This window comes from Ambystoma mexicanum, chromosome 9 (assembly GCF_040938575.1).
Source record: "Ambystoma mexicanum isolate Mex_15411 chromosome 9, UKY_AmexF1_1, whole genome shotgun sequence".
Taxonomy (NCBI): domain Eukaryota; kingdom Metazoa; phylum Chordata; class Amphibia; order Caudata; family Ambystomatidae; genus Ambystoma; species Ambystoma mexicanum.
The window spans coordinates 1,505,737,376-1,505,994,018 of NC_090931.1; the positions used below are offsets into that span (position 1 = coordinate 1,505,737,376).

Here is a 256,643-nt window from a genome sequence, read left to right on the forward strand (position 1 = left end):
CTGCAAAAGATTTAAGACTACAGGTGTTTGGCAGTAAACCCACTTGGTAGCAGTCTGTACCAAACAGATTCACTTGGTAGCTGTGGCTGAGCAGTCAGACTTCCCTCAAGAAGAGTTAGGCAGTATACAGAGTATTCACAATAGGTCAAAAGAACACAGTAGAACAAGCAAACACTGACCAGAGCTTGGTGTAAAAGAGATATAAGTATTTATTTAAAACCACATCTAATAAAACACACAGGCACTCATTTTAAGCAGTTCAAAAACACGGTCACTAAAAGATATACACTTCCTTCAACGATTAGTTAGACAAGTCGTAAGTAAAGCAACACTTATTTTCAGACAGCGGTGAGCGCTTAACGAAGATGGCACTCTAATCAATCGGTGTAAAAGGGAGAGAAAGGCAGAGCATAAATTGAAACAGATCCCAACATTTTCAAAAGAACACAGCAAGAGAGGAAGGCAGATTCAAATTGTGAAGTTAGCATTCAGAAAGCCGGATCCACTTTAAGAGGATCACAACGAAATGTGTCCAAGGTCACACGGTTGAAAAGAGCACGAAAGTCTCGAAAAGGTTCAGAAAGAAGTTGGACCAAAAGAAAGGGACCAGTTAGATGGTCAAGGCGGCCAGCCCAGTCCAGAGGTTAAGGGATTATTATTACCTTGTAGCAATCTTTAGAAAGGGAGGCCTGGCAGACACGGTACCTTAAAGTGGTGAGAATACTCCAGCGGGGGCAGTTGTTCCTGACAGCGGATGCAAGTTGGTGCTTCGTCCGGAAGAAGAGAGGATCTCGTCGGGGAGGAAGACAGGAGTCCGTTGCACTGCCAGGGAAGAAACCAGCCGCGAAGTTCTCGGTTAAAAGGAGCGGTCCTTTTATTCGCGGTCCAGTGGCAAGTGGCTATCCGGTTGCCGGGGTGCTTGGCACGGGCAATTCGACCATAAGACGTCCTGGGATGCGAGGAAAAGAAGGTAAACTGGTTGTGCCCACCAGTCAGGGGAAGAAGACTCTCCAGCCGGGAGATCTTCTCTGTCGTCGGGAAGTGGCGAGTCGGTTCTGCAGGGCTCCACCGGTGGTGTGGTCGTAGCAGGTCAGCTCAGCTTCTCCCTCGTCGGATTCTCAGGTCCTGTGGCGACTTCTAAAGTTCCAGTCCCAAAAGCCCTGCTTTTATGCAGCACACCCCCATTCACTCAGCCTAGCTGTCAATCAAACATGCTAAGTGGTGAGCCGGCCGGCTCACCACTTGGGCCAATCACACAAGAGTGCGACTTGAGTTACCAAGGTAACTCAGTCCAGGGTGCCTAAACCCCCTCCCATATACTCTGTGGTTCCCAGACAGAGTGGCACCACTTTTGGAGGCTTCTGTGGAGAAGCCCGCCAAAAAGTGGAACAAAGGGCTCGACTTGGGTTGGAGTCACAGAAGAAAACACAAACGCCATTTTAGAATCGAGTTCTGACAAAAAATACCAACCAGCGAATTAATATTAAATAAACCAGCGGTATGTTCGAGGCTATGAGAATTAAATAATTAAAGTTGGTAGCCTCGAACAATGGGAAAATCCCATAGAGATATATTTGCGGTCGAATATAAAAAGTAGTATCCACTGCCACCAGCCAAAACTCGATCAGGGGAGACGGAGACATGCCCCCTTGACTAACAGACCCCGGGGCAATCGAATTGCCCCGACCAGTACGTCCACAATATGATGGTTTGTACTGGTTTCTGTTCATAATTTGGGACTAGTAAAGCCAATGGTGACTTTACATGCCCTCGGAGACAATAGTCAGTCCCAGGGTATGGAGTCTATGGCGGGGTGTCACTATGACACCCCTGTGTCACTGCACTGAGGGTGCTGTGTAACATACATAGTAAAAACACATGAGACCCTATGGAGTAAAAGACCCCATAGCCCATAAAACACATTAACAGTCAAAGGAACCCCTCAAATCATGTCCAAGAGTGTGAAGAAAAGAGACTCCAGAAATCGAGCAAAGCTGCTGGGGGACTCACTGGGTTAGGAAATTCAGCCTAAACAGAGAATTCTCCCTAACACTGAGAGCTATGGTCTATCTCTTTGCAGATGCTGCCAAGTGTAACCTGGGACGCAAATATTTTCTTCATAACAGTGACCCGGTTTTAAGCAATATTTAGATGACATCATACTACCATTCGAGAGATCCCTGTATACGCGCTTGAGATTGGGCATTTTTCCAGTAGCGGTGCTGACTCATGTCTGGTGTAACTGAGCATCTGACATTTTACCTCTGCGTGGGAACGCTAGAGAAACAGTGTTACACTTTTTTCTGCTATGTGAAAAATCACAGAGGTTGAGATGTTTGTATTTAAAACCGATCTTAACAGATGCGCGAATTTGTACACTAAGGTCTGCCATGTTGTTTTTAACTCATTCTCTGTCTCCCCAGGTGAAATTTGCAACAGCTCGATATAGCGATGGGACGCGGCTGCTGAGAAAGACGCTTTCGATCCAATGCTAGCATAATGGGGCCCTCTGGTTTCCTACTTCTCAAGGCTGCAAGCTCTGTTCTCCTTGTACCTTTTACTGTTTAAAAAAAATATTTAAAACACTGGTCTTTGGGGAAGGTTTAGAATACTAAAGTGTACTGTTTTTATCTGTTTTTGAAGATTGTATTTTATTGTAAACTTGAAGTTTTCTTTTACCGAATAAATGTATTTTGATGATGATGGATTACATGTTACTATTCTTGGCACTTTAGTGCAAAAGGCAGAGGGTACTTCAAAATAAGCAACACACTGCTCAAGGGAAATAATCTGCCAACGTGTGTTGTTTGTAATATTGATGTCACACGCAATACGTGTGACATCACCGTTTCCATATAGATATTTGTTTCCAAAATGGCACCCACCGTCAATGCACGCGAGATGCCAACAAGGCACACAGTCTTTCTGTAACAAACTCACTGCTACTACTTATATACTCGTCTGACCTGGGACAGGTATGTAACATCTATAGGTGGAACATGGGATAGCATGTGGTGCTACTATTATGGTCATCTAACGAGTTGGTCTATTTCTCATTCATGATTAAGGAGTATAGAGGCATGTCTTTATATTTGACATCTACCATATTACTGCTGAAGGGGCTCCATGGTGCCTACCACAATCGCATTCCTTGTATGTTCTGCAGAGATGTTATGCAGGAGCAACTCTGCACTATGCACAGGCACTTGTAAGAAAGGGTGATGTCAATATTTTGTGATGCAATGCGCTCCGGCGTAAAAATAATTTTCTTTTTCGAGAACACCACCTTTGGGTCTAAATCTGACCAGTGTTGACAAAAATGTAGTTATTGCAACACCCGCATTTACGCTACAAATCAAGTGTCTCAAATGCTAGTAAACATTTCTTTCATGGGAAGAGATCATCTTAATATTCACACCCTTCTTGGGCAATACCCTGAAAGGAGTTGTGAGCAGCAGATGGAAAATACGTTTCCCACCAATCGATATTAATTCGGACGGCGCGGGTAACAGTGATGGTGTGTTACATTTAAGGTGCACAGGAGACTCTTCCATTCTGGCCAAGGCAAGCCTATAAATCAGCCTTTACAGCCCACATCGGACATTCAGTTATCACGGCAAGGAATTACTATTATTACACAGAGGCGATTTTTGGGATAATTTGGGAAGCAGGATTACCACTTTGTAATACATGAGGCAACACCTACCTCAACAGATTTAAGGAATGTAACTTTATCAATCATACATTATGATATGATAGTTTATTTATATAGCGCCTATACCCAATGTGTTTCAAAGCGCTTCAAGGCAAGGGAGGGAACAAGGGAAAATACAATGACATTCTTACAGGCCATGAACAGTAAGGTTGTGAAATTAACTATCGTACTTGGCCTGACGACATTTCAGATAGTGCAAGAGCTAAGACATAGATAAGGAAGGGAGGGGGAGAGCGGGAAGGAAATGGAAACAGACAGGCGACTACCGTACTAGGCCTGACGACATTACTGGTAGAGCCAGAGAAAAACAAAAGGGGAAGGAGAGGGGGGCAGAAAGGGAGGGGAGGAACAAAACAAATGACTATCATACTAGGCCTGATGACATTTCAGATAGTGCTGGGGGGTGGGGGGTGGGGAGGAAAAAACCAGTAAGGGGAGGGGGGAGGAGACAGACGAGGTTGCCATTAAACTAGGTCCAGAGACAATTCTGATAGAGTAGAAGAAAGTAAGGGCAGGAGATAGGAAAAGGGAGAAGGGAAAGGAGGAGAGAACAGAGCATTAGCAGTCAAGAGTGGAGAAGCAAGAGGGGAGAGTGAATACAATTGCAGAGGTCAGTAGTAACACATAATGTTGCAAGCCAGGATACAAGATGAAGATGAGAACAGCATAGCATGATTCAGGGCCACCATGAGTACAAGATGCAAAGGAAGTCCAGCATGAGAGTTGAGAAAGGGTGACAAACTGTGAATGTATGAAGTCCATAAAAGTCAAATCCAGCATTGACCACAAGACGGTGATGGTGAAACCAGAATTGATCAGGACAGACTGCTGCAGAAGTAGGCTTGAGGGGGTTAAGGGGGGAGCAGGGTAGAAGAATCAAGCAAAACAGGCAACACCTGTGTGCGTGAATGGTGGGGGCACAAGGGAACATAATATTCATAATGAGCCAACAAGAAATACTTATTGTGACTTTTTCTCTTCTTTTCGTCTCCTTCTCCTTGCCCCCCATCCTTCCCTCTTTCTTACCCGCCGCTACCCATGATTTCTGGATGCATCTGTATGCAATGTATGTGATCTGTATTTTTAGGACTATCTTTATTTGTTACAATTATATATAACTAGCTGTTGCCCGCGGCTTCACTCACATGGATTTGGGGATTTGGTACAATTGTTTTTAAAAGACACATGAGTTTTTATTTCACACCGTACGAAATATCATTTACAGATTGATGTCTTAACGTAATAAGCAATGTTTATTGCTGATGTTATTCGGGCCATTTTGGCTGCTAAAAAAAGATAGTTGTTCCATTGATGTGCACCCAGAATTGTTTTAGTGTTGCAATTACAAACAGATAATGAGAGACAAATAAAATCAAAATTACACATTTGGCTTCTGCAACCTACAAAAAAAAAAACGACTTGAGTACTTCTTTGTAAACTACATTAGTGGTTCTCCTTTCAGGTGCTAGGATTACCAGAGAGTTAGGTGAGCTCACTCTTGAGCAGGCAACGTAAAACTGCCCATGCGAGAAGCAGTCTTGCCTTAGGTCAATCCTCGGTACCTTTAAGGTCTGCCGCTGAGATTTGTTAATGGTCATGGTGAAACAAACCTTTAAGGGGAACTGAATTATTTTGAATTCAAGCTGATATTTTGAAGGTATAAGAGTTATTTGTGGTATGAACACTGACTCCCCCTGGCCAGAATTGATGAGCACTGTAGCCTCAATCACATTTCCGTGGAGAGCCTTCACTCGCAATCTGGTGGGTTGAGGTTCTGCAATAAAATCTCAGGTGCTCCCACTTCGAGAAGAAGTTTGTGTTCGGGAAGACCAGGAGGATTTCAAGTGTTCAAGTACTCAACAGGGTAGTGGACTGCGTTAATACTTTGAACCACTGAATTTACAGATTTGTACTCTATTTGGACTCCTCCGAAAGAATCAATAAGTATCTTATTGATTACGGCAGCCATGGTGTTGTTTGGCATTAAAATGGCACGCTTACATAACCATTCTGTAGACTTCTCCATTAGATTTTTTATGTCATGGTACATTTTGGATGTGAGGCCTACTAGGGAATTGATGACTGTGCCTAGGTCAGAAGGGATGACAATTATGCTCTCAAATACAGGATACTCCAGTTAACTTTGAGAAGCAGCTTGGAAACTTACTTTATACTGAAGATTTAAAATGTAAATGTTTTATTTTGGAGACATGGGTACCCTTCCGAAAAAAAATCACCCCTTTTTCCACTTCCCTTAACTAAATTTTCGGAAAATGGGAAAACACATGTTTCTCTATTTTTGAAGAAGACTCTAAATAGCACTTTTCATGTCTTTAACATCTTTGGTTTTTGAGATGTAGGTATCATCCTAAACAAATTCACCCCAGGCCCCTTCTATCTCTTAGCACAGAATTTCCAAAAATCCTTCCTTAGTGGGTCCTGCGTCATGAAAACAATGTACTTTCCAAATTTCACGTTCCTAGGTTTAACAGTTTGAGCTGGGCTTTGATGAGTCAGTCAGTCAGGACTTCTTCTTTTTATATAGATTGGCTCACCCTTGAGAAGGACCTAGACAAGGTCGAAACACGTGTTTGCAATCGGGCATTTGGAGTTTGGTAACCCACTTATGGGGTATTTTCTTTTTTGGACCATGAAATAAACAACTTCACAAAACTGAAACATTGATCCATTTGTATTTATGGGAAAAGATACCCAGCCACCGTTCTCATCCTCATTATAATCCAAGACAAGCCACCGGACTTTAATATTAAGGGACAGGCGCAAGGTGGAGGTGTCAAATTGTTCTATGTTTCAAGGCTATAGGTTGTGGGGACACCTATAAGCACCTACCGGAGCAGCTGTCCACATAGGCCACATCTTTTCCTTAGCGCAGTGGAACCCAACTCACCCCCACCAGTTTTTGACTCCCATTTTAGGTTTATCCTGGCTCTCAAAAGAATGGATCATTATTAAGTAATGGCTGCTCTCCAGTATTTATCGTCTTATGCTTGTGCAGATATTAGTGAACCAGACCAGATTTGAGCATTGTGTAAATGTTTTCCATAATCTGTAGTGGTACGCTTGCTACATAATACAGACCGTCTGACTTTTAAACAATGCTGAACCCTGAGTGAAACGTTTATCTCAATCGGTACACTGGTATGGTCGCTCTCTAGTATGGCTCTTCTGGTGGCTATACAGAACTCTCCTTTGGGTAAAGCTTTTGTCACACTCAGTACACCGGTATGGTTTCTCTCTGGTGTGGCATCTCGGGTGAGTCCTCAGGGTTAATGCCATACTAAAGTGCTTGGTAGATTGTGTGCATCCATAGAGCTTCCCCCCTGTATGGATCATCTGATGTCGGTACAGATTAGCGCTGCAAGTGAAGCTTTTCTCACACTCTGTACAACGGTATGGCTTTTCCCCAGTGTGCATTCTCTGGTGAATCCTCAGGGTTGATGACCGACTAAAGTGCTTACCACATTCTGTGCACCCATAAGGCTTCTCCCCAGTATGGGTCCTTTGATGGCGGTTCAGCTCTGAGGTGCAGCTGAAGCTTTTCTTGCATTGTGGGCATTGATCAGGCTTCTCCCCTGTATGGATCATCTGATGTCGGTATAGCTTAGCAGTGTAAGTGAAGCTTTTCTCACACTCCGTACAGTGGTATGGTTTTTCTCCAGTGTGCAATCTCTGGTGAGTCCTCAGGGTTGATACTTGATTAAAGTGTTTACCACATTCTGTGCACCCATAAGGCTTCTCCCCAGTATGGATCCTTCGATGGCAGTTCAGCTTCATGGCGAAGCGGAAGCTTTTCTTGCATTCAGGGCATTCATAAGGCTTCACCCCTGTATGGATCATCTGATGCTTGATCAAATCCGAGCTACAAGTGAAACTTTTCTCACACTCCGTACACTGGTATGGTTTTTCTCCAGTGTGAGATCTATAGTGAGTCTTCAGGGTTGATGCCAGATTAAAGTGCTTGCCACATTCTGTGCACCCATAAGGCTTCTCCCCAGTATGGATCCTCCGATGGCGGTTCAGCATTGAAGCACAACTGAAGCATTTCTTGCATTCAGTGCATTGATAGGTCCCTCCCCCTGTATGGATCATCTGATGCTTGATCAGATCAGAGCTACAAGTGATGTTTTTCCCACACTCCGTACACTGGTAGGGTTGCTTCCCACTGTGGATCTTCTGATGCTGGTGCAGAGTTGAGCTCCGTGTGAAGCTCTTCTCACAATCTGAGCACCTGAATGGTCTTTCCCCTGTGTGGGTTCGCAGATGTCTCTTGAGGTTGGACGCCCGATTAAAGTGCATATCACATTCCGTGCACTCGTAGGACTTCTCCCCAGCATGCATCCTTTGATGTCTGCTCATTCTCTGTTGAAAAAAGCAGAGGTTACATGTATTATTTGATGTCACAGTACAGACTAAAAATCAATACATTTAGTGCAGAGCTGTTCATTCTCATTTTACTCCCCACTCATAAATAAACTCTCTGGGTGATCCAGAGTGAAACCATTTGTGTCTTGCCTCAGATCAATTTTACGAGTGAATGGGAAGATCTTGAAACCTCAGCACATTCCAACCCTTGATTAACATAGCAATATAAATATCATTCTGAGTCTTCATCAATCAGGAGAGAGAAATTGACTAAATATACTGTCATAATATTACAATCATTTACGTGTACAATGCTGAGCAAATATTTAACGGAATGTTCCCCTACCCAATTTAGGAATAGGTGAGATCTGGGTATGAATTTCACTTTCACTAGTTGATGCAATGTTGTTAATATAGGAAATGTACCGTGGAAAAAGAGAATTATAGATGGGCAGCCATCAGCTATATTCCACTGAGGGGGTTCTGAGTGAAATCTGATGGACTATGAGAGCGATTGGAAAGCTGTCAATGACGTAACTCGGAAATGAGAATGCATCATGAAGCACAATACAGTGACAGCAAATACACAGTAATGCTGCACATGTGAATGCAAATGCCATTTTACCGTGCACAAACTCCCACTTCCCACTCCACCACTGGCCAGCCACATGTGTATACTCACCCCGCAAATGAACCCCAAACATGACCCATGCATGCAAGTAACCACACACATGACCAACGATGGTCAATCAGGGCCACTAAACAGACTACCAAACCGGCACACTGCAAAAATAACAGTGAGAAACAATGACTGCGAGATAAGAAAATAAATTATATTAAACAGTTGTATTGCGTTCATACAGAATGTAAAGTTCAAAATCTGTCCATGAAAAAAGAACGAATGTAAAAATGTCCATGTCATTAAAATTATCTACAATACCACCAAAAAAATAAAAATAAACCATTACCGCATGGTGAACGCTAAAACACACTAATAAAACTATGTACAAAATAAACATGGAGTAATGTCCAAAGTCCACTCCAAATAATAAAATAAATAAAAGGAAAACTACACATGAAGAACTATGTACAAAAAAACAGAGTAATGTCCAAAAGCTCCAAATAATAAATAAAATCAACGGAAATGTATATCTAAAAAACTATGTACAAAGGCAGCGGGCTAGTCCTCCTCCTCACCAATATCGCTCAATGTCCAGGACAGGGCATCATCAAGCACTGCGTCCACTTCCACAATGCGTGCATCTGTTGTCTCCTCGAGGGCTTGCAAGTCCACCAGCATGGCCCTCTCCCTCACTTCCCAGTCCCTGCAAGCCTCCTCGAGGATGAGGCGACACCGCCTTGCCCGACGCAGTGCAATCTCCGCCCTGGCAATGGTGAGTCTTGCCTCCAGAGCCCGCTGCCTCTCTGCCCCAATTCGCTGCCCATATTGCTCCCACACAGAAGACATCCTTGATCAGAGGTCCACATTTACGTCCTGCCTGACGCCAGATACCTGCCCCCTTTAGATGGTATGCCCCGAGTTCTTAAGCCTCCTACTCAGAGCCTGCTACTGCCATATTGTCCGATGCCTGCCTCACATGGGCACCCACCAGGCTGATGAAATTACTCGGGGCGTCTGGCACATGTACTGCTCCTGGGTGCCTGCTCTCCCTCCATTGCCATAGTTCCTGTCATAGCCTGGATTGGCGTGGTAACCACCTCGGCTGATCCGACGTCGACTCCCAACTCAGGCAGGGATGTTATCTCCACCAGATGGGCCGACGTGGGTGGGAATGGTGCACAGGGGGCCCTGGTGGTATCTGGGCCAGACGTCACCCCAGAGGACAACTGGAAAAAGTGGCCAGCCCACGCAACCAATTCGAGACCAGGAATGCTGCTAGCCAGTTCAGGAGACGCCAGACCGCATTGTGATGGTGTGCAAGCCCACAAGTCTAAGTCTGCACATCATCACGAATGACGGCTGTACACCTTGCAATACCGGCTAGCAGGGTTTCCACTCTGTCTTGAATGGCCAGAAACGCAGGCATTGGGATGTCAGTTTGGATGGAAACATCTGACACCTGCGGATGGGTCATGCCTGGGGCATGCTGGCAGGTGCATACTGGTGCAGGCGCTGGCCCAGTGACAGGATTTGGCACAGCCCCCTCCACGGTGACCTGCACTGCCTCATGCCTCTGTTACAGGACTGCACCAGTCACACCCACCTCACCACCCCCGCCGGGCCCCATGGACTTGGCTAATACGGGCCCCTTCTCCTCCTGCTCCCCCACCAACCTGCATGCCTCCCCAGCGTCTTCTGCAGTGGATTGCCCCCGTGTCAGCTCACCTGTCCCCCCCGCTGCCGAGAAGTCCATGTCCACCTTCGCCCTCTTGGACCTCCCCTTAGCAGATGTGGCCGATGGTGGACACTCAGCACCAGTCTCCTCGCTCCCCGATGATGTTGTTTCCAGGGGCGTGACTGGGCCTTGCGTCTCTCCCCGGTGGAGGCATTCCTGCTGCCTTGCTCCACAGCACTTTCTCCACCCTCTTCTTCCAACGACGCTGTCGATAAAGAGACATAGAACACAAACATCAGGGTACTGTACCTATGTGTGTTTGGCACAAAACATATGCACATGAAGTACACTGCCAAAGGTCACAACCATCATCACCTTCCACAACACACAGGTACATACATGCACATACATATCTATCCTTCACAACAGACAATCACATCCTTGGGCATGGCACTGTCACCACCTACACATTGTGTATGTTACACACACATGAGTCATGGGACATACACATGCCATACACACACATCACCTGACAGTCCTGAAGCAGTGCACTGAGCCATCGCATCAGAGTCCCCTCAACGACAATCGGGCAACAGGACTAGAGCATTCATTGAAATGCACCAGTTAAATCCATCCAGGAGTGATGGCCAGTAACACAGTCCCATCTCAGACACATACACACCATGCCTGTTCATGATGTTGACGACACCACCCATGTGTCACACCTCTCCCAAAGGCATGTCTCAGAGACATGTAAGAAACCATGTGCACGTTGTGTTATGCTGCAGTACAACACAAATTGCAAAAGTGAGAATGTTGAAATTACACATGGTTCATACAACACATGTGGAGCACTGTCTGGGACATGCACACAGACATCCGTACAAGAGGCATACTTGCTGTAAGGCCAAGGTGCACACTCCCACCATACATCAACATGCACATGCACAGTGGAGGCCAGCATCACATGGACACTCACCCACCGACTCCAGATGGTGCTGCAAATCTCTGACCTGGGGTTCTATTGAATCTTGCTGGACCATACTAGTACGTTTTACATTACGTACCCTGCCCCCTCACTCCAATTGCCCAGGACAATTGCTTAATGTGCCTCCCATTGTACTAATCCATCTGTACCATGAGTGGGAAGGCCACAAGAGGGAAAGGTGGCAGAGGTGGCCGAGGTAGGTGAGGTGGCCAGGGTCAGGGTCGTGCAACGAGAGCTGTGCGCCATCCCCAACTGGTTCAGGGGGCTGCAGGTGGTTCTGATGTCCCTACCAACCAGGGTCAGGGGGCTGCAGGTGATTCTGATGTCCCCCACCAACCAGGGTCAGGGGGCTGCAGCAGTATCTGTTGTGGTACCCCCCCTCAGTTACACATATACGCTGGGGCAGACGCTGACTCTGCTTCCAAGGGGAAGGGACGTTCAGGCAAAAACCCATGTACCCAACACCCAGGCTCAGGGAACTTCAGGGTCATCTGCTCTCCCCACCAGCCAGGCTCATGAAGCTGCAGAGGCAGCTGCAGTCCCCAACACCCAGGCTCAGGGATCTGCAGCCGTGGCTGTAGTAGTTCCAGCTCAGGTAAACGGACACGCAGGGGCAGATGCTGTCTGTGCATCCAAGGGGAAGGGACTTTCAGTTAAAGTACCTGTCCTCAGCAGCCAGGAACGGGGACCTGCAGGGGCAACTACTGTCCCAGCATCAGTGGGGGATGGCATGGCCCAGGCCACTAGTGGTCCAGCCCCTAATGCCCAGAGTGGTCCCAGCCACACAGGGTCTGCACCACCTTCCAAGAGTCAGAAGCGTGCAGAACAGGTAAAGGCTCAATCACAAAGCACGGCTAAGGAGACTGCCACATCGAGGAAGAGGAGCTTCGATGATCATGAACTCAAGATCCTCGTGGACTACGTGTGCAACCACCACCATGACATGTGCACAGGGCCAGGGACCACACATACGCCTGCTCAGCGTATGGCCCACTGGCAGCGAGTCACGGATAGCATTAATGCCTTGGGGAATGAGAGGCGCACCGCTCGAGGTCATGAAGCAGTGGAATGACCTCCACTGTCGAAGCAAAAAAAGCTGGGTGCCAACCTTGCTTCTGCAATGGTGACTGGAGGTGGGTCACCACAGGAGGAGCTCACTCCACATGAAGAGTCCATGAGCAAGGTGATTCATGTGGATCAGGTCCAAGGCATGGGAGGCCTGCCAGATTACGAGGAAACGTCCGGTGAGTGAAGAAGCGTGTGAATCCTGAATATGTGTATGTAGATTGAATGAATTGGTATGATTGTGTGGCACTTCTGCCTGCATTTGTACGACTGCCATGGGTGAACCATGGTCTACTGACTCGTGCTTAGTGTACTGCAGAGTGTATACAACACATGTGATGCACATTGGTTGAACATGGCTTTGGGACAGTAGTCATCCACAACCGTCAGATACTAATACACATTTCCAGCATGCCAACACAACGTGGCATCTGGCTATGTACATCAGTGATGTTAGTAACTCAGCTATGCCAGTCAAGTGCTGGTGCCTGAACCACACAATATTCATCATGCACTGCATGTAGTAGAAGTTCCATCCACACATGTTCATAAGTGGCTTCATGCTACACATACCTTACATGAACACTGTCAGCATGCAGGGCATTGTGCCATGAGTGATCTAGCATTTTACTACGCCGTGCACATTCCTGCCACAGCTATGGCACGGAGCCCCTTAAAAGAAATTTGTCTTCAGTGATCCATGTTGAACTGCCACACTGAACAAACCTCCCCCCCATGAGTGCATGGCCCGGTCCCTCTTGTGTGTCACTGTCCCCTCTTCCTATCTCCCACCACATGTCCTTACTCTCTCCACATCACACACATGGGATACCGCACATGTCTGTTGGCAATGTCTGCAATGTTTACATGGTCCAGGACATGGGATGTGGTGGGAAGTCTACATACGCCATGATTTCAGGGATTTTTGTACATAGTGTGTTAATGCACATTATGTCATGTTAACATGCATGTAAATGTGTTGCAGGACAGCATTATGATGACAATGCATGTAGTAGATGCAATTACCATGATTCTTCATGTCTTTATGTGCCGATGTGCAGGTGACGAGCCACCAGATTCAGGGGAGAAGGTAGGAGGAGGAATGGGAGGCTGAGCCCCAACAGAGCAACAGTGGAGGACATGTTGTGGCAGCCCATGAGAATCCACTGGTGCTACAGTCCATCTGGGGCATGACTCAGTATGAGGCCACCTCCAACCAGTGGCTCTGGTGGTGAGCCGGTCATCCATTCCTCTATGCTGTCGGAGGTGAGTGCCTCAAGTGATGGTGCTGATGTAGCCCATGTGTCTGCAGGGGGTAACGTCCCCTAACAGGGCCAGTCAGTGTTGCCATGTCCATCTGTGGTGGTTACAGCTGCAAGGCCACGCTCTACTCTATTGGCTTCCAGTCCTGGGACGGATGACCAAGGGAGGGATGGAATTCTACAGCCACAGACAGGGTCTTCACATCAAGGGCCATGCTCCCTTGGGTCCAGCAGGCATGGGGCAGCAACCCATGGCGGACGTGTTGCGGCTATGGAGACAGTGTGGAAGCAGTCAATGTTGCATATTGCACAGCAACAGGGTGCTTCCTATGAGATGTTGGCACAGGGCATGGATAGGGTGGCCAATTCCATGTTCACCCAACAAACACAGGTAAAGCACCAGCTGCAGGCATTGCGGTCCACATGCTGCTCACATAGGCTGCACATGAAGGCCAGCAACAAGAGCCGACGGACCGAACTGAGGTCTCTGCAGGCATCCCTGCTTGCAGAGGGTCAGCACCACAGGGAAGCCCTGAGGCAAGAGTTACTGGCCCTCATAGCTTCAATGGGAGTGCTAGAGGCAGCACGCAGTACACAGTGCGAACAGCTGATGCAACTGTTAACTCATACCATCTCGGAGAAACTCAGTGCATCCCGTGAGGTGCTGCATGCGGACCTCCGAGGCTTCATGTTGCAGATGCATTCATCTGGGTCCCGCCTTGCTGCTGCCATGGAAGACCAGGACAGGACCATACCTGGTCAACCTCCCTCACCACAACCACCTTCGCATTCTACACAGGAAGGTGGCGACAGCAGCAATGGCCCTCCCAATCCATGATAGCAGTGTGGTCCATGTACCCATGGATGGACTTGTTCTTATCAACATCCACACATGTGGGTTTTGATGTGCACCCTGCTCCTCCCCCCTTCTGGGTGGACTCCCCTCCCCGGTCCAAGATGGACATTTCTTTTCTTTTTTCACCCCCCCTGGCCAGATGTTGGCATGTCATATTTTGTTTTGCCCTTTCCTGGTTGTGGTCTTTGTTTTTTTGTTGCATTTTTGCCCTTGAGGTGTGTCATTAACTCCTCAGGGACTAGACATGTGCAGTGGTGTACGTGCAGGCATGTCTAGTGAATTCATCTAGCATGTTTGCAAGGGGGAGCACCAGGTGGCATGTGCAGGCAATCATAGCTTTGTTTTTCCATGGCACATGTGTGCGGTGTCAATTATTTGTTTGTTTTATTCATATTTATATAGCGCACAACAGCCCGAGGACATCATGGCACTTGTTACAGTACAAAGCTTAGTTACTTAGTTACATGGTTATTAGCAGTATATATACAGATTACAATATAATTATATTACATTTGTGTTATATTACAATATACATGGCAGAAGTGGAGGAGGCCGCCCTCCACTTGCTAGTTGAGGAGAGAGGCCTTGAGGTTGTTGCGGAAGACCGAGATGGACGTTTCAGCTCTAAGGGTGGCAGGGAGTGAGTTCGAGTTTCGGTGCAATACAGGAGAAGCCTAGACATCCCAATGTGGCTCTCTTTATGCATGGTATGCGTCGCTGGTTGGTGTACTGAGCTCTGGTGGGGCGAGTGGATTTGGTCCTTGATATTGCTTCAGATAGGTATGCTGGAGCGGTTTTGTTGATGCACCTGTGAGTGATGGTGAGGATTTTCAGAGTAATACGGTTTTTGACCTGGAGCCACCGGGCTTCACGTCTGGCGTGGGATATATGGTCTCTTCTAGGATGCTCATGGCGTCTCTGAGGGCATTGTTTTGTGTGGTTTGCAGTCTGTGAATGTTTTTGGCAGAGGTGCTAGCTAGAAGGGTATTGCAATAATCGAGTTTGGCTCCAATAGTTGCTCTAGCTATGGCCAAGCGGTTGGGGGTGGATAAGTAGGGTTTAATGGCATTGATGAGTTTGGTGCTGAACGCTGATGCAGAGGCTATGGCCCTGACTTGTTTGTTCATCGATAGGTTTGCATCAATGAACACCTAGAGTCTTGACAGAGGATGATACGGAGATGTTTGAGTTGTCTATGTTGAAATTGTTGTATTGGGGGCTTAGTTTTGATAATGTGTTTGTCTGGCCCCGGATGAGAATTTCAGTCTTCTCCCCATTAAGACAGAGGCCATTGATTGCCATCCAAGCTTGGATAGTCGCATAGATGTTGTGAAGGGCTGTGGCGTCTTGGTGATAGAGTCCAGATAGAGGTAAAAGTACTTGAGTGTCGCATATACAAACTATGCAGACGACACCCATGGAGTCAAGTAGGTCGAAGAGGGGTTTTGTGAAGAGGTTGTAGAGGGTGGGGGCTGTACAAGATCCTTGGGGGACACCGCAGTTTATAGTGGTAGGATCTGCGTTAGCTGTGTCGGAGTAGACCTTCATGGCTCTTCCTTCAAGGAAGGAAGTGATCCAGGATGCTGCTTGAATAGAGAAATGGGAAGCATGGGTGAGGTGGGTGGTGAGTGTTTGGTGATCTACCAGGTCAAAAGCAGGTGATAGATCGAGGAGGAGGAGCAAGGCAGGTTTGCCTCGGTCCATGATCTGAGAGATTTGATTTATTTAGGTCTAATAAGGCAGATTCTGTTCCATGCCCGACACGGAAGCCAGATTGTCTTTTGCCTAGTATGGAGTTAGCTTCTATGTATGATTGGATCTGGATGTGAGCTGCTTTGTCCAGGATTTTTAGGAGGAACGGGACTGTCGCTATCGGTCTGTAGTTGTTGGGTTGCCCTGGGTCAAGCGTGGCCTTTTTTAGAAGTGGCCGCACCCAGGCTTCCTTGAGATTGTTTGGGACAGTTCCTGTTTGGAAAGATACATTAATGAAGGTAGTAATCAGGGGTGCTAGGTCATTGGCGCATTCCTTGATTATTTTGGGAGGGCAAAGGTCTGCTTTGCAGAGGGATGGTTTGAGGTTTTTGATGAGATTAAGGACCTCAGGTTCAGTGACGTTTCTGAAGGAGAATTGAGCGTGATTGAGATTACTACGCTTGTCTTGTGTAGGGCAGTTGGTTTTTTTGGTTTGGGAGGGCTTTGCAGTGGTTTTGGATTTTGTTGAGCATGGCGGACTGAATATTGGCACACCAGGCTTTGTCTTTAGTTATCTCGTCAGCGGTAGCCGGAGGAGTGACTAATTCATTAAAGATTGCGAATAGTTCTTTAGCTTGGGAGTTGGCCTTTGAGATCCTATCATTGAAGGAGTTGGATTGTGCTGCTAAAATGGCTTTTTTATATTGGAGGGCTATTTGTTTGAAGAGGCTCTTTTTTAAATCACTCGGATCTGTTTGCCAGTTTTTAAGCGACTGGCGCTTTTGAGGTCGGAGGGTTTGGAGTTCTTCCGAGAACCAAGAGTTGCAGTGAAATTATTTCTTTTCCTTCTTGCTTTCAAGTGGGGCTATAGAGTTTATGGCATTGGTGAGAGTATCATTGAAGATAGTTGATAGTATATTTGGGTCCTGAGAGAAAGGTGGTGCTAGGCAGGTGCTTTTAAGGTGGGGATGCAAGTTGTATGCGTTGAGTTTTTTAGAACGTCTTATTGTGGCAGGTGGTGCGTGGGTGAGAGTCTTAGGTTTAGGGTTGGTGGGGATGAAGAATTCGATGCATGTGTGGTCTGTCCATGGAAGGACGGTGTTTGAGGTAATGTTGGATGCACAGTTGTGATCCATGACCCAGTCAAGGGTGCGGCCTTTGGAGTGAGTATGGGTGAAGACTCTTTGGGAGAAACCTAAGTCTGCAAGTTCTTTAGCTAGGGTTGCGGCAGATTTATCCTTAGGATCATTGTATCCTAAATTTAAGTCTCCTAATAGAAGGATTTTGGAGGACTTTTTAATGTTGTTGCTGAGTCGATGGGAGAGGTGCTCTTGGAAGTCAGCTGGGAGTCTGGGAGGTCTGTATAGGATGTGGATGTTGATAAGATTATTGGGGGAGAGCGTAAGCTTGGCTGATAGGGTATCAGCATTACCACCACATGTACTATGGTCTGCTAATCTGATGGATAGTGAGTCTTTGTGGATAAGGGCGACTCTCCCTCTAATCTTATCAAATCTATCTTGCCTAAGGATGGTGTAGCCTGATGGTAGGGCTAGTGCGATGGCTGGGCAGGAGGCATCATTGAGCCAGGATTTGGTGATGCAAAGTAAGTCCAGATTAAGTGTGGATAGTAGATCATTTATCTCGAGGGCATGTGCAGGTAGGGAGTGTACGTTCAGTAGTGCACATTTAAGAGGTGGGTGTTGTGTGCCATTGATGTTTTTGTTTGTAGTAGTATGGGGTGAAGTGTGCTTGTTGTGGTGTGTGGTAGTGAGGGGCCTAGTGCGAAGTAGTGTAGAGGCATGTTGGGGTGGTGGGGAGAGTGGCAGTGCCTATGCTCATCTTAGTATGGGGTAGTGGTGCAGTACAGGTGCCTAATCTGGTGTTTCTAGTTGTGATGGGTGTGGGTGAGCAGAGTAAATACCTAGGAAGTGATTGATTTCTGAGATTGCAGAGTCTGGTGGCGAGACTGTGTGATGTTGTAGTCTGGTGCTGGGGCATGTGAATTTAGTGCCAAGCGCTGGGTGAGATGTGCTGGGAATATGTGGGGAGGCCTAGAGGCCATTATAGTGAGGGCTATAACGATGGCTGAGCGGAGTGTGGCAGGGAGAGTGTGACAGAGTGAAACTATGCTATGATTGGGAGGTGCATTCTTGGGCGTGCGTGTGTGCGTGTGCGTATGCGTGTAATGACAGGGGGGGTCGTGCGACTAGTGCTAGGTAGTTCAGAGGCAGGGCATAATAGGTAGCAGTTCATCAGTTATACTGCACAATGGGTGTTTTGATATGTTGCCCATGTTGTTCCAGTAATCCGTTATATGGCGGTGGCTGCTGTCCCGGCTGAGACATCTTGCACCATTAGAAGTCCACACTCCTCATGCCCTCCACCAGAAAATGTTGTTCCTTTAACAAATTAGGAAACACACTTACTGGTGAAGATCATGTGGGATTTCAACATTCAGACACAGGTAAGCATTTGCACTGTCTTGCATGTGTTGGGCATGCTTCATTGTTGGTCAACTTTGCTGCATGTGTTGGGTCTCTTATGTCATTTGTGTGCTCCCATGGCGTTGTGGTATTTGATTGGAACTCATGTCACTGTGTAAGCTACCTATCTGGATACCTCAATGGGTGCACCGACTGTGCTGTGCAGCATGTCATTGTACATCGGTAAACCGGGGCATGGACTCCTTGATCTGTTATTTCCTTGTTATTCACTCTCTGTGCCACTCTCTCTCTCCCTCTCTCTGGTGTGGGACACTGTACTCCTCTACGTGTCAATGTCAATGGCCATTCACTCTCTGGCACCCTGTGTTGCTCCTGCACTCTGTTGTATGCATATTTTCTTTCTGGTGTAAACTGGGATCATGTATGTGTATGCATTTCATGCTGTTACTCTGCTTTGCATTCCATGTAGGTAGAACGTCTCCCAATGGTGTGCATCGTATGCAAGGCAGGTGAGTTCCACAGACAGGTGAGTGCATGGCATTTGCTGACACTTCGGTGGCATTTGCATGGGAAAGGGGGACTGTGTGTGTGGCCCTCACCCCCTTGATGGCTGAGGGTGGGGCCCTCAACCCCCTTGCCCCCTGAGATGGCTGTGTGTGTTCCCCTCACCCCCCCTTGCACCCCATGATGGCCGTGTGTGCCCCTCACTCCCCTTGCCCCCCGTGATGGCTGTATGTGTGCCCCCTCACCCCCTTTGATGGCTGTATGTGTTCCCCTCACCCCCGCCCCGTGCACCCTGTGGTGGTTGTTTGTTCCCACACCCTCTCTGGTCTCCCGTGATGGTGTGTTGTTACCCCCCTTTTCTCCCCCTATCTGTTCTCTGGCACTTTGCTATCCATACCTGCCTCCTGAATTGTATGATAGTTGCCTGTCTGTTTCCCCCCTCCTTTGTTCTTCTCCTAACATTCCTCTGAAAGTTCTTCTGGCCTAGTACGTTGGTCGCTTGTTTTGTCCTCCTGTTCCCTCACGCCATACCCCATACCCCCCATGCTCTTGTTGATATTCCGGCACTACATCAATTGTCATCAGGCATTGCAATGTAACCACTTGCTTGGTCTCATTTTTCCATCCCACCCCCCTCCCTTCCTCCCTTATTGTTCCATCTGAAATGTAGCTAGGCTGCTTAAGATATTTTGTATTCACATTCTGAATTGTTTCAAGGACGTGTAGGAATGTAACTGCATTCTCCCATGTGCACTCCCTCCTTGAATGCACTATACAAATGAAAAATCAATTCAATTCTCTCCCTCTTCCCTGCTAAGCAATCCCTCTGCTCTCTCACTCTATCCATTCCTTTTGTCCTGGCTGCTTGATGATTGTATGCTGATGTGCCTCAAGGTCTCACACACCCCTGTCAACCCCAGCAATTTGTGGGGCAGTTGCCTACGTGACATGGACTAGGGTCATCATCACTGCACTTGGGGAGTGACCAGAGAGAGTTGCATCTCTCTGCACTTAGCCAAGCATCCACTGATTGGTTGCACTTGAACCACCCCTAAACTTGTTACCACCCTCTGAATACCACACCCCTCTGAACATTTGTACGGTGCAGGTACAGTGTGTCTTTTGCACCCTGACCTCGGTCCCTGCATGATGGCATATTGATGCGCTTGTGAAAATATGATGAATCACTGTCCGACAGATTCACTGTTAGATGCACTGTTGATAGTATAGTTTAGTGTGCAATTACTGTTCGTGTCCAGAATATTATGGAGCTCTATGAGCGGGTGTTATTTCTGTATTTGTTCCATGCATCGTTGATCACATTGAGACACCTGTATTATGTATTGGCCTTTTAACTGTCTCCTTTGACATTACATACCATAGCACCGTCTAGTGATTATTTAACATGACATGTGTTTCTTATGGAAACACAAAATTAAATTAGTTTTAGTTTTAAGGGATGCACATAATGTTGCACTTCCAAGGACACATTCTCAGGGTGGTTTGGTGGGCCCAGATGATTGGCCCTTTGTCATCATTGAATGGCATATGGAATGTGCCAAAGCTGTGTGCACTTCATAGTGGTTGGATTTTAGGTGAAAAATGTAGCCACAAACTGGGTACAGGCAGCCTCGCCACGTGCCCTTTCACCTGCCATGCGAAAGCAGCGTGCATGTGGTTGCATGCCGTGTTGCAACATTTTGCAGCACACATGCTGCCACAATGATCCTGAACACTAGTGATGGTGCATATAGCAACTGAACATCAGAGTGGTCAAGGGAGCAGAAACGTGACTTTAGCACTCAGAATGTGTGCTCTACTATGCCCAGAGTTGCAATATGGGCGGTGTTGTATCTCACCTGGGGTGGTGTGGCAGGGTTCTGTATTGGCGTCATCATGTAGGTGCTCAGAGAGTAGGCACTGTCCTCTGTACAGGCAAGAAGTTTGTCATTGGTGTGTATTTGCTTCTGTGTGAGACATAATCCTGCTAATCCTGCTTAACTCCCCACTGAACTCAGCTCAAACCTGCATCTGGGCCACTCTCAGCAACCTCGGTCCAGGGCCCAGCCACTCTCCACCTGCACTGCCTCCCCGGCTCCCCCTGCACTGTGGGACTGTCACTGTATCCCTACAGCCCCTTTCCCAGCACTTGCTCTGCACTTACCTCGCACTTGCCACCAGCTGGCCCTTTCTATTTATTATTTATTATTATTTTATTTTATTTTATTTTTTTTTTACGCTACTTACCTTGTACTGCACTTCCCCCCCCCCACCTCCTCCCCCCTGCACTTCCTCCTTTTCCCCTTACCTCTGCACTTGCGCGATCTGAATGACGCCTGGCCTAGTAGGATCGTTTGTCTGTTTTCCCCTTGTTTCCCTCCCTCCCTGCCTCGTCGCGCCTTGAAACACTTGTGTATAGGCGTGTTACAAATACCATATCATATCATATCATATCATATCATACATGCATGTGCATGGCCAGTTATACTCAACAATGAACCATGTGTTCTCATGCCTCCCAGCTTCCAGAGCCCGGTGTAGGGGTGACATTCTGAATATTAAACTATCATGGATGGAACCTGGATAGTTTGCATATACACATGTAATGATACCCTTGGCATCACATACAACCTGCACGTTGATGGAATGCCAGTGCTTGCGATTGTCGCCCTAGGTGGACATAGAGCCACATGGGTGCAATCAATGGCACCAAGCACTCTAGGGAAGTGCGCCACCCCATAAAAATCCTGGACCACGGCCTGCCTTTCTGCAGGTGTTCTGGGCATGTAGATGTGCCTGCAGACTTAAGGGCGTGCAGTCATTATTGCCAACACCTGGTCTAGTTTATGTGCATGTCTGATAACTTGCTTGGGGTAGCCTCTGGCTTTCAGTCTCTCATCCAGTTTGTGCGCTTGTTCAGTTATTGTGGAACAGTTATATCGTATTCGATAGTATTGACCATATGGAAGATTGTTTCTCAAAGTGGTGGGGTGATGGGTTGTATAGAGGAGCAGGTTGTTGTGGTCCGTGCTCTTTTTATACACTGTGCATTGTAGCTTGTTCCGATCTGCCATATAGTCAAGTCCAGGAAGTTTATTTTTTTCTTTGCTCCATGACAGCGTAAATTTGATATTGGAGTTTCTAGTGCTAAGCCACAGCAGAAATTCTTCAAGATGTTCTGGGGCGTCGTGCCATATGAAAATCACATTGTCATTGTATCTTTTGCATTTGTAGATTTTTCCAAAAAAATCGATTAGTAGGATTGATGACGTGCCGTTGCTCAAGTTGAGAGATACATATAATGGCTAGGCTGGGCGCAAAGACCGCGCCCATGGCTGTCCCTTTTGTTTGAAAATAGAAATGTTTATCAAACATGAATAAGTTCTTAGTTAGGGCCATTGTTAATAAGTCGATGATAAAGTCAGTTGGAACTCTATTTTAAATGTCCCCTTATCCAATTAATCTCTGAGGCAAGCTATTGGTATACAATGCGTGGATGTCCATAGTTACCAAGAGGTCTTTGGACTCTTCGATGATGGTACCCTCGAAGCACATTATGTCAGCAATAGTATCTCACAAGTATGTTTCGGTTAGTTGACTGAGTGGCTTGAAAAACAGTCAAGAAATGTATATACCGTTTCGAGTACAGAGCCACATCCTGATATTATTGGGCGTCATGGTGGGGCGGTCAAATTTTTGTGTATTTTGGGGATCACATACATAGTGGGTGTGCAACCTTCACATGTGTGCAGATATGTGTGCTCTTGCTTCGTTATCCATTCATTCATCAGCCCTGCACTGGTAATATCCAGCAGGTGTTTTTTTTATTTCTGGTGTGGGTTCCTTTTTAATTTCAGATAGGTCTCATCATCTAAAAGGTCCATTACCATCTTGAGATATTTGCTGGTCTCAAGGACAACTAGGCCTCTGCCCTTATCGACCGGTTTCCTTCGTCACCTCCTTATTGCCACGAAGGGAACCGAGTGCTGCCCTTTCTTGGTTGGTTAAGTTTCTCCGGGTTTATGTTTTCCCGTTCTGTAATTTGGACATCTCTTGTAGTACACATTTTTCGAATGCTAGAATTTCTCTAGGAGTTTGATTATCCTGTGGTGTAAAGGTTGATTTTACTCTGAGGCTGGTGTCTTCAATGGGGTCCCTGTCTGGACAGTCTCTGAAACATGTTTTGAGTCTTATATTTCTAAAGAATCTATGCATTTCTACTTCCAGGCTGTGCCAATCTGTGTTGTTGGTAGGCACAAAGGACATTCCCTTACTCAGAAATGAGATCTCAACCTCAGTCAGGTTTTTTGGTGTCAGATTAAAAATTGGCAGGTTCAGTTGTACATTGTCCATCTCCTCTGCTGTTACCATGGTCATTGGTACCTGGGCCTTGAGGGTATCTGTTGATGCCAAAGGTTTCGGGACCCCAGAATTCCCTGGGGTCCCCCGTCCTAAAAAAGGCATGGGTCTCCTTCTGCCTCTTGATTGTTCATAATGACCTGTGTAGTAATGTCTTGTTGTCTGTTGTTGCTGCCTTCTGTGGAAGCCTTGCCTCCTCCTGGACATAATCTGCTAGCATCCCACAGGGGTAAAGAGCGCGGGTGTTAGCACCTGCAGGGTGTTCCCTGCTTAGTATGTCATTGCTGCCTGCTATGTAAGCCCAGCCTTCTCCTGGACATAATAAACTGAGCCCCCCCCCCGCAGGGGAAAGGGCACAGATGTTAGCACCTGCAGGGTCTTCCCTGCTTAGTCTGTTGTTGCTGCCTGCTGTGGAAGCCCTGTCTCCTCCTGGACATAATCTGCCAAGCCCCCCGCAGGGGAAAGGGCACAGATGTTAGCACCTGCAGTCTTCCCTGCTTAGTCTGTTGTTGCTGCCTGCTGTGGAAGCCCTGTCTCCTCCTGGACATAATCTGCCGAGCCCCCTGCAGGGGAAAGGGCACGGGTGTTAGCACCTGTAGGGTGTTCGCACTCTGCTGGTAGATGCATTGCCTGAGGCCCCTTCAGTCCCGCAGTCGGGGGGAGCAGCTTTGTTACAGTGGCTGATTGCCGCTGTATGAACCCTGTCGGGAGCCCCAGAGAAGGATGCTGCATGGGCTGTGAGGCTCTGGAGATTGTGCACATTGTCGCCTGAGCCAAATAACAGTACAACAGACCAGGTGAGAGTTAACGTGGACACACAAGGCAATCTATGTTTATTGACATAAGTGACCCAAGTGCCGAGATTGTGGGGGAACAGGTCTGTGCAGCAATTACTTGCGTAGAAAAAGAAAAGCACCCTGTGAGTTCCCTGGATATGTCAATTCCTGAAAATGAGGATTTCGCCGCAACCTGCATTTCCATGTCCGTCCCTGTATTGAAACAGGAAATACTGATGCTCAAAAGGAAAATCCAAACAGCAGCTACACTGTCCACTGCATGTGAGAAAGAGGTTTACTCTCTTATTACTGAAATTAGCCAGTTTTCTGGGACCATCCGGTATTCCTATCAACATGGACCCTTGGGGCGTTTGGGGGGGGGGTGAACTGCTGCAGGTAACACTAACATTCTCATAAAAACTGAAGAGGCCACATGTCCATGCCCGCTTAATGTGCCACCTTCAGTTACTGTTGAAGCCCCCCCCTAGGATGGCTATAGGGGGGGCTACAGGTCACAAACCCGGGATTTCCACTTCCATCATACACACCACAACTAACGTGGCCCATTTTGCTTTGCTCATTAGCCCTTGCTACCCAGAATGCGATTCCAAATTGATTTTGCCTGAAAATGTTGCCTCTAGTAAACCAAGGAACCTCACGATTACCGAACCGGAGGTGTCTTTATGCTGCGTTAAGCCTCTCAAGCAAACATTTTGCCAGCAGAGACCTCTTCTCGTGTTACTGCAGGGCAAAAGTAACCCCGAGCCCGAAAACAGAGGACACGGGGGAAAAGAGATGCAGGCTGTACTATCTGGGGTAATTAATGACATCTTGCCACTTAATGGAACAGCCAGCTTACTATCCCCTTATAAGTAAAAGGAATAACTTGGGCCTCATTATGAGTTTGCCTGTCCGGTAACAACAGTACAGGTAAGCTACTGGTACCGCTGTTACCGGACCGACAAACTTTGAGTTCTGCTCGGAACCCGCGAGCAGAAGCAAGTCGCGTGGTGCTGGTGCATCCGACCTCCCCATTCCGATTGAGCTCTATGGGGCTCAATGGAAATGGGGAGCATTTTCTTCCCGCGCCCGCGAATGGGCAACCGGTCAAGTGGCACAGCGAGTAGCCGGTCAAGTGGCACAGCGAGTAGAGCGCCCGCTTTGACACCCGTGCAGAGCCTGTTAACGCAGGTTCGAATCCCGGCGGGGCCAAACTCAGCCTTTCATCCTTCCGAGGTCGATAAATGAGCACCACACACCGTGGGTAATAATAAGCAGCGCTCAGATACCTGAGGGTTTGTAGCGCTATATAAAAGCCTAATTATTATTATTATTATTATTATTAATGACCCGGTAATTGCTGAGTCGTGGGTGCCGGAAAAAAAAATGATACCTGCGGCCGCCGTGCCGGTTTTACCAGCACAGCTACCGCCAGTATCGCAATGAGGCCCCTTGTGTATAAACCCACTGCGAGCAAGTGGAAAATCTGATATTAACTCCTGATGAGGGAGGCTCAGCGACCCATGTGTGCAAATGTAGTATTGCATTAACTGAAATACTGTCTCTTAAACACTGAATTACGTTGTTGATTTGGTTGGAAGGAGTGTGCACAAGGGGGGCTTATGGAATGGCAATGGGGAAGAATTGGAGGGCCCAGACAAAGTGGGGGGAGTAGGTTTATCTGTATCCAAAACAAGTTCTAGTAATACCTGTGCTGAAGAGGGTGCTACGGAGGGCGGGACAGGGGAATACGTATAGGATGGAAGCAAGTTCCCAGTCCCTGATTGTTCCAGTGAGCAATGAGACATATGGGTTCATTCCAAGTATGCCGGTCTATGAACAACGGTGCCGGTAAGCTTAACGGCACCATTGTTTCCAGCCCGGCATACTACGAGGCTGGCTGCTGGAGCCGCTGTGCCTGACAGGGCAGACCCTGCCGGACACAGCGGTCATGGTATGCAGACCGTCATGGTAGTACCGGCACAGTTACCGCCAGACTCGTAATGAGCCCCATAGTCTAAAACAGTTATGAAGGACTGTGATCAAAGGAATACCCATCACCCCTCCCTCCATGCGTCACAGTTTACTAGCCCTATGGCCAACGGGTCCCTTAGGGGAGATATTGATTCTGATAAGGTCAAAAGCAGGTTGGATCGTGGTTCTCTTTTGCTGAATACTAAACCCAATAGGCTAACAGCAACCCAGACAGGAGGGTCAATTTATCTCCCCAGATTGGCCCCACATTTCCACGGGCCCAGGGAGGCACTTTTCGTGTAACAAGGGGCTGTTTATTCATAGCCCGGGAAGAAATAGCCAGCTGTACTAGGATCTACTGCCAGGGAGGAAATGCATTTGATTTTGTTAGAATAGATTCTAGAGATCTAAGAACGGCAGAAGGTTTATTGAACTTTAACAAGAGATGCCCCCAACCGGCAAATAGCCTAATGGCGCTTAGTGCCTTGCCTTATGAAAGCATGCCGCAGCAGGGGGGGCTGTGCCCTCAGGAGCAAATGCTGTTCCTCTCGGGAATAGGGCTCCCTGCAGCATGTTTTGGCCCAGAACTCCAAGGCATATGGTGCATTAATACTTCTGGAATTCTGAAGCGATCTCTGGCGAACTGCTTTGGTCATGATCTTAGCCAACTAGGTGACGCAATTGGCTTTTAGTTTTTCCAGGCTTGATGTGATCTTTACCTTTTGTTATGAATGAATATCCTAATTAATTAAATTCATTCTTGTATTGTTCCTTTCTTTTTGTGCTATATTGATGTTTGATGTCAAAAGGTTTATGGCTTAATGCCGAAATAAAGTTTTGATTATATCCTGTGTTTACAGGTTCTCCAATTAGTGTTCTTTGTTTGCCAACAATATCCTAGTGGAGCACATTCTAGTGTTTCACCCAATCCTGGGCTTTCTCAAGACATGCAACGCTACACCCTTTGAGCTCCATTTGAGTAATGTGAGATCCATGTTTCATTTACCATATCAGAACATTGTATTTCACGCTATACATCTGTACATTGTGTAAGATTGAATTACATGTTACAGGGCCTCATCACAAGCTGGGCAGTAGCCCTTAAATGAGGTGGCAACAGTGCTACCACCGCATTTACCGCTCTGCCCAATCTCGAGTCCGGCGTGTTTATCCTCAGCTCACAGCTGGGGGTAAACCCGCCGGAAAAAGATACATTTTCGGAGCAATTACCGCCGGCAGAATTACTGCATGGTAATTGTACCAAAAATTCCCCATTGTGTCCAACAGACCCAATGATGAATGGGGAGTAAAGGTTATCGGCCAACCTGTGATCCTGCGGTAATACCGCCGGATGGGTGGGCGCTAACGCAAATATTGGGCGGTTCCCCAGTGGGGATACCGTCCAACTCGTGATGAAGTCCACAGTGTCTAGTTCTATTCTTTACACTTAGCTACACGTATGTCTCTGTTGCAAGTATATACAATGATATTATATAGTACATATATTTTGTCATTGGATTTCCTTGTACTGTACATAGTGATCATCACATTCTGGTGTCTCTCATCGACTCTTTAGTGTTCTCCTCTATTTATCACATCGGGGGAAGAACTGAGAGAGAAGGATAGCCAGGTTACCATAATTAGTGTTGAGAGTAAATCATAAACTTTTTAGGACCATGGGGGTGCTTCTCTTACGAACAAATTGTGTTTCACTTTCAATCAGTCAGCATCAGACCTATCTTCTGCCCAAAGAAATGATCTCTTACTGGCAGAACCCTTTCTTCAAGAATTATCGGAGGAGGAAGGAAGGGAAAAGAGTGGGCCATTTCTTTCTTACAATCGGTGTTAATATGTAGGGGAGAAATTGGTGAGGCCCAACAAGGCCAACACATGTCTGGGATTGCTCGAATTTCCATGCAGAGGCGACCTGCCTAGCAGTTTGGGCTGGGCTCGTCCTATTGGAGGTAGTACCTGCCTGATTTGCATATGGCTGGATCCCTTTTGCAATGGCAAAGACAGGCTAACAAGATAAAAGGTGGTTTAGAGGTCTAGAAGTGCCCAGAACAGGGCCAGCGGTTCTGATTTATCCAAAACCTTCGATGCATCAATATTTTGGTCTGTAGAATACACATCATGATCTCTGTGCCCACAAGGCAACATGCCAGAAGTGGCTCTGTAAAGTACTCATCATGATCCCTGTGACATAGAACATGCCAGATCTAACTCTGCTAAATACTGTGAGAAACCTGAAGGTGTCTCCCTGGCTATTCCCCGGGGTATCTGTCATCCAGGGAGGATCGCTTGGATGAGGGGTCCTTGAGGTGTAGGAGACCGACGGGTGAGACGCAGTATCCGCCTTCTTTCAACACCTTTTCCCTAGACTATCACGTAGGATATTCAAAAATACTGCCCCCTTTTCCCGACATGAACACTTTCGCATAATATGGAAGACAACGGACTAACACTTGAGCCGTTTACCCGACATGTCCCAATACAAGGGTCAGGTAAAGTCAGGCAATTGACCAGAATCACACACACACACCTGACAGCCCTTTCCCTTCCCCACAGGGATAAAAGGTAGAGTACGAAAGCACAGGGAGAGCAAGGCAGACCACACGACGTGAGAGCTAACTCAGCACGGCAGTTCAAGAGGAGGCGAAAGACGACGAATGCTGAGTGTGGCAAGCAGAGAAGTAACCTTGCCCTTTCCGATCAAGGCCTGTGAAACCTCTGTAGATGGGAAAATAAGACCGCAAACAATAGTCAGCCTGTGTTGCAGCAGATGTCTACGGTATGCAAGACCCTCCTCTGCTGATAACCAAGCCAGGGAAGGACGCTGGTCTCGGTGGTACCAACCTTGACTCCAAGAATAAAGAAAGGCAAGCGGTTCAGCACGGCCGGTGTGTCGAGGGGAGAGTCGATAAGAAACCCAACTGTGTTCAACGAAAAGTAGCCAACGGCTAACTTAAACTTTGAAAAGCTTAAAGGAATGATTGAGGAACGAGAGGGAAAACCAGCAACAGAGGAGGCCGGCACCACATGGGTGCTCAGGCAAGAAACTCTGGGCGATTACCTGATGATAGAAACTACTGGAACCAGAAGCCCTTGGGTATAGGCAAAAAGAGGTCAAAGTGGTCATAGAGGGGTCGTGTAAAATCCTCTGTACCGTTGAAAGTCTTTGACCTAGAGATGATTGCGAAGCTAAGGGAAATGAATCCCCACTTGATGAAATGAGTGTATGAACATTGTGTTAAAAGTTGGCGAGAAGTGAACCCGGGGGAGGGATGCTAACAAAAAGGGGCAAAGTCCAAAGTCCCAAAGCACAGGGAACTGTTTGTAGAAGTTGGCGAAAGTGAACCCAGAAGAGGGAAGCCGACAATCAGAGACGAAGCCTGAAGTACTGTTTAACAAGACATAAAGACTCGTGAAAATAAGAGGTATTGGAAAACCAGGAGAAGTGAATTGTCCCCCTTGTGTAGTGGATCCGAGCCCGGTCGAGGGAGATCCAGGGGTAAAAAGTCATCACCCAAAGTTCATTGAGAAGGTAACGGTTCAATTGATTGGTTGAATACGATATGTGAGGGGTTTGGTGCCCGGAAGAGGGGGACCGAGGGGTGAAGTCATCACCCAAGGTGAACTGTGGAAAATAACTTGTTGTTTGTTGGATACATCAGGCCTCAAAGGTAAGAGTCTTTTTAATGGAAAGAGACTTTACCATTGAAGAACCTGATAGCTGGAAGGGAACTGTAGGCTCGTGCTGAGAAAGCTCGAGCGTGAGCTGTGCTACAAGGTCTCTCCTTGTCCCGTGCTGAAAACATGGGGGAAGGGAGACCCCTGGCAATCACATCCTGACTTATTGTTTGGAACACTTCTTTTCTTTATTGAAACCCTACCCCACCCTCTTCCTATATTTAGTTGTAAGGAATTGGCAATAGGTTTTCCTTAGTATAGGCCTTTTTATTTTGACACAACTCCACTAGGACAGCCTTATTTTTCATTTGATGGTCAACGCTTGCTCCCATCTTAGATTTAGGTTTAGCTTGGGCGTTTTTCTGCCCTGCATTCATTGTTCAATAATCACCCTTGAACTGTCATCACTTGTGTCGGTCTTTACTGTTGTCACCATGAGTTCCTTACAATACACATCATGATCCCTGTGCCCATATTTCAGCATGCCAGAAGAAATACAAGTCTTGATCTCGGTGCTTACAGAACATGCCAAACACAGCTCAGTACTATACGCTTAATGGTCCCTGCAACCATAGAACAGCATGTCAGCAGTGCCACAGAGTAGCAGGTCAGAGGTGACTCTGTAAAATACACTTCATGATCCCTGTGCCTGCTGCCAGAGTTGGCTCTTTGAAATACACGTCATGATCTCTGTGCCCTCATAACATGTCAGGGGTGACTCTGCACCCAAAGAAAACATGCCAGAGGTGGCTCTACAAAATACACATCATGAGCCCTGTGTTGACATAACATGCCATAGGTGGCACTATAAAATGCACACCATGGTCCCACAGAACTACATGCTAGAAGTGGCTCTGTAAATACACATCATGAGCCCTGTGTTGACAGAACATGCCAGAGGTGGCACTGTAAAATGATCCCACAGAATGGCATGCTAGAAGTGGCTCTGTAAAATACACATCATGATCCCCGTGCCGACATAGCAACGTGCCCGAGGTGGCTCTGCAAAATACACATCATGAGCCCTGTGTCGACAGAACATGCTAGAGGTGGCACTGTAAAATGCACACCATGATCGCACAGAACAGCATGCTAGAAGTGGCTGTGTAGAATCCACATCATGATCCCTATACCCACAAATCATTTTGCGAGAGGTGGCTCTGTAAAATATACATCAAGAGCTCTGTGCCCACAAGACAACATGCTAGAGGTGGCCCCCTCTTTCCTTCCCTCCTACTCTACTCTTTCTCACCCATATCACCAGATGAGGTCTCTAGACAAATCCTCTCTATGAATGTCTCCGCCAAACAGGTGCTCGCTTGCTCCTTCAGGACTTTCGAGGACAAGATTGCGTCACTTGCTCCATCCTTGGCCGATTTCTGCAATCATTCATTTGCCACAGGCTCCTTCCCATTACCCCTCAAGCACTCCCTTGTGCACCCTCTCCGCAAAAAGCCTTCTGCCGACCTCTCCTGCCCAGCTAACTACAACCCTATGTCCATTACCCCCTTCCTGAGTAAACTTGGAGAAGCTGGTTATCTCCCAACTGATCCACCACACTGAATCTGTTGCTTGTCTCCACGACCACCAGTCTGGCTTCAGAGCATCCAGAGGCACAGAAACTGCACTCCTGAACACCTGTGAAAACTTGCTCTCAAATCTTGATTGCAACTCTCCTTCCGCTCTCATCCTTCTTGACCTTTCCTTTGCCTTTGATACAGTCAATCATGTCACCCTTATAAATCGGCCCTGTGATACCCTTGACATCACAGACCTAGCACTGGACTGGTGAGCGCCTTCCTCTCTGACCTACAATCCCAGGTTTAAATGGGCCGTTTACTCTCCCCATCACACATACAACCTGATGAGTTCTATACACTCGCCGTGGCTCTTCAACATCTACCTTGCCCCTCTAGCCCATTTGATCTCTGCCTTCTTTCCTCAATTCCAGTGTTATGCGGATGACACACAGCTCTCCTTCAAGCTTCCTTCCACTGCCTCTTCTTCCTCCTCTCTCATTCCTGACTGTGTGGCTGTTATTCAGGCATGATATGCTGCTAATGAACTCTGCCTGCACGCCAGTAAGACTGAGATCCTTCTCATTGGGATCCCATCTCCCTCCTTCCCTCCTACTCTCTGGCCGCCCTCCATGGGCCCCTCCCCTACCCGTCTTGTGAGGCAAAAATCATTGGTATCATCTTCGACTCCTCTCTCTCCTTTTCTCCTCACATCATGGACCTTGCCAAGAAGGCCCACTTTCAGCTGCACCTCCTCAGAGGCATTCTCCCTTTCCTCACCTCCCTCCAGAACTTCAATGTCTCCAGAGCCCTGGTCCTCTCTAGGTTAGACTACTGCAACAGCCTCTTCTTCAACCTACCTACCCTTCGCCTCCTTCAACTAATCCAGAATATGACTGCAAGACGTATCCTTGGCCTCAAGCCCAGGGGATGCATCTGTCCAGCACAAACATGTCTCCACTGGCTCCCGGTTGCTGCAAGGATGAAGCTCAAGACCCTCTGCATCATCCACAAGGCTTTCTGGTGCCTGGGACCCTGCTATAACCAACTCTCTCTCTCTACATACCTCCCTGTTAGAGCCCTTCGGTCGTCTAGCACCAACTCTTTGCAGATCAGACGCTTTTCCAAGCCGAGAGTGGGGGGTTGATATCTCTCTTCTGCAGGAGCCACCCTCTGGAATGGCCTCCCTGTGCCTCTAAGGCTTGAGCCGGATCTCCTAAAATTCCGGAAGCTTCTCAAGAACCTCCACTTCTCCTCTTCCTTCCCGCTCCCCCTCCCCTGCTAATGTCCTCCTCTGCCGCATATGACTGGCTGCCTGGTTTCCTTCTGATTCATACAGGGTACTAGGCTCTCCTCACCCAGTCTACCCCAGCATCTCAGTTTTCCCTGACCCCCACCCCCAAATCTGCACTTGCCCTACTGGGCTCCCTCCCCCTGTACTAAGTTTGCGGGGCCTGCACCCCTACTGAGCCTACCCAGCCTCGCCCTCGCACTTAGCATGTAGACCTTAATTCCCTGCATTCCCCTGGCACTTGCCCACCTGGCCTCCCCTTAGCACTCACTTAGCCCAGGGGCCATCTCCCCCCCTCCTATCCCAGCACTTGCAACTGTACTTCCTTTCCCTACTTAGCATTGCGCATCCGTTCTGACTGGCACCTCAGCCCATCTCTCCCACTCCCCTGCACTTTGTGTTACTGCACTTGCATGACCCGAATGACACAAGACCTAGCAGGACTATTTTTGTTTTTCTTAACACTGCCCCCCCTTGCCCCTTGTCTTGTTGCGCCTTGGAACACCATTTGTTGAATAGGCACTTTAAATACCCAATAAAATAAAATAGATACACGTCATGATCCCTGCATCCACAGAACAGCAAGAGCCAGAGGTCACTCTGTAGACTACACAACATGATCTCTGTGCCCACAAGACAACTTGCCAGAGGTGGTACTGTATAATACATCTCATGATCCCTGCAACCACAGAACATGCCAGAGGTGGCTCTGTATAATAAACCTCGTGAGCCCTACATCCACAGAACAGCAAGCCAGATGTGACTGTGTCAAATTCACTTCATGATCCCTCCGCCCACTGAAAAAAAAAAAAAAACATGGTCCCTGAACCCACAGAACAACATGCCAGTGGTGGCTTTGTATAAAACATGTCACGATCCCTGTGCCTGCTGCCAGAGGTGGTTCTTTAAAATACACATGATCTCTAGGCCCACAGAACAGCAGTCCGGTCGTGGCTCTGTAAAAGGCACCTCAAGATCCCTGTGCCCAAAGAAAAACATGCCAGAGGTGGTTCTTTAAAATACACGTCATGATCTCCCAGTGCCTGTTGCCAGAGGTGGCTCTGTTAAATACGCGTCATTATCCCAGTGACTGCTGCCAGAGGTGGTTCTTTAAAATACATGTCATGATCCTGGTGCCTGTTGCCAGAGGTGGCACTGTAAAATACATGTCATGATCCCAGTGCCTGTTGCCAGAGGTGGCTCTGTAAAATACGTGTCATGATCCCAGTGCCTGTTGCCAGAGGTGGCTCTGTAAAATATACGTGTCATTATCCCAGTGACTGCTGCCAGAGTTCGTTCTTTAAAATACACATCATGATCATCTTTCCCTTATGTCCTAAATGTGTACAGTGCAGCTTGTTGCTTCTTATGCCATGAAAGGTATCCATTCTCACTGCACTGGTGTGTCTTTGCCTATTAGTTGGAAAGTTGGCTAGGCAAATACCTGGCTGGCTGCAGTTGTACCAGTCATCAGCAGTTTCCTGTGTGGTGGATAAACTGACTGACTACTGTGTGGGAGTGAGGGATTGTTTGACTCCCTCCCCCTTTCGCACATTCTGCACGTTATGGACTGTAACGCTCACCTGATTCTCGCAGAGGCGCCGGTCTTGACTGGGCGACTACCGTATCTTCAAAGGTGATGTGTAGCACCCGGTTGGCTCTTTGGGCTGGACCTCTGTGCACTGTATGCCTGACGTGTAGAGTAAGATGTCTGCAGATAGAAAATATGGGGTTAATGAACTGGGGTTATTGGGGTGTCCCTATCTCTTGCCTCTTCTCCTCTCCTGTAGACCCCCAAAGGTTAACGCTCTCACCTTAGGTAAGTGAATGCCGAGCTCTCCATCTGCCTCGGGGCAGGGGGCTGTAACCAGTTTCTTCACTGGATAGGTAGCGCAGGCCTCTTGACTTCAGAGGACTGCTGTCCGTCGTTTACTGCACGAACGGTAAGTTTCAAGTCATTCAAATGTCTTTAAAGTCTTTAGTAATGATGTCTCTTGTTTTGCAGGGTTCCGGCGATGGCGGATGACGGGCTGAAGTGAGTTGAAGATGGAGCCCGTGTGATGAATAGAAGCGCCTGGAAGCACGTAAGTAAGCGCTTGTTGCCTGCTTCACGATGCGCTCTAACTGTCTTTTTATTTTGCAGGTACGAGTTTGGAGCGGCTGCAGGGTGCCGGAATACCCACTGGATTAGATGTGGAAAGGAGTAATGGCACGTGAGTATTAAAGTTCCCCAATGTCTTTAAACGCACCTTGTTTTGTCTTTCAGATGCGGGATGCAGCGCCGAAGGCCTCCGGAGCGTGCAAAGAGTTGGTAAGCTTTTGTCTTTCAGATGCCGGAATGCAGTGTGAAGACCTCCGGAGCGCACGAAGAGTAGGTAAGCCTTTGCCTTTCAGATGCCGGAATGCTAACCTGTTCTTGCTTGTCTTTATAGGTGTTGCTGAAGACTGGATTCAGGATGGTAAGCCTTTTTCTTTCAGATGCCGGAATGCTAACCTGTTCTTTCTTGTCTTTATAGGTGTTGCTGAAGACTGGATTCAGGATGGTAAGCCTTTTTCCTTAGGCCCAGGACCGGATGCAGAAGACACGATGAGCGTTCTGCTGCAGAGGTTGCAGAATAACGCAAAGCAAGATTCATCCGCCGGGTGTGGTTTAAATAGCCTCCTGTTGTGCTTCGGTGTCTCCTTCCACAGCCACGCCTAGGTAAGAAAAGAGTTCCTGCTTTCCAGAAGAGTTCCAGTGTTCTGAATCTAGGGAGTGGCTCCAGCCCCACCCAACAGGAAAAGTAGTTTCAAACAGAAGGGGATCAGAGGCTCAACTGGCAGGCAAGTAAGCAGCATGGTCTGCTGCAGGTAAGTCCACCCAAGCATTATGAGCCCGGCGCTTCCAGCGCTGGGACTGGGCATATTTATGAGCCTGGTGCCACTGGCGCCAGGACTGGGTCCAAAAGGTCCCAATTGGGACTGGTTGGCACTCGGAACCTGGGTTATGGATCTGCTTCCAAGGGAGTTGGGAAAACCCTGACCTTTTGGAAGCAGAGATCATGACATGGACCACTTGCTCGTGTAATAGTGGGGGACGCCTCCATTGCCCGTATGCTAACATTAGCATAAGTGGGGCTATTGCGGGAGACACTTGGCTTCCATTTTGTGTGCCCTCTACTGCATCTTTGGACTAGGCCTCACTTCGATAGTACGAAAAGGCTTCTCTCCCCTCTGCAGCGCTGCGCACAGTGCGCTCATGGCCCTCACCTTTTCTCCCCTGTCTGAAAGCTTCACAACTCCCTTACTCACAGATGCGCTGGGGATAGTTGAAACAAATGAACTAATGTATCATCTCACTCTTGTTCTGTGATCACTGTCCTGTGTGTGAACTGGCTCGAACCATGCCCTGTAGCTCATCCATCTCTACAAACCTGCCCCTGCCCCCATGGCCCCGCTGTTGGGAAATTACTGCTAATGCTACCCTGGGCCCTCCTAAGGTATTCTCTTGATGTACCAGAAGTGTGACCCTGCTGTTCAGGCCACCCCACAGTGCCCCCAATAAACCCAGACCTCTGTCTCAGTATATTGTGCCCTAAAACCAACACATGTCATAACTCCCCACTTGCCCTGATGTGCTAAGAACCACCCAGTCACCCAGGTTATCACAGAGAACAAGCCCTCCACACCTTGTACCCCGTAAAAGTACCAATGAAAGATGGTATGATCTCATGTATGCAATTTAATAAACATACATTGGGCCTCATTACGACCCAGGCGGTAAGGGGTTAACGGCAGCGTTAACAGCGCCGACCCTTACCGCCTGAGTACGAGGTCCCTTAGCGCCATGGCGCTTTTAACACCTGCTTTTAGCAGGTGTTAAAATCCATGGCGCTAAGGGACCATGGAGTTAATTACGCCACCGTAATTTACGGTGGCGTAATTAACGCCTTCCCCACTCCCATTATGCCCTATGGGGCAAAAATGGGAATGGGGAAGGGTAAATGGGGATTGGGGACTTACCGCCCCGCCAAGGTCGGAATGGGGCGGTAAGTCCGCCAACCACCATGGCGTAAACGTAGTTTACGCCATGGTGGTAAAGTCACGGCCCAGGCGGTAACTTACCGCCTGGGTCGTAATGAGGCCCATTGTTTATTGTATGTCTAGTGGTAGTTTTTCATGCTAGCTTAGTTAGTGTCCGCCATTTCTCACCATGACCTAACCCTCTCCCCGCCCGGACACAGGCAGATGGATCTTGTGACGCTCACCCTCCCGCCAACTGAGCAGCCAATCCGGAGACAGCATCGCCTATGGACATTTATGTTGCTCTGCTCACCGCCAATCCTTAACTACTATAATCCCTTACGTAATGATGTCACTGATGATACTTTTTCCCCTTTTAAGTTCATGTAATTGTAATGTTTGCCAGAGTGCTCTCGAGGCAGCAGAGTTCTCTGGATGCCGACTTTACATAAACTTACTAAATCTTGCAACCTGTTCTCCTAGTCTCATTCCCCATTGGGGTGTCTTATATTTATTGGATATGCATAGTCGGGGAGTGAGCCTTTACATTTAGTGACCCCCGCGGCGTGATCAAGACAGGTGCGCCGAGACCATGTGCCGTGCGGTGAGATCCAGGACGCCCCCTAGCAAAACCATAGCCTCCGCGGTTGACCAGTGTGCGCACAAAACGAAAGGTTCCAAGGGTCCCCATCATCTTTGCAAATACCCAAGTAACTGCTTGCCGAGGGTCATGGCTTGGTTGGAGTGCGGACCCGATTGTGGATAGACCATGAACGGAGGCTCTCGGACCACCCGGCAGAACACGCGAGTGCTGGTTGCGAGATTCTCAGGGGAGAGAGAAAAATTGAGAAATAAAAGGTGTAAAAGACAAGGGTGATGAAAATAGTGGGAAGGTGGAAACTGGAAGTTGGGTTCAGGGCCTGTGTGAGTGACACTGTGAGGCTTTTTCTTATCTATCCTTTATATGGCCATTAGTTTGTTGTGGAAAAAGAGATAAAGAGGAATACGGGATCCTAGCTCCGAAGTGGGGTAGAAGGCGGCGCCACGTAGCATTGTCTCGACCAGTGCAGGGAACAAGTGGAAATAAAGAGAAAAAAAGTAGGAGTCTTATATATTTAGTAGGCTCAGAGTAGTAATTTAGAATATTCTTTTTCTGTGTGAGCAGAATTCTTTAATGAGGTAGCCTAAGGGGGCTCCGAGGTGGGGCGTAAATGAGGAGATGAAAAGGAGGGGTAAAGAACCAGAACAAATTAAAGGGGCGATCTAAAACAAAAAATAGTACATGTTACACGTTCAATGTTGTTGAAGTACATTGTGTTGGTCTGTCAAAAAATACATGTGTGTCTATGTGTTCTCTGAAATAAGCATTGACAAGTAATAATTTGCTAGTAATAATTTGTGATTGATACAAAAAAGTGCAAGTAAAAAAGGTCATTGGTATTTATGAAGATGACCGTGAAATAAGGTTGAGAAAAGGTGTCAGAAAGGGTGTGTATTTGATAAATTGCATTGTGTAATTACACTCATAAAAAGGAGCGAATACCCATAAGAATACAAAATAAGGTGTCATGGGGGGGGGATACACCGTTAGCACATATTTGCCAACACCTCCTTTTGTATAGTGAAAAAATACAGAAATATCACGACCTATGGCTAACTGCAATAAAAGGAGAAGGGTCATCCATAATATGGCCAGAGGGAGGGTCCTTCGAGAAAAGAGTGTTAGATCTTGTAGCAGCCCATTTGCTGGCCAAATACAGGGGGAAGCAATTGTAAAATAGGCGGGAAGTATTAGACTTATGGAGAATGTTTGAGGAGGCAGCCCCTAGCAGTGAGGTAAGTAAAGAAACATCAGTAGAAAAACCTGTGGCCCCGGAGGGGGGAGAAGGGACAACAGGGGATGTGCGTACAGTAAAAACAGGAGAAAATGACCTCACTAAACTGTACCCTTTACTGACAAGGCCTGCTGTGGGATACAGTGAGCCCCAATTTGTACCGGCGCCAAGCACCCCGGCAGCAGCAGGCGCAGCAGCATGCGCCACAGCCCCGCCACCGTATGAAACAGGAGGACTATATGGACCAACTAGTGCCCCTCCAGTGAATCTAGCGCAGTTAACTGGAGATTTATATAGGCAGCTCGCTCCCGCACAAAATGGAAATAACACGAGTAAGAGCCTTGTGTGATAAGGGCCAGATGTTGCCTGGGGGAGGAGAAGTACCACCATTGGTAGCAATCGATTTGACACCTCCACCAAGTGTAGCGGGGGAATCTACACCGTCCCCGCTGCTCCCGGCGCCAATACCGAAAGGGCAAGAACAAGAGTGGCAATCAGGGGAGTTCCTCTTCCATTTGAACAGCAAACCTGTAAGAATAATACGAGCGAGGACACCAGACAACCAAGGGGGAAGGGGACAGGGAGAAAGAGAGCCAGAAGAAGAAATAGATGATGTATGGAGCAATCTAGATGAATACAAAGATGGGGCAGCAGCGGCGGGGTCTCCGCTACCCTTCAAATTTGACCAAGAGGAGGGAAGCCTCACGAGATGGCAAGGGAGGGTGAGGCAAAGAGTAGGAAATATGTTGGTAAGTAAAACAAAGAAGGGAATGGTAGGTAAAAAAGGAAGGTGAAACTACAGATGCCTCTGATACATAAAGAAGCAGGGAGACCGCACTACATACCATGGGCACAGATGGACAAAAATAACCTGTTGAAACTCCTCCCTCCACTTTCGGGTGGGGCGGGGAAGTGGATACACACATTCGAAAAGAACACAGCAGAGCTACCATTAGCCATAGGGGATGTAAAGGGTTTACTAGTGTCCGCAGTCAGTGACCAAGCAGATGGAGTGTGGGTGAAGGCCAGCTTCCCGGGGGTAACAATGAACTGTGACCGCCATGATGGGTCATCATTCAACAATGTAAGGGTGCAAGTGTGGGATGCATTGCAGAGGACCTTCCCAGACACTCCAGATTTACATTTAGTAATGCAGTGCACTATGGGAGAGGAGGAATATTGCATGAAGAGCTTGGCAATTCATCCTTTGGGTGCAAGACCTGTGGAGATCTGAAACGGGCACGGCGTGGGACCAATACACCGCCTTGTTTTACTTCATAATTAAAAAAGGGCTCCCGAAGGAGGTGCAGAAGGCCTTGGATAAAATAGCTGGGATAGAAGCCAAAGGGTGACCAGAGATTCAGAGCATAATTGTAGGAGGATCAAAGAAAGAGAAAAGGAGATAGTACAAAGAAGGTTGGCAGACGAAACAAAATTAGTTCAAAATAAATTAGTGAAGGTCGCGGCAATGAATGCAGCACAACCCACTGATAGGCAGGGGGAAGGAGAGGAGGGGTCAGGAAAAGCACCAGCAAGGATGGCAGCAGCGTGGTCTGCAAACTGACAGGAGCAATGGGCAGGAGAGGAGCAATACGAGGGGCGCAATGACAGCGCAGACCCGCAAGAGGACGAGGTGGGTACCGGGGGCAGAGAGGAGGATTTGGGGGAATGGGAAATAGAGGAATTGCGGGAGGTGGGGTCATTTTTCAAGAGAATGCAGGATGCGACCAATGGGATATTACCAAGGGCAGCCACCCATGGGAAACGAATAGCAGTATGGCCACCCACATCCAGGCAGTCAATATGGTGTCCAGTCAAAGGATTGAATGCATTGTTTCGAATGACAATAGTTTCGAAACAAAAGGACAGAAAAAAAAGGTTGAATGCCTTTTTTTAAATGTATTTTTATTTTTTGTCTTCTGTATAGTCTTCTGTATAGGAAAAAAAAAGTGGTTTTTACACCCAAAAAAACCCAAAATTGACCTTTTTTTTCCCAGTCCTTTTGACTCGAAACTATTGCATTCGAATCAATTGCAGTCGACCCTTTAACCTACAACCGTCCCTATGGGTTACCAATGGGTGGAGGTGGGCAGAATGAAGAATGCTATAATGAATAACAGCCGAGGGTACAGCAGGCAACAACCCCAACAGCAAGGGATGCAACAACAGGTGGCACGCCAGAATACAATGGGAAACGCAAACACTAACATGTTTGCAACAAGCGCAAACGGCATGCCGGCGCCTTTTGGCGGCGTAGCTGTGGTAGGGGACAATGTCTTTTCTGTCCTGGGAACAGAAACATATGTGATTAGGACAGCCCACAGAAAGCCCTTGTGTGGCCAGTCCAATCAACTACCCTACGTGCAGAAGAGGAACCACTGGTGGGGGCGGAGAAAGGCAACAAACAGTTCATCTTTATGGTGCACTCGGGAGCTGAAAAATCGTGCCTCATGGAAGGCTGGTTCCCGCTCTCGGGAAACAAATTGGAAACACAGGGGTTTTCTGGGGCTATTTTAAAAGTTCCTTACACAAAAGACTTAGACATAACAGTAGGAGGGAAGACGGTGCGAGCACCACTACTGTACCATGAAGACTCGCCAATGAATTTACTGGGAAGGGACCTCATAAGTAATTTGAACATGACCATCTTCTTTACAGAACGGGGGATAGTATGCTCCACCCCAGGGGTATGTCCAGTGAGAGCCATGTTAATGATCAGCACTGTGACCAATGAGATTGCAGTACGAGGGGTACCCGTTGATATTGATATGTTAATTTATGGGATGCCAAAGTTGTGCCCGAGATAACACGGAAGGAATTGAGAGTGCCATCTGATTTTGCGCCCCATTGTACACTCAGATATTGTGCCAGGGACAATTATGTCCATTGATTTGGAAGCAGTGCAAGTTTCAAGCAAACGTATTGTCCTGATAGGACTGGACAGGCATGGGTGTGAGTGGAGAACAGTGCTGTGCATAGACCCAAACATAGCACTGCGTGATTCGACTGATGAGGAATCGTTCACTGACAATGATACTGATGGGGAAATTATAATGGAAATAAGTGTACCCTTTGACATAATGATCCAACACCGAGAAATACACAACCCTCTCATGGCTAGTGTTAGTGTGCCACCCACTATATTTGAGGAAGATATGGAAAAGGTGCTGCCAGAATTATGGACTACCGGCCCCCATTATGTAGGGCTATTACAAGAGGTCACGGCCATAAAAATAAAATTGAAACCAGGTGCGATACCGCCCAGAGTAAAACAGTACCCATTATCAAGAGAAGCAGAGGAGTGAATAAAAGAAACACTAAATGCATTATTAGAACAAGGTATAGTAGTGCCGTCAAATTCTCCTTGTAATACAGCGATTTATCTGATCAAAAAAGCGAGAGGCAGGGCTTGGAGGATGATGCAGGATTTACGCCCACTTAATGACGTCATACAGAAAGAATTCCCTATAGTGCCAAATCGTGCATCCATTTTATGCAGCATACCTAAAGATGCTACTTGTTTCACAGTAGTGGATTTGAAGAACGCCTTCTTCTCAGTACCACTTGACTCAAGATACCGGTATCTGACAGCATTCATATTGGGGGGCAAGAGATGTGAGCACTGTAAATTATCACAGGGGTACTGTGAGAGCCCCAGCATTTTCAATAGAATATTGCATGAAGATCTTGAAAATGTGAACGTAGAGAGCACAATAATACAATACGTGGATGGCTTGCTCATCTGCAGTAAAAGTGAAGAACAGTGCAGGGCTGATTCGATATCATTGCTAAATTTACTAGCCACAAAAGGATACAAGGTGGACAAAGGTCAAATGCAATATTGCTTATCAGCGGTACTCTATTTGGGGCAACCGATTTCGAAAGATGGCAAAAGAATCATACCAGACAGGGCAGCAGCAATACACCACTTGATGATACCAAAAACAGTTAAAGAAATGCAGAAATTCCTCCGCATTTGCAATTACTGCCGCGCATGGACACTTGACTATGCAGCATACACGCACCCATTATTACAAGCCTTAAACATAGCACAGAAGGATAGCGTCCCCCTAAAATGGACACAAGAAATGATGACACAATATTTCAAATTAAAAGACCTCATCGTGCATACACCAGTTCTAGCAAACCCGGATTATGACCGGGTGTTCTACTTGTTTTCATATTGCAATGGCATACGAATGACAGCAGTGCTAACACAAAAGACATCATTAGGCCATAAGCCATTGGCCTACTATAGCAGCACACTAGACTCGGTAATGCAGGGCCACTTTGCATGCAAACAAGCTCTCGCAGCAGCAGCCTTCGCTATAGAAAAAAGCGCCACCATTGTGATGGGTTGTTCAGTGACACTGTACGCGGAACTATCACTGTTTGCCATATTACAAAGGTCCAAATCCACCCTCACCACACAAAGGGCAACAGCATACGAGATCATAATATCGAGTCGAAACGTTCATGTGGTGAGATGTAAGACAGTGAACCCAGCCACATTAATTACTGAGCCATGCACAATAGAAGACCTGCAGGCACATGATTGCACCACGTACGAAGGAGAAGAAGAGGACATTGCAAAAGCTAGTGAAAATATATTTTGTGGTTGGGTCAGCATCAATAGACAGTGAGACAGGTGAAAAACATGTCGGGGTGGCAGTGCTGAGAATGGAAGAAGAAGGGTATGAAATTATCATACAGAAACGCCTCCCATCACATTATTCAGCGCAGGCAGCAGAACTAATAGCTCTAATTGAAGCACTACATACAGCCAAAGGATGTGCAGTGACAATATATTCTGACTCAGCATATGTGACAACAACAGTGCATTCAGGGTTGTCACGATGGCGACGAAGAGGGTTCAGATGGAGCGCCAGTACAGCATGCAGCACTATTGAATGACTTGATAGAAGCGCTAGCAGAACCATCAGTGGTAGCATTGGTGAAGTGCCAAGCACATACAAATAACACAGATGCGATCTCGCTTGGTAACGCAGCAGCGGACGCTGCTGCGAAAGAAGCAGCAAACTTCAATGTTCCACAACCATTATAGTGCATTGTACAGTAGGAAGGGTACAATTGCACACCCATGTATAAGAGTTGTTTGCAACCTATTCGCAATCTGAAAAGCGAGCTCTCTATTGTTAGCTTTTAAGATTTTAAGGAGGGGTATCTGTGGCTGCATGGTAATATTGTCATTGAGGTTGCCCAATGTTTGAAAGAAATGAAAAGAAGAGGGTATATTACCTTATTTGTTGCGCCTACAGATTTCAAAACAAGACAGGTTTATTGATGTTTATTGGTTTTTATTAATTCCTCAGTAAGGGTCTTTAAAATTACTCAATTCCTTTGGGTCCTTAAAATTGCTTCATAGTAAGGTCCTGCTTGTCTAACTGCTTCCCTTGGTGTTGTTTTCCACAAAAAGGGGGTGGGTCCTGTTTATTGCTAATGTCTTCAGTGTCCTTAGTATTGCTCCATAGTATAGTCCTTATTACCAGATTAACTTAGTTTGCTCAAGGTCCGGTTAGTAGCTAGTTTCTTCCCTTAATGTTGTTTCCGCAAAATGAGAATTTATGGTTACTTGAAATAAAATCCTTAATATTGCTTCATAATAAGGTCTTTATTGACCGATTCCCTCAACACCCGTTTCTCCAATAGCTTTGTATTGGTTCCTCAGGAGGGTGTTAAGAGTTATTTGATCGATTTTTGAAATATTTTTTGTAATGTTTGTTGTTAATTTCTCAAATTCTGTTGGGAATTGTCTTGATATGTTGTTCCAAATCTGTGGAGTACAGGTCGATTGATTGCTGTTTAAAAAATGAGAAAATAATAGGGTAGTCAGTAGTTGTGCTCCATTGATTTGACAGGTGCATGTGCTCTGCTTTGAGGTCTTGTATGGTTGGGGGAGGCATGGCTGAACAATACCAATTTCATGCCTGGCTAAATTAGAATGCTGGTACAAATAAAATGGTCACAGGTTGAAATTTCACAATATTACGTTAACATGAAATTCGCAAAAGAGACTTGTTTAGCAGAGAAGAAAAAATATCACTCAACTACGTTTGTTGTGGCTTCTTTAAAGTAATGCTACATCAAATTGTGAAGGTTTTATATTCAAAGTTTCTCGTTGTTTGGATCAATTAATCCTAATAAAGAAGGTAGCAAATTGTAGGTCTAAACGTACTTGGTGTTTCATATTACTGCGCTATAGTAGGTTTTGAGAACATGTAGAGAAAGGATTACCTTAAATAATTATTAAGGCGAAAGTCTGAGGTGCCAATTCAATAGCGCCAAACTTTGTTATGTTAATCCGCAGCTATACGTGCTTTTTCCTGTGCATATGGGCACCTAGTGAGATGGTGACATATCACATAAAGATATGAGTTGTGCTTTGTTTAAAGTAGTGTTGTAATTAGTAATTACCTAAGAATGTCTTTGCGACACCCCAGTTTACCTTGCTTTTTCAAAAGTAGAAGCGAGAACGAGCACCGATATGCTAGCCGAGTCCTATTCGAGATGTGTGTAGACGCAATTGCACACCCATTGTACAAGTAATAGAATTGCAAAAGCACGCACCATTAGAAGAACAGGAATTATGGGGAAAGAGAGGATGTAAACAGTCTCCAACACATTTAATATGGCGGCAAGAACTGACAGGGAAGGTAGTGATGCCGGTAGAGTTATTATTGATAGCATTCCAACAGCTCCACTTCCCAACGCATGTAACAAAACAACACATTGCAGCAGAGATTCAGGAAAATTGGTTCATACCCAATTTACAGGAACATCTATCAAAGTTAACACTTAAATGTACTACATGCCAAACATATAATTCAGGGATGACTCTTCAAACACTACAAGGAATGCTACCGCGTCCAGTGGGGCCTTTTAAAGAGCTCCACATCGACTATGCAGACATGAGGGAGAGATGTAATGGGGCAAGTATCTTATTGTGATAGTATGTCCCTTCTCACGGTCGGTGGAAGCTGGCCATGTCCACATCCAGATGCAAAGTGCACAGCAAAGTTTTTGGTGTGGAAGGCTTTCTCCAGGTGGGGTATATGCGATGTGATCAGATCAGACAATGGCACCATTTTGTGAATGACCTTGTCAAAGAGGTGACCACCTTGTTAGGTGCAAAGCACAAATTATGTTTGATTTATCACCGGCAGGCTAACGGGTTAGTAGAAAAGATCAATGGCCTTTAAAATAAAATTGTCCAAGTTATAAGAACTGGGTGTATTGCTTGCCCCTAGCACTGTTCCAACTCAGAACGCAACCAAGTAAGGACCATCATTTGAGACCGCATGAAATAGTGACGGGACGGAGCATTCACACACCACGCTCACCAGTGAAGAGAGCATCAGATGCTCACAGAGCTGCCACAGTGCTTGGGGATGAATTTAAGGAATATCTCACCCAGCTGACACATGCGGTACGAAGTATAGCAAGACAAATAGCACCTGCATTCACACAAAATAGCGAAACAGACAACACCAGCATAAGACAGCTCCACAGGCCAATTAATGCCAGGAGAAAACATTTATGTACTAAGTTTTGTGCGGAGATGGAACTCCCCACGGTTTCCCGGTCCCTCTGAGGTCATCTATTGCACGCCCACTGCAGTGAAGGTGAAGGGGTTGAAATTTTGGGTGCATCTCTCAGATGTGAGAAGAGCACACGATAGTACAACTCCTCACAGTGACCAACCACAGAGTGTAGACGTTGCAAGTGGTTAAAATAGAGATGTGTAATGTGCAAATAAAATTTAAAAAATAATTTTTGAGAAATGTGAAAGAAGAAAATTGTACTATAAAGAAACATGTGTATAGAATTGCATTGAAATTTTAAAAGTGTAAATCCGCACGCATCAGGCACACCTAAAATACTCATACCTCGAGAAGTGCTCTTGTTTAATTCATCTCATATTGTGTAGGATTTGGAGCACCTTCCAGTCACACACAGTTACAATAGAAATGCAGAACAAAAAACCCTGCACGAGTAAGCTGCAAGGACTGATCTGCATCAAAGAACCATTTTTTGTTATCAGAGGGACACGGTTCACAGAAAACAAATGGAATGATGAAACGATCACGTGCAAAGCAGAGGCGTTGCGAGGACTTACTGAGGAGAACTTTCAATGGGTCAAAGAAACATGCACTCCTGTCTGGTCCCAACGCATTGCAAAGCTCACATGGGTCACAGCTCTCGAGAAACCCATCAAAACGCAGAAAGAAAATGAACACGAACTGTGCTTCCACAGTGAGGGAAAGGTGCAAATGGGCTCGAACAGAAAATGCAACAAAACAATTATCATCCCTGACATGAAAAAAGGCACAGCAGTACTCATGGACATGTATTGGGTATGTGTCAAACAAGCATACCTGCATCTCCCGTCATCCTGGAGGGGTACCTGTGCCCTAGCCACACTGCACCCAGCGCTTATGATGATTCCAGAAAGCCATCTCCAAGGGTAGAAAAATTTGGCTGACATATCGGCAGCAACCCAGCCAGCAACAACAGAGCCTTCCACATACAGCATCCTGTCTGAAAACGAACTACAAGACAGAGTATCCCGCAAAAAGAGGTCCAACTATATCCCCAGCAAGTCATCAGAACTCCTGGCTGAGATTCCTGACAAATATAAACTTTTCAATTCTGCTGAAACTTTCTTTGTTTCCCTCCTGGCGCCAGGACTCCAAGCACGGACAAACGCCAAATGGCTGCAAATCGTGCGCTCGGAGCTTATCCAATTGGCCAATGACATTGAAGAAGGGTCCAAGGTCATAAAAGTGGAACTTCGCGCCCTGCACTTAATGACAATGCAGAACCGGTACGTCCTGGACCTCCTCACAGCAATGGACGACAGTGTTTGCTGAAAAATCGGGAGTGCATGCTGTATATTCGTACCTTCTGAAGACGCGGATAATGGGACCCTTTCCCACATCATCTCGGCAGTGCACAGCCTGGGGGAGAAAATTCGGAAGGAAGGAGGAATAGAGCCAAGCAACTGGTTTGATGACATCTTCAATTGGATACTGTCCTGGCTCAGGGTCATGATGAACATTTTTGTTCCAGTCATCGTTTTTGTTTTGCTATTTTTCTGTGTGTGCCAGATGGGCATACGATGTAGTGCAAAATCTATGCCTAGTTCAACAATGATGATGGTAACAATGGGCAAATCGACAACGGTAGCAACCATGATAGATGCTCAAATACTAACTGGGGAGTCAAATCCACCAAAGTATCACCTGGCTTCCATTTTGTGTGCCCTCTACTCCATCTTTGGACTAGGCCTCACTTTGATAGTACGAAAAGGCTTCTCTCCCCTCTGCAGCGCCGTGCACAGCACACTCATGGCCCCCACCTTTTCTCCCCTGTCTGAAAGCTTCACAACTCCCTTTCTCACGGATGCGCTGGGGATAGTTGAAACAAATGAATGAATGTATCATCTCACTCTTCCTCTGTGATCACTGTCCTGTGTGTGAACTGGCTCGAACAATGCCTTGTAGCTCATCCATCTCCACAACCCTGCCCCTGCCTCCATGGCCCCGCTTTTGGAAAATTACTGCAATGTAACCCTGTGCCCTCCTAAGGTATTCTCGTGATGTACCAGAAGTGTGACCCTGCTGTGCAGCCCACCCCACAATGCCCCCAATAAACCCAGACCTCTGTCTCAGTATATTGTGCCCTAAAACCAACACATGTCATTATAACTCCCCACTTGCCTTGATGTGCTAAGAACCACCCAGTCGCCCAGGTTATCACAGAGAACAAGCCCTCCACACCTTGTATCCTGTAAAAGTCCCAATGAAATATGGTATAATCTCATGTATGCAGTTTATAGGTTTTCTAGATTTATTCAAAGGTATACTAATGACCATTGTTTATTGTATGTCTAGTGGTAGTTTTTCATGCTAGCTTAGTTAGTGTCTGCCCTATCTCACTGTGACCTAACCCTCACACCGCCCGGACACAGGCAGATGGATCTTGTGACGCTCACCCTCCCGTCAACTGAGCAGCCAATCCAGAGACAGCAGCGCCTATGCACACTTATGTTGCTCTGCTCACCGCCAATGCTTAACTACTGTAATCCCTTACATGATGATGTCACTGATGATGCTTTTTCCCTTTTAAGTTCATGTAATTGTAATGTTTGCCAGAGTGCTCTCGAGGCAGCAGAGTTCTCTGGATGCCGACTTTATATAAACTTACTAAATCTTGCAAACTGTTCTGTTAGTCTCATTCCCCATTGGGGTGTTTTATATTTATTGGATATGCATGTGTAAGTCGGGGAGTAAGCCTTTACACTACCATTGACTTGCATGATAATAACATTGAATATTCAAGGGCCAAGAAAAAGGATTCAATTTGTGAGCACTAGGAAATTGACCCACAACTGAGGGAAGAAATGTCAAGTTGCAAGATACTAAACAGGCATAACAAGCCACTCATCCCAAAATTCTCCACATGCACAAAGCACACTATTTCCCGCTCACCAAGATTCAATTATCACTCACCAATGACCAGTGGTAATTGCACATTTCAAGAGCTGGTCAATACTATTGTTACACTAGTCTTTCTAATAGTGAGATCATCCTCAAAATGCGCACTCCCCACCAGGCACTCGCTAGTGATAACTGACGCTTGATGAGTAGGAATGATGTGAGTGCTGTGTACACTTAGGTGGCAAGCACATTTTATGGCTGGCCAGTAGCTTTATACTAGTAATTTTTGTCCCTGCTTGCAGTTCAGGACCCGCACCTCTGTTCTGCACTCTGACCTCAAAGGTCTGTTATGTGGTTGTGTATAGGTACTGTGGTAAATCAGACATAAGAGACAGAACCAAAGACACGTTCTCAAGCGATTCAGTTTTATTAAACAAAACAAATGCCTCACCTATCCCTACAACTACGGTGGTGGGTTTCTCTAAGCTCAAAGAAAATAATAAACTCAGGCTCGTCAGGATTTCTTGGCAAAAGAAATTCAGTCCTCGGTCCAAAACCTATTCTACCCTACCCTACCATCTGGCCTTAACACGGATATAAAAAGGAAATATACACCTAGTCTGGGAAAAGGCTTGCCCTTAAGCTTTGGCAATGGTGGTTGGTTTCTGACCCCACCCAAAAGTGTTCTCGGTTTTCTCTTAGGCTAGGAGTTCAAAAAGAAAGGTCCTTCAGCAGGGTTCTCTTTTTGTAGAGTGTGCCCTGGGTCTACCTCGCTTCTCACATTATTGATGGTTTCATCCCCTCCTGGGGTGTCTTAATCCTTAACCCGGCGTGGGTCTGGTGGCCCCTCAGTCGTTTGGTGATTGTCCATGGTTTCACCCTCTTGTGGGATATCTTGAGACTCAGCCCCTCGTGGGCTATGGGGTTTCCTAGCCCGTCTTTAGTGCTAAATACTGTAACTCCCTCATGGGATATTCTGGTGCCGAGCCCCTCATGGTCTATATGACTTCTCAGCCATCCTAGAGATCTCAATACTGTCACCCATCAAGGGATATTCTGGTGCTGAGCCCCTCATAGGCTAGGTGGCTTCCCAGCTGGTCTTGAGTTCGCAATGCTGTAACCACCTTGTGGGGTATTTTGGTGCTCAGCCCCACGTGGGCCATGTGGCTTCTCAGAGGCTCTCGAGTTCTCAATACTGTAACCCCCTCAAGGGATATTCTGGTGCTCCGCCCCTCATAGGCTAGGTGGCCTAACAGCTGGTCTTGAGTTCTCAATACTGTAACCCCTTCATGGATTCTGGTGCTGAGCCCCTCGTGGTCTATATGACTTTTCAGCCGGTATCGAGTTCTGTTGGGGTGCACGTGCAGCGTCCCAGAATATCTAAGAGGTTTAGACTAAGGGAAGAATATTAGCATATGATAAATTGATGGTGCACAACAGTAGGCGTGCAGGGATTGTAGTTGGAAGCTTGCCAATATGATAGTTGTGCACAAAAAAAAAACACACAATAGGCAACAAATGTATCTTCATGGCAGTGTAGAGGTTTCTAGGTAGACCCATGTATAGGGCACGGGCTATAATGTGCAGTGGCAGAGAAAGTATATTCATAGTAGTGTTCACATTGTGCAAAAAGGGTTGTGCAGACACAGGGTCGGGACGGGGGAAAGACTGAAGCACCGCCATATTGGATGTGAGGTCCAGCGGTTTGTAGAGTGTATTTTGGTCACCCCTGACTGCAATGCAGTGGCATGGTGTAATGCAGATCTGGAAGTAGCCCCTTCTCCCAGGCCCCGGAAATGAAGCAGAGAACGGTGGCATCTGCGCTGAACAGATAAAGGCCTAATTGTACCCAGCTGCAGGGCCCTGGCGTACTAAGATTGGAATGTTAATGATTGAGCGAGAGTAGGGCTGCGACCATCCCGAAGGAGTCAGGTCTGAGGTCTCGAGCTGCCAAATCACTGATAGAGATTTAGGGCACCAGCACCCTCTCCTTCCATCAACCCCAAGTAGATGGCCATCTCATTTGAACTACTAGGTGGCTGGGGAACAAAGTACATACATTCTTACAAAATAGGCTGATTAAAGCGGTCTTCGAGAAGCAAGGGCAGGTGCCTGTGGTGAGCAGCAGGTAAGGGGGGAGTAAGGACCAGCACATCTTGTGATTTGTGATACAAGGTCCAAGAGGTGATGCCAACAAATCTAGTTTGTGTGCAATCAAGAGGAGCCTTCTGTTACTTAAAAGGTCCAATTTGACCTCACCGTTATCCACTGGGCTCATGCGAATGACAAGTGCATATCATGTGACTCGGCCGTTGCGGTGGGTAACATTCTAGGTAACTCGCCAATTCAGTAGCTGGGACCCAAAGTGACAGAATAGGGGACCTTACGGGGACATTAGTATGTACATAGGTGGTAGTCAATGAGGGTGGTGGGATAACAATGTACATTGCTTCCATCACAAGTGACTCTCTCCATCTGTAAAAACCTGGTGCTTGCTTTGAACTAACAGAGAGCTCCGTGTCAGTTGGGTTCTACCGGACCCTCTGGTACCAGAATAAAACCTTGTTTTCCTCGCAAACTGATGCACCGATCATTTTTCCCCATAGAGGACTGTTTTTTGTCTGGAGGTCTCGTTTTACAGTTCTCAATACTGTAACCGCCTTGTGAGGTATTTTGCTGCTCAGCCCCATATGGGCCATGTGGCTTCTCAGTCATTTGGGAATTCTCGATACGGTGCGATTCCTTAGCGTTTGCTGGGTACCTGATTCTCTGTGGCGTTTCTCATCAGGGTAGGTGTCCTCAATGCTTCGTGTGGAAACACGACTCCGACTTCTTTGTGGTAAGGTCTTTTGCTTTGGTTCCTCCTGTCTGCAATTGACAGGACTTCAGTGTCTGGGCTGAAAGACGCAAGCCAGGCTGCTGCTCCTGTGGTGGCTTCCTCTCGTTCTCTCAGTGACTCAAAGCTTCTCTGGATCCTTGCATTCCTAGACTTAGCAGCGTTCTGCTGGCTTCTCATTTCCTCCGCCCAATACATTGTTTGCGTGGTCCTGCCTCCAGGCTCCTCTGAAAAGGAACTTGTTCCCATTGCTGCGCTCCGATGCAGACTTGTGACTCTCGCTCTCAGGCTCGATTATTATTGTAATATTATTATTATGGTATTTACTGAGCGCTGACCGAGCACAGAGAAGCAACAGAGTGCTTTACGGAGGTATACAACAGTACAGATGCATAACAGCGCGCTTTTTAGACGCAACAACAGAACAGATATGCAGCAGGGGGGTTGGATGCAGAAAGTTGGTTGTTGAGGGGCACTGAGGAAAGGTACAGCTGTAAAGGGTGGTGGGGAGGCTAGTGGCGGGCGGCGCTGAGCGAATCAGGTGGCGTGGGGGGGGCATTGTCCTTCTACGTACATCTTGGGTCTTCTATCTCCCTCCTAGAGAGAGGAGACACCATTGGTTGGCCTCTTCGGGTAGGGATGTTAACAAAGTGGGGTCAGAAACGCATGTTATTTTACAGTTCAATCCTCATAAAACGCACAAACATTTGGGACTCCGTATTCAAGGGAGGAGTAGAAAAGTCTTTACCTGGGTATTTACTGTCCCCCAAGAGGGGGTCATCCCCAGTGAGATCCTGATTGCTCTGTGCCCTAGCAGGTGTTAAGCATAGTGGGATCACCTCCACAGTCCTAAAGGGCGTTGCTCCGCCTTGGAGAGAAAGGACAAATTACTTGGAAGCATCACAATACTCAACGTTTCCACACTCTTCCCATAACCCTTCCTATGCAATCCCCAACTTCCCCAGAAATGCGCCTTTCCAATAGCCATACACAGTGAACGATGGGTTAATTCTGCGGAGTCCCCCCCCCAGCCTTTTCATGGGTTTAACTCTCGATCAAGAAAATTCACCTGCTGAGGTCCAAGGGCCACTTTCCAAAATGTCCTAATAGCACATTTATAAACACAAACTATGTCTATACATATATTGGATAAATCATGCTTTGCAACTCTGCTATCTTAATATTACAATTATTCATTGTGTAAAGAGAGATTGAATACTCAGTTAAGCATGAGTGAATGACTCCATAACCACGATAGGTAAGTTACAAAACCTGTTCGCCATCAATCCCGGTTTTTGGGTAGGCACGTGTCTGCATGTGCACACTTCTGAGATGTTTTAACTATAAGACTGTGAGTGTTTACCCATTTACTGTTCGGGCGGTGGGGGTGGCGGGTATCTGTAATTTTGGGGCTACCATGGGGATGTTGAACACAGAAAAGTGGGTCCTGCTGTGCCGTTGCCCTTAGTGGCCTCCGGCTCTGTCTGGTGGAGAGCAGGGAACAGTCTGTAAATATGCTTTATCCGTCAGGCTTCTGATCAGTGCATTTGGGTTCGGGTGGGGGACAATGGCAGCTGGGGGCCACCAGGTGCAGCAGCTCTCAAGATTGGGTGGGGTGCTGCCGGGTTCAACAGGGAACAAAGTCCAGCGGTCCCAGGACTGTGTTACATTGAGTGAGAGGTGGGGTTTAAGATAGGTGCATGCAGACACCCCAAGCTTTGGCAGCACACTCTGAGAACACATTGGGAAAGTGTGGGGACCCCTTTCCCAAAGGGCAAGTGTGCAGAGCGGATTCGGGCAAGAAATCCTTGAGGGGAGATAGACTAGAAATGAGGGAGGCTTCCCTTTGGCAATCGTATCTCCTTTATTTAGCAACTTTGGCATAAGAAGTGACAGAGCCATTGTTCCCAACACACACTCCTTAATTCCAGCAGACCCAGGCTGTGTTCTTATGGCAGCCGGCAGCTTCCAACAGGCAACAAGCTTATGTGATGTCTGCAGCCTCTGCCTGCAGTGTACCTCTCTCAATGATTAACTGTATGCTCCGGAATAGACAATAGCTATTGACACCAATTGGACTTCGTTTTCGAGTCATAATTCAAGGTGGTGTTCGACCGAAGTGGAATAGCGAAATATAGTCAATCATTCCTTCCTCCTGCATACCCTCTCTAACATGGACATCTGCAGTTCTACCCTTCACTAGATCACCTCCTACCCATCAGAATGGCCCTTCTCCAGGAACTCCATCTCACCCATCCCCAAAGATCTGTTCTTGGCATACTTCTTTTCAGATTAAACACCACCTCCCTCAGCAAACTTTCCACTTTTCTCATCACTAGTTTGATGAAAAAGTTCTCCCATTCTTCTCATTCCCACCCTTCACACCTGAGCTATTAGCCTGGATACCTGCCCCACTGCCATCCCTCGCTGGATAGCACTTTAGTAACTACTGTTCAACTCCTCTAGTACCAAAATAATCAATCGCCCTGCTCCTAAACCTTCAAGCCCCCCGCCCCCTCAATGGCCATATCCTTGCTCCCAACCTCCTCACCCCACCCCCACGGTTTTCAGTTCTCTACCTATAGTTCCACAGCTGCCTAGATCATCCCACTGAATAGATGCAAAGTCTGCCCTGCCTAATCTAACACTCCACTAAAACCCTAATTTACACTCCTGTCCTCAGCTGATGTGGACCTGCAACAGATCCCTTGGGAGCCCTCACTGTGAGAGGATTAGTGATCGAGTGGCCACTGTTGCATGTGATGGAGAAGGACCAATTGCATAGGCAAGAGGAGATCCAGTCAAGGGCAGAAACACAGATGCCCATGTTAGGGCGGGTGAGTATCAGGGTGGGGTGAATGACAGCATGGAGCGGGTGGGGAGAGAGGGTGTGTGAAATTGTGGGTGATTCACAGCACAGAAGGGTGGGGTGACTGATAACATCAAAGGGAACAGAAGGATCTAGAATGAGAATCGAGGAAAGTTGGAAGTGGCGAGAAACTGGAAGAAAGTTGGAGATGAGCGGGAGCCATTTCCTGCTCACTATTCATCATCTACCACTGTTAAGGACCTTGACATGGTATAGCTCTGCTAACATTTCTACTTATGTCCCGTGTGTGACAGGGTCAGAGGGAGGAAGGAACAGGGACCCCTCTCGACGTGGGTTAGGATGCCTACCAGTGTGTAAGCCAGAGCCAGTCCTACCTCCCGAGGTGGGGGGTGAGAGAATTGGGAAGGCCCCGGTCCCTGAACTCTCTGAAGGTGCCTTGACTGCTAAGGTCGATACAATTTCAACACCCAATGCAATGCCCTCAGTTCTGCCCCAAGTTCTCTCTCTACCTGGACCATCATTCACTCTAAACTGAACGAGCCCAGCAAACCACTGGAGAAAATCATTCCCCCCTCGTTCCCCCATGTAGATATGATACATTGAAACTAATTCTTGTGCCTGATCTGCCTGATTTTACCAAATGAATCATGATTGATCCTATTTTTTCCTTAATGTTTCAATTCTAAAACAAAAAAGCAACTTGATTGTATAGAACGTTATAAAGTACAACAACAGTATTCTGTTAATCAATTTATCATGTTATTCTTATTATACTGCCATATTAATCTGCTGTACAGCCAACACGTGTCTCAACCTATTCTATTTAAAGGTCTTCCTCAAGGCTTAAAACAATTGCTTGCCTTAGTAAATCATGAATTGGTCTGAATTTGCTCTGTGCCAACATGCATAATTATGCAATCTACTAATCTTCTGTAAAAGACATTTCTTTCATGCGTAACTACATGTAAAATAATCGATGCAGTGTGATTATGCGTGGGCCACTGCAGCCTAAACATAGCAGAACGCCAGCTCAACATCCCGAAGAAGAAACACCAGAAATGATTAAAAGAATTGCATGCCAGAAGGGGGCGGGCTAAGAGGAGTTTTTGTAGCATTGCACTATGATGCACCAACACCTCGAGAAAAACATTGTTAGGTTGGCCCACAGTGTCAGATGAACACAGGAGGGGAGGTGGAGGAGGAAGATGGAGGAAGGGTGTTTGGGTGGGGTGATGAGGTGTGGAGGTGGACCGAGAGACAAGATGGAAGGCAGAGCAGAGGGCTGAAGAATATGTGGAGGAGATAGATAAAAATACAGGTGAGGCATTGTGGGTGTGAGAGAGCGGAACCCGGTGGAGAGGGTGAAGCTGTGATTGTAAGAGTCTATGGGCCTCATTACGGATTTGGTGGTAGCCATGCCGCTATTGGCGGCATGGCTGCCACCAAAACCGGGTCCGGGTTCCCTGAATGGGGAATTACCGGGCCATTCCGAGTTTGGAGGGCCCGGTAATTCCCCCTACAGGGAACCCAGGCCCAGACCTTCCCCATTCCCATTTGAGCCCCCAAAGGGCTCAATGGGAATGGGTGCAGGGAGCTGACAACGGGCCGGTCGTACGACCGGCCCGTTGTCAGCTCCCTGGTCCCCTCGGGGAACCCGGTAACGACGCCTGGTTTTACCAGGAGTCCTTACCGGGTCCCGCGAGGGGACCTCCTAATCAGGTGGAATGGGTTTAACGGGTCTGCATCCATTTGCGGCACCAGTTAATCCATTCCGCCAGGGTCGCAATGAGGCCCTATGTGACAGTGAGTGGTAAAAGAGGGGTGGAGGGAGAATGTAGATGAAGGAGAGAGCAGCAAGAGGTAGTGAGTGAGAGAGCTGTGAACTGAATTGAGAGAGTGGCAGTGGAGAGTAGTGAGAAGGGAGAGGCAGGATTTGTAGAGGGAAGGTTTGGAGGGCTGTGGGTAGTTGGTGGAGGAGGGAAGTGGTAGGGCTAGGAGAGAGAGGATTGTGAGATCAGAGGGAGAGAGGAGGGAAAAGGTGGGGGAGAGAGAGAGGAGAGAGGTGGGGGAGAGAGAGGAGAGAAAGTAAAGATGGAGGAAGAGAGAGTGAAGGGGTGATAAGACCAGAGATGGTAGGAGGTGAGAATAGAGGGAGGGAGAAGGCCGGATAGACTAGAAAGAGTGGAAAAGTAGAGAGTAGGAGATAGGCAGATGAGAGAAGAAGTAGGAGGGAGAGAGAGTTGAAAGGTGGCAGAAGAACAGGCAGAGCAGTGAAAATGAACGTGAGAGTGTTTGAAGAAACAGGCCCCATCCCAAACAACATTAAGACAATCAATTTGGGGGAAGACTACAGAAGGATACCCTTAGGAAGTCCCAGAGGGAGTAAGAGGTATAAGTATTTGGCCATTAATCCCTCCCTGGTAGAAAGGTATCCTTAGACAGTATGGGTTACTGTTCTTTCGTGATCATGTTTACGTTGGGCAACAGGGAAGCTTGCACTAAAGTGGAGGGAGCCCATGAAAGATTGAGGAGCCAGCCAGAATACCCCCTTAGTTGAGTTACCCTACAGCCTAAAAATCTGGACAACAAAGATATTACAAATATGATAGTGGAAGGTTTCTGAGGAATTTTCTACTCAAAACCTCTTCAATCTCGATCCGAACACGAATCTGAACATTCCAAGAGCACATCGTGTTGGGACGAGGATGACAGTCAGTAAAGGTCAACCACCTGTTCAGCAGCCAAAACCGAGAGGTCTTATGTATTTCCTGGAGTTTACGCAGGCTAGAATGGTGGCTAGAATGGACCTACAAGCAGCCAAATCGCTCAATCTTTCCTTGAAATCCAATAAACTCTTTATCTCAAGATCTAACAAAAATAGCTGCTACAAGAAAATGTTTCCTGCACCTTAGACCAATCATGACGAGTTTGAACACCCGATATGGCATTCTTCACTCAGGCAGATGCAAAATAACGTACAAAGAAAAAACTTCAATACATAACGATCACAACGCTTTAAAAATCTTTCTGGATGCAATATCCACAATGCAAATGGACTTCTCCAGTACTGCATCCGCATCCTCACTCTATACTGACCAGTGTTGCCAGGTCAGAAGGAAAAAATAAGCTGAATGCCCTTCCAAACGAAGCCCAAAACAAGATGACGAAATAAGTAGAAAAAAACAAGCACTCCCCTATGATGCTGTGGATAGGTCTCAAAAGTAAGAAACCTAACAACGTAGCATAAACATACGTAAAGAGAACAAAGACATACAGCCTGATTCACAGAGCATTTTCCAATGTGATTGGGCCATTATAAAAACGCTTCTGTGAATCAGGCCCACGGTGTGTTACAAATTTTTATTTTATTATAATTGCATTTTTCTGACATTTAGTATCTCGGGATTCCTTTTCTTGTATATATGTCATTTAAAACTATATCATTGGCTTCTCTGGTCCTTCGGCCAACTGGACCTTGGCTCCTTGGTGAGTCGCTCTCCTTTGGTCCTCAGCTTCTTGAATCATCACCCTTCTGGTCCTTGGCTCCCTTGCATTTTTCCCAGGTATCCCCACATCATGTGTGACAATGTGGGTCAGTCCGGGCATCCATTGAATGCTGGATTGCCAATTTTGTCCTTCCTGCCATATGTATGGCCTACAAGGCCCAGCATACAAGTGAAAATCAAGATCTGGCTCATGTCATCATGCTTTAAACAGGCCAATTGGGCAGCTATCCCTTGCGAGTTGCTCTCTGGTCTGTCACGCCTCTGATCTTTGACTCTCTTGTGAGTCATTCTCTTCTGGTCAGTCAACCTTCTGGTCCTTGGCGGGTCAATATCCGCTGGTTCTTGGATCATCTGGTTCTTGGATCCGGTCCATCAGACCTCTGGTCATTAGCTCCCCTGTGAGTTTCTCCTCTGTGCTATCGTTTCTCTGGTGCTTAGCATGTGGTAAAGTGTTGGCTTTGTCAGTTGCTTGTTGATGGTCCAAATCCATCTACATTATACCATTATGCCGTGTAAGACTGAGTGCTGCCATATTTGCTAAAATGCCTCGTTCTATTTGGGAACAAACTAGTTCAGTCTGGTTTTTAACTATGTATTCAGCAACTTGCAGTCCCAGATTTATATATTATAAATCCAGGACTAAAAGTACCAGAATACAAAGCTAAAACTGGGACTGGACTAGTTTCTGGAGTGGGGCATGCTGGCATGTATGCAGTGCTGCCATTGGAGTGTCTGAGGACTCAGTGGGCAGTCATAAGCGAGGTCATGGGAAACTGACTAGAAACCATGAGCCCTGCATTTTGTTGCCATGCCTTACTGTCTTATGAGCTGGTTTATGCCCCGAGCAGGAGATAGTCTAAAATGACATATGGCATAACAAGGCATTGATGATAGCAAATAAGTGTGCCCAACTGCGATGTTGTCAAAGTGAAAAAGGTTGTCCACAGTTATTAGGTGGTCTGCTGTGCAACATATGGTAACAGCACCTGAAAGTCGTTCTATATCCTACCCTAACCAACAACACATCTCTAAGCACAACACCCCCACAGAAGCAACATAGGTAACACAATGAAATGTATACCGCCAGAAGGCATGTGCCCACACGAAATGTCCATAAATCATACCCTAGCGACCACAGATGCACAAATGCAATCCTCCACACTCCTCAAACACCAGTCCGGCATGCACTACAATCAAACAGTTTAAGAAACCAAGCTTGAGCGCAAAGTATTTACTGCTGCAGACAACTCAACACAATGAATACAATGTACACACCACAGAGAGCCCCATCTTCTCATATCTGCACTCATAAAACACTGCTACAAAGGATCTGTGCCTGTTCCTAAACTAGACCCATACCCGCTGCCTGCAGTTTCTGAAATTCCAGAAAACAGTGAAAATTGTAGCGTGTATGCTATAACAGGGCATAGCAAAGAGATTCACTCATTCCCTGTTGAGGCAGTACTCTGGACAGCTCATATACTTTGGTGACTGGCAGAAAAAAGGGAGGAAATTAATGTTAGCTCTTCTTAGGCCAGTGCTCTTTACAAGAAGGGATTATTTGCCCAGGATTAAACCATTTGTTTAAACAGTGGATATGGAATTTTAACCCACTGTACAGTTTCGGCACTAGAGCACATACCTTTCTTTCATGCTGGACATGGTAAAAAATCATTAAACTTTGTAGTTCAAGGTTCACATTAATATTGCCTTATAGAGCAGAGCTCTAAAGTGTCCCATGAACATTTGCGAGAAAAACATCCAGTCTTGTTTTTGAATGGAATTCTGGGACTTGTAGTTTTGCTACCGCCGAAATGCAGGAAAGAATTCAAATTGTAGAATCCAGGACTGGAGGGTGCTTTCACGCATTGGATGGTAGCTTGAGTGCTCTGATCATTTTATTTGCAAAGTACACATCTCATATTAAAGCAACCTTGTAATGTCAATTCTGAGAAAACATGCTCAGTCAAAGGATTATTGGGTTAGCTTTACATTTTTGCTGAATTCATGGAAAACAAAGTACCAGAATGCAAAATAATGCATGCCTGAAATATAATTTCTTTTTACAGTACAGTATTTCAAAAGAATGGTTGTCACAAACTTCTGGCTTGCTACTGGTAGAAATGCAGAACAATCCCTTTTTTGCATGTCAGTCTAGCTGACATAATGGCTAACTTTTCAAACAGGGCCTTCTCTTCTGCATATGTTCAGGCATTTGGCGTTGATGGGACACCTATTGGCGAGATAGTGATCTGTGAGGGGCCTTTCAGATACGAATGTTCCATCTGTGCCAAATGCCTAAGCATATGCAGAAGAAGGGAGCGGCCCGGGAGGAACACAAAGGTGTAATTGCAGGCCATAAAGCACAATAAGCTGTTTGAGGGAGGGTATCACTGCACCCCCTTCACATTCGGCCAGATTCTGGGCTTGTCTTTTTGCGTACCTAAATTAAACATCTTGTTGTCTTGTCTGGCTTTTAAGTTTGTTTTCAACAAGTTGCTTCATGACATGGCCGGATGGCGATGGGTTTCCAAGTGCTCTTGTTTTTAGAAGGAATACTGTACACGTTTCTTTTCCCCCACACTTCCCTTCCTCACTTCCCTCCCTCACTATAAAAATCACCCATGACTCAGAGCAGGCACGTTCTCCAGCACAGTGCATTTTTCTCTCCTTGTGTCTTTGTGCCTGGAAGCAGGTGTTTGTTGCAAGTGATCTGAACGTGACTGTAAGCACAGTCGACCCCTTTGCACACATCCTGAACAATAGCATGCGAGTTGCTGTGACAAAAGCTATGCAAATCAAGTAACCTACCAAAGATGCATTAGAGGACCACTAATTGCAAACACAGAATAGATTGCCCAGCAGCCCAGTACAGGACGCTTTGAAGAGCTGCGACAAGCGGACAAAATCCACAACACGCGACCTCCAAATATTATAAGTGACTGTGGGCAAAAAGAAGCCCAAAGTCGCTTATAATAAGCAGACCTGGCAATACTGATACAGACTATAGTGGATAACAAAAAAATCACAATATTCGTTTTGGGCTGGCGCTCAATGAGAGCCAGTGGAGTTTTTGGTGGTCAGATTAGGCCCACCCATTTACCTTCATCCTTATCTGTTCAATACGCAAAACACATCACAGTGGGCCTCATTGCAAGTTTGCCGGTCCGGTAACAACGGTGCCGGTAAATTGTTACCAGACCGGTAAACTTCAAGTTCTGCTAGCCGGTGCCTTTCAAGCCGCTAGGTCTGACCTGACGGGCGGACCAGCAAGCAAACCTCAATGGATTCACCGGCCCCATTCATGAATGGGGCCAGTGCATCCGGCCTCCCCATTCCCATTGAGTGCAATGGGGAGTAATAATGACCTGCACCCAGCAATGGGGATGTACCGGGTCCACTGGGGCTGTAATGCCCCAGTAAATCCCCATTGCCGGGTGCTGGTAAATTCATGACTCTGGTGGCCGCCAATAATCCCCACTATCTAAACAGATCTCTACAAATACCTCAAATTAGTATTGATAGTACAGTCCAACAATACAGTCTGAGACCTCTTACTCATTTCCTCATTCACACACCACTCCTGCACCCATTCAAGGTTCGAAATTAAGATTGGATAAGCAGGAGCTAGAAGCAGCTCCTGGGTATTCAGCATTATTTAGCCAAAAGCTCTGTGCAGGCTGTGAATTATAGCCCCTGTGGGCTCATGTGTCCCAGAATCCAACGCGATGTTGGATAAAATGGCAGAGGTTGAGCCTCGTGTCACGGGTGCAGTTGCAGCTCACCTCATCTTAACTCTGTTCAGTCGTGGTGGGATTTCTCTTGGACTGAATATTCTCGAATGGTGAACTTCTAGGCTTCAGAGCACCGTGAGAGAGCTGACTGGCCTAGGAGCCAGCAAAACCCTCTCCCCTGCAAGTGATGCGCGGTTGTCAGCGCTGTACTGAGGCTGCGCAGAACAGGAGCGGAAGAATCCACAGCACGGTAGTAATGAGGCTGCGAAGAACAGGAAACACCCAGCGCTGTACTGAGGCTGCGCACAAAAGGAGACACGATCCCTGCGCTTTGCTGAGGCTGCGCACAAAAGGAGAGCGCTCTTTGCACTGTACTGAGGCTGCGCAGAACAGGAGAGACTATTCACCAACGCTGCATTGCGTCTACGACGCCCGAGATAATTCACCAGGACATGCGCAGAGTTAACCTCGGCTCTGAACCCATACTATGGTAAATTGAATGTGCGTATAGCGCAGATGCGCCCCCTCCGGACTAATATGACCCTCAAACGGGAGGGTCTATACTTCATCTTCGCAGTACTTAATTTAACGGCCACCGGCCTCAATCAACAACCACTTACATTTTTTTTTCTTTCTGCACCACCCCGTGCTCCATATTGCTTGGGCATGTTTACCTCCACACTCGAGATCCAGACCCCCTGTTACTAATAAACCACTGGAATGATTTGTCCCTTCCCTCTTACTGGCAGGCAGAGGACGCCATAAATACTCTAATCATACCTGTTTACATTTGAAAATCAAAAACCCTCCGATGTATGCCCCGCCCATAGCCACACAAGACTCTGCCCACATGCCCCACCCCCAAGCTAACATAGTAAAACAAAATGCTTAATATATGTACTGATTAAATAAAACAAACTAACTACATTATATGCAACCAGTGTACACATGTACCTACAACTTGCATTGGTGTAGATGCGTTTATTTCTAAGCACTATGCTTCTGTGTTTAAGCACTATCTTGAAACCAATAAAAACGCTTGAATAAAGACATTTGTACGCAACCTTGACTTTCAAAAATGAATCAAATGATATCCACAATAGAAGTCATCCTATATTTTAATGTGTGTTACCAATTCCCACGTTGGGAAGCTGTGATTCTGTGCCATACCTGACTGAATTCAAACAACCTGGTGGACTGTCAAGGAGGTGTGGCTATTACAAGCTGCTACTCACAGCTAAGAAGGTCAGTGATCACCAAAGCGGAGTGAAGGCTGTGTGGGGGGAAAGGTCTGCGGCCTCATTGAGCTGGGTGAGGTGCCTGTGCGACCTATCCTGCGAGCATGAATGACCAAGATGGTGGCCGGTTCCCCCTAAACAAAGGTCACGTCGACAGCAAGGCACCCTGACGCCGATGCCAGAATTCTACATATCAGGGCCCCCTTCGAAGCTAGGACCCAAGTGGTTGATCTGGGTCAAGAAGTTGGACATGTTTTTCAGGGCAACTGGAGAAGATGACAATGACGCTAAGGTGGCGACGCTGCTATACTCAGCAGGGAAAGTCAAAGCTGCTCTTCAGAATCACTTTATCCCACTGTCAAATATGGACTATGATAGATTCGTAATGTGTGGAGAAAAACAACATGATGACGAATCTCTTGACCAATTTTGTGCAAGGTTGCGCCAACTATCAAGCACGTGCATATGGGAACATGAAGAAGGGATGGTAAGGAACCAGCTAATACAAGGGTTCAACTCAAGCAAGTTGCGGAGGCAGATCCTGCGAGAACCCAGAATGACATTGTCACAGATCATGGACACTGGTAGGGTATATGAGCTAGCAGAACAAAGAGGGGCAAAGATGGATGCCGCCGTTCGAACAGGCAAAAATGACAAGGATTTTGCTATGGGGAAGGCCACCGCATCTAAATCTAGGTGGAGCCAAAAAAGACAAGACGCATCTTCTACCCAAGGTGCGCCGGCGTCATGTCAATACTGCGGATACGACCCGCTGCACACAGAAGACTGGCCTGCAAAATTAAGTGTGTGTGGAAGGTGCAACACACCAGGACACAGCGCCAGAATGTGCAGAGCTGCAGCGCCAGTGGCGACTCAACGAGGCCCGGCGAGTGGTGGCAACTACAGGAGTTCACGGAACGTGGCTGCGATAGAGCAAGACATACAGATGCTTAATATGGCTGAAGAAGAGGAAGACGAGGAGGACATTTTCTTTATCTCCAATTTGGCCACAGGGGCCAGAAAGAGGGGACAGCCCACCTGCATTGTGGACATCAAGTACCCCCACACCCGTCTTAATCGAGCGTCGGTGTGTGTCCTGGCCACTGAATATTACAATGCTCTCCCTGGCCCACCTGAGCTTGAGAACTCAAAAGCTATAATTTACACATTTGGCGGCGACACTCCATTGCCGATACAGTGTGTCTTTGTCGCACTGGTGGCCCATGGACCCAATGCAATAAAAGCTTGCTTCTTTGTGACAGACGTCAGCCCCCACTCTCTCCTAAGATGCGCTGCATCGGAGGCTCTGAACATCGTTCACTTTACCATGCCTGTGTACCAGTCATACATTGAAAAGCTCCTAGAAAGATTTGAAAACCTTTTTCAGGGGGTAGGAAAATTGAAAGCTGAACCGATAAGACTGCACATTAATGACACGGTACGACCTACCGCCCTCAAACACAGGAGAATCCCATTCCACTTAAGAGCACAGGTGGAGAAAGAGTTTCAGACTCTAATAGATATGGACGTGATTGAAAAGGTGGAAGGGCCCACACCATGGGTATCGCCTATCGTAGTGGCGCCGAAGCCCAAACAGCCAGGTGCAGTCCGTATCTGTGTATATATGCGGTTGCCCAACACTGCTATAAAAAGGGAATGTCATATCACCCCAACGTTGGATGACATTATTAGTGAGCTCCAAGGAGCGAAAGTGTTTTTAAAATTGGACCTGCGTTCTGGGTACCACCAGCTTGAGTTACACCCGGACTCACAATACATCACAACCTTCGCAACTCACGAAGGGTTGTATCAATTCAAGAGACTGAGTTTCGGCGTATCATCCGCCACAGAAGTATTTCAAAACACTATTAGGGGAGCGCTGGCTGGGTTAAAAGGGGTCCTCAACATGAGTGACGACGTTCTTGTCTTTGCAGCATCTGAAATGAAGCACATGAAATGCTGAAACTTACCCTGCAGAGGCTGAGCAAACTGGGACTAACCCTGCACCAAGGCAAATGCGAATTCTTCAGGGACAGGATAGAGTTCTTTGGGTTTGTTTTTCATGCCAGAGTTATATCCCCTGATCCAGACAAAGTACGCGACATTCGTGACGCAGCCGCCCGGAGTTACCGGCGGAAGTCCGCAGTTTCCCTGGCATGGTAAACCACTGTGGGCGCTTCATCAAAGGGCTGGCGTCCCTCTCTGAACCCCTACGAGCACTAACAAAGTGTGATGTGACCTGGACGTGAGGAGACAGAGAACAGAAAGCATTCCAGGACATCAAATCTGCATTGTCGGACCTGGACACTATGGCCTACTTTGACCCCTCGAAAGAGTCCAAGATTTTGGTGGATGCGAGTCCTGTGGGCCTGGGTGCCGTACTGCTGCAGGCCACCTCACAAGGCAACATGTGCCCCATTGCCTATGCAAGCAAGGCGCTTTCCGAGACAGAAAAAAGATACTCACAAATAGAAAGAGAAGCATTTGCGATACTGTGGGGTTGTTGGCACTTTCGCCTTTACACTCTTGGTAAGCCAGTGGTGGTGATCACCGATCACAAACCTCTCATCCCCATCGTGGCCGGTGTATAGTCAAAACCTCCTCCGCGCATCGAACGCTGGATGCTGTCACTCATAGAATATGGTGTGAAGCTGCAGTACCGGCCCGGTACCAACAACCCGGCAGATCACCTGTCCTGCCACCCGAGCCAAGGAAGAGTGCAGGACCAAGGGGAGGTTGCGGCATGCCAGGAAATAATACACAACGTTGTGTAAGTGGCCATGCCCGTCGCACTGGTTCGTCAAGATATCATCACGGCATCAAATGAAGACGTGGTGTTCCAAGTCTTCAAGGCAGCCATAGGAAGTGGGGAATGGAAGGAAATACTCAGCAACAACACAAGGCGAGAAACATGGGCTCAACGGGACATGCAGGCATTATGGAAGGTGAGGCACGAACTGTCGGTGTCAGAGGAAGGCCTGCTTCTACGGGGCTGCCAGATAGTGATACCAAGGGTGCTTGTGGCTAAGGTGCTGGAGCTCGCGCACACAGGACACCAGGAAACAGAGAAGACAAAGGCCCGACTGAGGCCGAAAGTGTGGTTTCCGGACTTGGAGGAAAGAGTAGATAAGCATGTGTGAAGATGTATACCATGTCAGGCAGCTAGTCAGGTGGAAAGAGCACCCCCAATCAAGTCCATGGAGAGAAGTGAGCAACCGTGGGGGACTGTCCATGCTGACTTTGGATCAACCGGAAGGAGAATGTATTTCTTGGCAGTCATAGATCAGTGGTCGAGAAACCCGGAGGTGGAGCTAGTAGAATCGACTGCATGCGACCACACAATCCTTGGGCTAGAAAAGATGTTCGCAACCCACTGGTTAACGACGATCCTGTGCTTAGACAATGGCTCACCGTTCCAAAGCAGTCAGTTTGCAAGGTACATGGAGGAGAAAGGAATCCAGCACAGGAAAGTGACACCGCTCTGGCCCCGGGCCAATGGAGAGGCCGAGAGATTCATGAGGACCCTAAACAAGATATTTCGGATCTCGGCAAATGGTGGGGGAGAACTAAAGAGAAATCTATTAGAATTTTTACAAGAGTACCGGGCAACTCCTCACCAATCCACTGGGGTCTCCCCTGTGGAAGCACTGTTCAAACGATGTCCAAGGGGTCTCATCCCAGAACTAGAGGGGAGGGCGCCCGGAATAATTGATGATTCACAAGTCAAACAGGACAGAATGGCCCGGAACGAGAGAGAAAATGAGAGAAGGCATCTGCAAGAGAAAGACATTGCTGTGGGTGACACGGTGTTGGACAAGAACAGCCATCTGGAGGGCAAAATGTCACCCACCTACGGGCCTCGACTGCTTGGTGGAACCCATGTGACAGGATCAATGGTCACTGCAGCCAACGAGAGGGAAACAGTAACCCGGAACAGATCGTTCTTCAAGAAGATCGATGTGAATTCAAGGGATGAACTGTCGGAAGAGACAAGCGAACCGAGAACAACGGAAATCCCGCGAGAAGTCACCGACCCTGATGACAATGGACCTGAAGACGATGCACTGCTGCCGACCCTTGGGAGGAGCAGCCGGTACCCGAGCAGACTGGGTCGACAACCCCCTGCTCGATTCAAGGACTATGTCATGGACTCGGAGGTTTGAGCTCCCAACAGATAAGTTTGTATGACTCACGTTGAGTCCTGTTGTGTTATGTAATGTTTGGTTTCTGTTTAAAGAAAAGGAGGGATGTTACGAAGTAATGTGGGAGTATGCATGCGCGAGCCTTGTTCGGGCTCACGCATGCGCAGAACGAATAAAGACGTCCCGAACGGCAGTTGCCGCTGGGACCTTGTCGACACCAGACGCGTCTCCGCATCTCTATGTGTGAATGTGCGTTCGTGTGAAGCAGCGCGGCCCGAGACACTCATTGATGCAAAGATTACATTCAAAACCCTCTGCATTGTCCACAAGGCTTTCTGGGGCCTGGGTCCAAAATACCTTCAACTATCCCTCTGTAAATACCTCCCCACTCAAGGTTTTCGCTCCTCTACATCTAACTCCCTCAAGGTCAGTTGTTTTTCAAAGAAACAAGCTCGGGGTATATCTCTATCTTCGGCTGGGGCCTCCGTTTGGACAGACTCCCTGCCACTCTGAAACTTGATGAGAACCATCTCCGGTTCTGGAAGCACCCCAAGACCTTCCTGTTTGCTTCTGCCTTCAGCCCCGCTTATCCCCTGCTGATCTGTTTCTCTACACTGTGCACCTGGCCACCCTCTCTCCTCCAGGCCCAGGTACCTGCTCACCCTGCCGCCCTCCTGCACTGCCTCCGGGCCACCCCTTGCACTAGGGTCTGTATCTGTACCCCCTTTATTTTCTTTCTGCACTTATCAGACATACCCTGTCTGCTAAACCCAGCACTTGGCTGCACATCCACTGTTTATTGCCTTTATCATTTATGTATTTATTTATTTATTATTATTTGTCTGTTTCTCCTCTGCCCCGCACTTTCCACTTCTTCCCCTTTCCATGCACTTTTCCCCTCTTCCCTTTTCCATGCACTTGCACGTTCTCAATGTCACTGGGCCTAGTAAAATCGTTGTTTTGTTCTCCCCTGTTCCCCTCCCTTGCCTCGTCGCACTCTGCAACACTTGTGTATGAGCGCAATATAAATAAAATATCATATCTTAAACACAAGATCCATGCCTTATTAATATATTACAACACATTTGTGGTAACAAGATTCCCTTGCTATTGGGCCTCATTACAACTGTGACGGTCTGGAAACACTGGTGCCGGTAAGCCTAACAGCACCGGTATTTCTGGACCGGCACAGTACGACGCTGCGGGCGGGTGCCACCTCACCCACCAGGGTCAGACATGACAGGCGGAAAGGCACCTGCCCACAGGGTTTCACGGGTGCTGGTGCTTCCGTGTTCCCCATTTCCATGGAGTCCGATTGGACTCCATGGGAATGGGGACTTACAAAATTACCGGCGCTTGACTTCCCGGCCACCGGGGTCAGAATACCCTGGTGTTACCGGGAAGTCAGGCACTGGTAATTCATTACGGGTCCGGCGGCAACCTGCCGGTTTTACCGGCATGGTTACCGCCAGACCCGTAATGAGGCCCATTGTCTTCCAATGTGGATATTCTATTCTGGCTGGCATAGTAACTAAAGGAGAAAGATGGCAAACCAGAGATTAAAACCGTTTGTATTACCTTGATTCCAGTCAAACAAGCGAAAAGTACATGTAACACTATTAATGGATTACCATACAAATAATGAACAGTCTAAGCGAGAACGCGAGTTTAGTCACTGGGTCCCGCCCATGTCTCCACCAGACTGGCTACCAGCAGCAGTCTTTTGTAACCAATAGGATGGAGGCATGATCAGAGCTACAGCAACTCTACCTGCCACAGAAAACCCAGAGACTCCACGCTCTTCCCCGGAGACCCGGAGGTTAGGCAGGCATGTCTCTAACAAAGATTACTGGCAAGTAATCCGCTCATTAGCTCCATGTTCACCTTCCTTACCCCAGTACCAAAGCCTCATACATGAGCACAGTTCTCAACCTTTTTTGTCAACAGGGTGGGTGAAAACACCTGTTTTTTTGAGGGCGGGGTGAGAGCCCATTGAAGTGAATGGGCGTATAGGGAGCTTGGCAAGTGAGACAGCTGAGTGTAAGGAGGGTGACTTTTTGCTACAAATTAATCTTGTATTGTATTTATAAACTGAAACTTACTGTCTCACATGAGTCTAAATAAACATAGAAAGTGGAAGCCTATCAGTGCTGAATCGGTAGACTTGAGTCTCTGTGGCTAATTTAGTGAGACTGAGCCTGTGTGAGGTATGCACTAGAGTGTCAAGGCTCCAAGGCGGGTGAAACAGAGGAGCTGGCAGGTGGGCAGGTGTGTGGATACTTTTGGCGGGTGACACCTGCCAAAAGCAGATCCGTTGAGAGCTATGCATGAGTGACCAACAATAAAGAAACACACCCGCCATACCAATGCACACCACCCACCTCTTCTATTATGTACTGCAAAACAAAACTTTAAATAATGCTCACCGTGGAGTGGCGGTGAGTGGCAGTCTTGCAGCTACCAGTGTTATTTCCACCTCTACCCTTGGGAGGTGTGTCTCCTGTTACACCTATTCCTACAAGACCCCACTTACTCCGCGGAGCGGACGCGGAGTGGCGGTGAGTGGCAGTCTTGCAGCTACCAGTGTTTTTTCCACCTCTACCCTTGGGAGGTGTGTCTCCTGTTACACCTATTCCTACAAGACCCCACTTACTCCGCGGAGCGGACGCAGAGTGGCGGTGAGTAGCAGTCTTGCAGCTACCAGTGTTTTTTCCACCTCTACCCTTGGGAGGTGTGTCTCCTGTTACACCTATTCCTACAAGACCCCACTTACTCCGCGGAGCGGACGCGGAGTGGCGGTGAGTGGCAGTCTTGCAGCTACCAGTGTTTTTTCCACCTCTACCCTTGGGAGGTGTGTCTCCTGTTACACCTATTCCTACAAGACCCCACTTACTCCGCGGAGCGGACGCAGAGTGGCGGTGAGTGGCAGTCTTGCAGTCATGCCAGGCAAGACGGGCCTGGCCGCCCCATCACCTCCAAAGCCACAGCGTTTGGATTCAGAAAACTTTACAGGCCGCTCGCTAAGAAGCAAAGTTAAGTCGTCAACTAAAACCACAACTATATTACCTACACAACCTCATACAAGTCCTCCCTCGACTTTTATGGAAACAACAGATGATCGAGACATTCTCACGAATCCAAGCTTTAACACTCCAACTAATATGGGAAAAAGAAACTCTGCTAATAATGTGCAAATTCCCTACCAAAAAACTACAAACACTCATCATCTTGCAGCAAGGCTGTCTTACCCGAGGAAGGGGTCGCGGTCCCGGGTATGGACGGCGCAGGTTCTCCCCTGACCTCTCCGTTGGCGCCGGCCGCTGCCGGCCTGCGAGCCGGGCAAGCTCTCTCGGGGGTTCTGCTCTGCCCCGGGAGGGAGCCGGCGCCGCCCGCTTCGGCGTCTTCATCGGCAGTGCCGAGCGTCACCCCCCCCTGGGAGGCACGTGGGCGGCCACGGCTGTGTTAGGGGCTTGGAGGCCCCCCGGAGGTGGGACCGCCTTGAGCTCCGCAACAGAGCCCCCGAGGGTGCTGTAGGGGCAGAGCGGTTCGATCGTTGCCGCCGCTGCAGCCGCGGCTCCGCAGCCTCCCGAAGGGGAGGCGGCGTTGAGCGGGCAGGCAGCGCGAGGCTCGACGGAGATCGAGGCAGTCATGCCGGAGTCGAGGCAGGACGCCAGGGAAGGCGCCCCCCACGTTTCCCAGCTGATGGAGGGAGAGGCACGGACGTCCGGTGCGTCCGGGAGACGGCCCCCAGCGGCAACAGACCAGGAGTGCCTGAGTGGATTGGGAGTTGTGCGTGGCCCATCGATCTTGGAGAAAGAAAGAGAAATTACTGCAGCGCCACCTATGGCTGACTTTACGGTATCAGTAATTATACATAGGGAAAACCCTAGTAATTCACCACCAAATAAGTCAAATCCAGAAAAAAACGTGACGGCCTCAATAATCCCCATTTTGGCTCAAGAAACTAAACTAACAGCGCCAGAGCCTAATACCAAAATAAAAAAAAAGAGATCACGAACTTGCGATGACCCCATTAAGAAAAACTCAGCCTCAAAATTGTTGAATAACCAAGTGAAAACCACAAGGTTGGTTAAAACTCTACCCAAACAAATAAATTCTACTGAAGTGCCCCGTGCAGGCCCTAAAGGAACGAGAAAGGGCGGCAAAAAACCACAACGCCCCTTGAAACTATTATCGGATTTTTTCAATAGGCACTCCAAAGTCATCCAAGAGAAATGTAAAGAGCTGACAGATGCAGAAATCCTTGAGGCAGCTGATGCAATTACACCACCTAGTAAATACTGTAGACTGTTACAAGCTAAAAGAAGATCTTCTATTCCCCAAACAAAAGACGATACCTGGCCAGCTCTGGATATTGACCCGACAAAATGGCACTTCTCAGGCCAAGTGACTTCAAAAATACCGCAAATTACGCAGGAAGAGCCGGGGACTTCGCAGGCTCGAAACCTGACACTATTACCTATAATTAACCCTATACCAGCTTCAGAAAGTATTACTCTTGCGAAACTATCAACCTCAGCCCCCATTTTGTGCCTACAACAAACTCTTACCAACGACCAAGAAGCGCAGAATCGCACTCAGCCTTTTATTCGAGAGCAAGTCGAAGCAGAGAGCTCTGCACTGCTCCCAATTATCTCGATTCCACCAAAGCAAATTGGCTCTGCTGCACTCGGCCCTATTCAACTCTCGGCACAAGATCAACCTTCGAACAATGATCCAATACATCGACCAAGCGATAGTACCAATTGCATAGACCAGGTACTGACGGCTTCACTACAGCCACCAAGTGAGCCTTTAAGACTGATTCAACAAACCCAAGGTAAAGATGGTGGTAGCCAACATTCTGTCAAATCTAAAAAAAAATTACAGTTTGAGAAAACTTTAGATTCTTTTTACTCAAACCTAGATAATTATAGTAATCAAAGAAGACACTCTTCAGACTTCCCCCCCAGAAGACTATCAAACGTCACTACATCATTTACACGACCATTAACTCCTGGGATAGCTAAACCAGCTACTCACCGTGATGCTCTTTCAACTGATCCACAACCAAAAAAGGGTGTCCAGTCATTATCTCGAAAACAAAATGTCGAATTACAATAATGTCGAAACAATAATGTCGAAAACAAAAATGTCGAATTGTTTTTTTTTTAATTTACATGTTTTTTTGGGGTTCCGGTGGTAAAAAAAAGGGGTAAAACATAAAAAAAATTTAAAAAGGGGGGTTGGGTGGAACCCCCCCATTTCGAATAAAAATCAACAAAAAAAAAAAATTCGACATTTTTGTTTTCGACTTTATTTTTTCGACATTATGACTTTCGACATATTTGTATTCAAGATTATGACTATAAACCCCAAAAAAGCTCGACACTTGTACTTTGATATCAGCACTATCGATAGCCCTCAACCCATTTATTAAACTGTATGAAACAATAGGGGACACACTGAAAGATCATACAGCGATTCAAACTTCAATGCTGAATAAAATAACTTTTCTGGAGGGTTATATTATGGCACTAGAAACAAAGACTTCTGCGTCTAAGAACAAACCGAGCCAAGAACGGATTATGGCGCCTTCTCAAAAATTGGTTTCACCTACGTGCCCTATCCCTCAGGTCACAACACAAACAAACTCAGAAAGCATTCAAACCTCTTCATTTATTGACTTAACTGTTCCATCAACTCTTTTGATAGAAGAAACCAAGTTGACTAAAGGAGTGGAAAAAACAAATTTTCATCAACAAGGAACAGTATCAATAGCATCTTTAACTCACCAATTAGATCTAACAAGTTCAAAAGCTATAGATGCTCAAAAAGACCTTTTTACTCCATCAAAAACGAAGAGCAAAGTAAAGAAAACCAGGGAGGTAACCAGAGCCAAAAGCGATGCACCGAATGTTTCTCCTAGAGGAATAGAAGCATTTCTAAATAACGAGTACATGATGAACATCACTCAACACATTACAGACCAATCAACTATTTCGAATCAAAATTTGGAAGAAATACCGGACTCATCCACAACTTTTACACTTCCGTCAGGGAACTCTAATAAAGAAACAAAGACTAGAGAATCTCCATTTCTCACTCTAGAAGAACGAAGATCGCGATTGGCCACGATCAACCACAAATCTAATGATTCTGTATTTGGAGAGTCTTCGGTAGTTCCTAAAACTAACCACCCTAAATAAGAAATTGAAACACGTGAAAATTTTTCTCGTCGACAGCCAGCAAGATGGTCCCACAGATCGTATAGTAATCCCCAAACTCCGCGGCCAAAAGCCCAGCAAAAGAAATTCTCAATAAGAGCTCCCACCAAGGAAGCCCAGCGACCAACTTACAAATCGAAAACCATAAAACACCACAAAAAACCTTTAATACGATGGATACTGAAACTAGAACAGATCCCTGGGAACTATGACGAAGTAACATTAAATAGAAGATCAGTTTTAGACTTATTCAGTTACATTCCGAAATTACGGTCAGTGAAGTCAGCTGACCTCAAAATTGTTGATCCAAGCCATCAAGGCTCCAGGGCGATCTCACATCTATATATAGCGTCACACGCAACCAAAAACGCCCTGGAATCTGCCCTCGAGGAACTCTTAATAATGGGCTACGATCTTACGGAATCTTCGAGAGAAATTAAAACTCGCAACTACCGAGAAAATAAAGATTCCCAGGCATTCATAAAAGTAACCGAATACTCTCAGGCTCCACGTCAAAAACGTTGTTCACCACCAAAAAAAACGACCAACGCCATAGTTTTGGACCAAAAGCCAAATCAGTCCGAAACAGTTAACAAACTAAAATCCAAGGGGTTTGTCAAAGGCCTTGAAAATCTAAACCCATTGCCTAGAGAGCTGTCTGGAAGACTGATGCTCCCAAAAGAAGGCCTAAAACTTCAAAGGACAGTTCAGAACGAGGCCTATCCTGTTACAGCAAATCCATCTTCAAGCTCCTCCCTACACTCTCTTTGGTCATGGTTACCAAAAGCTTTAAAGTTAAACCAACAAAAATAGCCATCCGAGAACACGATCAACAGCAACACACCAGACTGTCCAAATTCAAATGCTCAAGACCAAATAAAAATGTGTTCATGGAACACACGAGGTTTCCTTCATCTAACATCAGGACCTTCAAATCTAACAAACTACGACATCGTCTGTTTGCAGGAGACATGGCTTCTCCATCCTCCAGTACTTGATGGGTATGAAACCCACACAGTGTTGGCCAAGAAAGGTTCTCTAGGCCGCCCAACGGCAGGTCTTCTGATCGCGATCCGTAGCGGACGAGTCCTGGTAAATTCGCAAAAGCTAAAAGAAAATCATTTTATGCTGATGGTAAAGCTAAATTGGGTCACTAAAAAAAGAGGATCAACTAAAACCTCGACGAAGATACTCATAATTGTGACCATCTATTGGAACCCAGCCACTATTGAAAGTACAAAATTCATCAATACAATAGAACAAGAGTTGGACTGGGCGCAAGTCACACACAAACCTGACCACGTAATTCTATGTGGCGACCTTAACATCAACAGTCAACCCTCGACGAACTCAAAGGGACGTAGATAAAAAAAGCCATCAGTTGATCAGAGGCCAACAAAATGGAAAAATGTAATGAAGTCTAGATCTTTTGACAACCTGGACCTAGTCCTTCCTGATCCAAATAGACTTCCAACCTGGGAAAGAGCGAATTCAACTTCCACAATTGACTATATCTTTGTATCTCGTTCTCTACTACTTTACATCAACTCCTTCAAAGTGATCAAAACAAGGGAAAGTGACCATAATCTTCTCGAAATTATTTGGTCTACAACCTTACCGATTAATCACACCATGACTACAGATATAGAAGTTTCCACGCAAGGAACAAGACTCAGAATAACGGAAAAGGCTATAACTACTATCACAGCAAAATATAAAGACCACAGCAATCAACCCCCCAGGATAGACGTGGACTATTTACCATTACTGACCACCTTTAGAGTTCCACAAAAAAAAAAGAAGACACCAACACCAGATCAAAAACATACCTATGACAAAATAGTAGCGGAAAAAAAGAGAGAACTGAGGAGAATAAAAAGACAAGCAAAGAAACTCGATCACTCAGCCTCATTCGAGATCACCAAAGGGGCTGTTAAAAACTATAAATCATGGCTAAAATGTTACCGTCATAAGTTGTATCAACAAGACGCGGAAAACATTCTCAAGGCCATCACCGGAAACCATGCCAGAGATTTTTGGACCCTGCTTCACTCAACCGCCCCAGGAGACCGGCCATGTCAAATAAACGGAATTGGCCAATCGGCCTGGGAAATACATTTTCAAACTCTTTTTAAGAGTCCAACTACCAAATCTCCTTTGATGGAACCCAACGACCTCCCCTGGATCAGTGTGGACAACATTGAGGACATTATAGCCTTAATCAAAAAGTTAAAACCGTCACGTGCGCCTGGGCCTGATGGCATCACGAACCTCGATTTGAAATCCCATCCGGAGACCTGGGCTCCTCTCTTGAGCCAAATATTCAAACGTTGTTCAGCCACAAAATCCATCCCGCCTTCATGGAAATGTGCAAACGTGGTCCCTATCTATAAAAAAGGAGATAGGCTAAACCCAGCAAATTATCGCCCTATTGCCCTCCTTGATCCAATAGGTAAGATGTTTGGGTCTTTGCTGCTAAAACACTTTACAACTTGGGCCAACGATTCCCCGTGTCAAGATAAGTTACAAACTGGCTTTAAAAAGAACTTGGGGACAAATGCCAACATTTTGATATTGAGCGCCCTTAAAAGCAAAATCTTGGAGGGCCGCCCACGCCTATACATCACCTTTGTCGATCTCACACAGGCATTCGATAAAGTAGATCGAGAAAGACTGTGGAGAAAGCTTGCCTTATGGAGATGTCCATTAGACGTACTCAACCCAATTAAAGCTCTCTATTCAAATACTTCTATGAGGGTCCGCCTGAACCAACAAGGCACATTAACAGAAGCAATAACAACCAATAGGGGTGTCAAACAGGGTTGTCCGCTGGCTCCGGCCTTGTTTCGGTCCTATTTAGGCGACTTCCAAGAAACTGAAACAACGATTCGAGCCTTCCCCCCTAAACTTGGAGGAGAACAAATCAGTCGCTTACTTTACGCCGACGACCTCATCTTGCTGGATAACACCCCTATTGGTCTCCAACGCCAACTCACAAACCTCCAACACTACATGATGTCAAACAACTAGGAAATTAATGAATCCAAAACAAAAACAATGACAATAGAGAAATTTCCTAAAAAGAAATCCACACTGCCCCTGAAACTAGGCTTATTTACCATTGAGAAAGTCACAAGTTTCAAATATTTGGGAGTTACTCTAGATAGCTCGCACAGAGAAAAAGCAATGCAAGAATCCCTACGTGCCAAAACTACTAAGATAGCCACACAAGGAAAGGCAATTGACATTAAATATGGCAGATTCTCAATTAGACCTGTAAGAGATTTCTATAAAAGGAAAGCCATTCCATCTTTGACATACGGCGTTGAAGCAATGCCGAACCTTCCACCTGATTTATGGCCAAAACTAGAAGCAAATTTCTGGCATCCAATCTTGGGCCTCCCGAAAACAACTTCGATATCAGTAATCAGACGCGAACTAACTCTCTCCTCGTTAAAAGAAATTGTGGATTGTAACAGTGTTATGCTCTACCGGAAATGCATACAGAAAGATACGCCATATGCTTACCATCTGATAAGCGAAGAAATCCGACGGGGTACTTGTCATATGCTCACTCGATGGGAAACTAAAGTTTTGAACATCTTGGACTCAGTTGCCTGCAACACAGAAGATCTAATTACCAATCCAGTCAGAGTTGTCAAGAAAATTAAAGAACTCGACTGGATTAACACCAATGATCTTGCCTCCAACTATAAACTTATCAGTCACCTCCCTCCCTTCTCTAAGAAACTTGACTTCATTCAACCATTTTTGAAATTATTTCCTAACAGAGCAGCCCGAAATTACTTCTTAAAAATCAGACTAAATCTTCTAGAAACCAACGAAATATTGGCGACTAGACAACAATCTTTTGTCCAGCTCCTGCCGTTTCTGCAAGTCCACTATGGACAAGGAAACTATACGCCACTTACTTTTAAACTGTCCGGCGACGACAGAAATTCGCGACAGATACGTGAAAGACATTTTTACAAACTTTACTCTTCAAAAGGAAGAAACGTGCTGGTACAAACTGCTGGACGGTGACAAACAGGCATGGCAGTTGGCCACCATAAACATTATGAAACACATCTTTAACGAGCTTCTTCCCACACAGACTAAATGCAAAGCTCCACCAGCTCTTTTTGAACTAACTACAGAATAGTGCGAACTTCGAGAGTTAGAAACGGCTTTTCCTTCTTTTTTTTTGTTAAAAAATCTATAAAGATTATATACAAATAAAAAAAAAAAATAAATAATGCTCACTTTCTATATGTTTGTGTCAAAGGGGAAAGAAGGATGCCCCTGGACATTCAGCATATACTGTGTGCGAGGAGGCAGCTCATATAGGCCAACCCTCCCGATTTAGACGGGAAATGCTCCTGATTATTCAGTGAAAATACTGCTGTTTTTTCAAATTCTCCCGCCCAAAATAATTCTTTCCCCAATGCATTCCTATCGGGAAATTGTTGTCTCCCTATTTCACTGAAGAAATCTCCCTCCCATGTGAGTCGGAATGTTGGCATTTATTAAAGCTGGTAGTGGGCGCGCTTTTGATTCCCACCTCGAGCTCAGGAGCCTGAATAGATATTATGCCTTCCTTGGGCCCTTTAGATGCAACTTTCCCCCCAACTCGCCAGGGGAGTAGCCAAGATTGTGTAATAAGTGGGGCCTGGAGCTAATGCAGTAGGGCTCACTCTAAAGGGACCCCTAAGACGTAACTGGGCTTGTACTGCCCCCGCCCAAATTCAAAGGTGCTATCAAGCAAAGCGAGAGAGAGCGAAACAACCAAGGTGGTTTGGAGGGGTTCAAAATGTGTAAATAAGTAGTGAAAAAGGTGAATTCTACAGTACACTTTCTGTGATACATTAGGTAATAAGCCACACAGTATACAATCGGTTTTGTAGTGTAAGACATGAATAAAGTCCATTAGATGCCAAGTCATCAACAATGCACAGGAGCACTTCCAAACACATTTTCATAATGCCTTTGCCCACTGTATGTTCACCTACGGCTCTTTAACCATACCATACCAATGGGAAAAGGATAAGTGTTGGGTAGAGCACTAGAATGTGCAGATCACACCGCTGATCCCGGAGATAGGTAAGTAGAACCTGCTGCTGGTGAGGGGTTCTTGAAAGACAGTGCTCTTACGTCTTGGCGAGGCTTAGAGTGAGTTTGGGTAAGAACCAATTCACCCGGGCGCTGGCTCGAAGATATTGTTATGTGAGAAACCTGAAGCTGTCTCACCCGCTAGTCCCTGGGGATCTGCCTTCCAGGTGGCCAGGACAGAGAAATGTCTTTTTCTCTGCCTAGTCTTTAAATCTCTCTATGGGTTAGCTGCAGACTATCTCAGTGCTCTTCTGTCCTTTTACACGCCTTCTCATTTTCTCTTCACTTTTCAAGTCTTTTCAAGCTGACTGTTCCACGTGCATCTTGCGCTCAGTCTCGCTTTCGCTCTTTCTAGCTTCTGGCTCCTCGCCACTGGAATTCTCTTGGTCTTTCTCTTTGATCTATTACTGTCTTCTCTCTTTTTCGGGTCGCTTTGAAAAATCATCTTTTACACTGTACGTGATTGTCTGCTTTCAGAATTGATATTTGAACCTCCCTCATCTTTAACTTTTTTGTATTGTTGTTTAAATACTCTGTGCAGTGCTTTGGATAAAAGTGCCATATAAGCTATAATAAAATACAAAAATACAAAATACAGGACACGGCCATCGCTTTTGGATCCAGATCCTGGGGGTGGACCAATGCGGGACGATCACCTGGATGAGGGGTTTTTGGGGAGTGGAAGTGGGACGCCGGATGACGAGATGCTGTATCCTCTTCCCTGTAAGGATACTTAGGAACTCAGTCCCCTTTCCCAACACAAACCCTTTCTCACGGACAGCTCACTGTAAGAGAAAACGGACTAACACCCGAGCCATATACCTGACATGTCCCAACACAATGGTCAGGCAGAGTCAGGCAATTACTGATCATTACACACACACCTGAAATTCATCACACTTCCCCCACATGGATAAAAGGCGGAGCATGAAAGCACACTTTGAGGAAGGCAAAGCACACAATGAAGCAGCAGTTCCAAGATGGCAGTTTAATACGAGAAGAAAGACGGCAAGACCGGAGAGGTTTGCAAGGAGGGTCGTGCCCATGACCTTTTCAGAGAAAGACTGTTACTATCGTGAGCCTTCAAGAATAAGCAACATAAGACCTGGAATTAAAGCTGAAGAAACCTGCATTGTGTGTCGGAGGTACCCAGGGCTCTCCCGCGTCCATAGCCAAGGCTGGGAGGAGCGTTTGCCACCCTGGTACTGTCCTTGGCTCCTACAACAAAGCAGCGCCAGTAAAGTCAGCACAGCCAATGAGTTGGGAGACTGATACCAGACCGGTCTGTGTTAGAGCCAAGGTTCCAAGTGGCAATATTGCATGGAGAAATCTGAAGAGAACAGTGTGTGAAGCTTTTGTGACAAGCGACACAAATATATTTAAAACAGCAGATGAATGACTACACTTTTGAAGCCAAGACAGATATCATAAACAGAGTAGTATGGCACCACGTCGGTGCTCATTCGAAATGTCCCTGTTAGGTATCCAAGAGGTGGCAAATATTATGTTATGTTAAAGGTACTTATACAGCGCACCGTCACCAATGGAATTTGTCCCCAGGCGCTCTGGCAGATCTGTAAACGAGAAGGTGGGATGGGTTAGTAAGGTGAAGAGGGAGTAGGATAGTGCGAGGAGTGGTGTACTGTTTGCAGCTTCAACTCGGTAGACAATGGGTGCTGACCTTTGCTGCGAGTATTGGATCAGTGTCAGTCCGCGTGTGCTGTTGGTGAGGCTTATATGTTGTTGCAGTGTGGTGAAGTATGTGCAGCTTGGTGTGTGAGAGATGGTTGTGTGAGGTTTTTTTTAGATGAGTATGCATGGAATTTGAGTTTATATTGGTTAGTGAAAAAGTGAAATTGTCAAATCGAAGAGATCCTGCACCTGGTCAAGCTAAACCCTATGCATATTTGAAAGTCTTTGATAGTTAACACTAACTGAAATTGGTCCGAAACCGACTGAGGGAGACTAATTGTGTAAGAGGAAGGATCTGAGCCCGGCTGAGGGGGATCCAGGGTGAACCGCGAGTCACCCGAGAAAGAATATTCTCTGAACATTGAAAAGGGGATCTGAGTCCAGAAGAGGGGGATCCAAAATAACAAGCGCAATATAAAAGGGATCTGAGCCCGGCTGAGGGGGATTCAGGGCGAATCACCTGAATTGAGTTCTTGTAAGAGCAAAATAACTTTTAGTTTGTTTTGGTACATCAGGCCCTCTGAATCAAGAGACTTTGATAATTAAAGAGACTTGGGCACAGAAGGCCCGAATGCTAGTAATTGAACTGTATCCTCATGCCTAAGAAGCCAGAGATTGTGCTACGCTCAAGTGAACTGCCTAGTCCTGTGCTGAAAACTACAGGAAGGGAGGCCAATGGCCCGAACATCCTGGCATATCATTTTTGTGAAAACTTCTTTCTTTTCCACAAATGCTACCCCCAAACTATTTGTATTTAGAGGTAAGGATTGGCAATAGTTCTCTTTTAGTATAGGCCCTTTTAATTTGACGAGACACCTCCAGGAATGTATTATTATTATTTGATGGTCGTCGCTTCCTCCCATTTGTAGATTTAGAATTAGCTAGGCGTTTATCATACCCTTGTTGAAGTTCAATAAACACCCTTGAACTGCGGTCACCTGTGTCTGTCTTACTGTTGATATCATGCATTCTTCAGAGTTAACTGTATAGTTAGATGGGAATCTCAGGAAAAAATGAGAAATGTTGTAATTTGTTGTTTGGGGTGATTTATTAACACACGTAAGCCGACAAGTGTTTCAACCCTTCATGGGTCTTTTTCAAGGCTTTGGTGAGCATACAAGGTAAAGTGTACATTTGTAGCAATATACAAACAACACGGGTGGGGGAAAACCAATTAGGATTGAGGCAAAAAGTGCTCAGGATGTGAGGGGGTGATAATGTGACATTACGATATTGGTAGGCTGAATTGATGCATGAGGCAAGTTTAAGCATATTAATTATAATGCATTGGTGGTTGTGATTGTGGTGACAATATTAAGTGAACAAATAATCACAAAATAAGAATGACTCTGTGATTTTGCGCCAAATCTTTCACAGTTGATTTGGTTTTATTGTAGAACAAATATTCATGTTTTTCAGTTTGAACCAACTTGGTTCATTGTTATTATATTGCAAGCCCCAGTGACATTATATTGCAAGCCCCAATGAGACACGTGTTTCGGCTTAAATAAGCCTTTTTCAAATCTGGGCTTTTCTGAAATACAGCATGAGTATCCACCAATTCATGGTTCCCCCAAACACATTAGAAAGTGGAACATTATACATTAATTACGAAGATTCATAAAGATGAATGCGTAATTGAGACAGAGATTAAGGATGGGTACAAAGGAGGAAAATATGGGTGGTAGAACAAAAGAAATTTAAATGCAATTATTCATGTGCAAGTTTGGACCAGAAGGTAGATAAAGGGGAAAAAAGGAACAACAATCAAATCCAAGATACGAAGTGGACAAGAATACAAAGGCTAATCCAAACATAAAACAGTGAAACAAAATTAAAAAACAAAATAAAGCAGAGAGAGAGAAATAACATTCTATTAGTAATCTATACCGAATACTGCCTTCTTAAATTATGATTGAGTATTATTATAAATAACGGGTAACTTACCCCGGTTGCATATCAAGTATGTGTATTCACTCAATGTGGTTGTTGTGAATTCTCTATTGGGTTATATCCCGAACTTTCTTCCTGCCAAATTGTGTTAAAAGAAATAGTCACTAACCCTTAGTATAGGCCAAATAGACTTATCAATTGTATATATTACATGATTAGCCTGCCATAGATTCCATGGTCATTAGTTGTATTACTTAAAACATTGATAATGAAAATGCAAAACTGAGTAGTGATTTCAGCCTATTAATAGGTTAATTGATGAGAATGAGAGCGAAAGAACAGTACAATTTGCTTACCTCGTAGAGCTTCTCATCTCCCGCGTTGGCTCCGAAATCGTTGTTAAGGACGCCGTCGCCATCTTGGAAACCATAGTTATAGGGGTTTCCATGGCGACCCGTCGTCTCTCCAGCCATTTTGGTTTCTTTATTACTCACGTGTTGCCATATCAACCACGTATTCATGGCCAATGTACTTGTTAACTGCTCGATTCCGTGCGATCATTCAGAATCAGTATTACAAGGAAAAGTAATAGCTGGTTTACTAATCTTGACTTGTGCAAGTCCTCTATATTAAATCGAGTTGGGCAAACGGGGACGTCTTGTTCGGCGTGAGAGTTATTTTGTTATGAAAGTTACTTTGGCCATGCTGCAATTTATTTAAATTTTAAAGTGCTCAATTGTATCGCAAGTTATGATAATCATTCAATAATGTTGGTGATTTGTTCTAACACTTATTTTACTTTTGTACTAATTAATTCACGATTAAAACACCATTTAAAAGGACGTTCTTGACAACATTATTATGGCGACATGTCGTGTCAACTAATGTGAATATTCTCAATATCTTCATGTTACATTAGTTACATAATATCTCAGTATATAACCTCTTATTATATGAGTAAAGAAGCATATTCTTCAGATTTTTATATTCCAGGCCTTACCACTATGACGCGCTGGCTGTTGAGGTTAATCTCTATTCACTGCTGTCGCTTAAGTATTATAACTCTTAAACTTGCTCAGAAAACCTTCCGGTTCATTCCCGGAGTTCCATCCCTTATTCCTAATGACAACATGGCTATACAGGCAGGTTTAGTAAATACTTGCTCAATTTCATAAAGATTGCATATTTTGAATAGTGTGTCAAGATAAAAAACACAACAGAAAACATTTGCAGTTGGTATAAAAACAAACCCACATTAGCATAATCTAATGACAATTCAAAAATACAGTTTTTTAACATATATGATTACATATTGGTGTCCCACACTTAGAGAAACGATGCCATCTCATTATCTGTGTTTAGCCCTGTTACTGTAGCACTGAAGTAACAGATAAGTCTTGTTTCCGCTTGTCTTAATGCTTTTGTTCTGTCACCACCTCTTTTGGATAAGGTTACCTGTTGAAGTCCAATTAATCTAATCTTGGACTTATCTTCCATTTGGTGTGTGCTCTGCCAATGCGCTGCCAGAGGCAGAGTCAGATCCTGACTTCCAATTTTGCATAAGTTCTCGCGAATACTTTTTCTGAGTTCTCTTTTAGTGCTGCCTATATACATTTTTTGACAGACACAGCGAATGCCGTACACAACAAACTTTGTTCTACGGTTTATGCCTTGTTTGATTTTTATTGACTTCTCATTCTGATCTTTGAATTCTTTCGTTGCTTCACTGGCGTACTTACACATAGAGCACACCCCACATTTCCTGAAACCCGTATCATTTTTTGTGAGCCAGGTTTGTAAACTGGGTTCTTTAATGTTTGGTAATAATGATGGACTGATTAATGATTTGAGGGTGTCTGCTCTCTTGTAAATAAACGACGGTTTGTCGCCCACAAATTTGTGTATGTGTTCATCCAGCTTAAGTAAGTACCAGTGTTTCTGTAATGCCTTGTAAATTTCATTATGATCTTTGTTAAATTGTGTGATGAACCTAACCTCTGTTGGTTCTGTATCCAATTGTCTGCTGCTTGTTTTATTCAAGATGTCATCCTGTTTGAGATTTTTTGTTTTATCAAAGGCTTTTTTGACACTAGACATTGAGTATCCTCTTTTCATGAATCGAGTTTTAAGTAGTTTGCATTCTTGTTCAAGTCTGTTCCGTTTTTGACAATGACATCTTGCTCGTATATACTCGCCCCATTGTATGTTCTCAATGGTCATTCTCTGGTGGCAACTGGTGGCATGTAACACTGAATTAACCTCAGTTGATTTTCTAAATGTCCAAGTTTCCAATTGATGATTATTCACACTAATTGTAAGATCTAAAAAATGTATTTGTTTGGTATTGCATTCTCCTATGAATTCAATTTCAAAATGATTCTGATTCAATTTATTGATAAATTGTATAAACAGATCATTCGATCCTTCCCATATCAGTAAAATATCATTGATATATCTCTTCCACAATCTTATTCTGATGCCATAGTTCGGGTCTTGGTAAACAATCTCTTCTTCTAACATACCCATAAAAAGATTAGCTAACGCAGGGGCATATTTGGTCCCCATGGCAACTCCTTTCCTCTGTTGGTATATCTTGTTGTCAAAGGTGAATATGTTGGAGTCTAGTGTCAATTGTAACATTTCTTTTAGCGTATCTATTTGTTGGAAAAATGAAGCAGAATCGTTTCTGAAGGTGTGGTCTATTGTAGCTATTGCCCATTTGTGTTGAATAGAGGTATACAACGCTTTAACGTCCAACATGACCAGGGTGAAAGAGTCTTGCCATTTAAATGTTTGTAATAGCTTCATGACTGAAGTAGAATCCTGTAGGTATGATGCTAGGAGATTTGCTCTTGGCTTTAGTATTTCATCCAAGTATTCAGATAGGTTTTCCGTCGCCCACCCTATTCCACTTAGAATGGGGCAATCTTCAGGAATAGTATCATAACATTTATGAATTTTAGGTAGGAAATACATTGTTGGTGTTACTGGATCATTAGTATATAGGAAAGCTCGTTCTTCATCCATAATCAGTCTTTTTCTGTGCCATTTCATAATAGATTCTCTGATTTGTATCAGAATGTCTTGTTTGTCAGAAGTGGTCAAAATCACATAGCATCCGAGGGTACTTCGATGGTTTTGTGCCATGTTCAAGTAGTCCTCCCTGTTCATTATTACAATATTCCCCCCTTTATCCGCCTCTTTGATGACAATCGATGTATCCTTTGTCAATTTGTCTAGGGCTTTTCTTTCTCCCAAAGTCAAATTAACCCTGATGTGCTTATGAGTTCTATTATTCTTGTTTCCTGGCTTGCACATCTGATAGAATTCTCTTGTGACTGCTTGGTAAAATGTATCAAATACATTATCTGATTGCAATTGTGGCACACATTTGGATTTGATTTTCAGTTGCTTTTTTTATCAAACTGTATGGTTGAATGTGTAGTTCTTGTAACAGATTCCGCATCTCAAAACTTTCATCTTCAGTCAATGATCGTAAAGTATAGGTGTCCTCTATGTCTTATTTCTGGTGACTGTTCTATTGGTATGTGATACCCCGGTGCTTTTGTAGCAAAATACTTTTTTCATTTGAGTTTGCGTATACATTTATAAAGATCAATGTGAATATCTGTCAATTTTAGTTGTTTTGTTGGTGCAAGTGAAAGTCCTTTGTTCAATAATGTATGTTCATCTTGTGCAATAATTCTAGTGGAGAGGTTAAGTACTAAATCCTCTCCTACTTGTTCTTGATGGCTTCCTTCGAACTGGCCCGCGTTTTTCTTTTTGAATCTGTTGCGGCTTGTAGGTTCTCATTGTTTTCTCCCCCCCCTCCTTCCTCTCCTCCTTGCACTGGTATGGGTGTAGTGTTGACTATGGGTAATGGAAAACGGACCATTTTCTGCATGGTCCCTCTATTGCCTTTCTTATACTGTTTTATTTGATTAATTTATCCTTTTACTTCATTAGGTTTAGTACCCGTTGCATCCGGGTTATCAGTTTCAGACTCCACATCAGAACTTGCTGATGATGTATTAGGTGTGGAGCTCTTGGATGATGATTTAACATTAATGTCATAAGTGAACAAAGTGTGCACCAGTTGAGGTGAATGCGATCAATGCAACATATGTAGTTTGTTACAGTATAGTAGAAGTAGGCATGATTGAATACATAGTTGTAGTAGGTGGAACAAAAATAAAAATAGATCAGGTCAATTGAAGGGTCATCGAACCCGAGAGCGGCGATAAAAACAAGAATTAAAGAGAGGTTAGTGGGCAAAGCTGCTATGTTAAAGTTGGGGCCAGAATACATATCCCGGTGGTCGCCAAGTGATCCATATACCTATCTTGATCACATTTCGGCTCCTTTTGAACGATCACTATATATCTGCATGAAACTTGGGACTCTGCATATTGCTTCCTTCACTATAAGGTGGCACGAAAATGCTTCTGCACTGTGTCTTATTTGTAAATCAGCAGAAGAAACTCTAACTCATTACCTACTGGTATGCCCATGTACAATTAACCTGAGACACTGTTATTTGAAGCCAGTACTAAATGAATGGAGGATTCGCTGCACAGGCAATGCTGTCAAGCTCCTGAGACAATCTCTGTAACCACACATTATTTTTGCAACTTCCAAATAGAGTAGGTGCCTTTGTGAAAATAATTGTGGGCTGTCTGCCAGTGTTTGTTTAGGATTCTCACAATTTGTAGCCGTCATGGCTGTATTGGATTACAAATCAGAGTTTTCCTTCGCTGTGTTTGTTTCTCTCTTTGGGGTGTAAGGAGTGCATACATGTGGGTGGGTGTGGCAGTTTTCTATTGCAGTTGCAATGGTCTTTTCCTACTATCCTCTGTTGGTAAATCTTTCTTTGAGAAGTTTGACAGCTGGTCTGATGTGCATGTTTTTTAAAATTGATTAGAGGCGTAGGAAGAAGAGGAGCAAAAAGACTCGGACAACAACACAAACTAAAGGTGTTGCTTGCTAAACCAATGTCACTTGGGAGCAACTATATTTCGAAGCACAGCATGGTCCCTTTAAGATTCAGAGTCATGATGCAGATGTCTAGTGACCAGAATTTGAATGGAATGTCACCAGTGACCCATGGAAAGTAACCATGGATCATTGTTACAGCACACGACGTCACCCGGAAGAGACAGAAAACACAGAAGATGTTTCAGAATTGCTTGTAGACCCGATCACACAATCCACACCCTATAAAAAATGTCAATCGAAGAAAGAGACAATGTTCCCTGTTTCCCTAATACATGTGGAAAATCCAGAAATATCACAGACTGAAATAACTGAAGCATCTTCGCAATTGATTGACGAATGCGCTCATGATCTGGACTTCACTCTTCCTAGTGTGGAGGACCTGTCCATCACTATCGAATCACAAACCACTGTACTGCAGGATGACTGGCTATTAAGGGAGCCAACATACATTGTATTCGACTGCTGCCTGCTAGAGATGATCAAATAAATAAAATACGATCATAAAATAACATAGGAGGATTTGTGGGGAGCCATTGATGAAGTTTACTCGTGTAGTCAAAGGCACCACCACCCTGAAGGGTAGCTGTGTCCACCATCATAACACATTTTCATGGTCTGCTCAACCTATCCTTGAAAAAATGCCAGCTGGAAATGTACTTTGTTCATCTGCTTTGTTGTTTAGCGGATCAATGTTCAGTAAACTTTCAGTATATGTAAATTCGTGGGACTCTAGTTCCTTGCTAAAACGCAATACTACAAATATCAGAACAATTTCTTGTCCCCCGCTATTAGCCAGGCCTGGAATCTCAAACAGATATCAATGGACAATGTTCTCAATGGTAAAAGGCTCAGGCTTGCTGGTGATGGAGAGTGCAATAGCCGAAGACACGCTTAAGGCAAGCACGTCTGTGCACGGGACGTGCAGGATGGGCAGCACCCCTTGGATACTCCTCTCACATCCTGTAGGATACAACGTAGTGAGCTACTGTCTTATGATCCAGCCGACAATAGATGACCATCAGGTTTCATATCATCTCCTGAAATCAGGAAAGTTACTCACCCTGCCATGTTCCAGTGTGTCTTACTTCATACACGCTCCCTAGTTGCCCACTTTATAGAATGCTAAGATGCTATCTAACAAGGGATTTGACCTCCTTTTCTTGACTGAAACATGGCTAAGAGAGACGTCTGGCCCTGCCATTTTCCAGTCTCCCTGCCAACTACGCACTGGCATATGTGGATCGTATGGCCCTCCATCCTGGTGGTGGGGTGGCCCTGATCTATAAAACCAACTATAGGGTCTCTAGCTCAGTCCCTAATCATTCTTTAAAAATGGAATGCATTCTGACCCGCATCTGTATCTCACCAACTTTTACTCTTACAGTTTTGCTGCTTTATCGGCCTCTTGGGGCTGGTACTGCATTTTATGCAGAATTTCCGGTGTTGGTGCTTGAGCTGCAAACTAAATATCCCGACCTGATCACTATTGGTGCCAATTCTACTGCTTAGCTGGCTGATCTAGGTCTCTTTCAGGGGCTAAATGCCCCTACTCATCAATGTGATAATATGTTAGATCTTATTTCGCCCCTCTTTCTTATGTTGACACTGCCACTCCTATTCCTGTAATATGGTCAGATCACCTTATGGTACCCTTTTTCATCCCTCTCAAAGTTCCTCTTCCCGTTGTCACGAAGCATGCAATTCATAAATGTAGTTGGTTTGGTGTGTCCAACGTTGAACTGACTAGCTCTTTACAAATACATTGTGGCCCTGTGGCAAGCTGCTCCTTGGCCACATTGGAAGCCTCCTTCACAGCTACTGCTGATGCACTGGCTCCTTATAAATTAAGTAAACAGCACAATCACTATCCAGAAACCGGGTTCTCACAGGAACTAAGGGAAAGTAAACTATGCTGCAGGCAGGCTGAATGAAAGTGGCGTCTCTGCTACTCGTCTAACTTTAAAACCCTCTTTCGTAGCACTCTCGCTGCCCATCATAAAGCAGTGGTGAATGCTAAAAGAGACTATTTTGGTCTTATGGTGGAGAAGGCCATTGATAAACCTAAAGCCCTATTTGACTTAGTCCAATCGCTCTCTACGCCAAAGATAGGACAAGATGCGGTGTCGCATTATCAGGATCTATGTGATTCCCCCTCTACTTTCTTTGTGACAAAGATTGCCACCATTCAGAATAACATAGAAAATGCGGCCAAGGCATCTATAGCCAATATAGCTCCTGTGAAACCCCCCCAGCGAGAGGGTCTTGGTCTACATTTCCCCTTTTTTCCAATTTTGATGTTCTGTCAGCTATTCAGCAACTGAAATCTGCATCTCCTGCAGATGCTATACCCCTGGTTCTTCTGCAGGAGGGGTCTGGTGACTTAAAGGCATGGTCCAGTACATTTTTTTATTGTCCCTACGAGTCGGCCATGTTTTTTAAGCCTAAGTGGCTCAATTTTAGAAAACTTTCCTATGGACCCTAACCGAGTTTTCGTCCATTAAACGCACGCGAAAACAGGCACCAGGGAGCCGCCATTTTGTGATTTACCACACAATGGCTACAATGATGCCCTACATGTACGAGCCCGAGTATACCGAGGAGGAACTACTGGAAAGGGAAGCATGCGAAAACGATGGGTATTCGGACGGCAGTTGGGAGGACGATTCAACAGATGAAGAGCCTGGGCCTAGTCGCATGGACGGCGTCTCCACCTGGTGCACATGCAATCGATGCGAGCTAATGCCAACCGAGGACGAAAACTGCTGCTGCCGAGAAAACTCGGGATGCCTGGCCTACATTTCGGAAGGCGAGCCACGACCGCAATGCATCACCGAGCTGCCAGACTTCAGGGCAGCCTGCCTCACATGGGCCGTGTTGAGAATAATGATGGTGATTATGCACGAACTTCGCGCAACTGTTCGTCCTCGTAATCCGAGTAACGAGTAAGTATACTCTGCTTGTCATGCCACTCCTATTTCATGTTCTTCTACTATATCCAAAATTATATATTCATATCATAGTGATGCATGAAAGTCGTTCAATAGTGTGCAATGTCTAGATAGCATTTGTCCGTGCAGAATGCCATTAGTTACAAGAATTGTCATTGACAACAAACGTTTATTAAACTTATCTTGGTCATTTAAAAACAGTTTGTTTCTTTCTTTTTCACAGGTGGTACAGGCTGGTGGCCTATCGTTCCTTTACATGGTGGCTCCACGGGAGGCTTGGACACCGCGTTCGAAGAGTGATACCAGCCTGTGCCGTTCGTGCCATAAGAGAAACGTTCCCGAGTGACAGCGGTCAGTACAGGGGATTTTCTCTCGCTGTGCTGCAACCTGACCTGTATAATCTTTAAAGTCTTGTATTTTTGTGTCATGAAAATAAGATACAAAATAAAACACCACATATATTTTAACAACGGTTGTTTCGATTTTTTAAATGAATCAAGTGTGTCTCCATTCAAGGATGGACGTCAGACATCTGTGCTCCGAATGGGTGAAGGTCTGGTCGCTGTGAAGCAGGGTGGTCACTATCTATCTAAGCTAACATAACATATTCTCGATAATGCATGCACTAAATGTTACACCTCGGCAGGCCCAAAGGAGGATTATTGCCCTTCGTAAGGGTATGCGTCACATTGCAAATCCATTCTACGCCCACTGGCAACTACCCTGGAAAATAGTGGCTTCGGCTCACTCCGCAGCACTTTGCGGCAAGTTGGACTACGACTCCCAGCCTTCCGCCTCCCGCTGTCACCGGAGAGGCGATGATGCGTGAACCTCGGTTTCGTCCGGTTCCGCCTTTCTCCTTCCCGATTTAAACCTCAGAACCGGGCAAGACGCTGCTTCTGATTAAAGTTGCTTCCCGGTGTTAGAAGTTCTGTCTTCGATCCTACCTTACTTACCCGTGTACCAGACCTGTTTCCTCCTTCACGGACTGCCTTTGCCTGCCGCTTTGGAAAACCTTAATTACCCGTGTACCAGACCTGTTTCCTCCTTCACGGACTGCCTTTGCCTGCCGCTTTGGAAAACCTTACTTACCCGTGTACCAGACCTGTTTCCTCCTTCACGGACTGCCTTTACCTGCCGCCTTGAAAATCTGTGATCACGGCATCGGTAAGACTCTTCCTGCTCATCACTTGTTAAACAACCATTTCTTGTACTCATTGTTACCTTGCCGCTGAACTCCATCACCTGCAATTCTTCAACTCCATGGTGCATCTTATTGTTGCTGTTATCATCCCATCCACAATCAGACTTCCATTGGACGTTCTTCAATAGTGCACAGGGACGCCTTGCAGATAGTGCACCTACCCGACTCTAGCGCGGCCCTCGTTCCGCCCGGGTTCAGTTTCCCTAACTAACCTACCTATTTGTTATTTTGCACCTCCGTTTCTTGAACACTTTGGGACATAACAGACTCAACAGTACAGCAGTGCTGGGTTCTTGGCGGCGTGTCCTCCCCGCCCTTTTGAGCGATCAGTCCCTCTGCCTGGTCCTATCCAGCAGAGGGTCATATCGTTAAAAAGGTCTTTTTTCCCTCACAGAGAGGAGGCTAGGTTGGAGGCCCCGACCTAGCTCTTCAATCAAAAGCCCAGTCTTGTGTCTTCCGGCCACCGATTTGGTTTACTTCCGGTCCGGTGAGTAACAAAATCAGAAGCCATGGAAGAAGCGGATCCGTTGGCCACTCTAGTTCATTTGGTATCCGAACTACGGGCAGACATGACTGCCGCACATGATGCCTTACACCAACGGATTGACAATATGAGGCCCTTTCCCGCACCCCAGACTCTGGGAATTGATTCATCCGGTGCTGCTGCCTCAGGTTCTGGAGCCCATTCAGCCTCCGCCTCTGGGTTCACCTCGGGCCCCGTTCTGATGGCCACCCAATTCCCATTGGCTCCTCCGGAACGTTTTATGGGTGACCCAAAGCAGTATCGGACGTTTATCAACCAATGCAAATTGCATTTTCTTTGTCGCCCTTCAGCCTTTCCCAATCCCACCACAAAGGCGGCCTTTGTCCTTTCGCACCTCGGAGGGACGGCGGCAGCCTGGGCTAATCCCTTACTTGAATCTAATAGCTATGTTTTGTATGACTGTGACGCTCTTATTACAGCCATGAATAGGGTATTTGATACCCGGTACAAGTCACAGGCCACGGATCTAGAATTCTTAAATTTACGTCAGGGTACGTCTTCCTTGTTTACTTACCTCACTAGGTTCAATCAGTTGGCAGCCGAGACGGATTGGCCCGAAGAGAAGAAATCTGCGGTATTCTACAAAGGGTTGTCTGAGGAGTTAAAAGACATCCTTGCTACCGTGCCAGTGATTCCTACCACATTCGGGGAGTTACTTGATTTGGTGTTACAAATAGACGCTAGAAGATCTGAAAGGAAGGGAGAACGGAAGAATATGACTCCAGTGCCCCTTCCCCTTGATTCTGTTACTCCTCCTTCCTCTGCTTCTTCTGAACCTATGCAGATAGGGGCAGTACGTGGTCCGTTGTCTCCTGCACAACGTGAACACCGTCGATCCAACAATTTATGTATGTACTGTGGTTCGTCTGAGCACCTACTTAAGGATTGTCCAAAAAGACCCGTTAAGAAGGCGGGAAACGCAAGAACCCGGCGATAGCAGGAGTCCCTACGCCGGGGGTATTATCTTTGGACTCGAATGTGGCACTTACCGTACCTGTTAGTTTGCCAGTGGTATTTACCACTACAACTGACTGTTCTTTCTCTTCTCAGGCTATAATTGATTCCGGTGCTACTGGGAATTATATGGATTATGACTATGCCATGAACAATAACGTTCCTGTGGTTTCTAAACCACAACCTGAATCCGTACATGCGGTAGACGGCTCCTCTTTGGTCTCGGGTCTGGTTACTCAAAGCACATCTCTCGTCCGTATGCAGACAGACGATGGACATACCGAAACAATCACATTCGACCTAATTAAGGCCCCCCAGCTTCTTGTAATTTTGGGCATTCCGTGGTTACAACATCACAATCCTGACATTGACTGGGCCAGGAAGGTGGTACAATTTCCTTCCTCTGTCTGTAATGAAAAATGTTTTCAGACTAGTAGCATATCCGGTACTTCCTGTCAAGCCCTGGTTGCCTCAATGGCCTTGATAGGTGCCATTACCAATGCCGTTGAACCTTGCATCCCTGTGGAATACACTTCTTTTCAGGACGTCTTCGATAAAGAAGGAGCAGATCAGTTGCCCCCACATAGGCCATATGACTGTCCTATCGATCTGGTACCGGGGGCTAAAATACCTGCTGGCAGGGTTTATTCTCTCACGCTACCAGAATACAAAGTGCTAAAAGAGTACATTGACAAGGCATTGGCTACAGGGTTCATCAGACCATCGAGATCACCAGCAGCGTCTCCTCTGTTTTTTGTTCCTAAAAAAGAAGGCGACCTTCACCCTTGTATTGATTACAGGGCATTAAACGCAATCACGGTTAAGAACCAGTACCCTCTTCCTCTGATCTCTGTGCTCTTGGATCAGCTAGGATCTTCTGTAATTTTTACAAAGCTTGATCTGCGGGGTGCTTACAACCTAGTCCGCATAAGAGAAGGGGACGAGTGGAAAACCGCCTTCAAGACCCGGTACGGATTATTTGAATACCTAGTGATGCCCTTCGGGTTGTGAAACGCCCCGGCCACCTTTCAGGCCTTCATGAATGACGTCTTTCACGATTGTCTGGACCGGTTTGTTGTGGTCTATCTAGACGATATACTGATTTACTCCTCATCCAAGAGTGAACACATCGAACATGTGAGATTCGTCTTACAAAGGCTGAGGGAGAACCATCTCTTCGTCAAAGCCGAGAAGTGTATCTTTAATTCATCGGAGGTCGAGTTTCTAGGTTATGACCTTACTAATCGGGGTATCCGGATGAGCTGGTCCAAGGTTAAGGCCGTTTTGGAATGGCCTGTTCCTACTACAACCAAAGCCCTACAGTCATTCTTGGGGTTCTCAAACTTTTACAGGCGCTTTATCCATTCATTCTCTACCATCTCGGCTCCTTTGACGGCTTTAACTAGCTCAAAACAGCCATACCGATGGACACCAGAAGCACATTCCGCCTTTGAGGCCTTAAAAGCGGCTTTTTCTTCAGCCCCAGTGCTGCAACATCCCGACCCGCTCCTACCATTTTTTGTGGAAGCTGATGCTTCTGGGATGGCCATCGGGGCTATACTATCGCAACCCTGTCAGGATTTGGGTGAGATTCATCCGGTTGCGTTCTTTTCGAGGAAATTGACTCCATACGAACGCAACTATCCTATCACGGAGAGAGAATTGCTGGCAGTCAAAGACGCTTTCTCTGAATGGCGTCATCATCTATTGGGGGCCCGTCATCCGGTTACTGTCTTCTCTGACCATCGGAGCCTATTGGCATTCAAATCAATGAAGTGTCTCACTGCCCGGCAGGCCCGCTGGCACCTTTTGTTTTCCCAGTTCAATTTCACCATCACGTATAGGCCAGCTCGTCTCAACGTTTGTGCAGACGCCTTATCCCGCCTACCCTCTCACTCGGAGCAAAGCAGAACTGATTGCCCTCTTCTGCTGCCTTCTAGGGTCGTATGCGCATGTACTCCACGACCCTTGCTCCGTTCTTATTTCAGACTGGGTGACTTCACATAAAGAGGAATGTGTAGCCCTGAATCTTGATGTGGTACAAGGACTTCCCTATATTCAGGGCTGCTTGTTTGTGCCCCCGGGGAAAGCCCGTCTCCAGGCCCTTGCTTTATCCCATGACTCCTTGATAGCGGCTCATCCAGGCCAAAAGAAGACTCTGGACCTGCTCCGTCGTTGGGCCTGGTGGCCGTCTATGTCACAAGACGTGGTTGACTATCTGGCCTCCTGTTCTGTGTGCGCCCAATGCAAGGTCTCCCGGTCTAAACCTGTGGGTTTGTTGCAGTCACTCCCAGTTCCTCACAAGCCATGGTACATGGTCTCTATGGATTTCATCGTGGACCTACCACCGGTGGACGGTTTCGATACCATCTGGGTGGTTATTGATTACTTCACAAAAATGGCGCTCTTCATTCCTTGTGTGGGATTGCCCTCTGCTCCGACTCTGGCCTCGTTGTTCCTTAAGAATGTATTTAGTTTCTTCGGCCTGCCTTCTATTGTGATTTCGGATCGCGGACCGCAGTTTACGTCACGTTTCTGGAGGGCTCTAACGACATCTCTAGGCGTTGACGACAGGTTCAGCTCTGCCTTCCATCCTCAAACAGATGGGCAGACTGAACGGCTCAACGCTACTCTCGAGCAATACCTGCGCTGCCTCACGCTACGTTTCCAGTCATCTTGGTTGGCGTTGTTACCTCCTGCTGAATTCGCTTATAACAATTCTCTGCATACCGCTTCTGGTGTATCTCCCTTTTTTGCACTTTACGGACACCATCCGCGGTCCTTGCCCCTGGATCCTGACCTTCCCATTGACAATCCAGCGGCTCATGCGTGTGTTCGGGACCTCAAATCCATCCATGAGGTCGTTCGTCAACACCTGCTGCAAGCCCAGGCAAAGGCTAAGAAATTTGCTGACTTGCATCGGACACCTGCACCAGACTACCGTGTGGGTATGAAGGTTTGGCTATCGTCACGCAACCTGAGAATACCTGGTAAGCGAATGCTCTTACCCAAGTTTGTGGGACCCTTTTCTATCACCAAGGTCTTGAATCCAGTTGCTGTGCGTCTTTCATTGCCCTCGTCCTGGAAACAGCATCCAGTGTTTCATGTCAGCTTGCTGAAGCCTTGTCCGGCCAACATGCGGTTGCCGATCCGCCCACCCCTGGTGAGGGTGGATGGCAATGATGAGTTCGAGGTGGCTGACATCCTGGATTTCCGACTTCGGAGGGGTCGTCCTTTTTACCTGGTTGACTGGAAGGGTTTTGGCCCTGAGGATAGGTCTTGGGAGCCTTTGTCTAATATTCATGCTCCAGCCTTGCTTCGCCGCTTTCATGCCCGTAGGGGGGTGGTGCCGCCTTTGGGGGTGGATGCTGTTACACCTCAGCAGGCCCAAAGGAGGATTATTGCCCTTCGTAAGGGTATGCGTCACATTGCAAATCCATTCTACGCCCACTGGCAACTACCCTGGAAAATAGTGGCTTCGGCTCACTCCGCAGCACTTTGCGGCAAGTTGGACTATGACTCCCAGCCTTCCGCCTCCCGCTGTCACCGGAGAGGCGATGATGCGTGAACCTCGGTTTCGTCCGGTTCCGCCTTTCTCCTTCCCGATTTAAACCTCAGAACCGGGCAAGACGCTGCTTCTGATTAAAGTTGCTTCCCGGTGCTAGAAGTTCCGTCTTCGATCCTACCTTACTTACCCGTGTACCAGACCTGTTTCCTCCTTCACGGACTGCCTTTGCCTGGCGCTTTGGAAAACCTTACTTACCCGTGTACCAGACCTGTTTCCTCCTTCACGGACTGCCTTTGCCTGCCGCTTTGGAAAACCTTACTTACTCGTGTACCAGACCTGTTTCCTCCTTCACGGACTGCCTTTACCTGCCGCCTTGAAAATCTGTGATCACGGCATCGGTAAGACTCTTCCTGCTCATCACTTGTTAAACAACCATTCCTTGTACTCATTGTTACCTTGCCGCTGAACTCCATCACCTGCAATTCTTCAACTCCATGGTGCATCTTATTGTTGCTGTTATCATCCCATCCACAATCAGACTTCCATTGGACGTTCGTCAATAGTGCACAGGGACGCCTTGCAGATAGTGCACCTACCCGACTCTAGCGCGGCCCTCGTTCCGCCCGGGTTCAGTTTCCCTAACTAACCTACCTATTTGTTATTTTGCACCTCCGTTTCTTGAACACTTTGGGACATAACAGACTCAACAGTACAGCAGTGCTGGGTTCTTGGCGGCGTGTCCTCCCCGCCCTTTTGAGCGATCAGTCCCTCTGCCTGGTCCTATCCAGCAGAGGGTCATATCGTTAAAAAGGTCTTTTTTCCCTCACAGAGAGGAGGCTAGGTTGGAGGCCCCGACCTAGCTCTTCAATCAAAAGCCCAGTCTTGTGTCTTCCGGCCACCGATTTGGTTTACTTCCGGTCCGGTGAGTAACACTAAATAACACTTGTTCAAAGTCTTTCAGTAGGTTATGTCTCTATAAAAGTCACACACATATCTATACTAACAATTACCATTGGATTATACAGGCCTTCGGTTAAGGGTCTTGACCACTATAATACACCGGTTGAAGTGTGGGTCTGTGCTCACAAGAATCTATGGTATGTGGCATTTGTTATTGATAAGCAACGATATACTATAAAGGCAGTTCGCACTCGTGGATGAGCGCTGGCATGTGGGGCTGTCTGGGGCGCGAACGGCCAAGGTGCCAAACTACATGTACACTTCAAAAGGTATCCCACGCCAAGGGGCCATTGGTCACATGGCCTCCTCAGACCCCGTGTCTCCAGCCAGGCCTCCCCTTGAAGCAGACCACCCCCCTGCAATCCAAATAAGTGTGTCTCCATTCAGCAGTCTTCCTGTGCCTTATCTGCACACCCCAGGCCCCTCCATCCCACCCACCCTCTATCAAAGGCGGTTCGCACCCGGGGATGAGCGCTGTCAGGGGCGCGAAAGGCCAAGGTGCCAAACTACATGTACACTTCAAAAGGTATCCCACGCCAAGGGGCCATCGGTCACATGGCCTCCTCAGACCCCGTGTCTCCAGCCAGACCTCCCCTTGAAGCAGGCCGCTCCCCTAAGACCACGACATATATACGTCATTCATTCACCCTGTTTCTAATACTTTATAAACCACTTGATATGTCTCATGAGAACATCTTTGTGCTTTGCAAGTCAACTCCTGAACGTGCTACCTGGCAACCACTGAGATCTGCTCGTCGTCGTGCTATCCGTGAACTTCTGCAACATACTGCTCTGCTTGCTGAATCCAACTGTTTGTTGGTCAAGGTAAGGCCATGTATCCTAGTCATATTTCGCATGTTTTTTTAAATTTCTATCTATTTGCGAGTAGAGTACACAATAGTGCTATGTTCATTGGTCTCATTGCTATTGACTTGAGTTTCCATTGCTATGCTATCAATAGATCTATTTATTTTCATCTTTGTCTATTGTCATCGAATTGTATCCTTCGGGGGTCCAGTCTATAATGTAAGCATGTTTCCTTCTCGTGCAAGACAGAACATCCAAGGGACGAGTCACATGTTCAGATTTCAGTCACATCAATTATACATTTCTGCAACTTATGCAAATACTAAGCCGCACATAATGAACTGGTATAGTTCCTGCGACCAAAACAAACCTTGCATTGATCATTGTATGATTAATTTACTTTTGTATCACATCTTTATTCATGAAGATTGTATAATAATGTCGATATTTACTTTTCAGATTTATCAATGCCTGCCTGTTCGATTAGCGGTTGCCCTTCGAAAACCCATGCAAAATCTGAAGGCACTACAATGCATGTATTCCCGAAAACTGTTGATCGAATAAGAGAATGGGTCAGACATTGCGGATATCTACTGGATGAGCTGGAAAGTAGAGTCCAACAAGTCTTACAGGACAAGAGGGGTGATCGATACCGCATCTGCAGCCGGCACTTTTCCTTGGACATGTACACCACATCTTGGGTAACAAAGAAGAATAAACGGCGAACGACACAGAAATTGCTCGCAAACGCTATTCCCACTCTATTCGTCCACATTCCGCCACTGGTGAGTCAAGTGTCCGGATTTAGCTTTAGGCCTTGCAGTAGTGTGTAGGTAGCCGAATGGATTAATTGATATTGTAGGTGTTCTATCCCTTGTAATAATTTCGATATTGATATGAGTGTATAGCTTTTTGAATAATTACATTTATCAATATATTCTTTTTCGATTTCATAACCCACAAACGAAATGTATATATATGGGAACAGGGAACTGTGCTGTATTGAGCATTTTTCAAGTATTCTGTCGCCTTACATGGCTATTTTTAATATTGGCATTTCATTATCAATCATTAATTTACCTTTACAACCTCTTGACTATCCCTTGAATCTGAAGCAAGAACATTCTACATCCTTGACGTGGTCGCAGTTATCAACCACTTCTAGCGCGTATCAGGTAATCTTACTAGGCTAATCCGCTACAGACTTGTTTTATGCATGTCAAGTAATAGTTTTATTCTATCGTGTAATTATTTTACCGAATGTTTGGTTAGTGCTTTCCAATTGATATACACCTTAGTTATCGTCCACTGGTGTTTGTTTTCAGTTATAATTAGTGTTATCCATACTAATGCAAGTACTGTCTTTCAGGGAGATGCTGAAGCGTCCGCCACATCTACAACATTTCTAGATGTTCTTCACCAGCAGGAGGTATGGATACTGACAGCTCCATCGAGCGTCATCATCAGAGCTGGAATTCTTGTCATTTGATTGTTCTACACAATGTTTCATTCGTGGTTAGCCGTTGATATGTACCTGTGCTGTCGACCCCAGGTGTGTGTTATGTTTTCACTATTGTAATCCTCACTAATGCAAGTACTATCTTTCAGGCAGTTGATGGAGCGTCAACCCCTGCACTGATGCGGAGCCTGACATTCAAGTAATTCCAAGGGAAGTGGAAGCGGGACCATGCGTATACGAATCAGCGCAACAGCTTTCGGAAGTGCGCACTACATTTGCAACATCCATAGATATTCTTCAGCAGCACGAGGTATGGATACTGACAGCTCCATCATGCGTGATCATATAACGTGATTCCATTTGCTATACTTTCTTCCCTATTAACACAAGTGCTGTGTTTCAGGGAGACGACGGAGCTTCCACTACAATCACAACATCCCATTCAGATGATGCAGATGTAAATAAATCAGAGAAATAACTCGATGAAATGTGATCATATTTAGATTTTCCTTGATTCTTTTAGACAATGCATCATTTGTGGTTATCTCTTTATATGTACCTTTGCGTTCGACCCCAAGTGTGTGTTATGTTTCTAATATTGAAAACCATACTAATGCAAGTAATGTGTTTCAGGGAGACGATGGAGCTCGGAGCTTCCACTACAATCACAACATCCCATTTTGATGATGCAGATGTAAAGGAATCGGAGAAATAAGTCGATGAAATCTGCATATTTATATTTTCCTTGATTGTTTTAGACAATGCATCATTTGTGGTTATCTCTTTATATGTACCTGTGCCGTCGACCCCAAGTGTGTGTTATGTTTCCAATATTGAAAACCATACTAATGCAAGTACTGTGTTTTAGGGAGATGCTGATGCCTCCTCTCCAATACAACCATTCATGGCAGTCCATGCAGAGCCAGAGGTATGGATACTGACAGTTCCATCGAAATAGATCATCACAGGTCGAATACTTGTCGTTTGATTGTTGCACACAATGTTTAAATCGTGTTTGGCTATTGAGATGTACCTGTGTGTTCGTCCTCACGTGTGTTTTATGCTAACAATATTTTGATACATAGTAATGAAAGTACTATGTTTCAGGGAGATGATGGAGCCTCATTCCGTGCTGTCTATGCGGATACAGAAAATATAGTCGTTGCAGCGCAAGAGGAAGGGAAGACATGCGGAAACGAATCGGAGCTACAGCGTGCAGATGTTGAAGGTCGAGTCAAAAAAGTTGCAAAGAAAAAAACCCAAAAAAGGTTAGTTACAAACAGTTCATAACTTTAAAAAAATGTTTGTGCTGGGGACTATTTTATGTTTTTTTCCAGTCAATTGGACTACACTTTATCTTGTGTTTAAACTGAACATCCCTTTTCCAATCTCTCCTCTAGTTACCCGTGGGTGTCAGAACTATACATACACAGACAGTGAAGCGAATGAGAGATGTTGCTTGCCAGACCATGTACACTATGGAGGAACTATTAATTGAGGTGAGGCGTGTTCAGGCTCGAGATGCTCATGTCCAATGGCCAGAACATGAATTAACTGTGTTTGGAGAATACAGCAAAGTTGCATTGGACCATTGCTACATTGCGACCGCACCACAAGAAGATGTTATTGAATGTATTGAAGATAGCTCTGAAGTAGTTGCAGATCAATTCGCACAATCTACACCCGCCAAAAAATTGCCACCCAAAAACATGTCGACATTGTTGTGTTCTCCCATCAATGTTGAAGTAGCAGATGTCAAAATGACAGAGAATGAACCAGCCACAGCATCCATAGATGCATCAGAACTTGATAGCAGCGATATTACTTTCCAATGTGTTGAAATCTCCGCAACGTCTCAGGCCGAAACAACATTGACGCAGGATGACAGTCTAATGAAAGAGAGCAAATACATTGTATTCGACAGTTGTTTGATGGAAATTATAAGTATGCTGAAATGTGGGCATTCAGTTAGAGGGAAAGTATGTGGGAAGCCATTGATTAATGTAACTCATCAAATAAAAGGCAGTGACGTCAAAATAAATGCCGCCTGTCGATTAAATCATAGGTTCTCATGGTCTGCACAAACGATGCTGGGGAAAATGCCAGCAGGCAATCTACTGTGTGCAGCTGCATCACTTTTTAGTGGCTCCAGTTTTAGAAAGTTAGAGGCTTTCTTTCAGTTTGTGGGACTCCATTTCATTTCTAAATCGCTGTACTACATATACCAACGTGATTATCTGTTTCCGGCCATTAGTGATGCTTGGAAAATTGAACAATTGTCTCTAGCAAGTACATTCGAAGGGAAACGTTTCAGGCTAGCCGGCGATGGACAGTGCGACAGCCCTGGATTATCTGCCAAGTACTGCACCTACCACTTTCAGGACATGGATAGTAAGAAAATTGTGAGTTTGGTGGTCGTGCAGGTAACACAATGTACATCCTCAGTGGCCATGGAGAAACTAGGATTTATAAAATCAGTGGAATATCTACAATCAAGGGGAATGCACATTGACCTCATAGCCACGGACAGACACGTTTCAATTGCCAAGACAATGAGAGAGCAGTTCCCGCTTATTAATCATCAATTTGACGTATGGCATCTTGCTAAATCAATCAGTAAGAAAATCTCGGCTGCACGAAAAAAAAAAGGTTTTGAAAATATTTTGCAGTGGTCCCAGTCTATCACCAACCATCTTTGGTGGAGCTCAAAAACTTGTGAAGGGTCAGTGGAAATACTACTTGAAAAATGGCGGTCACTGATGCACCACTGTACCAACGTTCACCACTGGTCAGAAAACCTACATTTCCACCAATGTGAACATGACCCTTTGTCCCCAGAGGAGGCACGGAAGAAGAAGTGGTTGATTCCATCTTCACTGACACACAAAATCAAAACTTTATCAAGAGATTTGAGAGGACTGACATAATTCTGTCACACAGGAGATTTGGAGGTGTTCCACAATATGTGCCTAAAGTACAGGCCAAAGCGCTTGCATTTTAGCTTTCAGGGCATGAAACATCGCACTCTACTAGTGGTCTTGGCCCATAACAGCAATGTCGCACGTGAATAATCTAGGACTAGGGGTAAAGTAAGGATGCCTGGCTACACTAAGGTGTTTTCAAAACGAAGTAAGCAATGGGTGATCAAACCAGTCTATGATGAAATGCAGTTCGACTTTGTGAAAGGCCTTATTGTTGCTGTGTTAGAGAAGCACAGATATGGAATTTTGGATGTTTCTGTGCAGAGCAGTGATCCATTGCCACCGAACATTGCAACTGTGCCATGTCCACCAGAAGCACAGCTGGTTGTGAAGTACAAATCCCAGTTTGAATAAATGCAATATGATTGTCTTTTTGTAAATAAATGTTATTGTACAGTGTACCTGTAACCCTAACCCCTACCTTCACCATCATGGGTGGCGAACAAGCTGGGAGTCATCTTTGAATTCTCTCTATTCACCTCATATATGTGTATGTATATATTTTTCTCATGTCTCATCTCATGTAAATGTAAATGCTGTGCAGTGTTGCACACTGTTAACGGAGGGGAGGCTTGCGTATTGCAAATAATAAAACAAACAAACAAACAATAAATCTCACGCAATGTTGGTTATATACACTTTATGATTATGTAAGGAATGTATTTAGCCCTGTTTTGAGGAATGCCGTCCGGGTCGAAACACGTGTCACACTAAGGGCCATTGTGTTAAGAAAATATATAATTAAAAAACCTTTCTTGCACCTGATTGGGCGCTCCGTCCATGATGCTTTCCCTTTTTGTTTTGTCATTTATGACGGGTTCTCCCGGCTGCCCGTCCATCCAGTGACCTGCGACCTTCGTTTGAAATTAGTAAAACCTAAGGGTCATTTACCTTTTGCAATTAACGTACAAGACTCGCAGGGTCTTTTTTGTGAGTCTTTTGGTCGCCAAAGAGACCAGCTGTTCCAACCAGCCTGGGTTCACCTGACAATAATTATTAGTTGTGTAATTGATAGAAATCAAGCATTATGACCGGGCTGAAGTAGAAAGGACACAAGTTTTGTAAGGAAGGCATGGTATCAACAGTAAGACAGACAGACACAAATGACCACAGTTCAAGGGTGTTTATTGAACTTAAAAAAGGGTTTGAAAAACGCCTAGATAATCCTAAATCTACAGATGGGAGCAAGCTACGACCATCAAATAATAATAACGCAGTCCTAGTAGTGTCTTATTAAAATAAAAGGGCCTATACTAATAAACCTATTGCCAATCTTTACCTCTAAATAAAAATAGTGTAGGAAACAGTGTACCGAAAAAGAAAGAAGTGTTCACAAAATGATATGTCAGGATGTTCAGGCCGCTGGCCTCCCTTCCCCAGGTTTTCAGAATGGGACAAGGCAGTGCACTCGAGCTTAGCACAATCTCTGGTTTCTCTAGCATGAGGATACAATTCAATCATTAGCATCACGACCTTCCTTGCACAAGTCTCGTTGCCTTTCAAAGTCTCTTCACTCAGAGGGCCTGATACGAAAAACAAACAATAAAGTTCTTTTCCTCTTTCAGATTTTCAATTTCCTAGGCGATTCACTATTCACCTCTGATCCCCCTCTGCCGGGCTCAGATCCTTACAACACAATGGGCCTCATTACACGGTAGGCGGTGAGCCATGGCGCTATTAGCACCATGGCTCATGCCGGTAAAATACCGGCACCGCCTTGGTGGAAAGGGGATTTACCACCCCAATCCATGGTTGGAGGGGCGGTAAATCCCCCTTCCACCATTGCCCTTCCCCATTCCCATTTCTGCCCCATAGGGCTCTATGGGAATGGGGAAGGCGCTAATTACGGCACCGCAATTTTGCGGTGCCGTAATTAGCTCCGAGGTCCCTTTGCGGGTTGGATTTTAACGCCTGCAAAAGCAGGCGTTAAATCCCCTAACCCGCAAAGGGACCTCGTAGTAAGGCGGTAAGGATTTACCGGTACCGGTATTTTACCGCCATCCGTGTAATGAGGCCCAATGTTAATAAATTATTTATACATCCAATTTCTCATAGGATATTCTTTTTCGGGTGATTCACGGTTTACCCCAGATCCCCCTCAGCCGGGCTCAGATCCACTTTAACACACTGGGCCTCATTATAAGCTTACCGGTCCGGTAACAACGGTACCAGTAAGCTTGCTGGTACCGTTGTTACCGGACTGGCAAACTACGAGGTCTGCTCGCGGGTGCCTTTTTCGCCCGCCAGGTCTGATCTGGCGGGTGGACCGGCACCCGCGAGCAGACCATGTCTGATGCACCGGCACCATTCACAAATGGTGCTGGTGCATCCGACCTCCCCATTCCCATGGGGAGTAATGCATTCCAGCGCCTGACAATGGAGAAATAGTGGGTCCGCCAGGGCTGTAATGGCCCTGTATTTCCCCATTGCCAGGCGCAGGAAAAAATGTGCAAGTTCGGCAGCAGCTTGTCGGTTTTACCACCAAGGCTACCACCAAACTTGTAATGAGGCCCACTGTTCAATTAGTCTCCCTCAGTCAGGCTCAGACCAATTTCATACACCATATTTATCAGCTGTCGACGACTTTCGAATGTGCACAGGGTTTTGCTTGTCCCAGTGCACAACCACTTCGATTTCACAATTCTTTATCACTCTTCACATTTGCTACCTTTCAGCTGGATACCTAACAGAGACTTTTCGAATGAGCACCCACGTGGGGCCAGACCACTGTCTACCGATCGTATCTTGGCTTCGAAGTTCAATCACTCATACCTGTTTTAAATTGTGCTTGCGATGCTTGCCACATATGCCTCACACGCTGTTCTGTTCAGTTTTCACTATACAATGTTGCCGCTTGCAACCATGGCTTCATCACAGACAGGTCCAGTATCAATCTCCCCACTCACCGCCTGTGCTGACTTCACTGGCTTTGTTCTAGGATCCGAGGACAGTACCACAGCAGTAAAGAATTCTCCCTGCCTTGACTACCGCCATGTGAGAGCCCTGGGTATCTCCGACACACAATCCAGGATTCTTCAGCCTTGATTCCTGGTCTTACGTTTCCTATTCTCGAAGGTTCATCAAAGTAACAGTCTTTCGTTGAAAAGGTGAAGGATACCTCCCTCCTTGCAATCCTCTTTGGTCGTGTCGTCTTTCACCTTGCATTAAAACTGCCATCTTGGAACTGCTGCTGCCTCGTGTGCATTGCCTTGCTCAGAGTGTGCTTTCATGCTCCACCTTTAATCTGTGTGGCAAGTGTAATGGAAGTCAGGTGTGTGTAATGGTCAGCAGTAATTGACTGACCCTGCCTGACCATGGTATTGGGACATGTTAGGTATACGGTTCGGGTGTTAGTCCGTTTTCTCTCGCAGTCAGCTGTCCGCGAAGAAATATTTGTGTTGGGAAAGGGGAGGGTGGGGGATTTGAGTTCCTAAATATCCTACTTGGTAGGACGGGCTAAAGGTGTTACAGGGAAGGGGACCACGTCTCCCCATCCGGTGTACCACATCCTGAAGACCAAGTGATCCTCCCGCACTGGTCCTCCCCGAGGAACTAGATCCAAAAGCGATGGCCGTGTCCTGGCCACCTGGATGACATATCCCCGGGGACTAGCGGGTGAGGCACCTTCAGGTTTACCACAGTGTGGACGGACCAGCCCCACTTTTCCCACTAGTCCACGCACGTTTTTCAGAGTGCACCTTCATATGCTCATTTCAGGTGAACCGACATTCAATCGGTATGTTAATGAGTCTACCCTTTTTGGGGGACTTTAACACTGGATCAAGGTCCGACAGTGCACAACGCAGACCAAATAGGCTGACAATTAATAGATTTTAGCATGCAACAAAGATGTGTTTAATTGTATAGCATTAGGAAGAGTCATTAACACTAGTCATAATTGAAACATATGTTCTGAATGCAATGCAGCATCACATGGTTAGGAGAAGTAAAGAGTCGAGCCAGTTCCACAATGAGTTTCATTGGCTTGCAAGTCACTGATACAGCTTTTGCAGCGGCCACTCAATCTAATGACCCAGCTTTCATGATTTATACCTCCGTCTCATGTTACATACACCGCCCCATATGGTGTTCTTCCATTGGACCACATCGTTGATGCCCCTTCATCCTACGCTTACTTAAAATAAAGTTTCATTCCTCCATTACCATTTGTCACCATCCCTTTACTCTTTACTGACTTCCCTTACCTGGCACGCAACCCCTTTCATTTGACCAGATTGCCCATTGACTAATTGCTTGTTCTTTTATTTTATTGTGTTATAGCTCATTACAAACTTTTCACAAGACAACAATTACATAACAAACAAAGACAATCCACGTTAAAATGCTTATCAAAAAGAGAAAAGAAAAAGATAAATATCTTGCAATAAAAAAGGACGATACAATTAATATATCCTTATATAATGAAAAGTGCACAACCAACGATATATAGTGGAGCGATTTACTCCACAAATCCTCTAAACACAATTTGTTGTTGCAGATAAAACTTGAATCAACCATACTTAAATCCCAGTATGCGGTGATAGAATGATTTTAGGACATGCCTCATGTGCCCATATTCGAACCACTCATCACTCAGCCCAGAATAGTCTGGAATCGGTGCTCAACAAGGATAATGTACCTATATGGCCCTGGCTGCACGCCCAATCCCACTGCACTGCTTTCTTCTTAAATAGCACTAATAAGGAACCTACGCCTTCCGACCAATCTTGGAGCATTGAGAGTTTAGCAAAAGATTCCTCCTTTTTAACCCTGAATTTGGACAAAGATCGACAAGAGCCCCTTAGTATTTCCACCCGAAGAAGAAACTGCACATTATTTTAATGAATAGATTACTTCTATTTAAACTAATAATCATACTTAGGGAGGATAGGCCCAGCTCTGTCCTTATGGCCTGTATAGGTGCCGCTGTGGAAAGACATAGGATACAGCGCCAAATACCCGCTTCACGCTGATTGGCCCATTGTGCATAGTTGGCATACGAACATTCTGATGCATACAAAATGCTGGTTACACATTTATGATGGTAAAGTGTTACTATCCCAATCAAGCTGAAGCCTGCACTAGAATTAACACATTTCTTCATCAGTAACATTGTAGCAATGGCCTTATCATGACGTTTCTTTAGGGCCATCAGCTCATGAGGAGGTGATTCGACCTTGTATCTGAGATACCTATAATTATGAACGCCATGTAAGGAGCTCCCAGGTGTCACTATCGTTGCCTTTTCTTTCTTAACCTTACCAAAGCACTAGCTTATTAACTCTGGCATATTGAATCCGTGCATTTGCACTTCTACATAAACCAACATACGTGGAGTCAAAAAAATCGCCAGATCGTCGGCTTAAGCCTGATGTAACATTTTCATATCACCCAATTTAGGAGGAAAATTATGGGTATTTGTTAAGAATGCACCAACATCTGACATGAACAATTTGAACAGGACATGGGTCAATATACACCCCTGTTTCACCCCTCTGGCTATGTAAACAGTGGCAGACTATTCATCTTCACACATGCAAAATTGTTTCCAAGCAGTAATTGACAGGTTAAGAGCAGGTCTTTTGGCATCTTCAACCTCTTTAACTTCCCGCATAGTAATGCACGATCAATTGCATCAAATGCTGAAGCGAAATCCACAAGTAATGTGTGCAGTGGTAAGGTGGATGGAGCCCAGGCCTGTCCTTGCAGGAAATTGAGAATAAACACATTTGGGCCTCATTAAGAGTATGGAGGTAGCCATGCCGCTTTTATCAGCATGACTGCCTCACAGAGAGCAGGAGTCACAGAGTGCAGGAGGGTCTCTCGTTGGCCACAACAGGCGTGGTGAAATCGCCCAGAATATAATCGTTCAGGATGGCAGGAGCTTTGGGACTAAATGAGCATGGTAATTGTTTTTTTTTTAAAACTTTATTTAACAATTGTGGTACATGACATTGCAACAACAACATAAATTGCATATATTTGAAACATTAGCTTTCGGTTTGGTTTCTGTACAGCATAAGTAGCATTTACTAATTTGATGAAGCACTTGGCCCTGCCGGGCTATTACCGTCTGAGTTGGCTTCACTCAGATATATTCTGAACAGGGCCCACATATCTTTCGGTTTTACTTGGACTCGGGATAGTCCATATATAATATTCTTCACATTAATTTACATACATCAGTTCTTTAAGGAAGTGATTCACTCCCTGTGCTCTTGCACTCTTCCATTTTTGCAATATACATTTCTTCGCCACTGCACATGTGATATTGAAGAGTCTCCTTGTTACCTCTGATTGTTTACCAATGTCCCCAAACAAGTATTTTCGCGGTGTGAGGTCTGCCGGTATCTGAGTTACTTCCTCCAGGATATTTGCAACCTCTCCCCAAAAAGCAAGCACATGAGGGCAATTCCAGTACATATGCATCGAATCAGCCCGGTCTGTCCCACATTTTGGGCACATACCAGACCCATTATTTGTAAACCTCGCCACCTTCTGGGGGGTATAATGCAGCTTGTTCAACATCTTAAATTGAATCAACCGGAGGCCGGCATTCATGGATACTTTCTTTGTCATTTCTCAGTACCTTTCCCATTGTCTATCCATTATATCTTCACCCAGATCTGCTTCCCAGGAGGCCTTCATTATATTTAATGTTGGGGTGCTGGTCTGTACGGCCACGTATAGCCCGGAGATGCTAGTTCCAGCCCGGGTTGAAAGGGTCAGTAGGCATGGGTGTGGCGGGGGCACATCTGGGAATGTTGGCCATCGGCCTTAAAGGCCAATCTCATTCTATGATATTGCAGAATCATCAGCTGATCCCTCCCCATCCCCGTCCCAAAGTCCTCTAATGATATAAACCTCCCGTTGGGGAATATGTCCCTGATTTTGAATTCTTCACCTGGGTCCCATTTGTTTTGTATACCAGGGTCGTATGTAGATGCTATGCCTGGGAAGTTCCAAAAAGGAGCCTCAGCATAATAAGGTGTCTTTACCCCAAGCCTTTGGAAGATTTTGGACCATGCCTGAGCTGTCGTACTAACTGGGTCAAATGGGCAGTCGTCTCTGTGTTTAATTTCAAAAATGACTGACCTTATGTCTGTTGGGCGCGCTGCATGTTTTTCAAGACAGATGTGGGGTGAGGTGTCGTGTTCGTCATACCAGTGCTTAACAAATTGGGCCTGTGCAACCAGATAATATAATTCAAAATCAGGCGCCGCTATGCCACCTTTATTGTAAGGCTCCACCATTTTTTCCCACTTCATCCTAGGCGCCCCCCCGCTCCAGATAAATTTCCTGCCAGGCCAGATCTGGATGTTAGTAAATATATACAATAATTTGGGAAGGATGACCATTTTTAATATGGCTACCCGGCCTATTAGTGATATGGGGAGTTTGGCCCAGAAGTGGCCAGTTTAGTGGCAATAGTAGACACCAGGGATTCATGGTTGTTCAAAAAAAGAGATGTTTTGTCTCCAGAAACTATAACCCCTAGGTATCTGATCTTGTCCGGGGACCATTTTAGACCAAGTGTATCGTTTGGGCAATTGGTAGCGGGGATCAGAGGGAAGATTTCAGATTTAGATCGATTAGTCTTATATCCTGAGTATGACGCAAATTTGTAAATTTCCTCCATTACTGGGCCCAGGTGTGTGTCAGGTTCTCTAATGTTTAACAGGGTGTCGTCGGCATAGAGGGATATCGACTGAGTAATGCCCGCCATCCATATACCTCTCTGTTTCTGATGTCCTCTAATTGCCGCTGCTACCGCTGGCTCCATAGTGAGCGCAAACAGTATGGGAGAGAATGGGTAGCCCTGTCTAGTGCCCCTCTTCAACTCAAACCAATCAGACATAGGGCCTCATTAGGACCCAGGCGGTAAGGGGTTTACGGCAGCGTAAACAGCGCCGACCCTTACCGCCTGATTCCGAGGTCCCTTAGCGCCATGGAGGATTTAACACCTGCTTTTAGCAGGTGTTAAAATCCATGGCGCTAAGGGACCTTGTTGTTAATTACGCCACCGTAATTTACGGTGGCATAATTAACGCCTTCCCCACTCCCATTATGCCCTATGGGGCAAAAATGGCAATGGGGAAGGGTAAATGGGGATTGGGGACTTACCGCCCCGCCAACCTCGGAATGGGGCGGTAAGTCCGCCAACCACCATGGCGTAAACATAGTTTACGCCATGGTGGTAAAGGTACGACCCAGGCGGTAACTTACCGCCTGGGTCGTAATGAGGCCCATAGTGTGGTTAGTCAACACCCTGGCTCCCAGGTTAGTGTACAGTACCTTGACATAGTTAAAAAAAAACTGGGACCCAGTCCGAACCTACCAAGCTCCATGAACAGGTACACCCATGACACAGAATCAAACGCATTTTTGGCATCCAGGGACACAGCCACCGCCTGAGCCTCCGGTTTGATTTGAGCCATTACGCCAAACAGCCTGCGTAGATTGAGCGCTGTAGATCTAGTGGGAATAAACCCGCATTGATCAGGGTGCACTAGTGCCGGCATGTGTGGTAGGAGTCTGTTGGCCAGGATTTTCGCGAATATCTTAGCATCACAATTTATAAGAGATAGGGGCTGATATGAGGACATCTCGTTGGGGGGACGTCTAGGCTTAGGGAGCACTGTGATTATCGCCTCTCTCATGGTTGGTGGTAGTGTCCCTATCTCTGTGGCCTCCTCCCACATGGACAGCAGTATTGGGGCGAGTTCTTCGCTTAGTTCCTTGTACAGTTCGATTCCCAGACCATCGGAACCAGGGGCTTTCCCATTACCCAATGATTTAATCGCTTCCTTAATTTCCTCGATCGTAAGGGGTTTGTCTAACTGTAGTTTATTCTCATCAATCAATTTTGGAAGCGTTATACTATCTAGGTAGAGTTGGATACCACTGGGGATTTTTAGGTCATGATTAGCATAGAGCTCTTTATAAAAAAGGGCAATTTCCCCATTGATATTTTCCTCACTTGTTTGTAGTATGCCGTCGCTCCCTATTATGCTGGAAATCAGGGTGCGGCCCTTGTCAGCTTTCAAGAGGTTAGCTAATGTGCGCCCCGCCTTGTTTCCTTCTCCATACCGGCGTGCTCTGACCGGAGTGGTCATGTACAGCAAATCCCTATTCGCTAGTTTATTAAATTCATGTAGGTTGCTATTAATCTCCGCAAGGGTGTTATCTTCGTGCAAGGATGTATATTGTTTTTCTAGTTCCCCCAGCCACTTTTCAACCTCTTCAAGTTCTTTCCTAACCGCCTTCAATAGCCCCGTGGACTTGGAAATCAGGATACCCCTCACCCACACTTTGAATGTTTCCCACAACATCGAGGGACTGTCCACCGAACCCCCATTGGTCTCAAAGAAGAATTCAACTTCGGTGTGCAGTTTCTCTACCACCCCAGGATCATTGAAGATGTCGGAAGGCATTCTCCATCTCTTGGCCGGGGTTTAAGATTCTTCAACGTCATGTCTAACTCTATGGGAGAGTGATCGGACAAGGTGCGGGGAAATATTTCACTTCCAGTAATTTGGTGCACGAGAGACGCCGACACCAGCCAATAGTCAATGCGGGATTCAGTGTCATGCACTGAGGAGTAAAAGGAATATTGTCGTTTTAGGGGGTGGATTGTTCTCCAGGTGTCTACCAGCTGTAGCTGTAAGATGATTTGTTGCAGAGTGTTGGCTGCTCTCGAGGGGTTCCTATGTGTGGAGGTTGAACGATCTAGTACTGTATCTAAAATAGTATTGAAGTCTCCTCCCCACACTATTTGCTCGCCCCCCCACGCACCAATCTCATGTAGTACATTTATGTAGAATTCAGGGTCATCTATATTTGGACCATATGTGTTAATGAAAATCATTGCTTCCCCACTGATGCTGCCCCAAAGTATAACATAGCGACCCATCGGGTCTATTTTACTCCTCTCAAACTGGAACCCAACGGACGAATGTATCAGGGTCAGTACCCCTCTCGCCTGGGAGGAGTATTCTGTGCAATATCTGTGAGCACCCCACCCTTTCAAGTACTCTGCATTGACTTTCTGAAGCGCATGAGTTTCCTGTAGCATAACAATGTGGGGTTGATGCCTTGTAATATAGGCTCCCACTTTCCTTAATTTGGTTCGATTCCCGGACATTCCAAGTGAGTAGTTTCAATCGGAGCCCTCGGGTTACCTTGACAGAGTTAGCCATATCTGTATTCCCAGTGTACATATTTGGCCTTGCTGCTATTCAGGAGATTTCCATGTGTTGCAACGTCACCACGTTTTTTAACTTGTGAGACTACTTCAACTGAGACCCAGACCCCACCTTTTCCCCCCTCCCCATTCAGTCATATGACATTTTAAACCCCCACCCACATCATCAACCCCAACATGACAATGCTGCCCCGCAATAAACTGTCCCCGAAACATGTGGAACTTTCCTGAGGGTCACTGATTGCGGCCATCTGGCCCGCTCTAGGCTGAGGCCCACAGCCCAGAAAAACAATTTTTAAGCTCAGCTCGTCACCATTACATATCTTCAAATGTCAATAATTTCTCACCATATGGTAGGCGATCGAGTCCTAGCCCGGTCTGGTCTCACCATTCACCTCTCGGTTATGAGTTCGCATTTTGGCTTTCCCCTCGATCTCCGGTGGGTAATGGAATGGAAGTCTCTACGTATGACATGGCGTCCGTGGGATTTTCGAAGAAATGTGCACGTCCCCCATGCTGTATTCTCATTTTTGCCGGGAAGATGAGGGCATAGGGAACATTTCGGATATGTAGCTGTTTTTTCACTCCTTCGTACAACCTCCTTTGCATTTGCACGTTGGTTGAGAAATCCGGATATATGTGGATTGTGCCCTCTTCATGGCGTAGGGTACCTTTTTCTCTCGACAGCCGGAGTATAGTATCCTTGTCTTGATAGTTTAGGAGACGCGCAATTATGGTTCGAGGTGGGGCACCTGGTTTCGGGAGTGGAGCTAGGGTACGATGGGGACTTTCGATCAGAAAATGATCCGAGAAGGAGTCAGCGCCCAGGATGTCTTTCAGCAAGGTCTCAACTTGTCTCTCCATGGGGCCCTTTCCGAATTTTTCCGACACCCCAACAATCCAGATATTGATCCTCTGGGACCTCGATTCAAGGTCCTCGCACTTGGTTTGAGTCTTTTGTAGCTCTGTTTGGAGGTGGGCTATATCTCGCCCGTGTTTTAGTATCGTGTCCTCGTTTACGCTTATTCTGTTTTCTGTTTCCGTAATACGTGCGCTCTCCTTTTCCACGCGCGCTTTTAGGGACCCTATCGTCGCCACTATATCATCTAGTTTAACGTTCACCACCATGAATCCATTCTGCACCAGCGCTGCCAGGCGATCGATCGGGTTGCTCTCGTGCCCATCAGATGTTGATGGTTCCCCTCCAGTTGCCCCTTGTGGCTGCGAACTGGTGAATGTATCCATCGGGCTGATCTTTTTCCCTCCTGTCCCCTTCCTCTCGTTGCGGCCCATAAGTCGCGGTTGTCCGTTGGGGGTGGACTGTGTGCTCCCACGTGGTATCTCCCACCGCACTTCCGTGTAGCTCAGGATGGGGAGAGAACGTTGTTGGTATGCCTGCCCTCAACACCAGGCAGTAGGGTTTTTTACAGGGGTAGATCCCGCTGGTCCGCACCCGTGGGAGCCACAGGTCACCCTTCCGGGTTGTATATGTTGGGGCCTCAGTGGCGATCTAAGCAGTGTCCCGGAGCAATGAGGGAGGTTTGCGTTGTTGCCCCGCTGCGCCCGCAACTTCTGAGGTTCAAGGCTTTTGCAGTTATACTGCACTTGGGGCGTGTGTATAGGATTAACGTTCAATCTCACATATAAGTGGGGTTGTTATAGGCGCTGTGGAGCACGACCCGAAGCTCTCCCCCCGCCGCAGCTGCGTATTGTGGAAGCCCGCCTCACGGGCATCGGTATTAGGGCCTCCGTCCCCGCCCAAAACCACTCACTTGGCGTAGTGGCGCTTTGAGCAGTGTCCCCAGAGCAATTAGGGAGGTCCGCGCCGTTGCCCCCCATTGCTGCACTTTCTGAGGTTTTTTTGCAGTTACACTGTACTCGGGGCATGTGTATATTCTCCCCTTCCTTCACGTGGTGGTGGCCCAACGGGGCCCCAAGATGTCTCCGCTGCCAAATATTAATGTTCAATCCCCCATATAAGTGGGGTTGTTGCAGGCGCTGTGGAGCACAATATGAAGCTCTCCCCCGGCCGCAGCAGCGTGTTGTGAAAGCCTGCCTCACAGGCAGCAGTATTAGGGCCTCCGTCCCCGCCCAAAAACCACTTACTAGGCGTCAGTCCATGGCGGGGGGCACCTCCGGGTGTAGTCCTTCCACCCAGGGGGCCGCGAGCAGCGTCACCAGCAGTCGCGGGCCGAGGCCGCGCTGCGCACCCAACGCGGTCTCACCAATTGGGGTCCCCCGCGTCCAATGGGTGCACCTTCTCCCGCTGCCTTCTGTCACTGGTCGTGGGGAACGATCGCTGGTTCTACCACGATCATCTCGGGGCCAGGCGATCACACAGCTCTCCTCGCGTATCAGGATAGTGGCAACCTCGCGGTGCCCCTCCCCCACTGCGGCCGGCAATCCAGGTGCTCGTGGAGCTTCCAGGCGGCAACACGGGTCCCTCGCAGCCGCCGAAACTGCCGGATGCAATATCTCTGCAGCGCAGTCCTGGTTTTTCACTGCTCTTCCACCAAGATACCCTTCACGTTTCTCGCCTCCGGATGCTTGCTTCTGTTAGGGTCTGGGACGAAGCTGGAAGGATTTCTTTTCTTACAAGGATTGTTTCTGGGCTGGAGCTCTCAAACTAGGCGTCCATGTTTGATGTGCGCAACAGCACCCTCATGAGCATGGTAATTGTTGAACTTCAGTCTGTAGTGATAAGCAAAGTTTAAGTCATTAATTATTATTATCAATCTCTGTTGAGGAGTTGCCAAGGCCAGGTTGTGAAATGTTATCAGCAGTATACACAGTTTACATTTTTAGGCTTCTTGGTTTAGAGTAGCATTTGTAGTCAACGGCTGCATGCTTTTTTTGTTGCTGTAGTATCTGGAGACTCAGGGCCAATATGTTGCAATCCCTGTATAGATTTATCATTTTAAGCAAGTTTACCTCCCTGACACAGATTATACATTCTTATGGGCGGCATAAATGAGAAGAAAAAGGAGTGTTTAGTTCAGGCTCTCTTGCGACCTTTATAGTTGGATTATAGGTGTCAGGTGAAAAAGTCTTCCCTTATTCAGCAAGGTTTGCCACCACACCGCCCAGATTTACAGTGACTCTGTGCTGTTATGGAGCTTTTAAACCCCTCCTCCAAAAGTGAAAACACTGCCAGCAGACTTTACACTGGGCCTGATCACGACCTCGGCGGTAACGCTAACGCTACTAGCGCGGAGGCTATTAGCGCGACCGCCATAGCCCCCGGCGCTAATAGTGCGGGATCACGAGTTAGGCGGACTTGGAAGTCCCCATTCCCCATTGAGCCCATTCGGTAATGCCCCATTCCCCATTGGGCTCAATGGGGAAAGTTTGCGCTCTTACCGCCGGCGGATTTCCCCAAGAGCTGGGGCGAAATCCGCCAAAGCCCTGATTCGGCAGACCCTTAAATCCGGCGGTAATAGCGCTACCGCCGGATGTAAGGGTTACCGCCGAGGTCGTGATCAGGCCCACTGTCTCCAGAATGCCAATTGCCACAAATGCCAATTGTCTCAACTTTCCTCCAGCCCCTTCCATTGACCTGGCTCACATGTACATGGAAGATCATATTTATTTGTTATGTATGACACAAGAAGGAGTTGTGGTCGGGCACTTGATGGTAATTTTAGCTATGGGATCTGTCCATAGACAACACAGCAAAAGACGCCGAGTGGACTTGTCATTTATTGTGCTGACATGTTGCACTTTCTTGTGAATTTTGCGGCATATTTCATTTCATGGAAGCAGGGGTAACTGTGTGGGGTGTCATCCATGGATATGGTGATGGAGAGGGTAGAAGTACAACCAATAAAATGTATTTGTTTTGTGAATGAAGCGGAGGAGCTTTCCTTCAAAATACAAGTTTGGAGGTTGATTCTGTGAGTCTAGTTCCATGTGGCCCAAGGATATATCAGAGTTAAGAATACTTTCTTTCTTTATATTCAGGGAGGAACAATCCTCTTTTGATCACAAAAGAAAGTACAATAGAGAAGAAATCAGATTTGACGGGAAGCATTGAGTTTCTTACAATGCAGTGAGTTTGAGTGACATTCTGACCAGGTCGTTGAGGGTGGGGGTGGGGCGGTATACATGGAAATGTCACTGGGGACAAATCATGGGTGGACATATATAGATTAAGGACAACCAACATTAGGAATTTTTTAAGTGCAAGTAGGCGGTATGGACAGCTGTGTTATGGATGTGAACTGGAGGCTTACAGCCCTTTAAGATGAGTAGCGGTACCCTGGAGATAGATGGGGATGCAGATTTTATTCATACATCAATAATAAAGACGACACGAATAGTTAGGCAAAGTTTGTCTGTTTTAATGTCAAGGATCTTAAAACAGGGAGTACAACGAACATCAGCAATCGCTCGATACTCTGACTCTAACTTCTTCATAAAAAACTTGGGCTTTTGTACACAAAAGTGCACATCACTGACGTTTTGACTTGCGTCATCACCAACGGCCTCCTACGTGCAAACTACAAAAACCTATCGGGAGGTGGGAATGGTTCTAAGTTAATAACCAAGCATAGGTTCCATATCTGTATAGAGTAACAGAAAGAGGCAATTGGATAGTTATCAGGTGGGGCAACTAAGCCCTCCTTCAAAATGGCCACTATGAACGTCACTAAACGTACGACGCCTCATTGGCTACACTCACTATAGGACCCCTAACTACGTGGTCCCCTACAATTGGTTGGCATCTAAACCCCGTCAGTACTTTTCCTACCTACGTTAGCAGCACGCAGACTGAACAACCAGGTGCGGATAAACTCACCTTAACACCAGCTTCCCACCAATTAAAATATCAATCATCATCACCTCCATGGTCCAGTTTCAATTAGCACTTTGAAGTTGACCTTGAGTTTGTACTGTGTTCTGAGAATGTTTAAAGGAGTATAGGCACTAGCCGGCTTCCGTGTGTAGGTGTGATCATCTTGCTCGTCCAACTTCCTCTATCACATGACTGGACACCATAAAACTGAGCCAATTTCGTGTATTTGATTTTATTTTCAATAGTCCTCTGACATCTTTTGCTTGACCTCTCTGAACAGGAGCTTCTGTTCTTTCATGTTAATTGTATCCAATGTCAGCCAATTCCAGTTTCATAAAACCTTGGCTTTCTTGGCTCAGTGAACTCCTTAACTGAACTTTTATTCTTTTTAATTCAATCTCTCAACTGCAACACTAGAATGAGGCCTTCTTGCTTGTTCAGTACTGCTTTATACGTAGTGAAAACATGTATTCTTTATTTGTCCATATGTATCTATTGAGTTATATATGTATATGTTGGCGCTTGCCACGGTCTAATCTATTTAAAAGCATGTGGCTAGCTTCATGATTGCTTTGCTGCTTGCGTTTCATTGCATCTGTACATGTTTAAACTAAGTATCTTCACCAGGTTTGTGGCATAAGTCTCTTCATCTTGATCCCAAGATGTCACTTATCCTTGGCATCTTCTTGTACCTTATAAATCGCCTGCCTCTCTGGTCCGGTTATCTTTCTATATAGGTGTCGATTCAACTTTGTATGACATCACTATTCATCTTTGTCATTTAGTTTCTTTGTTTCTTCAGGAATCTCGTTCAAATGGCCATCATATTGTCTTGGATGCAAGTATGGTTTCCTCAATGGGTACTTTACCTCCCATATTCTGTTAGGTATAGGTATTCTTATGGGTACTGCACAGAGCCCACGCTCTTCTCTTTGCTGGTTTAACTGTTCAGTATACGTCACATACTATGGTTCATATGTTTCAGGTAATGTAGGCGGGGCAGTTGGAGTGGGGGTACTTGGCTCCTCCTCTACAGATGTGACCATGATGGATGTAATGCTAAAGTGGGGGCAGAGCAAGTGAGGGGCCGAGGCAAGGGAAACATGTTAGCTAGAAGGCAGATGACAGGTAGGTTAAGAAGGTATCTCGGAGATGAGGAGGTAGTCTTTTAGTTTAGTTTTTGAACAAATCCGTGGGGACTATTTCTCGGATGCCTGAATACTAGTGTTCAGAGTAGTAGGTTTCGTAACAGTTTCCCTCACACAGTATTGAAGAGGGTGGAATGTCTGATCTGATCTGATTGAAGGCTGAATATTCTCAGAGAGAGTCTCACTTGACTAACGTTTGGTAAAGTGGTGCGTTATTAACGCAGCACCTTGGTGTTGGAGTTATTCGTGGAAACTAAATCCCCTCCCTCACCAGCTGTGTGTTAAAGGATCTTCGCTTGAGCCACTCGGAAAAGGTGCACTATTGCTCAGTCCAAGCAACTTTACTTTTACATGGTGGCCAAATTTGTCAAGAGCCGTTGAAATAATAACAGGCTGTATTGCGTAAATTGTAGAGTTGCAGGCTGTGGCAGTCAGGCGAAGAAGAGAGATAAACAATACCCCTAAACTACCTCCAACCACCTTTAACTGCTGCACCTGCACTTGCTCGCCAACACTTGCGTGGCTGCACTTTGTGCAGCATTAGTGAATATATAGGCCTCTCCCTTTCAGTGACATCGCCAACCTCTATAGCACATAAAAAGAGAAGTATTCTCTTGTATCGCTCCTTTGGTCGACTACTGCTGCAACGGCACGCACTGGCCCAGCACTATCGCATTACATATTCACCTCCCAGCACCAAATCACTAGGAATTACATTACACTTTCCTTCAAGATTTGCATTGCCAAAAAAAAGGGTTTATTCCAGCTCACTCAACTACGCCATTCAACGCTCACTCAGAGTTTAAATCCATTACCCAGGCCCTCGTCCTGAACCCTCCCGTATGCTGGTAATTCATTTCTCAAAAGGTGCCACAGCTTTCACCCAGGAATAAATCCTGCAGGGCACCAGTGTTTAGAAATTTAAAAAACTTTATTTTTAAAAATCATTTTTTTAAAACACAATTTTTTCACGCAAATGGGAGCAATACATACAAGATTCCCAAACACATTTCATTTTTGTGTATTTGTTTATTATTTGTATCGCACACCTAACCCTGAGGTCCCTGGGTGCTGGAAAACCTGAGAATGGCACAGGCATACATACATAGGATACATAGGATAGCAACAATCAGGTCGACCAATGGTTACAGATAGGTCTGGTAGGCAATAAATACATGTAAGAGCATGGGAGTCAGTACAATGAAGACATAAGTAACAGTCAGTTGAAAGCATCTGTGGTTGGATTGTGGACTGTGACTTCAAAGGATAGGCTTATCAGTGAGCCAACTCTTTACTCTGGATCTAAAAGCACAGAAGGTGGGTTCCATTCTGATGGTAGGAGGCAAGGAGTTCCAACATATGCTGCTTGACCTGGGAAGCTAGCTCCTCCCACAGTTTTTAGGTTGAACCTTGGTACTGTGAGACAGTGGGCCTCATTACGAGGTTGGTAGTCCGGCAATACCAGAGCCGGTAAGGCAATACCGGCCTCCAATACCAGTCCGTAGTATTACAACTCTAGACGCCGGTCCCACCGGCATCGACAAGGACCAGCTGTGGCCGTGCACCACCGTACCACCATGCGGGAGCGCGTGCGGGTGGCGTGCTCGTAATACCGGCATCCTGCAATGAAGAGGACACCACAAGTCACACGGACATGTACATACCGGCATCGAGATGCCGGTAAGAAGGGCCACCATGATGCCGGCAATACCGGAATCGCAGACCACCCGTTAACAGCAAACTTATGTGTAACCAAGTGCCACAGGTGCATACAATCAGCACAGGTGGAGGCAATGGAGTCAGGGCCAGCACAAAAGGAGCACACCCACACACCATACCCCTTTCCAAACCAAAATGCTACCACTTGCACTTGCCATACTGGGGCTGGAGGACATGCCTGCACTGCTACTCCTTGGGCAGGCAGTACAACAGGCAACACAGAGGAGACGCAGGAGGAGAAGGAGGGTGAGACTGGTCCAGCAAATCCCACTAGTGCAGGTAGTTGTTCCCCGCAGACAGCCATCAATTCCACATATAAGGGCCAATCCATTTGACTTAAACCCAGCACAGATCCACACCCTGTACCGGCTAGACAGGAACACCCTCACCAACATAGTGGAATTAATATAGGAAGAGTTGGTCAGCCTGATCAATATCTGCACAGCCACCCCCCCCTCTGCTGAAGGTGGCATCTGTTCTCCACTTCCTGGCCACAGGCACTTACCAACACACAGTGGGCCAAATGCATGGCATGTCGCAATCATGCTTCTCCGTTGTGCTAAACCAAGTGCTGGATGCACTACTGAATCACGCAAGTGCCTACATATCCCTACCACGAACACCACAGGAGCATGCCCAATTTACCTGGTGCCCTCGACTGCACCCACGTATGATATGGCATTTGTAACGCGCCTATACACAAGTGTTTCAAGGCGCGACGAGGCAGGGCGGGGTGGACAGGGGGAGACAGACAACGATCCTACTAGGCCAGGTGTCATTCAGATCGCGCACGTGCAAGGGTAGAGGGGAAGGGAAAAGTGCAGGGGGAAAGGGAGAGGGGAAAGTGCAGAACAGGGTTAGTAGAATACAAGATAAATAATATGGGCCAGCTGGTGGCAAGTGCAAGGTAAGTGCAGTTGGTAGTCCCACATGCCGTGGAGGTGGTGTGCCACAATCGGAAGCTATACCACTGCATCAATGTGCAGATGGTGTGTGATGCCAGCCAGATAATAACACATTGCTGTGCCAGATACCCAGGATCCACGCATGATGCCATGGTGCTGCGGAACTCCTCACTACCCCGCTACATGGAAGGAGACGTCATACAAAGTGGCTGGCTATTGGTTGAGTCTCCCTGGGCCATGGGAAGAGAGGGATGGGGCGGGCACATGCATATGCAAGGGGAATGCCCCCTGGGCATGGGAAGAGAGGGATGGGGGGGCTACATGCATATGCAAGGGGAATGCCCCCTGGGCCATGGGAGGAGAGGGATGAAAGTATCTTGAGTTATCCGCCGCCACACAGCCCTCACATGTGCGTACAGAATGTACCTAGCCAAAATGCATCGGGGAGCCTGGTGGTTTGAATGCCTAGGACCCTAAGTCATGTATGTCACCCAAGGCTCGCACCATGGATTGGCATGCACTGTACAGGGCTGATAGTCATGTGGATGTGGCTGCCATTGATGGAATTGTGCATATGAACTTGAAAGATGTACAGGCTGAGCACAAATGGCAACTGAGCATTATCCTTACACATACCTCCTTCTGCTCCCATGTAGGTGATGCTGGATATCCTCTGAAGGCGTGGCTACTCACCCCTGTCAGGAATCCGCAGAACAGGCACGAGGAGGACTTCAATCGTGCACATACACGCACGCGTGTGGTCACTGAGCAGATGTTTGGCCTTTTGAAGGCACAGTTTCGCTGCATCAGCAAGTCGGGAGGGGCACTCATATACAGGCCTGAGAAGGTGGGCAAGATACATCATGGTATGTGCAATGCTGCATAAAATGTGCATCTGGCGGAACGTACCCCTGCCACCTGACATGGAGCTGCCATCACCTGGTGAAGTAGAAGGAGAGGAAGGAGTAGATGTTGGACACAGGCGAGGATGCGATACACTTGAGGGTCGTGCAGTGCGGCAATTAGTCATAGACCAATCATTCAGATGTACTTGGATGCAGAGGGTGCCATGTATTGGGAACTGTGGGCACTGGGTGTGTGGGTATATGGGCACAGTTCACTATGAAGCAATACATTGACAAACAACAAATAAGCAATGTCCACGCATGTGACGTTTTGTACACAACAGGTGTATTAGAGAGATTTTTTGTACAACATGATTCAACAATCCATGACCCCAACACCCCTTTCCCTCCCCCACCACATAACCGCCTGCCCCCCAAAACCCCTCCCCCTACCCCGCACACACCCCCACGCCTCCCAACACCCCCAGTACTACACCCACCACCACCACCCTCCACCCTCCCCCTAACACCCAAAGTCAACAATGGCACAACATGTGTCTGCATGTATTCGGAAAGAGAATCTGCAGGGTGGCCCTGCTACTATGGAGCCCCCTTCGGAGGTGCGGTTGGATATCTGAGCGCTGTGCACTTCGCAGGGACCTGCCTGGAACTCGCTGGCGTGGTCGATGTGGATGAGCCAGATGGTTGTGACCCCAAAGCTGGAGTTTGCCGCTGCTCCATGCGATCAGCAATCCTGGTGAGGATCTATCCCAAGGCATTGAAGCCATCGCACACTTGCTGTGCACTTGAATTGATGGCCTGGATTACGGCCGCAGTGCTGTCATGGATGACACAGCGTGTTGTCTGCCCTTCAGCAAGGTACTGCTTGACATAGCCTTGCATCCCCTCCTGCCGGCCCTCCATCCTGGACAGACGTCCCTCAAGGTCCAGTATGGCAGTGTGGGTGGTGGTTGGTGGGTTATGTGGTGGTACTGCATGCAATATGGGGCTGTGCAATGTCGGAGACCACTCACCATGGCTGCCCTGTTCGGATGAATCCCGGCGAGGTGTGTCCTGTGGGGTGACCTGCGGGCTTGGTGTTCGACCTACAGGCTCTGAGTGGACAAGTCCTGCATTGCTGTCATTGTCAGGGTCAGCTTCCCCGTCAACACTATGCTGTGCCGATGCAGCCATCTCCCCAATTGTGCTTGCAGCAGCAGACTGTGTGCCATCGTCCATGCCAGATGTGTCCTCGCCTGTGTCGATTGTATGTCCCGGGGTGCAGGGGCAGGTGTCTCCTCGTCCTGTGTGGGTTGCAGTGTGGCTGGTAGGGCACTGGTTGGTGTTCCCTGTGCCGCTTGGCCCATCCTTGGCCACTTGAAGTAGATGGTCCTGTGCCATCACCTTGCCTCCTTGCCCTTTTGGCTGGTGTTGTGCACTTTGCTGTGCTTCTTCGCTGTCTGCATCCGTACCTGTGGGGGACAGAGAGTGGCAGGGCATCAGTGATGGTGGTGCTTGCATCATGCATGCGTTTGTCTTTGGGCAGGTGGCGCCATGTGATCAGTTGCATGCCTGGCTTTGCAGCGGACTGTGTACATGCAAGGTTGGCTGCTGTTGGGCCTTGATGTGTGTTGGGAGTGATGTGTTGTGTGACACGTGCAGGTCATCTGTGTGTTGTGTGTGTATTTGTTAATGTTAAAGGACATTTGTACTGCGCACTATCACCACCGGAGTGGTCCCCTGGTGCACTGGCGGCTCGGAAAGAGGAAGGGAGGGTGGGTTAGTGAGAGAAAGCAGGAAAAGTGCAAGAGACCAGTGATGTGCTGTTGGCGGTATCAGCCCGGTGGGTCCGTTGGCTGGGCCTAGGGTGCTTGCGGCCGGTAGTCGTTGTGTACTGTTGTAGACGTCTATGTGTTTTTTATTATTTTGTGTTGTTGCAATGTAGTGAAGTTTGTGTGGTTTGTTGTGCTGTAGGTTTGTGGTTGTGTTTGTTTGGAGTTTGAGAGGTGTGTGCAGAGGAGGGAAATTGTTAGTGGAATTGGTTACTTGGCATCTCTATCCGGAATTTGTGTATGGGCGCAGCATGCAGCATGCATTGGGATGTGATAGTGGTGGGCCCTGCATGTGTATATGGATATGTGTAGGTGTGCATGATGGGCAATGTATTGGCTGGCATTGCTGTCACATTTGGAGGTCAATGGTGATGATTAGTTGTCGTGTGTTTGTAGGGACACTCACCTTCATCTGCCGATGTTGGCACACCAAACTCAGCTCCACCGACTCCTTCAGTAAACTCCACATCTATGACTGAGCTGCAAGTCTCTTCCCATCTGGCCAATTTCACTGGTGAGTGAGGTCCTCCACCTGTTGCCAGCCCCTGGCTCCGATTGGCCGACAAGATGTTCCGTACTCTGAGCCTGAGGTCATCCCATCGTTTTTTGCAATTGCGCACTGTGCGTGCGGTGGTGCCGACTTCACTTACTTTCCGGGCTACTTCTTCCAAGATGGCCTTCTTCTTCAGCTGGGCTGGACGCCTGAGGTCGCTGCAGAACACCACATCAGCATTCGCCACTAGCGTGTCAGCTAACATGTTCAGCTCCTCATCTTTGGACCGTGGTTTACGCAGGCGGGCAGTGCCTTTCTGGATAGACTTCGACATTATGTCCGTGGTGTGCTAGGAGTTCTGGTGGTGAAGGTCCTGTATGTGGAGGATGGCAATGGATTGTGTTTTTGAAGATGGCTGCCTAAGCATTTCCCGTTCCGGCGCAATGACGTTACTTCCGGGTCCGGTAATAACGGGCCCGTTCTTAGCACTATGTTAATACCGATACCGCTATTTGGGGGTTGCGGAGGCCGGAGCTGTTATGTGCGCATTCGTTGATGCCGCTATCTGGGGGTTTGAGGGTTGTTACTGGCATGCCGGTACAGCCATTACCGGCATGTAGGGGTGCGCGTGCTCCTGCACTCTTAATCACCCACAGTTTGAGGGTTCGAGCCAAGACGGACATGTTATTAACGGCATGAGGTTAATGGCTGCTTTTTAGCGCCAATCTCGTAATAAGGCCCAGTGTGAGTGGAGAGATCTGGTAGGTCGTGCTGGTTGGTGTTTGGAGAATTTGTCTGACAAGTACTTAGGGGCTGAGTTTGACAGGCATTTGTGGGTGATTGCCAGAGTGTGAAAAGTTATTCTATCACGCACAGAGAGCCAGTTGGTCTCCCGTTGGTCTCCTATCTGAGGCTTGAGATGTGGCTAGATCTGGGAATGTTTAATGCTGATCTCAGGGCGTTGTTTTGTAGGACCTGTAGCCTGTTAAGATTCTGTTTAGAGGATCCTAGAAAAAGTGTGTTGCAATGCTCAATCTTTGATAGCGCTAAGGCTTTGGCTATCGTAGTACAACTGCTGGGGGTTAAGTATGATTTAGAGGCATTGATCAGCTTGTTGGTGTAGGCTGTAGATGACGCAACAGAGCTAACCTGTTTCTTTAGGGACAAAGTAGAATCAAGATAAACTCCTAAAGTTTTTAGTTCCTTGGCAACTTTCCCATCAATATTCAAGGATATGTACTTTTAGGCGTGCCTGAGTGCCGACAATCAAGAGCTCTGTCTATTTGTCATTGAGGCAGAGGCTGTGAGCATCCATCCAAGCCTGGATTTCCAAGTAGATTTCATTAACTATCTTGGAGTCCTCATAATAGCGGCCTGTGAGCGTGATGAGCACCTGAGTGTTATCTGCGTAGTTCGTGTAGATGACACCCATGTTATCCAAATGATCAGAGGAGCTTCGTGAATATGTTGTAAAGCGATGGATAGGGATTGGGTCTGCTGAGGTTGAGAAAGCTCTGGTAGTTCGATTGGATAAGAAGGATTTGATCCAGTTGGATGCCTTGGTGGAGAAGGCAGCTGCTGTAGTCAAATATTCAGTGAGGATCTGGTGATCGACCAAATCAAATGCAGCCGAGAGGTCTAACAACAGTAGGATGGCTAGGTTACCTTTGTCTTTAGCCTCGTCCATCTGTATTTTCAGGTCTAGGAGGGCTGTCTCTGTGCCATGTCTGGGCTGAAAGCCAGATTGTCGGAGGCGAAGTAGGTTATTATCCTCCAAGGGTTTCTGGATTTGCAGGTATGCAACTCTGTCCAGAATTTTTAAGAGGAAGGGGACGGTTGTGATAGGCCTATAGTTTGTTGGTATGCTAGCGTCTAGGATTTCTTTAAGAGTGGCATGACCCAAGCCTCATTGAGGTTGTTAGGGACTAGGCTGGCATTGAATGAAAAATGTATCACTGTGGCGATGAAGGGGGACAATTCTTTGGCACCTTCCTTAATCATAGGGGCCAGGCAGATATCTCCTGGACATCTTGAGGGTTTTAAGCCTCTAATGATGTCTTCCACTTCTTTAGAAGTGACTGGGGAGAATGCAAATGGCGGGCACTGAGGAGCTTGTTGCTCAGGCGAGTGCTTTGTAGAAGAGCCACTCGTGAGGCTGCTCTTTTTAGCTTCCATTTTGATTTGAAGTGACGCTATTTTGTCAGCTAAGGTTTGTTGGATTTTGGCACAGTCCTCTGTTGGCGGTGCTGGGGATTCCAGTTCCCTGGCCGGTCCGATAGCACAGCGAGTAGAGCCCTCGCTTTGACATCTGTGCAGAGACTGCTGATGCAGGTTCGAATCCCGGCAGGGCCAAACTCGCCCTTTCATCCTTCCGAGGTCGATAAATGAGCACCACACACAGTGAGTAATAATAAGCAGTGCTCAGATAACCGAGGGTTCGTAGTGCTATATAAATGCTAAATTATTTATTTATTAATTATTAGGATGCGGAAGAACTCCTTATTCCCCGATTTAGCATAAGGATTCTAGTATTCTAGGTATCTTTTTTGGTGGTGAGGATGGCTTATTTGTAGGAGGCAGCTGCTGTGGTGAACATTGCCTTGTTGTGATTGATAGGTGATTTTCGCCGTATAGTTTAAGCCACTCTTTTAGCGCTCCTAAGGATTTTTTAGTTCTGGCATGAACCATTTGTTTAGGTGGGTAATTGGTTTGGCCTTTTTTAGTTTGAGCCGTGCAATGATGTTCAGGGCTGACTCTAAGGTATTGTTATAAAGGTCCACTAAATTATTTGAATCTAGGTTCTTATAGCTGTTTGCGTCCAGGATGTTATTGATTAAAGGCCGTAGGTTAGGCAGTGTTATGTTCCGGGAATTTCTAGAGAAAGTTGGGGGGGCAATAATAGGGTTCAGGGGTGTTGTACTCTGGATGGCAAAGGATATGTAGTGGTGGTCTGACCAGGCAATGGATTCATTCTGAAGTATTTTAGTGGCGCAGTTAAGGTCTGACAACCAATCCAGAGTTCAACCCTTGATATGCCTGGGCTCTGTGATTCTGTGCTTAAAGCCAAGCTGGGAGATGGTGTTTTCCAAAGCTAGGGCGTTGGTCTCATTGGGATCCTGGAGCCCTAAATTAAGGTCTCCAAGTAAGATGATTTGAGAGCCTAATTTAACATTAGAGGATAGGAGGTCTGTGATATCTTCCTCGAAAGAGGAGATGGGACCGGGTGGGCAGTAGATGAGGTGCATAAGGATAGTTTGGCTAGCTGTTAGCAGGATTTTACCTGATAAGAGTTCAGCAGTTGGTAGGCTGGTATGGGAGGAGGCTCTGAGGCTCAGATGGGCTGAAAGGGCAAGGGAAAGTGCGGGGCCTGTTGAAGCCAGGTTTCTGTGATGGCGAGACAGACCAGGTGGTTTGCAGAGATGAGGTCTGCAATATTGAGTGCATGGGCAACTAAGGAACGTGCATTGATCAGTGCACCTTTGATGGTAGGAGGTGTGGCTGCAGATAGTGGTCCTCCCGTGCTTGTCGCAGCAGTATGTGAAGGATTGCTGGTAGGGGTAGTGGGAGTCGGAAGATTAAGTATCTCTGTAGTTGCTGCTGAGCACGTGGTTGACAAGTGCTTTTTGGGTTTAGATGGTGGGAGTTGATATGGCGTTCTTACAGTCACCTTATGGTTAAGGAAGCAAGATCCTAATCTCTTGTTTCTGGTGTTCACGGGGCATGGTATTAATGGAGTAGGTGGTGTGGCAACGCCCTGGATCCATTCTGCAGGGCTGAGTGAGTTGTTGGGGAAATCCCCGGGGAAAGTGACATCTACGGGAGTGTTGTTTTTGCCGGATTGGAGTGGAGGGAGGAAGTTGGTAGGCGTGATTAAATGTAATAGTGGGAGAATTGAGGCCATAGTGAGGGCGACTCCGTGGAAGGCGGCCATGAGGGCAGAGAGATGGTGTCCTGAAAAGCGCCCTTAAGAGTATAGGGGTGGGGAGCCCTAGTGATCCCACTAGTGTGCGACGGGTGGTGTTCTGGGACTTGGCACAGCAAGAGGAAATGGGCTGAGGATTGTGATGTCCCAATGACCTAGATGCATAACGCAATGCGCAGTCTCATTGTGGATTGTAAAGACGTATCACCGTAGTAGATGCAGTGGCTAGATGCTTGGTCCTGGCGACCTATAGGCATATCATGATACAGATTGTTGACTATGAGGTACTAGTGACCTGGGAGTGTAACAAAATGTGCAGGCTAGGTAGGTATAACACAAAGCAAAGGCTAGGTAGATAGAACACAAACCATAGGCTGGTTGTGAGAAGTGCGTGCAGCAAAGCCCTTCAGGAACACACAATCCAGCGAAGAGGTAGACACTGCAGTGGGTATGGCGCCGTGGAGCTGCTGAGGCAAGCCAAAACGAACGCCAGAGTAGCCGCAAAGCAGAAAAGAACAGGCCGGAAGACCGCAACCAGCCGGTGGGCTGCAGCCAAGACATAGGAGGTAACTGGGTGGCTGAGTCTGTGGTTGGGGGTCCCCAGAAGGTGAAGGAACCCCTCAAAAGCATAATCAATGAAAAGTGGGGGTAAGAAGACAGTCACTATGTGATCCTAAGGGACAGTTTACCAAGATATAGTAACAAGGGGGAAAAAAAAAAAGAGTCTGAGACCGTTCTGAGAGAAGGACATATCAACTGATAAGAAGGCATAGGGCCTCATTACATGGTAGGCTGTGGACCAAGGTGCTAATAGCACCTTGGTCCATGCCGGTAAAATACTGGCACCGCCTTGGTGTAAAGGGGAATTACCGCCCTATTCCAAGGTTGGCGGGGCGGTAATTCCCCCTTCCACCATTGCCCTTCCCCATTCCCATTTTTGCCCCATAGGGCATAATGGGAATGGGGAAGGTGCTAATTACGGTACTGCAAATTTGCGGTGCCGTAATTAGCACCAAGGTCCCTTAGCGGGTTGGTTTTTAACGCCTACTAAAAGCAGGCGTTAAAGTACCAACCCGCTAAGGGACCTCGTAGTACGGCGGTAAGGGTTAACGGTCACCGGTACCATTACCGGTGACCGTTAACCCTTACTGCCTTCCGTGTAATGAGGCCCATAATCTTCTTTGTGGCAGTACTTGGAGGGAAGACCTCTTTTTCATTTAAAAGCATGGTCTAGTAAAAAATGTTATTGTCCCTATGGGTTGGCCATGTTTTTTTAAGCCTAAGTGGCTCGATTTTAGAAAACTTTCCTATGGACCTTACCCGAGTTTTCGTCCATTAAACGCACGTGAAAACAAGCACCAGGGAGCCGCCATTTTCTGATAATCCTATCTTTTCCCCGATCGCCCTGGCTGACCTGCTTTTGCGGCACTAAATCAATTCCCCCGCCCCTGAGCCTGACATTATCAAAACATTCATATTCCCCGCCTCTCCCCGTGACGTTACTGTGCTGCGTAGGCAAACGCGCCCAGTCGTCTTCTGCGCGACTCCACACAGAACCCGGAAACCAACACAGATCAACTCACAACACAGCGCGCCACAATTCGGAATATGAAACTGTACTTTAAAATGAAACAGCAACACGGTACATTTGGTAAAGTACATTTGACATTAAATGTTTAGAGAATATTCAGCAATTGCCATATGAACTCCGGAAGCCATTTATTTTCTTTTATCTGTATCCGCAATAACTGTACCGTTTCATCTTGAGTCACGCGCTGTTCCTTTATGGTACACAGGGTGTTCATTTTCGTAAAAAGAATCACTTTGGAAGCACGGTGAACCGCAAGGCTGTTCCATCAACTAGGCACTAGTCCAGCCTAAAGGTTGTTATGTTGCTTCTAGCCACTAGTACAGCTTAAGGGCATGTGGGCCCTTGGCGATCGTCCCATAATATGGTGATCATGCTCCAGTTGTTGACACGAAGCTGCAGGTGTCTGCTGAAGAATCCATCCGCCGGTGTCTGAAACAGATGGCAGTGGCAGAATGGGATCAAATACCTGTTATGAAAACAAAAAAATGATAATTAGTCTCGCTAGCCGAACTTCATTAATATTACTCATTTTATTTATTACGGCCGATCAGCAACTATTTGCTTGCAAGGATAGTTCAATGGAGTATGTTCGTCTCTAAAATCAATGCGAAAAGTAACAAGATAAATCGAGTCCAACACACAATGATAAACAACAGTTAGTCTACATGTGTGAGGAATGATACAATATATGATATGGCATTTGTAACGCGCCTATACTCAAGTGTTTCTAGGCGTGACGAGGCAGGTGGGGAACAAGGGCAGACAGACAACGATCCTACTAGGCCAGGTGTCTTTCTGATCGCGCATGGGGAAGGGCTGTACATGGTTAGTTGAATACAAATTAAATAATAGGGCCAGCTGGTGGCAAGTGCAAGGTAAATGCCGGGAGAAGGGGCTGAAGGATACAGAGACAGTCCCGTAGTGCAGGTAGGCAGTGCAGGGAAAAGTGGCTGGGCCAAGGACCGAGATCGGTGAGACCAGTGGACCTGCATGCCCATGTGCCCACTACGAACAGTTTTACTTGCTTTTCCTAGCTCTTCATTCATTCATTCATTCATTCATTTATTCATGCATCCATTCATTAAATCTTCATTCCGGTATAAAAGCGTGTAAAGATTTACTTACATTATATTTGAAATTTCCATTGTGTCTCTTTGTAATGCAGTCTGTAAAACGGACAGTGCTCTTGACAACGATTTTTCGTATACTGACCTAAAATGAAACTCGGTCTAGTTTCTGAATTTTCTGCCTTATCGTCTCTTATGTTATTGCGCACTCCCTTCAAATGTAGTTCTTTCGGCATGGTCCCTGTCTCAAGGTCAAAAAACAATAGACCCTTATACTTCCAGTGCGACTTGTGGGCCTCATCTGGGCGCTGTCCTTCGCATTCTTTATTTGCAACATCACGTAGTATAGGCATCTGTGAGAACTTGAAGTTTAGAATCCGTCTATGTAGTGCGCCTCAATGTGCAAATGCGAACTGGCTTCTCTCCCAAATGCCACGAACCGCTTGGCTGGCGCGTTCTAAGTGCCTCAATTTTGTCCCCGTTGTCTGCGAGCTTTGCAGCCCAAATTGAGACATTTAATTTTTGGCGGAAGGTCAGGGAAAGTATAAAGTACCACAGGAGTTGAGTTAAAAGTGAGATTTATTGTTTGTGTGTTTGTTTTATTATTTGCAATACGCAAGCCTCCCCTCCGTTAACAGTGCGCAGCATTTACATTTACATGAGATGAGACATGAGAAAAATATATACATAAACATATGTGGGGTGAATAGAGAGAATTCAAAGATGACACCCAGCTTGTTCGCCACCCATGATGGTGAAGGTAGGGGTTAGGTTTACAGGTACACTGTACAATAACATTTATTTACAAAAAGACAATCGTATTGCAATTATTTAAACCGGGATTTGTACTTCACAATCAGCTGTGCTTCGGGTGGGCATGGCACAGTCGCAATGTTCGGTGGCAATGGATCACTGCTCTGCACAGAAACGTCCAAAATTCCATATCTGTGCTTCTCTAACACAGCGTCAATAAGGCCTTTCACAAAGTCGATCTGCATTTCATCATAGACTGGTTTGATCACCCATTGCTTACTTCGTTTTGAAAACACCTTAGTGTAGCGAGGCATCCTTACTTTACCCCTAGTCCTAGATTGTTCACGTCCGACATTGCTGTTATGGGCCAAGACCGCTAGTAGAGTGCGATGTTTCATGCCCCGAAAGCTAAAATGCAAGCGCTTTGGCCTGTACTTTAGGCACATATTGTGGAACACCTCCAAATCTCCTGTGTGACAGACTTCGGTCAGTCCTCTCAAATCTCTTGATAGAGTTTTGTAGAAAACAATCTTCTCAATGGCTTTGTGTGTCGGTGAAGATGGAATCAACCACTTCTTCTTCCGTGCCTCCTCTGGGGACAAAGGGCCATGTTCACATTGGTGGAAATGTTCATTTGCTGTCCAGTGGTGAACGTTGGTACAGTGGTGCATCAGTGACCGCCATTTTTCAAGTAGTATTTCCACTGACCCCTCACAAGTTTTTGAGCTCCACCAAAGATGGTTGGTGATAGAATGTGACCACTGCAAAATACTTTCAAAACCTTTTTTTTCCCTGCAGCCGAGATTTTCTTATTGATTGATTTAGCAAGATGCCATACGTCAAATTGATGTTTAATATGTGGGAACTGCTCTCTCATTGTCTTAGCAATTGAAACGTGTCTATCCGTGGCTATGAGGTCGATGTGCATTCCCCTCGATTGTAGATATTCCACTGATTTCATAAAACCTAGTTTCTCCATGGCCACTGAGGATGTACATTGTGTTACCTGCACGACCACCAAACTCACAATTTTCTTACTATCCATGTCCTGAAAGTGGTAGGTGCAGTACTTGGCAGAAAATCCAGGGCTGTTGCGCTGTCCATCGCCGGCTAGCCTGAATCGTTTGCCTTCGAATGTACTTGCTAGAGACAATTGTTCAATTTTCCAAGCATCACTAATGGCCGGAAACAGATAATCACGTTGGTATATGTAGTACAGCGCTTTAGAAATGAAATGGAGTCCCACAAACTGAAAGAAAGCCTCTAACTTTCTAAAACTGGAGCCACTAAAAAGTGATGCAGCTGCACACAGTAGATTGCCTGCTGGCAGTTTCCCCAGCATCGGTTGTGCAGACCATGAGAACCTGTGATTTAATCTACAGGCAGCATTTATTTTGACGTTACCGCCTTTTATTTGACGAGTCACATTAATCAATGGCTTCCCACATACTTTCCCTCTAATGGAATGCACACATTTCAGCATACTTATAATTTCCATCAAACAACTGTCGAATACAATGTATCTGCTCTCTTTCTTTAGACTGTCATCCTGCGTCAACGTTGTTTCGGCCTGCGACGTTGTGGAGATTTCAACACATTGGAAAGTGATATCGCCGATATCAAGTTCTGATGCGTCTATGGATGCTGCGGCTGGTTCATTCTCTGTCATTTCAACATCTATTACTTCAACATTGATGGGAGAACACAACAATGTTGACAGGTTTTTTGGTGGCAAATTTTTGGCGGGTGTAGATTGTGTAAATTGATCTGCAACCACTTCAGAGCTATCTTCAATACATTCAATAACATCTTCTTGTGGTGGTGCGGTCGCACTGTAGCTATGGTCTAATGCAACTTTGCTGTAGTCTCCAAACACAGTTAATTCATGTTCCGGCCATTGGACATGAGCATCTCGAGCCTGAACACGCCTCGCCTCAATTAATAGTTCCTCCATAGTGTACACGGTCTGGCAAGCCACATCTCTCATTCGCTTCACTGGGTGTATAGTTCTGACACCCACGGGTAACTGGAGGAGAGATTGGAAAAGGGATGTTCAGTTTAAACACAAGATGGAGTGTAGTAGAATTGACTGGAAAAAAACATAAAATAGTCCCCAGCACAAACATTTTTTTAAAGTTATGAACTGTTTGTAAGTAACCTTTTTTGTTTTTTTCTTTGCAACTTTTTTGACTCGACCTTCAACATCTGCACGCTGTAGCTCTGATTCGTTTCCGCATGTCCTCCCTTCCTCTTGCGCTGCAACGACTATATTTTCTGTATCCGCATAGACAGCACGGAATGAGGCTCCATCGTCTCCCTGAAACATAGTACTTTCATTACTATGTATCAAAATATTGTTAGCATAAAACACACGTGAGGACGAACACACAGGTACATCTCAATAGCCAAACACGATTTAAACATTGTGTGCAACAATCAAACGACAAGTATTCGACCATTGATGATCTATTTCGATGGAACTGTCAGTATCCATACCTCTGGTCTGCATGGACTGCCATGAATGGTTGTATTGGAGAGGAGGTATCCGCATCTCCCTGAAACACAGTACCTGGATTAGTATGCTTTTGAATATTGGAAACATAACACACACTTGGGGTCGACGGCACAGGTACATATAAAGAGATAACCACAAATGATGCATTGTCCAAAAGAATCAAGGAAAATCCAAATATGATCACATTTCATCGACTTATTTCAACGATTCCTTTACATCTGCATCATCTAAATGAGAGGTTGTGATTGTGGTGGAAGCTCCGTCGTCTCCCTGAAACACAGTACTTGGATTAGTATGGTTTTCGATATTGGAAACATAACACACACTTGGGCTCGAACGCACAGGTACATATAAAGAGATAACCGCAAATGATGCATTGTCCAAAAGAATCAAGGAAAATCCAAATATGATCACATTTCATCGACTCATTTCAACGATTCCTTTACATCTGCATCATCTAAATGAGAGGTTGTAATTGTGGTGGAAGCTTCGTCGTCTCCCTGAAACACAGCACTTGCGTTAATAGGGAAGAAAGTATAGCAAATGGAATCACGTTATATGATCACGCATGATGGAGCTGTCATTATCCATACCTCGTGCTGCTGAAGATTATCTATGGATGTTGCAAATGTAGTGCGCACTTCCGAAAGCTGTTGCGCCGATTCGTATACTTGAATGTCAGGCTCTGCATCAAGTGCAGGGGTTGACGCTCCATCAACTGCCTGAAACATAGTACTTGCATTAGTGAGGATTACAATTGTGAAAACATAACACACACACACCTGGGGTCGACAGCACAGGTAGTTATCAACGGCTAACCACGAATGAAACATTGTGTAGAACAATCAAACGACAAGAATTCCAGCTCTGATGATGACGCTCGATGGAGCTGTCAGTATCCATACCTCCTGCTGGTGAGGATCATCTAGAAACGTTGTAGATGTGGCGGACGCTTCAGCATCTCCCTGAAAGACAGTACTTGCATTAGTATGGATAACACTAATTAGAACTGAAAACAAACTCCAGTGGACGATAAATAAGGTGTATATCAATTGGAAAGCAGTAACCAAACATTCGGTAAAGTAATTACACAATAGAATACAACTATTACTTGACATGCATAAAACAAGTATGTAGCGGATTAGCCAAGTAAGATTACCTGATACGCGGTAGAAGTGGTTGATAACTGCGACCACGCCAAGGATGTAGAATGTTCTTGCTTCAGATTGAAGGGATAGTCAAGAAGTTGTAAAGGTCAATTAATGATTGATAATGAAATGCCAATATTAAAAATAGCCATGTAAGCTGACAGAATACTTGAAAAATGCTCAATACAGCACAGTTCCCTGTCCCCATATATATATACACATTGCGTTTGTGGGTTATGAAATTGAAAAAGAATATATTGATAAATGTCATTATTCAAAAAACTATACACTCATATCAATATCGAAATTATTACAAGGGATAGAACACCTACAATATCAATTAATCCATTCGGCTACCTACACACTACCGCAAGGCCTAAAGCTTAATCCGGACACTTGACTCACCGGTGGCGGAATGTGGACGAATAGAGTGGGAATAGCGTTTTCGCGCAATTGCCGTGTCGTTCGCCGTTTATTCTTCTTTGTTACCCAAGAAGTTGTGTACATGTCCAAGGAAAAGTGCCGGCTGCAGATGCGGTATCGATCACCCCTCTTGTCCTGTAAGACTTGGTGGACTCTACTTTCCAGCTCATCCAGTGGATATCCGCAATTTCTGACCCATTCTCTTATTCGATCAACAGTTTTCGGGAATACATGCATTGTAGTGCCTTCAGATTTAGCATGGGTCTTCGAAGGGCAACCGCTAATCGAACAGGCAGGCATTGTTGATAAATCTGAAAAGTATATATCTACATTATTATACAATCTTCAAGAATAAAGATTTGATACAAAAGTAAATGAATCATACAATGATCAATGCAAGGTTTGTTTTGGTCGCAGGAACTATACCAGTTAATTAGCTGCGGCTTAGTATTTGCATAAGTTGCAGAAATGTATAAATGATGTGACTAAAAACTGAATATGTGACTCATCCCTTGGATGTTCTGTATTGCACGAGAAGGAAATATGCTTACATTATAGACTGGACCCCCGAAGGGTGCAATTCGATGACAATAGACACAGATGAAAATAAATAGATCTATTGATAGCATAGCAATGGAAACTCAAGTCAATAGCAATGAGACCAATGAACCTAGCACTATTGTGTACTCAACTCGTAAATAGATAGAAATTTAAAAATCTGCGAAATATGACTAGGATACATGACCTTACCTTGACCAACAAACAGTTGGATTCAGCAAGCAGAGCAGTATGTTGCAGGAGAATAGGTGGGTGGCCACGGGTAGCACACTGATGGATTTGCTGTAAGTGGTCACAGAGGTTCACGGATAGCACGACGACGAGCAGATTAGCGTAGATCTCAGTGGTTGCCAGGTAACACGTTCAGGAGTTGACTTGCAAAGCACAAAGATGTTCTCATGAGACATATCAAGTGGTTTATAAAGTATTAGAACCAGGGGTGTGTTTGTGAATTAATGACGTATGTATGTCGTGGTCTTAGGGGGCGGCCTGCTTCAAGGGGGGAGGCCTGGCTGGAGACACGGGGTCTGAGGAGACCATGTGAACAATGGCCCCTTGGCGTGGGACACCTTTTGAAGTGTACATGTAGTTTGGCACCTTAGCTGTTTGCGCCCGTCACAGTCCCCCATGCCAGCGCGCATCCACCGGCGCGAACCGCCTTTGATACAGGGGGGTGGGATGGATGGCCCTGGGGCGTGCAGATAAGGCACAGGAAGACTGCTGAATGGAGACACACTTATGTGGATAGCAGGCGGGCGGCCTGCTTCAAGGGGAGGCCTGGCTGGAGACACGGGGTCTGAGCAGGCCTTGTGACCGTTGGCCCCTTGGCGTGGGACACCTTTTGAAGTGTACATGTAGTTTGGCACCTTGGCCTTTCGCGCCCCTGACAGCCCCCCATGCCAGCGCGCATCCACTGGCGCGAACCGCCTTTATATCAATATACAGTATATCGCCTTTATATCAATGATAGTATATCGTTGCTTATCAATAACAAATGCCACATACCAGAGATTCTTGTGAGCACATACCCACACTTCAACCGGTGTATTATAGTGGTCAAGACCCTAAGGCCTGTATAATCCAATGGTAATTGTTAGTATAGATATATGTGTGACTTTTATAGAGACATAACCTACTGAAAGACTTTGCTCAAGTGTTATTTAGTGCATGCATTATCGAGAATATGTTATGTTAGCTTAGATAGATAGTGACCACCCTGCTTCACAGCGACCAGACCTTCACCCATTCGGAGCACAGATGTCTGACGTCCATCCTTGAATGGAGACACACTTGATTAATTTAAAAAATCGAGACAACCGTTGTTAAAATATATGTGGTGTTTTATTTTGTATCTTATTTTCATGACACAAAAATACAAGACTTTAAAGATTATACAGGTCAGGTTGCAGCACAGCGAGAGAAAATCCCCTGTACTGACCGCTGTCACTCGGGAACGTTTCTCTAATGGCATGAACGGCACAGGCGGGTATCACTCTTCGAACGCGGTGTCCAAGCCTCCCGTGAAGCCACCATGTAAATGAATGATAGGCCACTAGCCTGTACCACCTGTGAAAAGGAATGAAACAAACTGTTTTTAAATGACCAAGATAAGTTTAATAAACATTTGTTGTCAATGACAATTCTTGTAACTAATGGCATTTTACACGGACAAATGCTATCTAGACAATGCACACTATTGAACGACTTACATGCGTTACAATGATATGTAGATGTAATTTTGGATATAGTAGAAGAACATGAAATAGGAGTGGCATGACAAGCAGAGTATACTTACTCGTTACTCGGATTACGAGGACAAACATTTGCTCGAAGTTCGTGCATAAGCACCATCATTATTCTCAGCATGGCCCGTGTGAGACAGGCTGCCCTGAAGTCTGGCAGCTCGGTGATGCATTGCGGTCGTGGCTCGCCTTCCGAAATGTAGGCCAGGCATCCCGAGTTTTCTCGGCAGCAGCAGTTCTCGTCCTCAGTTGGCATTAGCTCGCACCAATTGCATGTGCACCAGGTGGAGACACCATCCATTCGACTTAGCACAGGATCTTCATCTGTTGATTCGTCCTGCCAACTGCCGTCCGAATCCCCATCGTTTTCGCGTGCTTCCCTTTCCAGTAGTTCCTCCTCGGTATACTCGGGCTCGTACATGTAGGGCATTATTGTAGCCATTGTGTGTTAAACTAAAATAATTTATAGCGGTGGTACTGGTATCTGTTCACACGGGCTACAAGCGGCGAAGGTAGCTGACCAGACCACTGAAACGAGTCACAGAATACTCAAAGTAACACAGAGAGAGGAATGGAATCGAAAATCTGCTGCTGTGTGTTGTGAAACGGTCTGTTTATACTTATTGAGGAAAGAGGCGTCCTGCCATTTCCATGGCGACACGTCATTAGCTGAAGCGCAGCGAATGTTGACACGAGACGTGCTTTGGCGTTGGGAAATGGGCGGTACGAGTCTGCTGATGACAAGCTCAGGGGCGGGGGAATTGATTTAGTGCTGCAAAAGCAGGTCAGCCAGGGCGATCGGGGAAAAGATAGGATTATCAAAAAATGGCGGCTCCCTGGTGCTTGTTTTCGCGTACGTTTAATGGACGAAAACTCGGGTAAGGTCCATAGGAAAGTTTTCTAAAATCGAGCCACTTAGGCTTAAAAAAACATGGCCGACCCGTAGGGCCAATAAAAATTTTTAGTAGACCATGCCTTTAACTTAGAGCATGAGGGGCAGAGCTAGGATTCTGACAATGGACATGGAGAACTTTTGCTTTTGCCATCCTGACAGTTATTTTGGTTGAGGCAGGGAAACCCCTTTTTCAGTTAGGCTAAAATAGGATTTTCCTTTTGTTTTCGTAATATAATATAAGTTTATGCCAACTGTTGGGAAGGAAATGAACCTATCACACCCCCCCTACGCACTTTAGGCTAAGGCAAATCCCATAAAGGCACCTCTGATGTGCCAGAGGGGAGGAGAGCATGCTAAGAGAGACTGCACGGACATAATCCTACATGAATTGTAGATGTTTGGATTTAGAGCGTGCATATAAACAGGCACCTTTTTTTTAGCTATGGTCGATACATTGGGCCTGCATGGCAGCGCGGTAGACAGCAACCACAAACCTAATGAAACCGGAATGGGCCCAAGCACTGATATGAGAGAGAGAGAGAGACCCACGCTGTTAGTTTTCACAGAAACTCTTCTTTGTTCGCAAACTGTTGCCAATACATGTTATCTGGAGAAGGAATGCACCCCACAAGACCATGAGATAGTACCAGGTGCCTTGGCATACACGATTATAGCAGCCAACCAGCACAGGCCCGACCCCCACCCAGCCAACTATGAGATACAGCCCCTACGACAGCCCCTGTCCCAAGACCCCTGAATTCCACGATAGTAGATGACCCCAGACCACAAACCATAAACCTGCATGCCATAAAAGATCTAAAGAACACAACCATTCCACCTTATTTCACAATGACAAGACTTGTAATGCGAGGTACAGGGAGGAATAAAGTCCAAAGTGAGTGTGGAAGCCTTGGGTGCGGATGGTGCAATACAGAATGAGTGAAGGATGTGTGGGTTAGCCTGACTTCATGACTCTCGCCTGTGCTAGTCCCAGAGCCTCCCAGGTGCCCAGCATAGTGATAGAGTAGCATTGTCTCATAATGTAACTTATTGCCACCCCGACCTACGTCCAGCAGACCCCACGTGATGGAAGATGGACGGGGCTGGTCTGGCATCTCCTATAGAGCAGGCTGACCATTTATGGGGTCACCAACCAGCCGTGCAGGTATTTACTGTATACTGATGATACTCTGCCCCTTTTTAAGCTCTTGCTTGCACCCTTTTTGCTCAGTAGGTTCATGGGCAGCAGAGTTCTTTGCTGGCACCCCTAATGTTTGTATAATTAAAATGTGTTATCATTGCCAGAATCTCTTGGACTTTTTTCCCTAACAGGTTGTATTTTTTCTGTTCTGAGCGTTCAGAGGTGGGCCTTCACAACCACCATGACCCCTCAATGTCAGAATCTTACTACTGCACCCTTACAATTCAAATTCAAGTTTTAATCCATCAAGGAAATCGGGTGGGGGGGCTGACCATTAATAATGAGTTTAGTTATTATGAATATCAAATATTATTTTCTGTATAAATGATTTGATTCAACGCCTTATCAACGTTGGAGCCAACTTCTTATTTATGTATATTTTGTTGGGTTAAATGGCTAAACGTTTACTAATGACAGAGTCTCACTCATGCTGCAGAGAGAAGTCAAGGAGTACATTCTAATTTTACTTGAGAAGGTATTTAATAAAATCATTGATAAAAAAAATTGTTTTGAATATTTGAGAAGAGAAGGCAAGGAGAAGGGGAGGTGGAACGTACACCACAGGAACATATTTAGAGCAAGACAACAGGAGGTGATAATCGAGTGGAGGAGGGACAAGAAGCTTTAGAGAATTTCAGAGTTTGGAGGGAGGAGGAAGATAAGCTTCAGAAGAGGGAGCTGGACAGACATCAGAAGCTTCACAGAAAATCAGAGTATAGAGACGAGGAGGACGATACGGTTCAGAAGAGAGAGGTAGAGGGACACCAGAAGCTGTAGAGGATGAGATTTGTGTTTTTCTTTCTTCAACCATTTTAGTTTGAATTTTTTGCTTGAATTTCTTTATAGAAAGCGAGAGGAAATCACCTTCACCCTTCCACTGCCCCTACATGCCCCTCCACCCCCAACATTGCCTATCCCAACTCACCAGCTACAGAGCAAAATAATTTGACTTAAAATGGTTTGAACAAAAATGGTTTGATTGATTGACCTACTTCCAAGAGACATCAAAGGGAAGGAGTAGAAAGGAGGTGAAGAGAACATCTAAGGTTGGAAGGGAGGAGGTGGAGAAGAACCAGAGGAAGGGAGTGGAGCTAGAAAGAACACCAAAGAATGGATGTAGGAGGTGTAGAAGGAGCAGCAGTGGAATGAACCATGAACCACAGGGATAGGGAGGTGATGGAAAGGGTGCAACAGAGCACCAGTAGAAGTACTGATGTGGAGAGGAGGCAGAGGCAGTTCTGCAACAAGGAGGGTTTTGGTTGAATCATCAAAAAGATAAGGATGGGAGTGAGGAAGAAAGAAAGGAAAAAGAAGGATGGGTTGGAGCCAAGTCCCCACAGATCTCTCTTTCAGGTGGGCTGGGCATGGCCATCGCTTTTGGATCCAGACCCTGGGGGTGGGCCAGTGCGAGAGGATCACCTGGGTGAGGGGTCCTCTGGGAGTGGGACAGCGGATGGTGAAACGTGATATCCCTCTCTTCCCTGTAACAACCTTTTCCCCATTCTACCCGATGGGATATTTAGAAACTCAAACCCCACCTCCTTTCCTGCACAAACACTTTCTCATAGACAGCCCACTCTGGGAGAAAACAGACTCACACACAAGACATGTAGATGACGTGCCCCAATACTATGGTCAGGCATTTATCGACAATCACTCACACCTGGCTTCCATCATACTTCCTCACACAGACAAAAGGCGCAGCACGAGAGCACACTTTGAGCGAGGCAAAACACACAAAGGTACAGCAGTTTTCGAGTTGGCAGATGAACGAGGGGAAAAAGACAGTGAGGCACAAGAGGTTCGTGAGAGGGGCAACATCCTTGACCTCGTTGACAGGAAGCCGTTACCTTCAAGCCAGAAAACCAGGAAACAAGACTAAAGAATCTTGCATTGTGTGTCAGAGATATTGAGGGTCCTCCCGCGTAACTGACCAAGGAGGAGAGGAGCAGCAGACGCTGTATCAATCTTATTTATTTCATTTATTTTTTTTGCAATTTATATAGCACACCCAAGTCAAAGGCATCTAGGCGCTGTTCTTACAGAATATGTCATACACAGTTACAAATGTAGCATCGTTACAGAATTGTTCAAAAATGGGTGAAAGTTACAAGTTTAACATGGCTACACAGGTGTCAGTAAGTCATGAAGAAATACGGTATAGTACAACTGTTGTTACAAGGTAGGTTCAGAAGAAAGGACAATATTGTGAGCTGAGCTGTAGGTAGGGGTAACTTAAGCTAGGGCGTTGTTTGGATTACTAGCTAGTAGGTTGATATAGGAGGCGTATTTACGTGTTTCCTGCGAAAAGAGCCATGTTTTCAGCGGTCTTCGAAAGGTCCAGAACAAGTCTTCTGACCAAAGTTTGGCAGGCCGGGGATTCCAGTGTCTAGCAGTAGGTGGATGGGAAGCTGCGGCCTTCGGCTTTCTGTAATTTGAATCTAGGTGTGTAAAGCAAGTGCAAGTGAGCAGATTGTGTAGGTTTGTTGTTTGGGATCTGGAAACTTTATCGGCCAAGTAGATAGGGCCATGTTATGAAGGCATTTATGAGTCAGCGTAAGGGTTTTGAAGAGGATACACTCTTGTACCAGAAGCCAGTGGATGCTCCTTGTTGTCATGGAGATATGTGCGTTTTTAGGTATGTTTAGGGCTGCTCTGAGGGTGTTAATTTGAATTACCTGTAGCTTTTTGATGTTTTGGGCCTTGGTACGGCACAAGGTGCATTACAGTAATCCAATCCTTGGCTCCAAGAACAAAGAAGCGACATAGAACAACACACCCGGATAGTTGGGGAGACCTGTCTGGGTGAAGTCAAGGTTGCAACTAGCAAAAATGTAAAGCGAGTGAGGGAAGGAACATTGTTAAATGCGTGTGATGAAAGACGCAAGTGAAGCTATATTGCTGATGAATATTTGAACATTAGAAGAAGGGATACGATACCGTTGACAGAGTGGTCCAGCATTGTGAATGCGCTCAATCGAAGGTCTCTATACGGTATCTTGGCGAAAAGGAAATGAAAGCAGAATACAATGTGAAATGTAAATTGAAGTGGTCCTGCAACGGTTTTTGCAAAAAACATCGCACATGTGAAACACAAAAACATGTGAGTTAAACTTGTTCAACATCAGCAGGGTGGAGTCTACGAGAGAGGGCATGGACTGAGGACTAAGAGGAAGCATTATCCTGCATTGTTCAATCATTCTTAAAGCCCAATCTAATCACTTAGTTTATTGTTACATTAATGAAGTCCATTTGAACATTTAACCTCGAGTCATGTTGTCAAACTGAACAAGATTATTGATGGGGCAAAGGCCAGGTAGGACATTAGCCTGTATGTGTGTATACTGAAATGTGCTGGCTTGAGTCGTATACTAAGGTGCAAAATTCTAGCAGTGACTATGCATGGGTGGCAGAATAATGGTACTCAAATAGCAATTACTGTTAGCGAGTGTGGCGTTGTATGATGGTCCAGAGATATGCTTAAGTGCCCCTAGGAGCATGGAGGGTAAATTGGGAATCAGAGTGGATAACGCCCTAAATCCAACCACAGTAGGTTAATCACAGTACCGTAGTGCCTTAGGTTTTAAGAAAGGACAATACAAGAGGACATAGAATATAAATATGAGTTCAGAAAAGTGGGGAGATGGAAGGAAAAGTACAAGAAGGTGGAGGGGGCAAAACATCTATGTGGCAACCTGCTTGCCCTACATCGGAAACCAGTCTCAACCATGGAGATGTTGGAGTCGCCCGAGAAAGTGGTCTGTGAGAAAGTGATTAATCCATGTGCTGGTGGACTCAAAAGAGAGGAGTAAGTGAACCCCCCTTACACTAAAATGCACTATTCTGCCGCTTTTGTGTGCTTTCACATGACATAACTGAATATGTGATTGCAAAACATATGGGCACACAGCACCTTGCTTAAACAAAGGTAAATATGAGGATCTCTTATCTGAAATGGAACATATAACCTAAAAAAACCCTTTCTGGCTGTGCCTGAGTGCACTTAGTCACAGTAGCATATTGCAAAGCGGAGGGTTGTCTGAGTGTTGTCAGTAAAACACTCTCTACGGCTTGCTGCTCTGTTTGCTGGTGGGCAGGAGTCTCCTTTCTATTGCAGTTACTGAGGAGGCACTACTGCTAGCAGATTTGTCAAAACCTGACTCCAAACGCAGAGCGTAGCAGAGTGTTGGCTGAGTGTTTGCGGAGTGGAGGTGGAGAAAATGGACATGGACCCGAGGTGTGAGGCCGAGGGATCGTCAAGGACCCAGAGCCAACTGCGATTCAAGACCAATGCTGTTAAGGGAGCGAACAGCATTTCACAGTTTCTAAAGCAGCCTTGTCTATGCGAGATTCCTCCTCTGATGAAATAATCCCTCCCACCCCCATTACTCCTTCCTTGAGGTTCGATGCGAGGGTGGTATTGGAAATTACCCTCTCTGCCCTCTCCAAGCTTACCTTTGACGAGCTGCGATCAGCTGATCCCCACGGCTTGTCGCAACCGTGACCTTCTGCGGTAAAGATCACGGAGGGAATGGGTGATGGCCGGGATGGTCCTCCATCACAACCACAAGGAATATGTGCCCCGGAGGAGACTGTAAACACGGGTGTGCTCAATAACGAGCAGCAGGGTTTACCGAGGGATGCAATAATTGTTTTAAGTCCTAAGATCACTGATATCCAGGCAGAAGCAGACAGCGGGTGGGTGGGGCCTGTTCGGCTGAGGTGGGTCCCCGAACACAGCAATGGGCTGCAGCTGGAGAGCTTGCCCGTTAAACCAATCCCTCTTAACGGAGGACCGGTGTCCACAGCAGCACAGGAGCTCATCTACAAGGGAATCAAAGTCCCAGGATGTAAACAGAAACCTAGAAGTAAATAACTGGCCAGTTTTAAAAACATCAGAGAAACTGGATTGACAACGGGACTGGTGAGGTGCCAGCAGGAAAGCAGCGATCCGATCGCCGGGAAGGCCCCTCCTGCTTTGATCCAGGATAATGAATCGCCTGTCTTTGCGGATACTGAACTCCTCTCTACTCCTGATTTAGTAGAAGAGCAAACCACGGCTCCATATGGAGCTTCTGAGGCCGGTTCGGTCCTGGAGACTGCCAAGCATCCCTTGGTAAAGATATCCTTGCTGGGGAATCCAGTTGTGCCCCCCTAGGTCCTCCTAATCAAACCTCACATCAAGCAGAGGAGCTGCTGACTGAGGACTCTAGCAAGGTAACGGATCAAGCATGTGCAGAGTGCCCTGAACACAGGGAAAATCGAGCGAAGGGTTTAAATCAAGATCCAATCAAAAATTCATATGCAGCTGTAGAGGGAGAATCTTCTGCTGCCCTCCTTGTGAAAGACATTCCCTGCCTGACTTTGCAAATGAGCTCGACCCACCAAAGTAGAGCAAGAAAGAGATGCATACGGGAAGTGCGGCCAGAGCTAGAATTCAACGTGCCTGGCCTCTATAAAAGGCAAATAGCATCCGGTGAAGATAAGGTGCCGGATGGTCCCTGAGGAAAATCAACAGAGATGGCGAATAGGGGGCCAAGTAAGAGGACGACGGTCAGAACACGCAAGACTGGTAAAAGCAACAAATCCAGCCACCAAGTTCAAGCGAGGCTTCAGGTTATGAAACGGTTTCGGAAGACGACTGTCCCTAGGCCAAATGTAGAAGATCTAAAAATCAGACAGAAATCACTCAAAAGAACACAGTAAGGGTGCAGGAGTTCAACAGGTGGGAAGACCAATGTGACTCACTTCAAACTGCAATCAGCTCAATGGTTTCAATCACCATTCTGAAACTTTATGAAAAATTGAATGACAGCTACAAGGACCAATCAACTCTTCTTGCTTTAATTTTTATTGAATGCCATATGGAAGCATTGCGCGAAAAAAGAGTAAAGGAAAAATACTGAGGGTGTGATTTACAAAACTCCGATTGACTTAATTGAAGAGGCCAGAGCGGACAAAAGTTTAAAAAAAAAATCCTTTAGGGACACAATAAAAATGATGCAGCCGCAATACAAATCCAGGAGTACTTCAATGAGACAACAGGATGCTGGAAGTAAGGTCTGTGGAGTCTATGCAACAAATTAAGTATCCTGTGTGACCCGTCTTGGCATAGATGAACCCCTACCTGAAGTTAGTAAGACTCAATTTCAAGAAGTCAACATAAATCTGCAACCAGAGGCCAATAGGAATTCTCAACTTGAAACCGCAGGAACCCTCCCCAAGAAAATTCATGTAAGATTGTGTCACATCTGACCGACGAAAATATGGGCAAAACCCCCAAAACAGGGGTCAAAGAAATGACCACTAGCCCTGGTCCATCCACTAGTGGTTGTGGCTTTGAGTCAGCTGTCACGGAGTGTGGAAGCGGAACTGTTAAAATGTATGTAACATTGAACACCAACCACTTCCCAATTTTTGGGAAGGATGGTACTAAATGGATGGTCCCCCCCGAAGAAGGAGTTAAAAAAAGACCAAACGTGTCCTACTGCCTAAATCTAAAACTATACCTGTTGGCTTTACATCAAAAGGCAGAGGTACAAGGAACTTTATTAGAAATCTAAGACCTGTCCCAGATAATTAATCTATTCTGTCAAAAAGAACAGAAGAGTATCACCCGGATGACACACAAAAATATATGAGACCATGCAGGTTCTCGGCTGAATCTTGTGGGTCCCATCCACCTGATACAGTATCATCAAACAAGGAAAATGACGGAGATGTCCTCCTTCAGTTATCCACCTATGAAGACTGAGTCAGAGGCCTCTGTTGAGAGCTGTGCAGTTACTACCAACCAGCCCAGCCCAATCCCAATAAGAAAGTCGCAGAATCAGGTTGCACTCCCCTACCGGCTACCTATTTGAGACCCTGGAGGGAAAACGGGCAAGACTGGCTCTCCAATCTACAGCCCCTGTAGGGCGACAGCCGACTATTAAAAACAAAGTTAGAATAATCACATAGGGATAGGCGCCCTGGAGAAAGGAGACTGTTGGGGAACGGACGACATCTACCCTTAAAGCAAGTAGGTGAGTCCAACCACTCAGAAAGGCAGAATACCGTACAGGAAAACAGAAAAGTGATCCTGGAGGGAGTGCTGAAAGCAAAGGACAGTCTAATTCTGAACAGGAACAACATAATGAGTCGATTTCATCTCATACCTCAACGACGGGTGATGGAATCTAAAGATATTAAAAGCGTGGACTTTCCTAATGAACACGAAAATGATTGAGTGTGCCTACACTTGACATCCTCAGCCCCAACAACAATGTTGGTGAAGGCAGTTAATGGGCCTCATTCCGAGTACGGCGCTAACCAATGGCGCTATTAACGCCTTGGTTGACGCCGTACCCGGACCGGCAGCGCCTTGGTGGATGGCGGAATTACCGCCCCATTCCAAGGTTGGGGGGCGGTAATTCCCCATTCACCAAGGCTCTTCCCCATTCCCAAATGAGCCCCCATAGGGCTCAATGGGAATGGGGAAGATGCAAATAACGGTGACCGTTCATTACGGTCACCGTTATTGGCTTGGACGCCCCTTTGCGCCCTCGACTTTAACACCTGCTCAAAGCAGGCGTTAAGGGCGAGAGTGCAAAGGGAACTCGGAGTATGGCGGTAAGGGATCACCGCCACCGGTCTCGTTACCGGTGGCCGCTATCCCTTACCGCCATACTCGGAATGAGGCCCAATGACTTAAGAATGCGAACAGAAGCCATATTGACCCTGCAGAGGAGGTAGCGCGATCCTGGGATTGGCTCCCGAGAGCGCTAAATTCTATACCCTCTGACTAGAGGGCCGAACCGAATGGACCCGGAACTTTGCAAATAGGCTCATGGAACACCAAAGGTTTCACTCACCTGTTTCAGGCTCTCGATCCAGGCTTGGTGAATTTTTATATTATTTGCTTACAGGAATCATGGCTAAGGGAGACACACCTTCTAGATGGATACACTGGCTACTTAAATACAGCAATAAAAGGGAGGAGGGGAAGGCCAAGTTCAGGCCTCCTAACCTTTATCAAAAATCATTCCTTGGGAAAGGTCTTAAGAGTAATACACCCAAACTCTCTATCACAAATAATAAGAATGAAGTTGACAGATTGCCGAAATGAAAGTCTGGGAAATCTGGCAGTCTTTAATTTATACTGGAACCCCAAAGCAAAGGAACATGGCCATTTCATTGACTGACACGAAATGGATCGATTGGATCCATGCAAAAATAGAGAGAACCTGGATTATTATTTGCAGCAACCTCAATATAGACTGCCTTTGCCCTTGCTCAAGAAAACCAGGAGTGTCGGAAAATAAAGACGAGAACCAAACTACGAGATCTCGAAAGTGGGTGTAAGTAACCCTTTTAAGGAATATATATATATGGTAAAAGGCAGGTTGAGGGGGACCTTACTGTGGCAGCAACCTGGCATTCTAAATTCTCTAGTGCTACCCTGGATTACTTCATTGTGACCGGCTCTATTTTCGCCGGAAGAGCCTCCCTATAAGGGATTCCAACAAAATACAGTGACCATGACCGCTTGGTATTAACGTGCGTGAGATCAGGGCAGCCTTCTAAGGGCAAACTGAAACTAAAAAACTGGAACCACCCTCTGTTAGTTTAACCTGGGAAGAACAGGCTACGCATCAAACCAGATAACATCCCCCAGCTGGTAAAGACCTTAAAAGCCTCCGAGTGGTAGGGAAAAAAGGAATGAAGTCTACACTCTGACGAAATCATGTATGTGATCCATTAATGACTGACAAAAAAATGTCTTTTGAATCATGATCTCAGGATTCTAAGGACACTTCCACTTATCTCAAGGAGAGAAAAGATGAAAAAAGGAAACAATGCCACAGGAATTGGGTCAAATCACATCGAGCGATCCTCTACTAAAACAACGCTGAATTTATGATGCAGGATATGGACACAAGAAACATCAGAAATCTTTGGCAATTGTCAAATGGGAGGGACCGTGATAACGGTATGCTCCAGCTGAACCCAATCCACAAAAGTAAATGGGTTGAGCATTTTGAAATCTCATTTGCTGAGAGAAAGGTGAGACAGTCAGAGGAAAACTGGACCGGGAATGATTCTTGGCAAATCAAATTCCAAAAAGATTAAATACAGGGTATCATATTAAAAGCAAGCAACTCCAGAGTGCCCGGCCCAGATGGGCTAACGAACGCTATGCTCAAGGAGGCCCCAGAAGCCTGGGCAGAATTCTGCCTGATCCCTTTTAACAGGGTAGCCTTTTGCAGAAGAGTACATACATCCTGGAGGTGCACTGTGGTCATTTCTATCTATAAGGAGAATAGAAGAGACCGTAAAAACTACACACCGATAGCCCTCCTGGATGTATTGGTCAAAATCTTTGCTGGGGTTCTACTGGCAACATTAAAGGATTGGGTGATACATTCAAACTCCTCCGACCGAAGACAAACTGGTTTCATGAGGAATGTGGGATGTAGCCTGACTCTATTTCTAATTAACCTCTTAAAGATGAAAACATTAAGGGGGATAACAACTTATTCATGGCTTGCATTGATATGGAATGTGCCTTAGACAGTATTGACAGAGAAAAACTATGGGGCAAAATGTCAACAATGGGATGCCCAAAAGATCTAATTGAAGCCATCAAGGACCTACACACGGGGACTTCCTTGAAAATAAGATAAGACCAGGCGGGAAACCTGACCAGAGAAATAACATTGAGGTTTAAAGCAGGGTTGCCCCTTGGCGCCAATCCTTTAGAATATTTACACCACAGATATGAAGGATGTGCTAGATCCCCCCCCCCCTCGATCCTGCCCACCGAAGATCAACGGGTCATCCGCAGGTAGGAGGATGACTTGATTCTCCTAGACAAAATGCTGTTTGGGCTACAGAAAAATCTAGACGCCCGGAAGATCTACGTCGAACAGAATGGATTGAAGATCAATATAAGACAGACATTTTGGTAATGTCCAATCAAAGGAAAAAGAACTGGGTCTTGAAGGAAAATAAAATTAATGTCAACAGCTCAATCAAGTACCTAGGAATCCCGATAAGGGCAAGCAGGTTTGAGAAACCTTGGAGATCAAGTTTGAATTTAAAAGTAACCCAGTTATCAGCCCAAGGCATGCTAATTGGGAAAAAATATGGGACATTTTCATTTCTTCCGGTCATCAGTTTTTATAATCAAAAGGTGGTACCATCATTAATCAATGCGACGGAGGCAGGACTGGGAATTGATTGGGAAAGCTAGGAAAGCCTAGAAAGTAAATTCTGGAAAAAAGTCTAAGTCTTCCAAATGAAATCCCCATGGCAGTTATAAGACACGATCTGGGCCTCCTGTCATTACATGTAAGAACCGTCTAGAAATCCCTAAAGCTAGGCACAGAGACAAGATTTTGGTTAATTGTTCTACATACTAAAGTGAGACTGCACTAATATGGGATCTCAAAGCACGACAGATGCCGTCTATGTGGGGCCCGCCCGGAATCGCTCAAACATCCGATTCTCTTCTGTCCAGAACTAAGAATACAAAGAAGCATTCTTTTACATCAGCGTATGAGAAATACCTATGGTGAAGATGCTGATGTCTGGTGGGAGGTGGGTCCGACGAGAGCACTAGTACTCTTTTTGGAACTGATATTCTCTGAGAAATTCCCGACACTTGGTAAATAAAGGGGTGTCTAGGAGCTGTGATGTGGTCTTAACCTTGATTGTGTGGAACCTTAAGGGAAGAAAAGTGTTGCAGCACCTAGATTTAACAGGAGTGACACGCGTGTTGACATTCTAAATCTCTGCTCTGTGGACTTTTGGTTTTCACTTTTTTTACCCTGCCTTTAGGCGGTTTCGTGTTTATGTACACCCCCTCCTCCCCCAGAACCCCGCTTTCTTTACTTGTATTCTATACTTGTATTTTTTTCTTTTTCTGGTCACGTTTCTGTTTGGTTTACTTAAGGAATGAATTCCAGAGCAAAGGGTTTGTAATAAACTATATGCTAATAAAAAAATAAAAATACAAATATTGCAAAGCTGTAAAGAATGGCTGGTCTTCAGAAGGGATATCTGGCTGACTATGGGGACACTTTCAAGTGATGGTGGGCTAATGCTTTTAAGTGCCCAGCTAAGTATTGGCTTTTGTGTATGCTCTTCTGGCAACCCACGAGTCACATTAGCTACATCTCTAGGATTATCCTGGCTCTCAAATGGATGGATCATTATTAAGTAATGGCTGCTCCCCAGTATTTATCGTCTTATGCTTGTGCAGATACCAGTGAGCCAGATTTGAGCGTAAACTTTTCTCATACTCTGTAGTGGAGTCCTCACTACATAATACAGACCATCTAACTTTTGAACAATGCTGAATCCTGAGTGAAAGGTGTATCTCGTTCTGTACACTGGAATAGTTGCCCCCCAGTATGGCTCTTCTGGTGGCTGTGCAGAGGTCTTCTTTGGGTAAAGCTTTCGTCACACCCTGGACACTGGTACTGTTTCTCTCTGGTGTGGCATCTCTGGTGATTCCTCAGGGTTAATGCCAGACTAAAGTGCTTGCCACATTGTGTGCACCCATAAGGCTTCTCCCCAGAATGGATCATTTGATGTCGGTACAGATTACCGGTGCAAGTGAAGCTTTTCTCACACTCTGTACACTTGTATGGTTTCTCTCCAGTGTGGCATCTCTGGTGAGTCCTCAGAGTTGATGCCTGACTAAAGTGCTTACCACATTCTGTGCACCCATAAGGCTTTTCCCCAGTATGGATCCTTAGATGGCGGTTCAGTTCTGAGGGACAACTGAAGATTTTCTGGCATTCTGGGCATCGATAGGGCTTGTACCCTGTATGGATCATCTGATGTTGGTATAGATTAGAAGTGCAAGTGAAGCTTTTCTCACACTCTGTACACTTGTATGGTTTCTCTCCAGTGTGCAATCTCTGGTGAGTTCTCAGGGTTGATGCATGACTAAAGTGCTTACCACATTCTGTGCACCCATAAGGCTTTACCCCAGTATGGATCCTCAGATGGCCGTTTAGCTTCACGGCGAATCGGAAGCTTTTCTTGCATTCTGGGCAATGATAGGGCTTCACCCCTGTATGGGTCATCTGATGTTGATATAGATTAGTGGTGCAAGAGAAGCTTTTCTCACACTCCATACACCGGTATGGTTTCTCTCCAGTGTGCAATCTCTGGTGAGTTCTCAGGGCTGATGCCTGACTAAAATGTTTACCACATTCTGTGCACTCATAAGGCTTTTCCCCAGTATGAATCCTTAGATGGCGGTTTAGCATTGAAGCACAACTGAAGCTTTTCTTGCATTCTGGACATTGATAGGGCTTCACTCCTGTATGGATCACCTGATGGTGGTATAGATTAGCGGTGCAAGAGAAGCTTTTCTCACACTTCGTACACTGGTATGGTTTTTCACCAGTGTGGGATCTCTGGTGAGTCTTCAGGGTTGATACTTGTTTAAAGTGCTTGCCACATTCTGTGCACCCATAAGGCTTCTCCCCAGTATGGGTCCTTTGATGGCGGTTCAGCTCTGAGGTGCAGCTGAAGCTTTTCTTGCATTCAGGGCATTGATAGGGCTTTCCCCCTGCATGGATCATCCCATGCTTGATCAGATCGGAGCTACTCGTTACGTTTTTCTCAGAATATGAGCACTTGAATGGTCTTTCTTCTGTGTGGGATCTCTGATGTATTCTCAGTTGTGATACACAAGTAAAGTGCATATCGAATTCTGTGCACTCATTGGACTTCTCCACAGTATGGATCCATTGATGGCCACTCATTCTCTGTTGAAAGAAGCAGAGATTCCATGTATTATTTGACATCACCATACAGACAAAAAATTAGTACACTTTGTGCAGAACTGTTCATTCTCATTTTACTCCCCACTCATAAATAAACTCTCTGGGTGATCCAGAGTGAAACCATTTGTGTCTTGCCTCAGATCAATTTTAGGAGTGAAAAGGAAGATCTTGCAACCTCAGCATATTCCAACCCTTGATTAACATAGCAATATATATCATTTTGAGTCTTCATCAATCAGGAGAGAGAAATTGATGAAATGTACTGGCATAATATTACAATCATTTACAATTATTTACTTGCACAATCCTATTTTACGGAATGTTCCCCTACCCAATTCAGGAATAGGTGAGACCTGGGTATGAATTTCACTTTCAGTAATTGATGCAATATTTTTAATATAGGAAATGTACTGTGGAAAAAGAGAATTATAGATGGGCAGCCATCAGCTATATTCCACTGAGGGGGTTCTGAGTGGAATCGGATGGACCATGAGAGCGATTGTCAAGCTGTCAATGACGTAACTAGGAAACCACAAAAAAGAATATACATTGTAGCGGAGAGCTACCGATAAATAATGTTACATTGTCTATGGCCATATGTACGTCTTACACATCTTGTAGTATCCCATTGGACCAGCCCTACAGGGGGTAGAGAGGAAATGTATGGGGGACTATATCCTGCATCAAAGATAAAGACAGCCCCCTCCCCATGAACAAATGTGCACCTGGCTTTCTGTGACTCACACTCAACTCAATCACCACCTCCCTCTGGGCACCGTTCCCTGACAGTGTTGCGACTGAGATGTGGACAGTTTCCAAAAGCCGGGGCTTATGCTCTGTCGAAGGCAGAGTGGCCTTTGAAAGTACACGAGTCACTGCTCTCACAAACTGTTAGAATCGTGGCTCCTACACTACCAAGGAAGCCACGGATTTATGTGGCCGGGCACTGGGCTTTCCCTCCTTCCACTCAGGTTTTAGAAGAACCGAGAAGCCACAGAAAATGTTGTATTCACCTGCCATGAAGAGCCTGCAGTTGATTCTGGATTCCACAATGCTTTTGAAAAGAATACATAATTGCTGATCGCTTACAATGGAAGAAGAGAATAGTATATCACAAACAAATACCATAAAGAACCCCAAGTTAATATTTGAGGCCCGATTCATGGAATAAAATTGCGCAGAGAAACGGGCACTTGGGTGCAAAATGCGCGCAAGCGCCCGTTTGTTGATTCATGGAACACATTGCGCGTGGCTTACCCGAGACTTGCGCTGAACCCGCGTAGGTGCAACACGTCACTGCGACACCACAAACGCCTTGCGCAAGACGCCCAGCCAAGGAGCATACCATCTAGCGCAGTCAACTAAAAAGGGGGCGGAACACATGGAATGGGGAACAACAAGCGTAAATGTGGTCGTTACGTGGGAAGTGCCACAGTAAAATACTTGCAACGCTCACACGCACGCTAACAACACGTATTCATGGAATCAAACAGGGCTCTCCGGCGAGCAAAAAAAGACACGCTAATCCAGAAACACGTCCGCCATGCGAAACCTGGCATAAGCGTCACTGCGCACTAAAAACAATGCATAAAAAGTGTGCGCAAAAGCCAACGCACGTACACAGCTATGATGAATGTACCATTTGTGGCAGCCGTGATCGAGGGACACCGCAGGAGGAGGTTAGTCAGGGCATGCATTTTTTTACCCAGGACCTGCCTTTTTGGGATGCCTGATGACAAGGTCTATGCCAGGTATAGGTTTCCACCTCATAACATATTAGATCTGGTCACGGAGTGGGAAGATGACCTCACATCACCCACCTTGTGCTCCAAAGCAGTGAGCCCCTTGGAGGAGGTGCTCAATGTACTGTATTTTTTGGCCACCGAGTCATTTCAGTGGACAACTGCCATTGTCAGGGCCATCTCACAGGCCACGCAGTCACTCTGCCTACACAAGGTGTTAGCTATCATGACTGCAGGCCCCTCAGTCCACAGGCACATATACATGCTCAGAACACCCGCAGAAAGGAAGGCCGTGGTCCAGGACTTTTACGGGGTGGCACACTTCCCAAAAGTGCTTGGTGCCATTGATTGCACCCATGTGGCACTACGTCCACCTAGGGCCACAGAGATCATCTATCGCAATCGTAAGCGCTAGCATTCCATCAACGTACAGGTTGTATGTGATGCCAAGGGAAACATTACCTCTGTATATGCAAACTATCCAGGGTCCACCCATGACAGTTTCATATTCAGAGTGTCACCCCTACAGTAGGCCCTGGAAGCTGGGAGGCATGGCAACAAATGGCTCACTGGCGAGTACAAATGGCCCTGCGAATGAATGCATGACTCACACAGACAAAACCACACCACTGACAACACATCTCATCTCCACAGGGGACAGTGCCTTCCCTCTGAGCGGCTACATGATGACACCAATACGGAACTCTACCACACCACCCCACGTAAGATACAACGCAGCCCATACTGCAACTAGGGCCATAGTGGAGTGCACATTCGGAGTACTAAAGTCAAGATTCCACTCCCTTTACCACTCTGGTGGTGAGCTACTATATGCAGGATCATTGTGGCAGCATGTGTCCTGTACAATGTTGCAACACAGCGTGGTGTACCGGTGGACATGGTGGTGCCCCCACATCCCCAATCACATGCAGGGTGGCTGCGCATGGCAAGGGGAAAATGCACATGGCGAGGCTGCCCGTACTCAGCTTGTGGCACAATTTTTCACCTAAAATCCATACCCTGCGGAGTGCACACAGTCCTGGCACATTACAGGTGACAATCGATTATGACAAGGGGACAATCATCTGTCCCAACCTTACCACCCAGAGAACCTGTCCCCTTGGAAGTGCCACGTTGTGTGCATCCCTTAGAACTTAAACCAACTCAATCTGGTGTGCACACAAGTAGCACATGGAAGATGTAGCATGTCACTAACACCATGGCAAAGTACATCTCTAAATGCCGGTAGGACACCTAAACCATCCCACACTCCGTGTCACCTGGTCGCCACACCTTGCCATGGCATGCAATGTCAAAAGTGTAAATCAAAGGCCATTGCTCAACTCCACGGTCACCAAGTGCTCAACAATCAACAGAACCAGTTCATAAACAAGTCACTCTCACACATCAAACTATCAATGTACACAAGGACACCAATTGGGCAGTACAACATACCAGATACACAGGCCAGAATAGTGAATATGTCTGACAGTGACAAATCATAATTACACAAGTGCCTCAACATGTCGTAACTTGCACATGCCACCCTTCCATCATTTTGGGTGGCCCTGATAACTAAAGTGGGCATGGAAGCACATACAGACCGATGGCCAACAATAATACAGATAGGCAAGCCAATACATGAAGATGGAACATGATCAAAGGATGGACCCCTTTCTACAAACAAAAGGGATGGCAACCATGCACTGGTCATACAATGATGAATCCCACTAGGGGTGTATACACAGGCCAGACTCGAGACTGTCCACAGATAGAAAGGAAGCCCAATGCGCCTGTGTAAGTTACTTTCACATGCTGTCCTCCTTGCAAGCCCATGGAAAGGGGAAGCAGGAGTGGCATATGTGTCTGGACCCAAAGCACAAATACCAACACGAGACAAGCCTCTATGGATCCAGATGGAACCTACAGTGGATGCCCTTGGATGCCACACAAAGCAACACACTGTTACGTCAAAGCACAATAGACAAAAAACAACCAAAAAAAAAGCCCATGGCGGATGGGAGAGGGGGAGCTAGGGGACACAGGGTCACCCAGGAGGGTGGAGGGGCAGGGTGCACGTCAACACGTACATGTGCGGGTGTTGAGAAGAAAACAAAAACCTCCATGGGTTCATGGGCTGCACGGCTATCATGGATTGGGAGAGCTGTCGCTGTTGTCACCACTCTCTGGTGTAGCATTAGAAGGTGGTAGTGTTAAGGGAGGATCACCAGGCATAGCCCTGGCCTGGTCCTCCATGGCATCGGCCATGCAGGACTGATATGCTCACATCTGCAACATGATAGCTCGGAGGTCCCCATGCAACACCTCACGGGATGCACAGAGTTCCTCTTTGATGGTAGGAGTCAACTGTTGCATCTGCTATTCAGACCGTTTACTGCAGGCTTCCTCAAGTGCAGTCAGTGTAATTCTGTGGCACCTATACTCTTCCCTCAGGGTGTTCCTGTGTGCACTACCCTCTGCAACCAGGGATGCACGCAGAGCCCAGAGTTCCGTCCGTAGGCTCCTGTTGCTGGCCTCCATGTGCAGCCTGTGTGAGCGGCATGTGGACTGCATTGCCTGCAGCTGGAGCTCAACCTGTCTTTCTGGGGGCATCATGGAATTGGCCATCGTTTCCATGCCCTGAGCCAACATCTCATAGGAGGCGCCCTGTTGCCGTGCAACACCATACATGGACTGCTCCCACACAGTATTGCCAGCTGACACACGGCCACCATGTTGGCATACCCCATGCCTGGCAGGCCCAAGGGGACCTGGCCCTTGATGTGATCGGCCTGTCTGTGGCTGCAGGACTGCATCCCTCCCTTGATCAGCTGTCCCTGGACCAGGAGTCAATACTGCGGAGCGTGACCCTGCATCCGTAACCACCACAGACTGACGTACCAACACTGACTGGCCCTGTGAGGGGTCTTCACCCCCTGCAGACGTTTCAGACACAACAGAACCCACAGTTGATCCACTCACCTGCAACAGTGTTGAGGAAGCCATATCTGGTTCACCACCAGATCCAAAGGAATCATAAGAGGCAGAGTCCAACTGAGTCAGGGCCAGGATGGACTGTGGCACCAGTGGATCTTCATAGACTATCACACCACGTCCTACACTGGTGGTTGATAGCTGCTCAGTATCTTATACCACCTCCCCGTCATCCTCATCCTCTGCATCAAGTGCCTCATCACCTGCACATGTACAGAAAAGGAAATGAAGACCCATGTCAATTGCATAGCCCACACACACACAGCTACCACAATGTTCACATGCAACACATTTACCTGCCATGTCACTCATGACACAAAAACCATGCACGTACGCAGTGTAAATGGAAGGGAAGGGAACTATGAATGCAGCCATTGCTGCCTGATCAAGGACACAACAACACATGTAGTGCATGGTGCATAGCACCTGCTTCACACACAAGCACCTGACGTGCAATGCACAGATGCTGCATAGCCATGCAAGAACTGGTAAACAGCATGAGATGGAACCCGATGACTACAGTGCCAGGGCCATGTACAATAGTTGTGAGCTTACATTACAGTGTACTCACAAAACCAAAATACACAAGCGTCACAATGCTAGGGTGTCGCAATAGAGTGAAGACAAGCCCATTGATACCATGATGCAAGATCACATTGACGTCATGCCAGTGAGTAGGCATGTTGAAGGGGATACCTGGGTTTTTAAGTGAGAGGGGGCATGGCAGAACAGCCTCAATTTCAAACAAATACGTCACCAGTAATGCAAATGTTGTGGCCTGTTGGCAGTGGAAAGGCAAATGCACACATCAGGTGCAAAGTGGCGGTAGTGGGTTGTAGGGATACAGTAAACACACATCAAGTGCGGGAGTGGCCGGGATGCAGTGCATGGGTGAAAACGTAGGCTCAGAGGACTGTGTCGGAGATCAGATTGTTGCCAGGTCACTAGTGCATCATCTCAGTCATTATGGACTCCAGCAGGGGAGAGGAAGAGAGTAAGTGCAACACATGAGGAAGCATCAGATGTGCATACATACCTGCAGAAGGTTCACTTCCAGTTCCATTGGGCCAGAGAGGCTGTACCAGAGGGAGGACCCAGCCAAAGACAGACATCAACCACCAACGCATTGCAATGAGGAGCTACTAACCAAGAGTGAATGGGAAATGGATGAGTGAAGACTATGGGGGTCATTACGAGGTTGGTGGTAAGGGGTTAACGGCGCCGGTAAAGGTGCCAGTGCCGTTAACCCCTTACCACCACATTACGAGGTCCTTTAGCGGGTCCCGCTAAGGGCGGCTGGCGCCCTTAGTGGGAGCCGCTAAAGGACCAGCATGCTAACAACGGGCCTGTTGTTAACGGGCCTGTTGTTAGCATGGTCCACATTGAGCCCTACGGGGGCTCGAATGGGAATGGGGATGGGTTCCCTGAATGGGGAAACACTGGGTCCTCCAAGGTTGGAATGGCCAGGTAATTCCTCATTCGTGGAACCCGGACCTGGTATGCGGTAAGGGGCTAGCCATGGCGCTAAGAGTGCCATGGCTACCTCCAACCTAGTAATGACCCCCTATGACAGGTAAGCAAATCTTTAAGATGGAGTTGAAGTAATATCGGTCCCAGGACACCTAAGGATTTGTGAACAATGCACAGCGTTCAGGAAAGAACAGTTGTAGACACTGTGGCATCATCACAGTCCGAGGGAGACACAATCCCTGGCCCCAACTCAAAAGGACACTTCCCACAGTCCTGGTCTGGATGAGTAGCAGAGGGAAGAGAGTTCAACCATCAAAATCTAGTAAGAGTCCTTTGCAGTAGCCCACCATAGGTAAAACCAGTCCTCCGTAGACAGTGAGCTGCAAGGGTAAGGAGAGGAAAGGAAGAATACCTCCGAGGAGGTGCATCTGGCAGGGTGACCTATCAGAGACGTCACAGATGCGAGTACAGAAGGATAGTGTGGGGTGGAAGATCAACACAGGCTACCCGCCATCACAGGTTGGAGCAGGAAGAGTGCCACGAGAGGCTACACAGAGAGTGACATGGAAGGAATGACAATATGTAGTGAGGAAAAGTGTCACGGTGTGCAGCACATCTTATGCATGCAGTCTACAGGACAACAAGCACGTGTCAGTCCACCATGACATACCCACCCATGTCACTCATGTAAATACAGGCAGAATTGACGGACAATCACAACAATCCATCCAAGCAACATACACATGTCATGGACGCACACGCATCACCACTCACTGGACATGTCCTCATAATTTAGCAGGTCTCCCCCGCCTTGGATCTGCTCCACATCAATCATATCACTGACTTGTTCTTCATGTTGAGTGAGCTCATCGTCTTCTTGTGGTGGCCCACGTAGGTGCTACCCAGCTTCTCTTTGGCTCTGCGTCAGAGGTCATTCCAACGCTTCAATGCCATAGCTCTCAACTCACACGCTTTTGGCGGGTGTCAGCCGCCTCGTAAAAGGCTGACTCACCCGCCAAGCCTCCAGCACTCCCATTCATTTCAATGGGCGTCTCACCCGCCAAAAACAAAATCGGGTGATTTCACCCGCCTTTGCAACACAAATGGTTGAGAGCTATGCAATGCCTCAGAAGCTGTGTGCCTCTCATTGCTCAAGGCGTTGATTAGATTAGTGACGCGCTGCCAGTGGGCCAAACACTGAGCATGCGTGTGTGTATGCTCCGTGTCCGCACCGGCATGTCACGTTCATGTGCCCACACGTAGTCCACAAGGATCTTGAGCTCCTCATCACTGAAGCTCCTCTTCCTCGACGTGTGGTTGACCTGTGCCATGCCTTGGGTTGGAGCCTGTCCCGCTACTGAACACTTTGCCTTCGTGCAAAATGCTGCAGACCCCAAGTGCTGGGACCACTTGGGTCAGTAGGGGCTGGAGCACTGGTGGACTGGGCCATGGCATCACCCACCGATGTCTGGACAGGAGGTTGCCTTGCAAGTATCTGTACCTGTGTGCAGGTGGCCGCCACTTCCCCAACACGTCCCTTCCCCTTGGAGACAGGGACTACTGAACCTGAGTCATTTGGACCTGTGCCATTACCACAACAGGGCTGGCTGTGTGACTCTGAGCCTGGGCGGCGGGTACTGCAGCTGCCCCTGCAGCTTCCTGACCAAGGCTGGTAGGGACAACAGATGACACTGCTACTCTGGGACCCTGGGTGCTGGGGACATCAGCAGCAGCTGCATCTCTGTTGGGTGAGGGCACAGCTCTCCCTGCATGTCGCTGGCCACATCGGCCACATCCACCTTGGCCTCCTTTCCCACTTGTTGCCCTCCCACTCATGGCACTGATGGAATTGTGCAATGGGAGGTGCAGATATCAATTGTCCTGGGCAATTTTAGTGAGGGGGCAGTGTACGTGATGTTAAAAGTACCAGTGTGCTCCTGCAAGGCTCAATGTAACCCCTGGGGAAAAAATAATCGGGCCGCGTAACGCACACGTTCCCCAAAAAATTAAAATTACGTGTACGTGACCCCTCGTTAACCCATGTGTAAAGTAAAAAGCTAACATATTACGCTGTGGCACCCACCAACACAAAATAGTGTGTACGCGAAGGACACGTAGGGTAGTATGACCTTGAAAATGGGGGGTACGTGAGACACGGGGGAACCCACAATATGCAAAATGCGTACGTGACTCACTGCCAGCCTCAAAAACAAAAATAAAAAAGCACGCGCGGAGGCAAATCCCCCACCAAAAGAAAAAGCTTGCAATCTCGCTGTAGGGTAGCGATTGCGTGGAAACACTAGAATCGCAGAAGCACACACTTCCGTCCGCTATCGCTAGCACACGCGTGTGATGGTCTCCTATGCACTGATTTATCCTGATACTGTACGCTAACACCCAACATCCAGGGCGTGTCACGTAACTTACACGCGTAGGCCCTTTCCTCTTAATCCACGCTAATGCGATGTTTTCGCATGTGCCGAGTCACTCTGTTTCCGGCTGGCCACGCAAGTAACACAGAAGACCCACGCTCCTGCCTACCAGCCAATTTACCTGCCTCCAACTGCCCCAAGCTGCCTCCTACAAGCCATCTGCTGCTGCCTGCCCGCTGTGTGTGCCTGCTGCCTACGTGCCCTGCAATTTTGGTGCCTGCTGTACAGCCATTGCCAGAGCTCCTGCCGTTGGATCTGTGACCACATCTACTGATCCAGCAGACTCCCGACGTGCCAGACCACTGATACACAGTCGAGCGCCAGGACCACCTTGCCCACCCATACCTACGTCGGCAGGCAGCGACGCAGAGGGCTGTCAGCCTCTCAGCCAGGCAAGTTGACATCCTGGTGGAGCAAGTCGTGGTGCATTATGATGTCCTCTTCCATGGACCATCGCAAGTCAGCAATGAAGGACGGAGGAAGATCTGGGCGGACATCATGGGTGCCATCAACACGGAGGGGGTGGCACTCCACGACTACATCCATGTCCAGAAGCACTGGGAGGACTTCAAAGCAAGGACCTGCAACAAGCCCCGCCGCTTCCTCAAGGCTGGCATGGATCAAGAGGGGTGCCGGGGCCGGTTGACCACCAACAACAAGCGGGTCCTGGAGCGGTTCTACCCAGCGCTGTACCCCCAGGTCAGAGATTTGGAACTCCGCCTGGAGTCAACTGGTAAGTGTCCATGTGCACTTGTCCAACAGAGTGCATGTGCATGTTGATGTATGGTTAGAGTGTGCACCGTGGATTTATGTCTGGTATGTCTCTTGTACAGATGTCTGAGTGCATGTCTCAGACAGTGCTGCATATGAGTCCATTCAAGCATGTTTGATAACAACAGTGTTTGTGTATTAATGTGTGATGCACGGAAGCATGTAACAAAGCGCACATGGTTGGTTTCATGTGTCTTGGCTTGGCCATGTGAGAGGTGCCACGCAAGTTGCCAAAAGCACACATCATGGACATGCATGGTGCATATGTGCATGTGTCTAAAGAGTGAGTGTGTGACTGGCCAACACTCCTGGATGGATGTCACTTGAGGTTGTGTGATTGACACATGCTGCCAAATTGACCTCTAGTGCACTCTGACGTTATAGCTCAAAGGCCTGCCTCATGACTGTCAGCTGATGTGTGAATGAGATGTGTAGGTCCCCTGATGCATGTGAGGCGAATGCACAATTTTGAGGTGCTGACAGTGCTTTGTCCAAGGATGTGATTGTCTGTTGAGAATGCCAGACATGATTGTGCATGTGTTGATTGCACTAACCTGTGTGTTGTGGACGGTGATGATGGTTGTGACCTTTGACAGTGTCACTCATGTACATTTGCTTTGTGCAAAACAGACATATGTTCAGCACACTCATGTTTGTGTTATATGTCTCCCTATCCACAGCGACGATGGAAGAAGAGGGCGGAGAAGGTGCTGTGGAGCAAGGCAGCGGGGATGCCTCCACCAGGCACAGACGCAAGGCACAGTCACGCTCCCAGGAAATGTCATCTTCGGGGAGCGAGGGGACTCGTGCCGAGTCTGAGGCAACGGCCGCAGCTGCTGAGGGGAGGCCCAATAGGGTGAAGTTGGTCGTGGGCTCCTCAGCAGTGCGAGGGACAGGTGAGGTAGCAGAGGGGCAATCTCATGCGGAAGATGGTGGGGGAGGCATCCAGGTTGGCGGAGGGGGAAAGAGGAGGAGGCCACATCAGCCCAGCCCATGGGGCCCGATGGGGGGTGATGACATGGGTGTGACTGGACCTGTCCCAACTCCAGCAGCCAATCTGGTGGAGATCCCATCCCTGCCAGAGTAGGGAGTTGAAGTTGGATCAGCTGAGGTGGTCACCACGCAGACCCAGCCGGCGACAGGAGATGTGGCAATGGAGGAAGAGCAGGCTCCAAAGAAAAGGGCACGTGCAGGACGGCCCCGTGTGTTATCATCCCGGTGGCTGTCCTTGAGGTGCAGGCACCAGGATATTTGACAGCAGCAGGTTCATTGTAGGAGGCTACAGGACTCTGGGCTTTCAATTGCAGAGAGGCAGGTATCAGCCATCAGGCAGGAGGCAAACATGGACCGTACAACAAGGATGTCTTCCGTGTTGGGGCGTTTGGGCCAGCAGGTTGGGGCAGAACGGGAGCCAGTACAGCAGGCTCGACTCACCATGACCAGGGCGGAGTATTCACTTCGTCGGGCAGAGAGGCTGGCTGAGGTCCTTGAGGAGACTTGCAGGGAGTTTGAGAGGAGCATGTTGGTGTCCCTGCAAGCCCTCGAGGGGGAAGCAGAGGCCCGCCTAGGGGAAGTGGACGCAGTGTTCGATGATGCCCTGGCCGAGACTATGAGGGAACATGATTAGGAGAAGGACTAGCCCGCTGCCATTGTATATAGTTATTTAGGTGTAAGTTTCAATTATTTTCTTTTGGAGTTTTTGGACTGTGCTCCAGTATTTGTATATAGTTATTGATTGGTGTGACATTTTTAGGATTGTTTTTTTGGTATTTTTTGAAGCACTTTGGACAATGGACCTATTGCACTTGAACATGCTTTACTTTTTGGGGGGATAAATTTCTGTGAACCATGAGGCAATGGATTTATTTCAATCATTATTTTTTAGGATTTTAATCTTCATTTTGGGACATGGAACTCATTTTTCACTTTTTGAAGTTTATTTTTGGCGTTCTATGTTCTTTCATTTGTCCATTCTTGATCAATTATTTGGTCATCATGCACATTTCATTTATATTTATGCGAATTAGTATGCGTTCAATACTGGTTTTCAATGCATTTTCTTTACTCAAAGTGTTTTTTGTTCTCCCATTTTGGTGAAGTTTTCCGCTTCCTTACTCTGTTCTGTGGCCCTGATGATGACCAATGTTGTTCATGTGTGTGCACACATGCCAGCATGTGTCATGTTTGACCTTGATTTCCAAAGGGCATGTCCTTGTGTGCTGGACCAGTGGATGGGTGTTTAGGTGGACTTGGCATGTGCACTGTGTGGTGGCATTTGATTTCACATGTGCCGCATGAATGTGTATTGATCCTCAGTGTGTTAGTGAGGGTGCTGGCTTGTGTGAGTGATGCGAGTGAGATGCGTTTTGCATTTTGGGACAGGATTTGGTTTATGCAGTGTAAGCACATGTTGTTCTTTGCCCTTCACCAGCATGTCTTTGTGCTGATTTCATTGTGTATCGTGTGGTTGGACATCCAGCTTTGCAATTGCTAGTTTTCCATTGGTATGGTTTTACACATGGACAGACCAATTCTGCTGTATTTGTGGTTAGTGAATGGTAATGTTGCCATTTACACAATCAATATTTGAGTCATTGCTCTGTGCTTGTGCTTTTGGATCTCCTACAACATGATGAGGGCCTATGATAATCTTCTATGGTCAGCTGTGTACCCTCTGCACTTGTCATTAGGTCCCCTCGCACGCCACTTTCTCACCTGCACTGGTTCACAGACAGGCACATTATTTGTACTGTTTTGATGTATGCCAAAGAACATGCACCGAGAGTTTGCAACTCATGACTGGACTTATGCTTGGATTTGACACCGGCTGCGCACATTCCATTAGTTATCTTTATGGGTGCTTCTGTTCAGATGTCCTACAGATGTGCAGAAGGTCACCTCCAAAACCACTTTCAAACATCCACCAATTCACAAGCACGGGCACCGTCTCTATCTCACGGGCGCAGACCAGTTTCTTTTGTCTGTCTTCACTCTGTTAGCCCTCCCGGGAGTCTTTGGCCCTTTGCGCACATTTGCATTCTGGATGACTTGTCATTTGATTGTATGTCTTGTGATGTCCCTCACACATGGGAGGGTCAATGGGCCTCATTACACGGATGGCGGTAAGGATTTACTGGTACCGGTAAAATACCGGTACCGGTAAATCCTTACCGCCTTACTACGAGGTCCCTTTGCGGGCTGGGGGATTTAACGCCTGCTTTTTGCAGGCGTTAAAAACCAACCCGCAAAGGGACCCAGGGAGCTAATTAGGGTACCGCAATTTGCGGTACCGTAATTAGCGCCTTCCCCATTCCCATTGAGCCCTATTTGGCAAAAATGGGAATGGGGAAGGGCAATGATAGAAGGGGGAATTACCGCCCCGCCAACCTTGGAATGGGGCGGTAATTCCCCTTTCCGCCAAGGCGGTGCCGGTATTTTACCGGCATGAACCATGGCGCTAATGGCGCCATGGTTCTCTGCCATCCGTGTAATGAGGCCCAATGTGTGTTTAGGGTGTTCTAGGTTCAGGTGATGTGTGAGAATTGAGGCTCATGACACGCCCTTGCAATGCTTCTTGGCGTGACACATGTCTAGGGTGCTTTGCGTTCTGGCAGAGTATGAGTAATTGTACATGTGGATCGTTGACATTACTTTGTCACATGGCATGCTGGGCCTAATTTGACATACACTTTTGTGATGTGTATTTTGGGATATGGTTGGAGTCAGCAATTGCACCTTGGACACAGAAGCTTGTGGGCCAGGTGTGTGATTTATGTTTGGTTTGTTGTCTATTTGATGAGGAAGAGGTTAAGGATGCTGTCACTTCACAGGTAGCAAGTTCCAGAACACATCATCGTTGGGGTTAACACATGTCACTATATCACCATCCATCATTCAGGTACTGTCCAGTATGGAATGCCTGCCAGGGGTGGGGGAGTCCCATGAGGCGGGGCCAGCCTGCAGTTTGCCACCACGGGTGATGGGGTGGGGGTGTCCCATGAAGTGGGGCCTACCTGCATGTTGCCATCATGGGTGGTGGGGGTGTCCCATGAGGCGGGGCCGGCCTGCATGTTGCCGTCACGGGTGATGGTGTCTGGGGAGTGGCAGGTGTTGTGGGCTGCCTGTGGGCTCGGGTGATGGGACTGGGGTGTGGTAGGGGTTGCAGGCTGCCTGCCGGCTCGGGAGAGGCAGGTGTTGTGGGCTGCCTGTGGACTTGGGTGATGGGGGCCAGGGTGTGGCAGGTGTTGTGGGCTGCCTGCGGGCTCGGGTGATGGGGCTGGGGTGTGGCAGGTGTTGTGGGCTGCCTGTGGGCTCGGGTGATGGGGCGTGGCAGGTGTTGTGGGCTGCCTGCGGGCTCGGGTGATGGGGCTGGGGTGTGGCAGGTGTTGTGGGCTGCCTGCAGGCTCGGGTGTGGCAGGTGTTGTGGGCTGCCTGCAGGCTTGGGTGATGGGGGCCAGGGTGTGGCAGGTGTTGTGAGCTGCCTGCGGGCACAGGTGATGGGTTAGAGGTGTCCCATGGGGCGGGGGATGCTTGCTGGCTCAGGTGATGGGGGCTGGGTGTGGGAGGTGTTGTGGGCTGCCTGCGGGCTCGGGTGATGGGGCTGGGGTGTGGCAGGTGTTGTGGGCTGCCTGTGGGCTCGGGTGATGGGGCTGGGGTGTGGCAGGTGTTGTGGGCTGCCTGCGGGCTCGGGTGAGGGGGCTGGGGTGTGGCAGGTGTTGTGGGCTGCCTGCAGGCTCGGGTGTGGCAGGTGTTGTGGGCTGCCTGCAGGCTTGGGTGATGGGGGCCAGGGTGTGGCAGGTGTTGTGAGCTGCCTGTGGGCACAGGTGATGGGTTAGGGGTGTCCCATGGGGCGGGGGATGCTTGCTGGCTCAGGTGATGGGGGCTGGGTGTGGGAGGTGTTGTGGGCTGCCTGCGGGCTCGGGTGATGGGGCTTGGGTGTGGCAGGTGTTGTGGGCTGCCTGTGGGCTCGGGTGATGGGGCTGGGGTGTGGCAGGTGTTGTGGGCTGCCTGCGGGCTCGGGTGATGGGGCTGGGGCTGGGGTGTGGCAGGTGTTGTGGGCTGCCTGCAGGCTCGGGTGTGGCAGGTGTTGTGGGCTGCCTGCAGGCTTGGGTGATGGGGGCCAGGGTGTGGCAGGTGTTGTGAGCTGCCTGCGGGCACAGGTGATGGGTTAGGGGTGTCCCATGGGGCGGGGGATGCTTGCTGGCTCAGGTGATGGGGGCTGGGTGTGGGAGGTGTTGTGGGCTGCCTGCAGGCTCGGGTGATGGGGGCTGGGGTGTGGCAGGTGTTGTGGGCTGCCTGCAGGCTTGGGTGATGGGGTGTCCCAAGTGGCGAGGGATGCTTGCGGGCTCAGGTGATGGAGGCTGGGGTGTGGCAGATGCTGTGGGCTGGCTCCGGGCACGGGTGATGGTGACTGGGGTGTGGCAGTTGGTGTGGGCTGCCTGAGGACTCAGGCGATGGGGGCTGAGGTGTGGCAGGTGTTGTGAGCTTGCTGCGGGCTCGGGTGATGGGGTTTGGGGTGTGGCAGGTGTTGTGGGCTGCCTGCGGGCTCGGATGATGGGAGTTTCCCATATGGTGGGGGATGCTTGTTGTCTCAGGTATTGGGGGCTGGTGGGTGGCAGGTGTTGTGGCCTGCCTGCAGGCTTGGGTGATGGGGGCTGGGGGTGTCCCATGTGGCGGGGGATGCTTGCGGGCTTGGGTGATGGGGGCTGGGGTGTGGGCTGCCTGCGGATTTGGGTGATGGGGGCTGGGGTGTCACGTGTTGTGGTGGAGCGAATAGGGTGCGTTTGGGTTACACGCTGAGTTTCCACGCGATTTGGCTGGGGTGCGTCTGGGATACGTGCTGAGTTTCCACTTGATTTGGATGGGGTGCGCATGGGGTAATTGCGTGGAAACTCAGCACGTACCCTGACGAGCCACAGCCAAATCGCGTGGAAACTCGGCGCGTATCCCAGACGCACCCCAGCCAAATCCTGCGAAAACTCAGTGTGTTTCCCGCCCCCAGACGCACCCCAGCCAAATCGCATTTAAACTCGCACGTACCCCAGCTAAATCATGTGGAAACTCAGTGCATACCCTAGACGCGCACCAGCCAAATCACGTGGAAACTCAGTGCGTGTCTGTAAAGACTGGAGGGGAGGTCTGTACTCCTGCTCTCTAGAGGAGAGGCACAGAGGACCCCAGCCAAGATTCTCTATTGTTGGTAGCAATGGATGAGCAATCAAGGCCTAGCTTCTCAGGAGGTGATGCAGGCTGGTTTTTAAGTACAGTGTAGTCCCCAACCCCCCACAAAGGAATGTCCACACACTGTATTAGTTAAAACACAGTCTTTATATAATTAATATTCAAGGTTATGTACACTATCACAATAACTCACTTTGAGCTCAGGGAATCTACAATGGCAAATATATTCAGTTTTAAAGTGGTACCAGAATTATTATCAGATCTCATTAAAGTGCATCAACTATACTCTGGTTAAATGTCACACAGATCACTTAATAAAGGCAACCAACAATAGATATAGCAGGAAAGCAGTTGGTTAGAACAATTGGCAAAATACTGGCCTCTACTGTTAAACACAGTTCTGTGTGGAGATCCCCACACCTGGGCAACCTGTAAAGTAAAGATAGATCACAAGCCCAGTCCATATATTGTTCTATATGTCTTATTTCCTTCTATAATGTTTCTACCACCCAAATGTACCTGGAATAGCAGAGTGCGACTTCGGGTCGTCGTCGGATCCTTCTTGAGCATCTCCCTTTAAAGCAGGAGCCACGGATCGTCAAGATCCCTCGAAGAAAGTGAACTCTGGCATCAAGGCGGCAGCTTCGGTCCCAGCGGTGCTAGTCGATGGCAGAGCGAAGACATCCTGCAAGAAGGAGGCGTGCGGGGCACCTCGGTGACGATAGTTCAGGACCGCAAAGAGTTTGTGAAGACTGTGGCCCACCAAGGGCGTTGAGTCATCCGGCATCTCTACAGTCGTTAAGTGGCAGGAAACCCACCGGCGGATGCTCCTCGGCATGTCGACAGCCTGGCCTTCTCCAGCTGGATCAGGCGGGCTGCGGTGCGGACGAGCGTGTCCGTTAATCAAAAGTCTTAGGCAAAGGAGCGTGCAGCTCCGGTCGTCGGCGGCACGGCTTCAAGCGGTCCCCTCTTCTGGGAAATACATCTTTGATGGGCCTCCAGCGGTTACAATAAACTTCCGAACCCTGGTCGACGGTGGCGGACGGAATGTCGGTGCTGATCTTCGTTCTCCTTCATTCAAAAGTAGAGACCTTATAACATTCAAACCAGCCAGTCAAGTTTTTTAAAGGATTCAGTTAGTTAAGATACCCAAGCACCACCTTCTTTCTTTTTGTACTCTCTGAATCTTTTTAAGTATTGGGCAGGAGTCTTTCCAAACTTTAAGATGAGTGTGCTTCAACATTGCTAAATCTGCTCTCTTAGCTTTTGACATTTCCATAATGGCACTGCAGCCAGAATGGGGCAGTCTGCTAAGTAACCAGGCAATTTTATCAGCATTGTCAACTTGTTGAACTTCACATGCATACTCAAATGTATTTGTATTAAAAACTCCCACCCGAAGCAGTGAGCGGAGTTGTGAGGAGAGTTGGAGTCTGCAGGAGTCCGCGGGATCCGCGAGGATCAAGCGAGGTATGGAGCCAAACGAGAAATCTCTAAGGCAAATAAAGCTCCTACAGATGAAAAAGGTAAGAAAGGAGCGAGAACAAGAACAGTCTGATCACACAGTCATAGTCACAGATGGAGATACGGATACGGATACAGATATGGACACTGAGCTGAGTCCCCGTCGACTCAGAAGCACTAAAAACACGAAAAACACTAAAAACATAAATACTAACATGAAATCGACCCCAAAAGGTGCGGAATATGAAGGACTGCCATTGCGACCCAATCAGTTTAGGGGAGTCGCCTAAGAACTCGCCTCCAAGAGAGCAAAGGGCGGATGAGGACGAAAACCAAGAACAACATCAATGAAACTGAAGCTTGCTCCCGCAAAACAGCAAAGAAAGCAACAAGGGAAGCACTGGGGACTCAATCCACTCACCTTCCCTGACACGGGGCGCGTGTGATTTGGCGTGCAGCGCGCAGCTAACCGCCGTCATGGCGAGCGGGTCTCCAACAGTGGCGGCCGGAGGGCGGCTCCTGTTGGACCCTGAGCGGCACGGCACACCGGTCATGGACGCTAGCGGGGGCAGCTGGGGCACCGGTGCATTGGATCCTGCGCAGCCGGCTGCGCTAGCCTCCCCGGGAGTTGCGATGATGCTGGTGCAGTCGGCTGCGGGCGCGTCCCCTAGGGGGGTGGAGCCAGCCTCATGTGAGAGCGACAGCCCCCAAGGCGCAGCGCTGCAGGATGTTGGAGGCCAAAGCCGGCAAGTGAATGTGGAATGTGCCGGTGAATTGGCTGAAGTAGGTCCGACCACAGATGTGAGCCAACAAATTGAGAGGGACAAGATGAGCACCATGGCTATAGTAAAGAGGGAGCTTAGCCTGACACATGAGATATTCAACTTACCCACTGAAAAAGGCAGACAAACTGCAAGGCAAAAGCCTGTAAACCTTACAGAATTCAACAATAAAAGGGACATATGGTCCAATAAATGAGGAAAGTGATGACGCTCTGGAAACCGACGAGGACGCATCTATCCACATAGAATACGACGAGGAGAAAAACTCAGAGTCGGGCTCAGATGTAGAAGCCAAACAACTGCTGACAAATGATAAAATAAAAAATGCAGACAAACTCATGACAAAAAGAACGTCACAAGCCACCACGACAAAGTCAAAACCACAACAACAAAAAAATCAAGAAAAAGAGAAAATAAAACAAGGGAAAGGGGCCGTAATCAGGCAGCAAAAACCTCAGAAAAGAAGTGCGGTGCAACCAAAAGGGCTTCCCTCACCTCTAATGTCAGGCACCCTAAAAGCCTTCTTCTGCAAACACCAGAAAAGAAAATTAGATACGGAAACAGAACTGTCAGATGCAGAAATTTTGGAAGCTGTACAGGACATCAAGCCAGCCAGTAAAGGCCACAAAACCAACCAGGTACTAGGAAAAGCTGCGACTCTACCGACAAGTAAACCCTACCCACCTCAAAAATCATTGGGTATTGGGGAAAGTACAGAGCACAATCAAGCACAAAAAGACACCATTTCACTAGATTTCCCGACAGGGAACCAACTGTGTGGGGTGGAACATGGTGAAGAGAGTATCGCACTAAAAACTGCAACACAACAAATGGAAAAGGACCAGCCAGGAGAGAGAAACAAGACCCCACAAGAGGAGGAAAGAGTTTGACAGGGCCATTCACTAATCACAGAAAGGCCGCCAGTCACACAGGTGGACTGCACAAAAGCCCCTCAGAGTAATGATCATCGTTTGACTGGACAAAAATTCACATTAACAGGAGTCAAGATTCTCTGACCCCGGCTAGATCAGGGGCCCAGGACACAAATATCCACCTAGGGCATAGGAATAGAGGACCCGCGACAGGCAATAGGTCAGAACATGACCAACCTGGAAAGCACTCAATGGACCACGTATCGATGGAGGGGTCTCGAAATGCTGGAAGACCAGTGATATCGATACCATCCCCGAAACCCAGACTGCTCAGTGAAACACCTTCATTAATCCTAAAAGAATCACCAATCAAAAAATCGGATATGGTCACGGTCATGTCAGCTATTACGATTGCCCTAGCCCCTTTTTGTAAACTTTATGAGGCGATAAAAGAAGGAGTACATGATAACACCGCAATCCTAGCAAACCTAACAACAAAAATGACTTACATTGAAGGATACATTACTGCCTTAGAAGAAAGAAATAACAACCAACAAAAATGCTGGGAGAAAAAAGTAGAAGATCTCAAAAAAGATCTTAAAAAACTAGTAGACTCGCTTCAAGCTGAAAAGAAAAGGCAAACGGGAACAGACCAAACACAACGGAACCCAAATGACATCAGAGAAAGGCTGAAAGAACTGGACACTATGCAGGAGCCAAAAGAAAAGGCAAAAGAGAAAAATAGGGACCCTCCAAGTACCAGCGCCTCGTCGGCAGTGAAAACGGGAGAACCAAGTCTTCTAGTTATAAGAAATCCAAGGGTACTTAGAACTCCAGTCAAAGATCCGGAGATTATACCGCCACGATCACTCATCGGAGCTAATCAAAAACTGAAGAGGCAGAATCCAAAGAACGCGACCCAAGAAATGGAATGCTTAGAAATCGTGGGATCAGCGAAAAAGAAGTACAACAATAGGGGCTCCCCAAGATCAACTGAAGAGTTCTTGAAAGATTCAGACTTGATAAACCTTTCGCAACACTGGGAAGAAAACCCTGGGGACAAAGACCAGGAGGTGTTCATTGTCGAAAAGGAGGAGGAAATAAAAACCTCAGCTCAAGAACGATCAGTAAGCAGAAAAGACGTAAGGGAAGTTGATGAAAACAAGGAGAGGGTATGCCTCGAAGAGCGTCAAGAGCCAAACGCAAAGGCAAATGAAAGCAGGAAACGCTTCTGTAGTAAAACAGACATCAAAGAGGACAAGTACAGATCAAGAAGGCAAGCAACTCCATAGACTATAAGAGAGGCCAAAAACGCAAGCAGACAGCAGAGTAAATATGCAAGAACAGATGACGAGGAATGCATTTTCAAAATTGAACAAACCAAAAGAATTCAAGACTATATAGTCTTGAATAGGAGAACTATTCTAGAAATAATAAGCAAAACAATGACGTTAAAAAGCATCAAGTCTGAAGACATCAAACTAGTGGAGCTTTACCACAGAGGTAACACAGCAAAGGCATATCTTCATGTAAAGGCGGTTGGAATTCAATATATAAACCCCATAGCAGTTAGAGAATTGGAAAAAAGCGGCTTCACATTATCAGAAATAAAAACCACAATCAACACTGAAGAAAAATCAAGCAAGGTAAAACACAGGGAGGAACAAACACAATGATACATATCTAGAACAGAAGAACGATATAAAACAAATCGACTGGGCAAAGAGTGGCAGGAAAAGAGGTATTCCAGTCCCAATAGATACAGCCGTCAGGAAGACCCAGAGCAGCGGTATTGCCATCGCACCATCACCAATGAAAACAGGAAGCCCTGAGAAAAGAGAGAAAAAACAGAGAAAGAAAGATTCGAGAATGACCAGCAAAATCATAACACCCGGCTTAACCCAGAGGAGCTGAAAAGGGTAACAAATCGTAGCCCAAGAAGAACAACACGCAGGAAATCACCAGAGTCAAATGAAGTGAGAAACTTGGAAAAAACAAAAGGTGGCTTCAACACCACAAGGTCCTTGGTCATGGTTAAAAGCAACCCTGAATCCGAAATCTCAGAGATAGCAGCGAACTGTGAGCCCGGCACAATAGCACACAGGATCAGTAATTACAAAGATAGATGCAGGTGCCGAAAGACTAACCCTAGGCTCATGGAGTACACAAGGGCACGTTCACCTGACAGCGGTGAGTGATGTAGATCTAACCAGCATGGACATTGTGTGTCTTCAAGAGACATGGTTACTAGAGAAACCGACCCTAGATGGATTTGAAGTGGAAATATCACCGGCTATAAAAGGCCTGCTGGGTCGTCCATCTTTGGGGCTGTTGACAGCAATAAAAATGAGCTCCGGCTTCTCCATGCCAAAGAAACTAATGGAATCCTATGAGATGCTGGTGATACTCACAACCTGGAGCAAACAAATGACAGCGAGGGAACAGGAAGATACTAGCCAACTAGTAATAATAAATACTTATTGGAACCCCCAACGGACAAATACAAAATCCTACTGCAGGAAAATGGGGGAAACAATAGATTGGATATACTCAGAGTTTGAAAGTATTGACATCATCTTGTGCGGTGATCTGAACGCTGATTGTGCTAAACCCCATTCGAACACAAAACACAAGGCTACACAAGGAAACTCAGTTAAACGGGGTAGAGGTCGGTCACCAAACCGAGAAATTTATACAACATCGAAACACTATTTCCCAACCAAGTGAACATCCCAACTTGGAAAAACCTGAACACCAAAGCCACCTTGGACTATATCTACGCTTCCCAGGGCCTCCTGACTGGAATCCTGGAATTTAAAGTCCAAAGAACTACGCATAGTGACCATAACCTCTTGACGTGCGCATGGAAAGGAAAGCATCCAGTCAATCCAACATATAAGTTTCAAGTGGAGGTCAATAGCCAGCAAACTCGTATACGTCTAACGGAAGCAGACATCATAAAGATAACCATGAACTATGGCAAGACCACTGAAGTAGACGCCCTAGAGGGTGGCGTAGAACGTCAAAACTATCTGCCGATGCTGCTTCCATTCCGAAGATCAGCCGCTGGAAAACAAAGACAGGCGGTTCATCCAAAGCATACCTATGACAAACTGGTAGCCGAAAAGAGGAAAATTGTCCGGAAATCGAAGAGAATTGCAAAGAAAATGAACACCAAAGAAGCATGGGAGCAGTGGAAAAAAGAAATAAAATGCTACAAACACTGGCTAAAACATCATAAACTCCAATTGTACCAGCAAGACGCCGAGTAAATGATGAGAAACCTCAACACAAAAAAGTCAAACGATTTATGGGCACTTATTAAAACAAGGAACTCAAACACGGCGACAGAAATTGCAAACTCAGTGTTAGAGGAAAAATGGGCCTCGTATCTAACGGCCCAATTTGACCTCCCGCAACAGCGAGCACCGGAGGGTGATGAAGATGCCACGACAGAGTGGGTAGACGTATCGAACGTAGCTGAAATTGAAAACGCCATTCTTAAATTAAAAACCTCAAGAGCCTCCGGTCCGGATGGATTGACCAACGTAGATTTGAAAGAAATCACCAAATGCGTGGGCGGGCGTGATCAGCAACATTTTTAACCAATGCAGGAACACTAATATGATCCCCGAAACTTGGCTGAAGGCGGTAATCGTCCCCATTTACAAGAAAGGGGGTAGAGATGACCCAGAAAGCTATAGGCCTATAAGCTTTGCTGGACATCGTGGGGAAGATTTTCGCATCACAGCTACTAGACCATCTTCGAATCTGGGCCAAAACCGCTTGATGCAATGATACCTTCCAAACAGGTTTCCAGAAAAACGGAAGCACTTCTATAAATATCTTACTGATCAACATACTAAAGGCCAAATTGAGAGAAGGAGCCCCAAGAGTGTATCTGGCATTTGTAGATCTGTCGAAAGCCTTCGACAAAATAGATCGGGCAAAACTGTGGGCTGAGCTAAAATTCTGGAATTGTCCACCGGCAATTTTGAACCCGATCAAAGCACTGCATGCCGACATGAAAATCAGGGTGAAATTGAATAAACAAGGGGTACTGTCAAAGGAGATCCCGGTAAAGCGAGACGTCAAACAAGGATGCCCCTTAGCTCCGGCCTTGTTTATTGCTTTTCTAGAGGATTACCAAACTGATGAGGAACAAATCAGAGCCTTTCCCCCAAAAATTGGAAAAGCACAAATATCGCGACTACTGTATGCTGATGATGCAATTATCATCGATCAAACTCAAATCGGACTCCAACGCAAATTAACAAACTTGGCGAAATACACGGAAATGAATCATTTGGAAATTAATACAGCAAAAACCAAAATGTTAGTTTTCGAAAAAACAACAAAGAAATCGGCGCAACCACCAAAATGCTATTTGAACAAAACAAAAATTGAGGTTGTGAATGAGTTCAAATACCTGGGGGTGATCATCGACGGATCGGCCAAAGACTAAGCAATGCAAGAGCACCTATGGAGCAAGGTGAGAACGTTAACAGCACAGACGAGAGCGGTGGACAGGAAATTTGGTAAATTCTCCATGCTACCGGGCATCAATTTCTATAAAGGGAAGGTGGTCCCATCGATCATTTATGGCATGGAAGCGTCATTTAACATCCCAAGAACTGTGTGGCAGAAGCTGGAAGGTCACATTTGGAAGTCGGTACTAGGCCTACCAAAGTCAACTTCTCGGCGAGAACTGGGCCTCGTTTCCTTAGCCTCATTGGTAGAACAAAGTAAAATGAGATTATGGAGAAAAATCTTGATGACAGATACATTACCTATCATAATATCTACAATATCATCACAGAAGAACTCAAGAGTGGTTCATGTAAGGGTTTCAAGAACTGGGCGGCAAGCCTGCAACTTATTTTGGCCCTCCTTGCAGCAACATTTAACATAGTGAAAAAAACGCAAAATGACTGCCTGAAATTTCGAAACAACGGTATGCGAGGCACGATTTTGAAGGCTAGACTAAATTTACTGAGGACACATGAAATTCTAGCAATTCGCAACCGGGCAATGGACAACAGCTGTCGTCTATGTAAAAATACTGACCAAGTGGAAACCTTGAAACATTTGACGCTTCAGTGCCCGAAGACCAAACAAAGCAGAGACACATATCTTCAACCTCGTCTGCAAGGGGCAACAATGCTAGACAAAGAGGAGTTGTGGTACAGGCTAATCTCAGGAGAGACAACACGTTGGTCCCCGACAATGGTGAAGCTAATAGAAGCAGCCTTTCGAATGATAAACCAGCTAGGCTCCACCGAGAGGGCTACTTAAAACCAGAGAAAAGCCTGATCTGAATATGACTACCGAAGAGGGAGACGTCTGTAGCATGTAACACCAAACAAGAAAATAGACTGGGATGAAAGGACTCTGGACTCAAAAGCACACAGCCTCACTTCGGGAATCTTTAAGTCGTGAAAAACCCTTGTAAAAATTGAAAATTTATTTTTTAATTAAAATTCAAGTAAATGTATTCAGCCAGTCTATAATGTCATTCTTTTCCTCATACACACTGAGCAGATCCTTAGGAAACCTTGGATGAGAGGAGGCCCCAGACCCATGTCCAGGACCCTTGGATCCATTGGCAACTTGAAGCTTGGCCAGTTCCAACTGGGGATCCCTGTCTTTTTGTTTTTCTGCCAGCTCTATCTTCAGTTTGGCCTTGTTAAATTCAAGCTCCTTCTGCCTAAACATCAGCTTTTGCTTCTTGAATTCAAGCATGGCCTCACCTCCAGCACTGGCAGAGGAAACATTAGACATTACATCTTCCAAATCCTCATGGTCCCTGGAGATCAGGGCAGCGACAGAACTTTCAGTTCTGTCCGTGGGAGCAGCCCCACCTCCGTCTGCACTGTCCTCCGAAGTTATAGCACTAAACTGAGCTTCTTGCCAGTCCATGATTCTTTGGATCAATTCTAATGTTGTGCCTTGAGCAGGGACACCTCTCTCAGCACACACCTTTCTCAATGTTTCAGATTTAGAAGCATTTCAAGTTAACAAGGTACTTGTTTCCATATTGTTAGATAGGACAATGGCCTTTTTCAGTTATACTACAACAATTCACTATGTATCCTGGTAGAAATAACTTAAAATGCCTTCACTAGTATGCAACACTGGATACCCTCAGTCCTATCCCACCGCTGCCACCGACTTGTTAAGAAGGATTTCTGAACTGAGGGGCAGAGATTCAGAAGGCCAGCCTAGTTTCTTGGAACAGGGTAACCTCTGGACAAGCCAGACCAATCAGGGTAGCTATGGCAGGCGGTCAAGACTAAGGGCCTCATTACACGGATGGCGGTGGACCAAGTTGCTATTAGCTCCTTGGTCCAGGCCAGTAAAATACCGGCACCGCCTTGGTGGAAAGGGGAATTACCGCCCTATTCCAATGTTGGTGGGGCGGTAATTCCTCTTTCCCCCATTGCCCTTCCCCATTCCCATTTTTGCCCCATAGGGCTCTATGGGAATGGGGAAGGCGCTAATTACGGTGCCGCAAATTGTGGTACCGTAATTAGCTCCCTGGTCCTTTTGCGGGTTGGTTTTTAAATTCACCAACCCGCAAAGGGACCTCGTAGTAAGGCGGTAAGGGTTTACCGGTACCGGTAAACCCTTACCGCCTACCGTGTAATGAGGCCCTAAGTCTCAGGAGGGGTGAGGGTGACTGAAGGATCTCAATGAGCACACAGAGCAAGGACACTTACAAATTACTCCAGACTGGTGTTAAATTAAAAATATAGACACATTTATTACAAGACCTTTGTAACATAGACCATAGCAAAGAATAGCAGTAACACTAAGTAAACCAATACATCACACTCAATACAATATATATATATACACAAGACCATTGGGGTCCAAAGGGTTAAATGCACGAAATACGTTGACAACCTAGAGGGGAAGGAAACAGGCAGTGCAGGTAATCTTTAGCCCCTGTTCCACATCAATAATACACCGAACTAAGAGGCAGTCCAAGCCCTACGAAGAGAGGAACCTTTTGCTCAATAGTACATGCACGCGCTTGTGCCAATGGGCAGGATAGGGTCTCTTCAAGGGTCTCTAGCAGCTCAGAAAGGTGGATGAGGGGATGCAGAACAAGTTCCCACTATTCAAGAAGGACCTCCACTTGAGGGCAGATGCAGTTTGAGAGTGTGGGATGGAGTCGCTATTTCGCAATAGCTGTGGAAAGGAAAGGGGCCACTCCTGTGTAAAAATGGGCTCCTGCGGTAGGGGCCACCGGTTGGGGTAAGGACTACTCACCGGTCCCCGATGCAGGCAGACCCAAACTTCACCAGTCCACTTCGCTGGCAGGTTCGAATGCGGCAAAAAGGTGTCATGGCCACTAACCAAGGGCCCTTATTTCCTCCTTCCAATGGTGCCAGGCTCATAAGAAAGTATCCAAGGCACGTGTATCCAGGTCGGCCATGGCTATTAGAAAGCATTGGAAGGCACGTGCAATCATCTATGGGAGTGGTGAGGTGGGGCCACAAGGTGGAGCTAAAGGGGAGAGGCTAGGGCCAGACTATTTAAGCCGGCCCCACCCGCATGTTGAGGCTTTGCGTTAATCAGCTGTATGCAGCGTAACGCTCATCGCCGCCTAAAGCTCTTACCTGTCTCCAGCTCTGCATCTTCTGGTTCCAGCTTCACATCTTTGGCACGCACTTGCTGATTCCAGCTTCACATCTTCGGTGCGCACCTACCTGATTCCAGCTGTACATCTTCAACGCGCTTCTTACCTGGATCCAGTTATACCATCACCCGGAGCGCATCCAACCTCGATCCGGCATCCGCAGCGCGCACCTTACCTGAAGCCAGCCATAACACTGCTCAAAGTACTACAAGCTTCACGCAAGTATATCCAGCGCACACCTTACCTGTCTCCTCGAATCAATCTGTTGAGCGCCTCTTCCTTACCTGTCGGAGTCTTCATTCACGCAGAAGTCTTCTTCTCATCAGGCATCCTCGCGGTTCTTCCATCTCGCAGCCGCGAACAGCTTCCCGGATAGCCGTTCTCCATTTTCCAACACCAGGCCATCCCTGCAATAAAGACAGCACAAGGTTAGAAACCGCATAAACATTTAATGCTTGGCCGCGCAACACCTAAGCCTTGCGTTTAATTTAGAAACCCTACTTACCTTCGAGTGGGGTCTGCTCTATTCTTTTCTAACACCGCGTGGGTACGCTGTCAGCAACGCGACTCAGCAGAGCCATCTTCAACACCTATCATTAATAAGCATACGGACAATAATCATTGTTATCAACACTCACCTCTCACGAGGATTGGTCGCAGCCGGTCTGGGCCATTACGCATACGGGCCAGTGAAGCAATTGGGTCCGTCTATAGCGCCCGTGCTGAAGAGAAGCAGGATGGAGAGCTCATCTTTGCACAATAACAGGTGAGAGCCTATGGGAAAACGCTTGCACATCTCATTCTGGCACGAGGAGTTCGAGGGGGATCACAATTCAGTCACAGCATTCTCACTGCCTCTTACCTTTCCCCAAGGGCATTGCCAGCAACCTGACCAGACCAAATTGCCGCAGCTGGGGGTAAAGCAAGTTCCAGGGAGGCCAAATCCAGAGAGGGCTCTAACCGTGCCCAACGTCCCCACAGAGACCAGGTGAGCGTAACAAAAGGATGTCTCTGCACCTTGTAGTTCCCAAGATACAGCGATGATTCCCAAACGGGACAGTGGCGATTTCTCCTCTCCGGGAGGATGAATCGACCCAGTTTCATTGCAGCAGGCTTCAGGGGCAAGAGGGTCACAAATGCAGCGAACTTGCACATGTCGTTGCCACGGCAGGGTAACACGGTAACCGCGTTTACTCTGGTCCTGGTACACTCGTCTCTCTTCAGACCATGGAATGCCAAGTGTACGAAATTCAGTGTGAAGGTGCCGTGGACACAGAGCTAGCAGTATGCCAAGTTTTGAGGGCCTCCTCAAAACGGTGGCGGTGACAGAGCAAAGCAACTGTGTAAGCTGGTCAGTCCACTGGTTGCCCCAGGGACACTTCCGAGAAAGCTTACTTGCAGGGTTTGATGATGGTGCCCAGAATAGTTGGTCCCACTATTCCAATGGGTCGAAACGTCTTCGCAGACCTTCTAGGACGACCACATGCAGAGGGGTCCCACGGGACGGGACAGAGGGCTCAGGGTGCCAAACCTTCCAGCGGGTCACCAGTGGTTCCTTGACTCGGCTTCGTGTTGCAGGATACTTAGCTCCTATCCTTTGTTCAGTGTGAACTCAGGAGATTGACCTGGTAGCGGTGTTTTCAGCCTCCTCTTACCCTTCGCGCCAAAACAGAGAGGACCCAATGGGAGATTTGCTCACAAACACACTCCATACATGGACCAATCACTGACCACAGTGGTCCCAGGCATTCAGGGCACTCCAGACTCTCTAGCACCCAGGATGTTTATTGGGATCAGACATCCCAGCCCACATCCTGGAGGCACACACACAAGACATGCAGAAGCCCGCGGTTTTGTGGGAAAGTGCATGACCAAATAAGGCCTGGCCCGGGTCGGCTCGACCTGGGGAAGGTGAAAGGACAAGATGGCCAAAGGACAGGACAAAGAACCTCGTGGGATGGCCATTTTGGAGCCAGGCAACCTATTAGTGCCAAACGCGGTTAACGTGGTAAACATGGCAAGAAAGGGTTAAAAATAATGCGAAACGATAGCTGCCACCAGTCCTGTCCATGACACATCTGCACAGTTCATAAAAAGTCCAGCGAGAGTTTCTAGAGCCTTTGGAAATGACTAGAGACCCAAGTGTGCTGTATGGTAAGATACATTGCACACTTGTTACATGTTGCACAAAAGCTGCAACATGAGGAAAGGACTAAGGGAAACAAAGTCTCCCAGTACTGACTGTCTTAAGGGCATGTCAGTTTCCCCATTAAAAGTGAGCGAAAGCCCAGAGGAGTGCAGCTGAGGGCTTCACTTCTCTGGCAAAGTCAGACTATGGTGTTTAAACAGCAGCAAAAAGTTTGGTGGTTGACACATGGAGGGAAAATTACATGCAATTATGAAATCCTTCCTAACAGTGAACAGTTACACGTCCGCAGTGGAAATTAATAGAGAAAGGCAGCAAAGTGGCCTTGGTGGAATGATGGAAGGAAAACTAATTGTGCATAGTGTTTTCTGGGGAACTAATGAAGGTGGGCACCCAAACATGCAAATTTCCAATAGACCAAAATAATGATAACACACCCCGTCAGGTAATGAGACCAAGAGATGAATTGCAAGGATCACAAACTCTATATAAAATCAAGTCAGCAAGCAAAGAACTCTGCTGCCCAAGAGCGCTCTGCCAAACAATGCACGGGCAGCACATAAGGGTAAACAGCAAATACAACATCACATAGGGTACAAATTCGGGGTGCGGATTGGAGGGGCCACGTGGCATGGATTATTCTATATGGGATTCCAGGCTGTGATTGGCCGCTGCTTCCCAGTCAGTCTGGTGGCACGTGGGTCAGCTGGGCTCATCTCCACAGTGAAGGTCAGGACAAGTATGAGACATTCCTAACTGTCTAAGCTAATACAAAAAGGAACTGATAATATGAGAATAATGGCAACCATAAAATCCTTGCATGAATGGGGGGAGAGGGTACTTTGGATATTGATATTGATGTTTTATTTCTATTGTGCTTGTACACAAGTGTTTCAGAGCGGGACAAGGCAAAGCAAGGGAGGAGAACAGGAGAGAACAAAACAACGATCTTACTAGGCCCAGTGACATTGAGAATGCGCAAGTGCATGGGAGAGGGGGAGGGGAAAAGTGCATGGAAGGGGGAGAAGTGAAAGTGCAGAGCAAAGGAGAAACATATAAATAATAATAAATAATAAAGGCAACAAACAGTGGTAGTGCAGCCAGCAAGTGGCAAGGGCTGGGTTTAAGGCAGCAGAAAGGGTAGGTCTGATAAGTGCAGGAAGAAAAGGGGGCGGGGGCAATTGTATGGGTACAGATACAGACACCAGTGCAAGGGGTGGCCTGGAGGCAGTGCGGGGGGGGTGGCAGGGTGAGCAGGTACCTGGGCCCTGAGGACAAGTGCCAAGAGAGAAGAGAACAGCAGGGGAGAGGGGAGTGAAGGCAGAAGCAAAGAGGAAGGTCTTGAGGTGCTTCCGGAACCGGAGGTGGTTCTCCTCAAGGTTTAGAGCAGAGGAGGCTTTTCCAGAGGGAGGCCCCAGCCGAAGACAGATCTACCCCCAGCTTGTTTCTTTGAAAAATGACTGACCCTGAGGGAGTTAGAGGTAGAGGAGCGAAGAGCTCGAGAGCGGAGGTATTTGCAGAGGGATAGCTGAAGGTATTTTGGACCCAGGCCCCAGAAAGCCTTGTGGACAATGCAGGGGGTTTTGAATTTAATCCTTGCATCCACTGGGAGCCAATGGAGATATTTCAAAGCTGGAGCGATACGATCCCAGGGCTTGAGGCCAAGGACAAGTCTCGCAGTCCTGTTCTGGATTAGTTGTAAATGGTGGAGAGTGGAGGCCGGTAGATTTAGAAAGAGGCTGTTACAGTAATCCAACCTAGAGAGAACCAGAGCTTGGGAGACCATGAGCTCTTCTGGGTAAAGGAGAGGAAAGGCAGAGTACCTCTGACGAGGTGCAGTAGGAAGTTTGACTTTTAAGAGACATCAGAGATGTGGGCGGAGAAGGAAAGTGTGGAGTCAAAGATGACCCTGAGGTTCTTGGCCTCGCAGGTGGGGGTAGGAGGAAGGCCAAGGGAGGCCGGCCAGAGAGTGAGGGAAAAGGGTGGTGAAGGTGTGCCGATGAGGAGGATCTTCTCCGTCTTGCTGGCATTCAGACAAAGATCATGGGCTGCACACCAATCCTGAATGGCAGTTAGGCAATCAGAGATGAGAGAGGGAGAGGAGGTGGCAGAGGGCAGCTGAAAATGAGTTGAGTGTCATCAGCATAGCACTGGAAATTTGAGCAGAAAATGGCAATGCAGTGGTCGATAGTTGCCAGGTATTGGTTGAAAAGCCAGGGCGAGAAGCTAGACCCCTGGGGAACACCACAGGTAGAGAAGAAGATAGATGACAGGAAGGACCCAAGTTGAACCTGGGAGGGCCGATCGGAGAGGAAAGAGGTCAGCCAGGCCAGGGCCTGATCAGTGATGCCCAGGTTATCACAGAGACGGTTGAGCAGGATGGTATGGTTAACCGTGTCGAAGCAGAAGAGAGATCGAGGAGGATGAGGACATAGGGAATGTTAGAGTCAAGGATGGAGAGCAGATCTTCACGGATGTTCAGGAGAGCAGTTTCTGTCCTTCTGGCAGCTCTGAAGCCAGACTGGTGGTCATGGAGACAGCCAACAGAATTGGAATGAAGGTTAAGCTGAGAGATGGTCAGCTTTTCCAGGTGTTTGCCCAGAAAGGGAGTAATGGAAATTGGGCGATAGTTAGCCGGACAAGAACGATCAGCTGTGGGTTTCCTGAGAAGAGGATGCACAAAGGAGTGCTACAGAGGGAGGGGAAGGATCCTGAGGCAATGGAGTGGTTGCAAAAATCAGCAAGGGCCAGAGCGAGGGTGTCAATGTGGTCCTTGAGGGTTTTAAAGGAAATGGGATGAATCTGTTTTGACAAGGCTTTCTTAGATCGGACTAGTCTAGCGACCTCATCAGGGGAGAAAAGAGGAAAGGACGAGAAGGAGGGTGGGGGGTGTCTGAAGGAGGGTCAGCAAGCAGAGACAGAGAGTGGAGAGGAGGGGCAGGGGTGGAGAGAGTGGACAGGATGTCCTGGGTTTTTGAGATAAAGTGAGAGGCAAGGGCATTGCAAAGAGCCTGGGAGGCAACAGGAGGGGTAGAGACTGCAGCAGGGTTGGCCAGCTCCCTGCAGATTTTAAAGAGTTCGGCCGAGTTGTTAGATGCCGCAGAGACCCTGGCTTGACTCTCTTCTTGGTGAGGACAGAGAGTCGGTATTGCCTTTGGAGCAGGCGACAGGCCAGTTTGTCAGAGGATGATCAAGAAGCCCCCCATTTCCTCTCAGCCACCCTACACTTACGTTTAAGTGTAGCTATGTCGTAGTCATACCAGGAATTGCACTTGGCTTTGGACTTCAAACGGATCCTCATGACAGGGTTAAGAGCATCAAGAGTATCAGAAATGAATTGAAGAGTAGAGCAGAGACAGGGCTGTGTCAGGATCTGAGACAGCCAGAGGTGGAGGGGGTGGGGGGAGAGAAGGTGGCGGCGATAGCCTCAACTGACACACGCTTCATGGGCCGGATGTCCGAGAAGGTAGGTGGCAGTGTTGGGGTATGCTTGGCTTGGGGAGAAGAGAGAGATGAGAGTAGAGGAGGGAGTGATCGCTCCAGGAGAGAGGAGTGGTCAGAGGGATGGAGAGGGGGAGGTCAGAGGAGATCAAGACATCGAGTGTGTGCCCTGCAGAGTGAGTCGGGCCAGAAGGGAGGATGGGCAGGGAGAGGGAGTCACGGAAGAGTACAGAGGAGGAACAAGGAGAGTCTAAATGGACACTAGAGGTCACCGAGGACTAGGGGCTGAGTGGTAGAGGCCAGGAGGGAGGAGAAGAGGTCCGCCCACTCAGAGAGAAATGATGTGATTTGACCAGGAGGCCAGCAGATGGTAGCCACAGTGAGAGAATGGGAATGGAGTGAGAGAGCCTACAGACAAGGCATTCAAAAGATGAGTAGGTCTAAGTGGGAATGATAGAGGCAGGAATCCACTCAGGAAAGATCAGGGCTACCCCCTTACCGGACCGGGAGGATCTGGGTGTGGAGAGGATCTTGTAGCCATCAGGGAGGAGAGTGTCAAAGCTCATGACAGAGCTGGCCATGAACCATGTCTCATTAAGACCAAAGACATCATGGTCAAGTTCTTCAAGGAGGTGGCAGAGATCAGAGGAGTGTTTGACAGCAGAGCGAGAGTTGAGAGTGGCAATATGAAGAAGGTTGCCAGCCTTAAAGACCTTCCGGGGAGGGGTACAGATCAGAGGTAAGCCCTGCGGATGAGAAAGAGCCCTAGGAGGGGCAGAGGAGAGAGAGGGCAGGGTAGCCAAGGGAGGAGATGAGGGGACAGCAGGATATGAGAGGAAATTGATGAGGCAAGGGAAGTGCCTATCAAAGAGGAGGAGATTGGCCTGAGGGACTTGGACCATGGCAGTGCCATTAAGGTAGACATTAATGATGACTGGAGAAACGTGGGTTAATATATTGGCATTCCGACTTTTGCATTCAGACTCTCTTCGATACTATGGCTCTGCACCCAGGTGCCTTTCCTTGGGGGTTTGATCTATTTATGTTTTCCCATCTCTCATGGCGCTGATAGACATGTTTTTAATTTTAGGGAATATACTACTACACAGGATTAAGTCTATAGTGGATGTTCTGGAATGTTCACTATGAAGAGGTCAGATGTGTATCAACATGAAATACATTGGGGCGTTGGGGGATAGGTGGTCCTAGGCCTGGCAGGGTGGGGGTTGAAAGGGCATGGGCAGTTTTGTGGAGATGGATGGGCACTTGTGCAGGGGCTTGCTTCGATCTCACGCTCTGTGGAGAGCATAATCTAGGGAAGTGATGCTAGGCAATTGCAACAATAAATGTTTGTCCTTCCGTGAGAACAAGGCTCGAGCTGAGGGAGGTGGCGATGAGTTGGGCTATCTGTGCGATGCGCTGGGGATGGGAGAACTGGATTTTGCAGGGGAGTGATTTTTGGACCTAGTAGTCTATTCTAATACAAGATGGAGCCTATCGGCTGGGCTGGGGGTTATGTTACGAAGGTGAATCTCTATGTTGTATCATAAGGAAAGGTGCCGGGGGAATGTGGGTCTCTCCCCCATTGGCTTACATGTGATTTTTTCACTGCAGAAATGGTGAGGGGGTGGGATCGGACCACCTCCGCCCCAACACTACTTATGACAGTTTGAGACACTGAATGTCGCCTTTTACGAACGAAGGACTTAACAGAGATGTTTTAAACGTGGGCAAAAATGTTAATGTGCTAGTCCCTATAGGCAGAGACTTCTGTTAGAATGTGTACTTCCGGGGGATGAATTGATTGTTCTAAACCGCTCAAATGTCACTGTTCTCAAAATTGCCAAATTTGCAATCCCTTTTGAGTAGTGATATACAGTTTGTGGATTTTATTGACGAGCACCCTATAGACATATCATAACCTCAAAAACAGTGAATGACCCGATTTTGCAAGAATTGCTTCCACTAAGAAAGTTAGGATATGACATGGATCCACACACCAGGGGTCAGTGCTTGAAAACAGTGCTTAGTGTAAATAATCAGTGTGTGGCCGGGATAACATGGAATGAGAAAGAGGGGGCTCAAAGAATAGTTTGGGTAGTAGAGGATGTGTGTACAGATGAGTCAGTAGATTGGTCCTGGGTGGCCCAGTCATTAAATCATAGAACACGTCTGTCAAATAAGGGGATATGTTCAAGGTAGGACGGGAGTCCTTTGAGTGTGATTCCATGAAACTATCATGGCTATTCGCTCTTCTTTGGGATTAAGGAAGTGGGTACTGTTTTGAGGAACTATTACCTAATTTTATTACAGTAGACATGAATTGTGGATTTGCCAGCTGTATATGGCTATGCGACTTACATCCAGCCAGCTGTATGGGGTTTGGTTGGCCGTCCATCAGGCAAGCTCTTCGCCACGATAACAACTAGTACGGGATTCACTGTTAAATTTTTGGATAATGGAATGAGGGGTGTGTGTTATGTGCGGCCATGGGAAGCAAGTCTGCAGAGCAGTTTGAGGATATTTTTAATCAATGTATACTGCCAGGAGGGAATTTGTAATTTAAACGTTCTTTTAGAGAAATTAACGGGTGAATGGATGAGTGGTGTTGGGAGTACTTTTATTATAATGCTAGGTGACTTAAATTATTTTTGTGGTCAAAGGGGAGACCTCCTTGAGGGGGCCAATCTGCACGAAAAAGCATTATTAAATATACAGAAGGATAAAAAGGGTAATAATGGGAGACCTTTGTCAAGGCTTTTGAGTTGGACATGTTAAATGGAAATGTGTTTGGAGATATACCGAGGAGGGCTACTTGGACAAGGGGGCATACCAGTTCGGTCTTAAGACTACAGTTTTGTGAGTAAAATATTGTTTACCAAATGCGACAAGATTGAGGCTCAAGATACACCCTACAGTGATCATAAATGGTTAACATGTTCCTTTGAGACAGGGCTGAATCAATCGGCGGGATGTGGCCCCACAAATTCAATAGTAAATCAGGCAGCATAATTAGGTGGAATGATGCTAATTTCCTGAAATTAAATCAGGACATTGTAGACTCTCTCTCATAATCGCGACCAATGTGAACATGGGACATTTAACCATGAGATTTTACATGATTAGATAAAGGGAAACATCTCACAGACTTTCTCACATAAGAAATTTAAAAGGCTGGCTAGTAAAGTTTTGAAGAAACAAACATTTCATGATACTTTAGTGAAGGAGAGAAAGAGGGCAATAAGAACATGAATAAGGGCAATTAATACATTTCCTATAAGGGTCGAGGGGGTGTGAACTCTATTATGAAAGTTAAGTAGAGGTACAAAAACTGGCTTCGGCAGCATCACTTCCTTATGATCCATAGGTCTAGGCAGCATTTGCTGGAGACTTTAACAATGTAAATTTTTGGGGGATGGTAAATGACATGGAAAAATGTCAGGTAGGGCAACAATTAAGTTCAGTACTTGAAGAAAGCTGGATGAATAATTTCAGTCATTTGTATTCTAGCCTGGATTGTTTTCGGGTGAGTGGTTATATCATAGTGGAGTGTGAATGGACTCCATCCTTTGATAGAGCAACTATTGGGTTAGCTATTAAAGGAACTAGTTGTCAAGCACAGCAGGCTCTAATCAATTGTACAATTAGCTCTTTAAATTGTCTCCAGAGGTTTGAGAAAATATCCTGTTTTGTCAATTTACAAATCCTGCAAAATAGAGCGATACCTCAATCATGGGGTATGTGGGCTTATGTGGTTGCCGTGTTTAAAAGAGAGAATCGAGAGGAGCCAAGGAGCTATAAGCCTAGAAGCATTTTAGAAACGGACAGTAAAATCTTCACATCATTGGTGTTGAAAGATCTTGAAAAATGGGCCAACGACGGTAGGCTCAGGAAAACAGATTTTAGGAACGGAAATTGGCACTGCATTAAATGGGTTTGTGTGCAAATGTCTACAAGAACAGGCCTGTGCCAAAGGTTCAACAGAGGTTACTTATGCCGTCACTATTGACTTAACGGCAGCCTTTGACTTGGTTAGTAGGAATTTACTGTGGGAGAAATTGGCAAGGTGGGGTCTTCCTAGTGGATTGTTCAATATTTTAGTGCACCTGCATAATGGCTTGAATATTCAAGTGAGGCTTAACCATCAGGGGAATTTCACAAGACACATCATGACATATGTGTGTATCAGGAAGGGTTGCATTATGGCCCCCTGCCTCTGTAACCTTTATGTTTCAGACATTGGGGAGGCACTGGAAAGGGCTGCTTTTGCGCCCCCAAGTGCTAGGAAATGTAAGGGTGGTGTGGCTCGCTTATGCAGAAGATTTTCTTGTATTGGACAGGACTCAAGTAGGTCTACAGAGGCTGATAAATGCTTTTCAGCAATATGTTAAGGATAACTACAATCAATCCCCCTAAAATGAAGGTGTTTGTAATCAGATCTTCGAGCCAGCCTGTAGAATTTAGCTGGTTTGTTGAGATGGATAAGATGGAAGTTATAGACACATGTGTATTTGGGATTTCCAGTTGTCTCAAGGCCAAATAGCAGCCATATTTGGGAGCGGGCTTTGCACAGGGTAAATGTTTTAGCTGCTCAGATGAGAAAGATTGATGTGAAATATGGAAAAGGTACCCTCAAACCGCTAATTGAAGTCTATGTGCAAACAGTTGTTCCAAAACGTCTGTTTGGCATCTAGATGATGCCAGAGTGGTTTTGTGAAATACTGGGCTTTTTAGAAGCAAGAATATGCCATAGAGTTTTAACATTGCCTAACTGTGTACTGTGAGGAACCTGGGCGCGTCCTCACTCCTTTTCCCCCTGGATCCTCCTCTGAGGTGGCCAGGGAAAGGCCATCACTTTTGTATCCAAACCCTGGGGGTGGAGATATGCATGAGGATCACCTGGGTGGAGTGGACTTAAGAAGTGGGGTAAGGAGGTTGTTGGGTGAGACATAGTATCCCCCTTTCCTTTGTCAAAATGAACCCTCTATTCCCTGAGCTTTTGTAGGCTACTGTCAGTGTCTTTTTCCCCTTCCCCACCACCAAAATATCCCACAGAAATATCATTATATTACTGGGACGAGACAAGTTAGTCCTCCTATTCAAACCCCCTAAACACCATTCTAGTAGAGAGACGATGAAGAGGGCTATCGAGGACGTCATTTGGAAGAGTCAGGCATGTCCAAAAAGTCGGCTTCACTGTGGTCAGGCAATTAGAGTCAATGGGCCTCATTACGAGTCCGGCGGTAACCGCGGCGGTAAAACTGCCTGGTTACCGCCGGACTCATCTTACCATTCCGCCTCCGTGATTCCCGGAATTACCAGGGCATTACAACCCCGGTTTTCCGGGAATCACGGAGGTGGAATGGTGTTAATCCCCATTCCCATCGAGTCCTATGGGACTCGATGGGAATGGGGATTATGGAAACACCGGCAGCATCTCGTAATGCTGCCGGTGTTTCCTCGTCCGCCTGCAGGCGGGCGGTGTTAAACCCGCCAGGTCAGACCTGGCGGGAACATCCCCTCCCGCCTGCAGGAGTCGGGATCAGGCGGTCCGGAAACAACGGTGGCGGCGGGTTTACCTCCAATGTTATTTCCGAACTGCCTGACCTGAAATGAGGCCCAATGACTCACACCTGCAGTCATTTAACAAATCCCAGGTGTATAAAAATCGTGACTGCCCAACACACGGGGAGAGACGACCTGGAGAGAAGGAAGCAGCTTGGAGAATTGGAGCAGGCTGGAGAGGAACCAGCTTGGGTGAAGCCGTGCCAAGCAGGCATGGGAGAAAGACGCCAGGCACAAGACGGACTAGGATCCTGATGACCTCTGTGTCCAGTGCCCACAGCTGGTACCGTGGGGTACCAAAGCCTCCCGATTTCTGCAGGTCTTAGAGACAGCGAGTGATTCTCTCAGTAGCTTCTGCTGAGGAAGAACGGAGCTATGCATTGCAGAATTCCCAGGAGAACGAGCGTTGCTCACTGTGACACCCGCGAGGGAGAAGCAGCGCAAATAGAAATCGGAAAACATAGGCGGAGAAACCCAAAGGAGCAGCCGTATACAGCTGGTGAGTGAGAACAAGGGAACACTCGTACCGATGGGCACTCCGGGGGCTGGAAACAAACATGTTTGAATGACGAGAAAACTGAAAACTGTTAGTTCTTGGGAAGGCCAGAGCAAGTGTTTTGAATACCGAATGCAAACTATCAAAAGCACTTTTGAAAGTTGAAACAAGTCCTATTGATTACCGAACTGTCTGAAAGACATCGTGAGCACATCTGAATACCGCACAGAAGAAAAGCAAGTGATGAGCATTTATGAATGAAGTGAAAACAAGGTGGTGCTAAGGGAGAACACCACGGAATTCATTGTATGAGAGACAAGTGATGGCAAAGCCAAAACATCACCACTAAGGAGATGAAATGAGAAACTGAGTAATAGCCAAGATGCAGGAGCCTCTGAAAGTGAACAGGTTAAGAGAATAAAAAACCTGTGTTGGCAAAAGCCAGAAGGATAGAGAAAGTGTAACAAAGTGCATATGTGTATCGGTTGCGTGACCTGTCATGGGTGGATCGTGTGGTCTGACAACTGTGCCTAGGCAGTGCACCCTTCTTGGAGAGAACCAAGGAAAAGGAAATGCACCGAACCGTATGTTTTGCATTAGTTGTTAAAAAGAAGAAACAGATCAACCTATGTGAATCAGTGAAAAGCCTGGATGCCCTAACATTTGAACTAAGATTAGTTTTGAAAGATGGAAGATTTGAACTGGCATTGTTTTGTGAACTGCACTGAATTTTTAGGGAAGGGAACCCTGAGGTTTTCTGAACCTTTCTGAACTTGGAGGTAGGGGAAGCTGTTTATAAGCCAAGAGCTGGCAGAAGCTCAGAACTTTATTTTGATCACTCTTCCTTTTGCTGCTGACCTCCCTATACATTGTATACAGCTCATTGTGTGGGCAAGCATAGGTTTTGAGACAGACAGGCTTTGAACTTACTGACACAGATTATCCTTAGTCTTCTTGAGGTAGGGGAAACCCACCTTAGTATAGGACAGGCTATGCCTTGCTGCATCCTGACATTTAAATAAAATACACTTTTGCTAAGAAAGTTGAATTTGTTGTCTGTGTCTTACTTCATGATGCCGCCACAGTACCAGCTGCAGTAATCCGCGTTGCGCTTGCCATCAAGTGCTTAGAATCAGCTGCAATATGGAGGCCACTATCTTTCTAGCAGCAGATTCTGGATCCATTAGAGGGTCCTTTCTTTTATGAGCTGCACCAATAGATTGATTCACAAAAGAGTAATGTGATGAGTTTGGGGAATATAGAAAGATGTGAACCCTGCATACCCTCTTAACATGGACATCTGCTGGCCTACCCTTCACTAGATCACCTCCTACCTGTCAGAATGGCCCTTCTCTAGGAACTTTATCTCCCCCACCCCTATCACGGTGGGGAATCCCAAAAGATCTGTTCTTGGCATACTTCTTTTCACATTAAACACCACCTCTCTCAGCAAACTTACCACTTTTCCCATCACCATTTTGCTGAAAAAGTTCTCCTCTTCTTCTCTTGCCCACCCTTCATCCCTGATCTATTAGCCTATATACCTATCCCACTGCCATCCGTCACTGGATAGCACTTTAGTTCCTATTGCTCAACTCCTCTAGCCCCAAAATCATCAATCTCCCTGCTCCTAAACCTTCAAGACCCCCCGGCCCAATGGCCATATCCTTGCTCCCAACCTCCTCACCCCACCCCCACGGGTCTACAACCTCGGGGTCCTCTTTCAGTTCTCTACCTATAGTTCCACAGCTGCCAAGATCAGCCCACTGAATAGTTTCAAAATCTGCCCCACCTAATCTAACTCCACTAAAACCCTCATGTACACTCCTGTCCTCAGCTGATGTTGACCTGCAACAGATCCCTTGGGAACCCTCACTGTGAGGATTAGGGATCGAGTGGCCACTGTTCCATGTGATGGAGAAGGAACAATTGGATAGGCAAGAGGAGATCCAGTCAAGGGCAGAAACACAGATGCGCATGTTAGGGCGGGTGAGTGCAATTGTGGGGTGACCTATAACATCAAAGGGAACAGAGGGATCTAGAATGAGGAGAATCGAGGAAAGTTGGAAGTGAAGAGAAGCTGTAAGAAAGTTGGAGATGAGAGTGGGAGCCATTTCCTGCTCACTATCTACCACTGTTACGGACCTTGACATGGTATAGCTCTGCTAACATTTTTACTTATTTCCAGTGTGCGACAGGGCCAAATAATTTACGCTGACAGGGAGGGACAGGCATGGGGTAGGATGCCTACCAGTGCGTAGGCCAGAGACAGTCCTACCCCCAGGGATGGGGTGATGGGGTGAGGGAATAGGGAAGACCTCATTCCCTGAACTCCCTGAAGGTGCCATGACTGCTACGGCCAATACACTTCAATCACCCAATGCAATGCACCCTCTGTTCCGCCCCAAGTTCTCTCTCTACCTGGACCATCATGCACTCTAAACTGAACGAGCCCAGCAAACCGAGAAAATCATTGACCTCCCTATGCGAAGTCTGACATTCCAGTCCAGGCCATAGAAGAGAAGCATTTCTCACTCCAGCCTAAACATAGCAGAATGCCAAACCAACATCCCGTAGAAGAAACACCAGAAACGATTAAAGAATTGCATGGCAAATGGGGGTGGGGCTAAGAGGTTTTTTTGTAGCATTGCATTATGATGAGCTGCCCCCTGGGGAAATACATGTTAGATTGGCCCACAGTGTCAGATTATTCACAGAAGGGGGAGGAGGACAGAGGAAGGGTGTTTGGGTGGGGTGATGAGGTGTGGAAGTGGACTGGAAGGTAGAGCTGAGTACTGAAGAATCTGTGGAGGAGATATATAAGAATGCAGGTGAGGTATTTTGTGCGTCAGATAGTGGTACTCTGTGGAGGGTGTAGCTGTGATTGTGAGTCTATGCGACAGTGAGTGGTGTTAAAAGAGGGGTGAAGAGAGAATGTGGATGAAGGAGAGAGTAGAAAGAGGTAGTGAGTGAGAGAGCTGTGAACTGAATTGAGAGAGTGGCAGTGAAGAATAGTGAGAAGGGAGCGGCAGGAGTTGTAGAGGGAAAGTTTGTAGGGCTGGGGGGTAGTTGGTGGAGGAGGAAAGTGATAGAGCTAGGAGGGAGAGGATTGTGAGATCAGAGGGAGAAAGGAGGGAAGAGGCGGGGGAGAGAGAGGAAAGTAAAGATTGAGGAAGAGAGAGCAAGGGGGGGGTGATAAGACCAGAGATAGTAGGAGGTGAGAATAGAAGGTGGGGGAAAAGGAGGGAGAATGCAGGAGGGACTATGGAGGGAGCTGAAAAGGTGGGAGAGTAGGAAAACGAGATAAGAAGTAGGAGGGGAAATTAGAGTTTAAAGTAAGGCGGCAAAGGTCCAGGGAGACCAGTGAAAATGAGTGAGGCAATGGGAGAGTGTTTGAAGAAACAGGCCCCATCCCAAACAACATTAAGACAATCAATTTCGGAGATGGCTACAGAAGGGTACCTTTCGGAAGTCTCAGAGGCAGTAAGATCAGCCCTAGAGGTAAGGGTTGTATCAGCCACTTTTACTCCCTAAAAGTACACAAATACTCCCAAAGACTAAAAATAAGGAATAAAAATGCTCCCAACAAAAAATAGGAAACAGACATGTAAGACTGTGTGCTCCTGCTTTCACCCACACAGCTCCATGAATATGTTTGGATCAGTAGTGCACATTGTACCACAGAACTATTATCACTGCCTAATTGGAAGAACTAAACATTTACCTTTTTAATGTATATGACTAACTAGGTGCAAAGGAATAATTATTACAGTCATTTCCATGTTTTACCTGCTTATAAAATACTCCCATTGGGAATTGGACTTCCATTTTTACTCCCTAAAATATAATTTTACTCCTACCTTTAAAAAATAGTGAGCACAATGCTCCCACTTCAAAATCTTATCTGGAGCAGTGAGTAAGATGGATAAGTATTTGGCCATAGAACAGTATCCTTAGACAGTATGGGTTACTATCCTTTCGTGATCATGTTTACGTTGGGCGAAAGGGAAGCCTGGACTAAAGTGAAGGGAGCCCATGAAAGAGCGAGCAGCCAGCCAGAACACTCCCTTAGTTGAGTTAGTTGAGTTACCCTACAGCCTCAAAATCCTGACAACAAAGATATTAGACATTTGATAGTGGCAGGTTCCTTCAGTATCTTCTACTAAATAATCTCGAACTGAACACAAAACTGAACTTTCCAAAAGCACATCATGTGGTGCTGAAGAAAACAGTCAGTAAAGGTCAACCACAGTTCAACATCCCCAACCGAGAGGTCTTATTATCTAGTTTCTGGAGTTTACGCAGGATAGAATGGTGGCTAGAATGGCCTTACGAGCAGCCACATCGCTCAACAATCTTTCCTGGAAAACCAATAAGCTCTTTCTCGCAAGATCTAATAAAAATAGCTGCTACAACAAGAAAAGGTTTCCTGAACCTTAGACCAATCATGAAGAATTTGAACAAATGCAAAATAACGTACAAAGAAAGAACGATCCCGACGCTTTAAACATCTTTCTGGATTCAATATCCACAATGGAAATGGACATCTCCAGTCCTGCATCCACATACTCACTCTATGCCGACTACACTGGATAACAAGTGGTCTAAATAATTTAAAGGGGGATCCCACAAGGGCCGTGGTGAGGGTGGAGTTCCGAAGGGGCAGAGTTCTGAGCAGGCGGAGCTAGCAGTTGGACTCGGCTTAAAGGAAATGTTCAACATAATAGTTTTAAAATGATGCAATTTCTGCCATGCTGCTTCTTTCCAAACTCCACACTGTACATTAATTCTACTTTAAATCACTTCTACGGCATCAATTCTACTTTAAATAACTTCTACGGCAGTGCTGCATGCAGAGATCTATAGTACATTATGGGATCTATAGACACGCTCTGCAGGTTGACATACCGTTGCTGACATGTTAGATATTCAAAACTTGTTAATCGTGTGACTTTTTGAAATTCCTTATTAAAAAAACAAGCAAACAAGTGCTATCAAATTATAAAATGTGTTTGGCCAGGGGATGGGTTGGGCTGGTCGATGGTTTGGACTGAGGATGGGATGCTTATATTTAGGGCAGAGGTGGGTGGTATTTCTGCCCCTGTAGTGAAAATCAAAAGTTGGCACCCATGAACTCACAGTTTAATTTACTAATAACTGTCAGCACAACAGAAGCATTTATTTGTGATTAACCAGTTTGACAAGCATATAATATCCTAAGAAAATATAACCTGTGAAAACACAAAGTAAGGGGCACGCAAATTACCGAGTATTGGTGTGGTAGTCTGACCAAAAAAAAAACACTTCAAAGAAAACTAGTGAATTAGTGAATTCAAGTTTAAGCATTATTATTGAGCTTAGAAATGACTTTGTATTCTATGAAAGTGTAAAATGAATATTTGGAAAACAATATTGTGCCCAGCATGTAGAAAGCGTTCTTTCAACAGTGAAGGCCCCCCGCCCCAATTATATTCATGGCCCATTAATTCCTGTGGTGTCTCTTTCAGGACAGAAGGAAACGGGATGAGCAAACAAAGACAGAAAATGTGCGGGTGACTACTGGGGATTGGAGGACAGCACAGATAAGGTCACTGAGCCCTTAGCTTCCCGCTGGAAAGCTGGAGAGGCTAGGTAAAAGCCTGGTCAGGGCTGAAGCAGGCCGGGCACCAAGATCTGGCCAGACATCTGTTGCCAGATCTCAGACCCGGCAAGAGCCGGCCCATTAACCAGCCCTGTGGATAAAGATATCCTCACAATATTCCTGTTGGCCTGTCTGCCTGGCGCTCACTGAGAGCCAGTGAAGAAGTTGGTGGTGGGAGATGGCCCACCCATTTACCTTCCTCCTTATCTGTTCAATACACAACACACTACCATCTCTACAGATCACTCCACATACCTCACTTCAGTGTTGCCAGTGCAGTCGAACAATACAGTCTGACGCCTCTTCCTGATTCCCTCATCACACCTGCACTCATTCATGACTCAAAATTAAGATTGGATAAGCAGGAGCTAGAAGCAGCTCCTGGGTATTCATCACTATTTAGCCAAGAGCTCTGTGCATGTTGCAAATCAAAGCCCCTGAGGGCTCATGTTTAATGGCACATGTCCCAGAATCCAAGATGGCAGAGGGTGTGCCTCTTGGCATTGGTCCAGTTGCAGCAATACTGGAAACAGCTCACCTCTTCTGAACCCTGTTCAGGTATTTGATCTTGGGTGAATTTCTCCCCAGGGTGCACTTATGGATTTCCCTCTGTATGTAATCGTGGTGGAAGTTCGCTAGACAGAATACGCTCGAACGCCTTCTGAGCACCATGAGAGCTGACCAGCAAGGACACGGCCAAGCACCCCTCCCCTGCGAGTGATCTGCGGACGCCAGGGCTGTACTGAGGCTGCGCAGAAAACTGACACTAATCACTAAGACTGCACTGAGGCTGCGCATTACAGGAGACCGTTCACAGGAGCATGCGCAGAGTTAACCTCAGCTCTGAATCTAAACTATGGTAAATTGAATGTGCGTATGGTGCAAATGCGGCCCCTGTGGACTCGTATGACCGCAAAAGCAGGGAGAGGACCAGTAGTAACACAACTGTTTATATGTCACTGACAGCATGCTTATGCCATTTAAGAGGCGCTGTAGGTTTCTGGGGTATTTATACCTCACAAAATTACTCTGTTTTTCTGTTTCCTCTGTGCTTTTTTTCAAATTTTTGACAGCCACATTTTTACCAATTTCTTTCTCCTTTCTCCTAATAGCCTTCTGTGTTTTTCTTTTTTTTGTTACCCCAGACATCCTTTGTAATCCCAATGAGCAGTACGATTAGAAACAGTGGCCCTCATTACAACCTTGGCGGAGGACCATGGTGCTATTAGCACCATGGTCCATGCCGCTAAGGTTACGATTCCGACATGGTGGATGGCGGAATTACCGCCCCATTCCAAGGTGAGTGGGGCGGTAATTCCCCATTCACCATTTGCCCTTCCCCATTCCCATTTTTGCCCCCATAGGGCATAATGGGAATAGGGAAGGCGCTAATTACGGCACCGTAGATTAAGGTGCCGTAATTAGCTCCAAAGTCCCTTTGCGGGTTGGATTTTTAACACCTGCTAAAGGCGTTAAACACCAACCCGCAAAGGGACACTTGTAATCAGGCGTTAAGGGTTAACGGTGCCGACGGCGCCGTTAAAGCCTTAACGCCTGAGTTGTAATGAGGGCCAGTGTCAGTTGGGTTAAACATGATGCTAAAAGACGGAAGATAGATTCCTGTTTTAGCCCTCTTTTGCCCACACAAAACTCTACTTGTGACAGATATAGAACCCGGCCTTCAATCTTCGCCTACTGCTGGGTCATTACTTAACCCTGGTTCTCATACGCCTAGGATGCCGGATGTTCCAATTTCAAATACAGAGCGTATACACAAGTTGGGCCTGGGGCATTAGACATGTCTAGTTTGAACAGTATTTCGAGATCCCTTTCAGGGGACTTACGCTACCAGCTCCTACACTCTTGTTGGGCACCAGATGAGTCCTATGTATTTCCTGCGGTTCCACAAGGAAAACAGATTTGCCACTTTAATCGGGCCTGGTTGAAAACGTATGAACCGTGGCTTGCTCATAGTGCAGCGCTAGAAGGTGCCCTATGCAAGATGTGTATGCTGTTTGCACATAAAGTTGTTGGGAAGGGAGCACATCAAACTGTGGGACTTCTCAGCTGTTTTTGAAGGGAAGTTTGTTGATGCTGTTTGCATGATGGAGAGCAACTGAAGAAAAACCGTTCTAGAAAACTGAAAAACACTGGTGCCCAAAATAGAGGCCCCAGTGCATTGTGCTAAACAGGGTGTCACACTTAAAAGGCATCGTGACAGTGGGCATCCAATAACCTTGGAAGAACCGGAGGAGACTGACAGTAATTTCTATTTGGTTCTCAGACTTCGTCTTCAGGCTGGTGATGAGGTGCTTGAATGATATTTTGCAACCTGTCCTGTTAATGCAATTTACACAAAATGTTTTCTGTCTGAATTTCTTGACAGCACATCAGTTATGACAAGAGATATTTGTGTTTTGTAGTACACATGAGTGATTCTCCAGTGGCTTAAAACATTTACGAGGTACTGTGGCAGATGTTGTAGTCTTGGACTGGTTGATGAGTTTTCTGTATAATTACATATACCATATTTTATTTTAGCCTATGGGCCTCATTACAACTCAGGCGTTAAGGGTTAACGCCACCGTTAACCCTTAACGCCTGATTCTGATTTTAACGCCTGCTTTTAGCAGGCGTTAAAATCCATGGCGCTAACCTGCCATGGTGCTAATTACGCCGCCGTAATTTACGGCGGCGTAATTAGCGCCTTCCCCACTCCCATTATGCCCTATGGGGCAAAAATGGGAATGGGGAAGGGAAAATGGGAAATGGGGATTTACCGCCCCACTCACCTTGGAATGGGGCGGTAAATCCGCCATCCACCATGGTGTAAACGGAGTTTACACCATGGTGGTAAAGTTGGTGCACTTAGCACCAAGGTTGTAATGAGGCCCTATGTGTTTGGAAAAAGTGTTGTAAGATTTGTCAAGAATTGCAGTGGCTGGGAAGAGGAAATCCCTTTCCAAACACTCTTCTGCGACGGTAGTTCAATAAATACACATGCTCACAAAGTGGCTTATATCTTTAGTCAGTTGCGCACATGGAAAATAATGTGTGCACAACAGCCTACCAGTTCCGCACACAGAGAAAAATAATTAGAGGGAACATTGCTCAGGACATCCTGTGCTCGCTCTCCTCACCGCCTCCTCCCTCTACTCCCTGCTCTTCCTCGGGCTCTTCTTCGGCCACCTCTCCACCCTCCTTCTCTGCCTTTCCCCTGTTCTCACCAGACGAGTTTTCTAGACAAGTCCGATCTATGAAAGTCTCGTCAAAACAGGTTCATCCCTGTTCCTCCAAAACCATCAAGGACCACATTGGGCCTCATTCCGAGTACGGCGCTAACCAATGGCGCTATTAACGCCTTGGTTGACGCCGTACCCGGACCGGCAGCGCCTTGGTGGATGGCGGAATCACCGCCCCATTCCAAGGTTGGCGGGGCGGTAATTCCCCATTCACCAAGGCTCTTCCCCATTCCCAAATGAGCCCCCATAGGGCTCAATGGGAATGGGGAAGATGCAAATAACGGTGACCGTTCATTACGGTCACCGTTATTGGCTTGGAGGCCCCTTTGCGCCCTCGACTTTAACACCTGCTCAAAGCAGGCGTTAAGGGCGAGGGCGCAGAGGGAACTCGGAGTATGGCGGTAAGGGAATACTGCCACCGGTCTCGTTACCGGTGGCCGCTATCCCTTACCGCCATACTCGGAATGAGGCCCATTGACTCCCTGGCTCCTGCTCTAGCCAACTTCCGCAACTACTCCTTTAGTCACGGGAGTCTTCCCTTCCTCTCTGAAGCATTCCCTCGTGCACCCTCTTCTCAAGAAACCCTCTGCCGACCCGTCCTGCCCAGCCAACTCTTGCCCAATCTCCATCACCCCTTTCCTGGGCAAACTCTTGGAAAAGCTGACCATCTCCCAGCTCAATCTTCATACTGAATCTGTTGGTTGTCTCCATGATCATCAGTCTGGCTTCAGAGCTGCCAGAAGCATGGAAACTGCTCTCCTGAACATCCATGAAGGCCTGCTCTCCAACCTTGACTCCAACACCCCCTGTGTGATCATCCTGCTTGATCTCTCTTCTGCCTTTGACACGGTCAACCATGCCATCCTGCTCAACCGCCTCTGTGATAAACTGAGTATCACCGGTCAGGCCCTGGCGTGGTTGACTTATTTCCTCTCTGATCGACCATCCCAGATTCAACTTGGGTCCTTCCTCTCCTCTATCTCTATCTCTATCTGTGGTGTTCCCCAGGGATCTAACCTCTCTCCCTGGCTGTTCAACCAATACCTGGCACTTCTTTCCCACCGCATTGCTGCACTCTGCCCCAACTTCCAGTGCAATGTGGATGACACCCAGCTCATCTTCAGGCTACCCTCAGCCACCTCTTCGCCCTTTATCATCTCTGACTGTCTGTCCGCCATCCAGGAGTGGTGGGTGTGCCGCCAATGATCTCTGCCTTAATGCCAGTAAGACTGAGATCCTCCTCATCGGCTCACCCGCTCCCTCCTTTCCTGTCACTCTCTGGCCCGCCTCTCTCGGCCCTCTTCCTGCTCCTACCTGTGAGGCTAAAAACCTCAGGGTCATCTTCAACTCCACATTATCCTTCTCTCATCACATCTCTGACGTCTCTAAGAAGTCACACTACCAGTCACACTACCAGCTGCACCTCCTCAGAGGTATTCTTCCTTTCCTCTCCTTCCCCTAGAAGCTCACCATCTCCAGAGCTCTGGTTCTCTCTATGCTGGACCACTGCAACAGCCTCTTTCTAAATCTACCTGCCTCTTCTCTCCGCCCTCTGCAGCTTATCCAGAAAAGGACTGCGAGACTTGTCCTTGGCCTCAAGCCCACGGATCGTATCTCTCCAGGACTGAAAACTCTGCACTGGCTCCCAGTGGCTGCTAGGATTAAGTTCAAAACCCTCTGCATTATCCACAAGGCCTTCTTGGGCCTTGGGCCTCAATACCTTCAACTCTCTCTTCCTAAATATCTTCCTTCTCAAGCTCTTCGCTCATCCGCCTCCAACTCCCTCAGGGTCAATCGCTTCTCCAAGCAACAAGTTGGTGGTAGATTGCTTCCTTCTGTTGGGGTCTCCCTCTGGAGCAGCCTCCCTGAATCATCTCTGGTTCCGGAGGCACCTCAAAACCTTCCTCTTTGCTTCTGCTTTCTCTCCTCCTCTCCCCTGCTGACTTCCTGTCTGAATCTGACATTGCACTGGTTACCTGGCCACCCTCTGATCTCTGGCCCAGGTCCCCTGCCCGTCAGTTGCACACATGCATTGCCTTCCTGGTAACCCCCACACTTGGGGACTGTTCTGTATCCCTACTAGTCCACTACCAGCACTTGCCACCTGATGTCTGCACTTACCCTTGCACTCACCACCTGCGTGCCATTCTTTTACGTATTGTTATTTATTCATCCCATGTACTGCACTTTCCACCTCCCCCACACTTTCCCTCTTCTCCTTCCCATGCACTTGCGTGATCTAAATGACAGCTGTTCTAGTAGGATCGTTGTCTGTCCTCCCTCTGTCCCCCCTCCCTTGCCTCATCGCGCCTTGAAACACCTGGGTATAGGCGCGTTAGAAATGTCATATCATATCACCTTAGCAGCAAACAAATAGATGCAAATAAATAAACTGTTAGTGCCGTTAGAAGCAGCTACGCCCTCTAGTATTGTAAATGCAAAGGCATTACACTCCAGATGGGTTCAATGGACCTCATCGCAGACAGCACAAGATATAACATATCATTATTAACCAGAATTACTACAAATGTATGAACTGGAATGGTTACAAACGGAAGCAAATGCAGCAGTGCCAGATATTCCACTTTGGATGTTTACAAATGTAATATACTTTGATGGAAGTGCTGTTACAGCAGTTGAGACATGCTCTAGTATTCTGCAGTGAGTGCTGCTGTAAAAGGGTGACTCAACCATAACAATGGGTTTGAACACCAGGATGCCCAAAGAAAACATTTAGGGGATACATACGCTCAGGTTGGTGAATTACAAGGCCTCCTCCTTGCACTCAAACAAATTGATCAACCTAAGCCCACTCTAATTGTGTCTGACTCAGACTTTGTAGTACAAGGTAATAATGTTGACCTTTAATGGTGGCTAACTAAATAATTCAGAGATTCTAAAGGCAAGCTAATATTGGCAAAACAGATTTAGCAAAAAGTATGGGACATCAAAAAGACCTCTCATCTGTGCTATGCACGCAAAAGCAGACAGAAAGGATTTTGTGTACAGTGCAAGAAATGCACTTGCTGATCAGTCTGCAAGTAAGCGGACTGTACAAAAGTGGTAGCGGCAATAACACGCTCAGCTACATACATCGATGAGGACATAAAGGCATGTTTGGATGCAAACAGCCCTAACCCAAAATGGTTCTCCACTACATATAACTACGCTGTAAAAGAGAATACATTGATAGTCACTATACCTAGGTCAAAATGAGGCCCTGTTGACAGGGTACTACCAAAAACAAGGATATATTACATTTAATCTCTCCAGCACATGTAAGTGTAGCCACAACCCACTTTGGGGCTTTATCTACTACACAACTCTTGCAGGGTAGATATTGGTGGCCAGGACTCATTAGAGAGGTACAACAGTAAATAGCAAATTGCTCCATATGTTTGCAGATATCAGTGGCCAATTCCTGATAACCACCAATAAGCACACAAACAAGGGCAATCTACCCTCCACTTTTTGTAACCAGGCAGTTCAATCAGGTCTGGGTGGTTTACAAACGGAGGGTGGAGGGGGAAACTTGTTGGGTAGACAGGAATCACGGTTACAGTCTATCTGCCTCCCGACAATCGCCTCTAAGCAGGCTCCTCCACAACTGCCCATTTTAACTCTGGGAATCCGGTCTTTAGATGATGGTCGTGAGGCAATCAATGATCAATGTCTTAGAAATTTACAAGTAACCCTATATGCGTCACTGGCCGCAGGGGTTGGCAATCTTTTGGGACGTCTTCATGTACCATATATATATATATATATACTGCTGGCCCCCCATCAAAAAAATAACTCTGACTTGCAACAGTGCAAATCGTACAGTATATTGCAAAATGCAAGAGGCCATGAACCTGAATCGGAAAAACCCTGTAGGAACCCTGGTGGGAGGACAATTGAATCCCGGGCGGGCAAAAGGGTGTTGCCTCTTAAAATGTCATGTACCCTAAGTCTGAACTGCCAGGTCTGCTTGAATCGATCAAATATTGTACAAATCTTTGCCAAAATTCTGGCTTTGAGTCTACTATGTTCAACTGATATTGACAGGGTGGCCTTCCCGGATAGGAATTTGCCAGACAGCAGTATTATCCACTTCCACGCACCATTGGTGAAAGAGCTTATATCTTTCTCAAGGACATGGTCTACAGGCCTTGGGATTTGACATTTGCCCCTTTAGGGGGCTTTCTGGGTCCAAGGGAAGGGCTCTAAATTGTTGTTTGCCCCTCTAGGGATCAAGATAGAAGAATGAGTTGGGGGCTGGAAAGGCAGATGCGGGGAATATTGACTGGGCAGCAGTTACGTCAACTCTCTGGAGGAAACTCGTCTCATAACCCCAAGAGAGTTTTGGGTGCGGGGACTAGAGATATAGCCCTTTGCCTTAAATCATGGAACACACGTGGGAATCGACATCTATTCTCGAACCCTGCACCCATGGCTATTCTTAGAAAGGCAAATTGTATATGACTACAGGAAACTTGGCTGACTAATGCTCCTGTTTTAGATGGTTACCAAGTCCTTACCCAAATGGCTAAGCCTAGTAAGGGTCGCGGGGGGGGGGGCTGGGGGTCTACTTATTGCAGTGGAAATGGGTCTGGGTATGACTGTGGTCACTCTTGATGATCTACCATTTGGTGCAGACTCTGCGCTCCATCTCCTGACTGAGAATATCTACTGGCACAGGGGAATAGCTAAATTAAATTCTTTTGTAAATGCTGTATGTGAATGCATAACCGAGTGGTCAAGTAGATATCCGGCTGGAAGAGTTATCACAGAGGGAGATTTCACTGCTAATTGTCTCCATCAGGATTTGGATGGGGAGCTCTGTGAATCCTCCTCAGACATGGGGCCTCATTACAACTCAGGCGTTAAGGGTTAACGCCGTCGTTAACCCTTAACGCCTGATTCCAATTTTAACGGCTGCTTTTAGCAGCCGTTAAAATCCATGGCGCTAAACCGCCTTGGTGCTAATTACGGCACCGTAATTTACGGTGCCGTAATTAGCGCCTTCCCCACTCCCATTATGCCCTATGGGGCAAAAATGGGAATGGGGAAGGGTAAATGGGAAATGGGGATTTACCGCCCCACTCACCTTGGAATGGGGCGGTAAATCCGCCATCCACCATGGTGTAAACGTAGTTTACACCATGGTGGTAAAGTTGGTGTACTTACCGCCTGGGTCGTAATGACCCCAATGGTCTCGTTTAATTTTAAAAGCCAAGCTGGTAGAAGCTGGTGCCTAGCGCTTGAGGGGCTTGGGTTGAGGCCTCTTGTGGGTAAAATTTCCAGCCACCAGAACGAGACCGATTTGCATACGTGGTTCAGAAGAAATAGTTCCTCTGTGCTTGATTACATCTTTATTGATGAATGTTTGACTAACTGTTGCTCATGATTTACAGTGTTAAAAAAAAATATTGGAGTGGCCATGCAATTCTTATGGTACAATTTAATATGGTATTGACAACTAGAAACTGTACTAACTTGCTGAATCTAAGTACTAACTGTGCAGGTAATAGGATACGCTGGTCAGACTCAAATATTAACATCTTAAACCTAAAACTCCAATCTATTGGGAACTCTCCAACCCTGGAATGGAAAATAACGAATTTCAATGTTAATGGGATACAGAGCTTCATTCAGGATCTGATAACTGGGGTACGAACACATCCTGGGTTTAAGCCAATAACAACGTATAGACCACCACATCACTATAATGAAGAACTAGCTACAGCCAAAACCGCCATGAGGAGGGAGATTAGGAAAGTGGGTCACTGTTAGACTTGGCGTGACAAAAAAGATCAAACAAAAATATAGGAACTTTTGTAAATCAATTACAGCAAAGCTATTACAACAAGATGCCGAAAATATACTTGGGTTGTTGATGAATTGCAGAGTGGGCACCTTTTGGTCATTAATTGACTCACATGACTCTAACTTTGTTATATGCCAACTAAATCCTGGATCGGAGGCTGAAAGGGTTCGTTTTTTGAAAATCTGTTTGGCACATCTCCCAGTTATACTGGTGTTGACAACAGCCTTTGTTTCGGCTCTATGGACCATATATGGCACCCTGAATTAGATATTGATACTATTCAAACCCTCATTAAACAATGTAAAATGGCTTAACCAACAATACTTTTACGGCGGATGTGGTTAATTAGTCAAACCTTATAGACTCCGGTAAGTTACCATCTTCATGGAGCATGGCGCACATTGTACCTATTTTCGAATGTGGCAGTAGGTCTGAACCTAAAAATTATCAACCAATAACTTTGACACGGATTATAAAATCTTTTCTGCCTTTCTTTTGACCCATTTGGAAGCTTGGGCATCCTCCTCTCATCCACTAAGTAAATTAAAGACAGGTGTTTTGAAAAGGACACTCCACCAACATAAATGGCCTTGTTGTAAAATGTATCCAAGATGCTGCATGGTAAAAGCCGAAGGGTTGTACTTGTATGGCCTCAATCAACCGATCTGCAGTGTCTGACTGTGTAGACAGGAACCGCTTGTGGTCAAAATTATCTAATTGGCCCCTTGGGCTCTTGCGGCTGGTAAATGGTGTATATGAAAACAGTGGGATACAGAGACGATTAAACCAACAGGGTGATATCTCAAGGAGAATACGTTCATACCGGGCTTGAGGCAGGGCTGTGTTTTAGCCCCTTGGTTCTTTAACCAGTATGGGCCTCATTCCGAGTATGGCGGTAAGGGATAGCGGCCACCGCTAACGAGAGCGGTGGCGGTAATCCCTTACCGCCATACTCCGAGTTCCCTTAGCGCCATGGTGCTTTTAACACCTGCTTTTAGCAGGCGTTAAATACCATGGCGCTAAGGGACCTTGATGTTAATTACGCCACCGTAATTTACGGTGGCGTAATTGACGCCTTCCCCACTCCCATTATGCCCTATGGGGCAAGAATGGGAATGGGGAAGGGTAAATGGGGATTGGGGAATTACCGCCCCGCCAACCTTGGAATGGGGCGGTAATTCCGCCAACCACCAAGGCGCTGCCGGTCCGGGTACGGCGTCAACCAAGGCGTTAATGGCGCCATTGGTTAGCGCCGTACTCGGAATGAGGCCCGTCTCGGATGTTGCAGATTCTCTGGGTGGAAAGGACCTAATTGCACCAAAATTCGGACAGAGTGAGATCTTGTGGTTGGCGTATGTCTACTACTTCCTAATTTTTGATCAGGCGACGGCCGGCTTACAGAGACTGCTGAAGGCCTTGAGGCAGTAGAGAATGTCCTTGTTATCAATCCTAAAAAGACCAAAATCCTGGCATTCTCGAAGAAAAGGATAAAAAGCAGCTATTCAGCATGGTCTGTTGAAGGTGTGAATATCAAAAATTGCAACAGCATGGTATACCTGGGGTTTCACTTTGGCGCGCATGCTGGTATAAGATATGCATCTGAAATACTTCACCAAAAGGTAGCCCATCTTCAGTCGCAAATTGTAAAAATCGACCAGAAAGTTGGTTGATTTTCTCTCAAACCAGCTGTTCAGTTCTATGAAGGGAAAGTTGTCCAAAAAGTGATATATGGTCTGGAGCTTTACAATGACCCAATATTTAAATTATTGGATAAGATTGAGGGCAAGCTGTGGAGAAAGATCTTGGCCATACCTAATGTTTTACCCATAGCCGCGATTCGGTTTGACCTTGGGGTCACATCATTATTGGCTAGGGCTGAGTGGAGGATGCTATCGACTATTCAAAATTGGTCTGACCAATCTCACGCTCTTTATATGAGACTCTTGGTGCGGTTATTAATCCAACACAAATGTCTCATGCAAATCTGCAGTATCTTATTCAGTTTGTAAGAAGATGTGAAGCAATCCTGTCGAAAAAATTGGCCCTGATCAGAAGACATTAATTAATAATCCAATTAAGGTCAAAAGGGCTCTATTTGACCTAGATTGGGTAAAGACTATTGATACAATTCATTCATATTCGTCTTTGAGCCATTTATCACATGAGCATATGTGTCGGGGGAAGTTGTCTAAACTGTTTGATCAATTCCCAAATTGACATCCTAGGGGTATTCTTTTAAGGTTACGCTGGAATTTGCTTCGCACTAAGGCAATTCTATTCAAGAGAATAAAAATCACTGAGGCTGAAACTATGTGTAGATTCTGTAATGGAAGCTTGGAAACTGTAAAGCACCTGGTACTTGACTGTGCTGCATTAAACTCACGTAGGATTAAGTACATGGAACCATTATATTATTTCAGATTGGGACTTATTGATCTCATTATATGGAAATGCTGCTTGAATACTCAAAATATACACAAAGGCTTAGTTCTATCAGGTTTTATTAAAGGTCTTAATTTGGAGTAACGCCATTGCATATCAATTCTAAAAGAGAATTCTAAAAAAGAGTAACTCTAGGTTTCTTTTTTATAATAAGCATCTTTTTCAGTTTTATAAACTGTTTTAAAAGCTGTTTTAGCTGAGATTTATTTATTGATCATATTGAAAATTCTAGGTATTTTATTAAACATTTTTTTTGGTTTAGGCTTTCGTTGTTTCTATTAATTTTTAATTTAATTTAGAATGTGTAGTATTGAAAAATGTTTATTAAACAACTTAATTGGACTGCTATTGTTATGGTTTGGTTTGCTGTTAATATGTAAGTCTACTGTTTTTTGCCTTCTGTTTTGTTTGTACTATTTCTTTTTCTCTGTTTGTAAAGGTTTAATTTAAACCAAATACAATTAAGAAAAATAGCAAATTGCTCTACATGTTTGCAGATAACAGTGGCCAATTCCTGAAAACCACCAGTAAGCACACTAACAAGGGCAACAGTGCCCTTTGAATGCATGTATATGGACCACATAGGTCCACCAACACTCGTCAACAAGTACACAAGGGTTTGTTGTCCTTAGATGCTATGACAGCCCCAAAATTACTCCAAGCTGACAATAGGCCAGCCTTTTCAGGCAAAGCCTTAAGAGAGGCCCTGTCAAGCTGGGGTTGTACTCTGTACTTCTCTAACCTGTTTTTCCCACAGGCCAATGGAGTCGTACAAATAGCCAATGGGATAGTAAAGCAAGCCTTGACTAAAGGCATCCTTTCTTCTGGTGGTAATTGGGTGAATCATGCATATATAGTTCAGCGTAGCATGAATAAACAACCTCGTCTTTCTCAATGCAAAAGTAAAACATCTTATGAGTTGCTATTTGGTGCTCCTATGCATATGCCTGACTTACACAATCCTTGTAGGTTTCTCACCAGGCCAGACCAGCTGCTTCTCATAAATCTCCTGAGGGACTCCCTCTATGGTGAAGGATTTACACAGCATCAAGATGAAGACAAGTCACAGAATACCTTGAAATCTGGGGACCACTCATTGGCTCAAGAACAGCAGTCCCACCAGCCTCCTAAGAAAGGTACTCGTCAAGTGTCAGTCGACCACCTGTAGCCAGCTCCAGATGGTAACGCCCCTATTCCCGAGAGAGGAGACTATCTTGAACAACCTGACATGCAGGCGAGAATAGAACATGTGACTTTAGCGATAACTCCATAAACTTACGAAACCTATGAGACAATGGGCCGCATTACGAGTCCGGTGGTAACCCTGCCAGTGCTACCGGCGCGTTGCCGCTGGACCTATAAAATTGTACCGCTGCCTGATTTCCTGATGCCACTAAAAGATTACAATTCCAGTGGCCCGGGAAGTCAGGCGCCGGTGAAATGTAAGTCCCCATTCCCATAGAATCCACTGGGACTCTATGGGATTGGGGACTCGGAAGTGCCAGCACGGTTGTTTACGATGCCGCCGCTTCTGTGAAGAGTCTGCCTACTGTGGCCACTGCCCCCCGGCAAGGTCAGACATGTCGGGCGCAGCGGCCACGGCAGACAAACGCAGAGTTTGCCAGTCCAGAAATAATGGTGCCGGTGAGTTTACCGGCACCCTTGTTTCCAGACCGGAAAACTTGTAATGAGGTCCCATTTCTGTTTTTCCCGGGAACAGATGAGTCAGGAAGAAGGCTAGAAGTAAAGGCAAGCGCAAGGTCCATCCAAAGGATTTTTGACCATCCAAAGTGCACAAAGAACTGTAAAATATTTGATGGAGCAGTGATCCTGTTCTACACCTTGCTGTGCATATGTCTTCTCACTTGTTTTTGGCTTATTGATGTCGGGAAATTTTTTAATCCCAATGGATATCCTAATGATGGCAAATGGCTCAAATCTGTCACCCTGCTTGAATGCTGGCATTTTTCGTGCATATGTGATTTTCACACCTGGTTGTTTTGAAGTACCTGTTGCCCGTATTGTATTGCTGTATCTCTCTCTCCCCCACCACCCCTATGTGTAATTTTTATGCTTCTCTTCTCTGTTATTTTATATGCTATAATTCGTGCCCTGTATGCTCTGACTGCTTGCTCTGATTCATGTAGCCTTTTTTACTTCTGTAGTTTCCACACCGCCTGAAACTTGAATCTTGCTGTGTTTTAAACCTGTACATCAATTGTTTTCTGCTGCATTTTAGTGCTTTGCTGGAAAGTTGAATCTAGATGTGCCTTTAAACACAGTCTAGATTGACTGTTTTCAGCTGCACTTCTTTGAAATTCTGCTACCCTGTGCATACCTTGTTTAAAGCACTTCCTGCATCTGTGTCTGCTTGGGTGCTAGGCCACCTGGTGTGTTTATTCATGCACTGTGAAACCCCCTGTCTGCCTCTCTCTCCTTCCCACCCGCTATATGGCACTCTCTATCTCCCTATCTATTCTAACTGCTACTCTATCACCTATCCAATCCCTCTGACGAAGTCTGGAAGAAAAAAGCTTAAAAAAGCTCCCCTCACCTCTAATCCAGACCTACCTATTGCTGACACCTACGCCAATGCTACTTCCAGGCAGACTATTACCAACATCCTCTTTTCTGTTCCCTCCTAGGACTTATGGACTCCCCACTTGGTCTCCACTCTCTCCCCTTTCTCCTCTTCACCCATTAATGGTGGCACTAGATGGGTACTCTTGGCATACTTCTCATCCAGTAGGTGTACCATTAATGTCTATCACAATGGCACAATCATGGCCCAAGGTTCTAAACCTACTCTTCTCCTCCTTGACCGGAACTTGCCCTCGTTTATCTACTTCCTCTCTTCTGTTGCTACTCATCCCTCCTCCTCTCATCCAACCTCTACACCACCACTGAAGGAAGTACCTTACCCCTGTACCCCTCCTCGGAAAACTTTCAAAATGTGGTAATCAGCTTCACTTAGCTACTCTGAATGTTCGTACTGCTGTCAAACAGTCCACTGACATCCGTCTCCCTCTTGAAGACCTTGACATCAACGTCCTCACCCTAACTGAGACGTGGTTCAATGCAAGCTCGTCACTGCTTTTGACACTCTTCTTGCTGAGGGCTACAAAGACCTCTCCAACCCCAGGCCCAACCGACCCGGGGGTGGAGTGGCTCTGATTTTCAATGATTGGGTCTCTGCTTCTATCATACGTACTCAATGCTACACCACCTTTGAATGCCTCGTCTGCAGGCTCAGGGTCTCACCTACTCTCTCACCTACCCTCACTACCAGCTGCATGCCCCCAGGCCCCATCCCTCTCTTCCTCTCTGAGTGGGCCCAGCTCACCTCCTCCCTCTTGACCTCTTCTTCCAAACTCCTCCTCTTTGGTGACTTTAATATCCACCTTGACTCCCCTGAATCAGCCACTTCACGGTTTGGTGACCTCTGTGACTTCCTCTCTCTTGCTATTCTTCCTTCTGGTCCGACCCACTCAGCCGGACACACTCTGGATGCCTTCATCTCTGGTGACATCCCTATCTCCAACCCGGTTACCATCCTCCCCCTCCTGGTATGACCACTCTCTCCTCTCCTCTTATTTGGGACCCCTCCGCCCTCTATCCGAGCTGCCTCCCACACTGCCAGTCCCTTCGCCGTCATTCGACAGATGAAGCGAGTGTCAGTCACTGCTTTTGCCTCCACTTTCATCCCCCTTCCCATCCCTGCTTCTGACTCTCCCTCTGACTCTGTCATCGCTAACCTTCACCTCTCCATCTCTAACATCCTTGATATCCTTGATATCCTTGCCCCCGTCATGAGGATCTGCCTGAAGCCTGACTCCAAGTGTAACGGATGGTATGACTCCAATCTAGTTTCTCTGAAACGCAAGTGCAGAGTTGCCGAACGGAAGTGGCAGACTTGAGTTTCACCCTCCGACAAACTGCTCTGTCACCTGCTCCAGAGGCAATATCGTCTTTCTATCTGCTCCAAGAAGAGGGCCCACATTCAAGCCTGCATCTCTGGAGCCACTAACAACACTGCTGAACTTTTTTAAAATCTTGAAGCAACTCACCAATCCACCTGCAGTATCAACGCCTTCCCTTCCTTTCCAGTCTCTCTGCAACACTTTGGCCTCCCATTTAACATCTAAAACTTAGGACATCTGTCCTCACTCTCCACACCACCATCTCCACTCCTGCTTCCCTGCCTCCCTTCGCTTCACGCCCTCCACTCCCTGCACTCTCCTCCCTCTTGCCCATAGCACCTGATGATGTCTCTAAAGTTGTCCGCTCTATGACAGTCCCATCCAAACAGGTGCTCCCCTGCTCTTCTACAACCATTAAGGACAACATATCCTCTCTCGCCTCGGCTCTTGCTAACTTCTATAACCACTCCTTCGCCACTGGCTCTTTCCCTCTATGTGCACCCTCTCCTAAAAAGGCATCGACTGACCACTTCTGCCCAGCTAACTATCGCCCTATCTCCACCACCCCCTTCCTGGGTAATGTAGGAAAGGCATGGCATCAAAGCAAAACAGACATAAGTGATCACAGTTCAAGGGTGTTTATTAAACTGTAAAGTGGGTGAGATAAACACTTAATCTAAACATAAATCTAAGATGGGAGCAAGCTACAACCATCAAATAATAAGAATACAGTGCTAGTGGAGTCTAGTCAAATAAAAAAGGCCTATACTAATAAATCCTATTGCCAATCCTTACCGCTATGTTGCAAAATAGTGTGGGATAATGTTCACAAGAAAAGAAAGAAGTCTTCAGAAAATGATGTCAGGATGTTACGGCCGGGGTCTCCCTTCCCCACGTTTTTAGCACGGGACAAGGCGGGACTCTTGAGCACAGCACACTCCTGGGCTTCTCTGGCACAAGCTCACCGTTCCATTTGTCTATATCAGGGCCTTCTGTACCCAAGTCTCTTCTCATGCAAAGTCTCTTGCTGCAGAGGCCTGATATGCCAAAACAAATAATCTAAAAAAAGTTCCTTTGGATAACCTTCTTGTTGGGTGATTACTCTTCACACTTGGATCTCCCTCAGCCAGGCTCTGATCCCCCTCTCAATGAGCCTCCCTTAATCGGGCTAAGACCAACCATTCACTGTGGACATCCCTCAGTCGGGTTCATACTTGTCGTCACAATGTTGTTCACTTCGCTTATTCACAACTTTTCTGCTGACGTCCCTCAGTCGGGTTCACTATCGCCTTCTAATCACAACTTCCTTATTTGTAATATTCAAGAGTCTCAATGTCTTTTTAAACAGCCACCTTTTTGCTAGGTCCCCCTCATCCAGGCTCAGCACTTGCCAACTTTAATCAAAGACTTCTGAAGGGCGATCATGTCTTGCTCGTTGACTTTGTTACCCTATGGCACAGCGTTCCTCTGTGCCAGGTGAAAGTGCCTGACTCGCAATTCCCTCAGTCCGGTGCAAACGCCAGTTTCACAATTCTATTATCAACAAAAACCTCTACAACGTGTCAAGGATTTTCGATTCTACAACAGTTTTTGCTTGACCCATGTATGACCAGCTTGACACCTCACGTCGTCCTTCCCTAAGGCCACTTGATTTTGTAGTTTATTTACCCCTTTTTGTTCAACACAAATTCTTCGTTCATGAGAGGGGTACCAAGTTCAATCACAAAAGACCTCTGTCTCTTAACCTTCGTAATGTTGCCACTGCAACCTTGAGTCTAACACAGACCGGCCCACTATCAGGTTCGTCTGACTCACCGGCTCTGCTGAACTCATTGGCGTTTCTTTTGCTGTTGGAGTTAAAGACAGTACAATGGCAACCGCGTCTTCCTGCCCTGGCTATCAGTGCGGGGGGGTTCCATGTACCACTGACATCCGCACACCACTCGCCAGCTGCGATTCCCGGTCTTATGTTTCTTTCATCCGAGGCTTTGTGCATCTGGGTTGAAAAGGGCAAGGGCAGCTCCCTCCTTGACATCCTTTCAGGTCTCACTGCCTTTCTCCCCCGTTTCAACTGCCGTCCTGGAATAGTGGTTTCCTTGTGCATTCAGCCTTGCTCAAAGTGTGCTCTTGTGCACTGTCTTTTATCCCGGTGGGGAAGGGAAAGGGCAGTCAAGTGTGTGTAGTTGGCAGCAACTGCCTGACTCTTCCTGACCCTTGTGTTGGGACATGTCAGGTAAACGGCTCTGATATTATTCTGTTGTCACTCGCGGGGCAAGAAAGTGTTTGTGTAGGAAAGGAGGGGTTAAGTTTCTAAGTATCCTATTGGACAGGATGGGGAAAAGGTGTCATAAGGAAGGGGATGCTGTGTCTCACCCTTCGGTGTCCAACTTCCACTCCCAAAGATCCCCCATCCAGGTGATCCTCCTGCACTGGTCCACCCCCAGGAACTGGATCGAATAGCGATGGGCGTGTCCTGGCCACCTGGATGACAGATCCCCGGGGCATAGTAAGTGAGACACCTTCAGGTTTCTCACAGTAAATTCTTGGAGAAGTTGGTACTCCTCCAACTGATCCTTCATACTGAACTTGTCGATTGCCTCCATGATCATCAATCACGGAAAGTGCTCTCCTGAACAGCCGTGAAGACATTCCCGCAAATTCTGGCTCTAACTCTCCAGCTGTTCTCATTCTATTTAACCTCTCCTCTGCCATTGACACGGTCAACCATTCTATCCTCATAAATCAGCTCTGCATCAGGGACCGGGCACTTGATTGGCTGACATCTTTCCTCACTAACTGCCCTTCCCAGTTGCAACTGGGCCCTTTCTTCTCCACCACCTCACTCTCTACCTGCAGTATCCCACAGGGCTCTACCCTATCACCATAGCTCTTCAATATCTTTCTCGCCCCTCTTGCTCACCTGAATTTTCTCCTTATCGCCTTATTTCCAGTGTTATGCCGATGAAACACAACTTTCCTTCAAACATCCCTCTGCTACCTATTATTCCTCCTCTATCATCCCCGATTGACTGACCACCATCCAGGCATGGTGCATGGCTAATGATCTCTGTCTCAACGCTAGTAAAACAGAGAGCCTTCTCATTGGGACACCTGCACCCTGTTTCCCTCCTACCCTCTGGCTGCAATCCTTGGGCCCTCTACCCTCGACATGATCTGAGGCCAAAAACCCTGGGGTTATCTTCACTCCGCTCTCTCATTCACCCCTCTCATCTTGGACCTTGCCAAGAAGGCATGCTTCCAGCTTCGCCAACTTAGAGGCATTCTCCGTTTTATCACCTTTCCCCAGAAGCTCAATGTCTCCAGAGCTCTGGTCCTCTCTAGGCGGGACTACTACAACAGCCTCTTCCTCAATCTCCCCCTTTCCTCCCTATGCCGCCTTCAACTAATCCAGAATAGATCTGCAAGACTTATGCTTGGCCTCAAGCCCTGGGACTGTATCTCTCAGCCCTAAAATCTCTCCACTGGCTCCCGATGGCTGCGAGGATCACATTCAAGAACCTCTGCATCATCCACAAGGCTTTCTGGTGCTTGGGACACGGCTACATCCAACTCTCTCTAACTAAATACTTGCTTGCTACAGTCCACCGCTCCTCTAACTCCAACCCACTGCTTGTCAAATGCTTCTCCAAGCAGAGAGTGAGGGGCATGTCTCTCTCCTCGGCTGGTGCCTCTCTTTGGAACAGCCTCCCTGCCCCTCTCACACTTGTGTCAAACCTCCTTAAGTTCCGGAAACTTCACAAAACTATGCTTTCTCTACCTCCTTCCCTCTCTTCCTTCCTTGCTAATCATCCCACTGCGGCTGAGACTGGAGGCCTGGTCCTTCATGAATCTCACAAGTTACCGGGCCTTCTACCCAGTCAACACCAGCACCCTCCCTTCCCCCTCAGCACTGCCCCTGCAGGCCACCTGTTGGGCAGCTGTTCTTCGAACCCTTGGGATTCCTCCATCCTAGCAATTAGCCAGTGACCTCCTCCCTGGCTCCCCTCTGCACTTTCCTCCCAGGCTCCCACCAGCACTTGTCCATACCTTGCTCCCCCTTCCCCATCTCCTGCACTTCTCTTCACTGCACTTGCACGTCAAATGTCACAAGGCCTAGTAGGACCACAATTGTATGTTTACTGTTTTGCCACTGTTATTCACTCCCCTATTCCCTCCCCACTTTGTCCTGTGGTGCCTGGGAAAACTGCTCAGTTGTATAGGCGTCTAACAAATGTTCAATAATTCAAATAAAATGAATGATTAGCAGACAGGTGAACATTTTAACTTTAGATGTAGAACATACTCCATAAGAGGGAGGTGCAGGCTGCTGATGGGGTGGTGTCGCAACACAAATAAGCATATACCCACTCGAGTTAGGGCAAAGGCCAGTATAGAACTTAGAGTCGGCCAAGTATACAACTCCAGGTACATACACTATCAGTGATAGATGAATCTAAGCTAGTGACCCCTAGGAAGCATCTCACTGACACCTATAGGAACCTGTTGCGAACTAAGAGAAAAGCCTTCGCTCTAGGAGCAGATAGATCCTGAAGATGATCTAGAAAAGTCAGATGACATGGCAGACCATGTACGTTTTGTGAAGTATTTAGAAGCCTTCCTTTTTTACAAACAAAAACTAGTGCAGTGGCCAAGAAAAGCCAGCTGGGAGCATTGTCCTGTTCCTTTTTTTAACTCACCACCAGTGTTTAAGGCACAATTTCCTTACGTACCAAAACTCCCGGTGGAGGGAGAGCTTAAAGCACCAAATGATTATAGATGTACCCCACCACCTGCAAATGGCCAGTTTGTGTGGTCAACACATTGGTGGAATATGATAAAACATTCTATGTCACAATGAGAGAGAAAAAATGGGAAGAAAACGTCTCTCTTAACATGACATGGGGGTGAACCTTGACAAGCAAATGGAACACACACTCTAGATCTAGCATGTAGAAATCCAAAATTAATGTACTTCGTCATTTCCACTCATTATTTGACAATGTGCAGCTCGAACGCTCTATACGAATATCCAGATTGGCAAAGAGAGTCTAGTTTGGTGGACAACTTAACAAAGCAATAAAGGAACAAATAAATATGAACATGTTACGAATGCCTCAGGCATTCCAGAAGATTGGAACCTTGGTGGCAATGAGTGTCATAAAAGGCACAAGGGTATAGGCATAGGGGCTTACACAGCTTGGGCTGCACTAAATATTTCACATACCTATGCTTTTCCATAGGCAATGCATGCCAACTGATGGCGAAGAAAGCACCTCTAAATTGGGTCTTTAGAGAGAGATAGACACATCGGGAAGAGCAAGCAATTGGGCAGTAATGCTAGACAGGGTAGGTCACCTTGAAAGGGCTAGGAACAAAAGGGAGGTGAAAAAAGCAGAACCTACGTGGAAGAAAGCTGTCCTGAACTCCAAGGAGTGGCTGAACTGCCCATCGAGATGTTGACTTTGTTGCATTGCAGCAGGGAATCTACACGCTTAGAGATGTCGTAGTGGACATGATGCTGATCATCCAAAAAGACGTGGATGTTTTATAAGATGAACAACAAGCAATGGTTGAACTTCGGAAAGTCACAGACTTCTTGGACACACTGATTAAAGATTGATTGTCCTCTGAGTTCTACGAGCGGTCGGAAGCGGCTGACATTCTGTACACTGTGTTCGAGCGATTGTGCAGATCCTCAGTGCGGCTTGACTGCCTGTGACGTGCCAGTACCAGTGCCAGGTCCTTTCCTCTAGCAGGAAGTTCTCGGATTTTCTTGGAGAGCGGCGTACTGAGTAGGGGAATCGAGCCGCGCACTGGGAAAAAGTGCACGACTATACCGAGGGGGTTTGCCAGGGGGGGGGACAGAAGCCATGACAGCCCAAAGACATCAGTCCAACGACACCCAGTGGAGAAGCGGTGAGGCGTCAGAAGGCCTGGTATCCGTACTGGTAGGTCTTGAGCCGCACTGCCGCATAGTCAGTGCTGCAGCGGCTGCATTGATTGGCTGCATCGACCGGCCGCACTGACCGTGTTTGCATTGCCTGAGCCATTTCCTGGACTAGTGCCATCGCCTGAGCCTGAACCTGAGCCGGAGTCACTTGCTTTTTTTTGTGCCCGAGCCTGCGCCTATGCCTGAGCCGGTGCGCCGGTGCTTGAGCCGGTGCTTGAGCCTGTGTTAATACACTGACACTGGTGTCGGCATTGGATTAAAGGGTTGTGGGATAGAGAGAGGGTGAGGAAGGAGAGGAAGAGGAAATTATCCGTCTCCGACTGTGATATTGGGTGGTCGGTGAGCGGTAATTGGAAGGGCATTTTAATTTCTTTTTTTTTTTTTTTTTTTGCTCCAAGTAACCCACCCTTTATCCCTCTCTCGTCCCTTTGACTCCCACGGACTTCTTATGCTGCATGCGGTAGGCTGCAATACGGAAATTGCAGTCCAATACTAGCTAGCATCAGCTACCCACTGTAAGCCCCTCTAAACAGAATTGAGCTAGAGCCATTGCGATTGAACTTGATAGGGTTCGCAGCTTGTTGCCCGGAGTTCGGGCTACCTGGAGTGGGCAGTGAAGTGGCTGGTGCGCTACTTATAGAGGGATTGTTTAGTTTTAATCCCTATAATTATATTTACATTTTTAAATTGTTTAAAGTACTCCTTAAGTTTAAGCAATAAAAAAGTAAAAAGGGGGGAGACTGTAAGAGATTTTACTCCTTTGATCCCTCATTTCCTTTTGCCTAACTTACATAGTTACCGAAACTGTGAAAAATGTCCCGTTACAATTTAAGGAGCGGACAATATGTTGATGATTTAAGAGCTCCTGAATGGGATGGCTGTTATACCGAAAAGTCCCTGCACGAGGAGGTAAACATCACAGGTTCCCAAACTCCCACTGTCCCAATAAGGAATAACAACATAACTGAGGTACAAGTTCATCAAGAACTACAAGCTGATAAAACAACAGAGGGAGACACTTTAAGGGACATAATAAGAAACACCCCATTTAGACCGTCGAAAGACTTTACTTTGACATCAACTAACATAAAAGGGACCATTGATTATTATTTCCAGAAAGCTAGACAAGATAACTCAAGTGGCCCTACGTCAAAGTCCTTTAAATTTTTAAACCAGAACATCAATCTACAGACAGAGAACAGTCAGTTGGAACTACCTATTCCAGTCAGTGAACTCTCAAGGACCCCTAATCATCTGTTGGGTTCAGCTCAGAATTTACAACCACCTGAGGAAGGATTGAACTCAACAGCGGTATCGAGAGGGGACCCGGTTGTGTCAGATGGAATTTTATTAGATTACCCAGCTCAAATAATAAATATGTCTCAGGGAAATAAGAGCCAGGATCCGAAAGAAGGAGATTCGGCTCTTCCAGCCTTAAATTTTGTCCCAAACTCCCTGGTGAAAGTTTTCGACCTTTTGAAAAGAGATGTGCAGATACACACAGGTATTTTAATGGAAATGATTAAGGATATTGAACAACTCGAATTCTCAGTGGTAGGTCAAAATAATGTAATAAACTGTTCAGTTTTGCCCATGATGGTAAAAATGGAAGATGGACTCACAAAGTACAGTGGAGACCTAATTGAAATGAAGCAACAAATGACTTCTCTGCTGAGGGAGAATAAGGAGATCAAGGACTTGCTATTACAAATTAATACAAGAAATATATCAACTTCTCCACCAAATCAAGAATCAGTAATTAAAACAAATGATTTAGTCCCTGAATTGAATATCTCTGCGGACGATACTCCCCTAACCGAATCGGTAATGGAAGAATTCTGCCGATTGGCACAGGTGGCTGAGTTAATGGTGGAACAGCCGACCGAAGATCAAGAGGTAATCACTGAGATTCATGAAGAAGAGATAGAAAATTCCAACATGTGGAAGAAGAGTTCGCAGCAAACTTATAAGAGACGGAGAAGAGAAAGGCGGAAGAATCAAATGTCAAATCACACGACTTCAAAATCACGAGGTCGACAAGAAAAGAAAACAAAAAATATGAAAAATCCTAGAACAAAAAAATCAAAGGTAAATAGTTTTGTTAAGGGGATTTTAGATTCAGAGAAAATCCTCGAGAATCAAAATATCTTAGATAAAAATGGCAGGAGTTTGGGTAATGATTCCCTACAGCAAGAAGAGAACAGAATCTTAAGAGTAAATAAATCCAAAAAACAACAAAGGAAAAGAACTGAGACTGACAGAATCCCCGAAGTAGAGGGAGATGCACAAACGGTAAAAAAATCTATGAGTACTCAGACAGAAGGAAAAACCTCAGATCTGGATAAAAATCGACAACAACTTGATTTGGTCAGATCTGAGATCACAGGGAAGTTGCTAAAAATAGCTCCTATATTCCTTCATAAACAGAAAAATGCCTTTAAAGTACCAATGCAGACTCAGATTGGTTTAAGAATTGCTCCAATATTCAATCGAACAAGAGCTAAGATTGGAGATTTGGTGGCCCCCTCGAACTCTACGATGGGTCACGTAGAGGACATAACTCGTGACCAAACATCTACATTGGAAATGGATAACCAAGATCAATCTGTAGAGGTCGGTAGAGAAGAGAATGTGAACGCTCCGGTGGGAATTTTATCCTCTGAATTGGCAACTGAGAGAATAACAACTTCTCAAGATGATCCAAATTCCATATGCAATCCCGAGACTCTGGTTTATTAACGAGGAAAAACGAAAGTCCGGTATACCATTGAATAGGAGTTCAATTTTGTCACTGGTTAAGAAACTTCCAGAACTATACATATTTTCAACAAAAGATATTGAATATTTACGTTTTCCTAAACCGGACTGTATTAGTTTAGTCGAAGTTGAATTTGTTTCCAAGCTGGGGCTAAAAGCTTTTCTAAACTTACAAGAAAGATTGCGTGGATTGGGTTTAGAAGTGTATGAAAAATTGCCATCTTACGCTGCAGAAGTGGATGAAATTGAGGAATATGAGTTAACCCAGGGGAAAGACTTTTTATCGCATGATAGCCAGTGGAAAAAAAATGAAAATAACAACAAGGAAGGGCCACAACCATCATCCTGGTCAATGTTACCAGAAATAATCATGCAAGTCTGCCAGAAGCTGGGGGTATCGCAAAGATCTCTTTAATAGTGAAAAATTGAGGATTACTAGTTGGAACTCTCGAGGGTCCAGCTCATTTAAAAATAAGAAACTGAGAGCGTTGTTGTTCGGGGGGAATGACTTGATATTGCTACAGGAAACTTGGTTAGTAAACACCCCGGAACTTGAAGGCTTTAAATTGATAACACAACCCGCAAACTGTAAAGCCAAGGGTAGACCGACGGGAGGTTTGCTGATTGCTTGTAGAAAGATCTTATTCAAAGAAATTGTATCCCTATCTTGTAAACAGGAAGGAATCCTGGTGGTGAGAGCAGTCACTCCCCTCGAGAGCGTGCCAGCTAGGGCGATAATAATTGTGAACTTGTACTGGAATCCCGCCAGGGAAAAACTATCAGAGTTTTTAGAATCAATTGCGGTGGCCCTTAGTGATATTAATATTACATACCCAGGGGCACATATAATGGTTGCAGGGGACCTAAACTCGCAATGCATTAATTCTAAATGCCACACAGGGAAAATGAAAGAAGTAACAACTAACGGTAGAAAGTGGTTGAATTTCTTTGATGATTGGGACCTAAAACTCTTAAATGGGTCCATAGAAGGTGATGTCCCATCTGCCACAACGTGGGAAAGGGGCCCGTCAGCGTCAACATTGGATTATATGCTTTTGTCAACAAAATTTTTGATAATTGCACACATTTTTCAGTGGTAGACGGTGGAACAAGTGACCACAAGCGATTAGTTGCACATTTAAACTGGTATTGTGAGGATACAAAAGAGATTTCGGACCATCGAGTAGTAGTTAATGCTCAGAAAAATCGGTTGGTAAAATATAAGAGGGAAGGGGAGCGGTTAAATAAAGCCCTAGATGGACTTTCTAACTGGGGAGATCCAAATATTTTATATCAACATTGTGGTCCGCTACAGTTTCATGATTTCTTGTGGTCAATTGATCCTCCACCGAGTACCAAGAGGGGCTTCCAACGAGTTCACAAACATTGTTTCGACGAAGCAGTCTGGGTAAATAAATGTGAGACACAAAGACAGCTAAGACTGGTTAAGAAATGGGCTAAAAATCCATTAGAATTAGAGACAGAATCAAAAAAATTAAGAACGATTTAAAGAGTTGGTCCAGACATCATAGAGAAGAGTTGTGGCAGAAGGATGGGGAAGAGATGTTGCGTGCATTGCAAAATAATTCCTCACAAAATTTTTGGTCATTAGTAAACGCTCCCCAAACACATCAAGTTATCGTTCAAACGAACAATGTGTCAGAAGTAAGTTGGATGACTCATTTTGGTGTAAAATATCGGGAACCAGTGGGAGGACAAAAATATAAAGGAGACAATGGAAATGGGGGTTTAAATTTTGATAAAGAGGATATCCTGAATCTGATTATAAAATCCTCGGCGTCAAGAGCTGCGGGTCCAAATGGTCTAACTAACCAAGTTCTTAAAGCAAATGGGATATTGTGGGCTGAAATCCTGTACACTTTGTATAGGAGAGTGATTGAAAATAGAATAATTCCACCTTCCCGGAAGAACGCGATTATAATTCCGATCTTCAAAAAAGGGGATCGTAGAAACCCTATAAGTTATAGACCAATCACGCTGCTTGACATGGAGAGCAAGTTATTTACCAGTTTGATACTAAGAGAACTCAATATGGGCGGGAAATAACAACATAATCCCCAAACAACAGACAGGGTTCAGAAGAGGTCATTCAACCTCCTTCAATGGTATAATACTTGCCTCATTAACAAATCAAAAAGATAAAAATAATGCAGAAAGACTTTATGGAGCATTTATTGATTTGTCGAGTGCTTTCGACATGGTAAATTGAGACAAACTTTGGAGTAAATTGGAACAAAAAGGGGCACCGAAAACTTTAATTAATATACTGGTAAAACTTCATGAAGGAAATACAGCCAGGGTAAGACTAGATATCGCTGGACACCCGTCAGATTATATAAGTATAGATAGGGGGGTAAAACAAGGTTGCATGGTAGCTCCATTTCTTTTTAAATTTTATCTGGGAGATTTTTGTGCCGCCTTAGTATCTTCATCATTGATAAGTCCAAAGGTGTGGTCATTAACTGTAAGATGGCTCATCTATGTGGACGGCATAGTCCTTTTTGATAGGACTCCTGTCGGTCTGCAAAGATTGTTGAATGCACTTGACTTGTATATGAAAATAAACGACCTGGTGGTAAATCCTGAAAAATCGAAGGTCGTAATTTTTGAGAGAAAAGGCCTTAAAGAAGTTAAATACCGTTGGTCAATCGGCAGTAACCCGATACCGGTGGTAAAAGAAGTAATGTATCTGGGTGTTAATGTGTATGCGACCCCTACAGTTGGAATGCAGTACGGGGAAATTTTGGCCAAAGGGACACAATTAATAGCCCAGATGAAGAAGATCGCCAGCCTTTATGGTAAATTCTCTATTATGCCAGTTATAAAGTTCTATGTTGCCAAAGTGATTCCTGTACTACTGTACGGAATTGAGGCAAAACCTCTTCTGTGGTGAATAGACTGGCAAAAAATAGAAGCTCACATCTGGAAACAGGTATTAGGCTTGCCTAAAGGACTGCATACGGCAACACTCAGATATGAGTTAGGATTAAAATCTTTAAAGTATGCAGTCGACTGGAAACTTCTTTCCCTGTACAGATCCATTATTGAGCCAATGATCAACACACTATTTGAAAAACATTTAGAAAATATGAATCTTGATTCCTCACTAACCCTGAGAGAACTTAGAAAGACGGCAAAAAATGTGTTGATTCACTGTGAATCAGATCATTTTACACTAATTTCAAATCCGTTGAAAGTTAAGAAATCCTTATCTTTGAGAGATTGGATCTCAACAGGGGATATGGTGAGATCATCTTCCATACCGGAAGGGTTTTTTAAGTATGGGAAAAAACAGGGTTTCGTACCAAGGTATTTGATAAAGTTCCCACATTTAAAAGGAAGGCAAAACTTTATGAGGGTACGGCTGAACTTGATTAAGACCGGCTCAGTATTAACCAAATGGGGTGTCACTGGAGGAACTCGGAGTCTATGTACGGAATGCTCGGATTTAAGTAAACAAACTTTAGAGCATCTGTTAAGATTCTGTAAAGGCACTTGGAAAATCAGGGTGGAACATTTAGGGAACTCAGTCGGGTCATTGGATCGACTTCCCTCTGATGCTTTTTGGGAAAGAATGATCGCGGGCTATGAAACCAAACTGACTTTAAACATTTTAAGAGTTCTGCAATTAACAGGTTTTATATCACCAGAATATTGGTAACTGATTATTGAATTAAGGAGTAAAATTGTTTTATAGATATTTTTTGATTGATGTGAAATGAATTCATTTTAATCATGTTAAATGTATAAGACTGTGATGAATTAGTTTTAAATGTTAAATGAAGGAATATTATTTAAATTGATATAGTTCATAATGTGATGTTTATATGTATATATTCTTTCTTTATATTGAACCTAGAATGTGTAAAAAAAACCAAACGTGGTTATATCACAATAAAAAAAATAAAAAAAAAAGATTACAGGTGTTCCAAACTGGACTACCATTACGTGTCCAGAGCAACTGACAGAACTGAACCTATCAAGACAGGCTCAGAGACAGGCCATTTCAGAGTCCACCTACACTCTGCTGCGTGTAATTAAAAGACTGTGGGCCTCATTACTACTCAGGCGGTAAGGGGTTAACGGCAGCGTAAACAGCGCCGACCCTTACCGCCTGATTCCGAGGTCCCTTAGCGCCATGGCGGATTTTTAGCAGGTGTTAAAATCCATGGCGCTAAGGGACCATGTTGTTAATTAACGGTGGCGTAATTAACGCCTTCCCCACTCTTATTATGCCCTATGGGGCATAAATGGGAATGGGGAAGTGTAAATGGGGATTGAGGACTTACCGCCCCGCCGACCTCGGAATGGGGCGGTAAGTCCGCCAACCACCATGGCGTAAACGTAGGTTACGCCATGGTGGTAAAGGTACGACCCAGGCGGTAACTTACCGCCTGGGTCGTAATGAGGCCCTGTGCCTAGATTCTGCGTATTCTATAAAAGATGTATATCCTGTAATACAGTCAGAAGTTTTAGCCCAGTCATTTTGACTGTTTTTTTTTGACTAAGGCTTGGCGTGAATAAAGTTCATCAGGCTCCATGCCCATTTCATCAAGCAGAGACCTCATTTGGTGATTAAATTGAGCTATCAATGCCGGATGTGACTTGGAAAGCATGGCGGTGAGGTCCTCATATAATGAGTTAGCCGGTGGGTGTAGCAGTTTGCCATAATTTGTCAGCCTTTTCCAATAGAGCTTAGAAGCTAAGGAAAAGAGACAGAGCTCATGCATATGATTGGCATTGGGCAGGGAATTAGAAAGGCCAAGGACCGTTTTCCAAATGTTACCCTGCACCTTATTTAACATTGCACCAATGTCTAGTAGACAGAGGTCTACTCCATAAAGGATTATAGCTTCCACTTTCATAACATAGAAATCTATGATTGGCACGAGTGAAAATCTGCAATGCCTATGAAATATGAATTTTATTTGGGCTATAAGATTAGTAACCTTTACTGTGAGAGAACCCTGCAACGTTTTTGAGTTGCTATTGGAAAGATTGGAACCTAAATAGCATGTCTCTGTCGAGCAAAGAATTAGATTTCGGTCAATGAACCACTTATACTTGCACATTTTTTTTTGTTAGTAAAAGGAAGGATATTAGATTTCAAGGAGTTGGCGGTTAAGTTATGTTGTTTACAATATAAAGAAAACAGGTTTAACTTATTCTGAAGGCTGAAAGGGGTACGATCAAACAATATTACGTCATCTGCAAAAGCTAGCCAATGCAGGAGCAAACCTCCCAGTTTTGCAGGAAAGATGTTATCAGTAGCCCAAATTTAGTCAACGCCAGCAAGATATAGATTAAAAAGTACTGACGCTAGGTCGCAACCTTGCTTAACGCCAATAGCAGTTGGTATTGCATCTGAGAGTAAGCCAGATTGATTTATGCAGACTTTGTAGTTTGTTTGATTGTGTAGTAGGGCAATAAGAGCCACAAAATGTGTTGGAATGCCATATGCTAACATTTTATTGCACAGGGTATCTCTTATAACGCTGAAGATCCTGAATGAACAATTTTTAGGGACTAAGTAGTATGTGATTTTCTTCCTGTTCTTTTATCACTTCACTCTCATTTCCATTACTCCTAAAATGCTGCCATGGCTTGTTTTCCTACTCATGGGGGGTGCTATGTATTTTTGTTTTAGCCATATTTAGGGTACGAGATGTCTGAATGTAATTCCCAGCCATGTAGTCTTTAACATCGAAACCTAGTGTAATGCAATTGATAATATATTCAGGCAATAAGTAGGATTCACAATTAAATGCAGAAAATAACTTTGGGTTTGGATTTCTGACCTTCATGCAAAGCCTTATCTTTGTTATGGCATTTGAGAGTACATTGTGTAAACAAAGTATCTGACTGTATTCTAAGTGCTCCCGTTTGTTATGATAAACAAATACTAAGGGCCTCATCCCGAATTGGGCGCTAACCCCGGCGGTATTAGCCCTACTGCCAAACCCCCGGTCCTATCAGCGCGGATCACGGGTTTGGCAGAACGGTAAATCCCCATTCCCTATTGGGCCCATTCGGGAATTTCCCATTCCCCATTGGGCCCAAAGGGGAATGTTCCGCGCTATTACAGCCGGCAGTAATAGCAGCGAAAATTGGCAAAATCACGGCGGGTCCGTGATTTTGTGGACCCTTAAATGTTACCGCCACATTGTAGGGTTACCGCCAAACTCGTGATGAGGCCCAAAATGTTCTAGTCAATAAGAAACAATAAGTAATGGACTACTGTAAAATCAAATGCTTCCGGCACACAACTAGCTGTATCGCGTTACAATGCAGCAACTGGGTGAAAGGTCGAGGCCTTTTATTGCAGACCTTGCTTCAACATAAACAAGGTTTTTGCTTCTCTGAAAGATGCTGAACATTGATAATGAGTCGATGATCGAACCAGCTTTTTGCTTCTGTGAAAGATGTGAGCACTGATAATGGACCGAGAGGTGGCAGTGCCTAGGAACACTGGGTCATGTGTGAGACTGCAGAGTATCAAGAGGTGACAGTGTCTGGGGACACTAGGTTATTTTAGAGACTGCAGAGTATCAAGAGGTGAACGTGCCTGGGGACACTGGATCATTTTAGAGACCGCAGACAGTGCCTGGGGACACTGCATCATTTTAGAGACTGCTGAGTATGAAGAGGTGTCAGTGCCTGGGGACACTGGTTTATTTTAGAGACTGCAGAGTATCGAGAGGTGACAGTGGCTGGGGACACCGGGTCATTTTAGAGACTGCAGGGTATCAAGAAATGACAGTGCCTAGGAACACTGGGTCGTTTTAGACTGCAGAGTATCAAGAAGTGACAGTGCCTAGGGACACTGGGTTGTATTAGAGACTGCAGAGTATCAAGAGGTGACAGTGCCTGGGGACAGTAGGTATGTTTAGAGACTGCAGAGTATCAAGAGGTGACAGTGCCTGGGGACACTGGGTCAGTTTAGAGACTGCATAGTATCAACAGGTGGCAGTGCCTGTGGACACTGGGTCAGTTTAGAGACTGCAGAGTATCGAGAAGTGACAGTGCCTGGGGACACTGGGTCAGTTTAGAGACTGCTGAGTGTCGAGAGGTGACAGTGCCTGGGGACAGTGGGTCATGTGTGAGACTGCAGAGAATCAAGAGTTGACAGTGCCTGGGGACACTGAATCATTTTCAATACTGCAGACTATCAAGAGGTGACAGTGCCTGGGGACACTGAATCATTTTCGATACTGCAGAGTATCAAGAGGTGACAGTGCCTGGGGACACTAGGTCAGTTTAGAGACTGCAGAGTATCGAGAAGTGTCAGTGCCTGGGGACACTGGGGCATTTAGAGACTGCAGAGTATCAAGAGGTGGCAGTGCCTGGGGATACTAGGTATATCTAGAGACTGCAGCGTATCAAGAGGTTACAGTGCCTGGGGACACTGGGTCAGTTTAGAGACTGCAGTGTCGAGAGGTGACAGTGCCTGGGGACACTGGGCCATGTGTGAGACTGCAGAGTGTCGAGTGGTGACAGTGCCTGGGGACACTGGGTCGTTTTAGAGACTGCAGAGTATCAAGAGGTGGCAGTGCCTGGGGACCCTGGGTCATTTTAGAGACTGCAGAGTATCAAGAGGTGACAGTGGCTTGGGACACTGGGTCATTTTAGAGACTGCAGAGTATCAAGACGTGACAGTGCCTGGGGACACTGGGTCGTTTTAGAGACTGCAGAGTATCAAGAGGTGACAGTGCCTGGGGACACTGAATCATTTTCGATACTGCAGAGTATCAAGAGGTGACAGCGCCTGTGGACACTGGGTCGTTTTAGAGACTGCAGAGTATTAAGAGGTGGCAGTGCCTGGGGACACTGGGTCAGTTTAGAGACTGCAGAGTATCAAGACGTGACAGTGCCTGGGGACACTGGGTCAGTTTAGAGACTGTAGAGTATCAAGAGGTGACAGTGCCTGGGGACACTGAATCATTTTCGATACTGCAGAGTATCAAGAGTTGACAGTGCCTGTGGACACTGGGTCGTTTTAGAGACTGCAGAGTATCAAGAGGTGACAGTGCCTGGGGACACTGGGTCAGTTTAGAGACTGGAGTGTATCGAGAGGTGACAGTGGCTGGGGACACCGGGTCGTTATAGAGACTACAGAGTATCAAGAGGTGACAGTGCTTGGGGAATGAATAGACACCATGCAGTTCAGAGGGTTGACTGCTCCGGGGTAGTGTGGGTGTTTTAGATACTGCAGACTATTGTGGGGCTGGGGGCAGTGCAGGGCAACTGTGGGTACTTAGGCAACTGCAGGTTGCTGAGGGCTGACAGTGTCAGTGGACAATGGGCTCTTTTAGACACTGCAGCATTTTAAGAGGTGGCACTGCCTAAGCGTACTTTACATGCTACAGACTATTAAGGTGTGACAGTACCTAGGGACAGTTATTAAGTTACAGGTCACACACTACTGAGGGGTGACAGTACCGAGTGACAGGGAGCAGTTTACAGCCTGCAGATTACTGAGGGGTTGCAGTGTATCTCTTCAGTGCTGCTTCACAGCATGGCTGAGGGAGTGGACCCAGGAATACTCTGTGCAGCCAATTTCATGCCAGGATTCAAGTCAATTGAGGAAGCTCGGGAAAAGTATATTTAATTACCTGTGACCTCCATCAGTTGAGGGGGCCTTGAGCTTGGCAGACCTAACACTCCATGGCACACAACTGCATGATATAGTGCAACGTCAATCGCTCATCGTTCTTACTACTTATTTACAGTGTTTCTGAAAGAAGCACGCTGCTTTCTCTTGAAGAAATACAAAATACCAATATAAGCGCTTCATAGATGGCAACTGGCTCCTTGTCATAAAGGTCACTTTCAGCCAGTGTTATATCCGCCCTGCGCCCCGCAACGCGGTGACGCAGGGCGTCTCAATAAAAGCCCCGCCCCCGCGCAAAGGAGGCAGTTCCGGGCACAGACTCTAACAACGTGTGGCGTGTTTCATTTTGCTCTGGCTGGAGCTGCGCCACTGCGGCCTACTTCAGAGGCCCTCAATGTTCTGCCTCCGCGCAGAGCCAGAACGTAACACTGGCGACGAAGGAAACGGGACCCAGCACATGTGCTCGACGCCCTACCAGCTGATTCTTCCTGCGGCGACACACGACCAACTGGCATCCAGGGGCCATAGGCACCACTACACGACATGTGAGTCCATCGCACGTGCAGTGCGCACGTGCGATCACGGCAGCAGGCACCTGGAGAGAGGCAGCGGTCACATCCGCTACTGTTTCGAAGGTCGGCCTCGAAAGGGTCCACTGACACCTGAAACCACACACCAAGGTGAGGACGATAGACACCATTAAGTGACGGCAACGCCCCACCATGGCGACCGGCACGTCCACCCCCAGGCCCGGCACGCCCTCTAGACTCGCGGCGAATCTGTCAATGTCGTCACTGCCAGCTCGCCCACAAGGTAGCTCCTCCACAATGATTCAGCCATTTGACCCATTCACAGATCCATCATCTGTTGGCCCCCGGTGGCAGCTATGGCTCCAAAAATTCGAAATGGCAATGGAGTGCAAGGACATAACCTCCGCCAGGAAAATGAGATCGCACCTATTGTTAAATGTGGGGGACGAGGTGCTACGAATCTTCAACTTGCTAACCATTGCTGATGGCCAGGACATTTACCAACAATCGAAAGATGCTTTGACGGCTCATTTTCTCCCACAACTCAACCCGGATTATGAAACTTTCATGTTCTGCACCACATTTCAGGCAGAAGAGGAGACCTTGGATGCCTACCACACCCGACTCAGGAAGCTGGCGATTTCGTGTGAGTTCATGGATGTCGAGAAAGAAATCCAGAGACAACTCATTAACGGCATCCAATCGGAGAAACTAAGAAGGATGGTGCTGAGTGAGAGGGGCATCTCTCTAACACGCATTCTGGAATTGGGTCGTCAAAGGGAGCTGGCACATGCCAGGTCCCCCAACATGGGTATGACTCTGCAAAAACTACAACCTGCACTCGCATCATCCATGGTGGCCCATGTCACAAAGAGACAGTCCACTAGAGATGAATCTGGTGGCAACTACTCACCAGCCAGATGGCAGCCACGGATCCTGGGACCCACGGAGTGTGGATGGTGTGGTGGGTCGCGTCATGGATGGCGAAATTGGACGGCGCAAGGAACAACATGTGGGGCATGTGGCAGAAAGGACCACTATGCCAAGGTGTGCCGATCATCGGGCGCTCCACTACCGCCTCCGCAGAATCCCCAGGAGAAGAGTGGAACCAAGAAAAAGAAGCAGGCGATCACAAGGCGAGTCGAAACGACCAACTCTTCAACTGAGGAAGAAGGGGATGACGTCACAGGGACTCAACAAGACTCTGGTAGAGAGCAGCGGACCAAAGGGAGGAAAGTATACCTGGTGTCAGCTCTGGATCGTGGGCACGCTACGCAGAAGAAAGGGCTCCGGAAGTGCAAATGCCAGGTCACCCTCCAAAACCAGCAGGTATGGATGACTATAGACACGGGAGCCTCGGTAAACGTCATGCCCAAAAGCACATTTCAAACACTGCAACCACGACCAGCCCTCAAGAACACAGACACCCTTCTGTTTGCATATGGCTGCAGAAAACCATTACCGGTGGTTAGCAGATTCCGCACCACCCTCAGCCATGGTGAAAACAGGCTTCCGTCCAAGATCAACGTACTAAATGCGGGGATTGAATGCCTTCTGAGTGGCGATGCGTCTGAGGACCTAGGGCTGGTACAGTTCGTCAGTCAAGTCAAGGAAGCCCAAGAGGTCGAAAACATCCTTGCACAGTATCCCAACCTGCAAAACGGGATTGGGTGTTTGAAAGGAAAGATGATAAAGCTCCATATTGATAAGTCGGTCCAGCCAAAGGCCGTCAGACACCGGAGGACCCCATTCCACATGCGTGAACAGGTGGAGATAGAACTCAAAGCGTTGGAAGAAGCTGCCATTATAGAAGAGGTAACGGGGCCGACGCCATGGGTGTCCCCGATGGTGGTCACAAAGAAACCCAAACAGCCGGGAAAAGTCTGAATCTGTATAGACATGCGCCTCCCGAACACTGCCATCAAGCGGGAGCGCCACATCACACCAACCCTCGACGAGATTGTGGCTGACCTCACAGGATCGAGAGGCTTCTCGAAGGTTGATCTGAAAGCAGGTTACCACCAGCTGAAGCTGCATAGGGACTCTCGGTACATAACCACTTTTTCAACACACTTGGGTCTGCGAAGATACAAGCGGCTAAGCTTTGGGATATCTTCGGCGGCCGAAGTCTTCCAACAGACAATTCAAGAAATCATCCAGGGCATACCAGGTGTCCTAAATGTGAGTGACGACATCCTGCTCCATGCTCAGGACAAAGGTGAACACTCGAGAAGACTACGGATGCTTTTGGGCCGATTAGAAGATGCAGGCCTAACCATCCATAAGGAAAAATGTGAGTTTTTCAAGACAGAGATATCGTTCTTTGGCTACAAGTTTAGCAGCACTGGCATTTCACCAGACCCTCAGAAGGTTGCTGACATACAGGCCGCGGGTCCGCCCATGACACCCGCTGACATCCGCAGCTTCCTGGGGATGGCCACGTACTGTGGGAGATTCATCCGGAACCTGGCCACTCTTTCGGAACCCCTTCGAGAACTTACCAAGCTCAACGCGAAGTGGGAATGGGGGAAAGCGTGCCAGGAAGCATTTGAAAGCATCAAAGAGTCACTATCCGTGGACACGAAAATGGCGTACTGCGACACCGCGCTTCCGACTGAACTGTTTGTGGATGCCAGCCCTGTCGGCCTGGGGGCCATCCTCATGCAGGTCACCAAAGAGGGTGAGAAGAGTCCCATCGCCTATGCGTCACAAGCTCTCACAATGACAGAGCAGCGATACTCTCACATTGAGAAGGAGGCAATCGCCGTACTGTGGGGGTGTCGCCATTTCCACCTCTATCTGTATGGCCGTAGGTTCACGGCGATCACGGATCACAAACTCATCCTGCCAATCTTCATGGGCACCTCCTCGCACCCGCTGGCTAGAATAGCCAAATGGCTGCTCCATCTCCAGCAGTACAATTTTGAGTTGACGTATCAGCCGGGAAGCGGCAACCCGGCGGACTTCCTCTCAAGACACCATCGAGCGGCGACGCCACAGGAGGTTCAGGTGGCCGAAGAGACCGAGGAGCACATCTGCCAGGTGGTGCGGGCCATGAGACCAAGGGCTGTCAGCATCGATGACATCACAGAGGAAACATGCAAGGACCCATGTTGCGACTTGGTAAAGGATGCCATCATTTCAGGTGACTGGAAGTCCTTCATGAAGAACACCCACAACAGGACTGAGGAAGCGAAGGCGTTCCTCACAGGGATGTTCACCGTCTGCCAGGATCTGTCGATATCAGAGCAAGGATTGCTGCTCCGTGGAAATCGCATCATCATCCCGCCGGGCCTGCAGGACCGAATAGTGGCCCTCGCCCATGAGGGCCACCAAGGGATGGCTCGAACGAAGGCTCGAATTTGGCACCGAGTGTGGTTTCCACAGATAGATGTAAAGGTGGAAAGGCTAGTCAACACCTGTCTACCATGCCTGATAACCGGAGACCCACCTGATCCAGAACCAATCCAGTCGGCGGAACGAGGCTCTGGCAGGTGGGACGCAATAAGCATCGACTTCTGCAAACTACAAGAAGGCCTGTACCTCCTGGTAGCCATCGATGATCACTCCCGATACCCCGAAGTCGAGGTGGTTGAATCCACGGCGGCGGAAGTGGTCATCCCGGCCATCGAGAAGATGTTTGCGACACATGGACTACCCACTACGAATAAGAGTGACAACGGCGCACCCTTCCAAGGGGAGGAGTTTAAACACTACCTGCAAGAACTGAACATCCGGTATCACCACATCATGCCAAGGTGGCCCCAGGCGAATGGGGATGTGGAACGGTTTATGAGAACAATCAACAAAGTGCTGAGGTTATCAAAAGCAAATGCCAGTCCGTGGAAAGTCGATCTCTATTGTTTCCTGAGAAACTACAGGGTCACCCCGCACTGCACGACTGGTGTCCCACCAGCTGATTTCATGTTCGTCACCGTCATAAAGTCTTCCATTCCACATCACCCCAGCAGAAGACCGGACGAGTTCGACAATGGGCACACCGAAAGAAGGAGAACAGATGCCAATGCCCACATGAGTGCCAAGAGGAGGTCAAAACCATCCAACCACCAGGTGGGCGACCAGGTGGTCATGTTGCGGAACCCGACAAAGTCCAAGCTGGACTCCCGCTATGAGACTCTCCCATGGACCGTCAGCGAGACACAAGGGACCATGATAACCGTGCAAAGAGGGCACCGTCAGGTGACGCGCAATGCATCGTGGTTCAAGGTGGTGCCGCACAACCTTTGGACTGATGGGGACTGTCCCCAAGAAGGTGAGGACTCCCCGCTGATCGAAGACGAACCCACCAACTTTCAGAAAATGCAGGTGACAGAATGTGGGAGCAGTGGAGTGAACCGGACATGTGTGAGCCGGAGGTGGAAGGTGAGAGATCAGATGAGATCAGATGAGCCCAGCTCCCGGGGTGGAGATATGGACTAAGAACCGCCACCAAGCCGCCAGCTCGGCTCAAGGACTATGTGTGGTAGTTTGCACCACGAGAACTGTTAAAGCGAAAAGTACCTGTGTTGTTGTGTTTATAAGCATTGGCATAGTTGTGTGTGTGTGTGTCTAGTTGTTACGTTTATTTATAATAAAGGAGGAATGTTATACCCGCCCTGCGCCCCGCAATGCGCTGACGCAGGGCGTCTCAATAAAAGCCCCGCCCCCACGCAAGGGAGGCAGTTCCGGGCACAGACTCTAACAACGTGTGGCGCGTTTCATTCCGCTCCGGCCAGAGCTGCGCCACTGGGGCCTACTTCAGAAGCCGTCAACGTTCTGCCTCCGCGCGGAGCCGCCAGAACGTAACAGCCAGTCCTGTTTATTTGGCCAAACACGCGCTGCATACTGGGAATTAAAACCCTTATACTATAGGCCCATATCAAATGGGGCATGTAAAACTACAACTCCCAGAAACCAAAGTATTGCTGGCTTCAAGGCCAGAAATAGCTGAAGGTGAGTCCCCAGGACATAAGTCCAGTTGCCAGCATACTGCCATAGCTCTCAACTCACACGCATTTGGCGGGTGTCACCCGCCTTGCAAAGGGCTGACTCACCCGCCAAGCCTCCTGCACGCCCATTCATTTCAATGGGCGTCTCACCCGCCAAAAACAAAATCGGGTGATTTCACCCGCCTTTGAGTCACAAATGGTTGAGAGCTATGTACTGCCCATAAGAAAACAATAGTTGAACTAACTCACCTCATCTGAACCCTGTCCGTGCATTTCTCCCCAGTGACCTAGGAAGGATTTCTCCCCAATGACCCTGGAGGGGTTCTCTACACCGATCTCTTACGAGATTCTAGGCAACACCCGCCAGAGCGAGCTGTAGAGCCGGAGACAGCACACTCCACTTCCCAGCAAGGGATCTGTGGGTTGCAGACTCTGCTGCGGGCGCGCAGAACAGGAGACACTAGTCACCATAACACTAGGCACTAATCCCCTAGAGCCTGAGCAAAGAGGCATCTTTAGTGAAGCTCTGCAAGTGCACACGCCCCCTATGGCCGCTTCTGAGCCGCAGACACAGTGAGAGGAGCTCAGAAAAACCTCATGGCATCTCATCGGCCAGGGATCAGATAATGGCCCCTTTCACAGGCCAGTAATTAGTCAGTTCGCCCTAGGCACCTAGGTCTGCTTTCTCTCCATAGATGCCATGTTTAATGTGTAGGGAACAGTTATAGTGTGGCTTCTTCCAGTGCGCTTTAAGATCACTTGTGCATTACCCACATGCCCATGGCCTGTCCTCCTAAAATGATCCTATATGGGAAATGTCCATGCTTCTACTGTAGTGGGGGCCTGCTGTGGACATCCAGTTGGCCCCCGTGGTGCTATGGACATCAGCACCCAGGAGGCCCAGTGTCTCTGGGGTTGGGGCCTGCTCTGGACATCCAGCAGGCCCCATGGTGCGGGACACCAGCACCATATGGAGTAGGGGCAGGGCGAGCCTTGCCAACGACCATGCAAACCCCTGCCACCATACTGGCACGAGGGTCCCATGGCATCATGGCCTGCAGACTTGTGCTTCAATGATGTGGGCCTGTAGGCCTACATGAATGAGACACAGACTCAGTGGTTCCTCTTTGAGAGTCTGCAGCCGTTCTGGTGCACGTGTCTGCAGAGACTCCTTTTATTAGCTTGGGCCATGACACAGTCATGGCTCATGTTAAAAGGGCAATACACAGGGGAGGGACACATTCCCCTTTAAGGGGCAACACACTTGGGAGGGTCACACGCCACACCCACCAAACCTTAAAACGTTGCACAGTGTGATGTCCTCTCACACAATACTGGACGACTATTAACCCACTGCCCTGAGTCAGGTGTGGAGCAGGAGTCTCTTGAGAGCCCGCGCTGCAGGCTGCGTTGCAAGACTTGTGCAAGCCTGCCCAAGCCGAGAACGGCGCGAGGGAGCGGGGGAGCAGCAGTGGTTTCCTGCCGCTCCTTCCTTCAGAGTGCAGTTTCAATCAGGCACGCAGAGGCCCTCCAGGCAGGGTGTCTCACAGACATATATATGCATAAGGCTTGGACTTCTTATACTTATAACCCACCAACATTAATTGTAGTGAAGTAACTACCATGTAAATAGTTCCAAGTTAATCATTAAACCCTGTACAATAGCAAGCACTTCTTCTGTCAATATACAACATAATTTGCAATGAGGGCCACATAGCAAACCCTAGGAGTTTGATATGCAGGGAGCTACGCAGCCTCCACCATTTCAGCAGTCACCACTTAGGCCAACCATTCCCTGCCCTCAACGAGAACCCCTCGTCACCACGTATTTGGATGCTGTAGGAGGCACAGATTATTCTGGAAGGGAGTGGGAGTGGAAGGGCAGAAGATTTTTGCTGGGCTGAATCCTGAAAGAGCAAAGAGGACGCAGACAATGTGTTCATGGAAGCCATACGATGCATTGTAAAAAGATTTCGCAATAAAGAGAATTCAGTATTGCACTGCATTAAGTTCTACAGCAGGAAGCCGGAGCGTCAGACACTGTGGATGATTATGTCACAAGAATGCGACATTTTGGTCGTTCACACCAACTCACGGAAGGTATAAGACAAGTTCATTTTGGAAAAAGAATTGGTGCTTGGCAAAGCAATTCAGATTGCCAGGGCAGTAGAAAAGACCACTCAGACATAGTGAAATGGCAGGAGCTGCGTCGGCCGTGACAGTGCATGCCCTGCAGTACACAGGAAACACAGAAAGACCGAGGTGGAGTGGCAGGGATGAGAGAAGTGACAGAAAGGAAGCATTGAAGTGCCACTGGTGTACCAGTACATGCCACCTGGCCAACGGTAGGGAGTGTCCGGCTTGGAACATGGAATGCTCGAATTGTAGACGAGTCGGACACATAGCAGTTGCCTGCAGATAGAAAGGAGAAAGAATCACCTTGTCAGACGCGACCAGTGGCACAGGGGGAGATGAATCCTCAGGGGAAGACACACCGACCATCATCATGGTCAACAGTTCCATCGCACAAAGAGAGAAGATGCACTGTTTAATCAGTGTGGACGGAAACAAAACCAGAGTCATGGTCGACTCTCACTCAGACGTAACCATCCTGCCAATCAACACATACAAAGACGTGGTAGCCGAAGCAAGTTTGCAGCCAAGAAGATGGGATACATTAATAGTACAGTGGAATCTAAAGGAAGGAAGACACATACGAGAGTGTATTTTGGAGAAGTCCAGCTGTCCTAGGGTGGGATGACCAGTGAATCTGGAAATTAAATTAGATCCCATCACAGATGACCAGGTTTTGGCTGTAGCTGTGGAAAGAACGATGGTACTGATAAAGATTCTCAAACACGCTGGGGAAAATCACAAATGATGTGCATAAAATCAGGCTACGCCAGAATGCCATTCCAGAGAAACATAAAGTAAGACCAGTCCCAGCAACAGCATGACAAGCGTTGCAGGTTCAGTTAGAGAAAATGGTCCAGGAGGCCACAATAGAAACGGTGGTGTCCTCGGAATGGCCGAGCCCAGTAGTGCCGATTAAGAAACAATCATCTAACGATCTGTAAGTGTGTATTGACTTGCGCGGCCTCAATTTGGAAGTGATCACAGACAGCTATCCGCTTCCCAGCATAAACAAGCTCATCTTGATGATGAACGAGGCAAAGGTATTTTCTAGGTTGGATGTGCGGGTTGCATATACTTGGCCCTTCTCCTTTCTGAGGGCGATGAATCGAGTACCATCAGTGGGTAATAATAACACACATTAGAAGTACTCCATCTCCATGAAGCTCTATACAAATCAGCAAATGATTAAATATGATGCAAGTTCAATGGCAGCGCACTGAAATGCAGAGGGAATGGCGCTAGTTGCTGTTGTCCGTTTACAGACGTCGGCCATGTGTGTGAATGCCTGGCAACGCGTTCCTTACTCTATGAGGGCAATACCTGCAGTGGGTTTTATGTCAGCACATCCTGGCAAAACCTTTGAAATGATGATAACGCAGACATCCAATTGCAGCGCTTTGCACATGGTGAACTACATGGGAATGTGACCTCAATACCTACAGTAGAAAGAAAGAACCCCGTTTTACCAAACACATGCCAAAACTGTTCACTTTGCCATGAATTATTACTGCAATCATTGTTTTCTACTTTGCACATACACTTTTTTCACAGTAAATAAACCACTACCACCGCCGCTGTCGCCAGCACCAGCACAAAATCCCCTAAGCTTTAAACCCTTACATTTTTCCAACTCCTGAACCTTTTTAAAAAACTGAAAAGGACAGCAACAAATATAAAGTGTACAAATATTGCTTTTTCCCAAACCTACTTAAACTGTTTTTGCCCGCAGTAAAGAGCCTAGTTTGGCAGGGTGATTCCATGTGATCTGAACAGGTATTTGTGGGCTTTTGTGCACCAGTTCAATGCATTCTGGGAGTTGTAGTCTTTTGTTGCAACCGGTTTAACATATCAAAAAACAACGATTTTCAAAAGAAACCTGTTCAGATGACATGGAGTCACTCATTTGATTGCCCTGAAACATCCCAGGAACAAGGAAATGAGCCTAGCCACCTGTTAAAATACCATAAACAAATGCCAATTCCTCCTCTCCTCATATTACAGCTTCCTTTGGCCATTTACTTTGGCCCCCCTCTCTTGCAAGCTATCCATGGCCCAGCAAAAAGAAAGAGCACCCCATTCAGTCCATTATAAGCGCCCAACCCTACACCTCACTCGCCAGTGCTTTGTGGAAATTAACACACTGTTTAAGCATGATTAGTTTCGCAAAGTGATGCTAATTTGGGTGGCATTTTTCTGAAACAGCCACTCAGCAGAGTATCAAGCTATTGGCTGCATAACGGGAGGCAGATAGGTATGGGCAGAGCAGGTTTTTGTCCCAGCTTTTGTGTGTGTGGTGTTAATTCAACTTCTCCCTCCTCTTCTCGGTGGGAGATTAATAGGCTGCCTGCTGCACCCTTACCCCCCAACTGTGCTCCAGGGCGTCGCTCGACTTACCCGCCCCAAGAAATGGGGTTGAATGCAAGTACATATTCCGTAGCCCTCAACCTTTTGTGTCCCGAGGATGGGTGAAATTTGTATTGGGCCGGTGAGAGCCCACTGAAGTGAATGGGTTTGTGGGGGTCTTGGTGGGTGAGTGAACTATGCGGTAACACCTGCCAAAAGCGTGTGAGTTGAGACGTATGGCATAGTTACTGAACTCTTGGGGCATTGTGACAAAGTCATGTTATATCCTGTGCTCTTTGACTGTAGACACGTTTTGGTGATCAGGCATGTACACCCGCTAGGTGATGCGTTGGAGGAAATCATTGGAGGATTCTGGTTGCTGGCCACTGAAAGTAGATGTTGTTCCCAGCCTTCAGAATAAACATTTACCCCCTAGTGAATGCGAGCCTTTCTCCCACCACCTATGGCGGGCGAACGCGCCAGCGAAGGTGGCATGGTGGGCGCCGCCCCTTAGTGGGGGTTGCCCAGCCGACCTCCTCCCCCACGACTCAAACAGGTCAGGGGGCGGGGATGGGGGGAGGAACACGTTAGCCTGCCCCCGGAAGCGGACGGGAGCGTGCGAAACGTGAGGGGTGGGGCAGGGAACCGAGGGAGAAGCAGGCCCCATAAAGGCACAGGCTTTTCTAGACAGCAACACATTCTCCCTTGGTTTCCTGCCTCACCGGAGCGTGGTTTTGTTTCGTGCCTGGTTCCAGACTTCGAGGAGGTGGACGTGTTCGCGATCCGGAGGAAGGTGACCAGTCGGTTCAAGGAAGGTTGCTCCAAGAGTTCCATTGGCAGCTGTTGTCGGTTCCGGTCGGGGGTGATAAGGTAACGCATAGGAATTTTAGCTTCGTGTTAGCCCTGTCGGCTGTTAGGATGGACTGCAGCGCGTCGTGGGCGGCGGGGAGAGCTGGCTAATGTGCAAGGTAGCAAGGCGGCTGCGAAGCAAGGAGAGGGAGGGGTATCGGTGGGGGCATCACAGTGTAAAGGCGGGGACAAGGGGACAGTTTAACCCAGTGACCAGAGGGGCCAGTATGTTAAAGGGATTATGGAATGTGTAGTACAGTGGGTCGGATTGCAAAAAGGCTGTGGGTGGATCAAATAGAAGGGTACCAGGTAGAACAGAGGGCGGCATTGGTAATACCAAGATAGACGCGTGTGTGGGTGAGCATTAACGTGTTGTGGAGGGTACGGGTACCGCAGTCGCATCGGGCGTATCGGATGGCCGGAGGATCAAAGTCGGTCATTGTACATCGAGGGCGGTATCGGCAGGGCAGGACATTCAGCGGTGAAGGCGGCTGCTTTGCTGCTTGCTATTGTATAAGCATAAGTGAAAGTGAAGAATCAGAGGACTGGACATACACGGGGCTATGAGCAGACCAGGATAGTGGGGAGCTATTGTTTAGGCAGTCTTGTTCCATGGTCGCTCACCAGGGTTAACAAAGTTGTGGCAACAATATGTTACGTGCGTCAGACTCACACGGCCTAGGCTATACTCGGCAACCCCCCCCGTCAGGAATATGTTTCATAGTCCATGCGTACGGGCGGGGCCCCTTGTAGGCGGTAACTTTAACTATGCGTTGGAGGTATGTGATATGTTGTTGTTATTGCGAGGGCCGCCGTGCCACGTACTACTAAGCTAAAGCATGGTGTTCCGGTGGTGGATTAATGCATCACGTTGTTTCCAATTTCTATGGCCGCCGCGCCCTGCGTTTAAAGCAAAACCAGTATGTTCGGGCGGAGGTAGTGCAACACGTTCTTTTCAATGGCGATGGCTGGCTGCCGCGCCACGTGTTTTAATTGTGTGTTGGAGGGAAGTTACTGGGGGAATCTAGCATGCTGTTTCTTTCGCGAGGGCGCCGTGCCACGTATGGTTAAGCAAAGGCATTATGTTTCTGTGTTGGAGAAAGGCAGCAGGTTGTTTCCAATTTTATGGCAGTAGGTTAAGGTAGGAGGAATGCAGCATATGGTTTCCATGCAATGGTCGCCGCGCCACGGGCGGTCTAAGCAAAAGCAGGCAGTGGCCAGGGGGACGCAAAAATAAAGGCAGCATGTTTCTGTGCGGGAGACAGAAGGCAGCATGCGATTCTATTTAAATGACCGCCGCGCCACGTGAATAGTCGACAGCAAGCACAGTATGTCACCCAAACCAATGGCCGCCGCGCCACGGGTACTAAAGTCGAGTAGGAGCGGCATGTTTTCACAGTTTTAGGCTGCCGCGCCACGTTTTCGTAGGTTCGAATAAATGCAGCATTTGTAATTAAGCATGTTGTCTGATTTCAATGGCCGCCGTGCAACGTGTTAGTAAGCAAATGACAGGCAAAAGATCTGCGCAATCGTAAAGTACGATATTATGGGCGCACAGTAGTTGTATTAAAGATTAGGATGCGCCATTCTTTAATTTAGGAATGTCAGGATACCAAGAATTCCCAATTTGAGTAGAGGTATAGGTCAAGTGGCGGGTACAAGACGTTGAGGCGGCGCTAGCAGAGGGCCCAAAGAAGGAATGGAGAATAGAGGGGCGGGCGTTATCGCATTTGGGGTTGGAATGTGGGGGGAAAGGGGGATTGCAAAACATGGGGGGGGGACCTTGTTGGAGTGGCTACAAGGATCTTGTGGCTTCGGATTCATAGGCTGAGGAAGGCGCTGGTAGTTGCATGCAAGGACAGAAGGGGGTCCTCAAGGCAGCATCAAGGCACTGTTTAGCGGCCAGAGGGAGTACGAGAATTCAAATTAAGGAGTGGGGAAGAGGTTTATCATGCAAAACAATCGACAGCAATCAAACCATAGTGAATCGAGAGTCCACCCCTTCACGTGGCCTTGCAGGACAGCACCATGACGCAATTCAGTATGTCAGTGTTCCCCAAAGATGTTCGATATGAGAGGGGTGGATTTAAGCACGGTGTGGATGACGCACACGGGTACCCCAGAACCGGCCATGCCGGCCAGGGCCTTTACAAGGTAGTGAATCAAAGGGACTACAAATACCAGAATGCAATTCGACAAGAGGGCGAAGCATGGAGCATTCTTGCGTGTGAGGAGGGCTGTTTGGGGGGGCTAGGGGGTGCCTGGATGAGTGTGAGACCAGGATAATAATGGCCCCATCGCCTTCATATATTGTGCGTGAAGATGGGCTTCGTGTTTGACAAACGCTTTGCATGTGTCATTAGGGGTTAATTATGTTACAGCCGGGTTTCAATTTGAAGAACGAGCCCTCAGGTGCTGCATAGCCCCCGGGCACAAGGTTGGAAAAACGTGTTCATTCTAGTCTTCGAAGCCCAACAGGCTTGGGAAGGGTCCAGAGAGCTCAGCAAAGAAAAACGGGAATCCAGTGTCGGGCAAGTGCATAGGGCCGTTTCAACTGGTTGCCGTAGGAAAGGGGGGCTTGGTGGGAAAGGGAAACACGGGGTGCATTGTAAGTAGCAACCCCGTACCCAGCATGGTTCATTGGGCAAATTTGACAGTGCGGTGGAAGAGGGTAGGTAGTTTTCGGCGCTGGTTTCTGGCACCTTGTTGGCTTGGGGACCAGAATATTCAATCTCGGCGCGGCGCAGGGATTGTGGTGAATTACTTGTTATGGAGCTCATTCAGGGGGCGCGTGGCATTGTAGGGTAGGAAAATGTTATGTCATGGGGGAAGACGAGGGTAAGAGGTGGGGGGACAAGGAGCTTGCAATGCCTTGTGGTAAGTGTTAAGACTGAATTAAGTTGACCTCCAACCAAAGGAAATGTACAAAATAATATTTTAAAACAGGGCAATTTCTTTATATATGAATTCAATTTTAAACCACTTCCATGGCACTGATGACGAGTTACTTCACTGTGCGGCTAATAGTTTTGACCAGTGTTGGGAGCAAGCCACACGGAGCACCACACATTCGCTTCAAGCCCCCTCACCCCGTGCAGAGAGTGGCTGGGGATTGGGGTGCTCGGTCTGGCGAAACAGGGAGTAAGGGGGGCACAATATAAAGGGATACAGAACTGAACACCGGGAATTGGGGGGGGGCAAGGGTAGAGAACCAATAACACATCCAAGCATGATCTGTTGGGCAAGACAGTTCAAATAAACAACAAGTAAGTATCACAAAGTAACGTGCCACAGGGGCAAAGTGCGGATTAATGGAGAGGCATCGCCTGAAGGGGGCAGTAGAGAATTCACTGGAACTAATTTCCAATCCACTATAAATCCACATGGTAAGGAAGCTAATCAATGTGCAAACAAACTATATGCAAGGGCATTGCGTATTTATGTTAGGGTTGCCCAGAAATGAAGTTTCAAAATCAAGCATTATATAATAAAAACAAGGGCTCTTTAAACCTTTCCCTGCATGAACGAAATTAGGGAGTTGCCTACCCCCTCACATTTACGAACCAACTTGACCTAGGTCCTCAACCCGGCAATGGCAACAAAATGGAGTATCCCCAGCCCAACTCGTAAGGGCACCCCCCATGTGCTTTTACTTCGCTGTTGCCTGGGGTGGGGTGCGCAGGCTGGCAGGGGAGGGTGCTTCGGCTGGCGTAAACAAGGAGGGTCTAAGGGTGGTGCAAGGAAGAAGTTGGAATGCATGGGGAAGAATGCGGCAGGAAGTGCGGACTTCCTGGTAGGACATGGAAGTGGCAAGGCCTTGGAAGGACGTGGATGGGGGGGACAAGGAGGCCATACACCAACCAAGGAGCGACTGAGCGAGGGGAGCAAGTGGAAGGGTCAGATATGGAGCGACCTGTTTAGGCTGGGGGGAACTCTCTGCCGCCGGCAACCAGCAGAGAGTCTTGGAGGAGTCACAGGTCGATCCCTGTAGCAAAGTACTGGCAGGCCCATAGGGGAATGCTCAGCCAACCGCTTAGATCTTACGGCGCCCCAAGAGTAATAGGCTCGGGGGAGGCCCTGGAAAAAAGGGGAGGGACGTAGGGGACTTGGGAGCCAATTCCAAGCCCAAAATTGCCGGGGGGGGGGGCGAATAACAAACTCACAAACAAGGCCATCAAGGGAAGTCGGTCGGGGGGGAACAAGAGGAGACTACGGGGGGGTCAGGTAACGGTGAGAATATAACAGCAAGGGGAAGTCTTCACGGAAGGAGGGGGGTATGAGGGGGAGGGAGGTGGGGGATCCAAGAGAGGGCGGCAATGTGAATAGAGGGAACAGGGGGGGAGGAAGCCAGTCCCAAGGAAAGGGGGGGTCAAGGACCCAAAGCTGGGTGGACAGGAGACGGGGTACGGAAGAACAGGGCTGGGAAGTCTGCCTCTAGGGGGAAATGGAGCTAGGATATGGAGGGGCAGAAACGACAAAGAGGGTGGGGTTTGGCGGGACCCAAAAAACTGGGGACCTGGTGAGTCGAGGAGAAAGCTTGGGAAAGGAAGGAATGAGAAGGGATAGGGTACACGGAAGAGATATTACGCTGGCACGGGGGCACTGGGTCAGGCTTCACAGGAAGGCCTTGGGGGAGAGGGACTGGGAAGTTCTTAGGGGCTCGGCAAGACGGAAGGGAGACATGGGGGGCAGCATAGACAGGATTGGGCTTCCAGTACAAGCGGCAATTGGGGGACGAAGGGGGGGACAGAGTAGAGTAGGAACGACTCAAAATAGACGGGCATCGCAAAGCGATGACCATATAGGCAGGCAGAAAGGTGTGGGCCGGCACCGGAGGGCGGTGTCGGCCTTAACAACTGATGTGGGATATGTGTAATGTTGGGGCTCTTGTGGTGGTGCCGGTATAGGAACCTGAACACTAGCGAGGCACCGCGTGGCTGCCGGTTTTACCTAGACCCAGGACACAGGGTAAGTGTCAGGGTAAGAGGGGGGGGGCAGGGCATTCCCAACAAAGACCTAGAGCAAAAGGGGGGGCATATGAAAAAACTCGGGCATGGGAAATCTACAAACGGCCGGGGGTAGAGAGAGGTTATTAGCAAGGGCCGGGCTCAACCTGAGGCGTCCACTGGACGATCACGGTAAGGGAGAGGGGGGGGCAAGGGATACCTAGGTAGCCGCACACAGAGTAGTATACCTGTGGTGGTGAATTACAGATGGCCTGTAAGATAACTCCAAGACTTTATGCAAAATAAAGCTGCTGAGGGATTTTAATCTTCCAACTTTACAAAGTGTCTGAGTTGTTTTTTCCAACATGTGATGTATGACATATGCTGGGTTGCATGAGGGGAGGAGAGGGGGGGGGGTGAGGGGCCAGGGCATGGAGGAGGGGGGAGGACAAGGCACTGGGATGCCCACGCTAAGCAGATGTGTGTCTCAATGCTTGTACATCGGGCACAATGCTGGTGACGCATCTGCGGCAGACAGTGACTTCGGCCCCGTTTCTGGGTCTAGCACTCCACTTTCTGTTGACTTTCTGGATCTAGCACTCACTTTCCACCTGCTTCGAGGCAGAGCCAGAGAAAGGTGATGAGGAGATGCACCTGAGCGCTGCGGATCAAAGGGCAACATTGCGCTTCCTCCCGAATTCAAAATGGCGGATGGGTTTTAAAGCCTCATGCGCCAGCGCACTAGGATTTGTTAAATTCAATCATCAAAAGAGATCCAATGATCAACAAACATGAATGCAAAGGGTTTAAAAGGAGAATAACCAATCACATTCTCGGAACAGAAAGAGACCAAGTAACCAATCAAAATCCTTAAACAGTACTCAAAATAATCAGGAGTACCATAAAGTGCACACGGCTCAGCATGAAGGGTCTAAGCCCACCTTACAGACTGGAGAGGGTAGGGACACCAGCTGGAGATCAGGACCCACGAGGAGCATACACTGAACAGAGAGGGGAGGACTACCAGCTGACGAGCAGGAGCAAGAAGGAGGGGTAAACGCTAACCAGAGAGGGAAAGACCCCAAATTAAATCCAATATGAGACAACACTGACCAGAGAGGGGGAAGGGCCACCATCTGGAGAGCAGAAGAAAGGTGGAGAAAACACTGACCAGAGAGGAAAGGACCACCAGTTGGAGAGCAGCGGTGCAAGGAGGAGGAGCAAACACGGAGCAAAGAGGGAAAGATCACCAGCTACAGAACAGGAACAAGGTGGAGTAAAAACTGTCCAGAGAAGGAAGGACCACCAGCTGTAGAGTAGGAACATGGAGGAGGAAACACTGCCCATAGCAGGAAAGACAACAATCTGGCAAGCAGGAGCATGGAGGAAGAAGCACTGGCCAAAGTGTCATATTCCATAGAAGAAGATGGTCATTGTGGCGCCGTTGGGCCCAATCACGGGTGGCGGCCATTTTTTCTCCCAAGATGGCGGCGCCGTCCGAGGGAGGTGTTCCAGTCTTGCAAGAGTTGCGGGCTGTGGAGGCTCCTCCTCCTCAGCAGAGATCCGGATATCTTACGGCAGGCACAACGCTCGAGTGCGTTGCTACTCTTCCCAGTCAGCGCTTCGTAAGTTCGTCCCTAGGCTTACCACTGTTTGTATTCTCATTTACTTCTTACTAAACCTTCTTCTGTCTCTGTTTGTATAGAAACCTTCTTGTTGCACTTCAAAGACAGAGATTCCGCTTCCTAAACTCTATTTACGGGTTCCAGTGCTGATCAAAACAGATCCCTCTCCTTTCTCCAACAACCGCTTTCATTCACACCAGGTTGAACCGTGTTCACACCTTGATTCGAGTCAGCTGGTTCACTCATCTACCAGCCGCATTGTTCATAAGGTTTTTGCTTTGATTCAAATCTGCTGCCAGGTACCCTTCTCTCCTTCTCTTCCTCGTTATTTAGAACTACCTGCCCGCACTTCCTCCCTTCTAGTCTCCTCACGTTTCCTTTTATATATATTAGGCTCCCGAAGTTACATCGCGTTATCCACGAGTCATCACTCTCAACGTTTCACAGATGAGATCCGAACGGATACAATCTTGAGGAAATATAGATCCCTATCCTCTTACACTGGTAACTATTAGGCTACTGACATCCGCTCCTACTCTTTGTTAAGCACTAACTTACCTTTCTCTAATCTGTGCCTTTCTTATTTTTCTTTATGGAACCTGTATCCAGTCAACTGGAAATGTGTTAAAGACTTGTCCTTACCTGCTCACAGAGAAGACTTCCAACTACTGAGGCGGACAGGGTTTTCTTCCCCAGAGGGTTTCCCTGGGGAGTTCACTCCTTCCTGGTGTTAACTATCACGGGATAGGAGGGGATTCCCCCGGGGGGGCTTCTCATATTCCACCCGTCCAGACTACAGGATCAGGTCAGTGGGTGCATGTTTATAGGGAAACATAATTATAACTGGAAACTAAAGAAACTGAACAGAATCATTACAGTTAGCAACGCCTAAAAAATATATATATAGAGATTATCTTAGTCTCTTTTTTCATATTTACTTCCATTCAGTTTCCAGGCATAATTGTTCTTCCTCTTACGCTCACACTGAAATGGATCCGGCTCAACAACAGCAATTATTGGCGGCGGTCCAGTCACTAACGGCCGAGGTCCAGGCACTTAAACAAGAGAATGCTGTGTTACGGCAACACATGGGGAGGTCTCCTAGTTGTTCCGAGCTACCTCCTGGACCTTTACCAGGGGGACGCTTTGATGGAGACCCGCATAAACTGAGAGAGTTTTTAGAATCTTGTACAGTGCAGTTTACGTTTAAGACGGCATTCTTTCACACTGATAGGGATAAGGTGGGACACATGATTGCTCACCTTACCGGTCCCGCTCTAGCATGGGCTACCCCTTTAGTCACTTCAAATAATCCGATATTAGATTCGTATCCCGCCTTTGTGAATAGTCTTAAGACCATGTTCGGGAGGCAGGAGGTCACAGTATCAGCTCAAGAACAACTATTGGATTTCCGTCAGGGTTCTTTGGATCTCTTGGTGTATATTACCCGTTTCAAACAATTAGCGGCAGGCACAGCTTGGGCAGATGACGCCTTGATTACGCTTTTTAGACGGGGCTTGAATGAGGAACTAAAGGATGAGGTCTCTAGAGTTCCTCGCCCCCCTAATTTGGCCGAATTAATATCCATGGTTATGCAGATGGACTATAGAATTTTGGAAAGACGTCAGGAAAAAAGACGGCAAAAGCATTTTAGGTCTCAACCTGAAAGGTCAGTCAACTCCCCTCAGGGACACTTATCTGACGAACCTATGCAAATAGGAGCTGCTCGGGGTCCTTTGTCCACTGAGGAGCGGCTTCGAGGTCGCACCTTAGGGCTATGTATGTACTGTGGTTCCAAGGAGCATTCTTTACAAAATTGTCCGATAGTTCTCTCCCGGAAGCAGGGAAACGCTCGAACCCGACCGTCAGGGGAACCGCGGTTAGGGAATCAGTGAGCGGTTCCCCTTCTTCCTCCATTTCATCCAATGGTACTGACGTGCCTGACACCTCTATGTTGGTTCTTAAGATTACTTTTTCTTGTGATTCTTTGGGTTTGGTTGAGGTTCCCGCATTGGTGGACTGCGGGGCAGCAGGCAACTTTATTGATGACGTTTGGGCGACCCAATTTAGAATTCCCCGTTCTTCCAAATCTATGGCTATTCCCGTTGAATCAGTTGATGGGAGTCCGTTGGTCTCAGGTCCCATTAAGGAGCAGACAGTTCCTTTACAGATGTCTATAGGTAATCATAGGGAAACCATCACATTAGACATTATCCGAACTGCCCATTATCCGGTGATATTGGGTTTACCTTGGCTAAGAGTGCACAACCCCTACATCAATTGGTCAGCGGGAACATTTTTTCTGGGTTCTGTTCACTGTCAAGCTCATTGTTTTATTCGTGGTGCTGGTGAACTACTTTCTGCCTCGTCACGCGAAGGGGAAGGATTAAGAACCACTGTGCTAAATCAGATTCAGGGGATTCCTGAACCTTATCAATCTTTCCATAAAGTATTTTCTAATACTGAATATGCTGAACTGCCACCTCATCGCAGGGATGATTGTGCCATTGATCTACTTCCGGACCTCCCTATCCCATTCGGTCGCTTGTACGTACTATCCGCGAGAGAAAAGGAGGTTCTTAAGGAGTATCTTCGCAAGAACATGCACAATGGTCTCATTGCCGAATCCACCTCCCCTGCGGGGGCTTCCTTGTTTTTTATTCCCAAAAAAGACTCTGCTGAACTCCGACCTTGCATAGATTTTCGCGGATTGAACAGGATTACGGTTCCTGATCGTTATCCAATGCCCCTAATAACTGACATCCTTGAAGCCATAAAGGGAGCCAAGATTTTTACCAAGCTAGATCTGCGAGGAGCCTACCATCTCATCCGCATCAAATCAGGTGATGAATGGAAGACGGCTTTTCGGACGCCATTTGGTCATTATGAGTATCGCGTGATGCCTTTTGGATTGTCCAATGCTCCGGCAGTTTTTCAGCGCTTTATGGACCATTTATTCTCTGACATTCTCCTGCATTCAGTTATTGTGTATCTCGATGATATTTTGGTTTTTTCTAATACTCCCACTGAACACATTGGTCATGTTACGGATGTTCTCCAGCGCCTTCTAGACAATCATTTGTTCTGTAAGCTGGACAAGTGTGAGTTTCATCGAGACAGTGTGGCATATTTGGGCTTCATTCTATCCGCTCAGGGGGTTTCTATGGATCCCCGGAAAGTTTCTGCTATCCGAGACTGGGCTTCTCCAAATTGCGTGAAGGATATCCAACGTTTCCTGGGGTTTGCCAACTTCTATCGGCGATTTATTCCCAGATTCTCTGAGATCATCTTACCGTTAACGGCTCTCCTCAAGAAAGGGGTTCCATTCCATTGGTCCAAACAAGCAGAAGAAGCTTTCTCCTCCCTGAAGGACTGTTTCATGACCGGGCCTATTCTACTCTCTCCGGATCAGGGAAAACGATTTATTGTAGAATCGGATGCCTCCCACTTTGCCCTTGGAGCTATCCTTCTTCAAGAAGATGATCAGGGGGTGGAGTGTCCCGTGGCGTATATGTCCAAGACCCTTTCTCCTTCAGAACTGAACTATACGGTCCTTGAGAAGGAGTTACTTGCCATCAAACGGGCTTTTGAGGAATGGCGACATTTACTGCTAGGAGCCCAATTTCCGGTTGAAGTTCGGACTGACCACCATAATCTTCGAGCCCTTCAGAATGCACAAACTCGCAATAGCAGACAGGCCCGTTGGGCTCATTTTTTTTCTCCATATGAGATCGTGTTTACTTTCATTCCTGGCAAAAGTAATCTAAAGGCTGATGCCTTATCTAGGAAAGAATCTACTGAGTGGGCTCATTTCCGGCCCGAACCTTTATTTCCCAATGCTCGTTTTGTGCATGTGATATCCAATTTTCTTCAGTCCGTAGCAAGAGCTACAACCGTTTTCCAACAGGCTAACCCTGACCTGTTTTGGGCTTTGGGACTCACGGTATTTCAAGACTGTGCTTACCGTCATCAGAAACTGTTTTTACCTTCAGCTGAACTCCAAAAATCTGTTCTTACAATGTGTCATGACTCACTCATAGCTGGTCATCGAGGAGTCAACAATACTACGGAACTGGTCCGCCGCAACTTTTGGTGGCCTAGTCTTGTGGAAGATGTTAAACAATATGTGGCTGCCTGTACCGTCTGTTTACAATCAAAGGCACCTAGAGGTTCCCCCTTAGGTCTACTCACGAGAATGCCCGTGCCGATTCGTCCATGGCAGATCATTTCCACAGACTTTGTAGTGGACCTTCCTAATTCAGCAGGATGTACGACCATTATGGTCACTATTGACTATTTCACTAAAATGGCCCACTTCGTGGCCTTGCCTCGAGTACCTACCGCAGCACAGATGGCAAGGATCTTTATTACACATATCTTTTCTGTTCATGGCTTGCCGGATACTATCGTTTCGGACAGAGGTCCCCAGTACACGTCTAGATATTGGCAGCAACTGTGCAAAATGCTTGGGGTTACCCGCGCCTTGAGCTCGGGTTTCCATCCTCAAACCAATGGACAAACGGAACGATTGAATCAGACCCTTGAGGGCTACCTTAGATGCTATGTTTCAGCATCTCAAGACAATTGGACCGAGTTATTGTCGTTGGCCGAATTTGCTTATAATAATGCACATCACACATCCTTGGGATCCAGTCCTTTTCACTGTTCCTATGGATTCCATCCTACCTGCTTCCCTGTGGAGGTGTCGTCTGCATCTTCTTTTCCGGATGTAGTCTGTCTGCTGCAGGATATCCAGCAGGGTCATCAGAAGGCTCTAACTTCTCTTCAGAACGCTCAGGAACGAATCAAACGTTTTGCTGATCGCAGACGCTCTCCAGCTCGGGTTTTTGCACCCGGGGACAGGGTGTGGTTGGCCTCTCGTTTTCTTCCTCGACACCTGGTGCCTTCTAAACTTTCTCCTAAGTATTTTGGTCCGTTTCCTGTGCTTCAACGTCTGGGGGAGACAGCCTACCGTCTACGTCTTCCTCCTTCTTGGTCCAGGATTCACCCGGTGTTTCATGTTTCTCAGCTTAAACAGGACGTGGCGGATCGCTTTTCCCGTCATCGGTTGGCTCATCCTCCTCCTGTTTCGACTCCTTCGGGGCCGGAGTTTGAAGTTGCCGGCATTTGCGATTCCCGTTACCACCGGGGTCGTCTTCAGTACTTGGTGGATTGGCGGGGGTATTCGCCGGCTGAACGGTCCTGGGAACCGGCTTCTGCCGTTCATGCTCCACTACTGGTTCGCCGCTTTCATCGTTCTCATCCAGGCAAACCGGGTACGTCAGCCCTTTGGAGGGGGCATACTGTCATATTCCATAGAAGAAGATGGTCATTGTGGCGCCGTTGGGCCCAATCACGGGTGGCGGCCATTTTTTCTCCCAAGATGGCGGTGCCGTCCGAGGGAGGTGTTCCAGTCTTGCAAGAGTTGCGGGCTGTGGAGGCTCCTCCTCCTCAGCAGAGATCCGGATATCTTACGGCAGGCACAACGCTCGAGTGCGTTGCTACTCTTCCCAGTCAGCGCTTCGTAAGTTCGTCCCTAGGCTTACCACTGTTTGTATTCTCATTTACTTCTTACTAAACCTTCTTCTGTCTCTGTTTGTATAGAAACCTTCTTGTTGCACTTCAAAGACAGAGATTCCGCTTCCTAAACTCTATTTACGGGTTCCAGTGCTGATCAAAACAGATCCCTCTCCTTTCTCCAACAACCGCTTTCATTCACACCAGGTTGAACCGTGTTCACACCTTGATTCGAGTCAGCTGGTTCACTCATCTACCAGCCGCATTGTTCATAAGGTTTTTGCTTTGATTCAAATCTGCTGCCAGGTACCCTTCTCTCCTTCTCTTCCTCGTTATTTAGAACTACCTGCCCGCACTTCCTCCCTTCTAGTCTCCTCACGTTTCCTTTTATATATATTAGGCTCCCGAAGTTACATCGCGTTATCCACGAGTCATCACTCTCAACGTTTCACAGATGAGATCCGAACGGATACAATCTTAAGGAAATATAGATCCCTATCCTCTTACACTGGTAACTATTAGGCTACTGACATCCGCTCCTACTCTTTGTTAAGCACTAACTTACCTTTCTCTAATCTGTGCCTTTCTTATTTTTCTTTATGGAACCTGTATCCAGTCAACTGGAAATGTGTTAAAGACTTGTCCTTACCTGCTCACAGAGAAGACTTCCAACTACTGAGGCGGACAGGGTTTTCTTCCCCAGAGGGTTTCCCTGGGGAGTTCACTCCTTCCTGGTGTTAACTATCACGGGATAGGAGGGGATTCCCCCGGGGGGGCTTCTCATATTCCACCCGTCCAGACTACAGGATCAGGTCAGTGGGTGCATGTTTATAGGGAAACATAATTATAACTGGAAACTAAAGAAACTGAACAGAATCATTACACAAAGAGAAAAGATGACCAGCGGGAGAGCAACAGCAAGGTGTTGCAAACACTGACCAGAGAAGGAAGGATTACCAGCTAGAGAGCAAGAGCAAGTAGAAGGAAAGTCTGACCACAGTGGGAAGGACCACCAGCTGGAGAGAGAGCAGGAGCCGGGATGAGGAAACATTCACCAGAGATGGAAGGACCACCAGCTGGAGAGCTGGACCAAGGAGTAGGACATACTGACCAGAACCATAAAGGGAAGGGCCATCGGCTGGAGAGAGCAGGAGCAGGGACGAGGAAACACTGACCAGAGAGCGAGAAGGACAACCATCTGGAGAGCAGAAGAAAGGTGACGAAAATACTGACCAGAGAGGGAAGGACGACCAGCTAGCGAGCTGGAGCAAGGATGGAGAAGCACTGAGCAGAGAGGGAAGGATCATCGGGCTGGAGAGAGCAGGAGCAGGGATGAGGAAACTCTGACCAGAGACAGAAGGACCACAAGCTGGAGAGCGGGAGAAAGGAGGTGAGCAGGAGAAAGGAGGAGTAAAAACTAACCAGAGACAGAAGGACTATTAGCTGGAGTGCAGGAGCAAGGAGGAGGAAACAGTGACCAGAGGCAGAAGAACTATTAGCTAGAGAGCTGCAGCAAGGAGGAGGAAAAACTGACCAGAGACAGACCAGAGACAGAAGGACTATTAGCTGGAGCGCAGGAGCAACAAGGAGGAAACAGTGACCAGAGGCAGGAGAACTATTAGCTAGAGAGCTTCAGCAAGGAGGAGGAAAAACTGACCAGAGACAGAAGGACTATTATCTAGAGAGCAGGAGACGGGAGGAGGAGGAAACACTGACCATAGACAGAAGGACTTATAGCTGGGGAGCTGGTGTAACGCTTACATGTGGTGCCCTGCAGGAGCACCTGGTCTTCGGCTGCCGGATGCATGACCCTCTAAAATAGGATGCACAATCGAAACCACTCCCTCGCCACTGTTCCGCTGAATGGCTTTATTGGCCAGCACATGGTGCAGTTGGGAGTGGTTTGGTAAGGTTCCTCAGCACGGTTGGGATGATTATGGCATAGTCAGGGTGCGAACCTATGGAGAAACAATTGAGGGGCATTAGTGTCTGTCTAACCGTTTTCCCCTCACCTCCATTCTACACCAAAAGGTCTGCTGACTGGCAAGGAGACTGGCTCACCTTTTGAATTTAAGCCGTGCACCAAAAGTGCTAGGTAAGCATCAGGTCCAGTTCGTCACTGGTGAGTTGTGCTCCAGTCCCGCTGCGACACACGTGATGCTTCTTGCAAGGTAACTGTCTATGCTGTGCTGCAAGTCACTTGTCTATTTTCTGCGCTGCGGGGCACAAGGCAGCGTGTTCCAAGTCCTATATATGGTGCTGCATTTTAGGGAGAATTCTCTGTAAAGGCTAATTTCCCAAACCTAGTGAGTCCCCCAGCAGCTTTGCTGGATTTTTGGGGTTTATTATTTTCTCCTGCTAAGAGTGAGACTCTTTTACTCCCACTCTTAGACATGATTTGAGATGTTCCTTTATCTTTCCATGTGTTTAATGGGCTATGGGTCTTTTACTCCATAGGGTCTCATGTGTTTTTGATGTGGGTTACACAGCACCCTCCGTGCCGTAACCCAGGGATGTCGTAGCGACCCCCCAATGTAGACTCCATACCCTGGGACTGACTACTGTCTCCCAGGGCCTGTAAAGTCACCATTGGCTTTACTAGTCCCAAATTATGAACAGAAACCAGTACAAACCATCATATTGTGGACGTACTGGTCGGGGCAATTCGATTGCCCCGGGGTCTGTTGTTCGACGGGGCACGTCTCTGTCCCCCCTGATCGAGTTTTGGCTGGTGGCAGTGGATACTACTTTTTATATTCGACCGCGAATATATCTCTATGGGATTTTTCCCATTGTTCGAGGCTACCAACTTTAATTATTTAATTCTTATAGCCTCGAACATACCGCCGGTTTATTTATTTAATATTAATTCACCGGTTGGTATTTTTTGCCCGAACTCGATTCTAAAATGGCGTTTGTGTTCTCTTCTGTGACTCCAACCCAAGTCGAGCCCTTTGTTCCACTTTTCGGCGGGCTTCTCCACAGAAGCCTCCAAAAGTGGTGCCACTCTGTCTGGGTACCACAGGGTGTGTGGGAGGGGGTTTAGGCACCCTGGACTGAGTTACCTTGGCAACTCAAGTCGCACTCTTGTGTGATTGGCCACCACTTAGCATGTTTGATTGACAGCTAGGCTGAATGAATGGGGGTTTGCTGCATAAAAGCAGGGCTTTGGGGACTGGAACTTCAGAAGTCGCCACAGGACCTAAGAAACCGAGGAGGGAGAAGCTGAGCCGACCTGCAATGACGACACCACCGGTGGAGCCCTGCTGAACAGTCTCACCACTTTTCCCGACGACAGAGATCTCCAGTCCGGAGAGTCTTCTTCCTTTGACTGGTGGGGATAATCAGTTTTGCCTTCTTTTCACCTTCCTGGAGCATCTCGTGGCCGCCTTGCCCGTGCCAAGAACCCCTGCAACCGGAATACCACAGCTTACCACTACCGCAAAGAGAAGGGTAGTACCTTTTAACTGAACAAACTCTGTGGCTGGTTTCTTCCCTGGCAGTGCAACGACCTTCATCTTTCCTCCACGGCGAGACCTCCTCTTCCTCTGGACGAAACACCGACTTGCACCCACTGCCAGGAACAACTGGCCCCACTGGAGCTTCCTTCACACTTAAGGTACTGTGTCCCGCCTGGCTTCCCTTGCGACAGATCATTCGGGGTGACAGTAAAGCCTCGACTTTCTAACCTGGGCTGGCCTGGGACAACCTAGCTAACTTTTCCTGACTTTAATTTCATCCTTTGTGTGTGAACTATCTACAAGACTCTTTTGGGCATGACCCCACTGGGTGACCCTGGACCCCTTCTGCTTGCTCTCTCCAAGAGCTGGGCCTTGCAATTGACTTCCTTGCTCTCCAGTAAAACTCTGCCTATCCTGCCTTACTGTGGTTCTTTTAAAAGTATTGAAATGTGTGTGCTTCCATAACTCTGCCTTTTTCCCTCCCTTTTTAATAACTTATTAGAGTGCCATCTTATGTTAAGCGCTCACCTCTGTCTGAAAATAAGTGGTGTTTCTCACTAAGACTTGTCTAATAAGTAATTAGGGTTGTATATATATATAATAGTGACTGTGTGCTGAATTTATTTACCTCTTTGTGCTAGTGTAATTTACAAGTGTGTCTTTAAAAAAATAA

At 46.9% G+C, this 256,643-nt stretch overlaps 1 protein-coding gene across 1 annotated transcript; it reads right to left on the reverse strand.

Moving 5' to 3' along the window:
* Positions 1 to 4,949: 4,949 nt before the first annotated feature.
* On the reverse strand, positions 4,950 to 235,486 carry LOC138487539 (zinc finger protein 850-like). The gene is made up of 6 exons (XM_069614028.1): positions 235,343 to 235,486; positions 151,763 to 153,203; positions 123,092 to 123,768; positions 111,019 to 112,123; positions 10,446 to 10,660; positions 4,950 to 8,095 (listed from the first exon to the last, which is right to left on the reverse strand). The coding sequence occupies exons 1-6, from the start codon at positions 235,364 to 235,366 to the stop codon at positions 6,860 to 6,862; spliced, it is 4,698 nt and encodes a 1,565-aa protein (XP_069470129.1). The 5' UTR covers positions 235,367 to 235,486; the 3' UTR covers positions 4,950 to 6,859.
* Between the last annotated feature and the right edge of the window lie 21,157 nt (positions 235,487 to 256,643).

What these genes read in the sequence shown, in the direction of transcription:
- LOC138487539 (XM_069614028.1), bottom strand. Translation starts at nt 235,366, where the DNA reads ATGCACGGACAGGGTTCAGATGAG. An exon ending in ACGGACAGGGTTCAGATGAG is followed by an intron (nt 153,204 to 235,342) that starts GTGAGTTAGTTC and finishes TTCTTTCAACAG; the next exon opens with AGAATGAGTGGCCATCAATG. An exon ending in CTCGGCAGCGGGGGGGACAG is followed by an intron (nt 8,096 to 10,445) that starts GTGAGCTGACAC and finishes TTTTTTCAACAG; the next exon opens with AGAATGAGCAGACATCAAAG.